The 288,358-nt window shown below is 32.3% G+C and overlaps 1 protein-coding gene and 1 non-coding gene across 2 annotated transcripts; both read right to left on the bottom strand.

The window, feature by feature from the left end:
* Positions 1-134,670: 134,670 nt before the first annotated feature.
* Positions 134,671-267,106, bottom strand: LOC114331386 (juvenile hormone esterase). The gene is made up of 10 exons (XM_028280963.2): positions 266,850-267,106; positions 250,085-250,228; positions 226,224-226,371; positions 208,192-208,386; positions 206,548-206,744; positions 177,271-177,439; positions 171,085-171,257; positions 162,529-162,679; positions 162,302-162,437; positions 134,671-134,904 (listed from the first exon to the last, which is right to left on the bottom strand). The coding sequence occupies exons 1-10, from the start codon at positions 267,042-267,044 to the stop codon at positions 134,715-134,717; spliced, it is 1,698 nt and encodes a 565-aa protein (XP_028136764.2). The 5' UTR covers positions 267,045-267,106; the 3' UTR covers positions 134,671-134,714.
* Positions 245,506-245,612, bottom strand: LOC126879307 (U6 spliceosomal RNA). Its single transcript, XR_007696045.1, has one exon. It is a non-coding gene; the product is annotated as a U6 spliceosomal RNA (small nuclear RNA).
* Positions 267,107-288,358: the final 21,252 nt, after the last annotated feature.

The raw sequence follows: 288,358 nt of genomic DNA, 5'->3' as shown, positions 1-288,358 counted from the left end.
ATGTCAGCAGATGCTTCGTTTCCGAGATAGATACGGGGTGTTGAAATTTTTCTGACAAACTGACGATTTATTTATTGCTCTTAAATCCGTTGAGATATGCAAATGAAATTTGATGGGTTTTAAGAGATAATTATTGCGCATTTTTTGACATAAAATTAAGAATTTTATATCTACCATTGGCGCGAATACAGGTAATGGTCTGAATTTTTTTAAAGAAAAACATAATACGCCACTGAGATATTCCAAACAAAAAATCATTTTGGAATTCCTCGTTCAATTTGTGATACAAAAATCTATCCTTCCTTTTTTTTTCATACGGCGCACCGTTTTTATGCAAAAAGTAAAACATCTTAACACTTACGAAGTATTATATTAAATAAATTTCTATATTTATATTAATATGAAAAAGCACACCCACGGACACACGACAATGTTGATAATGCAAAATTTACAGAACAGAAAGACAAATCTATTTAACCATTAAGGCTAGGATGACAAGCACCAGTATAATATCACTGACTATTCATAAATTTGTTGATACTTTGTAAGTCTGCTCTTCTTGTATTTTAAGTATAACATTGTTATTATGTACCATAAAAGTGATAGATACCTGACAAATGACCTTTAAAAGCCATAACAATTTTTAGGTTGCATTATTTTTATTAGAGAATTTTTGTTTTTGTGAGGTTGAAATAGTTTTCGTATTACAATTATTCAATAATTGTCTTAGGAATAATTTTAGCCCAAAGATAACCTATAAAGTCCAAAAAAATAATGAATGTAAAAAATATTTTATTTGTACATTATATCGGCATCCCTCAAAATTTTGCGCCCCCAAGATTTGGCGCCCCGGGCGGTCGCCCGGCTCGCCCGCCCCTTTATCCGGCGCTGGTAACAGATTATCTAATATTTCATGACCACCATGTCCACTACTGTTTATTTTACTCCTATTTTTCTTGATTATAAACTAAATTATATAGTATAGGTACTCCTTAAAAAAAGTATCGTATGAGTGGGTTGTCTCTGAAAGTTTTGATATTATATCCCAAATTTCGCCCTACGATCGCAAACCCCACTCGGTGTCAGTTATTTAGATTTATTAATTTGGTTGGTCTTTACTATGGCTGTGATATTAAAGCTTAAAATTGACCTACTCTGTTACGTTGTTCTAAGATATGTAATAGGCTAATGGGCAACTACGAGACTTGCAAGACTCTTGCTGCAAGACTAAGACCAAGACCTGGAGCGCAATACCAAGACCAAGACCAGGAGTACTGTCGCAAGACCAAGACCAAGACTCTCTAAGTCTCGTCTTGGTCTTGCATTTGGGCAACACTACCCAGAATGCGATGGAGAGAGCAGATCTCCGGAAAATGAACATTCCATTTGACCGTAGGTTGATGGAAGACCAAACAAATTGGAAAAAAGTTGTACAGTCAGCCAATACCCACCCAGGGTTGTAGCGCTACGTGATGATGATCTTCACCTTGCATCTCCGTCGTATATCTGTATTTCTAGCTCTGTTCCATAGCGTCTTACCATCAATTTTTGGAAGGGTTTTCGTCCCTGCTGTTTCTAGCATTCTTTTTGTCCTCTTTCGGGTCGAATTTCATCTTAAGTTTTTCAGCTACCCTCCACATTTACTAACATTAACAAGAACTATGATAATCATATCATGTTCAATAGTTGTTGATGAATGGTATTAATGATTAACGGAGTAACTCATACCATTTTTCGATTATTACCAAATGTACCAAAGCATACATTTATTGAATAATTGTGTGTACAACAAACAATGTTAGTATGAATTAATGTATTTTTAAATTTTACTACAAAGCATTTTTGGCAATGCTCCGTCATGTCAATAAAACACCGTGAAGTGAATGTGTTTGCTATAAATAACTGTTGTGTTTATTTATATTTGCAACGAACTAAAATTAGTCTATTGTTTATGTTTCATCGAAAATTCGAATGAATGATATTCCGGGAATTATTTTTAGAATATACCTCATAGAATTGGAAATTTAAAAACAGGTATTTATTTAAATGCAAGCAGAGGTAGGTAATTTTAAAATTCTGCAGATCGGCTATGAACTCACGACTAATAAAAATAAGTACATAATACCAGTCAGTTCAAGATATCGTCCAAACGATTCTTTTAAACGTCTTCACTGGAGTCAAAACAAATTCTTTTGACGTCTTCAAAGGGAGGTTGTTCCAGGTAGTGAAAGTCGAAAGTGGACAAAAGTCGAGGTCGTGTGTGAAAATTTCCTCTGCGCAACTTAAGCGACGTCATCTTAGTCTTTCATCTGTGTTAAGAATAAATAGATGCGATAAGTCCACCTCAAATTCCTATCAATAACGCCGAAATTTATAAAATAAAAGGTAAATGGCAGGACACCAGATACCTGTGCCATAGAAAAAAAACTGAATAATGCAATTCCGAAGTCAAAACGGAAAGCAGAAAAGAGCAAATTACGTTTTTGGATATAGGCCTCCCATCTTCTTTCCCCCTGATCTACGTCCAACTCTGGAATTTGTCTTGCTCCAGCCAGCATGTTTGTTAATATATCTCCATCTCATTTGAGATCATTCTATTCCTCAATTAAAGTTCCAAGTTCTTTGTAACGCTAATTCATTTTCATTAATTTGTTTTTGATCTCTGACTTTTAGATCCAACATGTTTGTCTTTCCATTGATTCTAACGATTTTATGATTTTCAATCATTATTTGAATTTGTGATAAAAGACATGAATAATATGAAAAAAACCACTAGTTTACCATTTTGGTTTTATGATATTATTGATTTTTTTTTGTTTTAATATGAAGATTTTAACTTATAATACCAATAAAGTTCAGTAAAAGCGCTGATTCGCCTTTTTATTTCTGCTGTCTGATTAAAAAAACTTAACCGGTATGCAAGTAATGACGAACAACAGGGCCGCCGCTACCATGTGTGGTAAGTGTGCATCGCACACGGGCGGCCAACAATAGGAGCGGCCAAAAGCAGGCCACTGATGATTATACTTTTTTTAAAACGAAAATAAATTCAAATAATTAAATAGTAATGATTCAAATAATTCTGTAAACTATTATTATTATCTGATAATACTAAAATGCGTTTCAATTATAATTTATAGTTCTTTTTTTAATCCTAATCTAAACAAAAATATCGGAAAATATTATTTATGGTATGCACTGCCCTTTGGCAAGTATAGTCATAAAGCAGTTCCGGGAATACTTTTTCATTCAAAGCGGCTGGCGGCTTTCGGACTTTTAGTGGAGGCGGGCCGCTCAAGTAGAATACCACCACAGCTTATCTTGCTCATCGTAAAAGGCAACAAATTGGAGCAGCTGTCCGCTCTCCTCTAGCCAAGCTCCTAACCTGTGTGATAGTTAATACTCCCAACTATCATACGACACCCACCCCTAACCATCATACACGTCCCGATACCCAAACCTATACCCGATGAGAATACCTCTGAAACCAGTGTAGTGGCACTGGTTTCAGAGGTGCCACTCTGAAACTGGTAGTGAAAGTCTTGGTGTAGTGATAGTAAGGTGTAGTAGGGAGTACGGACTCTTTCTCAATATCAAAAAGACGAAGTTTATTAAAATTAGTAAAAACAAACATAATACTAACGAAATCGTGATAGTAGAGGGCCAGCAGATCGAAAGAGTAAAGAAGTACACTTACCTAGGAACACTTATAACAGAAAATAATGCCTACACTGCAGAATTCAAAGTCAGAATCGAAGTAGCACTTTATAATTTTATGAAAATGAAAAAGGTCCTATGTAGCAAAGATTTAAGCTTAACTCTTAAAGTACGCCTAACAAAATGTTACGTATACAGTGTACTATACTATGGAGTAGAATCATGGACGTTAAATCTAGAGACAATGAGACGACTTTGAAGTGTGGATCTATAGAAGAATTATGAGGGTTTCCTGGATAGATAAAGTTACGAACAATGAAGTACTGAGAAGAATAGGTAAAGAGAAGGAAGTTGAACTTACACTTAAAGAAAGAAAGCTACAGTATCTCGGACATGTGATGCGGGGCGAGAAGTATGGCATCCTGCGACTCATTATGCAAGGAAAGATAGATGGCAGAAGAAGCATCATAAGAAGATGAATTTCATGACTGAAGAACCTGAGAGAATGGTTTGGATGCAGCCTAAAACAACTATTTAGCCTCAAAAATTAAAATAGCTATGATGATTGACAACTTCCGTAGCGGAGGTAGCACCTGAAGAAGGACATTTCTAAAAATTGCATATATATTATATTTTCAGATAATAATTATGTACAGTTTTTCTAAAACGTCTAATTGGAACTCCCAAAGAATTACCCTGTATGATCTGATGTGCATATTTACTTGTTTCGCTGCGTCTGCTTTAGACAATATCACATACAGACGATATTTTTCTAATTCTACCTTATAATAATTAAAACTGTCTCGCATAATATCTTACATGCGTTTAAGCATCTGAGTAAATCTGGTACATTTATTTTTCTATCCAACTTCCTGTTATACTGCTTCACTTGCACTAATTTTTATTCAAAATTTATCATATCGATGGGTGTTGTCGTACAAGGTTCGATCCTTGACCAGTTATTCTTTCTAAAACCGCTACCTCCGTACTTCTAAAACTAGCTGAAGAAACGAAACAAGAATGTACTACATACATATATAAAATAACGCCTCTTTATATTGACTGAACTGAGAGGACGATTCCAATCACGATGCAAATCATCGTAAATTATGTAAATTAATGACGCGTACCCCTTATGATGTCAAACAGAACCGTACTGGTTTGTGCCAATGGACTCGTCTTAGAGGAAGCACATCCGTACTGGATGTTGTTCTCACGGTTTATTTTTGCAATGGTACAGGGGTCGTCGTAATAAGATTATTCACAGTATCTTTGAAAGTAATCTGAGAATTTTAATTTCTATATTACTTTTTCGGAAATTTTTGATTCGTTGGATAAAATCAAAGGATAAAATATTATTAAGATTCTGCCTTCTTTTCTCCCTTTCTTCAGCTCTACATATCTTATATCTATTTTTATATTTTGCGCATGGCATGGAGGTAGTAGCTGCCTAGATGTAAGAAGCCTAAATGAGGGGCGGATGGAGACACGGATAATTTACTGGTAAAAATGAAGACAAGAACAAGAATAGCATCCCAAAAAATCCACAATAATACGCCGACAACATTATGGAATACCGAACTTTTGTGGTATAATGAAACAGAGCAGAAATCCCAAAACAACAACCAAGTAAAACAATTCTTTAAAGAAGTTTCAAGCAAGGCCGGGTACCAAGCAAGAACAGGAAACTTCCTTCAAAACGACGGCAGGCAGCTTATTACTGACGACAAAAACATCCTAAAAACCTAAAATAGAAGGCTAATTAGCCCGATCGGAGAACACAAAATTTTACGAAAACCTCCAAAAAATAAAGGAAGGATGAAAATTTGGAAATAGGTAGTTGAAATTGTCTATTATTATATAAGAAAAAGTTTACAATTCTACATCCCCTCCATTTTACAAAAATTGGGAAATACGGGGTGAAAAATATTTTCTCGGGAGTGAAAAATTATATGTTCAAAATAGGCCCGGAATTGGATAAAATGACTAATTCTAAGCAACTTTTCTTCTATAGAGTTTTTTCACTAAGTCAATACTTTTCAAGTTATTTGCGAGTGAATATGTTCATTAACCCGCGAGTAGTCGCGCAGTGAGATAGAATCTCAATTTTTATCCTTTTTCGCGATAACTTGATGAAAAATTTTGCAATTGTGAAAAAATTTCGTAAGTGCCTCGAGGAAGGGTGTAGTAATGCGTAGGAATTTTTTTCTTCTTCTTCTTTTTGTGGAAATTATGGCTTTGGGGAGAGCCAATTAGCTTTAACCCGCGAGTAGTCGCGCCGATAGATAGAATCTCACATTTTATCCTTTTTCGTAATATGTACAGTAAAATTTGTCAGTAACGGCCACTAAAAATGAAAGAACTATTGGCTGATATAGAAAGGTGGACGGTATTGCCAGTTTTTGTAGTCTACATATAATTGGTTTGGGAAATTTTTAAACTGGCCGTTAGGACAGGTGGCCGATGTTGGCAGGTGGCCGTTAACACAGGTTTTTTTAAAAAAATTGTTAGAAATATATATTTTCAATATAAAAAGTAGATAAAAATAGTACAAAATAAAAATTTGTTTTAAATTCGTATTTTGAGATAGAATCTCACACGCGACTATCGACGTTACAGAAGTGAGCGCGACTACTCCCGGGTTAAAAAAAACATGTTTTTGGACGGTTTTTCGCAGATAACTCAAAAAGTAAGTATTCTAGCGAAAATATTCTTAGTAAAAATATAGCTTATAAAAAATTGAAAAAAGTGGTGTACGCGTGAGGTCTGCAGACCAAAAAGAAGAAGAGTTGTAGCTAATGAAAAGTAGGTTCATCTTCGTCAAATTCCAAATCGAATATTTCAATGTGAAATAGTCAAAAATAGAGCACATTTCGGGGAAAATTCATTACAACTTTTTTAAAGTGTTTAAAAAAAGGTGTATTTTTGTTTTTAAAAAACTTCTAACATTAAAAATAAGTAAGTTACGCTCAAAATACTGTTGGTCTCTTTTATTTTTTGGTACAAAATCGCGAAAATCATCCCCTAATTAGCTTCCCAAATAAAATTAATCGTTACCGCTTCACAAGTTACTTTACTTTTGTATGGTTTATATTATCTATAAGTTTCATTGGTTCAAAGTTCCCATTTAAAAAAATTGGGTTTAAAATAAAACATTTTTTTTAATTTTGAAAAAAAGATGGAATTGTTCATGGAATTAACTTAAAAATTATTAGTAATACCAAAAATCTTAAAGAGTAACAAAACGTTTTGCTTCTCTGAATATTTTTGCTTTTTTGTTTTCTTGTTAGACAAAAATTGGTTATGCTATGGCTGTTCAAAATTTGCCTAAACTCTTGATTAGTTACTCGTTCAAGCCACTTTAACTACAGCTTTTTCAAAAATAAGCACTTTGAACCGATGAACCTTACAGATCATATATAAATAATACATAAGCAAAGTAACTTGTGAAGTGGTAATGATAAAATTTATTTGTGATGCTAATTAGGGGGTGATTTTCGCGATTTTTTACAAAAAATAAAAGGAACCAACAATATTTTGAGCGTAACTCATTTACTTTTAATGTAACAAGTTTTTTTAAAAAACAAAAATAAACCTTTTTTTAAACATTTTAAAAAAGTTGAAATGAATTTTCCCCGAAAAGTGCTCCGTTTTTGGGTTATTTCACATTGAAATATTCGATTTGTAATTTGATGAAGAACCTACTTTTCATTAGCTACTACTCTGCTTCTACTGGGTCTACAGACCTCAAGCATACACCATTTTTTTCAGTTTTTTATAAATTATATTTTTCCTAAGATAATTTTTTTCACTGAAATACTTACTTTTTGAGTTATCTCCGAAAAACCGTCTAAAAACATTTTTTTTTCTGTTAAAAATGAACATATTAACTTGCAAATAACTCAAAAAGTATTGACTTAGGGAAAAACTCTATAGATCAAAAGTTGCTTAGAATTAGTCATTTTATCCAATTCCGGACTTATTTTGAATGTATATTTTTCATCTTCGAGAGGGGGGTATTAGGGGATGTAGAATTGTAAACTTTTTCTTATATAATAATAGTCAATTTCAACTACCTATTCCCAAATTTTCATTCTTCCTTATTTTTTTTTGGGGTCAGATTGTTCTTTGATCGGGCTAAATACCCGACATACGAAGAAGTAATCCAGGCAATTAAAAAACTTAAAAATAATAAGGAACCAGGCAGCGATGGCATACCCGCAAAGAGCTTAAAATACGGAAACGTTGTACAGATCTATATACAAGTTAATTCAAGGCATTTGGCGAGAAGAAACAATGCCAGATGAATGGAAAGAAGGGGTTATTGTACCAACTTACAAAAAAGGACACAAAAAGCAATGTGTCTATTAACTACCGGCGAATAGAGCTTCTAAATACCACCTACAAAGTCCTTGCAAACCTGAAAAGTCCGGCTAGAAAGAACCAAAAACATACACAGAAGACATCGTTGGGATTATTAATGCGGATTTAGATCGGGGAATTTAAGAACTTATTTTCAGATGCAGGCTGAGACATCTACTCTACATCGCGCTAACTGCGCAGTAGATGACATAACACCGGTCAAACTGAGGGATCCAGAAATGCGCATAAACCACCTTACTAAGGACGAAAAAATGCGCACCTGGATGGGTAATCCTCTGCACGGGCGACATCCCAATGAGGTCAGCCAAGATTATGTCGACAATATAGCGTCGAACTACTGGTTGACATCAGGAAAGATGTTCCCCGAAACGGAAGGTTCATTACTGGCCATTCAGGATCAGGTTATACCAACCAAAAATTACCTGAAATATATCGTCAAAGACCCACAGGTCCAAAACGACAAATGCCGATATGGATGTCAAGCCCAAGAAACCATCTAACATATTACCCATGGCTGACAGGCATTTGCTGCAACTAAATACAACGAGCGGCACAACTCAGTAGGAAAGATCCTCCATCAAGAGATATCTATCAAACTGGGACTTCTCCAAACGGACCATCTCCCATTACCAAACGGACCAGATCTGGTATTAGTCAATAAATTAACGAGACAAACAACACTCATTGATGTGGCATTCCTAACAACAATAATCTAAGTACTAAATTTACTGAAAAGATCACCAGGTACAGAGATCTGGAAATTCAAATACGGAGACAATGGAGAATGCAAAGTACCCCGATAATACCGATTATTATGTCTACTATTGAAGTCATTTCGAAGACCCTCCTCGAAAGCATAAAAAAAGCTGGGTCTCATGAACATTTTTATAAGACCATGCAGAAAGCTGTACTACTCGCGACGGCCAGAAGTTTACAAACATTTTTGGGAGATACACTGCATACCAAGTCACCTAGGGCTCGATAACATGGAAAGTCACACCAGAGCTCAATCCTTCTGATACCGTAGGCATTAGGCGAGCGGCACACCCATAATTTGAGGCTTAGAAATCGAAAAAGCGACCATGATAAATGAATGGCAAAATTTGGTCATTCTTTATGTTTTCGAGGTCACTGCATCCGAATATGAAGTTTACTTTTATCTAGAATTGGTGGAACATGTTCAAAAATCAAATTTTATGCAAAAATGCGAAAATAAATTTTTATGATTTTTCATATTTACCTCGCTGTATCTTTGCTTGCTGTAAATATTTCCTTTTGCAAAATTTACTGTGTCATCTTTGAAGAATTTAGATAACAATGATATTTGTCTGAGATGTTTAAACGAATTAAAAGAGAAGTTGTTAATTTTTAAACATTTAGTCGTCAGATTTCGTTAGTTTCATGTTTACTTAAAAAAGTGGGGTAAGAAACTTTTTAGTTTATAATTTTAATCAACACACCATTAAAGCATAAGAAGTCATGAAGAAGTTTTCTGGAAAATTTCATGTCAAAATATGCAATAGAAAAAAAGTTATGTGACTTTATAGATGATTGGCACTCCCCCAAAAAAACGCTTATTACTCCAGATACTGACCACGGTGTGGTGAATGGCTAATTTTGGTCTTATTTTATGTTTTTGATGGTGCTGAAAACGAAAATGAGGTTTAATTTGAATTTTAAATGGGGAACATTGCCAAAATCGTAATTTTACCCTAAAAAAAATCACGTTTTACTTAAAATTAAAAGTTGCACCATTTTTTTTTGTATAAAAAGTATTGTTCTTTGTACTCTATATTTTAACATAAACTTGATTAAATAGCTAAATTTCAAATTTTGTTACTCAACTTTTGCGATTAAACTTTGCAATTTAGGAATCTGCACCTATTACTTTAAACAATTCATAACTTGTATTACAATAAGACAGACATATTAAAACAGGCCCCATTGTCTTCAGAAAAGTGAGAAATATATTATACTGTAAGAATTTCAGAAAAAAAATATTAAAATGGAACAGAGTTGTAGCAAGTTAAACGCAAAAAAACGTGATTTCATTTTTTTTTAGGGTAAAATTGCGATTTTGACAATGTTTCCCCACGTAAAATTCAAAACAAACCCACTTTTCGTTTTCAGCACTATTAAAAACATAAAGTATGACCAAAATTAGCCATTTACCACACCGTGGTCAGTATTTCGAGAAATAAGCGTTTTTTTAAGGTATGCCGCTCCTCTATAAAGTCACAAACTTTTTTCCTATTGCATATTTTGACTTAAAATTTTTCAGGAAACTTCTTCATCAATAATTATTATGTTTTGTTGCTATGTTAAAATTATACCTAAACTAAAAAGTTTGTCACTCAACTTTTTAAGTAAACATGAAACTAACGAAATGTGACGACAAAATGTTTAAAGATTAACATCTCCTCTTTTGATTTATTTAAACATTTTGGACAACTCTCTTTATTATCTAAATACTTCAAAGATGACAGTAAAATTTTCAAAAGGAAATATTTACATCGACCAAAGATACAGCGAGGTAAAGTTGAAAAATCATCAAAATTGATTTTTCGCATTTTTGCATAAAATTTGATTTTTGAACATGTTCCACCAATTCTAGAAAAAATAAACTTCATATTCGGATTCAGCGACCTCGAAAATATAAAGAAAGACCAAAATTGGTCATTCACCTTAAAGTTGATTCCGTGGTCGGTATAAAGTAATTTTAGGGGTTGCTGCCGCTCGCCTATATCTGGGAGTCAATTTTCCCCTTAGAGGGAGTGTGAGCCGTATGGCTAAATCTGGATAACTTATTGGAGTTTAAGGAAAAACACAAGGTATGGAACAAAGCCCTTACGACCAAGTGTCAGAGACTAACGAGTCTCGCCTGATTTAAGAAAAAGAAGAAGACCCTTTGCAATTGAAACACGGTAACGTGCCCTTTACTCCATATATGATAAATGATGATGACGATACTGTTTTATTATCAGCCATTTGATCTTTCATAATTAGATTAATCAAAGTGAACTGTTGTTATATTGCAGATATTGAATATTCCATACATCATCATAAGACTTCTTCATAAGACTTCTTACATGTTTAGTCAAATACTTCCAAACTACTAATAGGGCGGGGTAATAAGACAAAAATATACCCTGTTCGTGACACTTCAGCAGCCAGGGTACTGAAGCGTTTTTTCGACAGGTAATACCTATAAGAACAAATTATAACTATTTCCTGCGTAGGATCTGGCGGCCATTTTTATTTATAAACAACTAACACTGTCATAAAATGGCATTTCCCCCTTTTTTTTCAAATCAACGGAAAACAGTGAAACTTATGATTTTTTTAGTACAAATATCTTCGAGATTATGGAAAAACCTTTAAAATGACGTATTACAAAGTTTGATATACTCATTTATTGTTAATATAATTGCGAAAAAAGGTCGGAATTGCAAAAAAAATATTTTCTCAATAACTGTTGTAAAAATTAGTGTACAGCTTTGTAATTTTTGTCAAATGAGGGTTCTTTGGTGCTTAATATGCGATAAAAATTTCAAAGCGATTCATTCAATTGTTTAAATTTTATTCAAATTGTTTATCCCAGAGGGCATTTTTTTGCAATAACATAAGTCAGAAAAAATGACGTAGTAACCATTCCACATGTATCAAATGAAAGAGCATGAGCTACATTTTCAACATGGTTTAAAAAAGTGAATAAAAAATGCATATATTAGTATTAAATAATTATGCAAAAGTATCGTCAATTTTTCTTTATAAACTTTTTGAATAACTTTTTCCAAAAAAATTAACGTTTTTACCCTGTTTTAAGTGCACAACTACCAAGTAATATTATTTATATCATAATTGATAAAAAATTGTAATAAATATGTATAATTTCTTATATAACAAAATAAAAAGTTTATAAGGAAAGATTTACGATACTTTTGCATAATTATTTATTACTAATAAATGCATTTTTTATTCACTTTTTTTTAAACCAAGTTGAAAATATAGCTCATGCTCTTTAATTTGACATCTGTGGAATGGTTCTAACATCATTTTTTTCTGACTTATGTTATTGCAAAAAAAATGCTCTCTGGGATAAACAATTTGAATAAAATTTAAACAATTGAATGAATCGCTTTGAAATTTTTATCACATATTAAGCACCAAAGAACCCTCATTTGACAAAAATTTCAAAGCTGTACACTAATTTTTACAACAGTTATTGCGAAAATTTTTTTTTTGCAATTCCGACCTTTTTTCGCACTTATATTAACAATAAATGAGTATATCAAACTTTGTAATACGTCATTTTAAAGCTTTTTCCATAATCTCGAAGATATTTGTACTAAAAAAACCGTAAGTTTCCCTGTTTTCCATTGATTTGAAAAAAAAAGTGAAAAATGCAATTTTTTGACACTTAATTGTTTATAAATAAAAATGGCCGCCAGATCCTACGCAGGAAATAGTTACAATTTGCTCTTATAGGTATTACCTGTCGAAAAAACGCTACAGTACCCTGGCTGTTCAAGTGTCATGGAAAAAACCTTATTACCCTGGACTATAACTGAATAGGTTCCGAATGTCTATATTTATTTTCATTCCATAATATCGCAAAACCGAAAATATTTAACTTTTAATGAATCGATATCTGTCTTTATAAACAGTAGTCTTGCATGATTATAGATTAATATTTTACCATTTCCCAACTAGCGACGAAAAGTTCTTACTCCGCTGAATAAATGGGTAGGACATTGATTCACTGCATCAGTTTACTAAATGTCTCCAGGTTTACGACTATATTAATGGTATTTATAATTTAACATGATATATGGGAAAGTTTATAAATCAAAACTTTTATTTCTAGATTTTCTAAACGCCTTTAAGTTACGTCTAGAGTTATAAAATTAACGACAGTAACTTCGTGAGTAAAGTAATATTAAAATAGATCTTTATGGGGAAGCCAGTGGCTTACTCTTAAAATATGACGTACATTTAGTTATGGTTGAAGTTAGTATTAAACATAAATACAGTGTGTTAAAGCCAAATGGAATAAATTCATTATTTCGCGAATGGGCGATTTTGGAAATACATCCCGAAACAGGTCGAGTTTTGTCAATCTGTGCGTGATGACGTAATCGATGATTTTTTAAATAGGGGTCGTGTGCTAGCTCTTTTGAAAGGTAAGTCAATTATCTACGCAGTAATATAAACATTAACAAAATTATTTATACAGTGTGTCCAAAAAAATTTTTTTTAATTAAAATAATTGACACCAAAAAAAGAATGTGAGTAATTTATTTACTTCAAAATAAATTTTACTGCTGTCAGAAAACAGAAAAAAAAATGTTTATTTGATAAATAAACATTGCTTTTAGCTTAAATTAAATATCCAAGCTACCACCAACCTGCCTCTTAGCAGTTTGAATATTTAATTTAAGCGACAAGCAATGTTTATTTATCAAATAACAATTTCTTTCTGTTTTCTAACAGCAGTAAAATGTATTTTGAATTAAATAAATTACGCACATTCTTCTTTTTGTTTAAATTAATTTAATTAAATTTTTTTTGACACCCTGTATAAATAATTATGTTAATGTTTATATTACTGAATTAATAACAGAAGCCAAAAAATTCGGACTTAAAATAAATGAAGAAAAGACAAAGTATATGATAATGGGAGAGATCCAAAAAGAAAAAGAGAATAACATCCTAGTACAAATAGATGGAGAAAAAACATACTCGTTCACAAGAGCCAAATAAATTATTTACCTGGGAGCCAAAATAGATAAAAATGGTCATGAAGAAGGGGAGATAAAGGCAAGAATAGCTAAAGGAAATAAAAAATATTGAGCATTACGCACACCATAGAAATCCAAATACGTATCAAGAAAAACAAAAATAAGAATTTATAAGACTATTATCAGACCTACAGTAACACACGCATGCGAAACGTGGGTGCTCAAAAAGTCAGAAACAGACCTTTTAGCAAGATGGGAGAGAAAAATGCAAAGAGCAATATATGGAGGTGTGAAAATAGAAGGTCAGTGGAGAAGAAGAACCAATAAAAAATTGGAAGAACTATATATCAAAGCACAGAGAATACGATATTTGGGGCACATCGAGAAAATGGGAAAAGAGGAGGAAAGGAAGGCCAAGGAAAAGATGGAAGGACAGTGTGTACGAAGACTTGAAACAAAGTAACATTAAGAGATGGAAAGAACTAGCATTGGACAGAAGGAGATGGAGGGAGGTGGTGAAGGAGTGTATAAAAGACTGAAGTGTAATTAAATAAAATTTATAAGTTATGTAAGTTATATTAAGTTATTTATTATTTATGTAACCAGAAATGTAAACATTTTAGCCCTAGGCCTACAAGTCCTGTTGCGCTTAATAAATAAATACCTAATATTATATTACTGAATAGAGAATTGAATTACCTTTCAAATAAGCTAGCCCACGACCCCAATTCTATTTCGATAAAAAATCATCGTTTACGTCATCACACCCAGACGGATGACGTCACTAGTATGATAGGTATATATGCCAAAAAATCAAAATTTAAAAATAAAAATTGACCTGTTTCGGGATTTATTTCCAAAATAGCTCATTCACGAAATAATGAATTTATTCAATTTGGCGTTGACGCACTCTATAATGTATAATCCATTGTTTTTGGTATTGAAAAACAATGTGATAACTACAATTTTAACTACAAAGAAAGATGTATTTAAATTAATCAAAAGGAGTGTGTTATATAATAGGGAACTTGCACATAAAAATATTTTTGCATAAAATTGTTAATTTATATTTAAAAATATTATGTTTAAAATATTACGTCTTAATAATTATTAGTTTACATACAATAGCTGATAATAGTTGCGCGCCCAAATTTACCATTTCAAACAACTTCAAAAGCGCGGGCTGGAGTCTGACGTCACCAACCATGATGTTTGCCAGTGTTCTCGTTTGGCTTTTAGTTTTCGGAAATACGTTTTTATTTTACAACTTATGTATCTCAAATGCCAAATTACATTATAAAGTCATGTAAGTACATACATAGATACTACTAAAAAATTACGGATGAAGGATGTTTTAATAAAATATATGAATAGGCATAAATTTAGTTTAAAATTTGAATTTCATTCTCACATAAAGAAATAAAAATATTTTATGGATAAGACTTGATTTTATCAAAGTTTTATTCCATTTATTTTTAATAATTAGCAGAACCAAATAGATGGGGGGAAATATTTACACTCCAAAAGTCTTGTGCTATACTAATCAAACTGTCAATAAGACATGCGTCATATTCTATCCAAATATTTATAAGTAAATTTTAAATTACTTTCAAAGTATGTATCTGCTACGCAAAAAACGCTTATTTTTTAAATAGAAACATTTGCAACTACTGTACTTTTGCATTGGTTATTTGGTTGATAGATTAGATTTTGGCTCTCGGTCTCGATTTTCTACCAACACAACTTTTTCAATCCAAAACGTTTGTCCCTTATTATAATTAAATTTCCGAATACATATATTTCAGTCGTAATATTTTGTAATAAACAAAACTAAAACCTATCATTTATAAATATTTTAGATTCATAACAAAGAAGAAACAAAAAGCTTAAAAATAAACAATACAATATCTATTATACGTTTTGTAATAAAAGTAAGAGTAACTAAAACCTATTGTTACAAACAATATAAAAATGCTTATTAATAATGCTTACTTATTTGTCTTAACACCTGATCAATTTCAGTTTGAAATTATTAAACTGATTATGAACTATACCTACAAGAACACAAATAATACCTTGGAATTTCCAATTAAATACGATTAAATGGAGTTCATACAATCCCCAAAACAACCTTTATTTCTTTTGAACTTTTATTTATACAATCGACTTCTACATAAGAGTTTTATGTGAATGTGAATGAGTTTGTAAATAATATTTTCGAAATATCCTAGCGGTTTTGTTGTCGATGGCAGGTAGACAGTGGGTCGTGACGTCAGACCCGTTTACGCGTCTCTGAAGAAATTTGAATTTTATAGCATTTTCAAAGCTGCGTAATAAGCGTATGAGTTAAAAATATTTGATTTTTTTGCATGCATGCGTCTTAAGATCATGTTACCTGATATTTTTTAATATTATTTTAATATTTAAAAATATATGCAAGTTCCCTAATAGGGAATATATTGAACTTCTTCGTCTTTTTCTTAGCCTTCTATAGTCCATGTTTGGACATAGGCTTCTCCCAACTCCTTCCATCGGTCTCAATCCTGAGCAACATATTTCCAATTTGTTCCGGCTATTCTTTTAATAACATCAACCCTTCTCATCTGTGGTTTTCCTGAACGTTTACTTTCGTTATGTTCTCGACTTTTGTTTTTGATCTCACCCAGTCGATCCTGTTTTTATCTGTCAGTCGTATATCTAACATTCCTCTTTCCATTGCTTTTTCTGTTGTGGCTAGTTTATTCATATTTGCCTTGGTTAGGATCCAGGTTTGACGTCCATATGTCATAATAGGAAGGATGTACTGCTTGAACACTCTGCTCCTCAAGTATTGGGGTATTTTGCGGTTGTTAAGTATCCAACTAAAGTTTTCCAAATCCTGCCCATGCTAGTCTTGCTCTTTTAATAATTTCCGCACATTGGTTCTCTTTGTTAAGTTTCAGGATTTGGCCTAGGTAGATATATTCCTGGATTTGAAAAGCTTTGGTAATATTACGTCTCCTTGTCTCACTCCTGTCTCAATAGGGATGGGATTTGTATTTTCGTCTAGTTGTACTATCATATTTACATTTTCATATTGAACTTATAAATGTATAATTAAAAGCAGATCGAAAAAAGATTCAAGTAAGATGTTGACCTGAACATAATGCAATTGGGAAGAATATAAATGAAAAACCCGTTAATCCCAAAAATAAGAAAACTATCTTTTTCTTGTTTATCCAATATTGCCCAAATAAAAGACGATTTGTTTACAGTGTTGAACACAAGTAGACATTGTTGTTAAATTTTGGCAGCGTTAGCGATGTCGTTTATTAGTACGATGGTACCACAAAGTTACTACAAAAATGTATTAAAGCATATAAGCGTCTAGAGCGTCTGTATAAAACAATTTAATAAATGAAAAAAATACCCACCTTTATAAACATAACCCATGGTTAAAAATAAGCGGCAACATAATATAGTATAGTATAGTATAGTGACTAAAAAAGTAAATGTCAACAAAAAGAAGAAGAAGAAGCCTTTTTTTGATATCAATCAAATTTGTAAGACATTTTAAAACAAGACACAGTATCATAAATATGACAATAAATTTTCGATTCAACATCATGAGGGAACCTTTTCTGATGCGCTACTGGGCGATATAAAAGGTATTGTTGACATTCCGGTACATGACCCCTTTATTTAATTCCAAACAAATAGAAGATATTCAATATTGATTGTGTTATCAACGGGACATCTTTTTATTAGTTGTGTTTTTATATGTATGTACATTATAATATAAAAGCTTCTTTTGTCCTTGTTTCCATATTTACAAATACTAAAGAGTTTTTTTAATTTCCGAGACTAAATAGATATATCCTGTAATAATTGTTTAATTCAGAGAATAGAAATATACATAATTAAAATAAATAAATAGTAAAATAAATAATAACATAAATAAATAGTAAATTTAATACTTTCACTAATTTTTTTCTATTTTGATTGAGATGAAAAATGTAGGGGACTATTAATATTTTTATTTATTCACTATCTAAAAACAACATATCAACAATAGATGCAATTTCCATTTTAATGCTGCCGAGGAAAACTAGTTGGTACGGAATACATGAAATGTATTCAAGGAAAAGGATCTACTACTGAAACTGTAGAGGACTCTTGAAGAAAAATGTTTAAAACTTATTAGCACAACGGCAGGATATCTGAAATGTCTGTTTAAAGATGGAGATACTACTAAAATAAGATAAGTTTGAAAGGTAAAAAATATATTGTAGCCCGGCAAACTACTAAGAGATAGATACTACATCTTCTAAATCACATATATAATTCAATCCAAACATAGAAACCAATCCATAGAAACCACGTAAAAACAATGCAATTATAACCAAATGCCTGAATATGGATCGTTCCAATTAAGAATAATGAATTATCATTAAGAAAAAGATATTTTAAAAGAAAACTTTTCAAACAAAGTTATGTGTATGCGTCTAAATATTAGGTAATTATTATTAGTTCAGAAAATATTTTTAAAAGTACGGAAATATTGCAAGCTTTTATTAAATTTATCTCAAAATGAGTCTCACAAATCTTTTTAAGTTAGTAATTTTGTACCCTCAAAAACTTTAAGGAATTTGGAGAAGGGTACAATACCTACTAACTCTTTTTCGAATACAAATTCCGTTAACATTTCTCACCATATCAAAATTTTTGAGAGAGAGACCGATCCTTTATTCGGAAAATTCTAATTAAAAACTCACCCCAGTTAGAGAATCGAGTTCTCCCAGCCATTCGTTCAACAATTGTTCTGGATCTTCCGTATCCGAGTCCACGTCACCACTTTCGATGCTTTCACAAAACTTGTTCATCTGGAAAAAATGAATTAACATTATAACGATGGTATTTAATCTAAAAGGGCAATAACACTTAAGGAGACACGAAATCGTTTAACAATAGGAATAAAATTAATTTATTTCATGTAAAAATTGGTTCCTAGGGCCAAGAGGACTGTTTAATCAAAATCTCCAAGTAAATCAAAAATTTCAGGATTACTCGATAAAGATGTGCGATAATAATGGGCAGTATAAGACGATTTAGAAACAGGCGAAAACTATTAAAAACTCTATTAAATACATAACTGTTATTTAGAGAATATGTATTATTGTTCTAAAGTTATAGCAAATACAACTTAAGAGGATCGGTACGTTTTTTCGGGTGCAATGCTATTCAAATGGGGATTCATTTTTTTCGAATCCTGAGAAAACTAATAAGTATTTTTAAAAAATTTAAACGCAGAATGAAAGATTGCGTTATTAGCGAGGGCCGAAAGTCCCTGAGAACTTCTATAATGTTTATTTTAATAAGTTACAGGAGTGAAAAACTAAGAGAAAATTTAGTGTTCTTTTTAATTTCAAATATCTCATTCAAAATAAACTTTTGATTTATTCTAAGGGACTTTCGGCCCTCGGTAATAATTTAGTCTTTCATTCTGCGTTTAGATTTTTCAAAAATATTTATTGGTTTTTTCAGGATTCGAAAAAAATGAACACAATGTCCGTCGTAATTTTCCAAATCTATCTTTGTCATACAACGCACTCAGTCGACACTGACAATCAGTGACAATTTTAAATAATTATTTGACATGAATCGGAAATATTTTAAGTTGTTGATTAAATAATATTGATATATAGTGTATTTGATAAAAAATAATTGATTTAAAAGGTGAAATTAATTAAAAGTTATTTATTGTGTATTATTTATGGAAGATAGAAGCAGAGAATACATCAAGATATATTCTGTGATCCAAGTATTTTGTTGTTAAAGATGTTCAGAATTGTAGGAGTTCCATAGTAACAATATATTATTAAAAAATTACTTTAACACTTTCCCTCTTTTCTCGATTGAGTATTAGTTTTTGTTGTAGGTACATATAAATTATTACAATCACTGAATACATAGCTAGTGAAACAATTATCACATTTATTAACTGAATTAATAATTTGCAATTATACAAAAAATAACAGTTATCCAAGAACATTCAAAAGCCATCTCTTTAAGCTAGTTATGACATTGTCAAGTAGAATGACATTCTAGTAATATGTACATATCCATACCAGTTTGAATTTTACTAAACGTAATTTGCCATGTAAAGACAGAAAAGGTAGGGATATCCGTAAAATATTTGCGAATTATGTACCCATGGCCTTAAATTCGTTTTGTTCATTTAGAATTTCATGACATACCATGCAATTAAATAGGTATTAGAATTAACTTGATGCAATAAACAACTTACATTATAATATTATCATTCATTATGCCCAAGAGATATTAGCAGATATAAAGATAATAAATAGCATCACAGCTCCGTTCGGATTTCCGGGTGAGGACTATCTCAGGGGGAACACCATTGCAGGTTAGAAAAATCAGGATAGGGTCGTGGAATCTGGGTAGTCTTACAGGTAAGAGTCTGAAGTTAGTGGATGCGCTCAAACGAAGGAGAGTTCAAATTGCTTGCATTCAAGAAACTACGTGGAAAGGACAAAGGGCAAAAGAACTAGGTGAAGGATACAAATTGTGGTATGCAGGGAGTAGTAACACTAGAAATGGAGTTGGTATAATTGCTGATAGTGAAATGAAAGATAACGTAGTGGAATTTGTAAGAACGAGTGATAGAATGATGTCAGTGAAATTTGTAATTGATAAAGAGGTATTGAATGTTGTGGGTGTGTATGCTCCTCAAACAGGTCTGGGTGAGAATGAAAGAAGAGCTTTCTATGACCAATTAGGAGACGTCCTGAGTGATATTCGGTCAGAGGAGAAAGTTATAATAGGAGGTGATTTCAATGCACATGTGGGCCAAGCCAAGGCAGGATACGAAGCAATACATGGGGGATTAGGCTTTGGAATTACAAATGAAGCTGGAGATGATATGCTTGAATTAGCAACAGCACTAGATATGGCGATTGTTAACACATTCTTTAAAAAGAGAGAAACTCAATTTATTACGTACAAAAGTGGACAACATCAATCCCAAATAGACTATTTCATGATAAGGAAAGAAGACATACGTGAATGCAAGGACTGCAAGGTAAGAGTTAGTGAGACAGTAAGCCAACAACATAAGCTGCTTGTTCTGGACATCGAAGTAAAAAGTGAAACTAAACCAAAATATCGGAGAGGACCACAAAAAATCAAGTGGTAAATGCTAAAAGATGAGAAAGAAGGTCTATTCAGGGAAAGAATAGTAGAGAAAATATGTTGGAACATGAAAGGAAGCCCCACTACAATTTGGAGAAAAATGGCCAGTAGTATTAGAGAAACTGCTATTGAAATACTAGGGAAAACGTCAGGAAAAAAGTTTGAGGATAAAGAGACTTGGTGGTGGTCAAACGAAGTTCAAGGAAAAATAAAAGAGAAGGGAAAATTATATAAAAAGTGGCAAGAAACCAGATCCAACACAGATCTTCAAAACTATATGGTCGCGAAAAAGTAAGCGAAAGTAGCAGTAGCAAAAGCTAAAGCAGAAGCGTATTCAAACCTATACGATCAACTTGATACCAGGGAAGACGAAACGAAGATATATAAAATAGCCAAACAGAGAGCCAAGAAAGCAAAAGATTTTAATCAGATTAGATGTATCCGAGATGAAAATAATAAAATACTAGTTCACGAAAAGGATGTCAAAAAGAGATGGAGAAAGTACTTTGACAGCTTATTAAATGAAGGAATTTGACAGACAGCCCGTGGAGTCAACGGATACAGTAGCAGCAATGGTCACCAAAATAACAAACGAGGAAGTGGCTCAAGCGCTTCAAAAAATATAGAAAGGAAAAGCGGTAGGACCAGACGATATTCCTGGGGAAGTATGGAAAGCATTGGGAGAGACAGGAACAAGGTGACTAGCAAGTGTATTTAATAGAATTATGGAAGTTGGACAAATGCCAGACGAATGGAGAAGCAGTATACTAGTACCTGTCTACAAAGACAAGGGAGATATACAGCAGTGTACAAACTACAGGGCTATAAAACTGCTTAGCCACACCATGAAAATATGGGAGAGAGTAATTGATAGACGGATCCGTGAAGAGACCGACATATCCGAGAATCAATTTGGCTTTATGCAGGGCAGATCAACAACAGACGCAATTTTCATTGTAAGGTAGTGGATGGAAAAATACAGGAGTAAAGAAACAAACGCCCATATGGTATTCATTGATCTTGAGAAAGCATATGATAGAGTTCCTCGAGAGATTCTGTGGTGGGCACTCAATAAGAAAGGAGTCCCTGGTGCATATGTAAAGATTGTGAGGGATATGTATGAGGGAGTAACGACTAGTGTTAGGACAGGTGTGGGAGAGACTGATGAATTTCATGTGAAAGTATTATTACACCAAGGCTCGGTGCTTAGTCCGTATTTATTCTCATTAGTTTTGGACCAGATAACAGCGAAACTACAGGGTAACATTCCATGGTCCTTAATGTATGCTGATGATATCGTGTTAGTAGGAAATAGTGAAAGAGACTTAGAACAAAAACCGGAACAGTGGACACGAGCTCTGGAGGAAAAAGGTTTAAAACTTAGTAGGACAAAGACAGAGTATTTGGAATGTTCATTTAAAGATGGAGTTACTACAAATAAAATGGTATCTTTGGATGGTGAACTGATTGTAAAAAGTAATAGTTTTAAGTACCTGGGATCGGTATTACAGAGTAATGGAGAAATAGATGGAGATGCATGCAGTAGAATAGGGCTGGATGGATGAAGTGGAAGGAAGCGAGCGGTATGTTGTGTGACAGAAAAGTTCCAATGAAGCTGAAAGGAAAATTCTATAAAACAGCCATAAGACCGGCTATGATGTACGGAACTGAATGTTGGGCAGTGAAAAAGAAAGAGGAACAACGAATGCATGTGGCGGGGATGAGAATGCTTAGATGGATGAGTGGAGTGACAAGAAAGGATAAAATTAAAAATGAGTATATTAGGGGAAGTCTAATGATGCGAAAGTCTCTTGATGTCAAAATGAGAGAGCATAGGTTGAGATGGTTTGGTCATGTTCAACGTCGAGACGTTAATCATCCAATACGAAGAGTAGCTGAAGTGCAGATTCCTGGAAGGAGTAGGAGAGGAAGACCAAAGAAGACGTGGGGGGAGACCATTAGGCAGGACATGTTGGTAAAGGGGATTAATATTGATATGACCCAGGATAGAGTTGTGTGGAGAAATGCAATTAGGGAAGCCGACCCCGCATAGAAATAAGGCAAAGAGAATGATGATGTTGAGCATCACAAAACGGGGGAAGGCGTGTGAAGAATTGAAATTAACAGGAAGAGAAATAAAAATGTACATTTACCATTTTATATTAGTATTACTCCTTTGAGTAACATAGGTCCATTTTCCGTTGGAATTTACCAGCTGAACAGACGGGGTCGTGAATTGCAAATTTTTAGAATTCCCTCTTGTCTTCTTCGCTTCAGCATCCATCTGGCTTGCAATTTTTAGAAGCCATGGAGGTGTTACCAGGAAAATGGTTCAATAAGTTTTCAATTAAATATCTTTTAGAAATATTTTGGATATTTTTAAATATTTTGAATATGTTTATTAGATTGAAAACTTTGACTTTTTTTTAGAAAAAGAAATATTTTTGTGTATAAATATTAGCATACAGTGTGGCAAAGCCAAATGGAATAAATTCATTAATTCGTGAACGAGAGATTTTGGAAAAAAATGGAAAGGAAGACTCGAAGAGGCTTATGTTCAGATGTGGACGTGAATGGCTAGATGAAGAAAAAGGCTTTCTATGTGAACAAAACTATGTACCTACTCTGTAGTTTTATACGTCCACCATCACTTTCATAATAGGAATAGGAGTACAAATATAAATAAGAAACAAAATAGAAATAAATCGTTTTTAATTAACGCCGCTTTGAAAATTGTGTTTGTATTGTCTCCTAATTAACATATTAACCACCCTGTATGATATATTGTAGTGACCATATGGTCAGGCGTAAGAAGTGGACCCGCCTTTCTTCTTAAAAATGCTATTTACACCCGATGATGCTAGTGCCGTAGTGACTTTCCTCCATCTACCCACATTATCTTAACGACAACCTACTCTGACTTATATTTTTTCTGCCTACATCGTGTGGGCGCGCCAGTTTCATGAATGGATTGTTAATCTTTTGCCTCAACTGTTTTTGTTTACTTCTGTCTTTTTCAGATTTGAATAAATTCTGATAGGTCGGTGAAATTATAACGAACAAGGAGTTCTAAGAATATATTTGTAAACAATGTTACCAAGAAAGTCAAATAAAGACAAAAGTACAATAAGAAGATTAGTTTAAAGTTTATATTTTAGATAAAACATTAAAAAATTACTATCGGATCATCAGCATTCTCTTTGCATTATCCCTATGCGGGGTCGGCTTCCCTAATTGCATTTCTCCACACAATTCTATCTTGGGTCATATCAATGTTAATCCCCTTTACCAACATGTCCTGCCTTATCGCCTCTCCCCAGGTCTTCTTTGGTCTTCCTCTCCTACTCCTTCCAGGAATCTGCACTTCAGCTATTCTTCGTATTGAGTGATTAACGTCTCGACGTTAAACATGACCAAACCATCTTAACCTATGCTCTCTCATTTTGGCATCAATTGGTGCCACACCTAGACTTCCCCTAATATACTCATTTCTAATTTTATCCTTTTTTGTCACTCCACTCATCCATCTAAGCATTCTCATTTCCGCCACATGCATTCGTTGTTCCTCTTTCTTTTTCACTGCCCAACACTGCCGTACATCATAGCCGGTCTTATGGCTGTTTTATAGAATTTTCCCTTCAGCTTCATTGGAGTTTTTCTGTCACACAACACACCACTCGCTTCTTTCCACTTCATCCATCCAGCCCTAATTCTACTGCATTCATCTCCATCTATTTCTCCATTACTCTGTAATACCGATCCTAGGTACTTAAAACTATTGCTTTTCACAATCATTTCACCATCCAAAGAAACCATTTTATTTGTAGTAACTCCATCTTTAAATGAACATTCCAAATACTCTGTTTTTGTCCTACTACGTTTTAAACCTTTTTCCTCCAGAGCTTGTCTCCACTGTTCCAGTTTTTGTTCTAAGTCTCTTTCACTATTTCCTACTAACACGACGTCATCAACATACATTAAGCACCATGGAATGTTACCCTGTAGTTTCGCTGTTATCTGGTCCAAAACTAATAAGAATAAATACGGACTAAGCACAGAGCCTTGGTGCAATCTGATCGGATGAGATCACAAAATCTACTTTACCATTGATAGTAAAAGAAAGCAACACTGACAATTTGGAAACTGCAATTTGAGCAGCAAAATAGCTTTTGAAAGGGAAATTTCTATTCCCAGATAAGTTTTGGGCGACAGAAGAATTAGGGAATATAAATCAAAAACTATATCAAAATATACCACCAAAAACCTACACTAAAATCACAATAAAGATGCACTAGAAATAAACAAACCAAGACACGTTGAATATTTTAAGGAGCACTCCCGAATCATGATTTACAATTACAATGTATATACGGTGTGTCACATTTAAGATGAAGACTCCCCTATATTTCGGCTATCAAAATAAATACAGATTCGAAATTTTGCACATACTGGTTTACATTTTTTAAGATAATCAACTGAAATTTAAATTTTAAACGTGGCCTACTGCGAATCCACAAACAGGGTGAATTTTCGATATTTTGCTTCGCGTTAGAGATATCGGAAAAAGTTGATCCAAATATTATTATAAGCGCACATACCAAATTTCATGACAAAATTCGCACTTTTAGTGTTTTCAATATTTGTAGTCAGGATATTAAAAGCTAAAATTGGCTGTCCCGAGGTGCATCTCGGCACAGCGAGAGCGGAATTTTAGGGTCCTGACTACAAATAATAAAGAAACTAAAAGTGCGAATTTTTTCATGAAATTTGTATATATCGAAAATTCTCCCTGTTAGTGGATTTGCAGTAGGCTGCTATTTTGATAGCCCAAATATACAGGGGAGTCTTCATCTTAAATGCGACACACTGTATATTGTAAATCATGATTCGGGAGTGCTCCTTGTAACACTCAACTTGTCTTGGTTTGTTTATTTCTAGTGATCTAGGTTTCTTGGAATTTTTACTGTGATTGTAGTATAGAAACTTAGAAGAAATACAAATAAGCAAGAACCAGATTTAAGTGAAAAATACAAAATAAACGAAAAGTGGGAAAATAAACACCGGCAATTAGATGAAGAACTATGAAAATCTAGAAAGGGAACAATAAAAATACAGGAGTTTTCTATTAACATCAGGAGAAAAAGTATGCTTTTTCGGAAAATGTAAACTCGCTGCTGTACCAAGTAGTCCAGCTGAACTGTAATGGACCCTCAAAACAGTATAGGATGATAAAAAAGTATGACAAGTGTTATAACTATGTCACACATCGATAATTATAATTCTTTGCTTATACGATCTCAATATATACTATAAATACGCATTTTGGCTACTTCTTAAATGAACACATATGTTTGGCCATCTGTCCTTTGTAGTTTCCAATCAAGTAGAATATGAGAAAGGTCAATAAATTAATATGACAGTTCCGTTGACACTTTCGCAATCTTTGACTCAAAAATTATTACGCTGTGAAAGCAAATCTGTAATTTCGACCTTAATTTAAACTAGACCCGCACAAAAGTTAATTGATTCTTTCCCCCCGTTGTAAGAGACAAAGAAACCGAATTCTTATGTTTCTCAGTCAGTTCAGTAAGTTTCTCAGTGAGTCACCATCCAATCTCAGAGCTAGTCGGTCGCGTTTAGCACAACTCAAAATGTAGTTATGAATAACAATACACTCTTGATTCACGGTTCACAATTGCGGAACACTTTACTTACAATTCGCAGTACATAGTACAAAATGTATGTATGTCTTGTATTGACCTCAGTAATAGTTATTATTGTACAGTGATTGTAAATAGTGTTTGTGTTATAAAATAATTACCTCACCGGTTACTATTCATTTCAACTCCGATTTACACCTTGCTTCGACTCGACAAAGATAGTCAGAGTCAACGTAATCAACCACTACAGAAGCTGGTTCCCGTCTTGCGTGAAGAACAAGAGACATTCACCAAGTCAATTTACCAACTGGTGAAGCGTTCTACACAACAAGTGTATAATTAAAATCTATTTAGACTCCCTGGACGTACAGGGAAAGATGACCAATAAACGGTTTGTGTTCATGAAGAGTTCATGGATCTGTTTTGTCTGTTGCCATAAGGTTTGCTAAGTATCCTCTATTTACTTTTTGAAAACAGGATTGAGATCGTTAGCTAGTTGAATTATAATTATTCCAGTATTGTCGTTGGTAGCTTCTTAAGCAAACTGATTTACTGTTTCATTACCAGTAATTCCAGTACGAGAAGGCAGCCAGACCAAAGACACTGTTACATCTGGAGAAGAAAGAGTTTGATAGATGTCATGAATGTTTTGAACCAATGGGTGGTCAGTGAAAATTGTATTCATTGAACGAATGGATGAAAGGTAATCTATACCAATGAAAATATGTCTGTTTTGATGGGAGATGCACTTAAAAGCCAACTGAATACTATATTGTTTTCCAGGATAAACGCTACTTGTTAACGGTAGCCGAGATGACCTTACAAGTTCATGTTTAGTGGTGACTGCACAGGTAAACCAGTGTTATCTACTTTTAGAAACATCGGTAAAGAGAATTAAATCATATGGTTTTTCTTGCATATATTTTAAAAATGCGTTTTTTATAAGAATGTTAGGAGATTAATATTTGGTAAAGATGGTGAGTGAGTCTCTCCTGCAGGAAGATGTTTAGCCCAGAGGAGAAATGAAGGTAAAAGAAATGAACTAGTCAGACGGAGCTCAATATTTTAAGCAGCGAAGTAATTGATTGAGGGATAGGTTTTATAATAGGATGTTCGACATTGTTATTGGAATAAGAGGGTATTGTGGTAATTAGCGAATAAACGGGATTAAAGGGATTTGCGGATGTTGATTCAGCACATGAAAGTATATGTGATTGTCGTCTTAAGGTGAGAGAAGTTACAATGGATTCACGATGTATGCTCTCGATAGGACTGGAGCGAAAGGCACCTAGACAAATACGGAGAAGCGCTATTATGTACAGAGTTTAATAAATATATGTCAGATCTAGAGGCAGAGTACTAGACAAAGCTACCGTAATCGAGCTTAGATCGGATAAGAGCTCTGTAGACTCAACAATATAATTTCATTGCCACCCCATTGAAGATGACTAAGGGTTTTAAGAACATTCAACCTTTTAAAACGATTGGTTTTAAGTTCATAGATGTGATTTTTTCAATTTCACCTGGAGTTAAATATCATACCGATAATTTTACATTCATAGATAATGAGCAGGACAATAAAAAACCCAAAAAGACAAAATAGATTATTATGGGAGACAAACAATAAATACCAGAAAATCATTTAAAAGAAAATGTAAAGAGGGGGGGTGCATAGCTAAATAGGTAAATGGGTAAAAGTGAAATTAACAGCATAAAATACAGGCGAAAATTAGAAGAGATAACCACAAATTTAGAACGTTAGGAATACTAATAAAGCTCAAGTTGTGTCCAGAAAAAACAAAAATAATAATTAAGAATGCAATAATCAGATCAACGGTAAGAGATGAACGTGAAACTTTAGCACTGAGAGAAGCTGAAACTGATCTAATGGAAAGATCTAACTAAAATAAATTTTGATAAGATAAATGGGCGACGGCAAACAGCTAATAAGATTTCACTAGATATTTTAAATATCTTAATATTGACTGTAAGAGCCTAATACAAAAAAACAAATTCCTACCTAGATACCAAATTCTACCAAACTATATTTTGTGTATTATATAGTATGTGTAAACCGTACACATAACGATCTCTTGGGCATTGTGTTGGTATTTTTGGACTCCATTGTCTGAAGGATATATGTTTTGTTTAAAATCTGTATTTAAATAAAAAGAAATATTGATTTAGATTTTGTTTTCTAACACAGCAATATACATATTTTATAACAACTAGTCCCGTATGATTCTTTAATCCAAAAATGGCAGGATACTTTTAATATTTTATATATTTTTATATTAATATTTTAATATAAATGACATCTCTAGTCTGAACATTAAAGGTAAAATATGTCTCTTTGCAGATGATACTAGTATTACTTGGAGTAACACGGATATTATGGATCTTCGCAATACCATAGCTACAGACCTAGTCATCATTAAATCGTGGTGCGATTCGAATCTCCTGTTATTTAACGTTTCTAAAACCAAAGTCCTACCTTACAACAGTATGATGCAACCTTTAGTACTTAATAACAACAGTCTAGAGGTAGTTGAATCGGTGAAGTTCTTAGGGCTTATTGTGGATAAGTCTCTAAAATGGAACTTGTACATTGATGCCTTACACAAAAAATTAAGTTCTGCTTGTTTTGCGCTAAGATCAGTTGCTACGGAAATGAATTTGTCAACATCTAGGACCGTTTATTATGCCCTTTTTGAGTCTCATCTTCGGTACGTCCTTCCATTCTGGGGTACGTGTTGTGCGACTCAATTTGAGCGTATTTTTAAACTACAAAAGAGAGCTCTTCGTTACTCCCTGAGACTCAATAGCAGAGTTCATTGCCAAGAATTCTTTAAAAAATTGAAAATATTAACTCTTCCTTCTTTGTTTGTTTTTGAATCCGTTTGTTTAATCCGCAAACATGCATCAGAAGGTCCAGAGAGACCCACTCACAACTATCCCCTTAGAAACGTGGAGCATAATCTTTATCTGCCAACCCCACGGTCTGAGCTGGTTAAATGCTCTATACTATACAATTCGAGAAAAATGTACAATCACCTGCCATCTAACATCCAATCTATTGCAGCATTTCCCGCTTCTCGCAAGGCCTTGAAAGCTTATTTGCTGGAGAGAGCTTTTTATACAGTGAATGACTTTTTTATAAACGATTTGAATTCAGCAAATTGACTTGCAGGATTATTACTTTCGAGTACTTTTATACATATTTGCAGCGGCATAGAACTTTTGATTTACTTTCCCTTTCCCTTTTCCTCGTTCGCCTTCTTTTTGCTCTGACGTTGTATACATATTGTTTGCAAAATTTTTAATTTTTCAATGTGTACTTAATAACTACTGTAAAATTATACTAAGTAGTATAACTCACGCCATTTACTTGGCTTCTGTTTCAGGTTTTGTTTTGTTTGTAGTTTTTTATTATTTTTTGTTTTTTATTGTATTTTTTTATTTTGTATAAGCTTTGTCCACAAATTGGTAAAATTTTTTGACAATAAAGCATACCTTTATTCAATTAGAATTAGTTTACCTATTAGAAATTCATATTTAATGATATTTTATATTACGCATAAACTTGAATAGCATTTCGCCATCAAATTTTTCATGTTTGATAATTTTTCATGACAGAAATTTATCTTTAAGAATAGGGATAAACATAAAATTTTAAATTAGAAAAAAATTTTATAAATCACAACAGAACATAATTTAAAACATGTATCAAAGATAAAAAATTTGTTTTTGTGTTCCGTTTGGCCCCTAAAGACGATTCTAAATTCAAATTATTGCAGCTAGCCCAAAACTCGTCGTGACGTCATATGATTATATGTTTACATTCTGCACCAACAAAGTAAACAAAATTGTATATAAATTTAAATAAGACATCATAGACGTCAGTAGAAAATACTTTTGATCATTTGAACTATTTTAAATCCATAGAAAACTTGTACTTTTAGAAAATGGCACTAAACAACACTTACGGTGTTTTCTTTTATTTTCCATAGTAAATCTTCTTTCCTTTCCTTCAAAAACTGTATCAAACTCCAATCTCAACAAACTGGTATATATTATTACAATTACATACTATAAATGTCATTAGCATATAAATATTTTCCCTTATTACGCGACGATGAGCTGGCCAAATACCCAAGCAGGTGGAGGCCAATAAACTAAAAAGAAGAAAAGAATACACCTAAATATAACCATAAATATAAGTTAAACTATGTGACGTCACGGGTCGTTTGAACTATTTTAAAATACAGAAGACTTTAAACTTGTACTTCTAAGTTATTATGAGTTTTTGAAGCGTGAAATTTTGGAATCTCATTTTTAAACAAAACTGAACAATATTATGTAATAAAAAAAAATGTGCAAGTTCCCAAGACATTATGGTTTTGAATAAAATAAAGAGGAGATATTATATCAGCAGTAAACCAATATTTTCAATCTACAAAGGCATTTGAACAAATAAAAAAGTAATGCATAAAGTATAAAACTTACATCAAAAATCAATTTCTAACGAAAGGATCGAATACTCTGCTCTCTTCAATATTCAGTAAAAATATCCAGTGATGAGCGCGCTAATAAACGGCAAAATAACGCAAAAGATGGACAACATAATGCGTTGTGAAATAAAAGGAGATGGAACTAGCAGAGGTGGGAAATTATAGGTATAAAACTATAAAACATGACCACTTACAATAGTTTCCCACCTTTAGTCAAAATGACAAGGTAGTAGGAAATATTTTTTGCCTTAGGGAATGGGAAAACTGTGTCTGTTTAATTTTTAAATTAGTTTTTAAATAAAAATATTTTAAAAATTAAAGTAATATTATTAACTCAACTAGCTCTAGGATAACGTCTAAAGTTGGGAAACTATCGTAAGTGGTAATGTTTTATAGGTTAATACCGATAATTTCCCACCTCTACAATTTCCATCTCTTTTTATTCCACAACGCATTATGTTGTCCATATTTGAACAGAAAACTCGTTCCTTGGAATTTATTCTTTCGCCACATATTTTCACCGTGGTACACTGGACTAATAGCGGGTCATTCCATAGATGCTACATATGATTTTAGTTTCGATCCTCTATAACCTGAATATTCACTTCACCACAAGTACTTGTACAGAATTGTGTGGTCGAGAGTCATGTTTCATAAAGTGGTTACTAATAAATGGAGCAAACGGCATAACATGCTCTTCTACAATATTCTTAATCTTTAATTTATACACAAAGAGGCGCAAAATTATGGAATAGATTTCTTTTCTGTAAAATTGACGATTTTGGAGATAAATACCGAAACAGGTCGATTTTTATTTTTAAATTATAATTTTTTGGCATATATACCATACTAGCGACGTCATCCATCTGGACGTGATGACGTAATCGATGCTTTTTTTAAATGGGAATAGGGGTCGTGTTGTAGCTCATTTCAAAGGTTGTTCAATTATCTATTTAGTAATATAAACATTAACATCATTATTTATATCGGGTCCAAAAAATATTTTTTGAATTAAATTAGTTGACGCAAAAATAAGAATGTAAGTATATAATTTATTTAACTCAAAACTACATTTTACTGTTTTCGGAAAATAAAAAAAATGTTTATTTAGTAAATAAACATTTCTTTTTGCTTAAAATACATGTTCAAACCGCCAAGAGGCAGGTGGGAGGCTGTTTGACGTTTAACTTAAGCGAAAATAAATGTTTATTTGTGAAATAAACATTGTTCTGTTTGCTGACAGCAATAAAACGTATTGCTATCCACTGAATAGTACTTCTATAGTACTGCAAAATGATCCTCTAATATTCGACAATCAATGTGGTTTTTACCCGGTGCTCCAGTACTATTATTATTCACAATCATCTAAAAACAGCACGTAGTTATTAATCAATCTGTGGAATTCGGCATATTGTCCAAGCCTAGAGATATCATTGCCTACAGTTTTTCTAAATACCTAACTATAGTATTTTTACTACAAAAACGTTATTACGTAGGTCAAAATTTTTGACGTAAGAGAACTGTCAAAACATTAGAATGTGACTTTTCATTATTGCTATGTTTATTATAAACACGGCAATAATGAAAAGTCACATTCTAATGTTTTGACAGTTCTCTTACGTCAAAAATTTTGACCTACGTAATAACGTTTTTGTAGTAAAAATACTATAGTTGAGATATTCTGTACCCTACCATAATATAATTATCGGCCAATGTCACAATAAAAACTAACCCTGTATATACTGACAGCATCGGAGAAAAAAAAAATAATAAATTTGAAGAAATAAAATGGTTTTTTAAATCATTTTAACTAATATTTTATTGATATCTTCGCCTGAATATTTGCTAAACCTGTTCATGGTGTTCTCTTTGACAAGTTGTAAAACATTAATTGTCATGAATGTACATTTTTGCTAGCAACGAAGGGCATTTGACATCATACTTAACGACGAGAAATTATCGAAAAAAATGACCGCTGTAATTTTTATTTTCGTAGCATTTTATTGTCAGAATCTTTATGAATGAAATAATCGAAAAAAAAATTATCAGCATTAATATCACAAGAGAGTTAGCTAAAATAGAAAAAGCAATAGACACGAGAGCCCACAGGGCTCGAGTAACTATTGCCGAATGGAAACAAGTTTAAGAACAGAATTGGAGCATTAGTTTCTTACTTATTCTTACTATCTTGTGATATTCGTCAGATTATTCTTTAATACTTACATATATAAAATTCAAGTATAAAAACATTCAGTGACATTATGTATCCCAATTTTTCAACTTGTCAAAGTGAACATCACAGTTTAGCAAATATTCAGACGAAGATATCAATAAAATATTAATTAAAATTAGTTATAAATATAGTTTGATTCATGAAATAATCTGAACGCTTAAAACTGCAGATTTGTCTTGTTCTCGTGACAATTTGGCATTAGATGCAGAACTAAAAGTTTATTATGGTTATTTTGTTAAATGTGACAGTTATCAAAACTAGGAAATCGTTGTAATTAAACTGAAACAATATACCCAAAAATTATTCCCACTATAATAATGTAAGTAGAAAATTCCCACTGTAATAATAATCTGATTGGACAAAATTAGACACGTGATGAAAAATCTTACTACACGAGTGTAAGTTAAAATCATTAAAAAATAACCGCTGTAATTTTTATTCTTGTAGGTTTTCATTGGTCAGAACCTCTATAAATGAAATAATCAAGGATATTAGACAAGTTTCGAGAAAAATGGAAATAATGGTCAATTTATAGGTCTGACTATACCTACATACGAAAAAAAATTATAGAATACCGCGAATTTATAGAATGTTTTATTACTATAAGTATAAGTGATGCAGCAATTATATACATGAATAATTTATAATCAATTTTCACCATTGTAAAATAAAATAAAAAATGTCATACTCCAAAAGAGCTGTCAATGATACTAAAAATTGACACCCGATACGGTTTCAGTTTTTGTTGGCTGTGTATTTATTTAGAAACCTTTAATATAGCGAAAATGCGACAAAGAACACAACTAAAGTACAAATATTTCCTCTGCCAGTTTCAACCAAAATGCTGGTAGGTATCTACTCTTACAAAAATGTCTAATCTCGAGATCCATCCCTTTTAGTTTAACCTCAAACGAAAAAAAACAACAGAAAACATCTGTTCTCAGCTACGAAGCGTCACATTCTGCATTGTGAAAAACTGACCTAGAAACGAGCATGCAATTTTGAAAAGCAGTCTTCTTGAGAGTCGAGAATTTTCCAATTATCCCTCCATTTTCATCCGAAGTTGTTTAATTTTCCAGAACGTTTCGTACACACAAAGGAAAAGCAAAAAATCAGGTTAATAGTGCAATCATATCCAGACGTATCTTGAAATATTTGAAAACTGGTTTCGCATAAAAACTGTAAGATATGTCAATAATATATTTAAATACGTTGCAAGTTTTAGGTAAAATTTAAATACATACAATATTGCAATATAAATTAGCAACAAAATACGTCAATTAGAAATAAAAATCAGGGAAACGTGGAAGCATAATTACGTTTTATAAAACACACGTATTTGTGATGTGTTATTTTTCTCAGTTTTTCGATATTGTTTCTAACATTATAATGCGTAAAGATTTGTAAAGGCTATAGCGGGATAAGATGGCCAAAATTGCACCAGGTTCGATTCAGTTTTGGGTTTAGCCATTCGAAAATATATAATTGAAAACTCACTCAGCCAAATTTTCAAGTCCCTAGGTGCTCCGGGGGGTCCGCGTGTTTTTTTGAAAACATTTTTTTCTAGACGCTGTATTGCTGCAAAAAATCTGAAAAAATTAATGAATGCGTATCTTAACAACATAAAGCTGCCTGATTTTTTGTTTCAGATTTTTAGTTTTAAAATTGAGCGCAGGAAAAATTTTTGAAATTTTCAAAAAATAGGTTATGTTGTAAATTTTTCGCCAACTTTAAAATATTGTTGTTTTGTGTATTTTTTCCATTCTTTCGAATGGCATAGGCCTTATTATCATTTTCGACGTGGAAAATACCTAAATATCGAAAAAACTGTTTTTTGTCATTTTCTGAAGTTTTTGACTCATAAACTCAACAACATAAGCTAAATTAATCATCATTTACATTTTTATATGTACTGCTACATTTACAATCAAAATCAGCTATTAGAACTTATTTTTTTCCTACAGCATGCTCAAAAACCCCGTTTGTCGGCGTTTTTACTAAATAGCCTTAGAAATCAGAAAAAAAATAATTCTTTTAACGTTTAAAAAATTAAAATTTTGTTGTTCTCGATAGAATGTAATACAATTAATACTTAAATAAATTATTTTTTTGTTTTGCACGATTTTTTGAATTTCATATATAATAATATCGTCTCATTAAGGGTACCCTGCCATAGGCTTATAAAAAAAAATCAATAAATTCATTTTTTTAAGGTTTTAACGTTCAAAAAACAAAATTTTTGTAGTATTCGATAGAAAATGTTGCCCCTTTATAAAATGCTTGTTGCGGTTGTGATTTTCAAAGCGCGCTAAGGTTAAAAAAAGCTCGGCACTTTGGTGCCGTACGCAAGGGAGCGCTTCTAGCCACGTTTTTGGAAAAAGCTCAGGATAAACCAGTCCTCAAGTACCCGCCGTCGAAGCCATTAACTACTTACGTACTAAAAATATTTTTAAAATAATAAAATAAGAAAATCTACGGTTTCGTTTTGATTAAAAAATAACAGGATCCCCAGGAGATAGGTGCTTTGGAAAAAAACGTGTTTTTTTGAAAAAAATTATTGCTGCAAAAAATCTGAAAAAATTAATGAAGGCGTATCTTAACAATACAAAGCACCCTGATTTTTTTCAGATTTTTAGCTTCAAAATTGAGCACAGGAAAATTTTTTGAAATTTTCAAAAAAATTTTAGGTTATGTTGGAAATTTTTCGCCAACTTTAAAATATTGTTATTTTGTGAATTTTTTTCCATTCTTTCGAATGGCATAGGCATCATTATCATTTTCAAAGTGGAAAATACCTAAAAATCGAAAAACTGTTTTTTTCTGAAGTTTTTGACTCATAACCTCAACAACATACAGCTAAATTAATCATAATTTACCTTTTTGTATGTATTTTTATCTCTACCATCAAAATCAGCTAATAAAACTTATTTTTTTTTTAACTAAATAGCCTCAAAAATCAGTCAAAAAATAATTTTTTCAACGATTAAAAAATTAAAATTTTGTTGTTATCGATAGAATGTAATACAATTAATACTTAAATAAGTGATTTACTATGTCAATGACTAATTAAAATTAGTCATTGACCTTATTTGGTTTTCCTTATTTATATTTATTAATAGGTTCTAGAAGTTTGACCGGCTTAGAGTGATTAGTTAAAAAAAAATGGAGTTACAAGCGAATAACGAATTTTTGTAGTTTGGAAACAATGGCCTTTTCTTCAGAATAGAAAGATTAGCATCACAGATACGAAAAAATATTTAAATATGAAAAAATACAAAAATAGACGGTTTAGTTTTGATTTAAATCTGTCTCCTGCCATCCCCCGATAGCGCTATTTCTAGGTCTACCTTTTGTCAAGGAGGCTATGCAAGAAGACAAATTTAAATCAAAACTTCCGTAGTTCTCGGTATACAATAAAACTATTTATACCGGAGTAAGGTTAGAACGCCCTCTAACGGGGAATAAGTGAAATAAATGGCGACTCGATTCTAGTTTTCTGTTGACCCAGATATCAAAATATCAAAAGGCACCGCTGGGAAATATTCCAAAAATGCGGTTCAGAGAAACTATATGAAACGAGTCTTTGTACTCTTATACAGAGTATGGCATTAGTAAAAATACAAAAATAGACGGTTTAGTTTTGATTTAAATCTGTCTCCTGCAGAGACCCTGTTAGACGCCCTGTTAGAGGGCGTTCTAACCTTACTCCGGTATAAATAGTTTTATTGTATTCCGAGAACTACGGAAGTTTTGATTTAAATTTGTCTTCTTGCATAGCCTCCTTGACAAAAGGTAGACCTAGAAATAGCGCTATCGGGGGATGGCAGGAGACAGATTTAAATCAAAACTAAACCGTCTATTTTTGTATTTTTACTAATGCCATACTCTGTATAAGAGTACAAAGACTCGTTTCATATAGTTTCTCTGAACAGCATTTTTGGAATATTTCCCAGCGGTGCCTTTTGATATTTTGATATCTGGGTCAACAGAAAACTAGAATCGAGTCGCCATTTATTTCACTTATTCCCCGTTAGAGGGCGTTCTAACCTTACTCCGGTATAAATAGTTTTATTGTATACCGAGAACTACGGAAGTTTTGATTTAAATTTGTCTTCTTGCATAGCCTCCTTGACAAAAGGTAGACCTAGAAATAGCGCTATCGGGGGATGGCAGGAGACAGATTTAAATCAAAACTAAACCGTCTATTTTTGTATTTTTACTAATGCCATACTCTGTATAAGAGTACAAAGACTCGTTTCATATAGTTTCTCTGAACCGCATTTTTGGAATATTTCCCAGCGGTGCCTTTTGATATTTTGATATCTGGGTCAACAGAAAACTAGAATCGAGTCGCCATTTATTTCACTTATTCCCCGTTAGAGGGCGTTCTAACCTTACTCCGGTATAAATAGTTTTATTGTATACCGAGAACTACGGAAGTTTTGATTTAAATTTGTCTTCTTGCATAGCCTCCTTGACAAAAGGTAGACCTAGAAATAGCGCTATCGGGGGATGGCAGGAGACAGATTTAAATCAAAACTAAACCGTCTATTTTTGTATTTTTACTAATGCCATACTCTGTATAAGAGTACAAAGACTCGTTTCATATAGTTTCTCTGAACCGCATTTTTGGAATATTTCCCAGCGGTGCCTTTTGATATTTTGATATCTGGGTCAACAGAAAACTAGAATCGAGTCGCCATTTATTTCACTTATTCCCCGTTAGAGGGCGTTCTAACCTTACTCCGGTATAAATAGTTTTATTGTATACCGAGAACTACGGAAGTTTTGATTTAAATTTGTCTTCTTGCATAGCCTCCTTGACAAAAGGTAGACCTAGAAATAGCGCTATCGGGGGATGGCAGGAGACAGATTTAAATCAAAACTAAACCGTCTATTTTTGTATTTTTACTAATGCCATACTCTGTATAAGAGTACAAAGACTCGTTTCATATAGTTTCTCTGAACCGCATTTTTGGAATATTTCCCAGCGGTGCCTTTTGATATTTTGATATCTGGGTCAACAGAAAACTAGAATCGAGTCGCCATTTATTTCATTTAAATATGAAATTGAACCTTACTTAATTTCCAAGAACCTGATTTGAGCTGAACCTTAGCTATTGACAATTAAATCTTGTATTAACATGCAAAAACCACCTTTACCAACCCTTTCAAAGTCACCTCTTTTTGTGACTGAGGATTTTAAAAAGATTTAATATTAATAGGCTTATAGATCTTGTAAAAACCTACAAAATTCTTTTTTACCAAAGTTTCTAAAACAAAAAATGAAAAGTTACGGTTAAAAAATCAATATATTGCAAAAAAAAGGAGGAATGGCTTACTACGCAGATTTTTATTGGTGTATTTGTTATATGTCAAAGCTGTATCGTCTATCAACTCAAAAGTTTCGAATAATAAAAGAAAATGTTAAGACTAACAACATTCCTAATAACATCCGATTTATATTGTAAATTTTGTTTTATTTCAATTTTATTTATTTTTGTTATAAATTTAATAATGCAGCATACTGGGTGTCTCATGTCGCTCTGAAATCTTTTTTACTGCTTTTTGCTAACAATAATTGAAAAAAAGCACGATTTGCGGATTGCGGACTTTGCATACCCATATTAATAATAGGTTTGTTCTAGCATCAGTTTCAAACGGTCTGAAACCATCAGCGAATAGTCGACCAGCGCGAGTAGGGGGGATAGCACTGGTGACTGTATTATGTTCTCACACTGACCAACTGTTTGCTGATGGTTTCTGACTAGTTTGACTGTTTGCTAGAACAAACCTAATATATGCACTCTTAAGATTCGATAGCAGCAATAAAATGGCTGTGAATAACTTTTTCTTGTTTTTTCATAATTTGCCCAGAGTAAAATATTAATATAACAATTTACAGCTCTACTAGATTTTCTATTAATCATGGAGGAACAAAATTATCATAAAAAAAGAGTAACAAACGTTTTAAACAGCAGCCCTTTTTAATTCGCCAATTCGACTTTCACGTACTGTGTACGTTAATTTTGCCTTGTGAAAGAGCTTGCTGTATAATGCGAAAACTGAACAATGTTGATAAGATAACGCGTCGGCCATCCGGCATCTGCATATTCTATGTGGATGTACGTGCTTTTAATTCATCAAGGTAAACAATGCAGGCAATACAACAGACCACATGCCGGCTATGTTAGATCTCGTACCTGCGATCAATCGATATTTTCAGAATAATGGCCGTTTGTAGAGGGATATCAAGGAAATTCTGCCCGAAAAAATTATTACAAATGGAACTGGTTATGTGTGTAGTGCATGTGTTAATGTAGTCCATTCTTTGACAGTTTTTGCGGTAAATTTTAAAGAACCGCTTGGATTGACTTGAAATTTGGCATACATATAGATAATATGTCAAAAAAAGTGATATTGTGCCGATGTGTGCTTTTGCTCTTGGGGTGTGTACTACCCCTTCTCGGGGGTGGAAATATTTAACCTCAAAATAATCTCGGAAATTGATAGATATTTCAATTCTGAGTAAAAAATCTTACATACGACTTTTTCGGTAAATTTATATTTAGCAAGTTATTCACGATCGAAATTGATGATTTCCTACATGAAAAAATGCATGTTTTTGAGTGTATTTTTAAAAATATCTCTAAAATTATGCATTTTTACGAAAAAGTCATTATAGTAAAAAAGAAACCTATTAAACTAGTGAATGGAGTGGTGTTCTTTAAATTATTATAGCGATAACAAAACCTAAGTTACAGCCTATTTAAAATCGGGGTTTTTTCGAATTAACCTAGAATCAAACATTTTATCATTAAATAACGCAAGAAATAGAGATTTTTAAAAAAAAATTATTGAGACATTTTTTAAATATTTTACTGATACCTTTAATAGGTGCTCTGATAAAAGTGATTTGGATAAAAAATGGCTGAATCATTACAAAAACAAAACGATTATGTAGTTGAAAAATCAAAAGAATAATTACTTAAATTGGTGAATTTTCCACAAAAATAAAAATTAATATTATTCCACACACAATTAGGTTTATTTATAGCCTGACTACGCGTTCTGAGATTTTAACCAGTTTAAAGAGCTTAGGTTTGAAAAAAATTTCCAATTTAGTATTAAATTATTTTTTGATATTTTATAAATGTTTTCCATTTTTCCAAAATTACTTGAAAACTAAAAGAAATCTGAAAAATATATATCAATACTAAAATGTAGTATTTTTTATACTAAAACTTATTCAGTTTTTTCAATGTCTCTATGGTAAACACTGAGTGAGATATTTATATTTTAAGTTTCCACGTAAGTGTGAGAAGCAGTTTTCTAAGCTCTTTGAATCGCATGCTTTAAAAATCGAAGACCTCCAGAAAGTCCAGCTTCTGAATACTTTTATCACTTACAATTCCCCACAAAATAAGCTTTGGAACAATGAAATATCTTGAAAATTACAGAAGTTATCGTTAAAAAACCATATTGAAACTTATGTCGAATACTTTTTAAGCGTTGATATAAGTATTTTATTATAAGTATAAAAAAAGGGAAGATATATTTTCTGTCATAAATTAAATAAGTAACTCAAAAATGCTTTTTAATTTGAAATACCTCAGTGGCGTACTATTTTTTTTAATTCTGACTAGTACCCGTATGCGCGCCAATAGTGAATATAAAATTCTTAATAGTAAGTCTGTCAATAAATGCGTAATAAATACCTCTTAAAACCCAACAAATTTCATTTGCATATCTCAACCGGTTTTAGAGCAATCAATAAATCTTCACTTTGTAAGAGAAATCTCAACACCCCGTATCTTGGAACTTCATTAGCTACGACTCTGGTTCTACTAGGTCTCCAAACTTCATACATACACATATTTTTCAGTTTTTCACAATCTATATTTCTGCTCGGAATATTTTTTCGTATATAATATCACAAGAGAGAAAATTTTGCCGGCAATATTTTCGACTGGTATGAAAGTTTGTTGCCTGGCAATTTTCGCGAATTAAATTTTGACTTTAATCCCGAGACGTCAGTCGAGTGATTCTGTCAAAATTTCATAAGCGAAAATTACCAAAAGGCAACGAACTTGAATGAAACCAGGAGAAAATATTGCCGGTAAATAATTTTCTCTCGAATGATATTCGACAAGACTATTTCACGAGACAATTAATGCACCATATCAACGAAATATAATCCAGACCATATATGTTATGACCAGACACTTTCGTGACGGATCTGTCATAATTTTGTCGCTGAGAAATCACGTCGCTAAGGAACTTTGTCAGTGGAAATTATCCGTTGCTATGAAGTTTTATCAGTTAAAAACAGTCTAGTGAAATAGTCGATAAAATACTTTTTGAGTTATTTGCGAAAAACCGTCTAACAACGTGGTTCTTTTGTTGAAAAATGAGCATATTCACTCGCAAATAACTCGAAAAGTATTGACTTAGTGAAAAAACTTTATAGAACAAAAGTTGCTTAGAATTAGTCAGTTTATCCATTTTCGGACTTATTTTGGACCTATATTTTTTCACCCCCGAGAAGGGGTGAAACTCACCCCCAGGGCAAAAGGACACACTGGTACTATACCACTTTTTTCCGTAACTTATTAGCTATGTGAATGCCAAATTTCATGTCAACCCAAGCGGTTTTTTAAAATTCACAGGTTTTGCAATATTTTACCGTGAGTGAATGATCTAATAAATCTATTTGTAGGGGTAATTTATAAGGGTTGAAAATATTAAATACTTAATAAACTAAATTGCAAACATAAAATAAAGTTTAGATCACTACAAAATACATCATTACCTAATTTAAAGTTACAAAATATTTTTTATACAAATTTTTATTTAGAGGGTAGTTTTTAAAGGTTTAAAAATAGTTACAAACTATAATAGTTATTTTCCTAACAAGTGCAGAAAGTCATTCTTTTCCGCACGCGACTGCAGTTTGCCGAACGACGCGAAGCGGGAGTTCGGCAAGCAGTCGAGTGCGGAAAAGAGACTTTCTGCAAGAGTTAGGAACAATATTTTTTCTAAGAGTCTTTAAAAAATTACCAAATCTTAATCAATTAATTTAAATAATATGAAAATACATACACAAATTAATTCTTTGACAAGGTTGTCAAAACCAAATTTTCAATTTAGCATGACGACGATCTTGGTTTCCATGACGATGATTCAAAACGACTTATTGTCTACCGATTTGACTTTCGAATATTATGTCAAAATAATTTTATTTCATCGAATTGTCGCGTTAATTTCATTAAAACAGGAACACGACAATATATATTTGAAACAAATTAGTAAATAATATCTAAATATTAGTTTATTGCATGTATTATAATTACTTTAAGGCCATATTAACATATCTAAATCAACAAGCGTGCGGAAAAGTAAAAACCGCGTGCGGAAAAGTAACACGCGTGCGGAAAAGTGAAACTTTCTAAACTAAAATGCGTGCGCTAAAGCAGACATTTCTGCACGCTCGTAGAAAATAGTTATTTTCCTAACAAGTGCAGAAAGTCATTCTTTTCCGCACGCGACTGCAGTTTGCCGAACGACGCGAAGCGGGAGTTCGGCAAGCAGTCGAGTGCGGAAAAGAGACTTTCTGCAAGAGTTAGGAACAATATTTTTTCTAAGAGTCTTTAAAAAATTACCAAATCTTAATCAATTAATTTAATTAATATGAAAATACATACAAAAATTAATTCTTTGACAAGGTTGTCAAAACCAAACTTTCAATATAATTAGTTAGCATGACGACGATCTTGGTTTCCATGACGATGATTCAAAACGACTGTTATTGTCTACCGATTTGACTTTCGAATGTTATGTCAAAATAATTTTATTTCATCGAATTGTCGCGTTAATTTCATTAAAACAGGAACACAATAAGATATATTTGAAATAAATTAGTAAATAATATCTAACTATTAGTTTATTGCATGTATTATAATAATTACTTTAAGGCCATATTAACATATCTAAATTAACACGCGTGCGGAAAAGTAAAAACCGCGTGCGGAAAAGTAACACGCGTGCGGAAAAGTAAGACGCATGCGGAAAAGTGAAACTTTCTAAACTAAAATGCGTGCGCGAAAGTAGACATTTTTGCACGCTCGTAGAAAAAATACATTTCAATATGAGAAACAATCAAATTCCTATATTTAACATACTATTTAACGTACCTACACATAATTCAGATTTAAAAAACGCTTACATCGGCTGTTTTTAATTTTTGGTAAAAAAGGGTAGTTTTCACCCCTTAAAAATAAAAAGCACATATTGTAGTCATATCACTTTTGAAAAGAAGGATAAGATGAGCTTATTTGCAAAATTTCTTCTAAATCGGAGCGGTTCTTTAGAATTTAGAGGTCTTGCAATATTTTACCGTTAACGAACGTACTAATGTATGTATTTATTTTTTTATGACAGCAATAATAGGTCTGGATCCAGCGTATGAAAAAAAAGTTGATTAATAGCAAGCTGAAAATTTGTTAATAGCTTAAGGGTGTCTAGTCGGAGAAACTTTGATATATGGGAACACTGGAACAGGGACAGTTTTAAATGTGGAACAGGTTAAATATTTGGAACGTTCAGACCACGAAAACGGCACATTTATTTTGTCCGACAGAATAGACTTAAACTCTCCGAACAGAGATTAAACTCTCATGCAAAAATCAGACTGCTATTTATCACCTGTCATAATTCCTGTCATTTGACATATTCTACATGTTCCCCTCATTAAAACGCCCATTTGGTGATAAATAGCAGTCTGATTTTTGCATGAGAGTTTAATCTCTGTTCGGAGAGTTTAAGTCTGTTCTGTCGGACAAAATACATGTGCCGTTTTCGTGGTCTGACCGTTCCAAATTTTTAACCTGTTCCACAATTAAAACTTCCCCCGTTCTAGTGTTGCCATATATCAAAGTTTGTCCGACTAGACACCCTTAAGCTATTTACAAATTTTCAGCTTGCTATTAATCAACTTTTTTTTCATACGCGGGATCCAGACCTATAAAGAGTCCGATAAGATTTGCTTCACAATCTTATAAAACTATTAACGAAAATAACATGAACATTAACATAACGTATAGCACAATAGTTTAGTTAGAGGAAAGCTTTATCATTATTAAAATTACCACGATAAAGAAACTTAGTTTTGCATACGAATTTATGTTAAGTCCGATTTGTGCTGCAATTTGTGCTTACTACGCAGATTTTTATTGGTGCATTTGTTATTGTAAATTTTCTTTTATTTCAATTTTATTTATTTTTGTTATAAATTTAATAATGCAGCATACTGGGTGTCTCATGTCGCTCTGAAATTTTTTTTATAGTTCAGAGAAATAAGGAAACAAAATATCCTGTTGGTGACACAACCCCATCCAGGCATAAACCAAACTTTTTGAGTAGTATGGACATCTATAATAATAACCTATATGTTTCCTGCAGCCGATTTTGATGATATACATAGTTATAAACAAATGAAGATCAAAAAACGATAAATTTTCGCGATTTTCGTCTATTACCAAAAAGTTAAGCATTTTAAACAAATTTGAGAGTAATAAAATCGTAAATCATATAAAAAAACTTCAATATGGCGTTCGCTGAATTTGTCTATCCTTATTGATTGCTTAGAAAATTGCAAAATAAATCATAAATTTTGAGTTTTTATAAATATTCATAACTTATGTAAAAATTAACTTAAAAACTTCTTATTACCCGGAATGCTGAGACTTCTGGTGCTTAAATCATACACTAAATTTAAAAGCAATTGGTCAAATAGTTTAAAAGTTATTTAATTTGTTTATCCCAAATTAATTTTTTTTGCAACACTATAGTCAGAAAATGATGAAGTTACATTAATACTTTGGATAGTTTATGAAAGAAGAAGATTTACACTATAAATTTAATTTTAAAAAATGACAAAAAATAATTCTAAATATTGCAAAATTATTTTGCAAGAACATGTGAATTAAAAAAGGGGGGCTAACTTCGTCCCTAACTGTCCTAGGACAATTGTTTTATTTCTAAATGTTTATAAAAATCTAGTCTTTCTAAATATAAAAAAATAATTTTTCTACGGGTAACGGTTAAAAAGTTATTCTAATTGTTTATAAGTAAGCAAAAAATCGACATGTTTTTGCAAAATAATTTTACACTGTTTAAAATTACTTCTTTTCATTTTTTTTTAATTAAGTTAATGGTATAAATGTTCTTTCAGAAACTGTCCGAAGTATTACTGTAACCTCATAATTTTATGACTTACAGTGTTGCAAAAAAAATGAATTTGGGATAAACAAATTAAATAACTTTTAACCTATTTGACCAATTGCTTTGAAATTTAAAATATAATTTAAGCACAAGAAGTCTCAGCATTCTGTGTAATAAGAAGGTTCTAACTTAATTTCTACATAAGTTATGAATATTTATAAAATCTCAAAATTTATGACTTATTTTGCTATTTTCTAAGCAACAAATAAGAATAGACATATTCAGCGAACGCCATATTGAAGTTTTTTGTATGATTTATGAGTGTCTCAAATTTGTTTAGAATGCTTCACTTTTTAGTAATAGACGAAAAAAGCGAAAATTTACCGTTTTTTGATCTTCATTTGTTTATAACTATGTATATCATCAAAATCGGCTGCAGGAAACATATAGGTTAATATTATAGATGTCCATGTCCATACTACTCAAAAAATTTGGTTTCGGTCTGGAGGGGATGTGTCACGAGAAAAATCTTATTTCTCTGGACTATTACTGCTTTTTGCTAACTTGTAAAAGCGTAACAGGAATTTCCGTCCCAGAGTAAGGACTATAGAAAAGTTTACTCTTAAAAACTGTAGCTTCTCAAATAAATCTTAGTACCCTTTTTTAAATTAATGGATTTCGATGACATTAGAAAGTTAGATCACGTTTTTTTAACTGGTAACTTTCTGAACAGGAAAAAAGATTTACTTCTGCGTGGATTTTTTGGGAAGCAAGAGTATTTTTTCTCTCGCGATCTCTTTTGATTTTGTTAAATGCAGAAATCTCTACAGCAAGTATTTCTATTTAGAAATATGCATATAGTTATAATTATAATAATATCCTATCAATCGCTAAAGATAAATACAGAGATAAATATCCCGAGATCTGTATGTATACAGTTTTTTTGTTGAATTAGTTATCAGTTTAAAGTCAGTGTTTCTAGTATGATTACTGCACTTAACAAAATATATCCAAGAAGATTTCAAGAAGCGAACCACCATCAACAACTGTAGGTTATATTCTGTTATATCTTTATGTTACCTGGATCTTTGGCAAATTCAGCACCATACCTTTATCACCTGTTGAATTAATATTCAGTACCAGAGTAATTAAAGAAAGTTTTCGAATTTTAAAAGCGTCATTTGCGAACTTTACTTAACTAGAGTAATAGCATCTTGAGAAACCAAGTGCGAAATTTAATTTGATATACAAAGTGCAATTAAGTGCAGTACATATAACACATTATGCATCCATTGCGCAGTATTTTTGGGTATGACCATAGGGTTGACATCTTTTGCATTGTGTTGCACGTGTCGATTTTCTTAACAGCAGAATTTTACCTCGAACTCCTAATACAAAGTATCTCAAATCTGGAAAGAATTTCCTCGTCAGAGTCACCGTTTGTTAGACCTGGGCATTTAGAAAAAATAAACCGATTTTTAAATATAGCACCTAGAGACGTGTAACTTATTGCACTGTATTCAGGATGACATCAGGAAAAAAGTCTGCAATAGAAAAATAGGTGGAAACGCTTAATTGCATTTTAAAGTGCATAAAACTCATCTAAAAGTGCATAAACATGTCAAACTCCGTATCTTAAGGACATATTTTGTTACTTAAGGGGCTTTTTAGGGTCGCTGAAGACAGCTACACCATCAGAACGGACCACCCGAACACCTGATGCCCAGGGTCACTACTAAGGCACGTCATTTGGACTTTCGAGGGTTTTCGGCACTAAATTGATTACACAGGGGTTTTTTGGGTCGCCGACCAAGAATACGCCATCAGAACCGACCTCAAGTGCAACTGGTGCTCAAAAACCTTAGAAGCTCCAGAATATGGTATGCCTTAACAGTTACTCTGGACACCTGGTGTTCCAGGAATCTGTTCTGATGGCGTATTTGTATTCAACGACCCCAGAAACACCCTAGAAATCTATTTTCAAACATACAGAGTCGAAAATCCTCGAAACTCCAGAAGATGACGTACGCCTTAGCAGTGACCGTAGGCACCAGATGCTCCGGGCGACGGTTCTGATGACATATTCGTGTTCAGAAAACTCAAAAACCATCCGAGCAATCTGTCTGCACCAATTTAGTGCAAAAACCCTCGAAACTCCAGAAGGTGACGTGCCTTAGTAGTGAAACTGGGCACCAGGTGCCTCGAAGGATCGGTTCTGATGACCTATTCGTGTTCAGCAACCCTAAAAACCTCCGAGTAATTTGTTTGCATCAATGTATTGCCGAAAACTCTCGAAACTCCAGATGACGTGCCTAAGCAATAACCCTGGGCATCATGTACTCCGGTGATCGGTACTTATGGCATACTCGTGTTAAGTAACCCCAAAAACTCCCGAATAACAAAATCTGGCCCTTAATATACTGCTTTTGACCTTTTTATGCACTTTTGGATGTATTTTATGCGCTTTAAAATGCAATTACGCATTTTCACTCATTTTTCTATTTAACTTTTTTCCTGATGTCATCCTGAACACAATGTAAAAAGTTGCAAGTCGATAGGTGCTGAATTAAAAAATCGTTTTATTCCGGTGTTTTTTGTTCTAAATACCTTAGTCAGTCTACATTTGAGCAGTTGTATGGATGGTAAACAAATGTAATTCTTAGAGGAAATAAAAAATGTAGTATATCAAAGTGTGTAAATAATTTATTTCTTTAGCTGAGCGCTTTCGACATAAACGTCATCATCGGAGCTAATGCTAAAATAAAAAAAAGAGGTCTTGTAAGAAAAAGAAGTACAAAACTCTTTTTTTACTTACGTCAATTGTTAAAAAAGTACCGCTACAAAATTGAGGTGTTAACATTTGCATCTTGTGAAAATAAATTTTGGTTGGATATGCTATGTCCTCCGTACAACCCCAAACAGCAAAAACAGAAAAACAGAAAAACGGCCACATTACACGTTACACAAACACAAAAATAATTTTTTCATGGTATAGGTATCACCCATCCATTGTTGGCCTAGTAGAAACAGCTGACTGACAAAGTCGGATATTTAAATCTGCTTTTATCTGTTCTGCGTTGACGTATGACATCTGACATTAAATTCTGAATATTTTTAACATTTTTGAAAGAAAAATTAAAAATTTTTAAAAAAATTTATATTGATAAGGAAATGTACCTTAGATGTTTGTACTAATCAACTAATAAATTAATTGATAACATGATTGATTTTAAGACTAATTGGCCCAACATACATACACACCTTGTCAGATAAAAAATAAAAACAGGAAGTAATGAGGAAGATCAGTTTGTAATGGTGAATTCTCAAATTCAATATTCTAGGAGATATTAGATCATTGAAATTAAAGATTGAGATAATATTAGATTGTTGTTGTTATTCATCTTTTACTTAGTAAAATATTTTACTGTAAAATATCCATACACTCTGTCAAGGTCATTTCAGTGACTTACATAATTTACAAAAGATGAATAACAACAACAATCTAATATTATCTCAATCTTTCTCTATTTCTCTAATTAAATTTTTCGACTTGTTATAAAATGCACAATATTTTCCTTAGTTATTACCATTGACACAGACTTACTCAGGCACTATTTCTTTTTTTCAGCAACTTTAAGGCACAAAAATACTAAATTTATTATAAAATGACTTTATGTACTTTTACTGATTGGAAACAAGTCGACCAGGCAGTGATTATGGTGATAAACTCAAATACTGCCCTGAAGGTAACAAGTCCACTTATTTCCTTTTGCACAAATTAAATTCATATTCATATTTAACTTGTTACATTCTACACGTAAAAAAAATTTAGCCTTTCAGTGGTAGTGGACTTGCTTCTTTTTGCACAGAGCTAGACATTGGTACAACAATGAATATCACATGATAAAAAAAATCCGAAAAATGACTTGTTACCTTTTACACTGAGGCCGTCCAATTATTCACAACGGCTAATTTCAAAAATGCTTAATTTGTATATTTATGGGTAAAATGGGATAACGTAAAATGGGATAAAATGTGGCATATACTTAGAGAAATGGGTACGACAGAACATCTAATCTATCTATTACAAGCACTTTATGTAAATAACACCGCTAACGTAAGAGTTAATAATGTGGTTTCGAAAAACTTCAAATTAAAATCTGGAGTGCGGCAGAGATGTATAATATCCTCCATTCTATTCAATATAATATATAGTGAACACATTATGCGTCAAGTTTTTGAGGAATGGCAAAGCAGAGCAACGATAGGAGGAAGAAAAATAAAAAACCTACGTTATGCTGATGACACTGTTATATTGGCGTCTTCACCAGAAGAACTGGAAGAAATTATGAATAGGATAGGAACGGTGAGTACGGAATATGGTTTGAAAATAAATAATACAGAAAACCAAAGTAATGATCATCGATAGAATCAGAAACAACAAACCGGAGATAATACTAATAGACTTGGCAGGTTACGAAGTGGTCAGACAATTTAATTACTTAGGATCCGTTATTACTAACAGTGGAGGATGCGAAGACGAGATCCGTAGGCGCATCATAATGGCCAAATCGGCAACAGCCAAACTCACAAAAATATGGAAGAATACTGACATTACAAAAAACACAAAATTACGCCTTGTTCGAGCGTTAATATTTCCTATCGCCACCTACGCTTCAGAGACTTGGACCATCAAAAAAGCAGATTCAAAACGTATAATGGCATTTTAAATGTGGGTCTATCGGAGAATTTTGGGCATACCATGGACCGCACATCGCACAAATAATTCAATATTAGCCGAACTTAACATAAAAACTAGACTCAGCAAACTCTGAACCAAAATATACCGAGATATTTTGGACATTATTTTTTATTTAAACAATATAAATGCACCTAATCTACAAGATATTTTTTCTTTAACCTAATTTCCCTAAAAATGTTTGTAAACTAGATGTCACCTGGTCCATCCTAGCTTTTTTTACATGAAATGGCCACTTCTTTGTTGTGGCTGCACAGAGCACAGCACTGACTCTGCTTTTCACTAATTGCTCACGTCTTTGTTGTGGCTACAATACAATGCTTAGTTAGTACAAAAAATTGTACTAACTAGGCCCGGCACAACTTTACACATTACATGAGCTCGAACGGTTTAGTCCTCTTGAGCCTTCGCATCTGGGGTTCGTTGACAAGAAGCTGAAGTGCTTCATGGTTGGGATTCTTATGGAGCCTCTCTTCATGTCTCCTGGCGACTTTCTTAATTTCATTTGGAATAGATTCGATTTTAAGATCTCTACGCAAATCGTGATTCCGAACATACCAAGGAGCACATACAATATTCCTTACTATTCGGTTCTGGAGCGTTTCTAAATTTCGGTAAGCTTTTTTTGATACAGCCCATAATTGTAGGCCATAGGTCCAGACCGGTTTCAATATCTGTTGGTAAATTATTACTTTGTTCTGGATGGAAAGTTGAAAGTACCTACCTATTAGCCAATACATATTTTTGTACTTTTCTTCAACTGTTCAGTTTTCTTTTTAACGTGCTCCTTCCATTTTAGTTTGACGTCGACATTTAAACCCAGGTATTTCGCTGTTTTCTATTAGGAACAACGTTGTTGTTTAGGATAATTGGAAGATTATTAATTTTCTTGTTAGTGAAGTTAATATGAATATGCGCACACCATGGACCGCACATCGCACAAATAATTCAATATTAGCCGAACTTAACATAAGGGTCATTCCATTGTCACGGGTGGGACAGTCAGACAGAACATTTAGTTATTTTTCAGGTTGTATTACTGTTAAAAATAATACAATTTAGTTTAAAACTATAATAAGTGACATAAGAATACTTCCTTAATCGCTGTAAAAAGTTTTAGTTACCTGATGAAAAAAACATAGGATATATCTGATGTCAAACTCTTGTCACGGGTGGGACAAATTTTGGAAGTGCCTCTTAACAATAGGTGTTACTTGTGGAAAATTCTGTGAAGTCTTTACAGTAACAGCACTAAAAGCAGTCCAGGTTGATGAAATATGAGCATCTGGGTAAAATGCTCTTGATAGGCAAATTTTAATTCATTTCAGTCATTTAAAATTAATTTTTATTTGCTGTCACGGGCGGGACATGGAAATGTCACGGGTGGGACACAATAAGAAAAATCAGTCAATAGCAGTACTTTTACACAGTATTTAATTACAAAGAAAATAGTTAACCAGTGGATCTGTTAAACTCTTTCAAAAACATCAATATTTACATCAAACTCATAAAAAACTGTGCTATTTCTCATACATTTCGGTTTTGGTTGTGGTAAGACGCTGATTATATTTTCAAACTGGATATTTTTACTGTTGGATTGTCTTCTTTGAAGAGCGCAAATGCTTCTTTCACAGTCATGTTCATATGCTGCAACTGTACTTTGCTTCTTTTACCACTTTCTGGGTCTTTTATTGATTTAAAAACTTTGATTCCAGGAGTCTGCCTACTAATACTGTCTGTGGCATAAAAGTCTTTGACTAACACAATAGTCTCTTCTGGTGTTGAACTTTTCGAGAGCACGCTCTTGTCATTAAACAGGTTTTTTGCCACTTTTGGGAAGGACTCGTTTATAAGTTAACATAAGACAGCAGATTTTTTACTAGGGCTAAAAGGAAGCACATTTTTGACTCTCTTTACCGCTTTTCCCAGTGATTGTGGCCTCTTAAAAGAACCCAATTCTGACACACAAGGGGATGTTTCAGCTAGTTTATTAGACATTTCAGTCATTCTCTTTTTTTTTTTCCTGTATAGCCGTTTCCGGAGTCTTTCTTTTTCTTTGTAATCTTTACATACCTTGGTAGAGTGTAACATTCTTGTCTTTAAACTATCTCGCCTCTTTTTGTCCCTGGTCTTCTCTTTCTCCTTGTGGGCTTCATACTTTTCCTTATCTTCCTTTAATTTTTGCCTGTGCTTCTTCATGCGTTCTGCAGACGTGGTCTTCGCCATTATGGAAAAAAATAATAATTTTTAGTAAATTTATAAAGTTACACAATGAGTTTAACTGTTGTGTTATGGTCAAGTTAATGCCTATTCTGAACTAACCTTAAAATTTCATAAGAAAACATCTACTTCAAAAATTATGAGGTAAAACCATCAATACTCACAAACACTGTAACGGGTGGGACAAAACTTAAACTCGTAATATAAATTGTAGTTTTTGTTGTTTTTATGATAAATCAGTGGCAATAGGCTAATTTTAACCTAAAAGTAACTACTACAAATTTTCAACATAACTCTTCACTTATTAATGATGAAATTTGTACTTTTCCATCTTTTCCTGTCACGGGTGGGACATTGATGTATGATTTTCTTTAGAAGCTAATAAATAGTAAACAACTTACCTTGAAAATATGTATGAAATGTGAGTGTATGGTACAAGATCTCTTCATCAAACATACATCCAACAACAATCAACAATCAGCTGTGATTAGATGAAATAAAAATACCAACCCGAAAGAAAAAAATATCATAAAGTTACTATGGATGTATAAAGTAAACTTTATGGTCTGATTTCTCCTTAAAAAAATTTTTTTTTGAAAAAATAATTTCTGGACGAAGTTTTTTATACTTTTAAGATTACAAAAAAGTAAGAGTCCATTAATGAAAATGAATTTAATTTTTTCCACACAAGGCTCATTTTTCATGGAATGACCCATAACAACTAGACTCAGCACAACTCTGAACCAAAATATACTGAGATATTTTGGACATATAACTAGAAGAAGAGAAGGCATGGAACGAATGATAGTTGAAGGCAACGTAGAGGGCAGAAGATCCAGAGGAAGATCTCCATTACGATGGTCGGACCAAATAAAGGACATGACTGGTTACTCATTCTCCGAAGCAAAACAACACGCACAGGAGAGAGAGAGAATTCGACAGAAATAGTTAAACGACTCATGACGCCACTACATCCTTACGAAGGAGAACAGATAGAGGAGTAGGGTTTCACCATATCACCAATGTTCAATGTTTATGACGACACATTAAAAAAGTAGGGGAACCTTCGAGTAATACTCGAATAAAATTATTTCATATCATAAATCCTAAATGCAAAATAATAGTGCGGCAAAATTTTCAATAATTATTAATGTTTCGTTTATTCTTCGACTAAAAAGTTGACGGTAAATTCAGCACTAAATGTCCATAAAGACAGTATCCTTAGTGTGGGTCATTGTATGATTATACATATCAATACAACAATCACGGAATTAGCAAACCAACTCATGCTTTTTAAAGCAGTCGATTACCTAACAAAGAGCAAACTGGTAACAGTAAAGAGAGTGTCAAAATATTTTGTTTCCGTTTAGAGACATTGAATAAAAAATACGACGTTTCATGGAGCATTGACATTATACATGTAAGCTAGGAAGGAAGGAAGGAAGAAGGGAAGCGCACAAACTGAGTCGCATTGTTAATATTCTCGTACAGAGCGGTTCAGATTCTGTTTAGTGTCAATTTTGTCACATTTAGATAGATTCAGTTATTATTTAAAAAAGTTAAAAACAATTGTATAAAATAGTATATTGAACAACAAATGAGAAAAAAGACATAGTTCTCACGAGCGCAGAAGTTTACGAGGCGAGTGCCGCAAATCAAGCGAGGGAGAAATGTCTTTTTCTCATGTGTTGTACACTGTACTTTTTCTACGGATGCGGTTTTGTCAAGAGTTCAAACTTCAAAATAAATAGTTTAGGTGCTTTTAGGTATATTATATGCATACATAAATTGAAATAAAATACATATACATGTAGGTATTTAATATTCTTGAAATTTATATACCTACGTCATTTATTTAAAACTCTAATTAGCAGTTATTTGTGAATAGTTTTGAAAGGTAATTCCTGGTAAGTATTGCTGCAACACATTTTGTTTGTTAACATTAATAATTGTGTTTATATTGTGCATGTTTGAAAACGGCGATCGTATGTATGGAAAACCGTAGGAAAACCCGTGAGAAAAAATATTTCTCACTGCAATGGCCGACTTTTGTCACTGCGTGAGGAATTGTTCGTTTTGAGTGTATGTAAGTAGTGAGAGAAGTTGCACATTGTATAGCATCCATAGAAAAATATACTTTTTCTATGGATGCTATAAAATATGCAACTTCTCTCACTACTTACATACACTCAAAACGAACAATTCCTCACGCAGTGAGTAAAGTCGGCCATTGCAGTGAGAAATATTTTTTCTCACGGGTTCTATTATGGTCTTCCATACTATGATCGCCGTTTCCATGGTAACATGCACAATACAAACACAATTAATGTTGTCAAATAAATGTGTTAAGGCAAAACCTACCAAGAATTACCTTTCAAAACTGTTCAAAAATAACTGTTAATTAGAATTTAAAAAAATAAGGTATATACATGTTAAGAATATTAAATACCTACATGTATATGTATTTTATTTCAATTTATGCATATAATATACCTAAAAGCACCTAAATGATTTATTTTGAAGTTTGAACTCTTGACAAAACCGCATCCGTAGAAAAAGTACAGTGTACAACACATGAGAAAATGACATATTTCTCCCTCGCTTGATTTGCGGCCCTCGCCTCGTACATCGGCTCGTGCCAACAAACTTCTGCGCTCGTGAGAAATATGTCTTTTTTCTCACTTGTTGTACAATATGCTATTTTCTATGAATGCTATACAATGTGCAACTTCTCTCACTACTTACATACATGCCAAACGAAAAATTTCTCACTGGTTCTCCGCCGGTTTTCCAAACATAATATGGTAACCGTTTCCATGATAACATGCAAAATACAAACACAATAATTATTGTTGTCAAACAAAATGTGTTGAAGCAAAACTTACCAGGAATTACATTTCAAAACTGTTCAAATATAACTGTTAATTATAATTTTAAATACAGTGATGAGCGCTCTAATAACTGGAAAAATAACGCAAAAGATGCAAAACATAATACATTGTGAAATAAAATGAGATGAGACTAGTAGAGGTGTAAATTATTGATATAAACGTATAAATTACCATTACATTACATAGTTTCCCATCTTTAGACGTCTGTGACAGAAGTATTTTATAAAATTCTTCTGCCACAGTGACAGTTGTCATACTCCTCTGATCCGTCTAAAGGTGGGAAACTATATAATGCAAACGTTAATTTGTGTGTGTTTCCCATCTTTTGCGTTATTTTGGCGGTTATTAGCGCGCTCATCACTTGATGTATTTTATTTCAATTTTGGCATATAATATACTTAAAAGCACCTAAATTATTTAATTTTGAAGTTTGAACTCTCGACAACAACGCATCCATAGAAAAAGTACAGTGTAGAACACGTGACAAAAATAACATATTTCTCACTCGCTTGATTTGTGGCACTCGCCATCGGCTCGTGCCGTACAACAAACTTCTGCGCTCGTGAGAAATGTCTTTTTTCTCACTTGTTGTACAATATACTATATAGACCTGGATCCCCCGTACCAAAAAAAGTTGATTAATAGCAAGCTGAAAATTTGTTAATAGCTTAACGGTGTCTAGTCGGACCAACTTTGATGTACGGGCACACTGGAACAGGGGAAGTTTTAATTGTAGAACAGGTTAAAAATTTGGAACGTCAGATTACGAAAACGTCCCATGTATTTTGCCGGACAGAACATCCAATTGATTTGTTACCCTTTCATTAAACTCTCATGCAAAAATCAGACTGTTATTACTAACTAACATGATTCCTGTCATTTGACATGTTTTTCGTGTTCCACTCATTAAAATGCCCAGTTGGTGATAAACATCAGTCTGATTTTTGCATGAGAGTTTAATGAAATGGTAACAATTCAATTGGAAGTTCTGTCCGACAAAATACACGGAACGTTTTCGTAGTCTGACGTTAAAAATTCTTAACCTGTTCCACAATTAAAACTTCCGCTGTTCCACTGTTCTCATACATCAAAGTTTGTCCGACTAGACACCGTTAAGCTATTACCAAATTTTCCGCTTGCTATTAATCAACTTTTTTTTGGTACGCGTGATCCAGATCTAATAGTCTATATGAAATGGCAGCCCTATAAAAAGGACAAATAAAATGGTGCAAAAATACTGTATTCTGTTTATGGCCGCAGTGCTTTCTCGTATATCCATACAAAAGGTCTGTATTACATTTTAAGCATGTTAAAATAACATAAAACACATTTTTAAGCATGTCCTAGTTAAAAGAAACAATTAAATTTTAAACAAGACTCATTTCTTCAAAAAAGATTATTGGTTATACAGATGAGGTTACAATAAAGATTTTATGGTTATTAATCCTTTTATTTTTAATTGACGAAATAGCTGTTGTGTCAGAATAACTGACACAACACTAAGTGGAACTGTTTTCTGGGCTAATCTGCCCTTATAAACCTAATAATTACTGGTAATGTATTCACAGTAAGTTGTTAGCGGCTTGTGATGTAAATCGTCTTAAAGTACATTGCAATAAGAGAACTTTAACATAAGACAAAAACACATATTTGAATATTGCGATTTTTCAGAAATTCTCAATAATAATCTGTTTTGAGTTTGACAAAAAAAATGTTTTGTTTTGATGAAACAAGAGAGCTTAAATTATTTTAATAGACAAAATCGTAATTTTATTAAACCAGCGATATGAAGAATAATGCGAATTTATTCAAGGGGTCATTGGCCAGTTCGGTGAACACTCTGTATGCATTGAAGAGCTGTACAGTACTTTTAGGTTCTTCGTGTGTGACGTATGTCAAGTTTTGATAACATTTTATCTTTGTCTGGTTAGACAATTGTGTAAAATTTCGTGATCAAATTGTACCCTGTGCAATTATTTATATGCCAATAGCTGAATGTGAACCAGCAACTCCAATAAAATTTTCCAAAAACTGGAATATCAAAAGAAATGAGTAGGCTAACTGCAAAACCTACTGATTAAAACCGCAATAAACCGTGTTGGTAGACTACGAATATATGATAAAATGCCACAAATGCATTCCATACAATAACAAAATTCATGGATGTTGCTACATTTTGCACCAAAATAATTTTTCGTGCAACAAAAGCATCATTATGAAGCACCAACAATATTTTTCGTTCGCTCGTTCAGAATAAAAAGGAAATGGTTGTTTATATACAAACGATGTGCAAAAAAACTATTGTAATAGTCAGGGATCCCAGGCCTATTTTCACCATTTACTACTAACACGCTAATTTTTCGTGAGTAGCTTCATTTTGGCGAGACGTCCAACTTTTAAATCAAAAAATAAGTTTGACAAACCATTTGGTCAAAAATTATATACGAGGCTTGTTCAATTGATACCTACTCATCTTTATTTGGTGAGATACTGTTAGACTAGATCATTACCCAGAGATTAATATTTGATAGACCCAAGATCAAAACTTATAGAATAATTTAAAACGCCCATATTGTGCAGCGGTAAAGGCAAAGGGAATAATAATGCAGTAGAAAAGGACCTAAAAAGTTCTAACGTCACATTGGATGCTATAGTAATATGATTACCTTCAATTTTTACTTTGTTGTTATAACTTTGCTTATTCACTTTTACTAGTACATACTGTAATAATTACTTAAACTTAATTAAAAGGCCGCAGGCTAATGTATTACCTTTTCTTTCGTTCTCTATAATTCTTTATGTACCATTCGGAAAGTATAAATTAAGAAGTTTTTGTATTCTACAGACCAAGACTTTCGAAGATGTTTATTTTTATACGCATCTGGAAAATCTGCGAAGTAAAATCGTCATTTGATGGAAGTGCTGGCATAAAGGCCATTTCTACAACTTTTTATGAACCACTCAGTAGCTCGGCACTTGTCATTACTGTCACGTTTTTCATGTCGCATCGCGTCTGCTGGCATTTACTTCAATTTTCATGCCATCGGCGGAACTATTAATAAGACGCCATCAAGAGTTAAAAGTTAACACTCTGTTTTTATTAGGAGCTAGAAATTTATAGGTACAAGGTGTCGTACTTTTCTTGAATATGTAATTTTTCAGGAGACTCTCGAGCAACTTTATGTTAGTCAACGCTGTTTTAAACTATTCAGCTCTTTTAAATTTTTAACAGGGTTTCAACCACGAGATGCAGCTAGATAAAAATTAAATTTATATGTCCTTTGTTTCGAGCATATACAAGTATTTTAAAGTTTGGTCTGGCACTGGCATTATACAGGGAGCTAATTAAAATCTACATTTTGGTTCCTCTTGAAAGAAAGGCTGACTAATCAACGTAACGCAGAAAAAGAAAAAATAAACAAAATACACAAGAATGGCAACTACAACAAAAATTAAAATAAACACTCTATACTAAATTTACAATCAAGATGCAGTATAAATAAACAAACCAAGACACGTTAAATGCTACTTACTAGAAGCACTTCCGAATCATAATTTACAATGTATAAACTTGGGAAATCATGATTTGGCATTTACAATGTATATACATTGTTTTATTTTTCAGTTAGTTATCCTTTCTTTTACGTTTCTATTTTTGTAAATTTTGGTTCCCATCAGGTAACCTGTGGGGCCCAATATTTTATTTCTTTTTATTTGACATTCTTATTTTGATTTTTCTATTTTTTTTATTTCTAAGCTAACAAGATCATATTAATAACATCCCGTTAAGAACCACTCCATATCTCTTCCGATTGTGAGCAACCGTGGACTTGTTCTCCAAATTGTGTAACACGTTTCATCCTCTTATGACATATAAATATCGTGTCAAATTCTATTTCCCATTCATGTTTCACGTTTCACCCTTTTTAGGGATTTTTTTAAATATACCTTTTATAGTAGGGGAGCAAAGTATGCTAAATGAGCAGTCACTCGAGTGCTTTGGGGACCTATTGGGTTGTGAAGAGTAGGTCCTAAAACCAAAAAAAGTTAAGTAAAGTTTTTCATTTTAGTGGGCGCTTGTCATTTTTTAATTTAATTTTCCATTTCCACCAATCGTTTTTTAAGATTACAGCGCCATCTATCCATAATTCGAAAAATGTTTCGAATAAAAGTTGCTTATTTTTACGTAAAGAATCCAAATCTGGAATAACAATTTGGGGCTCTTATTTAAGATTTTAAAGTAACCCCCCACCCCACCTCCGTGTTAGTACCATTCGATAGATTTTTCAAAAATACTCATTAAGTGTATTTTGCAGTTTTTCGATCTAATGTTTATTTTGCGAAATATCGCGGGATTTGTATTTAAAATTTTAAAATTACCCCCACCCCTCTCCGTGGGGGTCATGTTTGGTATCATTCAGTAGATTTTTGAAAAATATTGAACACGTATTTCTTGGTTTTTCGATCTAGCGTTCATTTCGCAAATTATTCGCTTTTTTGGGAAACTTTTTGACTCACCCATTTCCTTACGCCCCGCTCACACTCAAAAAAAATTAGTTCGTAATATTGATTAACAGTGATTACTGAATAGAATTTCGTTGTCACAACAATTTAATTTGTTGTTTCAACGAACTTTTAGACATTGACGAATGTATTTGGTTATTGTCACAATGATTGAATAATAATAATTGTGAGAATAACTACAGCACATTAATCAATAACACTCAATTTATTCAGCCAATAACTTAGTTTCGTATATTTAATAAATACTGTTATTTCTGGCAGCAACTCACGTTCTTGATTTCGTAGATGACAAGCAATTACCTTGGTTTATCGTGACAAACAATGCGACAAGTCAGAGCTGGCGCGTGACCTTGAGCGAAAATACACAGCGACAAATGCAGAATACGGGTAGGTCAGCCGCCAGTACTCGCTTGTCGCATTATACAGATTTCATTAAAACAATGTACAAATGTTGTTAATATAGAGTAATATATGATTACTGAATAGATGTAAATTGATTGTTGTGACAACGAATGCATTAATCAATCTACTACTGCATTTAATTCCCACAATCAATGCGTTCATTGTGACAATAATCGTAGTTGTTGAGACAATAAATGTTTTGCTTGACCATTTGAAAGTTAACGGCTTTTCCTTATCGTGATACCCCTAGCTTCTCTGTGTTACCGAAGTGCCGAATAATAATTGCATTTCGTTTTCAAGTGTAGTCCGTAGTAGAAGGAAGTTTTTGTGTGTCTATTATCGTGAAATTTCGGTCGAATTCTTTTTAAATGTATTCATTTTTTTCGAATCCTGAAAAAACTAATTATTATTTTTGAAAATTTAAATGCAAAATAAAATATTACAGTATTATCGAGGGTCTGAAGTCCCTGAGAACCTCTATAATGATTATTTTAATAAGTCACAGGGGTGAAAAAGAGAAAATTTAGTATGATTTTTAATTTCAAATAGGCATACCATTTAACAGAAACTTTTTGTTTATTCCAAGGGACTTTCTGCCCTCGGTAATAATGTAATATTTTACTCTGCGTTTAAATTTTTCAAAAATACTTATTAGTTTTCTCAGAATTAAAAAAAAATGAATGCGTTTAAAAGGAATTCGATCGAAATTTTGCACCTGCGCTCTCAAAAAGGATTAAAGTGTTATACATTTTTGGAATCACTATTTCAAACACTTTTAAATAAGCTGTCACATGACGTACTTTCCCATTAAAAAAATCAAAGTTACGCCGCGCCTGTCACCTGAAGAGGGATCGTGTAAAGTTCGAAATATCGATGTTATAATATACTTTGATTATTTTAAAAATCGACCTGTCCGAGCGTTTTGCTTATGTGCTAAAAATAAATAAGTTAATAAGGGGTTGGGGGAGTGTAACACTTATTCCAGTACACTCTATAAGTGAAATTATATGAAAAATCACACGGTGTAAAGTCCTTTAGGTTAAGAACAAAAAAGGAGGATTTAAAAAATTATTATTAATCAATTAATATCATACATTGGGCTATTGCATTCAGTAATTATTAATATAAAATACCTTCATAGTAGGAATGAACGAAACTGATTGTAAGAATGAATATAATTGATTGTAAGAAAAACCGTATTTATTGTGGGAATGAACGGAATTAATTGTAACAATAAACGGAAATAATTGTAGAAATAAACGAAATACGTTAGGAGAAATAACACTGTTATTGACACAACGAAGAGTCTTCGTCGGTCAATTAACGACGTTGTTGTTTCAATAAATAGTGTTCGTTGACTCAGTGACTCAGAGTTCGTAATATCAATAAATAGTGTTCGTTGACTCAGTGAACAGAGTTCGTAATACCAATAAAGTGATATTATGGTATACATAATGAATGTTCATCCATTCAATAAACGTAATACATTGGCTCAACGAACGAAAATAATGAATTGATGAACATCGTTTTGTTGTCCCCATAAAACCAAGAATTGGACAAACTTTAAGTATTGCGTTTGTTGTCTGAATTAACATTTTTATTGATATTACGTACCTTTTTCGTTGAGTGCAAATCGTCAGATTTTTGAAATATACACTCTTTTGCATGTTCTTAACTTACCTTATCTTAATCTGACAATTTCGAGTATTTTTAAAGATAGATTTTTTTCGGGCCGCCCTTAACGAACTCCCCTGTGTTGAGCCAATATATGGTAGAGGTACATCTGCAGAGCACCAGGTTTCTCCCCATAATATGATAATCTGACGCGCTCGAGTAACTGCAAAAATCCCCGCTTGGGCTCCCCTACCATTACAAAGGAATTTACTATTTTTTGTGATTTATGCTACAGGAACTTATTTTCCACATGGACTTTTTTAAAATACAATAACATTTATTAGTAAAAACGAGTCAAAACTATTATTTATCTTACAGTATTTAACTAACTAAACCATGATACGATATTGATTTTCGCAAAAAAGATTTATGGAACTATGCAATAGTAACATGTGCAAAAATAGACTAATATTTGCCAAATGAACACTAAAACAGATAAGATAAAATTTACAAGCTTATATCAGTGTTTTATTACAGTGTTACCGTAAAGGAAAATAGCTATTTGTATAACAAGGGAGGAAAGTGCTAGTTTTCCTCCCGAGAATGAAGTTTACTGCCCGACGCGTAGCGGAGGGCAGTAATCATTCAAGGGAGGAAAAGGCACTTTACTCCCATGTTATACATATGGTTTTTCCACCTTCCTCAAATAATAAGTAATTTTTTCATTTTTACTTAATTTATTTATGTAACTAACCAACAAAATTTATTAGAACTAAAACTAACAAGTAGGTACAATATATCTGTCAACTGTCAAATATAAGTCAAATTATTAATGTAAACATTGTTAAATCAGAATAAAAATTTACTGTTTTTTACCATTCTGCAAAATACAGTGTTTTTAAATAAATGTTAAAATGTATAGATACTTACGTAATAGAAAATAGATAGTGTACAGGGCGTCAATAAGTTATATTTCATGAATGAAATACCATAACGTCACTTTTACTTTTCCTCCCTAGGGAGGAAAAATATTTTCCTCCCTAGGGAGGAAAAGTATAACTTTGCTCCCTACAATCAGGTCCGGAAAAGTATACTTTCGGTAGAGGTAGGTGGAAAAACGAATATTTCTGTGAAATTAATAGTAACACCGCTAAAATAACGGTACAAAATATTATAGTCCAGGAACCGAAGCTTTTCACCTCACAATTTTTACAGAATGGATCGATTTGCTTAAAAATTTGAGAATAAGTAGTGGATGGTCCAAGGATCAAAATCTATATGAAGCCGAAAGGCGCTTTTGCCATGGAGGTGGTTGCCACCCCATTTCGGGGGTGGAAACTTTTTATTATATTTTGACCGCAAAAGTTGATAAAAACATTCATTTTAAGCAAAAAATGTTCTATACATTTTTTTGATAAAATTAATAGTTTTCGATTTATTCGCTATCGAAAGTGTTAGTTTTATATCGAAAAATCAATGTTTCTTGATATTATACTCATTTAAGATTCACTCAATTTTTGTCGTAGAAAAAATTTTTTCAAGCCAAGTCCTTGGGAACTAAATAACCTACAATTTCATATTTAAACATTCTTTCGTATCTCTGATGCTAATCTTTCTATTCTGAAGAAAATGGCATTTTTTACCAAACTACAAAAATTCGTTATTGGTTTTTAACTCCAGTTTTTTAAAAAATAATCATTCTAAGCCAATCAAACTTTTGGAATCTATTAATAATGCATAAATAAAGAATTATAAATAAGGCCAATGACTAGAAACACCGCTAACTTATATTATTATGCTTCCAATTGGATTTGTACTTCTTTTTTTCAAAAAAATATATTGATTTTTTGTTTGTTAAAAAAAATTTTGTAGGTTTTTATAAGATGTATAAGGCTATTAATATTAAACCGTTTTAAAATCCTCAGTGGCAAAAATTTCTTTCAAACCATATTCTTGGGATTTAAATAACCTACAATTTTAGATTGAAATATTTTTTCATATTTCTGAAGCTAATCTTTCTATTATGAAGAAAAGGGCATTTTTTACCAAACTACAAAAATTCGTTATTCGCTTTTAACTCCATTTTTTTAAAACTAATCATTATAAACCGGTCAAACCTCTAAAACCTATTAATAAGACATAAGTAAAGAAGACCAAATAAGGTCAATGACTAATTTTAATTAGGGTGGTGAGTAGGGGGAAGTTTCCGATCATTTTTTTCGCTGAAAAAAATAGGGACTCACATTATTTTTATTATGTCACTTAATTTTTGAGTTAGAAACTACTTTTTTATTTCAGGAGATAGATATTTTTAAATGCTTTAAATTAGTTCGAACAAGTTATCCTCGAAAAATGCATAGTTTTCCCGTCTTTTGACTTTGAAACTACAATATTTAGCATTTGACGAAAAAGAGCTAACATATAATAAAGTATATCGCGATTACTATTGGTCTTATAGAAAATTAAAATAACGGTTTTGTTTATTTTTTTAAAAGGTACATTTTTGTTAAGCAAAGTGCTTTTGATAAAACGAAAACTTTTTGAGTTATTAGCAGAAAACTGATAAAAACATTAATTTTTCGATATAAAACTAAGACTTTCGATAGCAAATAAATCGAAAACTATTAATTTTATCCAAAAATTGGATAGAAAGTTTTTTGTTTAGAATGAATGTTTTTACCAACTTTTGCAGTCAAAATAAAATAAAAAAATTCCACCCCTGACATGGGGTGACAACCACCCCCATGGTAAAAGTGCCTTTCGGCCTCGTATAGATTTTGATCCTTGGACTATCCACTACTTATTGTCAAATTTTCAAGCAAATCGATCCATTCTGTAAAAATTGCGAGGTTTTGTCCTATTTTAAGCTTCATTACTTGGAATATTCACAGAAATCTGTAATTTACAATAATTGGATAGATTAACAAAATAGGAAGGACCAGAAAATTATGTTTGAATGAACATAAGGAAAGTGACGAAACTAGTTGCAGCACTACACAACTGAACTTGTTCGTAAGGTGCCGTCGTTTTTCGAAGGTTGGTGATCATCATGCCTGTTTGGATAATCTTTCAAACTTGAACTTAGTTGGTCTGAACACGTACGACGTTAGATTGCTCAAAAATCTTTACTACAATCAGACCGCTTATATTGAGTTGGATCAAAAAGTTAAGCGTGGTGTCAGACAGGGATGTGTTATGACACTGACATTGTTCAATGCCTACACCGAACCAATAAATAATCGTCGAGAAGGTGGTAAAATTGATGGTGAAATTATTAATAACATCAGATACGCAGATGACACCGCCATAATGGCAGAGTATCTAGACGAACCCTGGCTTTCGAACCCTGTTGAACGCTGTAAACAACGAATTTATTGCAAAGCGCTTAACGCAAAGAAAACAAAATGGATGGTGGTCGGAAAAATTAATATCGAAGACTCAGTACTAACATTAGATAACAAAATCCTGGAAAGGGCGGAACACTTTAGACATTTGGAAAGCTGGATTGACTGCAGGGTTGAAAGTGATGAGGAAATTTCGAGCAGAATAGAACTTGCACAAAAAACCGTTAATACAAGTAGCTCGCGTTCTGTATTGACAAGAAGTCTGTCGTTGACCACACGTCTAAGAGTATTGAAGTGCTATGTCTGGTCTGTTTTGTTCTATGGATGTGGAACCTGGACAATAAAAATAAAAAATTTTAACAAATTAGAAGCGTTCGAGTTGTGGTGATACCGTCGCATTCTCAGAATCCAGTGGACAACACACATATGTAACGAACGTGTGTTAGAGACCATGCACAAAGAGCGAGAAGTGATCAACATCATAAAAATGAGAAATGTTCAATATTTCGGTCATATAATGATAGGACCTAAATACCGCTTACTACGTTGATTATTCAGGGCAAAGTCGAAGGAAAACGCACTCAACGAAAAAGGTACGTAATATTAATAAAAATGTTAATTCAGACAACAAAAGCAATACTTAAAATTTGTCCAATTCTTGGTTTTATTGGAACAACAAAGCGATGTTCATAAATTCATTATGTTCATTAGTTGATCCAATGTATTACGTTTATTGAATGGATGAACATCCATTTATTAATATTACGAACACTGTTCACTGAGCCAACGAACACTATTCATTGAAACAACAACGTCGTTAATTGACCGACGAAGACTATTCGTTGTGTCAATGACAGTGTTATTTCTCCTAACGTATTTCGTTTATTTCTACAATTATTTCCGTTTATTCTTACAATTAATTCAGTTCATTCCCAAAATAAATACGGTTATTCTTACAAGCAATTCAATTCATCCCTACAATCAGTTTCGTTCATTCCTACTATAAACGTATTTTATATTTATAATTAATGAATGCATTAGCTCAATGTATGATATTAATTGATTAATAATAATTTTGCAAATCCCCCTTTTTTGTCCTAAACCTAATGGATTTTACTGTTTGATTTCTCATATGATTTCACTTATACAGTGCGCTGGAAAAAGTGTTGCCCCCTTATTAACTGATTTATTTTTAGCTCATAAGCAAAACGCTCGGACAGGTCGATTTTTAAAATAATCAAAGTACAAAACATCAATGTTTCGAACTTTACGCGATCCCTCGTCAGGTGACAGCCACAGCTGGTTTTTTTAAATGGGAAAGTACATCATGTGACAGCTCATTTTAAAGCGTTATGTTTTAATGAAATCTGTACGTTGTCACGATAAACCAAGGTAATTACTTATCATCTACGGAATCGAGAAAGTGCTTTGCTGTGAGAATTACCATTATTTATTAAATATACGAAACTAACTTATTGTCTGAATAAATTGAGTGTTATTGATTAATGTACTCTAGCTATTTTCACAATTATTATTCACCAAATAATGGTGAATAATTGGTAATAACCAAATATACTGATCAATGTCTAAAAGTTCGTTGAAACAAAAAATTAATTTGTTGTTACAACGAAATAATATTCAATAATCACTGTTAATCAATATTACGAACTAAATTTTTTTGAGTGCGCTGGGTTGGAAGTAAAGAACTGTCCCGGCTGCGTAACATTAGACAATTGACATGTTGGAACAGTCGAGAAATTGTTTCATAAAGCTGTCGACCGAGAAATATTTCATCAGTTCGTTAATACGACGATAGCCAACTTTTGAAAACAAGCACGGCACATAAAGAGAAAGGAAGAAGATCTTGGTGGCTCAGACATGTACTTTGACCTATAAGTATAACTATCTTGTAATTTTCAACCTTAGTCAAAATTTTACTTCAGATATTTGTCTTAACTAAAAAATTATTACTTATATTAGGTAATAAGCACTAATGATGAAATTATTATTCCAACCAGATTCTGAGATGTAGCCCTTTTTAGGGATTTTTTATAAATATACATTTTATAAAGGAATTTAACTATTTTTTCATTTAGTTTACCTTTTTTTGTCATTTCTTCAAAATTGATTATATGAAATGCACATTTCAAACGAATTTCAATTTGTAGTTGTGATTTTCCACTTCCACGTAGTATTTTTTATTCGACTCGTGATATTGTTTGCGTCACGTTATATCATAAAAGCGTTGCATTGTTGGAACAATTGATCTGGAATTGGATGATTAAGTTTGCTTAATATTGCAGTACGATTTTAAATTGTTAAAATGCTCGCGAATGGAACAATAGGAGTTTATATATTGATTAAATTATTTGCGTAAACTGTAAAAAATCATGAGAATTTTATATTTTATTGTATCAGTGCATATTACAGTCCTTTGATCGAAACCTTTTATTGAAATTATTTTCATTACAATAGGACTATAAGACTAAAACTAATAATACTTTAGATACATACATACAGTGAGGACGTTTGAGTTGGAATAAATTCATTTTCTCGAGAATGGGCGATTCTGGAGATAAATCCCAAAACAGGTCGATTTTTATTTTTAAATTATAATTTTTTGGCATACATATCGTACTAGTGACGTCATCCATCTGGGCGTGATGACGTAATCGATGATCATTTTAAATGAGATTAAATTATCTATTAAAAAGGTTATTAAATTATCTATTCAATAATATAAACATAAACAATATTATTTATACAGGGTGCCAAAAATAAATTTGTTTGAATTAAATTATTTGAGACAAAAAGAAGAATGCATGTAATTTATTTAATGCAAAATACATTTTACTGCTGCCAGAAAACAGAAAAAATGTTAATATGAAAAATAACCATTGCTTTTCGCTTGAATTAAATCTTTAAACTGCTAAGATTCAAGTGGGTGGCAGCTTTAATATTGAATTTAAGCGAAAAACAATATTTATTTATCAAATAAACATTTTTCCTGTTTTTGGACAACAGTAAAATGTATTTTGAATTAAATAAATTATATACGTTCTTGTTTTTGTCTCAATGAATTCAATTCAAAAAAAATTGTTTGGTAGGTACTCTGTATAAATAATTATGTGAATGTTTATATTAGTGAATAGAGCATTGAATAACCTTTCGAATGAGCTATCACACGACCTCTATTCTCATTAAAAAAAATCATCGATTCCGTCATCACGCTCAGATGGATGACGTCACTAGTATAACATATATGCCAAAAAATTATAATTTAAAAATAAAAATCGGCCTGTTTCGGGATTTATCTCCAGAGTCGCCCATTCTCGAGAAAATGAATTTATTCCAACTCAAACGTCCTCACTGTAGGTATATAAATACAATAATACATACAATTGTACACTAGTTATGTACAATAAAATTTTAAATAAAGTATTTTAAAAATAAAATTGGGGAAATGGGAGAAAAAATGTAAAATTATGCTCTTTCTGCTCAATCCTCACTCGGCATCGAATCAACCGTTGAGTAGTGGAGGTCTTTCTAGGAAATAAACAGGTACTTTTGCGTTGATTTGTGAAAATGCATGAATCCACCATTTCACTTCTTAAATCAAATCGGCTCTCATTTGAAGCCGTTCAAAGCTATTGTAATGTTTATTTTAATTTTTTATTGAATATATTAATAGTCTAAGAGCTAGTGAACCCTCCGACTAACGGTCGTCCTGTAAGGCTAAAAATTTTTCTAGTGATAATTCATAGCACACCAAGGCTAAAAACCATGACCTGGCAGGCCTCAGCGGTGCACGTGTATCTACCAGGTGAATCGAAAAGTGCAAATTTAGGGGGTAAAATAAACTTTTTCCTGTAAGGTTTAAATTTAAGTATGTGTTTGAGTAAGTCATTTAGAAGAAATGTGTACAATGACAGGCGATTCTGAAGAGCATAACACCTTGCCAGGCGAGGGGAAAGATTATGGGTTTTTCCTAAAATTATTCTTTTTGCATCGAACAAATTTTTTTTAGGTTTTTTGAATCATTTCAAACAGAAAACGTCTTTTGTGATTTTTCTCTTAAGTTAATAGTTTTTGTTATATGAGCGATTGAAAATTTTGAAAATTGAGAAATCGGCCGTTTTTAACCCTAAATCGGACATTTATCTAAAAATTTCAATGTTGCCAAGGTACGTAGATATTCTTTAAACAGTGATTGATGAAATCCCGAAGAGTTTTTTGCAATAAAATATCGAAAACCCCTTTGTTTTTTTAATTGCTAATCAAGCGTGTGCGACATTGTAGTATAAGTGAGGACGTTTGAGTTTGCATAATTCATTATCAATGGGCAAATTTCAAGAGAAATACTCAGAGAGGTCGATTTTTATTTTTGAATTAGGAATTTTTGGCATATATATAATACTAGTGACGTCATCCATCTGAGCATGATTACGTAATCGATGATTTTTTTAAATAAGAGTAGGGGTTGTGTGATAGCTCATTTGAAAGGTTATTTAATTCTCTATTCAGTAATATAAACATTAACATAATTATTTATACAGGGTGTACAAAAAATTTTTTTCTTCTATTTGTCAAATTTAATCAAAGTTAATTTAGTAAAAAAAATTTTTTGTACACACTGTATAAATAATTATGTTAATGTTTATATTAGTGAATAGAAAATTCAATAACCTTTCAAATGAGCTATCACACAACCCCCACTCTTATTTAAAAAAATCATCGATTACGTCATCACGCCCAGATGGATGACGTCACTAGTATTATATATATGCCAAAAGTCCTAATTTAAAAATAAAAATCGACCTGTCTGAGGATTTCTCTTGGAATTTGCCCATTCTCGAGATAATGAATTTATGCAAACTCAAACGTCCTCACTTATACTACAGTGTCCCACCTGCTTGACTAGCAATTAAAAAAACAAAGGGGTTTTCGATATTTTATTGCAAAAAACTCTTCGGGATTTCATCAATCAATGTTTAAAGAATATCTACGTATCTTGGCAACATTGAAATTTTTAGATAAATGTCCGATTTAGGGTTAAAAATGGCCGATTTCGCAATTTTCCAAATTTTCAATCGCTTATATAAAAAAACTATTAACTTAAGAGAAAAGTCACCAAAGGCCTTTTCTGTTTGGAATGATTCAAAAAACCTAAAAAAAATTGTTCGATGCAAAAAGAATAATTTTAGGAAAAACCCATAATCTTTCCCCTCGCCTGGCAAGGTCTTATGCTCTTCAGAATCGCCTGTCATTGTACACATTTCTTCTGAAGGACATACTCAAACACATATTTAAATTTAAACCTTACAGGAGAAAGTTTATTTTACCCCCTAAATTTGCACTTTTCGATTCACCTGGTAGATACACGTGCACCACTGAGGCCTGCCAAGTCATGGTTTTTAGCTATGGTGTGCTATGAATTATCACTAGAAAAATTTCTAGCCTTAAAGGACGACCGTTAGTCGGAGGGTTCACTAGCTCTTAGACTATAAAGTCTTACTACACTAAAAACACTAATTTATAACATTACCGTACAAATTTAATAGTACAAATTTATATTTTAGAATAGCTTATTTGGATTCTAATTTCTCTTGTATATACTTGTCTGTTCGAAAGCTCCCAGAAACCCGTGGAATTTGTCGGCAGCGTTAAGGTACGTTTTTACTGGAGCGCCTCTTTCGATCATCGTTGAGCGATCGTCGCAGACCGATAATCGCTGGGACAGATATTATTTTAGATTTTTTGGATCATTCAAAAAAAAAAGGTCTTTCTTGATTTTTCTCTTAAATCGGTCGTTTTCCAGTTATAAACAATTTAAAACTAAAGAAGACGAAAAATGACGATATGCAAGGCTTAAAAACAAAGTAAAAAATATCATTTTTGAAATAATTACAAAGTACCTAAATTCAAGTTAACCTTATACTAAAATAACATGGCCGAAAATTTTTTAGTAGAATTTATAAAAAAAGTAATTTTTAATTATTAATATTAATAACTCTTATTATTAAAAGAAAACAATTATTGTTAAAATACCTGATAGCGGAAGAAATAGAGGATGAAGAAATGTTAGAAATGTTAAATGCTATAAGATTAGAAAAAGATGCTATATTTAAAAGAAGACAAGAAGAAGGACACTTTAAAATTTTGTTAGTTCTAAGCAACTTTTGTTCTATAGCGTTTTTTCAATAAGTTAATACTTTTCCAGTTATATTATTTGAAAGTAAATAATAAGTTAATTTTTAAACAAAAAAAACACGTTTTTAGACGGTTTTTCGAAAATAACTCAAAAAATAAGTATTTTATCAAAAACAAAAACACCTTTGGCAAAAATTTTGCTCATAGAAAGTGAAAAAAAAAGAAAAAAGAGCATCATTACAGTTGCTTTCCTGATGAGAACAAAAGAGTTCGAAATGGTCCATAGAAAGATGGTAATGATCTCTGAATCGAAATTAAATATAATGCCTTTTATCTGAAAAAAAAGGTGTATCTATGAGATCTCTAGAATCAGTAAAAGAGGAGTTGTAGCTAATGAAAAATAGGTTCATACTCGCCAAATTCCAAATCGAATATTTCAACGTGAAATAACCAAAAAATTAAGCACTTTTTGGGGAAAACTCATTTCAACTCTAAGTGCTTAAAGACAGGTGGGCGTAAGAGGTTATGTTAGTCCATTTACTCACGGTTTTTGCTTCAAATTTTAAAGAACCGCTTAAATTGACATGAAATTTGGCATACACATAGCTAACATGTCAAAGAAAACAAAAAGAAATGGTGTCGAGTTTAACCTCTTCTCGGGGGTGAAAAAATATACATTCAAAATACCTAAGTCCGGAAGTGGACAAGCTGACTGATTCTAAGCAACTTTCCGCCCCAGTAAAAAATTTCCCTTGAGCTGTTGATCGAATCGTTGCGTGTTCGATCGGGGGCGTAGCAAAGGCTTGTCGTAACACTATCAAACTTGCAATACTAAGGGATATGGCTTCCACATTTTTGGAAATTGGCACGACACGGCCACAAATGTTGAAGAAAAAGTGCCCCTACATAAGGAAAATGCACCGTGTCACAAGTCAAGACAAGTGTATGTATTTTTCAGCTTTAGGCGAATCTGTGATAGTTTTTATGTCTTATTGAAGTTAAACGAAACGAAAAGTACCGCTTCGCGCAACTAATCATCCAGGGTAATATTGAAAGAAAACGAGATCCCAGTAGGCGCCAGATTTCATGGCTTAGAAATATCAGAGACTGGATTGATCTTGACTTAACATCTTTGTTTAGAGCCGCATTGGATAGAGACAGATTTGACAGTATAGTCGCTAACCTCCACTAAAGGAGACAGCACCATAAGAAGAAGATTGAAGTTTAAAAAATTGTCTCCTTTTCATAGGGCTTTTCATCGATTGTCATTTGTTTCGAGCTTCTGTCATATGTTGTATAATCTGTGTATAATTGACTGTAAAGGAAAAGCCCTATTAATAGCGAATGCCAGATGATTTAGTCTTTCGACGGTTAAACTGCAAAAGTCGACTCTCGACTGCAACTCGTAAGTCGATTTTTGGTCCATTATGACTTTTATACTTTATTGGTTTATGCTTTTACATATATTTTAAACCACGAAAGCTTGTAAGTCAATACTAGCGACATCTACAAAAACCTCGTAAGTAAGATTTTAAGTTACAAAACCTCGTAAGTCGCTCTTTGACAAAAACAACAATATTACTGAATTTTACTTAATGGTAATGGAATCGTTACCTTAAAAGAACCCTACACAGAAAAAACGAATAAATTGAATCTTACATAAAGAAGCCAACATGTTTTTCGTCTCTCCTCTAAAGTTAAATAAAACTGACTTATGAGGTTTTGCAGTTTAACCGTCGCTTTGTCTTATCAGACAGATTTGCAATACATTTTCGTTAATTTACATATGAGATCTTATGTATTTACAGTGTATCTAAGTACTATATATACTCATTTAATGTAATAAAAATTCAATATTACTGGTGTTATTTCCATGTCGGCAATGTTCTTATGTCTGTTTTAATATAAGATCTCTCAAGGCCGCAGTTATCATGGTATTGCATGTGGTATGTGTGTTAATTTACAATGGGATTTTATCACTTCGATTATAATTAAACCTCCATTCATTTGTTATTTATATGCGGTTTATTAGTATTGTTTTTATGATTAAATTTAAAACTTCATTATACCATTTTTATTGCTTACCTTTAAAGTAAGGTAAAAGAAAACTATTGTATAACGTTGGTAACAATAAAATATAAATTACTTGGTCTTGAATATGCTTTGGAATAGGAATAGTCTAAATATTTTGAATACAAACTTTAAGATTGCAAGATGGAACGTTAGAAGTCTGTTCGAAACAGGAAAACTCGCAAATGCATGCCACGAGATGAAACGTTTAGGATTGCAGATATTGGGTTTGAGTGAAGTTAGATGGCCAGGTTCAGGTAAAATAAAACCATGAACAGAACTTTCGATTACTCTGGTAATAATGATCCGGCTCATCGTAACGGAGTTGGAGTAATTTTAGAAGACAAATACAACAATGCCGTCACAAACTTTGTGCCATTTTCGAACAGATGTCTACTTATTCAACTATCCGCAAAAGCCACTAGGTAAATATTAACATCATTTAGACTTATGCCCCTACGGCCGATAAGCCCATGGAAAAGCTAGAAGCGTGGTATGCTGATGTGGAAAAACTTAAGATGACCAAAAAACGAGTCATAACATTTCTCTTAGGTGACTTTAACGCTAAGTTAGGTAGAGGAAAGGTATCTGGATTGCTTGAAGATTTCGGACTTGGAGTACGGAACGACAGGGGAGAGAGAATGACCGAATTCTGCCAACAGCACAATATGGTAGCGATAAATACGTGCTTTAAATTAGATCCTCGCACATTACACTTGGACTTCACCACAACACAATGAAAACAGAGTAATCCGTAACCAAATAGATTACATATTGGTCAACAAAAGATATCATGTATCAAACGGTATCATCAGTGCAAAAACATATCCTGGAACTGACATCAATTCCGATCATAATTCTGTTGTCGTAAAAGTGCGCGCAAGATGGAAATTAATAAAGAAACAAAAACCTTAACACAAACTAGACATCCTATTATTGAAAAACGACACCATACAACACACAGTAAATAAAGAATTAAATAAAAGTTTAGGAAATATTGACCACCACAGAATTATCGAGTCCGATGACATAAACGTTCTTTGGAAAACTATTAAAGAACAAATGAACAATGTAATAGAAATACATCTAAAAGAACCATCCAGAAATAACAAACAGGAATGGATGACATATGAGATTTTGCAATTAATGGATAAACGAAGAGAATCTAAAGGAAAAGATGACCAGGATGGAGAATCCAAAAGACTAAATAGAATAATCCGAACAAAAATAACCGAAGCAAAAGAGAAATGGCTGGAAACAAAATGCGTCGAAATAGAAGAACTGCAACAAAGGCACGATTTTTTTAATTTACATAAAAACTTTTCACACGATGCTGAACACGGATGGCAAACTGCTAGAATCACAGAAGATAAACTGAAAGAATGGGAAAACTATATTAAAATTATTTTTCACGACATACGAGAAGAACCAAGATTTGAACTGAAATCTGAAATTATAAATGCAATTAATCAATTCAAAACAAATAAAAGCCCAGGTCCAGATGGAATATACCCAGAAACGTTAAAATTAATCAGCGAAGAAAATATCGAAATATTTGTAATTTTATTCAATCGCCTTTATAATACAGGTAAAATACTCCAAGACTGGCTAGAGTCAATATTCATCCCACTACCGAAAAAGCCAAACCCACAACACTGCAATGAGTTCCGTCTGATAAGCCTCTGAGTCTGAGTCATGCAGTAAAAGTCCTATTAAAAATCGTACATAATCGTATCTACAGAAAGTGCGAAACAATCATCGGAGACGATCACTTTGGATTCAGAGCCGGCATGGAAACGAGAGAAGCCCTCTTCAATTTACTAGTTCTGGCCCAAAAATGCTACGAGCAACAGAAAGATATATTTATTTGCTTTATAGACTCCGAAAAAGCATTTGATAGAGTAAGACACGACCTACTATTAGAACGTTTGCAAGAAGTCGGTTTAGATGGAAAAGACATCAATTTACTAAAAAACTTGTACTGGAACCAAAACGCCAGAGTTAGGATCGAAGGTTCCACATCCGCAGAAGTAGAAATTAGGAGCGGAGTTAGACAGGGATGTATTTTGTCGCCTCTGCTGTTTAATCTTTACTCCGAGTTTCTATTTAAAGAGGCACTGGAGGACTCCAAGGTGAATGGAGTAAATATCAACAGCATCAGATACGCCGATGATACGGTGTTGATTGCGGATTCCGACTTGGGCCTACAACGACTCATCGACAAGACCAACTCGATCTGTGACCAATTTGGTATGAAAATAATTATTAAAAAAACCAAAGTGATGTCAATCCGAAAAAAACCAAAACGTACCTCAACCTTGCACAATAAATGGGCACATTTTAGAACAAGTCAATCGATTTAAGTACTTGGGATGTTGGATCGATAGCAGCCTAAATCCTGATCTAGAAATAAGATCGAGAATAGAACAGGCCAGAAAATCTTTCGAAAAAATCAAAAAACTGCTTTGTGATTCTCGAATAAAACTCAAAATTCGACTACGTTTATCCAAATGCTACGTCTGGTCGACTCTTCTCTATGCAATTGAGACATGGACCCTTAAAACATCAACCGTAAATAAGTTGGAGGCCTTTGAGATGTGGATCTACCGGAGAATCCTCAAAATTTCATGGACATCGCATACCTCAAACGAAGAAGTGTTGCATAGAATAGGCAAGGCTAGAGAACTTTTCAACAGTGAAAGTTAGAAAAACATCATACCTAGGCCACAAAACTAAAAAGAATAAAAGCCCCCACAACGCAAAAGAAACCTAATACTCGACTCCTAAGAAATGCCGTAATATCAGATGAGTTCGGAAATAAGATAAATCGTGAGATTAAAAAACAGTTAGAAAGATCTGGACAAGAAAATATCGGTCAAAATCTAGATATCATGAATTCCGCCATGGTCACCATAGCAAACGAAGTTTTGAAACCAGAAAAAGACCCAATAAGGAAAAAGGATTGGATGACCGATAAAATACTAGACCTTATTCAACAAAGAAGAAATTGGAAAAACAAAGACGAGATTCGGTATACAGAGATATATCGACAAATAAGATACGAGGTTAAGCGAGCAAAAGAGGACTGGATGGAACAAAGATGTCGTGAAATGGAAGAACTACAAAGAAAACATGACGAGTTTAATATACATAAAAAGCTTAAAGAAATTACCTACACTCAGAGAAAAAGAACTCACTTTATGAGAAACTCCAAAGGTAACATAATTCTCGACTTGGATGAAAAAAAGGAAGAATGGACTAACTATATAAAAGAGCTCTTCCTGGATACGAGGCCACCACTTAACACCACAAAGTATACGAATACTGGTCCTAGTATTTTAAAAGCGGAAGTAGAGAAAGCCATCAAACAGAGCAAAAATGGGAAATCTCCAGGCCCTGGCCAAATACCATCAGACTGGCTCAAACTTCTGGATGACGACAATGTCTCACAACTAACAAACATTTATAACCATATATACGAGACTGGCATGATGCCACAGATATGGTTAGAGTCTACATTTATTCCACTCCCAAAAAAGCCTAATACATCATCATGTAAAGACTTTAGACTAATTAGTCTCATGAGCCACTCTCTCAAGCTACTTCTTAAGATAATTCTTAATAGAATCAAGCAGAAATGTGAAGAGACAATGGGAAACAAACAATTCGGTTTCAGAGAAGGATTGGGAACAAGGGAAGCTTTGTTCTCAATGTTAACATTACTTCAACGATCATGGGAAGTACAGAAACCAATTTACGTCTGCTTTATAGATTTTGAGAAGGCGTTTGATAGAGTTCAACATGATAGGTTGTTTGAATATCTAGAAATGATTGGAATAGACGATAAAGATCTGAGACTTTTACAACATCTATATTGGAATCAAGAAGCTTCTATTCTGGTAGACGGCAAAGAAACAGACAAAATTTGCATTCAAAGAGGTGTCAGACAGGGTTGTGTGTTATCCCCAACTTTGTTTAACGTATACTCAGAAATAATTTTTAATGAAGACTTGGAAGGACAATGTGGAGTTCGAATCGGGGGAGAAACTATTAACAACGTCAGATATGCAGACGACACCGCGATCATGGCTGAAAATATCGAAGATCTTCAATTCCTTATAGATCGAGTCACTAGAGAATGCTCCAATAACGGACTTAACATAAATGCAACAAAGAAAAAGTTACTAGTGGTTAGTAAACAAGACGTCGGCCCTATGCAACTAATTGTCAATGATGAATCAATAACAAAAGTTAACCATTTTAAATACCTAGGATGTTGGATAAACGAGACACTAAATCCGGATGAAGAAATTAAAACTCGTATAGAAATTTCAAGAGGAGCATTTATGAAACTTAGATCTATTCTGAGCAACTCTCAGCTGAACTTACAACTAAGAATCAAGTTCCTAAAATGTTATGTGTATCCTGTATTACTAAATGGATGTGAAACCTGGATCATGAAGGTTAACATGATGAACAAATTAGAAGCCTTTGAGATGTGGTCGTATCGTAGAATGCTCAGAATATCTTGGGTTCAACGCATTTCAAACAGAGAAGTCTTAAACAGAGTCGGTCAAGGCGAAGGTGACTTAATGAAGATGATAAAAAAGAGAAAACTTGAATATCTGGGGCATATAATGAGAGGTAGCAGATACAGGATGCTGCAGTTAATACTCAATGGAAAGATCGACGGAAAAAGGGGAATTGGTCGAAAGAAATATTCATGGCTCCGAAACCTTCGTCAATGGACTGGCTTATCAGCAGATCAATTGTTACATGCCGCACAAGATCGAGAACGATATCGGCAAATTGTTATGGAAGCTACCCACGCCTAAAAATTTGGGCACGGTACTTAAAGAAGAAGAAGGCCACATACTGAGAAATAATGAGTATCAATATGCTCAACTTAGAGTGAAAGGAAAAATCGAAATAAGGAGAGGACTAGGGAGGAAAATACTATCGTGGCTCAGAAACATCCGACAATGGACAGGGCTAAATTTTGAACAGCTAATAAGAACAGCTGAAGACAGAGAAGAGTTTGCAATTGTAGTAGCCAACCTCTATTGAGGGGACGGCACTTTAAGAAGAAGAAAAATATGCTTTAAAGAAAAAGTATTTTAGAAAAGTAAGTATTGAAACAAAAGACGTGTTCTCACAATCTCTTTATTGTTTATTTACATCCGACGAGCGGTTTCGCTGTCTATAATTTGCACAGCATCCAGAACCAGAAAAAAACAGAGTTAGTTTTGTAGTTTAGTTTTGTAATTTGTAGCATGTAATTTACTTTCTACCGGGACCTGAAGATGCTGTGCAAATTATAGGCAGCGAAACCTGTCGTCGGATGTAAATAAACATATTGTGGGAACGTCTTTTATTTCATTAGTATGGACTCACACATGCAACCCATTCATTATTATAGAAAAGTTGAAGATATAATAAAAAAGGGAGATAATATAGTGAAATACTTCAATTCCCCAAACAGCCAATCGCGTTCAATGCTGGACATAGGTCTTCCTCCGTTCTTTCCAGTGTCCTCTACACAGGGCCGCTTGTAGCCATTTTCCCGCTACTCTTTTTACGTCGTCGATCCATCTAGTCGATGATCAAAAAAACAAAAAAAAATAAGTCAAAAATGACTTATTTGAAATGTCACATATAAGTATTTAAATTGTAAAAATTATTGTAAAAATTGATAAAAACATTCAAAAAGTAATGATAATTCTCTTAGAAAACGAAGTTCCGCCAGAAGAGTCCCATAGGAAATGTTTTACCATACTTTCCTGAATTTTATGAGATCTTTTCGTAGGTCCGATAAACAACATCTAAAAGTAACTAAATTAGTAAGAAGAGGAGCCCAAATTTGGAGACCAATGAACGAAAAAGACTTTATTTATTTGATTCCTTTTTGTAAATTTTAAAATTAATTAGTGTTTAATACAATCAAAATTCAACTCTCACGCACAAGTTGTACCTACAACTTCAGTGAGAAACTGAGTTTATTTTGTTATGTACAATTTATTTGCTACGAATAAACTCCATATTTATTATTATTATATTTATTTATCATCCTCGACTTCTTTTATAGATTCCTCCATTCCATGATTCTTCTTGTCCACCGTTCATCTTGTGTTCCACCTAAAAGCCCTACTCAGTCTTTGCCTGATATGTTAGTTTGTTAGGGTAAGAACAGAACAAGTGGGTCGCGGTGGAAGTGGAGGTCGCGGTCAATGTCGATATCCATGTAAAACGAACACATTGTAGTTAATGGAAGAGAACAGAGCAGGTAAGTTGTGGTGGAGGTTTAGCTCGATGCCAACAAGGAGGTTTACATCGATGCTTTTGAAAATCAAATGAGTTTGTTTTACATGGATGTCTACTGCGCGACCTACAAGCATGCTTCCTTGTGATTGGTCCGTTCGAAGCCAAGTTGTCATTAACTGCGCTATCTGAGTTGATACTTTTTATATAATCCCTTTTTTATATTCTAGTCCTGTCGCCAGGGGGGGTACAACGGCCTCGTTAATTCAGATGGACTTACTCAAGTTTTTTTTATGTATTTTGACACGTAGAACACGAATTTTTTGGGTAACAGTTGATCCGGATGTCGATAAGATTGTTATAGACCAAGAACTTGAGGAATCAAATAACAGCGATTTTTGGCAAAACAAAACAATATTTTGTATTTTTTGGGCCATTTTAAGTAAAAAATATTTCTACAAGTTTTTTCGTAGGATGCACAGTTTTCGAGATAAACGCGGTTGAACTTTCAAAAAATCGAAAAATGCAATTTTTGAACCCGAATAACTTTTGATTAAAAAATAAAATAGCAAGTCTGCTTACCGCATTTGAAAGTTTAAGTCAAATTATATCGGTTTTGATTATTTGCGTTGGTAAAAATTTATTTTTTTATTGTTTAACAAAGCTATAAACACGTAGGGTTTCCCGTGCTTTTACATGCGTTTTAACGCATGTAACGTAGAAATAGTCTTGATTGCACTAGTACCTATTCTACCTACTCGTTCGATTTTAAATGAGAAATCATAGAAACATCACTCACGCACTAGTTGTTTGTAGCTTTGTTTAACAATAACACAATAAATTTTTAGCAATGCAAATAATCAAAACCGACATAATTTGACTTGAACTTTCAAAGGCGCTAAGCAGAATTGCTATTTTATTTTTTAATCAAAAGTTATTCGGGTTTAAAAATTGCAGTTTTTCGATTTTTTGAAAGTTCAACCGCGTTTATCTCGAAAACTGTGCATCCTACTAAAAAACTTGTAGAAATATTTTTTGCTTAAAATGACCCAAAAAATACAAAATATTGTTTTGTTTTGCCAAAAATCGCTGTTATTTGATTCCTCAAGTTCTTGGTCTATAACAATCTTATCGACATCCGGATCAACTGTTACCCAAAAAATTCGGGTTCTACGGGTCAAAATACATAAAAAAAACTTGGGTAAGTCCATCTGAATTAACGAGGCCGTTGTACCCCCCCTGGCGACAGGACTATTCAGTTTATTTTTGAATTTCTAAAATAATTAAATTCAGTAAATTTTTGAAATATGAAGGAGGACGTGATTATTTACAGCTGACATTTCATCACTATCGTCACTTGACTGACACAACATCGCAAAAACCACAGTCTTTTTGTCATTCAAATTTCATTAAACTACTTCACTTGATAGTGGTTCTAGCTCGACTGACAGCGCAGGTGAACTCCTTGCCAGGGCCGGCGATAACGGGCCTGCAAGGGATGCATTGCAGGCGGGCGCCCTTGTTTGGGGGGCGCCAAACTTAGCTTTTTCCTGTTGTCAAAAATACTAAAATAGAGAAATTAATTTTTTAAATGTGATTTAAATTCCTCATAATACCCTTAATCTGTGTCTGTTATTTTTGCATATTACACACGTAAATACATATACAAAAAATATACAACCGTAGAATTCCTACCATGTCAATAGTAATACATATAATTTATGGTCAAAGCACAGCCGTCAAAAATATTATATTAAAAAAAAATAACTCTACACTTATTATTCACGCTTTGCTTATTTTATTCAAATGTTTGTAAATTTTGTATCAGATCAGCAGTTAGGAGAGAAAATGTTTGCGGCCCATCTAATTTAAGTATGTATTATGTATTACCTACTAATGCCTTATGGAGTTAAGTATTAATCCCATATAACCATATTATTCAAAATAAACAGTGTGCATAAAATTTAGGTTCAAAGCCCTTTCAATTTAGTATCTATTAGGTGAATTTCTGAATAGAAATACATAACAGTTTGTCAATTTACTATGCAGTAAAATGAACATTATCAGTGTTGCATTGGCATTCAATTATTAATATCTATAAAATATTTTTGGTAAGTACTCAATACTATTATTACTGCTAGGGCGTAATTTTGAGAAATTATTATTATTTTTAAATAATTTAAAATAATAAAATTAGTTTTTTTATTTCGTTACCTAAATAAAAATGGAATCCAAAAAAAGTTATCTAGGGAGCAAAATATAAAAACAAAAGCCGAAAAAGAAGAAATTGCAAAAAAGCAATCTGGTTCTCTTAGCCAATTTTTGAGAAAGGTTAAAAGTGATGTTGTTTTGCCCAATGATGATGATTAAAACAAGGCGAATAAATTTTTTTTAAACCATTAATTACATCACAACGGCAAACACAGACAAGTCGCCCTTTAGACACTAAATACCCTTCAGGTAGGTCAAATGGACCATACTCGCGGAAGTTGAGCATCAAGGTGACGTACCGATAGACGTGAGCTCGATAGAAACACCTTTCGGGCGCTCAGCCGTCGAGGAGAACAAAATTTATTTTGCCAATTCGACGGTTGAGTGACCGAACACACACAGTCCAGACATCGAGACACACACAGTCTGGAACACACATTCTTAAGACACAAATCCAAAGTCAAGTCATTAATAGGGAGAAGAGAAGTTCTAGCTATCCCTAAAATCAGGTGACTTAACCACATAAAGTAACATAGAGGATGTCCCATTATCCAGGGCATCCAAGTTAACGTTCAGTACAAAGCCTCTTCACTCGTTATGTACTGCGATGGGAGGGGTGGTGGTATAGCTTCTTGGGGGGTCAGATTGGTATCACTCCATTACGGAGTGCGACCGATTTGATCTTCAAACATGTGGGTCCAATGTTTTATTAGAACACACATATCCTCCGAGGCTGGGATTGTACAAGTATATATGTGTGGGGGGGGGGGCGCCTGTGCTAGTATTGCAGGCGGGCATCTGATACCCTAGCGCCGGTACTGCTCCTTGCTATGTGCGACATGGACCGCGACTTAACTAGTAGCATCCACCGCGACCTACACCTCCACCTCGACCCACTTTTTCTGTTCTTACCCTTATGTGGTCTCGAAGTCTCACGTGCAGCATTACACGTTGTGTAAACGTTGAGTTTATTTGCGGATTTTTGCGTCAGTGTTAAACTCTCTATGCTCAATAAATATGTACGGACAAAACACCTTGGTTGTAAAACCTTTCGTTTGAAACAAATGGGAATTGCACTTTTTAGAATATGTCTATGTAATCGTTTATCATATGCTGTCCATGTCAGGCCTATTCGCTCCTGTATTTTTCATGTGTTTGACTGTCTCTACTTATTTTGATCTCGTGTCCCAGATACTTGTAAGCGTCTGTTTGTTGTATGGTATCATTGTCAATAGTTATATTTCCGCTAATTACGAGATTTATCATTATACAACGTCATATGCAAACCTCAGTTCTCCATTTATATTGACACCCATATCTCACCACTGCGTATTCTTAAATTTTGACCCTAGAGCTGCCCTGAACAATTTTGGTGAAATCTTGCCTCCTTGTCTTACCCCTCGACCTAAACTGAATTTTTCTGTGCCTTAGTGTATTCTATACTTGACGTAGCGTCAGTGCCGGATTAAGAATATTGAGGCCCCTAGGCAAACCATTCTATGAGGCCCGGATGCCCCTAAAGAAACCTGTACCTTCTCCTTCCAAAACCTCGGATAACCTCTCCATCTCCGAGCGGTATTCCTTAGATAAGTGGATAATTCTATCTAGTGCTGCTTGGTTTTTTAAGGACTAGATCGTGGCAAATGGGATTGTTTAATCGAGTTTCATTTAAGCATTTGATCATAACTTCTCAACGGTGGTCGAAAAAAAGTTGTACACGGACTGAACAAACCCTAAATACGATATTGCTCCAACGTTCAGTAGCAGTTACTCCAACAAAATTAAGTGAGTGTGCGGCACAAGGAATGTAAATAATTGCAAGTTTGTTAATTTCAGATAAATGAGCCTGGAGACTATTGTATTTGCCTGATATGTTTGCTGCATTGTCGTATGATTGTCCTCCCATGTCGTTTTAACATCAGTGCCACAGTCGTTTAAAAAGATTAAAACAGCAGAAGAAAGATTTTCTCCACTATGGCTACTTATGGGTAGGAATGTGAGAAAACACTCATGCATTTTACCATCAGGTGAACTAACATAATAGTTAACTGGTCAATATGAGACAAACCTGATGTTGAAATGACACTTAAGGAGTAGTATTCGGCTTCCTTAATTTCTTCAACTATTGTTTTCAAAACCTGTTTTCTCATTACTTTTATTACTTCTTCACAGATCTTTGAAGATAAATAAGGTTTTTCAGTACCCTTATTGCCATACCTAAATGACAGCTTAAAAAAGATCGTACTCTACAAGTAGTTCTAAAATGCCTAAATAGTTCCTATTATTTTGTGAACCAAGGATCTCTGTATGACCTCTAAACGCTAATCCTCGGGAAGATAGAAACTTACCCACAGAGACTACTCTTTTCAGAACTTGTATCTAGTAATCTCGTTCTTGATTAAATTGAATTTACAAAGAACTGTCAATTCGACCATAAAGGCGCTGCATAAGTGTTTTTACACATGATCGGTGGAGCTTGACTTTCTTCATGTAACTTCATTCTATGAGAAGTATTTTTCCAATCTAAATATACTGTTGTAAACGAAGAAGAAATAAGAGGCTAAATGATCAATTCCTCAATGAAACTAGAGCGAAAGGCTTGGGTAGTGGAGGAGAAGGTAGGGAGGGGGCGAAGACTCATTTGTTCCTTTTGCTCTTACTACTTTTCTAAGAAATCGTGCAGACAGCAGACTGACAGGTAGTACTGTTTCTTCTACCAAACGGCATTCATTGGCGACTTATTCTCACAACATAGGATTTCTATGTAAACAAAAGTATGCATTAGCTTTGATCGCGCAGTACGTCCTGGGTATACCCACAGGGGGAGAACGCCTGCGCATTACAAAATTGGGCGTTCGCGGAGTCCAAATCTTTCCCTCTGAACACCCTCCGGATTTTTAATTCGGTGTTCGCGCAGTACAGAAAAAAGATCCTGAACGTGTCCGGGATACGCTCTCGACGTTCGAGGATTTTGTTTCGGATTTTAAGTTCGCACAGGCGCACAAAATATTTGGGAAGAATTTCTTGACATTCTGTTCTTACTCCTTCCTTCCAATTCTTAACCTAAAATATTGTTTTGTTAAACAGCTTGTAGATGTAGATTCTGGTTTTTAAAGTTTTGAAATTATGTAAAGTGTTGTATCATTTAAATATTCTTCAAACAAATTTTAATATTTTTTATATTAAAGCTTTTTTAGTTGTTTTTGTCAATGTTTTCCATTTCGTATGTTTATAAATAAGTAGGTACATTTTCTAGTATTATTTTCATTCGATATTCGATAATTATCTATTACGGTAGTATGTATTACAATAAATTGTACTCTGTTTTTACTTCATTTCTTCTATCTAAATGAGCTTATAAGTACCTACATATTATTGTGGTTTATTTTTTAGTTTAATTTATGAGTTAAATTAGTCTCTTATTGAATATAATGAAACATAAACAATACATCAAACTTATTCTGAAACTATTTCTTGTGTCTTGTTATATTTCATTATTTTTGTGGTGTAATAAACCACAACACAATGCCACAACCCATTAAATTCAATACATAGATATCCAAATTGGAAATGATTGTTTTACTAAATTATTCCTTCCTTCAGATAATGTTCAACCCCCAGGAAGTTAAAGGTAATTTTTATATCTAAATATCAACAATCTTTTACTCTCTACAAAAATGTAAGCTGGATTTCAGAGTGGAAATAACCACATTATATTGTGGAAATAATAAAGAAAGACTCTAATCAAATTTCTACCTTCTAAGAAAGGCATTGCATTATTGAATAGAAAGTTAATTTTGCCTGTTGCCTTTATTCTCTTTATCTTTGTTGACATACAAATTTGTTGCATTTGCATTTTTTTGACATTTATTTCGAAATAAGAAAGAGACAACAAAAAGCTTCCTTCTCTAACCTTAATGTATGCAACCCGTCATTACATTGCGAATCCGAAAATTGTTCGCGGAGCGAAAAATCCTGAGCATGTCCAGGATAAGTTTACGTTGACGCCTGCGCATTGGAAACTAATCCCGAACTTACTCTGGGTATGCTCGATTTGTACTGCGCGAACACTACTACTACTATTGTAATGTAGTTTTATACGCCCACCATCACTTTTATAGTATTGCGCGATATTTGAATTTTTCAACATAATATGATTTATAGTTTTTATTTAATTCTAATTATTATTTTTTTGTTTTGGGCCCTGCGAGACCCCCTTCGGGGCCGAGGCCCCTAGGCAACTGCCTACTTTGCCTAATGGTTAATCCGACAGTACGTAGCGTTCTCATAGATGTTTTTGAAGTGACGTATACCTGTAATTTATTCGGTTTTGCTTTAGTACTTCCAGTACTGTTTCAAACTTTACAGAATCAAAGGACTTATAAACTGCTCGTCAAAAGTTAGGGATATAGAAAATTCTGCTGATTTTCATAGTTGATTTTTTCGCGAACAGACGGATTCCGCTATTTTTTTTTTATTTTAGCCTTTTCTTTAGTATTCTTTGCGTCAAGATATAAGAAATTTGGCCTGGCGCTGGTGGGATGTCCCTACCGATTTAGTATCATAATAACAAACAACAAACCCTCCAGGAGCGGATTCGCTAAAATTAAGGGGAAAGGTACAAAATGCAAAATTTGGACGCCTGTCAAAATTTTCAATGTGTTTTAAATGTAATCATTTTTTTCGAATCCTGAGAAAACTAATATGTAGGTATTTTTGAAAAATTTAAACGCAAAATGAAAAATTACTTTATTACCGAGGGCCGAAAGTCCCTTAGAATGAATTAAAAGTTTCTTTTGAATGAGATATTTGAAATTAAAAATCACACTAAATTTTCTCTTAGTTTTTCACCCCTGTAACTAATTAAAATAAACATTATAGAAGTTTTCAGGGACTTTCGGCCCTCGGTAATAACGTAACGGCTTAAAGCCTAAAGTTCGTACCCATCCCCTTAACAAAAAAAATTCAAGTCTTCAAGTAGATATAATATTTTAGTGGGGTTGGAATAATAAATATAAATTTAAATATCATATCATTATATTTATTACGTATTTATATCTATGTAGTTATAGGTATATTATTATGTACAATGAAATAAGAGAAATGAACAAATTAAAGAAATTAAGGAAATTAATGATAATAACAATAAAAGATTAAAAGAGTGGTAGCAAAAATCAGAATTAAAAATAATAACATAATAAAAAAATAACAGAAAATAACATAGAAAAATAAAATTTGAAGTTTAGACGGAAAAAAATAAATACAAATTACAACTCTATGTCACTATCGCTGTCATCTTCACCAGAATCGTTATCTAATGTTATATAATTATTGGTTTAATATGTGAGGTTAATGTTCTGTAATGATCTTCCGTTTTTATAACATGTGAAACACAATTTTGCCACAGTGTTGGGGAAATCTTTTTATTTCTTCTGCAACATGTGACACCGATTCGCTACTAAATTTGGGACAGCAGTTGTTTCGCCGTAAACTTTCCTTAAGTTGGCTCCAGATTAATTCAATGGGGTTGAAGACACAGTAGTAAGGAGGTAATCGCAATACATTATGACCATCACGTTTGGCTAATTCGTCTATAACAAATTGTTTCTCAAACACTTTTGTGTGAAGAACTTCCAACATTTCTTTTTTTGTATATGTTTCTTCAAAGTAAAAATCATTGTCATACAAAAAATCAGATATTTGTTTTTTTGTTGAACCTACACCGGGGATTTTTCCAATTTGTTCGCTGTGATACGTTGCGTTATCCATTACAATTAAACTTTTTGGAGGCAAATTTGGCAACACCTTCTTTTCAAACCATTCCTTAAACAAGCTACTCGTCATATTTTCATGGTAGTCCAGCTTTGAATCTTTAATGTTTTTTGCCGATAGTAAAAAACTTTCCCCTCCAAGCCAGCCGTTTTTGGATCTAATGTTCAGAATAATTATTCGCTGACCTCTATTAATTGGATAATTGAGTGCACATTTAATAGAATCGTCGGTCCAACCTTTTTGAGCAGTATCGTGGGTATCGAACCATGTTTCATCTAGATGAAATATCGGTCTTCCTTCATCTCTAAATTTAGATATAGCATCCAAGTATTCATTTCTCCATTTAATTAGACGAGGGGAATCCATTATCGATGATCGCTTATCAATTTTCTTGTATCGAAAACCAATGTGATTCAAAAATCTTGATAAAGTTGAAGGCGAATACGTAATGGAATAGTCTTTAACAAGTTGATCGTAGATCAAACTAAGCGTTGGAACTAGGTTCTTTGAATAGAAATTGTAAATTGCTCTTCTAATTACCTCAGCGTCTTTTTCATTTACTGCTTTATATGTAGAAAAGTCACTCCGCTTTTTACGAGGTTGAATTCTATTCGTAACAATTTTCCACACTGTTGTATATGGCATCCTTGTCAGTCGAGATGTTGTCTTGATGAGAAATTTACCGTCTTCTGGATTTGGATTATCTTCTTTCACAGTTTGAGAAACATTCCTAATAATTTCTTTGGCATCATCATATAAATGTACACGTGTTTTACACTTAGCACTAGCTTTACCGATTTCAGACATTTTACTTGAATAGTCGCGATCTAACCTTCTATCTAAATGCAAGAAAATAACTGCCTGAATGTGCAAATGTCAAACTTAAATATGTTTGCCCCCCTTTCATAATGTTCCATAATGTATGTTTTCTGGATAAATAAATGATACTTAATTTTACCTAAATACCTATAAGCACGAGAATTATGTGTAAAGCTATAGAATAATAATTAGAAGTATATCTTATCTTTAACTAATGCTCTTTCTAATGATTCTTTAATTTTTTTATTTAAAGATAGAAAGCTGCATTATCGGTTTGTTTAAAGTGAAAACGATATAAAACACATTATAATCTAACTCAATAAAATTCACGTAATGAGCGCATTGGACGTAAAAATTGTTTGTGATCGTTTGTAATGGATTCCAAGCAAGTTAATTGCAGATGAATAAACGAATTCGTATACAGCAAACCAAATTTTTAATACATTGTCTAGAAATTTTAATTTTAATAATTTATTTGCATTGGTAGGTAACGAGTCAGTTCTGTAAATAATATAAAGTACGGCCCTAGTAGCTGTTCCAAAACTATTGCCACCCGTCGCAAAGATAATTGAGGGATTAATAACGTAAAACTATTTATTATGATACTAAATCGGTAGGGACATCCCACCAGCGTCAGGTAAAATTTCTTATATCTTGACGCAAAGAATATTTACACAGTTGTGCAAAGGTTTACTCAAACTTATTTTTTGTACTTATACCGGGTGGAAGAAAAAATATGTTTTTCTCGTGTTAAGTTTGTCACACCCCGTAGGGAGAACGAGATACAAATGTGAGTATGCATCAGAATAATATTGTAGTCTTATGTTTTGTGAACCTGTTGTTGTTTGAATGTCACTGATATCTTTAGAACCAAAAAAAATAGACGGGTTTGTAGTTTAACATGTGTTTTAACCGAAACAAAAGTTTGAGACACCTTGTAGGGAGAAAAAGGCACAAAGGTGAGTATACCCCGATATTATGTTGTAGTCTCATATTTTTTGAATATTTTATTTTTTTAATTTCTCTGATATCTTTAATAACCAAAAAACTAGACGGTATTACTCCTTAATATGTTTTTCTATATTTCACATGTGTGATGTGACGCATGTCGTCAGTTAAAACACATATTAAAGAGTAATATCGTCTAGTTTCTTTGTTATTAAAGATATCAGAGAAATTAAAAAAATAAAATATTCACAAAATATGAGACTACAACAAAATATCGAGGTATACTCACCTTTGTGCGTTTTTTTCTCTACAAGGTGTCTCAAACTTTTGTTTCGGTTAAAACACATGTTAAATTACAAAACCGTCTATTTTTTTATTTTAAAGATATCAGCGACAATCAAAAAACAAAATGTTCACAAAATATAAGACTACAATACGATTTCGATATATACTCCCATTTGTACCTCGTCCTCCCTACAGGGCGTCTCAAACTTAACATAAGAAAAACATTTCTTTTCTTCCACCCGGTATAAGTACAAAAAAATAGTTTGAGTAAACCTTTGCATAACTGTGTAAATACTAACGAAAAGTCTAAAATAATAAAAAAAAATAGCAGAATCCGTTAATCTGTTCACGAAAAAATCTACTATAAAAATTCAGCAGAATTTTCTATATCCCTAACTTTTGACGAGCAGTTTATTATATCCAAGTGGATATATCGATGGTTAAGAGCGCAGATATAGTATGTAAACTTTTTGCTGATTTTAAGATAACATCATAAAAATATTCAGTAGGGTCATATGAATGTTCTGCATAATTATTGTCCAGAATGATTGTAAATGGGTTAAACCGCCTTGCCAAAATATAGTATTTCCCATTTGTACTAAAAACCGACTTGCACAGATATTTTATGTCCGTTAACACAGTGCACAAACATAGTATGTTTTGGGACATACAATATTAGTGATCATGCGATCAAACTTATTATGGCTGTAAATATTGTTTGTCCGGACATGCAGTAACATGCGGTAACAACACTTATGTTGTATGTTCATACACATTTTCAAAAAAAATATTTTTTAACCCAATAATACATATTTTAAAAAAATATCTACATTAAGCTGATAATCATACACGAACTTATTACCCAAACATTATGATATATCGGTATATCAGCAGTATCAAACAAAAAGTAACGCGAAAACTTCAAAACGTTCTCCTCAACAATTAAGATATTTGGACATACATACTATATCTGCGCTCTTAACCATCGATATAATATAAGAATCTTTCAATTATGAAATAGACAATAATAGGTATATAGGTACGTCTTAAAAAACTTGAAAAGAATGAACAGGTAACATAATGAGAGAGAAAATGCGGTGAAAAACAATTAAGATTAGTTCAAATTTGCTTTTAAAATGTACAAAATAAACCAAATTGACTTTTTTGATTCAATACCTCACTACTCAAAACTTTCGACGTAGAGATAGTACATGAAGAAAAAGTTCGCATTTTAGACTATATTTTGTATCACCGCAATATTTAACGTCCCCACGGTACGAAATATATCTTAACTTGAACTAAATATACTCACTTTCCACAAATAATAGTGATTTATAGCCAGATATCCTTCATTTATTAAAAAAGTGAAAATTACTTCCTGTTAACTAAATCTTTATGACCTCTCCGAATGTTATCAGATCTCGTGTTAAAAATTAAATACTCCAAGGTGTATAGTTCTGAAATTTAGATTTATTTACATTGGTAAGTGTGGAGAATTTATACCTCGAAATACCGACAGTGGCGAGCTACACGATATTTCAAACGCAAAGTTTATAATAGGCAGACAGTTCTCAAAGTCTAATGAATAGTTTCAAACACATTAGTCCAAGTATACAGTGCTCTTTAGATAAAACTATCCACCTTAAATAACTTTTGAACACTTGAACGGGGAGACATTATGCCATATTTAAGCTTGCAGATAAAGGCACCCTCTCACTCCCCGTATTATCCCTTAATTTTTTTTCTTCCACCTTTTTTTATTTTATATTTAGATTCTCCTTTTTGTACTGATTTCAAAAATGTGTAACACATAATGCTTGAAGTGATTAGTTTATGAGAAAAATAACTACGAAAGCAAGAAAACTAGGTTGAAAAACAAACATTTTTTGACAATTTTATTACAGTATGCGGCAAAATAAACAGTATTGAAATTCGTAAGCATTAAATTTGTATGTGTCATGGGCCGAAACGTATTGAGTGGTTTCTGAACGTTCTTATAACGTTTGTCAATATCATGTTAATGTTACATACTTCAGGATGGCTTTCAGTTTTGCAGAAAAAATTTTTATAATGGAGTACTATTTTCGGCCATACGGAAAAGGTCACGAAAATGGTCCAAGCTTAATTTCAACAGTGATTTCAGCAGGACAAGATGGTAACCTGTCACACTGCCAGAGAGTCTCTTCTAATACTGTGCGATCCTTTTTGGAACTTCCACTCACCAGAACTAACGCCACCAGATGCGTACATATGGGGAATGCTGAAGGGGTCACCGTCTGCCATTTCGGAATTGAGGACTAAAATTAAAGATTTTTTTCGTGCCAGAGGCAGTGGCGGATCTAGGCCTTGGGAGGGGAAATTTGCTTTAGGGGGAATTTCCAATGAAAAACCAACCAAAAGACATAAAAAAGATAAACTCAGATTACATAAAAGACATAAATAATAACTTATAGGCATTAAGTTCCCTTAATTTTCCTAACTAGCGTGTTTATTGGGTTGAATTTGTCTTTCTGTGGTTTCGGTTTCATGTGAGCTAATATATTTTTATGTTTAAAGAATTCTTTTTCTTTAATTTTGGACCTTCTTAGGGTGGACATTTCCTCATTTTCCCTCCCCGTATATCCGTCACTGTTTCGTCACAACATCTGTTTTATCGGGAACGTGCGTCGCCGTGAATGATGTTTGCAAGGCTATATCATGTATTATAGATATACTGGGTTGGGATAAAGTATCGAACCAAGCAAATATCTTTGAAACGAAAAGAACAATATTTATGAAATTTTGCATGCAAGTACAGTGACGAAAAAGGCATCTGTTGCCATATTGTTTGTTACTACTCCACTTCCGGTATCACCGGAAATACCCTTAACTTATTTAATTTAAATGGGACACCCTATATATTTTTGCGGATTTTAAAAGAACTTGTTATTTTTAATTCATACATACTAAATTTGGTAGTAAAAATTTGTTAAAAGTGTCTGTAGATCATGTTTTGTATTAATACAACGTAGTAGGAAATAAAGGAGTACCATCTATACTGTAGACTAAAATTGTTGTTTACATGCACTGCATGACTTATTTGAATTTAGTATAGTAGGTAAAACTGTTACTGAACTAATTGACAGAAAAAAAGTTATATTAAAAATGGTTCATTTAAGTGAAAAATATCGTATTGAAATATTAATGATAATCGGTTATGGTGAATTTTCATTTTTTGGAAGTGAATTTTCCAAATCGATGGATTGGACGTAGAGGATTCATAGAGTAGCCCGCTCGTTCTCCGGACCTCAACCTGTTAAATTTTTTTTCTTTGGGGTTATCTAAAATCACGTGTTTACGTTAGGCGACCAACATGCTTGCAGGATTTGAGATAAAGAATAATTGATGAATGTGAACTAATACGAGGAGAAATCTTGCAAAAAGTGACTCACGAATTTATTTATAGGCTTGCAGTTGTCAGGAGGTGAACAGCAAACATTTTCAACATTTCAAATTATTTTTTTTTATTTTTAATATCATTGGTCTAACGTAAATAAATTAACTTATTTTTTAACTGTAAATAGATTTATTTCTTGTTTTAATAGTTTTTTCTCCCAAACTTGGTATACAGTATGTCCCTGTAAGTTGTATCCATATGGAAAACTTTTTTATTATTAATTTTACGAAAAAAAGTTATTCTTTATAAAAAGCTCTGCATGGTCCAAAACCTAAGATTTAACCATAAAATATCAAATTTTTGAATATTATACGAGGTATGTCAAAAAGTTTGAATTTCACTAAAGAGTAAAGTAGCTTTATTTTTCACAATATTGAAAATTGCTATTATGAAAAGTTGTTTAGAATTAAAAACTGTATTCTAGTATGCAATTACATCCCTCTAATTGAAATTTTTTTTTTTTAAATTATGGGTAACTAACATTATTTTCAGTTATTTTAATTCAAATAACTCTTTTATTGTTAATTTTACGAAAAAAAGTGATTCTTAATAAAAAGTTCTGCATGGTGTAAAATCTAAAATACAATCTTTTGTCAAATTTTATCAATTTTATACGAGGTATATCAAAAAATATGAATTTCGCTCAAGAGTAAAATACGTTTATTTTTCACAATATCGAAAATTGTTATTATGAAAAGTTATTTAGAATTAAAAACTATGTTTCAGTATGTAATTACATCCTTCTAATTGAAATATTGTGAACTATAAAGGTACTTTACTTTTGATCTAAATTTATCTTTTTTGACATACCTCGTATAAAATTGATAAAATTTGATATAAGATGGTTGTATTTTAAGTTCTAGACCATCCAGAACTTTTTATTAAGAATCACTTTTTCTCGTAAAATTAATAATAAAAGAGTTATCAGAATTGAAACAACTGAAAAAATAATGAGTTAACCATAATTTCTCAAAAAAAAACTTTTTCAATTAGAAGGATGTAATTGCATATTAGAATATAGTTTTTAATTCCAAACAACATTTCATAATAGCAATTTCCAATATTACGAAAAATAAAGCTATTTTACTCTTGAGTGAAATTCAAACTTTTGGACATAACTCGTATAATATTCAAAAAATTTGATATTTGATGGTTAAATTTTAGGTTTTGGACCATGCAGAGCTTTTTATAAAGAATAACTTTTTTTCGTAAAATTAATAATAAAAAAGTTTTCCATATGGATACAACTTACAGGGACATACTGTATATGAATTAAAAATAACAAGTTCTTTTAAAATCTGCAAAAATATACAGGGTGTCCCATTTAAAGTAAAGAAGTTAAGGGGATTTCCGGTGAAACCGGAAGTGGAGTAGTAACAAAAAATATGGCATCAGATGCCTTTTGAGTCACTGTACTTGCATGCAAAGTTTCATAAATATTGTTCCTTTCGTTTCAAAGATATTTGCTTGGTTCCATACTTTATCCCAACTCTGTTTAAATAATCATAAACATTTCAATATTCATTTCAGTACTGTTTATTTTGCCGCATACTGTACATACTTATGAATGAACATTTCACTACCAAAAATTTTAACAATAATAATTATCCAAAATGACTTGAAATTTTGAATAATTATTGTTAAAATTTTGAATAATAATTTAATAATACTTGATTTGAAATAAATTAAAATTTTTGGTAATTAGTGAAATGTTTATTCTAAATCTTTGTATGTAATAAAATTATTAAAAGAATAATTTTTTTCAATCCAGTTTTCTTGCTTCTGTATTTATTTTTCTCATAAACTAATCACTTTAGCATTATTATATGTTATACTTATACATATTTGAAATCAGTACAAAGAAAAGAATCCAAATATAAAATGGTATACAATGACAATTTACCTGTCTAGCAACAACATTATTACAGCGACATTCTTAAAGAATAATTAACTGCCTTACTAATAAAACACTCTTATTCAAAGGTTATTCCGAATTTATATCTAGAATAGTTATCCTAAGTATAAGGTAGATATAATACGAATACCAATAAACTCGGTATAAGTCAATTATAAGTATTCCCACTTTATTCCGAAATAATAGTTTGGCAACTGCGCAATCTTCTACACAAATGCATAAAACAACGATATATTGGGTGAAATATGTGAGTTTTGACTTTTCTCTACAACTGACAAACCAAATTCAGTCATTTGTTGATAAACTACCCGCAGTTGCTTTTCTCTTTATGAGTCGTATAAACTCAAAAAATGGAGATTTTCAACATCAAATTTTACTTCATAATTTTTTGATGGGCTATGGCAGTTGTATTTTTTGCTATATTTTAATAAATCGTTATTTCTTGTATGTTGAGTTTGGGTATTTAATAAAATGGCTTCGAATAAAAGAGAAATTTGTATTTTATGCTATATTTTATTAAATCGTTATTTCGTATCTTGTATGTTGAGTTTGAGTATTTCATAAAATAGCTTAAAATAAAAGAAAACGTTGCATTAAATGGGAAGGTAAGGAAAGAGTAAACAAATTGATTTATTTTACTTATAAATGCAATGTAAATATGTTAATTTCAGCATATTTTGAAGAATAATGTGAGAGATTTTCTACATATTATAGAGAATAGAGACCTTATTTTTCTTGTGGAGTAGAGGATGAGCCTCCTCCTAGCTTGTTCACAATAAGTAAATCACCTACTAAGTTTTCTAAAAACCTTACATCATCTTTAGGAAACCGGATTTTTATTCTGCATTCTTTGAAAGTTTTCCTTTTTCGTGTATTTTCCATCATGTTAATTAAATTATCAACTTCCTCGTTAGCCGCAATACCTCTTAAACACATTTTTTTAATATATACCTACTCTCAAAACAAATAAAAAAATAATATTTTTTTCTCTGATGACTTTGACAGTCTTAAAATAGGTTATACCAGACTTAAACAAGGGTGTGGGTCGGTATAAACTTGGACTAAATTCTTATACCAAGTATAACATATACCTAAGTTATTCCATGTTTATTGGTAGTGATTTTGCCTATACCTGGTTTATTCTTAGTATAAGTTTTATACTTGGTTTATTAGTAACAGTGTAAGGCTATAGCATAATAAAAAATTACTCAAATCGGACAACAGATTTAGGAAATTTCGTTAATTTCTTGGAGAAGTGTACATTAGTGTCCGATTATTTTTGCATCGGTGTAGATGTAAGGACTTCGAGAACACCTTTGATAATGTAGAACACTGGAACCGGACAGATAATTATTTTGTTAAAATGCCTGAATAAATTAAAGTATTGGACCGTCTAATGTATGGGGAATTGCACGGGCTTTCAAACAATATCTTATTTGACCATCATTGCCATTAAATAATGTTAGGGTTGTTCTTACCCTGGCTTAGGGATCAAAGTAAAATAAACGTAAATAATGGAAAAATGTGTCCCCTTTAATGAAAAATTGACCTGCCGCAGGGTATTTCAAAAATATCGTAGTTCCATGCCTCTGTTTGGTTTTCGTCCGGCCACCCTATATATAAATATACAGAGTGTCCAAAAACTCTCCCGACAAACGAAAACCGGAGATTCCTCAGATAATTTTAAGACAATTTAACCCAATTCATCTAGTCCCAAAATGATTCCTAAGGGAGCTAGAGCTCTTTGTAGATGGCGCCTCGTAATTGGTTGTTTTTTAAATACCTCCAGAACGATTCTATTTCGAAAAACGAAAAAGGTAGACTTATTTATCTTCCAGAGATAACTCGATTCCATCAATTGCGAATTTCTAGTACCGATCATAGGCGTCCGTTTTGGGTAGGGCAATGCTTATTTTATCGCAAAACTTTTTTGTCTTGAACTTTTAAGCATTTTTGAGACTTCATCTCTTCTTCTTCTTCTTCTTCTTGTAACAGAACTATGTCCTGTTTCTTCTGTTATAGTCTCTGCTGCGATCCGGAGCTCCAGCTCTCGTACCATCGTCTTTTGGCTCTTCCTATGGGTCGCTTGGTGTTGGGCTTCTGGGTCTTCGCCCATTGCGCCATACGTTCAGGGTCCATCCGATCTACGTGGTATCTCCACATGCGTCGTCGTGCTCTTGTGCATATCACTACGTCTTGAACGCCTAGAGTTGCACAAGTTTGATTTGAATGTTTGAATTTTAACTACAGCCCTTTCAAAAATAAAGACTTTGAACCGATGAAACTTACAGATCATATAAACAATACATACACGAGTCAAGAAACTTGTGAAGTCGTAACGATTAAGTTCATTTGAGATACTAATTAGGGGGTGATTTTCCCGATTTTTTTACCAAAAAACGGGACTAACTTTATTTTGAGCGTAACTTGTTTACTTTTGATACCAGAAATTTTTTTTATAAAATAAAAATGAAGCTTTTTTTAAACACTTTAAATAAGTTGTAATAAGTTTTCCCCGAAATGAGCTTCATTTTTAGTTATTTCACGTTAAAGTATTCCATTTGGAATTTTACGAATATGAACCTATTTTTAATTAGCTATAACTTTGCTTCTAGTAGGTATACAGACGTGATATATACACCATCTTTTTAAATTTTTTACAGGCTACATTTTTGCTAAGAATGTTTTTTCGACGAAATACTTACTATTTGAGTTATTTGCAAAAAAAAACGTCTAAAAGCGTGGTTATTTTGTTGAAAAAATGAACCTATTCACTGGCAAATAACTCGGAAAATATTGACTTAGTGAAAAAACTCTATGGAACAAAAGTTACTTAGAATTAGTCAGTATATCCATTCCGGACTTACTTTGGACGAATATTTTTTCACCCTCAAGAGGGGGTGAAAACCACCCCGGGGCAAAAGCACATATCGGCACAATATCACTTTTTTTCTTTGACTTGTTAGCTATGTGTATGCCAAATTTCATGTCAATCCAAGCGGTTCTTTAAAATTTAGAGGTTTTTCAATATTTTACCGTTAAAGAACGGACTATACCCTACCGACTTTTAGTACTAAAATATCTCACAATTTAATAATCTAGTGTCAAAACTGCTTCAAAGTTAAAGACAAAAAAGTTATACAATAAAATAACCGTTGCCTTACCCAAAACGGACGGTACTAGAGATTCGCAATTAACTGAATCGATTTACCTCTGGAAGATAAATAGACGAACCAGTTTTCGTTTTTCTAAATGAAAGAGTTCTGGAGGTATTTAAAAAAAATTAATTACAATACGGCATTTTCAAATGGTTCTAGCTCCCTTAGGAAGCAATTTCGGACTAGGTGAATTGGGTTAAATTGTCTTAAAATTATCTGAGGAATCTCCAGTCTTCGTTTGTCGGGAGGGTTTATGGACACGCTGTATACAGGGTGTTACATTAATAATTGTCCATATCGTAACTGGAGAAACCTTAGCACAAAATACGAAGATTTAACCCAAAATATTTAAATAAAATGTGGTCCCTTACTTAGTTACAGGGTGTTTTATCTAAAAATTTAAAAATTATTTTTGCTCAGCATTTTAAAACTATTCGACGTATCCTTTTCATACTTGTCAGGAAGTATAGGTATTGTACAAACTACTAAATTATGTTAAACAGACGTTTCTATTACCAGAGGCGTACGACGGGGGAAACTGAATGGTTGACCCTTTCCAAATTCTACGCCACTGGCGGAATTGCTATTTTAGTCAATTTTTGGATTCTCCAATACTTTCTATGAAAATAATATACTCTTCATTCGTAACGATAAAGTCATTAGTTTTCGAGATCTTTGAAGTTAAAAATGAAACGACACGGTTATTTTGATTAATGTATTGTGTCGCTTTATTTTTAATTTCAAATATCTCGAAAACTAATCATTTTATCGTTACGAATGAAGAGCATATTATTTACATAAAAAGTATTGAAAAATAAAAAAAAATACACTAAAATAGCAATTTTGTCAGTGACGTAGAATTTGGGAAGGGTCAACCAGCCACTACCCCCTGTCGTACGCCTCTGGTAGTAGCTAGAACCGTTTATTTATCTTAATTTAGTAGGGAGTACAGTATTTACCTATACTTTCCCTATACAAGTATGATAAGAATAGTTTTAAAGTACTAGGTACAAATAATTTTTAAATTTTAATCATATGAATCATATCATAAATTAATCAAAATAACTGTGTCGTTTCATATTTAACTTCAAATATCTCTAAAACTTATGACATTATCGTTACCAATGAGGAGTATATTATTTACGTAGAAAGTATTGGAAAATCTAAATATGGCACTAAAATAGTAATTCCTCCAGTGGCGTAGTATTGAGAAGGGTCAACCATTCACTGTCCCCTGTCGTACGCCTCTGGTAGTAGCCAGAGACGTTTGTTTGTCATAATTTAGTAGGGTGTATAGTAGTTGCACTTACTGCCAAGTATGAAAAGGATACGTCAAATAGTTTTAAAATGCTGTGCAAAAATAGTTTTTAAATTTTTAGATAAAACATCCCGTAACTCAGTAAAGAACCACATTTTACTTAAGTGTTTTAGGTTAAATTTTCGCATTTTGTGCTAAGGTTTCTCCAGTTACTATACGGACAATTATTAATGAAACACCCTGTATAGTGATGTCATTTAGAAAATCGTAATAAGAAGTAGTAGTAACCTTATGATCTATTTCACTAAAATTAATTTAGAATAAAATAATTTCAAGACACTGATTCGCATTTATCATTGTTCGTGCCAGAGACAGGTATTAATGTTGCTACAAAATTTAACTTTAAAAATGTATAATGTACAGTTTAAGGTAATAAATTACGTACGTGTTTTAACAATAAAATTATGAACGTAGCGATTATATCATCGCATGGAAATATTTGTGATATCAAATAAAACAAAACAACATGGTGTTTTATTGAGTCACTCTTGCTGGCATTACCTTATGCCAGTCAGGATACGCCTCTGTCTTATGTAACATATATTTTTTGTTTAATAATAATATATTTGGGAATGTAAAGGTTATGTTTTGGTTCTCGTATCTATAATTATTGAATGTAAGTGTTTTGATTAAAGTTTGATTTTCTAGACATGCAATATCTCAATTAATCTACTTGAGATTATTCTTATTGAGCTGTATCCTTTCGAAGGTTGGCGATCCCAATGGCAACTGCTGCTTTGGAACCTACAGCTTGAACAATTTCTGCATGTGGGCGGTCAAACCTTCTCATGGTCTTTAACCATTTTCTCTTTGTTAATGTTTATCCGTTTCGGATGTTGGCGACCATCATGGCAATCTATACTTTGCATACTGCTACTCTGGAAAGATTTGTGGTTGTTGTATTAAACCACGTACATAGATTTTTCCTGGAACCTGATGCGTGGACATGAATCAGGATATGTAAGTACTTACGTTTTGTAGATTTTGAAAAGGCATTTTAATTAAGTTCAACATAAAAAGCTTGTAGATATATAAGTAAAAATATTGACAGTCGTGATATGAAAACTATATCTAATATACAGGGTGTCCCGAAAAGATTGGTCATAAATTATACCACAGATTCTGGAGTCAAAAATAGGTGCAAATCAAACAATAGTGCACACAAAAAACGTTACAGCCCTTTGAAGTTACAAAATGAAAATGGATTTTTTTCATATATCGAAAACTCTTATAGATTTTTTATTGAAAATGCACATGTGGCATTCTTATGGCAGCAACATCTTAAAAAAAATTAAAGTGAAATTTGTGCACCCCATAAAAATTTTATGGGAGTTTTGTTCCCTTAAACCCGCCCAAACATTTGTGTACGTTAGAATTAAATTAATATTGTATTACCATTAGTTAAAAACAATATTTTTAAAACTTTTTTGCCTCTTAGTACTTTTTCGATAAGCTAGTGTTTATCGAGATATGTATTTTGAATATTTGTCGAATCCACCACATATTTGTATATGGTTAAGTACGATTATAGAGACCTGTTAATAATCTGAAAATTTATTTATAATTTACATTTTTATGTATATTTTGAAAAAGAAGTCACATCTCGATAAAAGGTGACTTATCAAAAAAATACTAAGAGACAAAAAAGTTTTAAAAACACTGTGTTTAACTAATGGTATCACAATAATAGTTTAATTGGAACGTACACAAACATTTGGGGTGTTTAAAGGAGTAAAACCCACACAAAATTTTAATGTAAATATATTAAAAAAGAAGCCGCATCTCGATAAAAACTGGCTTATCGAAAAAATACTAGGAGACAAAAAAGTTTTAAAAACGTTGTGTTTAACTAATGGTACCACAAAAATGAATTAATTGGCACGTACAAAACAGTTTGGGGGGGTTTAAGGGAACAAAACCCCCATAAAATTTTTATGGGGTGGACAAATTTCACTATAATTTTGTTTTAAAATGTGGCTGACATAAGAATCATACATGTCCGTTTTCAATAAAAAATCGTCGATAGTTTTCGATATATTGAAAAAAATCGATTTTAATAAATTTTGTAACTTCAAAGGGCTGTAACTTTTTTATGAGCACATTTGTACCAAGGTAAGTTAGGTTAAATCTAACTATTTTTGACCCCAGAATATGCGGTATAATTTATGACCAATCTTTTCGGGACACCCTGTATATTGGAATCAAACTGCCAAGGTAAGAGTGACAACCGGGACACCCAAGATATCAAAATATGTACAGAGAGGAGTCCGTCAGGGTTGCATGCTATCCCTACTACTCTTCAATGTCTACAGTGAAGCGGTATTTCAAGAAGCGCTCTCAGATTCAATAGAAGTTATGTCTATCAATGGAGAAGTTTTGAACAACCTACGTTTTGAAGACGATACAGTAATAATAACAGATAACAACAATGATGTACAGAACATAATGCAACGCCTTAATGAACGCTGCCATGAGTACGGACTGAAGATGAATTTAAAGAAAACTAAATGCATGAGCATGACAAAATCAGCACACGCAAACATCCAATTGACTATTGAAGATACTGTAATTGAGAGTGTGGATAACTACAAATATGTACTTAGAAACATGGATAACATCAAATTGTAGACCAAACCAAAGAAATTACGACACGTATTGAAATAGCACGTGCATCATTCATTAAACTTAAAAAGTTTCTTTGTTGTCGGGATATAAGGTTAGAACTACGCCTCAGGATACTTCGGTGTTACGTGTTCTCTACTGTTCTTTATGGCTTGGAAGCGTGGACATTAAAACAAGTCCATCTGAATAAGTTGACCGCCTTTGAATTTTGGTTTTACAGAAGAATCCTACGAATACCATGGATTCAAAGAATGTCAAACGTGAAAGCAACTAGAAGGATAGGAAATAAAGCGGAAATAATATTAACTATAAAATGACGGAAACTTGAGTACTTGGGACATGTGATGACTAATGAGAGGGTAAAAGTAGTCATTATTACAACTTATTATACAAGGCAAAAGCCGAGGAAAGTGAAATGTGGGAAGACGAAGAACATCATGGCTTAAGAACTTAAGGGGATGGTTCGAATGCAGTAGTGCAGAGCTATTTAGAGCGGCAGTCAACAGGGTCCGGATTGCCATGATGATTTCCTTCGACAGAAGATGAGACTTAAAGAAGAATAGATTTTTCAGCCAGTAAATCCTTCGCCTTCCTGGTCCTCGTTTTCCTTTCAAGATTAGTTGCACCAGTACATATCTTTCACTGTTCCTCATGATGATAAAACACCCTGATTAGTAACATGGTCGGTATAAGATATCTACTATCTACAGGATTCGACGACAAAGCCACATTTCAAAAGCCTCAATTTGCTTGCAGGTTGCGGCTGTAAGAGTCCACAACTCAACTCCGTACGACAGTATAGGAAAGATATAACATCGTAATAACCTAATTTACATGGGTATTGATAAATCATGACATTTGAATAACTTAGCCATTTTTTGAAATGCAGATCTTGCTTTCTCTGTCCTACATATTTGATTTCTATGGAATGGTCCACCAGTTTTCATTGACGTTCGTACAAAGGTAGGTGTATGTTTTTACTCGTTCTATTTGTGTATTCAAACTATAATAAGGAAAAAATATCGTGACTAAAAAACTAAATTTCGATTATATTTACGGAACACAACTAAGAAAGCAGACGCTAAAATCATTGATATAAGGTTTGTTCCAACATAACGAGAAACCATCCATGTAACGATCACCGTCCTGCGCATTATTTCGTTCCCATAGAACGTTACTTATATAGTAACGTGATCGTTACGTGACGGTTCTTCGTTGTGTTTTGTGTTGGAACAAACCTATAATAATAGGATTCCAGATTTCGTGGAAAAATAATATAGGCAAAGAATGAAAGTTTGACAGAAAAATACGAAGGTTGCACATCTACCTACATCTACACAGATGCCATCCAGTTTCTCGATCAAGTAAATGCAAGATTACAGGAAAAAAAAGATACGTATTATATATTGTGCAAGAATAGAATAGAAATATGCTTTATTGTCACTGAAAATTATACAAATTTTATGGACAAAGCTTAATATAAAGACAGAAAAAAATAAATAAATAATATCTAACAATAACAATAACAACTACAATTTTCTGAAATTTGATAAATCGTCAAAATATAAGTTAATAAAGTAAAGAAAAAAAAACAAAATCGATATATTGCAACAATTTATAGAAATTGCAAAGTGAACATACAACAAAGTAGACTATATACATAGGAACTAATAAGTTTAAGCTGCTGCATGTGACACCCCAATATAGATAAGTTTGGTTACTAGTACATTACTGTAATTTCTTAGTTAGTCATTAAGAAACTCTTCTACTGAATAATATGGTCTTTTAGATAGATGAACTTTTGTCATTTTACGGAACTTGGGGAAAGATGTTGCAGATTTGAGTTGTAAAGGAAGATGGTTGTATAGTTTTTTTGCGGAATATAATATAGATTTCTTTACTAACTCAGAGGACGGGATCGGTAAATAGACATCAAAATTTGAATTTATGGTGGAGTAGTCATGATGAGGTCTTGCTGGAAAGACATGCATGTGTTTACGCATTAAGCAAACAGTTTCTAAAATATATAAATATGTAAGGGTTAAAATTCCGTGATCTTTGAAGTAATTTCTGCAATGTGTTGTTCTTCTGAGGCAAAACAGATACCTTATTGCTCTTTTTTGTAATTTAAAAATAACATCTAATTGGGCAGCTGTACTAGAACCCCAAAAAGGAAGACCATATCGAAGATGAGACTCGAACAAGGAAAAATATGTTAGTTTAGAAGATGCTAAATTGAGTTCTTTCGAAACAGATCTTATAGCATAGCAGGCTGATGCGAGTTTCTTACTTAACAAATCGATATGAAGGGACCATTTGAAGTTGCTGTCTAAAAAAATACCAAGAAATTTCACAGAATCAACAGTAGAGATCTGGCTGTTATTAACAAGCAGGGGTTGAAGAGCACTTTTATAGGATAATGCTACTGTCTTATCCACGTTAAAAGAGAGTAAATTAGAGTCAGACCAGGTTTTTATCGTAAGCAAATCAGAAGTTATAGTTGCATGAAGAGATGCAATAGTTGAGTTGCTCCAAGTGATACTGGTATCATCAGCAAAAAGAAAAATTTTTCCATCGATTTTTAAATTAATGATGTCATTTATAAAGATAGGGAACAGTAGAGGACCCAATACTAAACCTTGTGGTACTCCACATACAATGTTTTTGAGACTAGAGTCAGTATCATTTGCTCTAACTAGTTGTTTCCTATTATTCAAGTAAGATTGGAACCAATTCAAAGAAATACCTCGAATCCCATAGAAATTTAGTTTTTTAATCAAAATGTCGTGATTTACACAATCAAAAGCTTTGGCATAGTCACAGAAAACAGTGGCAGTATAAAGATTATTGTTTAGTGCTTGGTAAACCTCATGAAGCACAGAAAACATGGCATTCAGTGGTACATTTATTAGTTAAAAAGCCGAACTGACTTTGGGATAAGATGTTGTTATCAATGAGAAAAGACATAAGACGGGTTTTTATGAGTCTCTCAATAATTTTTGAAAGTACCGGTAGTAAGGCAATAGGTCTATAGTTGCAAGCATTAGATTTTTCACCACCCTTATGAAGGGGAATAATAATGGCTATCTTTAGGCACTCTGGGAATTTACCTCTTTCAAAGGAATCATTAATTAGTGAGACGAGGATTTCCAACACATTTTCTGTGAGATTTGAGAAAATTTTTATGGATAGTCCATCAGTACTACAGGATGATTTGCTTTTGATACTATTGATCGTTTGGATCAGTTCAGATTTATCGATTGGTCTTATAAAGAATGAATTCGAGAACACTCCTGAATTAGGGAGATAGGAAATGGGATCTTTTTGTGGCAAAATAGTAGAAGTTATATTTTTACTCACATTAACGAAGTATTCGTTTAGATTTTCCGGGTCTGGAAGGGCAAATGTTTGAGCTGCGTGAGTTCTATTTCGAAGATCGTTTATTATGGACCAAGTTTCTTTTGCAACACTTTTAGAGCTTCCCAGACGATTTTGATAGTAGGCTTTTTTTAGCTGATTTGATGAGTTTTAGATAGGTTACCCTGTACTTGGTGATATATTGAGTGACAGAGACGTTGGTAGCAAATTTCTTGATATACAATAGTGAGCGCATATTTTTGGCTGATATGCGGATACCTTTGGTAGCCCAGGGTTTGTGATGTTTTGGCTTCATTGAAATTAAAGGAAATGCCCTACTGAAGATAGAGACAATCTTTTCTATAAAATCGTTGAAATTATAGTCCACGTCCGCAGAAGAAAAATGCCACTGCAGTAATGTCTTTTATTTTTTATAAAGCCAAATAAAGAATAAAAAATATTAATTAATACTCACGAGAGGAAAACATGTTCGACAGTCTGATAATAAATTATAAGTGCTTAATTGAGAAATGCACTTGTCTTTCACCTTTACACCATCTATTATTGTGTGTTATCGAACTTGTTTCGAACTGTTTACAAGAATCAAACATGACTTATTCTAGAGGAAAAACAAATTAAACCTATGGGTTAATGTACCTAATTACACTATATATACACTTTAAAAAATATAATATAAACTTAGTCCATGTGGTGAGACCGCTGAAAAAATTTCTGATTCGGTTTCTTTGTGGATTCCTATTAAAAAATGCCCTTTAAACAAATCTGCCGGGCGGAATTTTTGGGCAGAAATTGTTTAATTTTTTTTAATGGAATACAAAAAATCACCTTTTTTGACCCGAAAAATATTTTTTAGGTTTTTTGGGTCATTCTAAACAAGAAAGGTATCTTGTGATTTTCAAGTAGTTAAATTGTAGTTTAAACATTCATTTTCAAGATTATGAAGAGTTATCGGGTCTAACCTTAATTTCGACCGCCGTTTTTTAATTGTTAATTATGCGTGCCCATCCGATCTTTTTGCCGGTGCGGCGCGCTCTATTTCAAAAATCTCACTATTTCCGCACGATTTCCAGAAATCTTCTATTTTCCTCCTAAAAATATATTTTTTGGATTCTTTGGGACATTCTAAATACAATATTTTTTTTGTTATTTTTCGAAAAATTTAATAGTTTTACATCGCTTATAACTTTAAAACTATTAACTTTTGAGAAGAATTACGAGAAACCTATTTTATTTAGAACGTCTCAAAGAATCTAAAAAATATGTTTTTCGGAGGAAAATAAGAGATTTGTGGAAATAGTGCGCGCCGCACCGGCAAAAAAATCGGATGGATACGCATAATTAACAATTAAATAACAACAGTGTAAATTGAAGTTAGACCCGATCAGTCTGCAGAATCCTGAAAATGAATGTTTAAATTACAATTTAAGTACTTGGTAACCTCAAAAATAATAATTTAAATTTGAGTTTTTAAGCCTTGAAAATGCGTATTTTCGCAGATTTTAAATCGCCTATAACTCGAAAACTATTAATTTTTGAGAAAAATCACAAGATACCTTTCTTGTTTAGAATGACCCATGAAACCCAAAAAAATATTTTTTGGGTCAAAAAAGGTGATCCTTTTATTTGATTAAAAATTTTTTTAAAGAATTCCTGCCCAAAAATTCCGCCCGGCACAATGGGCAGGTATGTTTGATTGTGTAGTAATTTCCAGTCACGTCTAGCAACCTAACTTCCCAAACAAAAAATTACCAACATCACTAGACAGTAGTTGTGTCTCAGATGAGCGAATCGACTCTACCTAATGCCATGAGTTTTGTATTATTTTCTGGAGTCATACTGACAATATTTGAAAGCAATAATAGTAAGAGTGAAGCTTATCGTAACTGTAATAATGCCAAAAATCTGTTGCTGTTGCTGGTAAACAAGTTGTAAAATATAGTTTTTTGCCAAATATCAACATTTAGTTTCTATGATGACGGCATGATTTAAAAACATTCAGGCCCGGCCCCAGGGGTGGGCGAACTGGGCGGTAGCCCAGGGCGGCGAATTCAGGGGCGGCAAATTTTAGAGGACAGCCAATTTTTGAAATTGCAGAAATAATAACTTATATTTTTAATATTATAAGAAATCAATATTATGAACAAGAGCGGCAAAAATGCAACTGTAAAAACGAGAATTAAGTAACTGAAACAATAAAAATTGCAAGGTTTATTCGACGGAAAATCGGCAACATCGCCTTCTTCTTCATCGCATAGAAATAGTAGGATCAGAACTAAACTAAATTCACTGACATTCACTTAAAATTAACTTTACTGAAAATGGATAAAATAATTACATAGAAACATATGGCTGAAGCTTTGTCCAGCCACGCTAACTAAGTCTCCAGCTCATCTACAGTCACAGCGACAGTGGGTAGAACTAGCAATTAGACTAGAATCCGAAAAAATCATAAAAATAAAGAAACACAAAAAGTTCTAAATTCAGAAACTGGTCATTGGAAAAATGTAAGACAATAACTTATATCAATTATACAGTTCTTAGAACAACAGTGTCTTCCATGGAGGGGCGATTCTAATAAACATTTTCATCAAAACAATAGTAATTTTTTTAAGCTTTTTGAGCTCTTTAAAAATTTTGATTCTGCTTTACAACCTTTTTAGGAGAATAACTAATGGGAGTAACAAGCAGATCACTACTTGGAAAACGTATTCAAAACGAAATTATTCAGCTCCTCCATGACCAAATCAAAAATAAAATTTTTAACTTTTTGAAATAAGCAAAGTGTTATAGCATAATTTTAGATTGTATATCTGCTATTGCTGGGGTGGAAGAGATGACTATTGTTGTACATTTTGTCGATTTAGGTTCTTGTTCACAAAGTGTTAAAATTGAAGAACATTTTCTTGGATTTGTGTCTGTGGTGGAAAACACTGGCTTGGGAGTTACAGAGTCCCAGAGTGAACTGGGAATACCTATGGAAGATATGAGAGGACAAGGGTATGATAATGGGGCAAACTTGGAAGAGAAGAACTTGAGAGTTCAAAACAGAATTTTTAAAATTAATCCTAGAGCATTTTTGTCCCATGTTTTCACAGTTTGCAGTTTCTTTCTTTTCCTTAGTGACAAAAATTTACAACTTTTTCTCAGCATCTATTCATCGTTGGACTGTGCTGAAAAATCATATTTTTAGACTAACATTGAAACCTTTGTCCGAAACTAGATGGGAAAGTAGAATAATTGATGAAATTACTCCCATTAGATACCAAACTGAAGAAATTTACGATGATCTTGTAGAAATAACTGTGAATAAAAACAACGATAAAATGGTTGCTCATGAGGCAAGCTGTTTGGCAAATCAAATCCGTGATTTTACTTTTCTTTGCTCTTTGGTAATATGGAATGGAATGGCATTTTACTTCACATCAACGTAGTCGCGTATTCAGAGTATTGATATGGGAACGTATCAAGCTATAAGTTTATTAGAAAAAACGGAAATCTATTTTAAGTCTCTCAGAAGTGATTTAAAATTCCAGGTCTATTTGTCAGACGCAAAAGAGCTCATCAAAGTTAGAAATTGAGAACCCGAAAAGGAGGCACAGTAATAGCCAAAAACAGGTAAGTGAAAAGACAATTTGGCCATGCGGCTGAAGATGAAAATATAGATGTAGATCCAGAGACACGATATAAAGTTGACTTCTACTTAAAAATTATAGACAAAACCGTTAATGCATTAAGTGATATATTTCAGCAAATTAAGAGCCATGGTGAAATTTTTGAGTTTTTGGGTATACCAACGGGGGGAGGGGGTGGAGGGCGGCGCTCGCCAATCTTGCCCAGGGCGGCAAAATCCCTAGGGCCGGGCCTGAAAACATTAAAAGAACATTATAGAGTAGAGGAAGATCACAAAAACGATGGCTAGACGACATCAAAGCAAAAAATGGGGAGAAACTGGCACCAAATAGCACAAAACAGAGAATAATGGAGAACTCATGGGGAGGCCTTTGTCCAGGTGTGGATGCAACCAGGCTGAAGAAGAAGAAGAAGAATAGAACTATTTTTATTGTTATGAATGAACGTTTTCTAGTATTAATGTTGACATTCTCCCCTTCCTCCCCATTAAAACGACTATACACTGACAAAATTTTAAAAAATATACAAAATACAAATGTCCGGTTTTTTTGACCAGGCCCAGGTGTGTATGATACAATACCTATCTAATCGCCTAAAACGTAAAACATTAAAAGAATGTATGTATAATAGTCCAGGGCTCATCTGTTTTGAGATGGACGTTGAGAGGTGACTCAAATTTTTTTGCAGGAATTGCTTAAAAATAACTCAAATAATAATATTTGAGTTATCCTCCCGCTCAAAATGGTCCGGAACATTGTTTAAATAATCAAAATGTCAAAATATGAAGGAAAAATTCGATTTTTTTATTGGTTTTTTTGAATATAACTTTAAAACTGTTCATTTCTGAGAAAAGTTGTACTGACATAAAAGTTGCGTAATTAAATTTACTATAATATAGAATTGGTTAAAAATTTAAAAAATAGTCACCCTTGTTGCAAAATAGCAATACTTGCGAAAAAAACCATACAAAAACAAGTATTCGCATTTTACGTTTTTCAACCATTTATGCTACACTTAGGACCTTCATATTTGACTCAGAAAAACTTTATGATATAGTAAAACAACACTGGAAATTTCATTAGGATCGGTTTAATAGATTTTGCAATCCAGCTTTCGCAAAAAAAATTCATTTTTTAAAAATGTTGCAGGCCTAAAAATAAAGCAGATAGTAAGTTGAATTTTTTTTTGCTTATAGAAGTGTAATGTACCTTTCATTTGCAATTTGCAAAATTAAAATCGAATAATTACCACGGCGTCAGGAAATTTTTTAAATAAACATTAATTTTTGGTGCTGCGTGCAGGATAGCGGTGTTCGATTCACACAAGTTGATTTCCATCAAAATTTCTTTTAATCTTTATTTAATATATTATTTTCTTACTCTTTATTTTGTTGTATTTTAATATTTTAATTCCACAAAAATCAAACTAATTTTATTATTGTTTGTGAAATATTGTTTAAACAATTGCATATGCTTAAAAATAATAAACTTTTATTCTCTAAGTTAAAATATATAAACAAAGCAAGTTTTTGCTAAAAAAAGTGTTATTTTAAAGGATAGAGTATGTGTTTTTATTTTGCAATAAACAAATTTATTTATTTATATCGAAATTTAATAAAAATTAAAATGTATCAATCATTATCAAAGGTCATTGAAATGCCCAATCAGAGCAAACTATCCGCTGTCCTGCGCGTAGCAGCAATAATGAATGTTTATTTAAAAAAATTCCTGAAGCCGTGGCAGTTAATCGATTTTAATTTTGCAAATTGCAAATAAAAGGTACAGTACACTTCTATACGCAAAAAAAATTCAACTTGCTATCTGCTTTATTTTCAGTTCTGTAACAATTTAAAAAAACGAATTTTTTTTGCGAAAGCTGGATTGCAAAATTTATTTTACAAACTCTATTGAACCGATCTTAATGAAATTTACAGCACTCTTTTACTGTATCATATAGTTTTTCTGGGTGAAATATGAAGGGCCTAAGTGTAGTATAAATGGTTGAAAAACCGTAAAATGCGAATACTTGTTTTTGTATAGTTTTTTCGCAATTATTGCTATTTTGCAACAAGGGTTAATTTTTTTAAAATTTTCAACCAATTCTTTATTGTAGGAAATTTAATTATGCAACTTTTATGTCAGTACAACTTTTCTCGGAAATGAATACTTTTAAAGTTATAATCAAAAAACGAAGAAAAAAATCGAATTTTTCCTTCATTTTTTGACATTTTGTTTATTTAAACAATGTTCCGGACCTTTTTGAGAGGGAGGATAACTCAAATATTATTATTTAAGTTATTTTCAAGCAATTTCTGCAAAAAAATTTGAGTCACCTCTCAACGTCCAAATGTACTAATATTTTTACAGATCCGCCCTGGTCTATAACGATATCCACAAGATTTTATCAATAATATCAATTAAATAATTACAGAAAGAACAAAATCCGGAGAAAACATCAACCTTTAGCAACCTGACACATAACCTAAAATCTGTCAAACAAAATAAAAAAGTAAACAAAACAACTTTGGATGATAAAACAATCAATTAGCCACTTACCTTGACAAAACTATTGGATCCGTGTAAAGAATACATCACAGCTCACAACAAATCTTTGAAGATTTGTAAAATTAAACACTAAAATAGTAAAAATAAACCATTAACCCGAAATTCCACTACACTACTTCCTACACCTTGTATCCGAAACTGACTGAATCAAGCATTGAACACATGAGCATGGAGCATCTCAGCGGTGTTGTCATGTCAGTAGAAAGTACAAGGAGTAATCGTAAACCGAAAAAATAAATTTTTAATACAATTCCAATAGAAGCATATTATTAATTTGTAGATTAATAATTTTATTTTTTTATGTAAATTAATTTTTATATACCGAATATAGTGGATACCTCGTAGCCAAAACGTATATTTCACTATATTTGTTTCATAAAATTAAAAAAATAAAAAAGTTTTGTACATATATCAACCATAACATAATAATAAATGATAATATTCAGAAATGAGGAGGTCTTTATTAGCCGGCTGAACCAAACAATACAACTGGTTAATATAATAAAGATACGCAAACCGGAGTACTTCGGTCATATTATGAGGTACCCTCAAAAATATGATCTTTTACATCTGATCATTCATGGAAAGATCCAAGGTAAACGTGGTCCAGGTATAAAAAGAACATTCTGCCTGAAAAATCTAAGGCGATAGTATGGAAAATCGATTACATCGTTATTCAGAGCTGCTGTCAATAAAGTCACGATAGCGAATATGGTGGCCAACATGACATCCAAGGATCGATAACGCTCATGGAACTAGAAGAAGAGGAAATTTTAAATCAACGATTGTATAATATCTGAAAACGCAACAGTCAAATTTAGTTATGGTTTAGAGTAAATTTAAATAATAAAGAATATGATAAAGGTATGAGACACCTATATAATATTTAAATAGGATGTACACCTTTGGCACACAGCCTATTTTTAATATCTAGCTATATATTTTTTAGCGTAGACTAGATAGATGTGCACTGATTCGATTTTTCGTCTCAACACCGCATACCGCAATATGCGTGTCTTAATAGGGAAATGCAGTTTAAGAAAAATATATAAAAAGTTTGGCAACAGTGCGGTAGATTGTTGAGCTTGCACTGAATTGCGGGGTTGTCGGATTTCGATCTGTTCCTCTTTAATTCTTTGATAGTTAGGGAAAATTCTATCTTCCATATCACTGGGAAAATATAGGTACATGCAGTAAAAATATTTTAAATTTTAATTCACCTTCTCTTCCCTGTAATTACTGGGTTATGTTTAATAATATTCGCGATTTCTTTTTCTTCTCCATCTCCATTTCTAAGTTAAGTTTATGACCTGTATTTTATTGGGTCGTGTTTAATAATATTCGGATTCTGATGATCAGGTGGTCTTTCTTGGAGTCTCCTGCTGGCTTCCTGTATCTTATAATGCTGACTATTCTTGACATTCTGCCATCTTCCATTCAAGTTACTAGTGGGTTCCTGTTCCTATGTTGACTATGTTCTCTACCATATCATACTATGTTTTGAATATCACCTACCGCTGTTTCATTTATACGTTTTTTATATTTCTCCATTCTGTTTCAATGGGAATTTTTATTAACGCTAATAATGACAGGGGAGCCAAATCGGGTATTTTGCGCGGTACTCGAGCGCGTCAGAAAATCACATGGGCAGAAACCTTGTATCCTGTATATGTACCCCTACCATATATGGATTGTTAATACAGGTGCGTGCGTTCGGGGCAGTCCGTAAAAAAATATCCTTAGAAAATATCGAAATTTTCTCCTGGTTAAAGAATAGGTTACCTGGCTTTCACCCAGGAGGCTCGGGTTCGATTCACGGCATGCAGTGACGGTTTAAGGCATCATGGGGCCCTAGGCTGTCATGAGAAGTAGGCCCCTTTATAGCGATCATTTACTTAAAACATATTTACAGATATTTACGTTGTTTTGGAAAGTAGTTACCTACTCCAAAACTAAATTACGAAAATGTAAAAAAAAATCATTTTTCTTTTTTTACTTCTGTTACTTTGCTAAAGATTTAAGTAAACTAATTGCATCTGATAAACTTATAGTTGGATATTTTAATGTCTACTAGCAGCTAGAGCTGGAGCTAATGAAAAGTAGATTCTCATTCGAAAAATTCCAAATTGAACATTTCAACGCAAATAACCAAAATATAAAGCACTATTCGGTGTAATCTCATCACTACTTTTTTAAAATGTTAAAAATGCTTTATTGAAGTTATACTTCTTTACGCGCGATATGAGGTTGAATTTTTATATGTTAAAACCTACGATCCGGGCGCATGCGCATTATAACTTTGTTCTGATTGGATGTTCAAATGACATGTCAAAAATTATCCAATATGGCAGCTGTAGCGCAGCTGTGGTTTGGACGGTTGACGGTTTGGTTATGTATGGTTGTTGCGTTTTAAAATTTGTGGGAAGAGAAACAACAAAGGTTAGTTAATAGTTATACTGCCTTTTTAAATAGTTTTCATATTATATTTTTGAAGTTATACTTAAAAATGTTTTAATTTATGTATGTATCAGTCTGTAACAAAAATAAGAAAACTTCTGTTGGAGTGAAAGTAAAAAGAAATATATAGGTACTCCAACAGAAGTAAGGAAAAAAAGAAAGACTAGATAACTAAATAGTTGTGGCTGAAAAGAAGAGAATGTGGGGTGTGTAAAGAAAAGGGTGAAGTGGCTTCTACGTTGAGAAGCCGCAATAGGAAAAATACTACTAAAGTGCAGTAGTACTGAAGAAAGGGGGATTAGAAGGGATAGAAGTAGAAGTGGGAAGAGACAGAGGCAAACTGAATAGAGTTGACTAGCTATAGATGCAAGAGAGCAACTTGACACTCAAGGATGGATACGGCTCGTTTGCATGCCTGTCGAAGAACAGTAGCTCTATGTAGATAGTAATGATGACTAAAAGATGAAATAATAAAATAAGAATAATGTACTGAAACTGAATGAAGATGGATAATGGCCAAAGACGAACAAAATAAATAAAACTAACAAATCATGGGCGCCATGAAAATGATCTTCGATCATTTTCCCAGGTATCTTACACTGCTGTCAAATATTAAATATATTAAACCTGTAATAATGAACATAAAGGAATAATAAAATAATTGATATACAAAATAAATACATATTTATTAAAAATAACTACTAGACCTTTGACAATCTCTGAGTTACACAAAGTGTATATCATGTGACTCTAAAATGACATAAGTTATACAAAAAGTTATCTCTAAGATAACAACAATAATGTTATCTGTTACAAACTTAAATACCTCTTACATATATATATATATAGGGTACCAAATTACATAAGTCTTCTACCAAATGGTTATAGTACGCCTGCTACGTACAACTAAAGGAAACTGACAAAGATGAAAATACTACAAATAAATAGGCCCAAGCCTCACTAAGGGAAAATACAATAATGAATAAATAAAGTTAAATATACAATTGACTAAAGTAGAAATGAAGTTGAGATAAATACCGACGATGACCTAAATTAACCGAACAAACGGAATAAACCGAATAACAGTAAAATATTTGGGAAACAAGCTAGTAATATTAAAAAATAAATTTACCCGAATTACATAAACCAATATCAAAGCAATAATAAAGTATTAAAAACCTAATTTTCTCTAGGCTTATTCCTGTGCACAAGAAGTTACCGTAGATACAAAGTTTGGGAACCAAATAATCTAATATACAAATATGTCAAAAAAAAACCAGAGGTAACCTAAATCTGGAAAAAAAACATAGTGTATTTAACAGATAGTCTGAAATATAAAAAAACCAATAGTTACTAAAACACCTCACTAAATGTTCCCAAACGAGGTTGCGGTTGCATCCTAGTAAATGATGCACCAGGATGGTGCGACCCCATGACTCCTGTAGGCCCAGGTGCCAAGACGACAATTGAGCTGGAACGCTCCCATAGCTTGCTCCCAAATAGACATACTCCCAATGGTGACTTGGCCGTGGCTGCAGTGGTTTCCCTGGGTGGTCAAAGGGCTACGGTTTCATGTTGGGGTTTCTTCCAAATGGCTAAAAACATTCCCAGTTTTATTTCCCATTTTAAACATGAGCAAAAAGTAAAGGGAAGAAGAAATACTTTTTAGAAGCAATAGTATAGAAAAACCGGCCATTAAAAGTGGAACAAAAAACCAATCTCAGGTAACCTTGAACTATTTTAAGTGTGAAGACATGAATAAATGACACTGAAATGATTTATTTGAGGAAATATCTGTAAAAATATATTGAATTTATAAAATATTGGATGTTCAATAAATTTAAAATCTACAGAGAAATGGTAATTATTTCCAATATTAATTTGAGGACTTCAAAAATGTTTGGTTATGTAAAACCAAAAACCCCATTAATATAAAGATCGATATAAAGATAATATAAAGATCAAAATCATCTACACCCTTCCCTTAATAGATTGACTAAGAAAGTTTAACAATGGGACTAATATTTTAAATATTCCACAACAAAAAAACACATGACAATGGCTAATTAAAAAATTATTACAAAAAAATAAATCTCACCGAATGATTCCTATTAGGCTTTAACAGGAGTTGTCACACACATGTCTCCCTAACTCCAGACAACCCTTGCTGGTAACTTTTTACTTAAAAAAACTGGATTGATGTTATAAAATAAGGTGTATGGAACTCATTCGCCATTTCATGGTACCAGTACCAAGAACCAAACCAACCCACTTAATTAGCAGCCACAAACCAAGTGACGAACGAGAGACGTTTCTCCGCCAAGGTGAACGTCAAATTCTCTCAGAAAACGAAATCATTCTCGATAGGTGGAGTACGTTCCATCACCGAGGTATGACGTCACCCCAGTAGTCCTATACGCGAAATTAGAGAATTTAAATGGAGACCGAGGGAAAATAATTATAATAATAATTAAAGAGCTAATTTTGTAACGTGACCGTTACAAGTCCAGAAAAGGTGTGGAAAGACTATATTAGTGTTTTTAAATATATTTTTCTACAAACGTGTTAAAAATGCAATTTTTAGGACTCCATAGGAGCGTTAAAAATGCTACTTTAAGGCACTAGTGCTTTAAAAATTTTAAGGCACTGCAGTTAAAAGTGAATTGTCAAATTGTGAAACGTCAAAATATTTATATTTTATTTATTAACATTAATATTAATAATACAACTTGCGCAATTTGAAAAAGGTGGTTTAAAAGGTTTTTTATTATAATTTTGTGTCTTTGGATTTGTCTTCCTTGGGTGCAAAATAATAAAACATCTATTTTTATATTTCACTTGTCACCGTGATGTATAATTATGTACATATATCTGAAAGGTAAGTAGCATGCGGCTTGATGGCCTTGTTGGTAGAGCATTGGACCAGAGATAAAAAAATCGCGAAATTGCGAGTTCAAATCCCGGACGATTCATACTTTTTTTCTTTTAATATTTGGCATTGTTAAGTTTTGGTTCATTTTTGGTAATTATTGGTAATTTTTTGTATTGTAACTGTTAAGTAGGTATATTTATTTCGTTGAAATTATATTATAATAGAAGTATAACTTCTTACGTGCGTACAAAGTACACACCCATTCTTCTTTTTTTTTTTTCATTTATTTAACAAGTTTCTAATATCAAAATTAAGCAAGTTCAAGCTCAAAATAATGTTGGTCCATTTTTTAGCACAAAAATCTAGAAAATCACCCCTTAGTTTGTACTTATGTATTATTTATATTATGATCTATATCTAAGCTTCATCGGTTCACCATAGTGCGTATATTTCAAAACATTCGAATTGAAAGTAAAACATTTTTTTTTAATTTCGAAAAAAAAATGTCTTTTTTTTTTTCAAAATAACTTAAAAATTATTTGTGATAGCAAAAATCTTAAAGAGTAAATAATGTAGGTTTTAGTTTTCTGAATATTTTAAATTTTTGTTTTTCTGAAGATAAAAATTGAAAGATATGGCCGTTCAAAATTTGCATACACTCGTAATTAGTGACTTGTTCAGGCCTTGTCTACTACAGCCCTTTCATAAATAATCACTTTATACCCATAAAACTTACAAAGCATATAAACAATACATAAGTAAAGTAGCTTGTGAATCGATAACGATTTATTTCATTTGGGATGCTAATTAGGGGGTGATTTTCACCAGTTTCTTACCCAAAAAAGGAATCGACTTTATTTTGAGCGTTTCTTTCTTACTTTTTATGCTAGAAACTTGTTTAAAAACAAAAATAAAGCTTTTTTAAACACATTAAAAAAGTTATAATGAGTTTTGCCTGAAAATTGTTTAATTTTTTGTTTATTTCACGTTGAAATATTCGATTTGGAATTTGACGAATAAGAACCTACTTTTCATTAGCTACAACTCTGCTTCTACTGGGTCTACAGACTTCACACATACACAATTTTTTCACTTTTTTATCAGCTATATTTTTGCTACGAATATTTTTTTGAAGTTATACTTCTTTAGGCGCGATTGGGAGTGAATTTTCATTATTCTACGCGCATGCGCACACAGACAGTATAGCGTTTAGTTACAAACACAGACCTGGACCTCGATTTTTGACCATTCGCTTCGTTATCGAACGTATTCAGCATTAAAATTAGTTTAGTATTTAAAGGAAATTAAAATAAACTGTTTAAAGTATATTTATTTCATTAAAATCGTATAATAGAAGTATAACTTCTTACGTGCGTACAAAGTACACACACATTCTTTTTTTCGGTAAATACTTACTTTTTGAGTTATTTGCAAAAAACCGCCTAAAAAGTGTTTTTTGGTTGAAAAATGAACATATTCACTCGCAAATAACTCGAAATGTATTGACTTAGTGAAAAAACTGTATTGAACAAAAGTTGCTTAGAATTAGTCAGTTTATCCACTTACGGACATATTTTGACCGTATATTCTTTCACCCTCAGAGCAAAAGCACACATCGGCACAATATCACTTTTTTCTTTGACATGTTTGCTATGTATATATGCCAAATTTCACGTCAATACAAGCTCCTCTTTAAAATCTAAAGGTTCTTTAAAATCCGGAGGTTTTGCAATATTTTAGCATGAGTGAATGGATTATAATACCAATCAGTGGGTAGATATTAAAAAAAAAACGAATATTTCTTGAACCATAACAAAATAATTAACAACTTCTAAGCAAAATTTGCTTGCAAAACTGATAACTTACCAACTTGAGGAAATGATTAGAATATAAAATACCGTTGGAGATATCTGCTTAATTTGGCTTGAAGTCGGTTGTATTTTCCTGACATATTTGATAGAAGACAAAACAAAAAACTGAGCCTGTCGGAGTTTGTCTCCGTTAGCCCAATTTGATTTACTTAACATTTTACATTTTTTTGAATTACTGCTTAAATGATTTAATATTAATTAATGCATTTGAGCGGGACTCGGGCCCCATCAAGTACGCGGGCCCTAAGCGGCCGCCAGGTCCTCATAAAGGTTAATCCTGCGCTGAGTCGGAATGCATCGGAAAATATTTTTGGTTTTAAAATTGACGTTTTGATTTGAAAAATAATTGTTTTTATAATAGTTTTTTATATTGTGTCTTATAAACAATAGAAACGTGGTATTATAAAAAGTTCTTTTTTTATAAAAGTGTAATTATTAGTATATGCGATATTTCACGCAAACTTCTTCTTTTTGAAGATCAAAAAACTGAAATGTCACGGAAAAGGCGTCTTTGAACAATATCAACATTGTTATTTTGCCGATCAATTACATTGTCAATCTTCAAGAAATAAATTGAACTTTTTGTCTTTTTATTTAATTTGTTTGAAATATATTACTGTACATAACGACGGCAATCATTTGATTGTTTTGTAGTGTGTGACAGATTACATAAAGAAATTTTTGGGGGTTGTTTCCCTCCGAGACTTGTCGGAGTTGAGTAAGAATTCCCGTCGGAATCATTCTGATCTATTTAAAGTCGACAATGATGTAGTACTTGTTACAATGAATTATGTTTCCGTATAGACATTTATTTTGGAAGCTATTTTACTAATGGAAGTGGGACATGGCGCGTCTAAGTTTACCAAAAAGACAAATTCTTCTTAATCAAACTTGCTGCGGCACAACCATTCCATTGTGAATGTGTGCCAATTGGCTATACAATTAAAATTTCAACAAGTTAGGTTCTTCTGTGGTATTTATTTATTTTTATATTACTACTTGTACTACAGTTTATTTAGTCTAGTAAAATAAAATTACACTACATGTAAGTCAAAATGTAAATTCGTACAGGTTGAAACAAATTTTATATCAAATTTTAGGAGAGTACAAAAGATATTTTCAAGGAAGTATCCAAATCATATAAGGTGATCAATGTTTAAATAATTAAAAAGGGGTCATTTTTGCACAATATTTTCATTTTTAACTGCTGAGGTAATTCACGTTTTGAAGAAGGTCTTTAGGATTTTAGAAGGATAAATCTTTTACCTAAGACTAAATTAAATTTGACCCCCTATTTATTTAAATAATTACATATAAAGCTTAAAAAACAAATTTTCAAGAAATTATTATTTGCGTTTTAAATAAGCACTGTAAAGTATTTTATTTTACAGGAGAAGTTATATGCTATATTACCAGTATTAAACAAAAAAATGGCCAAAAAATATTTAATAATTTATGAAATGTTGAATTTGATTATTAAATGTTACTATATTTTCAATTGCAAAAACGCGGTTGTTGCCAAAGGAAGATACACCTGTATAAGGTCTCATTATTTTTATTTTTATGTTTATTTACATAAAAATTGTGTTGATAGTTTTAAATTTCAATTAAAATGGCATAAAAATGGCATTTGAAAATTGTTCTAATTTGTTTATAACTTGTTTTTTTTCTAATAACGTCGCGGGTGTTAAACATTTTAAAATGCAATTTCGATATTCGGGTTCTTCGAAATTTTTCACAAATTAACAATTTTTTTTGTCGTTTTTTTTTCTTCTTTTTTTTGCCATGGCGTTATATTACTACGGGCCCTTTAAGGCTCATTCGCCGATAAACCATTTTACAATATATTTGCCTATACTCTCTATATTCTCTATTGCCTATATTCTCTATCGTACTTATCCTACTTAATTTATTTACGGATTGACCATTGGTCAGTGGGGAAACTACATTAGGAAAAACCATAGTTTTGCTCATATACTATATTTAAATACATTTTATTCCTATCTTGATATTAATTAATTTACAAATTGATTTTCATATTTTTAATATGCTCTATAAATAATTATTGCATTAATTCTGTATTATTAATTTGTGTTAATATATTATATTTATATTAAATTTATTGGATGTATTATATTTTGACATTTGTATAATTTATTTATTAGCAAGTTTTTCTAGAGGACCATTTTTTGTAGAAAGAGAAATAGCTGAACACACTTTAAAAATTCATAATTTGTTTATTGATCAATAATAACATTTGAAACTGTGTGAGAACATTTATCATGCCTACTAATTAAATTAAGAATGCCATTTATACACGTAGTAAAAATTGTAGAATATTTTGAAAAATAATGATTTTCGTAGCGACTTAAATAAAATATTAATAATAATGTACCAATTTCAATATTCTTCTTTTAAATTAGTGTAGCAAATAAAAATATTATTATCTGCATAACCATTTTTTCAATAAATATTCATTAAAATAAAAATGTATACCATTTTTATTCTGTTGCAATGCGAAGGCAAAACAATCTTACTTTTCAATTAGAATACGGAGTGCAATCCAGCTCTCTGAATCGCGATTTTCGATTCTTATTGGAATCTCATCGGAGAGAGCGCAGACTTGTTCTCCATATCCTAACTGACCAGCACCGAGAGCTTCTCCCACACATTGCAACTGAAACAAATAGGGTAGGTGACTATCGTCATCTGGCAATTGAAAGATGATGTTTTTCAATCCTAAAAGCAACATTAATAATATTGAAAATATTAAAAATATTACTAAAAGATTTTTAAATTGAAAAACTTATTGGTACATTTTTCTGGTGACACCTCCAAGGCTTCTACAATTTGTGAGCCAAATGGATGCTACAGTGAAGACAAAGGGAAGGAATTCTACACTATACAGTTCACATCCCCGTCTGCAGCTTGGTAAAGTTCCAACGGAAAATGCACCTAGTTACTCTACGGAGTAATACGAATATAAAATAAAAATGTATACCATTTTTATTCATATATGAAAGAAATAATGAATGATATCATAAATAGAGCAGAAATACCAAAGGACTGAAAGAAAGACATTATATTACCAATACACAAAAAGGAAGACAAGAGAAACTGTAATAGGTATCACATAGGAAGACAGAAGGACGTATGGAAGACACTAAAAGAAAGGAAAGTCGACAGGCATACATTGCGTCCATAAAGTAACGCATAAATTAATTATTAGCTAAGTAAACAACATTATTATTTATTACCGACACAGGTCGATTTTTGATTTTAATTTATGATATTTTGGCGTATACATCATAGGGAGCGTTCAAGTATTACGTAACGCAGTTTTTGAAGATTTTTGACCCCCTCCCCCCCTGTAACGCACCGTAACGTTTTTCTGTACCCCCCTCCCCCTACATAAACGTTACGTAACACCCAAGTGACCAGTTGTTGAGAAAAGTACTAGAAACTCGGTAAAATAACTTTGTTATTGTGTTAATCGTATTTGAGGTAATAACTTACAATAAACTAACAATAAATAATAAACTTACAATAGCAATCTTTTATTACTAATTTTACATTTTACATTTTCCCTACTTGGCCCCATCCTTACATAAATTTTTGGATTCATCCTTTTATTGTTCTTCTCATGCATTCTTATTCTTCTATTTTACCTTTTTTTATTAAAATCTTAAAACAAAATAACATATTATTTACAATTTCAACATTTGATTTAAAATAAAATCGTATTCTGAAGAAAAATTAACATTAAAGTCAGAGGTAGCTAGAAACACAGGTGGTAGGTATGTAAAAAACAATTCAATAATAATTACAGTTACTGCTTCTCTGTCCATATGTTTGGTAGCCACGCAGACTCTTTCATCACAGACATCCGGAGAGCAGGCGAAGTGGGTTCTGGAAGTCTGGAATTAATAAGCCACTTGCATTAACTTCGTCTTTTTCGAGCCAATCGGCATTTTAAGATGATGTATCATTGCAGCCCATCGCACAATACACAGAAGCTCATTTACCCTTTTGGCAGCAAGTCGCTGTGGTCGTACCCTACTTTCACAACGTTCTTGTGTAGTCTTGCCATGCACGTAATGACTGTGCATCAGCACATTGTTGTTAGATATGAAATAGATCCCAAAGTTGTACATATTCTTTTCTTCAGCTTGCTTTGTACTGATGAACAAAAGAAATCGTAAGGCATCTGCTTAAACTCTTCTAGTGGAGGCGAGAGATCAATGGATAACCACACAAGAAGTAGTGAAAACTTGCATGATCCTTTGTCCAATTGGCTAGGTACTATGAGCCTGCTTAGGGTTTGAAAGATTGGGCAGGGTGGCGGCAGAAAACTCGGAAAACAGGTTTTAATGCACTTTTCGAACGAGAACAGCAGGATTCGTCCGCGCATTTAATTACTTGCAAGAAATATTTTGATTTACGGACATGAGTGCTGTACCATACCAGATTAGGTTCTGCTGCACCATACCAGATTAGGTTCTGCTGCACCTTCCAGGCTATCTTTAGGCTTGGGCGTCCAGGTTATACTTTTTAAAGTGTTGAATGGCAAAGTTCTTGACTTTTCGATAACATGGGTTTTCCTATGGCCCCACTGGTATCACGGTGTTAGATTATGTCATCGTAAAAAGTTTGAATGTAGAAATTTTGAATCAGAGAGGTGTTTCAGAAAAAGGTAACACCGTCTCTAGCATAGGTAGAAAACTGAAAAATAATAATTGGGTTTGTTTAGTAAAAATTTTTGCATAACGAATAATATACGATGTTGCCAGTAGTTTTTGCAAAATCGTAAAAAATGTGTAAAACTTTCTGTTCTTCTACCCCATGTATTGTGAAAACGCATGCCGTTACAAAAATTTTTTACTAAGCAAACCCCAATTATTTTTCAGTTTTTCACCTATCCTAGAGATGGTATTACCTTTTTCTGAAACACCCTGTATATACATAATACATTAATAATAGTCCATATAGTAACTGGAGAAACCTTAGCACAAAATACGAATATTTAACCTAAAACACTTAAATAAAATGTGGTTCCTTACTGAGTTACAGGGTGTTTTATTTAAAAATTTAAAAACTATTTTTGCTCAGCATTTTAAAACTATTCAACGTATCCTTTTCATACTTGGCAGAAAGTGCGACTACTAGACACCCTACTAAATTATGATAAACAAATGTTTCTAGCTACTACCAGAGGCGTACGACAGGGGATGGTGAATGGTTGACCCTTCTCAAATTCGACGCCACTGGAGGAATTACTATTTTAGTGCTATTTTTAGATTCTCCAATACTTTCTACGTAAATAATATACTCTTCATTGGTAACGATAAAGTCATTCGTTTTCGAGATATTTGAAGTTAAATATGAAACGGCACAGTTATTTTGATTAATTTATGACATTAATTGACATTTATGACATTAATTTTTATTCTGACATTAATAATTGTCCATATAGTGACTGGAGAAACCTTAGCACAAAATACGAATATTTAACCTAAAACACTTAAATAAAATGTGGTTCCTTACTGAGTTACAGGGTGTTTTATTTAAAAATTTAAAAACTATTTTTGCTCAGAATTTTAAAACTATTCAACGTATCCTTTTCATACTTGGCAGAAAGTGCGACTACTAGACACCCTACTAAATTATGATAAACAAATGTTTCTAGCTACTACCAGAGGCGTACGACAGGGGATGGTGAATGGTTGACCCTTCTCAAATTCGACGCCACTGGAGGAATTACTATTTTAGTGCTATTTTTAGATTCTCCAATACTTTCTACGTAAATAATATACTCTTCATTGGTAACGATAAAGTCATTCGTTTTCGAGATATTTGAAGTTAAATATGAAACGGCACAGTTATTTTGATTAATTTATGATATGATTCATATGATTAAAATTTAAAAATTATTTGTACCCAGTACTTTAAAACTATTTGACATATCCTTATCATACTTGGCAGAAAGTGTAGGTACTATGCACCCTACTAAATTAAGATAAATAAACGTTTCTAGCTACAACCAGAGGCGTACGACAGGGGATAGCGGCTGGTTGACCCTTCCCAAATTCTACGCCACTGACGAAATTGCCATTTTAGTGTAATTTTTTGATTTTGCAATACTTTTTATGTAAATAATATACTCTTTATTCGTAACGATAAAATTATTAGTTTTCGAGATATTTGAAATTAAAAATGAAGCGACACAATACATTAATCAAAATAACCGTGTCGTTTCATTTTTAACTTCAAAGATCTCAAAAACTAATGCCTTTATCGTTACGAATGAAGAGTATATTATTTTCATAGAAAGTATTGGAGAATCCAAAAATTGAACTAAAATAGCAATTTCGCCAGTGGCGTAGAATTTGGAAAGGGTCAACCATTCACTTTCCCCCGTCGTACGCCTCTGGTAATAGCCAGAAACGTTTCTTTAACATAATTTAGTAGCTTGCACAGTACTTATACTACTTGCCAAGTATGAAAAGGATACGTCGAATAGTTTGAAAATGCTGAGCAAAAATAATTTTTAAATTTTTAGATAAAACACCCTGTAACTCAGTAAAGAACCACATTTTATTTAAGTGTTTTACGTTAAATCTTCGTATTTTGTGCTAAGGTTTCTCCAGTTACTATATGGACAATTATTAATGAAACACCCTGTATAGGAAGGACTTATGGAATAAAATTATTTCTGTCCTTGTTTTAAACAAATTTAAAAAACGCTGAGAACCGTAGATCTTTATATATATAAATGTGCGCTTTTTAAACATAAATTTAAATGTACAGGGTGATTCATGCAAGCTTACCATAGTCCATAAGCTTTATTTTTAATGGAACACCCTGTATATTTTATATGGTTAGAATCTGCTTAACAACCTGATTTCATGGTCTACTATTATGAATAATACAGGGTGATCATTTAAAATTATAATGTATGGAATCCACTTATAGAATAAAATTGTTTGTCATTTATAATTTATAATTTAGAAAATTATAAAATCGCAAGGATATGTCACCTTTTAAATTCAACTATGGACTGTTTAAATATAAATTTGAATATACATACATCGTAATTCACGCAAATCTAGCTTAGCCCATTATCTTTAATTTTAATTTAACACCCTGTATATTTTTGTTTTTAGAAGCTACTTAACAAACTTATCTCAAAAATGTGTATTATGTAGGGTGTATTATATGTATGAATAATACAAGCTGAAATTTTGAAAGTATCTATAATTTTCGTCAAGATATTAAACACATAATACTTTGAAATTAATAATTGAGGAATCACACTCTAAATAAAGGTATTATTTTTTAAAATACCTATCAATTTTCTAAACTAGTATCAATATAGTGGGTTTTGTAATTTAATGTTTCTTATTTATTTAAAGTTTTTAAATAATTTCAAAATTTGTGTATTTAAAACAGTATTGTGCAGAAAACGAGACTTTATGGGCATCCAAGAACGAGTACCTACACATGATTTATGACATCTCTCTCACAACCTCTTATTCGAGACAAATATCCCATACGCTATATCTTGGTCATCATCTTTTGTTCTGGAGGAAAGTCCAGCTTATTATAAACACATGTAGGTACTGTGTTTGTTCTGGTTACAAATTTTAAAGTTTTTTTTACTTGAATACTATTTTTCTATAGTAGCAGGTCGGAACACGAGCGGAGCGTGAGGGGGTAAATATAATACAATCCAGGGGTTCTCCGTAAAACATAAACGAAAGTTGCCAAGTTGGGAGATTTTGATTCCGTAGTTTTTTATTTTAGTTAAAAAACAATATTACGTAACGCGCTGTTCGAACCCCCTCTCCCCATGTAACGCGCCGTAACGTTATGCAAGACCCCCCTCCCCAAGGTGCGTTACGTAATACTTGAACGCTCTCATACTAGTGACGTCATCGGTCTGGACATTATGACGTAATCGATGATTTTTTAATGAGAATAGGGGTCGTGTGATAGCTCATTTAAAAGTAAATTCAATTCTCTATTCAGTAATGTAAACATCAACATAATTATTTATATAGGGTGTCCAAATTTTTTTTTAATTAAATTAATTGACACAAAAACAAGAATGTGCGTAGTTTATTTAATTTAAAATACATTTTATATCTATAACAAATAATTTTTTAACCAGATGGTAGAAATCATTCATGTTTTCTGTAATATTTTATTTTATTTTATCTTTTTGGCGCTAGATTACAGCGCTTGCTTACGATAAATCTATAATCATAATCTATAGTATGCACAAACCATACATACTCATAGACGTCTCACGGCCATGTTAATCTTTCGGATCGAATTAACGCCATCTCTTGATTGGAATGGGAACTAAATCGACAAATTTTAGTTATGTAGGAATTTCAAATAATTATAAATTTTGCGGGATTTTTGATGAAATTTCGCAGGAAATTAAAACGACAGAAAGACAATTCAATGTTTTACTGAAAACTTCAAATGTTCCAATTTGTTTTCAAAATGCTATGAACACTACTGCCATGTGTCACGTGAAAACACTGATATGTAATATTGAGTTGAATGAAAATTTTTGAAAGGATCTTGTAGGATGATTGTTTAGATAAATACCTTATAATCTTTTACAAACTTCCAAAAATATATAGGCCCGAAATGTTGATGACACACTTGTCTATTGGAATAAACTGTTTCAGAATCTATTATATTGTTTTTTAAATGTGGAGAAACACAACACGGGATGATCAATGTAAACTAAAAATTCTACTCACAAAAGCGGAGAGGAGGTTAATACAATTGATTAAAATTGTGATTAAATCTAATTAGAAACGTAATACCACTATAATAAAATATTTAAGCCACAAACTGTAAAATAAAAAGTAAGTAACAAATTAATTTAATTGTCAACTGTCAGTTGTTAAATATGACAAGAGAATTGACTGACAGCGACATCTCTGGATTGGAATGGTAACTAATTTGCTGTCTTGACCTTGACAATTTACGTGAAACGTCTATGAGTATGTATGGTTTGTGATAGTATGTTTGTTGTATATGGATAAATCACAAAAATCACTGGTTTGTTTGTACCAGTGATATGGGAGAGATCCCACATCACTGGTTGGTTTGTACACTCACACTCACATGTACATCGGGACTAAACGGTAAAATCAAAGGGTTAATAACAACTAATAAATATAGGCTAATATTATTTCAAACTTTATAGAGATTCTACCATAGAGAAATAAAAAAAAAATAAAAACAAAAAAAAAATGTTTTTATTTCTCTATGGATTCTACTAAACGGCTTACTAGCGCCATCTATCGGTCAATAGTAAAACTATAATCAGATTGGCGAAAACTTTACCATTTATACTCACTGTTACAACTAAATTTCAGTTATTGAAAATACCGAGAGGTTACGCTAAAACTAAAAATTTGAAAATATATATAAATATATACATTGAAAGGAATTTTTATGTATTACATCTCCTGAAAAACAGTTTTAAAATTAACATTAATCGTTTTTTCATGAATTCAAAATGTTCATCTATTTTAAATTAAGTGTTCATTTATTATGAACATTTTTCAAGCAAAAAAAATGTTCATAATAAATCTTAATACCTACACTATGAACAAGTGTAGGTATCTCACCCAAAACTTACACAAATATGGTGTTGGATTTTTAAAAGAAAATTAGATAGTGACAAATAAATAACAAATTATATGGATAAAGAGAAGTTCGATTTGGCATTTTTAATTTAGCAACTCTTCCTATGGTATGGTAGGTATCTTCTCTTAGTTTGCTCCTAAAGGGGAATATTATGGGTAGGTATTTAAGAGATTTAAGCCCAGAAATATTTTATTCATATTGTCTTTCTTCCATATATAAGGGTTTTTACATTTCGTTTTTTACAGAATTTACAGACACTAATTTCCTAATGATTTTCGATAGGTAAGTATATCATAGTAGAGTATAGGTACCTATCCTGTGGCGGAATCTATTCAGATTAAGTCTCACAATCCCCCTACGAGGAAAAATCGCCCATCCGAGATACCTTCGACATTAAAAGAATTGAGCTGTAGCTCTAGATCGACTCTTTCCATGTTATCGAGTCCTAGGTGACATGGTCTATTATGTTACCAGCGTCCATGGTACGCTGGAATATCTTTCAAAAACGTTTGTGGATTAAAACGTTCTCCATGGTCTTAAAAATATATACACTAAGACCCAGCTGTTTTATATTTTGTAGGAGGTTTTTCGATTTCCGAAATCGACATAAAATATTACAACTGATTCTTAACACGTTCAGTGCCCATGACGTACGAGGAGTGTGACGTGACGAAGGTTTTATCAAAGCTACCGATGACACATAAGTACCGTCAGTATATAGTACTGTGTTACTAAATGAACGATTTAAATACGTGGAACGCGTTAAAGGCAAAAGAGACGGCGGTAGAGGTGTAGGAAGAAAACAAGTTTCAATTATAGTGTAGGAAACAGAGGTTGAACCTTGCAAAATGGACACAAGTCCGGTTTTATTTTTTTTCTGGTAGATAAAGGGGTGCTTATTATAAGACTAACTTTTTCTGAAAAAATTTCGCCCCGGAACCCCCTTTTTCATCCCTTTAAAGGGGGTAATTTGGGGTTTTTGCGGAACGTAGCCCTTCCTGTACCTTTTACAAAAATTTTTTTTTATAGAAATATGAAGAGGACTATATTTTCTTTGATTTATTTCCCGACAGCATATGTCTATCATCCACCGTTTAGCGGGGGTGGCGCCCCAAAGTTGACAAGTTTTTAAAAAAGATGTTTTAAAAAAATATATATTTTTCCCTAACTGTACGGAAATTAGGAAGAAATCCTGCGACAATTATTCACAACTAAGTGACTGATTTTTTAGTATAGGTTTCACTTAAGGGTAATTGGCCTATTTTTAATTACAGGGTGTTACATTTTAAAAAACCCCTTTTTATACCATCTGAACCGTTTATGCTAGAGTAAAAAGACTTTCAGCGATTACCCACGTACTGGTGCTATTTACAAATTTGTATAATTTACCCCCATTTTTTCCTCGGAACCACCCAAAAAAAAAGAAGAATTAATAAATAAAGTGATTTTCTTGAAATCCTTCAAATACAATGCCCTTTATTAATATGCTTCATATATCATTTTGTGCACGTTATTATTACCCATGCATGGACACCAAAAGCGATTTCCTAGTGCAACCCCTGTAGCCAAAAATAAATAAATAAAATGGGGGTTGAAACTTATTTTTTATTTTTTGCTTTTTGATCCGTACGGGCATATGCTTCATCAATAGTGCTTTTCAAAAATATATATGGTTATTGCAACATTCCTGCGGAAACCACCCCTATCCTTGAAAATATACTGCAGAAACTACCCCTATCCCTTGGTGAGCATGTTTTTACGATTTCCTCATTACTTATGCATTATTTTTAAACAAAGCTTATACAAGGTTAAAGACCACTATTTACTCTAAAAATTATGTTCTATTCATTTTTTTCGTATAAGCAACCGTTACGGCACAGTGGCGCCGTAAACTTCGTGATATGCTTGGCGGGCTCCAGTTTTTGTTTTTTATTTCGTCACTTGTTTGTTTTATTGATAAAGTGCTTATGTAAAATAAAACAACACAGTGTAAGCTACAAATTATGACCTATACACATTTTACATTCTTTGCCCCCCAAAGCCACAGTGGTGGCCCAAAATCAATTTTTGCATATTTTCGCCACATACACGCATTTTATTTCATTAATGCTACCTTAATAGCACAATATTCACCCTTAAGTGGTCGCTAAGCAGTGGCGAATCCAGGGAGGGGTGATGGGGGCGATCACCCCCCCTCAAACCAAAAGTGATATTATATTTAAAGATTATAAAAATATTCATTTATTTTTATAGAAATACTTATATTATTATTTTTATAATGATGGCGTCCTTTTTATGTTTTAGCGACAGTGGCGGATCCAGCATCGTTAAGGGGCGTGCCAATTGGCTAAATTTCTATAAAAATAAATGAATATTTTTATAATCTTTAAATATAATATCACTTTTGGTGTGAGAGGGGGGGGTGATCGCCCCCATCACCCCTCCCTGGATCCGCCACTGCTTAGCGACCACTTAAGGGTGAATATTGTGCTATTAAGGTAGCATTAATGAAATAAAATGCGTGTAGGTGGCGAAAATATGCAAAAATTGATTTTGGGCCACCACTGTGGCTTTGGGGGGCAAAGAATATAAAATGTGTATAGGGCATAATTTGTAGTTTACACTGTGTTGTTTTATTTTACATAAGTACTTTATCAATAAAACAAACAAGTGACGAAATAAAAAACAAAAACTGGAGCCCGCCAAAACATATCACGAAGTTTACGGCGCCACTGTACCGTAACGGTTGCTTATACGAAAAAAATGAATAGGACCTAATCTTTAGAGTTAATAGTGGTCTTGAACCTTGTATAAGTTTTGTTTAAAAATAATGCATAGGTAATGAGAAAATCGTAAAAACATGCTCGCCAAGGGATAGGGGTAGTTTCTGCAGTATATTTTCAAGGATAGGGGTGGTTTCCGCAGGAATGTTGCAATAACCATATATATTTTTGAAAAGCAGAATTGATGAAGCATATGCCCATATGGATCAAAAAGCAAAAAACAAAAAAAAATTTCAACCCCCATTTTATTTATTTATTTTTGGCTACAGGGGTTGCACTAGGAAATCGCTTTTGGTGTCCATGCATGGGTAATAATAACGTGCATAAAATGATATATGAAGCATATTAATAAAGGGCATTGTGTGTGAAGGATTTCAAGAGAATAACTTTATTTATTAATTCTTCTTTTTTTGGGGGTGGTTCCGGGGAAAAAATGGGGGTGTATTATATAAATTTGTAAATAGCACCAGTACATGGGTAATCGCTGAAAGTCTTTTTACTCTCGCATAAACGGTTCAGATGGTATAAAAAGGGGTTTTTTAAAATGTAACACCCTGTAATTAAAAATAGGGCAATTACCCTTAAGTGAAACCTATACCAAAAAATCAGTCACTTATTTGTGAAAAATTGTCGCAGGAGTTTTTCTTAATTTCCGTTACAGTTAGGGAAAAATATATATTTTTTAAAAACATCTTTTTTAAAAACTTGTCAAATTTGGGGCGCCACCCCCGCTAAACGGTGGATGATAGACATATGCTGTCGGAAATAAATCATAGAAAATATAGTCCTCTTCAAATTTCTATAAAACATATTTTTTGTAAAAGGTACAGGAAGGGCTACGTTTCGCAAAAACCACAAATTACCCCCTTTAAAGGGGTGAAAAAGGGGGTTCCGGGGCGAAATTTTTTCAGAAAAAGTTAGTCTTATAATAAGCACCCCTTGATCTACCAGAAAAAAAATAAAACCCGACTTGTGTCCATTTTGCAAGGTTCAACCTCTGTTTCCTACACTATTATGCCATATTGCAGAAGATGGAGAAATCGTCTCAATGGTGATATCCAACGTCGGATAATTCTGATGGCATGTGAAGAAGCAGAGGAGGTTTTTCGGAATGACTTCAGTCTGATACTTAGTCTGGGTACTGAGTGTGAGTATTTCGGACATGTAATGGGAGGTCCCAATATAGGCTGCTACAAAATATTATGCAAGTTAAAATAGCAGGCAAACGCAGTCCAGGACGAAGAACCTCATGGTTGAAGAACTTGCGAGATTGGTATGGAGCTGATACAAGCATGCTGTTTAGTGTGCCAGTGAAAAAAATGAAGATAGCTAGAAGGATAACCAACGTTCTGAAAGGACATTGTACATGAAGAAAAATCTGGCTACTTTCTACTCTCCATTTCTCATTGAATTTATCATGCAGGTTAGTGTTGTTTGTCAAGTTAGTTTGTTCATTAGTATGGGATGAGATCTGGTCTATTATGTGTTATTGGTTGGTCTGTGAGCAATTTCGTGCATCTTGTGAGTAAATTTGCAACCTGATTTTTCAATAATTGTTCACCTATATCCATAAGTCCTCTTTCCCCTAGATATATCAGCAACGCTGTTCTCTCTACTGCATTGGATGGATGATGATTTTGTGTTTTTGTGAGAAGTATTCTTGCTTTTCGCTGAAAACTTTCAAAAATCCATTTTTGACCACTTCACAATGTCACAATACCAAATGAATAGTTAAGCTCAGAACATTTGTACGCACATGTTAATGCCGTATATAAATTTTTACTTTTAAGCAATGAGCGATATTGCTCTCTTACTCTTCGTGTGAATCCATCCATGGGTTAGTTAACTTTTCATTTGTTTATGTTAGGTAATCTGGTAATTATAAGGCGCGGGTTTTTCTAGTTCTTCTTCAAAGAGAACTATTTTAACTATTTATAATGGGAAATAAGCCACAATATTATTAAAAAAATAATTTTTATTAACGTTTCGACGCCCAAATCGGGTGACGTTGTCAAAATACAAAATAACTGTTATTTTGTATTTTGACAACGGCACCCGATTTGGGCGTCGAAACGTTAATAAAAATTATTTTTTTAATAATATTGTGATTATTTCCCATTATAAATAGTTAAAATTGTAAAAATGCCACAAGAAAATAGCTTCAGAACAACACAAAGAGAACTAGTTGTCTTATTGCTTATAGATATTTTCTGTATTATATATTTGTGGATGGGTCATTATACTCAATCCTTTTTGAGAGCCACACAGGATAGAGAAATATTTTTCAGAATTGTGGTCAACCTTCCGAAATGAAAATGCTTCTTCTTCTAAGAAGAAATTCCGATCTCTGCCCGGATACTTCTTATATTGTTCTTTTGGTTTTTAGCACTCTATCCACTGTCTAACAAGGCAATATTCTCTACTTCAAAATAAAATTAATCCATTACAAATATTATCCTGTTATCCCACACACCTGCATAAACCAACCTTCCAACCAGCCTTCGTGTTCTCGAAAATGATCGATGTCCAAATTGTGATAAAAAAAGGTGATTTAGATCATATTTTTTTTGAATGCCAAAAATATAAGAATGAAACAGATCGATTTATTCAGCAGCTACATATACTTAAGATACCAGCTCCGTTTAATATCCTTAGTATCTTAGCCAATGGACAAGAGAGTATGTATAATGCATTGGTGATGTCTCTGTCAAGTACCAAAATAGTTATGTAGTGTCAAGTTATATGTGTGTACATTGTATATGTGTATGTATGTAGCAACTTGGACAGTCCATAGCAAGGCAGCCTTCGAATTGAGTAGGGAGCCGCGGAAGAAAAAAACAAAGAAAAAACTTGCTATGGAACTTTGAGGACCTCACCATCTTGTTTATTATTATTCTTATATTATTATTCTTATGTTATTGTTATTACATTTTTGTAGATCGTTTTTGAACACAGTACTTAAATTACGTCTCAACAGCTATTAAGTTAATTTTTCTTCGTTATTGATATTTTATGGACTTATGGTTTAAATATTTATTCTTTTTGATAAGTAGTCATGTTGTGACTGGCTGATTGACATAAAGTCCATGACATTAAAAAAATCCATTACAAAATAAAAATAAAATATATAAAAAGAAATTTTTATTTACAATAATTATTAATTATCCTATTTACAATTCTTCTCTTTTACCCTCCTTGAGAGGATCATTAATGAGTTCTCTCCAAAACAAAGCCCTGTTTCTTAAAACTCCTGTTCTTGTTTCCAAGTTATCATTATCGATAATATAGTACTCTTCGTTTTCTAAAGTATATTTTTCCCATTTATTTGGAAGTAAAGTGGTGGTTTCTGGAGTGGGATTTCTGTAACATATTAGAAAAATCGATTACGTGCAAATTAATAAATCAATGAAAATTTTTAACAAACTAATGTAAATATAAAAATGTTTGAATTTACCTAAAATTCTCTATCGGTACTTGTCTTTGTATTTTTATACTCTGGGCTAGTTAGCAAAATACAAGGAAAAGTTATTTACCAGCAATTTTATTGCTGGAATCGAATCTTATGATTGCATATATTAATATTATAGGTATGCAAAGTCCACAGATAGTGTGATACTTTTTTTATAAACAAAATGGCGCCCGAAAATCGTGTTTTTTTCAATTTTTGCTATATAACTCTAAAGATTTTAACTTTACACCAAAGACACTCAAATAAAAATTCACCGTAATTCTAATTAAATTCTGCATAGAATCGTGTTTTTCCCGATTTACTTCCACGAAAATTTTCCCCGAAAAATGCGGGTTTTTCCAACAAAATCTTTAATTTTCAATTAAAAGTTTAGATAAGCAATTGATTATCAATAATTAAATAACTTAATAATGTAAAAGCGCTTTTCCCATAGATTATCATTCCAGAAGCCGATGGAAATTGAAGGAACAGTTTAGCAACAATTGAATTGTTAATTAAAAATTTACGGTCGCTGTAATAACCACAATAATTATGATACATAAGAATAACTATGATTTTTGTATAAAAAGTTACTGTACCTATCCAATGTAGGTACTTTACAGAATTGAAATTGGACTATTTAAACGGCCTCAGGAATATTTTAAAAGTATAAACAATTTTTTGGCTTATAAACAAATAGTATATCTCGGGAAATATTAAATAAAATTAAATCATGAAAACGGTATTGGAAAAAAGCGACAGGGCGCTTCTTTTAAAAGAAAAAAACCTTTAATTGTGATGAGTGGTTCCTGAGATACAACCGGTCAAAGTTGACCGGCATTTGCGGCAAAGATATAAACAATAGAATCATAATTTTTGAACCATCACCTTTTTATTTTTGTCCTCTTTTTCCACACCTATTTTCATATCTTTAAAATACTCATAACATATGACATATATCAGGGGTGGCCAAACTGCGGCTCGCGAGCTACATGCGGCTCTTTGAAGGATTACTTGTGGCTCTCGATTGTACCCGAGTTATTTTTCAATTTTGTATTAGATATGATTTAAAAAAATTATTATCGTTCCATAATATGTGTTTCAAAATGTCTTTTAATTTACTGACAACAAACATGAAAGGCTTTGTGATAAATTCCATTTCCATCCAAGATAAGAATGATATGACACATCGAAAACTGCGCTAACGAACATTACATAAGAGTGGCGCAATGTAAAAGTCAGTAATCAACCGAATCCAGACCGATTTTTGTATAACTCTTGCTACAGATGTAATTTGTATTAGGTACACATTTTGCATTTAAGTCATTTTACTCGACTTAGAAAAAAATTTTTACCATATTATATTAGAAAAACTTAACGAGTACGTATATAAAAAAAGCCGGAAGGAATATTGACCGAACTCCAAAATAGATTTGAAGACTTAAAATATGTTAAATCGTCTCTTCATTTTTTTCCGAATTCATTTAAAATGAACATAGTTCATAAGGTGATTTTTTTATTATTACCAATATATGACCCAAACAACATCTGGAGAATTAAAATTAATAGAGACGCAAGAAGATCAAGCTCGAAAATAAAACTATAACTCGACGCCGAATACCGAATTTTGGAAATTTGTACCAGAATCCAAGAAGGTACCCTAAAAAATGCTTGTCGAATTATTTCCATATTAGGAACAACGTACTTGTGTGGACCATTTTATTCCATTTTATAATTCGAGTAGGTATATAAAAAAGCCGGAAGGAATATTGACCGAACTCCAAAATAGATTTGAAGACTTAAAATATGTTAAATCGTCTCTTCATTTTTTTCCGAATTCATTTGAAATGAACATAGTTCATAAGGTGAATTTTTTATTATTACCAATATATGACCCAAACAACATCTGGAGAATTAAAATTAATAGAGACGCAAGAAGATCAAGCTCGAAAATAAAACTATAAGTCGACGCCGAATACCGAATTTTGGAAATTTGTACCAGAATCCAAGAAGGTACCCTAAAAAATGCTTGTCGAATTATTTCCATATTAGGAACAACGTACTTGTGTGGACCATTTTATTCCATTTTATAATTCGTGAAATCCTAACACCGATCAATATTACCTAACCAGCATCTAAAAGAATTACTGAGAAGTCACATATTAATCACCAAATTCTAAAGAATTATCAAAAGAAGGAAAACAAAAATGTAATTAAGTTTAAATATTTCGTAATTGTATTTAGGTTTTCAGTAAGTAAAAGTTCTGTTAAAAAAATTGTAAATACCTTCTATACATAGATACTTTTTGAATAAGTATTTTATTGCGGCTCGCGAAAAACTTCAACTTGTGAAAAGTGGCTCGGACTATGAAGAAGCTTGGCCACCCCTGACATATATCATTATAATAAAAACTATCGATATTACGAGTGAAAATTGACAAAAATAGCAAAATTCCAATCAAAAATTAGGTTGGAGAAATTGTAATCTCAAAGTTCAAAATCGGTCTATGTTAAAATAAAAAAATGGATTTTCTCGGCTTTCCATAGAGCAATTTTCTTCATACTTTTTTTGTTCCCAAGTAACTCGAGTAGAACCATCGAACTAACGCATTATTAAATGTCAAACTTGGTTTTATTTTGTTATAATAGATTAATTTATTTATAAGAAAAGAAAACTACATATTTTTTCCAGTTGTAGACTTTTTTTAGAAAAACTTACTACAAGTGTACCTTTTAACGTTAAAAACACAAATCTTCTCATTTGAAAGCTGTATAATTATTTACACAATCTTTATTTAAACAAATTAAAATAATAACTAGATTAATTTATTATAACAAAAGAAATCAAATTTGACATTTAATAATGAGTTAGTTAGATGGCTCTACTCCAGTTACTCTGGAGCAAAAAAAGAATGAAGAAAATTGTTCCATGGGAAGCCGAGAAAATGCATTTTTTAACGTATACCGGTTTTGAACTTCGAGATTACATTTTCGCCAACCTAATTTTTGATTTAAATTTTGCTATTTTTGGCATTTTTCAGTGGTAATATCGATAGTTTTTATTATAATAATATATGTTATGAGTACTTTAAAGATATGACAATTGGTGTGGAGAAAGAGGACCGCAATAAAAACGTGATGTTTCAAAAATGATGATCCTATTGTTTATATCTTTGCCGTAAATGCCGGTCAAATTTGACCACTTGTATATCAATAACCACTCATCACAATTAAACGTTTTTTTCTTTTAAAAGAAGCGTCCTGCCGCTTTTTTTCCAATACCGTTTTCATGATTTAATTTAATTTACTATTTCCCGAGATATTCTATTTTTTTATAAGCCAAAAAATTGTTTATAATTTTAAAATATTCCTGAGGCCGCTTAAATAGTCCAATTTCAATTCTGTAAAGTACATTAGATAGGTACAGTATCCTTTAATACAAAAATCATATTCATTCTCATGTATCATAACTATTGTGGATATTATAGCGACCGTAAATTTTTAATAAACAATTCAATTGTTGCTAAACTGTACATTCAATTTCCATTGACTTATGGAATTTTAATCTATATGAAAAGAGCTTTTATAATACTAAGTTATTTAATTATTGATAAACAATTACTTATCTAAAATTTTAGTTGAAAATTAAAAATATTGTTGGAAAAACCCGCATTTTCCAGGGAAAATTTTCATCAAAGTAAATCGGGAAAAACACGTCTCTATGCAGAATTTAATTACGCTGAATTGTTATTTGAGTGTTTTTGGTGTAAAGTTAAAATCTTTGGAGTTATAGAGCAAAAATTGATAAAAAAACACGATTTTCGGGTGCCATTTTGTTTATAAAAAAGTAGCACACTATCTGCGGACTTTGCATACCTATTACCAGAGAAGGGCAGTTCTCGCCAGTAGCGCACACCAACACCCCCCTACATGCGACACTAATATATACACGAAATTTTCGATTTTCTAAATCTGATTGATTTGAAAGATGGGCCAAGCCCCATCTTAAAGTTCAGGAAAAGAATCACCCATTCATATGTCAGCCATACATTTTGGTCCAAGGGTGTGGATTTTACGGCCCTTTCTATTTAGGGTCTGTTTTTCGTTCTCGTCCCCAAAACTCCCAAAAACTTCAAAGTCCAACCTTTGCGGCTTCTAATAGTACTGATCATTACATTTCCAACGCATGTCTAATTTTAAAAATCGGTTCTACCATTCAAAAGTTACCGAGCTCAGAAGTATGACTCAATTTTTCTTTAAAAAAGGGAAAATGTTTGTGGATATGTATGTACCTATGTGTGTTTGAAAGTTAAACCGATTTGAATTTTTTTTTCTGTGTTTGAAGAGGGGGTTAGGGCCGATTCAGACCGGTGTAGTTTGTGACTTTTGACCACCCATAAGCCAGCTAGAGGACTTGGTAGGTACAAAACGGCATATTTTTTGGGGGTATATATCTTCGGATCAAGAAGAGACAGGAGAACCGCAAATACAGCAAATCAATAGTGTTGAGTTAAGCTTTCAATAATTGGTGTCTAAGCCATCACAATACTTATAAATATACAGGGTGTCCCCGAAAATAGTGCGTTCCTTTAAGGTATGGATATAATACACAATGTAGAACAAAAAAGTCCTATAACATTTTTTTCTAAAGTTAACCGTTTCCAAAAAAAATTACATTTTTCGCCATATAAGCAAACTTTTATTTTCATAAAATTAAATAATTTGGCATCACTGTACAAGGACTGTTTGTGATTTAGTTTATTGACACCACAAAATGTAGGTCAGACAGGTACACCTGCAAAATAATTGTTCCACTGCATGTTAAATGTAAATACTTATGACTAAAATGCTGCAACTATTTTTGAATTGTGATTGTCTACGTTTAGATTTTTGTATACATAGTTGTCAGATTTAAGTTTGCATACCAAAATATATTTTCGTTTTTTAGCCAAACGGTTGCATTTAGAAAAAAATGTTATAAGACTTTTTTGCTCTACATGGTGCCTTCTACCCATACCTTTAAGGAACGCACTATTTTCGGGGACACCCGTATATACTGTGAAAATTTTGGTTTCTCCACAATTACTCAAAATTTCAACCTACGAATTGCGCCAATAGCTGAGCGTTTGTAGAAGGACTCTAGACGAATCTCACGGTGTATACGTCATATCCAAGAAAATTCGAATTTTTAAGTTATAGGCTTCATAAGTATGATCAAATCTATTTCCTACGGGAAAAACGGTTTTTCAAGCTCAATAATTCCTGTAATAGCTTCAGTTATCATACTTGACCTTAGATCCATCAGATACTACTGGTAAATACGTTTCAAACTAATGTTTACTGATCAAAATCGGTTAAGCCTTTTAGAAGTTATTAAGCTACAAAAGTATTATCCAATTAACGATTATTCCCGAAATAGTTGTAGTGATTACGAAGCTAAATTTGATCTGGCAACTGGCAATCCGACTTTATTTACCGGTCATCTCAATATTTTTTTTCATCTATTTCAAATAGAAAACAATCTAGTGTACATTCAATGGACACTAGATCATTTGGGAGATAATACAACAAAGGTGACCATTTATAAAGCTTAACGAGTAATAGAGGAACATTGCATTCAACTTCATACATTTAATTTATAAATAACTTTGAAAAACTCCTGATACAAGAATAAAAAACCGCTAAACGCCTTAAAGATGAGTGGCGCATACAATATTCCAGCTACAAAAGATCTGATATGAATATTACGTGGCGCGAAAATGTATTTTCATTTTCATGTAAAACAAAATTCTAGTAAGTTTTATTTTAAAAGATTTTTCCATAATATTTGCTAAATTTGAAGTAAACGCGCTACAAAGAGTTTCAAAACTCAAACTGTATCAAAGTTACTCTTTTGTTGCGCGGTTACTTCAAATTTAGCAAATATTATGGAAAACTCTTTTAAAATCAAACTATAATTTTGTTTTGCATCAAAATGAAAATACATTTTCGCGCCACGTAATATTCATATCAGATCTTTTGTAGCTGGAATATTGTATGCGCCACTCATTTTTAAGGCGTTTAGCGGTTTTTTATTCTTGTCTTCTTGTATTATTAATATATACAATAAGATTCGATTCCAGCAATAAAATTGCTGGTAAATAACTTTTCCCAAAAATGGCCTATTCTCCGATAATCTGCCCAGACTGTTACTCTAATTCTAGTTTTCATAAAACTACACTGACCGGCACGAAAAACGGGCACCCCACAAAATGGGTCATTTTTGATGTCTCGTATTTCCTAAACATGTTGTCCGATTTAAGTGATTTCTTTAATATATGTTATAGCCTTCTTCTTTAGCAATATCGCTGTAATCATATTGTTGCTTGAGAAGTAAATTGTCATTGTATACCGGAGGTATTAATCAAACTGTGTTTTTTTTTCAAAGTTCACACACCCTGTGAAATATTTTAGGATTTATACGACACTGAAATTAAAACTCAACTATATCCTCTGTTTTTTTATTTATTCGCTTAGGTTGGATAATAAAAAAGTTAGGTACTTTGACAACTAGCCATGTTCTTCATCAATACACGGTGTTTATAAATAAGTGCGACAAGCTTTAAGGGGTAATTCTGCATGAAAAAATAATGGCCGTTGCTTCACAAACACATGCCCGCAAATGCTTCGTTTCCGAGATACGGGATGTTGAATTTTTTCTTACAAACTGACGATTTATGTATTGGTCTAAAAACCGGTTGAGATATGCAAATGAAATTTGTTAAGTTTTAAGAAGTAGTTATTGCGCATTTTTTGACATACAACTAAGAATTTGATATTCACCATTTGCGTGCATACGGGTAATATTACCCGTCATATTACCCTATGCACGCCAATGGAGAATATAATTTACTTAATAGCATGTCAAAAAATGCGCAATAACTGTCTCTTAAAACCTACCAAAATTCATTTGCATATCTCAACCGGTTTTAGAGTAATAAATAGATCGTCAGTTTGTACGAGACTATTCAACATCCTGTACCGCGGAAACGAAGCTTTTGCGGACATATGTTTATTATAAAGCAAACGGTAATTATTTTTTCATGCAGGATTACCTATTAAAGTTCGTCACATTTATTTTGAAATACTCAGTATTGATAAAGAACATGGCTAGTTGTTAAAGTACCTAACTTTTTTATTATCCGACATAAGCGAATGAATCAAAAAACCAAATATTTAGAAAACCTGAGGCTATGGTTGGGTTTTAATTTCAGTATTTTATAAAGACTAGACTATTCCACAGGGTGTAGTGAACGTTGGGCAAAAAAACACAGTCTGATTGGTACACTCGGATACTCTCGGATACGAGAAACCTAAATTTTCCACCAAAAATTATATATTACCCAGATGGTGCCACATACGTCTTTCAAAAAAAAAAAAACAGAAAAATTGTTTCTTTTTTTCCTGTTTGGGGTTGCACGGTGGACTACAGTGCCGGATTAACTAATAGGCAAAGTAGGCAGTTGCCTAGGGGCCTCGGCCCCAAAGGGGACCTCGCAGGGCCCAAAATGAAAAAATAATTAGATTTAAATAAAAATTATAAATCATATTATGTTGAAAAATTCAAATATCGGGCAATACCATAAAAGTGATAATGGACGTATATATAAAGTAGTAAGAGCAAGAACAACAAATGAGTCAGCACCCCTCGAAACCTTCTCCTTCATTACCCTTTCGCTACATGTCAGGAAAATACCATGGTCTCCAGGCTCATTTGTCTAAGATTAACAAACATGCAATTTACATTTTTTGTGCCGCACACTCGCTTTAGTTGGAGTCATCATCACAAAGCCAAATTTGTTCACTGTCGAACAAAGGCCTCCTCAAGATGTCTCCACCTTTCTGGGTCCTATGCAGCTGCAATCCAGTTTGTCACTATTTTTTTAATGTCGTCGGTCTATCTGGTAGGTGGCCTTCCACGATTTCGCATGTCTGCCATTGGCCGCCACTCTAAAATCTTCTTTGTCCATCTGTTGTCTCTCTGTCTTGTGTCGCGTCCTGTCTATTTCACTTCAACTTCGTAACGCGTTTTATGATGTCTTCCACCTGAGTGGAATGAGTGTTAATTGGAGTAAGTGCTGCTAAAAGTTGCGTTGGACCCGTTGGAGCAATATCGTATTTTGGATGTGTTCAGTCCGTGTACAACAGTCTCTACCCACCGTTGGGAAGCTACGATCTAATGCTTAAATGAAACTCAACTAAGCGATCCCATTCGCCACGATCTCAACCTTGTCCTTAAAAGAACAAGGAGCACAAGAGCTGATGCAACAAGAGCTTTGTCTGAAGGTTACAACGCCTTCAAATCTGCACTTCAAACTCTTGCTGAAGACCCTAATCAGAAAGCTGAAACAGTTCATGAGGCTAAGTGATTGTTGAAAGAAATGTCAAAACAGAAACATTCATAATAAATGAGTTTTGGTCAACAATTTTAGAACTCATCAACGCTGTCAATAAACCAATACAAAGAGAACAGATTGAACCTGAAACTGCAGTTCAGCGTCTAAAATGACTTTTGGAGTTCTTATAGATAACTTTGCTTGCTACGAGCAGAAGATCTGCGATCTACAATACTCTGAATATGCCGACGAGAGTAGGTAAACAAACGCGAGCATGAGAACTACTAGTTGAGAATTTTGATGATGCTAATTCCTATGAAGTTTTTCTACAGGGTGGAGAAAAGTTAAAGGTTGAAATGAATCTAACAATTTTGGATAAGCTAATTATTGAGCTAGTCTGTTGATAGCGTACGAAACAGTAACTCAGTATTTGGTGTTTTGTGTGTTTTTCCAAAACTGAGTGATACTCAAGTAAAGGAGTGTGCTTCAAAACTACATGAAAACTATACTGATGATACTGAACCTGAAATTTAAGATGAACTGCTGCAGTTCAAATATTTTATAGTCCATCTAGGACTTGATGCGAAAACAATTTATTTCTGCTTGATAGTCTTTTTGGGTTATTTATGAGAACAAATTCGAATCGGAGTTTCGAAATTTGTCAGTAGCTTGTATGGTTTATCTTACGCTAATAATTAAAATGCAACAGGCGAACGGTGATTTTCAAAAATGAAAATTATTAGAGACTGTCACCGTTCAACAGTGGCACAAAATAGAGTAGACTCTAGCATTTCCCTCAATTATGGCTATTGAGAATAATGTGCTGGAAAATTTGGACGTTCAAGAGATTTTAAGTAGATTTGTTTCTATGAAACTCAGAAAAGTTGCTTTATAATAATTATAAGGCTTTGAAAACTCAAACTATATTTAATCAATAATTATGTAATAAGTAATAGTACATTATTCAACGAGCATGTAATGATGGATATTACTCACGTTAATGAAGTTTGCGACACGAGCCGAAGGCGAGTGTCGTTATTCACACTGTCGAGTGTCGTGAGTAATAGCGATTAAATGTGAGTAGAATACTATACTTTTTCCCCGACCTTTTTTTTTTGTTTTCATTATTAGAAAAATTATTAAACTTTGTTGATAACTGCAACAAAAAAAAAACTAAAATAATTTTTTATTGCAAAATTTAAGCAAAATTATTTAAATATACAATTTCTTAACTAATTCTTTGTTTTATTTCTTTAAGCAACACGTTTTACAAAATGAAACAAAAAGTTAAAAGAGGAAACAGTAGCGATCAACAGGTAGCGAAAACGCGTTCCAAGATTGCGGCTGTAATTTTAAATATTTTTTCGAGATATTTGGCACACGTATTCGTAATATAATAAAGAATGGCGGTACAGAGCCCAATTTGAAAAATATATTAATATGTGGATATTACTCTGTAACTAAATACAATATTAAAAAAACGAGCCTGTACCGCCATTAAGAAGAACAAAAACATACACTTTCTTCAAATAAACTTTTTTATCCGATGCCTAAATTTTGTGTCATTTTGGAACTACTAAAATTTTTTATTTCATTAGTAGTTCCAAAATGACACAAAATTTAGGCATCTGATAAATAAGTTTATTTAAAGAAAGTGTATTTTTTTGTTCTTCCTAATGGCGGTACAGGCTCGTTTTTTTTAATATTGTATTTAATTACAGAGTAATTTCCAGATATTAATATATTTTTCAAATTGGGCTCTGTACCGCCATTCTTTATTATATTACAAATAAGTGTGCCAAATATCTCGAAAAAATATTCAAAATTACAGCCGCAATCTTGGAACGCGTTTTGGCTACCTGTTGATCGCTACTGTATCACCTTAAGTTTAAATCTACAAAATTTCAACTACATAATATATATCAAATTAATGCCGCTCGGAGATGGAGGGGATATCAGAGGTTGTGGAGGGAAAAGACAAAAGTTTCTTAAGGGGTCTCCTAGGTTGGGTTGCCTAGGGGCCTCAAGATTCTTAATCCGGGACTGGGTGGACAAGTAAAACAAAAGCATTCATGACTGCACATTGTAATGCAGATTCACATTTTCATTTCCCGTCATTAGGGCTTGAATATTTTGATTTGAGTAGGTACCCAGCGAAAAAAAAAAGAATATAATATATTGAACTACCTATAACTCACTTTGAATTAAGGGGAAAGGAGCAAAATGTCGCCTGTCAAAATTTTCAATATGTTTTAAATGTATTCATATTTTTCGAATCCTGAGAAAACTAATTAGTATTGTTGAAAAATTTAAACACAGATTCAAAGATTACGTTATTACCGAGGGCCGAAAGTCCCTTAGAATAAATAAAAAGTTAAATTTTGAATAAAATATTTGCAATTAAAAATCACACTAAATTTTCTATTTTATTTTCACACCTGTAACATATTAAAATAAACATTATAGAAGTTTTAGGGACTTTCGGCCCTTACTAATAATGCAATCTTTCATTGTGCGTTAAATTTTTTTTTAAAATATTTATTAGTTTTCTCCGGATTTGCACAAAATGAATACATTTACAACACATTGAACATTTTGACAGGAGACATTTTCCGCCTTTCACCTTAATATTAAAAGGTTTTTCAAATAAGGAATTTATTAGGGAGATTTTTTAGTAGCTTCAATTTTGATAATAATAACTTTTTTGTAAAAATTTATGTTTTTTAAGTTATTTATGAAAAATTGCTTTATAACATAGATTTTTTCACGAAAAATTAAAATCTTTGATCTTTTTAACTCAAAAAGTATTGATTTATTTTAATAACTTGTATTGACATAATAAATTTTGTTTAGAATTTCTCCTTCCATCGATTTATGGGGTTATTTCCAATAAAATAATGTTCACCACTGAGAAGGGGTAGTGTCCACCCCTCGGGTAAAAGCACAAGTTGGCACCTGTCACTTTTGGTTTTCAAAGTATCCTGTAATAGTATGGGAGGAAAGTATGCTAAATTTGCAGTTAATCGAGCGTTAAGAGGACCTATTGCCTTTGAATATTAGGTCCTAAAACCAAAAAAAGTATATAAAATTTTCTATTTAAGTGGGGACTTTCCATTTTTTTAATTTAATTTTCCATTTCCAACAATCTCTTTTCCGATTAAAGAGCCATCTATCCATAATTCGAAAAAATATCTCGAATAAAAGTTACTTTTACGTGAGGAATACAAATCTGCAATAAAAAATGGGTTATTTGAGATCTTAAAGTAACCCCCCATCCCACCTCCGTGGGGGGTCGTGCTTGGTGTCATGCAATAGATTTTTTAAAATATTGAATACGTGTATTTTGCAGTTTTTCGATCTGATGTTCACTTCGCAAAATATCGCAGGGTTCCTATTAAAAATTTTAAATTTTGGGGTGAAATAATCATGATTATTTCATTCATAGGAGATTCTGACCAATAGAGAAATCTGAATTAAATCGATAATTTTTGATAATCTTCCGTCGTTAAGTATATTACGTCAGAAGCCCTTCGTTGCTACGAAAAAATACATTCAATGACATTAATAACAATTAATGTTTTAAAAATTATAAAAGTGATGACTTTCAATCGTCAAATATTTATAAAAACTGTGTGTTTAATGGTACTTACATAAATAAATTACAATAAAATTTTGGTCTTGAACAGTTTTATTCATGAAATAATCGCAACAAATTGCACTCGACCTCTGAAATTAATATAGAATTTTTGCTCTCGTGACACTTTGACATAATTTCACTCGCCTTCGGCTCGTGAAATTAAAACTGTCAAAGTGTCACTCGGGAAAAATTCAATAATTTCAGAGCTCTTGTGCAATTACTACTGAAAATCAATGAAGGGTCCACGATATCGGAGGTGAAAACCTTCAGTGACTACACTACATGTAATTCAAACGTAAATAAAATTATTACAGGCCTGTATTTTCCGAATTATTTTCATCAGATTAGGTAACTTACCACAACTGAAAGAGTTAAGCTAAGCGCATTTTACGCATTCTTGTGATCTATTACATCATAAACATACTAATCACCGGTTATTCCTTTTGGTCAAACGTTCACTTTTATATCATAATGCATGATCGAGGTTAATAGCTGTTAGTGTTAATTAAAGTCAATCATTGATTTGTTGTGGTAAATACTCTTTACGACTAATTATTTCACGAGAAAAGATAAAGGTATTCAAATTAGCCAATGAAACATGATCAACACTGAAAGAGTAAAAATTATCAATATATCAGTCACAATTATTATTCAAACTACGTCTGACCTGGAATAAGTTAATATATTAAAAATGTACAGAGTGAGTCTGTAATTTGGAATAAATTCAATATATCAAATATGTACTACTCGTTTTTTTTTGAAAAATGCTCAGACCCGTCGATTAGTATTTCAAATTGTCCTTTTTGACATACAATAATAATGTATACAGTATACAGGATGTCCCAATTTAGAGATATGACGTCATCGTTGATGTTCTTAAATGGCAACACTGTCATTTTGATCGCTATTGTGATAGGATGTGTAAAGTTATACATAACTGCAAAATATCAAATTTTTATTCTCTACCTTTTACAAGATAATAAATAATAACAATGTTATGTCTGTAATTTGGAATAAATTCAATAATTCAAATAATAATTATTTTTTTTGAAAAATGCTCAGACCCATCGATTAGTATTTCAAATTGTCATTGTTGATATACAATAATAATGTATACAGGGTGTCCTAATTTAGAGATATGACGCCATCATTGATTTTCTTAAATAGCAACACTGTCATTTTGATAGCTACTTTGATAGTGTGTGTAAAGTTATAACTGCAAAATTTCAAATTTTTTTACCTACCATTTAGAAGATAATAAAAAATAACAAAGTTATGAAAAACAAGTAATCAAATAATAATTGAATTTAATTATTTCAATTAAGCAAATGCTCATAATGTTGCCCATTGACTATTTGACAGCAATTATTGATGGCAACATTATGAACATTTGCTTAATTGAAATAATTAAATTCAATTATTATTTGATTACTTGTTTTTCATAACTTTGTTATTTTTTATTGTCTTGTAAATGGTAGGGAATAAAAATTTGAAATTTTGCAGTTATGTATAACTTTACACACCCTATCAAAATAGCTATCAAAATGACAGTGTTGCCATTTAAGAAAATCAACGATGACGTCATATCTCTAAATTAGGACACCCTGTTTACATTGTTATTGTGTGTCAAAAATGACAATTTGAAATACTAATCGACGGGTCTGAGTATTTAAAAAAAAACAATTAGTATTTGAATTATTAAATTTATTCCAAATTACAGATATGACTTTGTTAATATTTTTATTATCTTGTAAATGGTAGAGAATAAAAATTTGATATTTTGCAGTTATGTATAACTTTACACACCCTATAAAAATAGCTATCAAAATGACAGTGTTGCCATTTAAGAAAATCAACGATGACGTCATATCTCTAAATTGGGACACCCTGTTTACATTGTTATTATATGCTAAAAAGGACAATTTGAAATACTAATCGACGGGTCTGAGAATTTTTCAAAAAAACGATTAGTATTTGAGATATTGAATTTATTCTAAATTACAGACTCACTCTGTATACATACATGTGAGCAATATTTTACTTTTTATTTACTTTTGTAGAGAGGGGGTGGGGGGTTTTTCCAAATTTTATTAGGTTGTTGTTCTACAAAAAAATGACTCTCTGAATTTGTTCAGATTTTTTTAACCCAGGGGCCCCTTCAGTGAGCCTTAAAAGTCCCAAAAAATAGACCTTTTTAATATCTTTTGAAGAACTTTTTTCTCAGGTCTCTCTTCATCAAAAATGATTTAGAAATGTCATTGTTTAGCTCTCGACGCCTACTTTTTATGTGAATTTTTGAACTTGTCAAATATCTTGGCGTCTTTTTGGCAAAAATTAAAGTAGGCCCACTTTTTTACCAAAAATGACCATATTCATTCACAACAGCTCTTAATTGACGCAGCCATGTTTAAGTTGGAATCGAAAGATCTCGAAAAGATCTACAACTTTTTCATGTACAGTTTTTTTTATTGATAGACACCTTTTGGAGCTACGGACGTTTGAAAAGTTCCTTTTTACAAAAAAACGTAATATTCATATCAGATCTTTTGTAGCTGGAATTGTAGCGTTTAGTAGTTTACCTTTATCAACTAAAACTGAATAATTTATGAAACATGAAAGAGTCAATAAATAAGCAAGGATATTATTTCTGTCATTATAATCATCTCATTAATATCATTTCTGTCAATTTTTAATTAAATTATAATTAATTAAATAAATTAAATGTTTTCACTTAAGGAACTGAGAGTATAATACCCAGTTTTTTTTCATATAAGAAAGTACCTATGTTTTTCTCAAGCCTGCCTGTAGGTATTGTGATTCAGCAGCAATTTTCGGATAATATAAGTAGAGAATGGGCGTAGAAAAATAAATAAAGTGCCTACCATTAAAACAAAAAAAAAAAAAAATTAAATTGTTATATTTGATGAAATATATCTCCTAAGATATGCCTAATAAGTTGGATCAATGATCAACTCCCCAACTTCCAGGAAATTTATTTATTTATTTTACGGATATACCATTTTTACAAAAATACGACGTCAACCTTTACAAAGCATAGGTTCAATAGGTTGCGTTAAATTACAAACCAAAATTAAAATTAAACAAAATTCATTAAAAGTAGTAGCTTAAGTTATTAAATAATGCTCAAAATCTCTCAACCGATTTCTTAAATGTTGCTATAGATCAGCGTTTCCCAACCGGTGGGTCGCGACCCACTAGTGGGTCGAGGGCGGATTTCAAGTGGGTCGCGGCGTGGCTCTTACAGTAGCTGAATAACGTACATATATATCATCATGGGTGAGGGATGGGTCGCGAATAGGAAAAACATCAGAAGGTGGGTCGCCAGACATAAAAGGTTGGTAACCACTGCTTAGATAGATATTCCAAATAACTCTAAACTATTGCTGTGCTCATTAGCAGTTCGTAAAATTCTTGTAATGGGTTCATTTTGACCATAATTTGTAGTGTGGAATGGAGTGTTGAAAATCTCAGTGTTACGAGTTCTTCTAGTATTAACATTAAAACTTATTAAACTTAGTAACTCTGGATCTTGAACATATCCATTTATAATCTTAAAAAGGAAACATAAATCCGCTTGACACCTTCTATGATGTAGTGGTGAGATATTTAGTATTGACAGTATATCATCGTATGTGTATTGCTCTCTAATAAAACCAATCTTGTAAGCACATACCCTCAAGAATTTATTCTGAACTCTCTCGATACTGTAGATGTCACTATTATATGAAGGAGACCAAATGAGAGAACCATACTCCAAAACTGATCGAACTAAACTAAAGTATAACATTTTTAAAGTTTGTAATGTAAACTGATTACAGTTTCTTAGAATAAATCCCAACATTTTTAAAGCTTTAGCTGAAGTTTCGTTAATGTGATATTTAAAAGTTAATTTAGAATCAAAATTTATACTTAAATCCTTAATATTATGACGTGCCTCTAATGGTACATTATATTATTTATACAATAATCATAATTTACAAACTCTCTTGATCTTCCAAAAGTAATTTTAAAACATTTTTTTATATTAAGTATAGCATGTTTACCTCACACCAACTAGCTAAGCTTTTAATATCATTCTGTAACAAAGAGGCGTCAACTAGGTTATTTACTATTCGAAATATTTTAAGGTTATCAGCAAACATTAGAAATTTACTACTTTTAATCACTGAGGATATATCATTAACAAATATATTAAATAAGAGAAGCCCAATATGAGACCCATGAGGAACTCCTGAGGTTACAGATACTCGTTGAGATAAACAATTTCCATATTTAACATACTGACATCTACCAGATATATAACTACCTACCCACTTAATTATTTTACCTCCAAATCCATAGCCTTTTAATTTAGCAATAAGCAGATCATGGTTAACTCTATCGAAGGCTTTAGAGAAGTCTGTGTAGAAAGTGTCAACCTGACCCTTCTGTTCAACTGAATTAGCAATGAAAATAGTATACAATATTAAGTTCGTGCATGTAGACTTACCTTTAGAAAAGCCATGTTGTCTAACATCAATTATATCTTTACAATTCCATGTCAAAAAGTTATTTACAAGGCACTCAAAAAGTTTGGGTAATACAGATTGGTTACAAAACGCTCGATAATTTTCAACATTATTTTTATTACCAGACTTAAAAATTGGTGTTAAATAACTAGTTTTCCAAAAATCAGGAAAGATGCCAGTAATCAATGAGGAATTAAATAAGTAGCAGATAGGTTTTACGAGAGTAAAAATGCAATGCTTGAGAACATAAGCTGGCAAACAATCTTGTCCAAGCGATAATTTCCAAGGCATCTTTAAAACACTATCAATTGTGTCTGAGAGCTCAATACTATAATTATTCACATTTACACTCTACTGATAGTTAAAAATTGGGATCTGATTAACTTTAGAATTAGAATATGTAGTTGAGAAACTGTACTATCACCGTAGAAGATATTAGATGGCAGATTATAACTTTTACGTTTATTATTTATATACTTCCAAAAATGTCGAGGATTAGATAGAATCCCATTCTCAATATTATTCAAATAGTTACTATAACATTGAGAGGAGACTTGTTTACATTCATTTCTTAACTGAGAAAATCTTAAATAATCATCCCTTCTACCAAACAACAAATTAAAATCAAAAGAGAAAAGACAAGAACAAATTTTAGCAAACTGGGAAGAGTGCTCTGCATAAGAGATTTAAAGTTGAAGCAAAGAGTTAGGTTGGCTAGGTGCTACGTTTTCTCGACTTTGTTTTATAGAAGGGAGGCTTGGATCTTGAATGTGGCATCGATGAAAAACTGCAGTCATTGGAGCTGTGGGTGTATAGAAGAATTCTGAAAATCTCATGGACAGAACACGTCACAAACAAACAGGTTATGAGCAGGGTCGCCGAGAGGAATGAGCGGGCCCCAGTAAGAAGTGAAGAACGGGCCTCCGGCAAAAAATGAAGAGCGAAAAAACTGTTTAATTTTTATGGAAATACAATTAATTATCAATAATAAATAATAAGAAATCTTTCTAATTCAAATTTTATTAAATTTTGATTATATTCATATGTATTAGTGGAAATATTTATAATACAGGCAGAGCCTATTTTACTTCAAATCAGGCCCGAGGCACTACACAATTTTCGGGCCCCTAAGTAGGATTTAATAATAATAATAATAACTTACTACTCGTAGCCGAAATGACTACAAAGAAAAAGCAATATATAGTCGATAAGTCATACACTAAGATAAATATTAAGAAGCTGAAAACAGAGAAAGAGAAAACTGACTATAAACAAGAAATATATGAGGAATTGCAAAGAATGGAGCTGGAAAAAGAGCAATTGGATATGGAAGAAAGATGGAAAATACTAAAAGACACACTATATAAAACAGCAGAAAAAATTTGTGGAAAAAAGTCAATAAATAAATATCATAAGAGAACAGAATGTTAGAGTCAAGAACTAAAGAAAATAATAAAGGAAAAGAAGCAAGCCTGGAAAAAATATCAACAATGTAGAGATGAAAATAACAAAGCAGAATACATAGAGAAACGTAATACAGCAATGATAGCGAAAAAGCTAAACGTAAGCTAAGCGAAAAATCTGAGCTGGGAAGAATTCGGAAAAGAATTGGAAGCAAATTACAAAACAGATAACAGAAAATTCTGAAACCGTATAAAGGGTTTAAGAGGGAAAAAAGGTAGGGAACAGTATGGAATCAAAGATAAAAATAACCAATTGAAAATAGGGACTACAGAAATAGTAGAAGTATGGAAACAACACTACGAAGATAAATTCAAACACGAAGAAGTAGAAAGAAATAAAGCAGGAAGAAATAGACCAGAACTGGACGAGGAAGAGGAACCAGAGAGTATAAGGAAGAAAGAACTGGAAGAAGCTATAAATAATATTAAACTTGGAAAAGCGGCAGGAGAGGACCAAATAGATCCAGAAATGATAAAATGGATGGGTGAAAAAGGAGAGGACTGGCTATTACAGATATGCCAGGAAGCATGGAGTACAGAGAAAATCCCAGATGACTGGAAGAAGAACATAGTTCTACCAATATACAAAGAAGGACAACATAATGGATGCGAGAATTATAGAGCAATATGCTTGTCATCGGTCGCCTTCAAGGCATACACGAGAATTATAGAGAAGCGTCTAAGATCAGTGATAGAGAAAGAATTGGAAGACGAACAGGGGCTGCATTCAGATCAACCCGCCAAACAAACGATAACGTCTACACCATAAGAAATATAATAGAGAGACAATGCCGTAAAGGGAATAAACTATTTCTCATGTTCGTCGATCTGAAGGCGGCATTTGATACGATAAACAGAGAAATATTGTGGAAAATATTGGAAAGCTATAATATACCAAAAGAGATGATAAAAGTCATAAAATATTTATATATGGAAGTAGAAGGCCAAGTACAAATAAATGGAGAAAGATCAGGCACTTTTAAATGGAATAAGGAAATTAAACAAGGAGATGGACTAAGCCCCCTCTTGTTTATAATAGTCATGGATACTTTAATCAAAAATACCAAAGATCAAACAAGAAACCTTCAATACATAGTAGGATATAAAAACTTAAATGCAATAAAGATCAACTCCCTTCTATACGCTGATGATATAGGTTTAATCACAGACACAGTAGAGAAAATGCAGAATCTAATAGATATTTGTCAAAAAGAGATACATAAATTAAAAAATCTGAACAAAACAAAACTTATGATAATAAATGAAGATGAGAAAAGAGAAAGGAATACTAATATAATAGTAAGGAAAAAGTAATAGAACACGTATCTACTTTTGAATATTTGGGAAACATAATAACAGATGATGGGAAAACGGACTTGGCAATAAGTAATAAACTGAAGAAGGCAACTAGCGTGTATTACTCTTTAAATAATACAATTTTTATAAAGTCAGAAATAGGGAACAAAACTAAACTCAGAGTATATAACAGCATAGTAAATCCGATAATGACATATGGGGCGGAAACATGGATTGTCCAAAAGAAACATGAATCAACGGTAACGCGACCGAGATGAAATACATGAGAAGAATAGCCGGAGTTACGAAGTTTGATAGATTCAGAAATGAAGATATAAGGAGAGAGCTGGAACAAGAACCGATAATGAGGAAGATCGAAAACAAACAATTAAGCTGGTTTGGACACATACAACGAATGGAGCAAAATAGACTTACAAAGAAGGTACATGAAGCCAAAATGGGAAACAAAAGAAAAAAGGGAAGGTCGAGGAAGACATGGATGGACCAGATCCAGGATATAGGTGAAAGGAGACCCATCAGTATGAGGGATATGAAGAACCTGGCCACCAATAGAAGCAATTGGAAGAAGTGGATAAAAGGCGGAACCCGACATTCGACGCCCTGAAGGGCACTAAGGATTATGAGAAAGAAGAAGAAGATTATATTTATATGTATTAGTGGAAATATTTATAATACAGAATACAGGTGCTTTTCGAGTTTTCTCAATGCACAAAGTTGTTATGAGGCCAGTAGTTAACCGATCCTGTTTCATTGTAGATCACATAGCATTTTTAACGCGAGAAAGACAACTAAGGATCTTTCCACTTCTGTGACTGTCACCGGTAATGTGCAAAATATTCTTAACGCAATATCAACGTTAGGAAATAATGATTCCAATTTGGGATGTTTAATTTTATTAAGTAAATCTATTAAAGAAAATGAAGATTAACCACTATTATCCTTGCATATCGCTCTCAAATAAAAAATTTCATCCATCACTTCTTCACTGATATCTTCTTTATCTCTCGCAATATGTCAATATTTTTCTTAATATTGGCATCATATTCATCTCGGAATCTCCATAAAATTAAATGTTAAATAGCGAATGAATTTCAATCTATGACAATAAGGTATTGAATATTAATAAATTTCGCAGGCTTCTTGCGTCGTTTTTCTTTATTTAATGTAAATTCTGGAATTATTCCACAATTGCAACGAATTTAGATTCTTCAACAATGGAAGACCTAAATGTCTGACTTTTTGTAAATCTTCTAAAAGCCCTGATATATTTTTAATCTCCATATCCATAGTTATCAAATCTGACTGCACTCAGCACTGTAGTATTTGACTCTCAGTGATTTATTGCTGTTAAAATTTAAAACCAAATCGATCACATCCGTACACATTCAAATTTGTTCATGTATTTTTCTATTTGGTTTAAATTTGTTAAAAAAAAAAACGGGAAAAATTACGTCTTTGGTCTGGTCGATGCCGATTTTTTGTAATCCTGACTTTTTGTAAATCTTCTAAAATCCCTGATATATTTTTAATCTCCATATCCATTGTTATCAAATCTGACTGCACTCAGCACTGTAGTATTTGACTCTCAGTGATTTATTGCTGTTAAAATTTAAAACCAAATCGATCACATCCGTACACATTCAAATTTGTTCATGTATTTTTCTATTTGGTTTAAATTTGTTTAAAAAAACGGAAAAAATTACGTCTTCGGTCTGGTCGATGCCAGGCCCCTTACATCTTCGGACCCCGGTAAAATGTACCGGCTGTACCGCCCTCTCGGCGGGCCTGGTTATGAGAAAGATGAATAAAAAATGGAAGTCTTAAACACAATCAAAACCAAAAAATTGGAATATCTCGAACATATTACACATGGCTGACTCTAACCAAGGCAACAGCGTCGAAAATGCGGTAGTGATGTTGAAATAGTAACTATTCGTTACAAAGTACTCGTTACTTACGAATACCGAAAGTAACGATTACTATACAGAGAGGCAAATCGTTACTTTGATTACTCTGATTACTTCGTTACTTCGTACCAATCGTATCAGAGCTAGTAACGACTATTGTATCTACTTTGATTACTCTGATTACTTCGTTACTTCATACCAATCGTATTAGAGCGAGTAACGACTATTGTATCTACTTTAATTACTCCGATTACTTCGTACCAATTGTATCAGAGCGAGTAACGACTATTATATCTACTTTGATTACTTTGATTACTCTGATTACTTCGTACCAATCGTAACAGAGCGAGTAACGACTATTGTATCTACTTTGATTACTTTGATTACTCTGATTGCTTCGCACTTCTTGAAGGTCGTTATTATATCGGAATACCTATACAAAATACCTACCTACTGAGAAATACGATTCTCGATATGATTACCGGTACTCAAATGCAAAAGTAACAAAAGTAATCACAGTAATCAAAGTAACGAATACCGTAAATGATTACTTTATACAAAAGTAACGATTTGTAACGAATACTCGAAAGTAACTATAATCAACATCACTAAAATGCGGGTTGCTCAAAGGCGTATGGAAAGATCCATGCTGGGTGTAACCTTACGGGATAAAATAAGAAATGAAGATCTCAGACAAAGAACCCGTATCGCAGATGTTATAGAACTGGGCAGGACACGTCGCCAGGCTGAAAGATTCAAGATGGACACGAAAGCTGATGGAATGGAGACCAAGAGAAGATAAACGCAGTAGAGGAAGGCCGCCTACACGATGGACACATGATATCAGGCGGATTAGTAAAAACTGGCAACAATCGGCACAAAACCGTGAAGTTTGGAAACAATTGGGTGAGACCTATGTCCAGCAGTGGACGTGAATTGGTTGGATGGTGATTACACATGGAGAGAGATATAACTTGCTCCAATTCATTATTCAGGGAAAGATCCAAGGAAAAAGAAGCATAGGGAGACGTGGAATACCATGGCTACGCAACCTGAGAGAATGATATGGATGTACAGTCGCGGTCACTGAATAGTTTCATTTTTATATTGTAATACTGTAAAATCGTAGTGTCGTACGGATTGAGTAAATGTCAAAGTGCTTGTCAAAAATTTCGCGAGTGTGGAAAAGGAAAATAAAATGCTATTAAACTCATCCAAATTACCTATAGTAGGGGAGGAAAGTACGCTAAAATTGCAGTTACTCGAGCGTTATGGCCACCTATTGTGCACCTAAAGTTAAGTAAAGTTTCTTTCAATTTTTTAAATTAATTCTCCATTTCCAACAATCGTTTCTTCCGATTATAGCGCCATCTATCCATAATTCAAAAAAATGAAAAAATGTCTCGAATAAAAGTTACTTATTTTTACGTAAACGATCCAAATCTGCAATAAGAAATGGGGCTCCTATTTAAAGTAGCCCCCCACCTTACCTCCGTGGGGAGGGGGGTGTGTTTGGTGCCATTCGATAGATTTTTCAAAAATATTGAATACGTGTATTTTTCAGTTTTTCGATCTGATGTTCATTTTGCAAAATATAGCAGGGTTCAAATTTAAAATTTAAAATTTACCCTCACATCTCGCCGTGGGGAGTCGTATTTGGTATCATTCGATAGATTTTAAAAAAATATTGAATACGCATTTTTAGTTTTTCGATCTGACGTTCATTTCGCGAAATATTCGATTTTTTTTTGTAAAACTTTTTTTTTTTGTAAAAATCAAATCGTCTGATTTTTGAAATATACACTGTATTGCATGTACTTACCTTATCTTAATCTTACGATTTCGAGTTTTTCTAAGGATAGACTTTTTTTCGGACCCCCCTTAATGAACTTCCCTGTATTAAGAGCCAATAAATGGCAGAGGTACATTTACAGGGTACAAGGTTTCTCTCCATGTGATAATCTGACGCGCTCGAGTAACTGCAAAAATCCCCGCTTGGGCTCCCCTACCACTAGAATGCATTTGAATTACGCTCAAAACACAATTAGTCTAAGAGCTAGTGAACCCTCCGACTAACGGTCGTCCTGTAAAGCTAGAAATTTGTCTAGTGATAATTCATAGCACACCAATGCTAAAAACCATGACCTGGCAGGCATCAGCGGTGCACGTGTATCTACTAGGTGAATCGAAAAGTGCAAATTTAGGGGGTAAAATAAACTTTCTCCTGTAAGGTTTAAATTTAAGTATGTGTTTGAGTAAGTCATTTAGAAGAAATGTGTACAATGACAGGCGATTCTGCAGAGCATAAGACCTTGCCAGGCGAGGGGAAAGATTAGGGGTTTTTCCTAAAATTATTCTTTTTGCATCGAACAATTTTTTTTAGGTTTTTTGAATCATTCCAAACAAAAAAGGTTTTTAGTGATTTTTCTCTTAAGTTAATAGTTATTGTTATAATATAAGCGATTGAAAATTTTGAAAATGCGAAATCGGCCATTTTTAACCCTAAATCGAACATTTATCTAAAAATTTCAATGTTACCAAGGTACGTAGATATCCTTTAAACATTGATTGATGAAATCCCGAAGAGTTTTTTGCAATAAAATATCGAAAACCCCTTTGTTTTTTAATTGCTAATCAAAGTGAAGCGACACTGCAGTATAAGTGAAGGGTGTCGGGAGAAAATCATGGATGTCACCAATTGGGTGATATTTAGGTAAATACGTCATTCTCTAGATTTGAACGAATACTATCACATCATTCCTTCAAATAGGTAGAAAACGTCGAATGTTCAGAGATTTTAAGCCTTTTAAATTGACCATGTCGGGAGAAAACGATATTTGTCCACGCGTAATTGGATGAAAACAATGATTGTCACACAAACAATATCACTTGCCACGTCGGCACGCTGCGTGGTAAAATGTATATTTTTCGGTTGATTTGTAATACACACGTGTTTAGATAGGTTAGTCGTTAGTTTGTTTACAAATTATAACAACAGAGCAGCAGATTGTTTTATAACTACGAAAATTTTTTGCTCAATTAGAAATCCAATGAAATCAATTAATTTGTGGTCATCTGATTGAATACAACCAATAAAACCAACATTATACTGAAAACAGATCCCATGGGCTGTTTTCACTCAATCATGTAGCTATGGATACCTACATTTCGTTTCATTTCGATTTTGACATTTCAAATATTCAATATTTCAAAATGTCACGATTTGGTTGTAATACTGATGAGAATATTAATGAAATTATCGAATCAAATATACCAAAGAATACTGTTTACAGTAAAAAATTTGTATGGAAAGCGTTTATGGACTTTTGCAATGATAGAAAATATGAATTAGATGGAAATCGGACGGTGGAAGAATTGGCGTCGATTTTAAAGGATTGGGCTGTGAACATGAGAAGAAAAGATGGTACAGAGTTTAAAGAAGCTACTGTCAAAACCATGTGGAACCTAACAAGTAAGCTTTTACAAGAAAAGTATTATAAGGAAATGAAAGTTTTTATTGACCCATTCAAAAGCGTTGTATTTCAACAAGCGCGAGCTGCCCGCGATTCTATACGACGAAAACTACAATCGGATCCCTGTAAAAGGAAACAAAGTTCAGAGGCATTGTGGAAATACATCTTCATCAGTTATAGAAACTAACATGTCTGGATCTTCATTAAATTTTTCTAATTGTTCCTTTGTTAATTGCACATTTAAATAAATTGTTTCTGCTCTGTATTTTTTTTCATAACCAGCAAATAATTTTCTATCCGAATAACCCTCGAACATTAATAAATGCTCAAAAATTTTTTAACAACTTTCTCAAGCTTGTTGCTTACAGGCAACAGACCTCCGCCTACGGCGTCGGTCTGTTTCCAAGCAACAAGCTTTCGAAATCTGTTATAAAATTTTTTCGAACAATTATCAATGTCCTTGGGTTATTACTACTGAAAACTGTACAGTATTGTTTAGTGTGAGTTCAATATAATATTATCTCATAATGGCTAATAGTGAAAAGAGTGATGGAAAAAAGAAAAAAATGGGAATCATGTACGAGGTTATGAAGACAATAATTAAAAAATACAATTTTTTAACTAAAATGTTTTATTTTGTTTTAGATGAAAAGCAGAGAACAAAAAAGCAAAAACAAAGCAGGAATAATCCTGTGACTAAACACCTGTACTTGGTGACATCCATTGTTTTCTTCTTTAAAACGTGGACATTACGCGACTAATTTTTTATTTTCTTAAAAACAATTTAACACTTATGCTTTGTTTACATTAGTTTATATTATCAATACATTTTTCTATCATTACGTTTATCTTTAATACCTCCCAACACATTTTTTTGTCGTAAATAGTCTTATAACTTTAAAATTCGTTTTTCTCAAAATCATTTCTTGGTGATATCCATGATTTTCTCCCGACACCCTTCAAGTGAGGACGTTTTTGAGTTTGCATAAATTCATTATCTCAAGAATGGGCAAATTTCAAGAGAAATCCTCAGATAGGTCGATTTTTATTTTTGAATTAGGACTTTTTGGCATATATATATAATACTAGTGACGTCATCTATCTGGGCGTGATGACGTAATCGATAATTTTTTTAAATAAGAGTAGGGGTTGTGTGATAGCTCATTTGAAAGGTTATTTAATTCTCTATTCAGTAATATAAACATTAACATAATTATTTATACATGGTGTACAAAAAAATTTTTTCTTCTATTTGTCAAATTTAATCAAAGTTAATTTAATAAAAATTTTTTTTTGTACACCCTGTATAAATAATTACGTTAATGTTTATATTAGTGAATAGAGAATTAAATAACCTCTCAAATGAGCTATCACACAACCCCTACTCTCATTTAAAAAAATCATCGATTACGTCATCACGCTCAGATGTATGACGTCACTAGTATTATATATATATATATATATATATATATATATATATATATATATATATATATATATATATATGCCAAAAAGTCCTAATTTAAAAATAAAAATTGACCTATCTGAGGATTTCTCTTGAAATTTGCCCATTATCGAGATAATGAATTTATGCCAACGCAAACGTCCTCACTTATACTACAGTGTCGCGCCCGCTTGATTAGCAATTAAAAAACAAAGGGGTTTCCGATATCGTATTGCAAAAAACTCGTTGGGATTTCATCAATAAATGTTTAAAGAATATCTACTTACCTTGGCAACTTTGAAATTTTTAGATAAATGTCCGATTTAGGGTTAAAAATGGCCGATTTCGCAATTTTCAAAATTTTCAATCGCTTATATAACAAAAACTATTAACTTAAAAGAAAAATCACTAAAGACCTTCTCTGTTTGGAATGATTCAAAAAACTTAAAAAAAATTGTTCGATGCAAAAAAAATAATTTTAGGAAAAACCCCTAATCTTTCCCCTCGCCTGGCAAGGTCTTATGCTCTTCAGAATCGCCTGTCATTGTACACATTTCTTCTAAATGACTTACTCAAATACATACTTAAATTTAAACCTTACAGGAGAAAGTTTATTTTACCCCTAAACTATGCACTTTTTGATTCACCTGGTAGATACACGTGCACCGCTGATGCCTGCCAGGTCATGGTTTTTAGCCTTGGTGTGCTATGAATTATCACTAGAAAAATTTCTAGCCTTACAGGACGACCGTTAGTCGGAGGGTACACTAGCTCTTAGACTAAATAGCAATACAATAGCAATTACCGAACTCAATAATTTTAACTCAATTTTATCCACGAAAACTTCTTGCTATAATTTCCATTTTGTTACATTTTAATTTTAATCAACTAATTCTGGGTCCGCGAATGGTAACGCCACATTAACGTAAAAGGTGCGTTTAAAGGAGGTAAAAATTTAAAAAATCGGCCACTGGATATGTAAGGATGTAAACTATTCAATGACCGCGATGGTACATCAAATGAACATTTCAGAGCAGTCGTCTCTAAAGTCCAAATAGTTATGATGATTGCTGACCTCGGTCGCGGAAATGGCACGTGAAGCAGAAAAAGAATATGAAATATCTCGATTCATTTTACTCATATACTTAATTGTAAAAACCTTACCCAGTTTTAGCGAAGTTGGTCCAGAGTGTTGTAAAAACCTTGGCTATTCTTTTATCACTTTCTGACGGTTTAACATCTGGGAAAAGTCCATCACCAACGGGGAAAAGGTACTGTAAATCGTCAGCATGAACCGTACCTGCGCAAAATATTCGACATCATTATTGAAATATTATTTTCTTTCCAGGCAGACATACATACCATTATCAGAAATAGAAGAAGAAACTTACCGAAATGCTCGTCACCTCCACCAAAAACTTTAGAAAAGCTTACACTTCCGTTATATCCAAATACATAAAAGTAGACAGGCTGTTTGTAGAACTTTGTGTGAAGTCTTGCCACATCATCGGAAGCTTTGAAGAACCAGCCATCAGTATACATCTACGGATATACATAGATATTAAAAAAAGTAACAAACAAAAACTACCATAAACATATTAGCAAAGATCCGTATTTCATACAGAATAAGTAAACAAACTTGAGCTTCTCCGAATCGAATATTTCCCTCATTATAATTATGTTATATGGTCCATACAGTAGGGATGGCGGTTTTTGACAAAACACCGGTTTTCGGTTATACCGGTTTTTTTTTGCTTACGGTTTAACCTGCCGGTTATAACCGGCCAAAAAAACCGGTTTTTGGAAAAATCGGTTTTCGGTTTTTTTAATCCTATATGTTACAAAGTTACATTTACAATACACTTTAGTTTGCGATACTCCATTCGACTCGATATCAATATGATCAAAATTAGTACTATCGAAAGAACATGTATAACTTTTAACACGTTTGTATATTTGTAGAATAGGTACATTTTAACTCATTTAATACATCCTGTATGAGTGTATCATTTTGAAAACGTAGCGAAATTCTTGGAGATTCGTATTCGTAATCAGTAAGTCGATATTCATAGTCAGAGCATGATTTTTGGTAATCAGAAAAGTCATTCACACACTTTCAATGTCAAGAGTTAAGTGTGAAAAATAGATGATGTTTGCGTCTAATTCAACCAGATCACTTCTTATCTAAATATTATGATTACAAATACCTTTTCAAGGAAATACAATAAAACTTAATAATTATTTCTGGCTGATGTGAGATTGCACTTTAAGTTTGCTTCTGTATTTATAAAATAAAATAAAATTTGAATTATGGTTTTATTTGGAATAATTACTTGAGAATAATAATTATGATTGGGATCCAAAATAATACCTAACCTTATCCTAATCACCGTAAAAACCTAATAACCGGTTTTTATTTTAAAAAGAAAAAAACCGGTTATAACCGGGAAAAAAAAACAACCGGTAAAACCGGTTATTTCGAAGTAAAAAAACCGGTTTTAGGTTTAAACCGGTAGGTTTTTCCCATCCCTACCATACAGTATAAATCTCCATGCAAGTCATTATCTACGTCAGAGATCTAAGTTGACATTATTGCCGAAAACAATTAATTGCTGAAGTCATTTTAAATCAAATATATTAAATAATTATTGCAAAAGTGTATTATGCAACAAAACAAATTATAATTCAATGTAAATAAATAAAAACAGAAATAGAAAACAAGAATTAAGTAATAATCTTACGTTAAAGTAAATAATAAAAATATGCCAAAATATCATCTTCGTTCGATCGCAGTTAAAGTTTAATCCGACAAAAGCGTGCTTCATAAAAACGCTTTAAAATTCATCTATACAAATTAAATTTAACAAATTATGTTGTACTTCTCTAAGTTACATGAATAAAATTATTTAAATATTATTTCTACCCGTATATAATAAAATATGTCTATTGGCTGTATTTACAGTGTACTTGGCTAAAAGATTCTAAGAACGAACAGACCTACGAGTTAAATATTTTGTGTTGGTATCATATGACGTCACTTGCTATGACGCCGATGACGTGCATCGGTATTTATACTGTACCTACCATATATAATAAAGAGACGCAAGCTGGAATACTTCGATCACATTATGAGACGCCCTGAAAATATGATTTTTTTACATCTGATCATCCAGGGAAAGATCTAAGGTAAACGTGGTCCTGGTAGAAAAAAAAACATCATGGCTGAAAAATCTAAAGCAATGGTATGGAAAATCGACTACATCGTTATTCAAAGCTGCTGTCAATAAAGTCACGATAGCGAATATTGTAGCCAACAAGATATCAAACGATCGATAATGGTCATAACACTAGAACAGCGATTCTCAATCTGTGGTACATGTACCACTGGTGGTACAATTCATTACTTGCGGTGGTACACAAAAGACAAAAAAATTAAAATAGTGGTAATTAGTAAGTCTTGATAATACACTCTAAAAATACAGAGTGTAACAAAAATACAGGTCATAAATTAAATCACATATTCTGAAACCATAAATAGTTCGATTGAACCTAACTTACCCTAGTACAAATAATCACACAAAAAAAGTTACAGCCCTTTGAAGTTACAAAATAAAAATCGATTTTTTCCAATATGTCGAAAACTATTTGAGTTTTCTTATTGAAAACGGACATGTCGTGGCATTATTAGGACAGGAAAATCTTAAAAAAAATTCTGCACCTCACAAAAATTTTATGGGGGTTTTGTTCCTTTAAACCCCCCAAACTTTTGTGTACGTTCCAATTAAATTATCATTGTGGTACCATTAGTTAAACACAGTGTTTTTAAAACTTTTTTGCCTCGTAGTAATTTTTCTAACTAGTTTTTTTCGAGATATTTTGAATATTTGTCAAATCCACCACATATTTGTATACTGTTAAGTACGATTATAGAGACCCTATATAGTCCAGAAAGCCACTGCGCATCCGCTAGGAAAAATATTCTAATTCGGATTTTTTGCACAATCTTACTCAAAAAGGACTCCTTTTAACAAATTTGCTTGTTGCCAGGACCAAAAGGTGGTCAAAAATTTTTTAAACGTTTTTTTTTTTGTTTTTTTCCTAAAATTATTTTTTTTTGCATGGAATAAAGTTTTTTTAAGTTTTTTGGATCATTCCAAACAGAAAAGGTCTTTAGTGACTTTTCTCTAAAAATTATAGTTTTTGACATATAAGCGATTAAAAATTGAAAAATTGCGAAATCGGCCATTTTTAACCCTCAAAAACTATGTGAAAACCTGAAAATTTGAATGTTGCCAAGGTAAGTAGATATTCTTTAAACATCGATTGATGAAATCCCGAAAAGTTTTTTGCAATACAATATTCAAAACTCCTTTATTTTTTAATTGCTAATCAAGCGTGCGCGACACTATTTTCCACCGAAAGTATGGTGCAAATGAAAGGAATAAATTCGTTATTTCGTAAACCGGCGACTTTAAGGAAAAATCCAGAAACAGTTCGATTTTTATTTTTAAGTTATGATATTGTGGCATATATGGTATACTAGTGACGTCATCCGTCTGGACGTAATGACGTAATCGATAATTTTTTTAAATGAGAATAGGGGCCATGTGCTAGCTTATTGGAAAGGTTCTTCAATTATATATTCAGTAATATAAACATTTACATAATTAATGATACAGGGTGTCCAAAAAATTTTTATTAAATTAAATTATTTGAGAAAAAAGAAGTAGAAGGACATCCTGTATAAATAATTATGTAAATGTTTACATTACTAAATAGAGAATTGAAGAACCTTTCAAATGAGCTACCACACGACCCCTATTCTTATTTAAAAAAATCATCGATTACGTCATCACGCCCAGACGGATGACGTCACTAGTATAGCATATATGCCACAATATCATAACTTAAAAATAAAAATCGACCTGTTTCGGGATTTTTCCTTAAAGTCGCCGGTTTACGAAAGAACGAATTTATTCCTTTCATTTGCACCATACTGTCGGTGGAAAATAGTGTCGCGCATGCTTGATTAGCAATCAAAAAACAAAGGAGTTTTGAATATTGTATTGCAAAAAACTCTTCAGGATTTCATCAATAGATGTATAAAGAATATCTGCCTACCTTGGCAACATTCAAATTTTTAGATTTTCACATAGTTTTTGAGGGTTAAAAATGGCCGATTTCGCAATTTTTCAATTTTTAATCGCTTATATGTCAAAAACTATAATTTTTAGAGAAAAGTCACTAAAAACCTTTTCTGTTTGGAAAAATCCAAAAAACCTAAAAAAACTTTTTTCCATGGAAAAAAGATAATTTTAGGAAAAAAACAAAAAAAAACGTTTAAAAAATGTTTGACCACCTTTTGGTCCTGGCAACATGCAAATTTGTTAAAAGGAGTCCTTTTTGAGTATGATTGTGCAAAAAATCCGAATTAGAATATTTTTCCTAGCGGATGCGCAGTGGCTTTCTGGACTAATAATAATATGGAAATCATTTATAAATTACAGATTTTATAAGTATATTATGAACCATATTAAAAAAGAAGCCACATCTGGATAAAAGGTGCCTTATCTGAAAAATACTAAGAGGCAAAAAAGTTTTAAAAACACTGTGTTCAACTAATGGTACCGCAATAATAGTGTAATTGGAACGTACACAAACATTTGAGGGGTATAAAAGCACAAAATCTCCATAAAATTGTTATGTTAACATATTAAAAAAGAAGCCGCATCTCGATTAAAACTGGTTTATCTAAAAAATTCTAAGAGGCAAAAAAGTTTCAAAAACATTGTGTTTAACTCGGTACCACAATAATAATTTAATTGGAACGTATATAAAAGTTTGGAGGGGTTTAAGGGAACAAAACCTTCATAAAATTTTTAGGGGGTGCACAAACTTCACTATAATTTCTTTTTAAGATGTTCCTGCCATAGTCATGCCACATATCCTTTTCATTAAAAAATCTCCAATAGTTCGATATATCGGAAAAAATCGATTTTCATTTTGTAACTTCAAAGGGCTGTAACTTTCTTTTGTGTGCATATTTGTACTAGGGTAAGTTAGGTTCAATCGAACTATTTTTGGTGCCAGAATATGTGATTTAATTTATGACCTGTATTTTTATTACACCCTGTATATGTGGTACCAAAACTAATAAAAAGAACTGTAGGTGGTACATGAATCAAAAAGTTTGAGAACCGCTGCACTAGAAGAAGAATATTTATGATCATAATTTCCTGATACTATGCTTAAAAATGACAAATGAAAGTTATATTGGGACCGTATTCTGAAAATTTTTTCCTTACTTATAGACAAGTCGAAAACGGTGGGTTCGTTGGGAAAAATATTCCCATGAGATTTTTTTGCATAATTACATTCGTGAGATATCCGAGAATAAGGTCAAAGAAGTCGCCCAAGTGAAAAGTGGGCCAAATTTTTTTTAACAATTTTTTTTAAATCAAATTGCAAAAATCAATATTTTTGGCCCGGACAATTTTTTTTTAGGTTTTTTGGGCTATTCCGGATAAAAAAGATCTCTTATAATTTTTCTCTAAAGTTGATCGTTTTTGAGTTATAAGGAATTTAAAATTAAAAAAAATGAAAAATGGCGATGTTCAAGGCTTAATAACTCGGTTAAAAGTTATTATTATAAAAGTCAGAAAGTGACTAAATCAAAGTTTAATGCCCCCCTACAAGATCCCGAAGAAATTTTTGTCATTATTTTATTACTAAGCTGTTATTTTTAAGTAATAATATTGAGCGCCATGCACGTGGTAGGCGGCCGTAAATGTGAGTACAAGTAAGATGCAGAATTGGACTGCCGGAGTGGCATCTCTCTCGCACTCAGCATTTACGGCCGGCTACCACGTGCATGGCGCTCAATATTATTACTTAAAAATAACAGCTTAGTAATAAAATACTGACAGAAATTTCTTCGGGATCTTGTAGGGGGGCATTAAACTTTGATTTAGTCACTTTCTGACTATAATAATAATAACTTTTAACCGAGTTATTAAGACTTAAAAATCGCCATTTTTCGTTTTTTTTTCAATTTTAAATTACTTATAACTCGAGAACGATCAACTTTGGAGAAAAATTTTACGAGACCTTTTTTATCCAGAATGGCCCAAGAAACCTACAAAAATATTGTCCAGGCCAAAAATATTGATTATTGCAATTTGATTAAAAAAAAATTGTTAAAAAAAATTTGGCCCACTTTTCACGTGGGCGACTTCTTGAACCTAATTCTGGGATGTCTCACGAATGTAATTATTCAAAAAAATCTAATGGGAATATTTTTCCCAACGAACCCGCCGTTTTCGCCTTGTCTATTAGAAATACAATGAAATTTATATATTTGAGGTCATGTGAATAAAAATATCCAATTACAGCAACATTACACTGATAACAGATCTCATGGGCTGTTTTCACTTCGTTTCTACAGATACGCATGAATGTCAATTTTGACGTTTCACATAAATTAATATAAATTCAACATGTCACGATTTCGTTGAGATAATGATAAGAAGATAAACGAAATTATCGAGTCAAATATACCCAGAAATACTGCGTACAATAAGAAATTTGTTTGGAAAGCTTTTATGGACTTTTGCAGTACAGTAGACCCGCTTATTAGAATACCATATAAATTTGAGGACCCGAAACGTTTCTAGTAGCCACCAGTGATCGGTTATTAGAACATCCCGGTTCAATGAATATTTTTGCTTGGCACGAAGGCTATTCCAATAAACGGGTTCGACTGTATTAGAAAATTATGAATCAGATGGAAGAATTGCCGTCAATTTTAAAAAATTGGGCCGTGAATATGAGAAGAAAAGATGGTACGCAGTTTAAAGAACACATATCACAACCTAATTGAAGACACAAGTGCATAAAGGGTCTATGTGACATTTGCAAGTTATTGAGAAAAATGAAGTTAAAGTTTTTATACTAGAACTTTTTTACTATAAGATCTAAATAGACTAAATTTATAGGATAGGTAGTCCTAAAAGTAATGTATTTATTAACACTATTAAAAAAACACATTAAATATTTATTATATATTTTTATATATAAAAAGTGTACATAGATCCTTTATACTCTAGTAACTTAGAAAATATTAATTTTAAAACGTGTTTGGCTTGTTTGAAAGATTTTTGGGTTCGAACAACTTACTTTTAACATAAAAAACATGTTTTGAAAAATTTGTCACATAGACCCTTCATGCACTTGTGTCTTCAATTATTAACAGCATTCGTGAAAATACATCGTCGTCAGTTATTGAAACCAACACATCTGGGTCTCCGTTTAATTTTTCGAATTATTTATTTACTAATTGTACCTTTAAATAAATAAATTTGTGTTTGTATTTATTTAAAAAAAAAAAAACAAAAATTTTCTTCCGAATAACACTTGAACATTGATAAATCCTCAAAAATATAATAACAATTTCCTCAAGCTTGTTGCTTATTGGAAACAGCAACTGTTTCCAAATGACAAGCTTTTGAAATCTGTTATTAAATTTTTTCGCACAATTATCAATGTCCTCGGGTTATTACTACTGATTATTTCGTTCATATGAGATTCTGACCAATAGAAAGCTACACAAATAAAAATTACAGCGATTATTTTTTGATGATTTTAACTTCCAATCGTATAGTTAGATATTTGATCACGTGTTTAATTCTGTCCAATAAGATTAAAATTATACTGAGAATTATCTACTGTAGAAAATTACCGATAGAATTTTTTTAAGTAGATTGTTTCTGTTTAATGGCAACCAGTTTCCTAGTTTTGACAACTGTCACATTTAAGAAAATATCCATAATATACGTATTAAAAAATAATCTTACGAATATCACACGACAGTAAGAATAAATAAGAAAATAATGCTTCATTTTTACTCAAATTTGTTGTCATTGGGCAATAGCCACACGAGCCCTGTGGGCTCTCGTGTCTATTGCCAGACAACAAATTTTCGAAAAACTGTCGCATTATTTTCAATTTATTCTCACTCTCTTGTGATATTATACCCAATAATTTTTGATAATATCCCGTCGTCAAGGATTACGTCAGATCCCCATCGTTACTACGCAAAAATGAACATTAAGTAACATTAATGACAATTAATGTTTTACAACTTGTCACAGAGAACACCAAGAAATAGGTTTAGCAAATACTCAGGTGAAGATATCAATAAAATATTAGTTAAAATGATTTAAAAGACAATTTTATTCATGAAATAATCTCAGCGAATTACACTCGATCTCTAAAATTATTATGGACTTGTTGCCCTCGTGAAACTTTGATATAATTTACATTGAAACAAATTTGAGATTAAAACTGTCAAAGGGTCACTCGGGAGCCAAATCGATAATTTTAGAGCTCTCGTGCAATTACTACTGATAACAGACCAAATAGTGGCATATATAAGGCCGGATCTCATAATGTCTAATAAAGTAACAACTTAACAAAGTAATAATAGAGAAAACACGCTATTGACGTGGGGGCATCTATTAATAATAACTATTCTACGTATTTAACTAAATTTTGGAAAGATACTGCTAAGGACACGACTGGTACATGCGATTTAGTCCAAGTACTCACGATTTTTGCTCCAAATTTTAAAGAACTGCTTGGATTGACATGCAATTTGGCATAAAACTAACATGTCAAAGAAAAAAGTGAAATTGTACAGACGTGTGATTTTGCGCTGGAGGTGAGTTTCACCCCTTCTTGGGGGTGAAAAATATACCTTCAAAATAAGTTCGAATGTCGATAAACTGACTAATTTTAGGTAAGTTTTGTTCTATATCATTTTTTTAATACTAAACCCCGCATAGAGGTCGCGGTCGGCAAATAACATATTTTTATGCCATGTGCCGTGTTAGTTGCTGATAATATCAGCAATTTGTATTATTTGAATGTAATACAGAACCTATACTTACATCAGTTATGCCTTGGATATTGTCTTGAACTCTTTTATTTCCAAAATAGAATTTTTTCAGACGGCGAGTCACTCTTTGAGGATCTTTTTCCGTCCTATCATAAAATAGAGAAATTGGAACAAGTTCGTCGAACCGGTCGGCAAATTCGTCGAGCAAATTGGCGTTTTTGTAACCTAAAATAAAAAGTAACCATTGTGAGTCTTCATAGTACATTAACCTAGATGTTTGGAGAACTTGTCCATAGCGTTTGACTAAGTAACTCATTGATGTAATATTGAAAAATAATTAAACTTTAGGCAAGACCGCTAGAATATATTAAAAGCAATGTTTTATTTTCAAATGAAATTTGAAAGAGTTTAATATTTGAAAATATGTATAATATCCAATGTCCAATTTATATACAGTATGGTGCCAATGTTTGGAATAAATTGGTTATTTCATAAGTCGGCGATTTAAAGGGAAAATTCTTAAATAGGTCGATTTTTAATTTTAAATTATGATTTTTTTATATATACATATTATATCATACTAGTGACGGCATCTATCTGGGCGTAATGACGTAGGTAATCGTTGACTTTTTAAATCAGAATAGGGGTCATGTGCTAGCTCATTTTAAAGGTTATTCAATTCTCTATTCAGTAATATAAACATTAATATAATTATTTATAAAGGGTGTCCAAATTTTTTTTTATAATTAAATGAATTGACACAAAAAAAAGGAATGTATGTATATATATACAACGGTATTTTAGGCGTCAACGCCCTTCCGGTAGGGATCTATGAGGGAGTATCACCGAGCCGCAAGCCCTTATCCCTTGCCGTACTGCTCCCTCATAGGCCGATCAGACGCCCGCATATTCCAGCGCCAGATTCATATTTAGAAGTTTATAATGACGCGTTAGCCTTTTTTGTTTTCCCGACGGCCTGGCTAGGCTTGAACTCGCATTCCTCACGGCGAAGTGAAGTACGAGTCAGCCGCTAGTCGCACTGAGCTATCCCATCGACTGACCGGACTATCGGAATGTATGTGTTACAGTTTAAGTTGATTATCCAGTTGGAGTTGACTATTCTTAGTTCGAGTCAACTCAAACGGTTGGTTTTAGTAAAAGTTGATTATAAATATAAAATGAAGATTTCTATTCAACATTTACTAGTAAAAGTAGACTCCAACTAGAAACAGTATACTCTTCCCAATGCCATTTAGTAAGAGTTGATTGACACAAACAAACCACTGTAGAAATTAAATGTTACTGGATATGTTCAAATTGTGATAAGTATTTGAAACGGTCAAAGCAAAGGGACATACACTCATCAGAAAAGCACGTGAGATTTTACTCGTATAATCTACATTTACTGAATCGATCCAGGAATAGTCAACTCAAACTAGTAGGAGTTGATTATATTTTTCCTGCGATCTACTTTTACTAACAAGGGTCAGGAAGAGTCTACTTCAACTAGTAAAAGTTGAATTAAATTTTTCAATTCAACTCTTACTGCTCGTTTTAGTTGGAGTTGAATCGAACTAGGAATTGTCAACGCTAACTGAGAATCAACTTGAACTGTAACATATGTAATTTATTTAATTCAAAATACATTTTACTGCTGCCAGATAACAGAAAAATATTTATTTGAAAAATAAACTGCTTAATAAATTTCTTTTTGATTAAATTCAATGTTAAAACTGCCAAGAGGCAGATGGATGGCAGCTTAAACATTGAATTTAGGTGAAAAGTAATGTTTATTTGTTCAATAAACATTTTTTTCTGAACAGTATAATGTATTTTGAATTAAACAAATTAGACACATTCTTCCCTTTTTGTGTCAATTTAATTCAGAATTTTTTTGGACACCCTGTATAAATAATTACCTTAGTGGTTATATTACTGAATAGAAAATTGAATTATCTTTCAAATGAGCTAGCACACGACCTCTATTCTCATCTAAAAACCCTGTCGATTTTGTCATCACGCCCAGATAGATGACGTCACCAATATGATATATATGTCAAAAAAATCATAATTTAAAAATAAAAATCGATCTGTTTCAGGATTTTTCCTTAAAGTTGCCGGCTTACGACATATCGAATTTATTCCAGACATTTCTTAATGAAATCTTAGGAAAAGAATTTTTACATATCTTTTGTTCCATAAAGTTAATTTTAAGTATAATTTTTTTGCGTTATTTATATCTGGTTTGCCCTTGCTCGCCCGTCATGTATCTTTACTTCTAGCTGTGTCCCATGGTGTCTTACCATTGATTTTTCAAAGGGTTTCAATCTCTGTTGTTTCTAGCAAGATTCTTGTCCTCTCTGTGTCAGGTCGTGTTTCTGCTGCGTACTTATGTCATTATTGGTCTGATGACTGTTTAGTAAATTCCGCCATTCATTTGTTTCTCGATATTTTTATTTCTCCACATTGTTTCATTCAGGCCACCTGTGTCCCTGTTTTCTCTATTCACTTGCTCTTCCACTTCTGATGCTGTGTGATACCTAGATATTTAAACTTCATCACCAGTTCCATTATCTGAATCTTAAGCTAATTTACATATAAGTAGATTTGCCGTTATAACTTCACTTGTTCTTCTTCACCTTAAGAGATTAGTATTGCGTCCTCTGAGTAGCAGATTATTATAAGCTGTTTTTTTGCCACTTGATGTCCTTTTTTAGTTCTTACTTTTTTATTATACAATAATATACAAGGTTATACAACAGAGGACAACAGCGAATCCTTTTGTGTTATCCCATTTCCAGATTCAACTGGGTCAACTAGTTATTCTTCTATTTTTACTTTTATTGTGTTGTTCTCGTACATATTTTTTATCGTTTTGATTATTCCTAGAGTGTTTCCTAATTAATTTGACTCTGTCAAATGCATTCTTAAGGTACACGAAACATAAATAGGCCAGTTTGTAAGATAATTTCTAATTTTTAGAAATAATATTGATACTATGTATTTACAAATACTCCTAAGAAATATTTCATCACAATTGAAGCGCTTATTGTATAAAGGGTATAAGTCCACAATACTTAGTTTTGAGAAAAACGAAAAAAACTATTTAGTTTAGAAACTTGATGATCTATCAAATTTTGTTCTACAGATGAAATGTAGAAGGAGACTAGTAGAGTGACATGTGATACAGCAAACTTGGCTTTGAAAACGATTAAGGCTAAAAAGTCGTTTTTAAAGGCTGGGACTTGATTCCTTTATACAATCAATGAATAAATGACGAAATATTTCTGCTTCTCTACAGTTAAATTATTAATTTATTTATAAAAAAATGTTTATTATTACAAACAAGACCTAAAATACATCGAAAGGCTAACTAACGTAAGCTAACCGAAGTAATAAAATAAACGACAAAGTGCCACAAACGATGGTTGCACCACAAGAATTATTGTATAAAGGTAATCAGTCCCGGACTAGTTCCCTTTATACGATCAACAAAAATTTTATCGTGCGATATTTCGCGTACGGTGAGAGATACACATTTCCATTATAGACTCATCGCACAGTGTTCAAAATTGGTCAAAACGTGATCGAAACTAAATTTGTTTAAACTGTAAAAGTGATCCGGCTGAAAATTGGAATATTTGAGGTATTATACCGTATAACGAGTATATTATAACAGGGGTCGTTTTTTTAGTTTTCATCCCTTCATTAGGCGGTGAATTACTTAAAAAATATCGTTATACAGGGTGTTTCATTAAGAATGTCCAATTTGATTTGTAGATTCTAGACCTCAAAATATTAGGATTTAACCCAAATCACTTAAATAAAATGTGGCTCGTTACAGAGTTACAGGGTGTTTTATTTAAAAATTTAAAAAAATATTTTTGCTCATTGGTTTAAAACTATTTGACGTATCCTTTTCATACTTGGCAAAAAGTGTGGGTACTGTACACCCTATAAAATTATGTTAAACAATCGTTTCTGCCTATTACCAGAGGCGTACGACAGGGGACAGTGAATGGTTGAGCCTTCCCAAATTCTACGCTACTGGCGGAAATGCCATTTTAGCACAATTTTTAGATTCTACAATACTATCTATGTAAATAACATGCACTTCATTCGCAACGATAAAGTCATCAGTTTTCGAGATATTTGAAGTTAAACATGTAACGGCACAGATATTTAATTAATGTATTGTGCCGCTTAATTTTAAACTTCAAGTATCTCTATTACCAATGATTTTATTGTTAAGACTGAAGAGTATATTATCCATTATTAATGATAAAATCATAAGTTTTCTCGAGATATTTTAAAATTAAGCGACACAATACATTATTCAAAATATCTGTGCCGTTACTTGTTTAAGTTCAAATATCTCGAAAACGAATAATTTTATCGTTAGGTGTGAGGAGTATGTTATTTACATGGCGAGTATTGGAGAATCGAAAAATTGCGCTAAAATGGAAATTCCGCCAGTGGAGTAGGAATTGGAAAGGGTCAACCCTCACTGTCCCCTATCTCGTACGCCTCTGGGACTAACTAGAAACGGATATTTAACATAATTTGTACCTACACTGTCTGTCAAGTATGAGAAGAATACGTAGAATAGTTTTAAAATACTGAGCATAGTTTTTAAATTTTTAAATAACACACTCTGTAACTCTGTAAGGAGCCATATTTTATTTAAGTGATTTTGGTTAAATCTTAATATTTCGAGGTCTAGAATCTACAACTCAGACATTGGACATTCTTAATGAAACACCCTGTATATATATTTTTAACAGTGTTATGAGTGGTAAGAAATACTCAATACTTTTAGAAAAAAAAAACACAGTATTATTGGTACACCCGGTATACAATGACATCTTACCCGTCTAGCAACAATATTATTACGGAAATATTGTTAAAGAATAAGGCTATAACATATTAAATAACTTAAATCGGACAAGAGGTTTAGGAAATTCGAGACATCAAAAATGTCCCATTTTACAGGTGGTGCGTAAATTTTGCTGCTTGGTGTATTAATATACACGGATTATGCGACAGATTATGACGGAAGCTCGAAACAAATGAGAAGCGTTGAAAAACCCTATAACGTATCTGCGCGTAGAGCTAACAATTTTTGATGAATTCGCGCACATTTACATTTACTCCAAATCCCAACATTTTTCCCAATCGCGCCTAAAGAAATATAACTTCAATAAATTGTTAATATAGCTATTTATAAAACTAATGTACAATATATTCTCTATTAAGCAAAAACACTACTTCATCAAAACTAAAATCTCTTTTTGCAACCCCAACAAATATCATGTGTTTGACATACATACAGTCGGAAAAATGAAAGAATACCCATGAACGAACATATAAAACACACTGTATTTTCCTGTCACCGTGTCACACAAAAAATTGGCCAGCGCAAGTACATGTAATAATTATTGTTACATGTACTTGCACTGGACAATTTTCTTTGTGACACGGTGACAGGAAAATACAGCGTGTTTTATATGTTCGTTCATGGGTATTCTTTCATTTTTCCGACTGTATATGTAAACAATACGTACGAATGCAATTAATTCAGACTAAATGCGCGCAGCGCTCGATGCAATGCGCCATGTACTCAGTTGCGCAGTTTTCCGCAGTTTGTGTTATATATTTTTTTATTCCCTACATTGTAATCTTTCATCTAGTGAAGGATTTAACGTGGCACAAGATGGCACAATAAACGTAATACGCTGTCAAACATTAATTTTATCAAAAATTGTATAGGTTTTTAGACAGCCGATTATATCAAAATTATAATCACCTTTCCGTGAAGCTAACTATATCATTTTAATCTTTAAAGTATGTATTTTTATCTCCAATAATTACTTTTACATTAGCTATCCACATAAATGAAGTAATAATCAAAGTAAAAGGCATATTCTGAGGATTTAAATTTGATGTATAAAATTATATTGAATTTTGTATTTTTGATCATTAATACATCTGGCCCTAACAAACTTAAAAAATCAATTTTTGCTGAAAAGTTGCATCATGAGTAGTACAAACAAACCCCTTAATTTCGGCATTCTCAGATTTATTTTTTTTTTACTTTCGATCACGTTTCCTTCAATTTTGAACACTGTGCATCGGTCCGTCGACGTTGGTTTAACAAAATGTATGTCTCACTTTAATTTCGTACGGAAGTGGACTTATTCCCTTTATACAACAAGCGATTCAATTATTGTTTATTCACCTGCGTTTTTAAGAGCACCGTCTTCACTTGTGATTCCGACAATAATTGGAACATCCATACTTTTTCCAGACTTGATAATATTTAGTGGGTGATCAGGCATAAATGGGTCTTCAACTTCACTTGGTTCTACAACTGGTTTGAATGGAATCATAGGATCGTAGTCCCATACCTGCAAATATTAGGATTTACTTAGATTTTATTAATTTCATTCCACGTTGATTTCAACAGTGGCGTGCTGGAACTTTTCAAGCGGCCCGGTGATTTTTATAGAAAAGCGGCCTCCCATCATTTTACCTTCTATTATCAGGATGTTTTATTGTTATTTATAAAATCAAAAAAAAAACAAAAATATAAATTATTTTTAAATCAAACATACAACTTTAAACTCAATGATTTTTTTAATTTGAAATGTTTTTTTATTTAAGAATAAGCAATAATTTTACAAATAATAAATGACATGTATGCCAATATTGCATGCAGTAAGGCAGAAAACATGATTTCCTGAATAAATATAATATGAGTTTGATAAGTGAAATAAGGGATAACTTTAATGTAATAAAACCGTTTTGGTAAAATTGTGGATTTTGGATTAGGCCACTGTTGCTCTTAGCGCCTCAAATGTTTCCAAGTGATCTTGTGTTAAAGTACTTCTTAACTGATTTTTTTATGTATTTCAACGTTGAAAAGCTTTTTTCGCAAGATTTCTGTGTCACTGAAAGAATTAATAAATGCTTATATACTATTTAAATTTGGATATGTACACTGATATAAGTTGTACTTATGGAAAACAGCGCAACAGCAAGCTATACAATCTTTATACTTATTAGTACCACACGGAGGTGAAGTTATCACGATATCAACAACATTGTCATTTGTTACTTCATGTTCATTATCACTTAGATTAATAATATCATCCTTCATAATTTCTATAGACTGAACATATTCCTCATAAACTCGATCTTCTATAATTTCAGAATTTTGCAAAATCCTATTTTTTAATACAATCCATTTATCAGCACAATCCACGAGTTCTTCTCTAATTGCAGTCGCAATTATGGTTGGATAAAAATTTCTTAATTTTTTAGTAAATGATTTAAATGCCGTTAAAGCTCATAAAGGTATACGCTGTGAGCTCGTACGTAGAGGGGATATTTATAAATTCGGGAGCGCCAGTAGTGACAAGTCTGTAAACGTTTACTGGAAATTTGACATAAATGTCAAAGTGATTAATTTAAAATTAAAATTAAAAACATTAATTATAAAAAATATTAGTTGGTCAAAGCTGTGGTATATATTTTTACCTTAAATATACTTATGTTTTAAATACTCAATTTACGTTTTTTAATGTTCCGTAATATGTAATTATAAATTAATCTTAGCGCCATCTACACGATAATTGTGAAAGTATCCGAAGTAAGAAATTAATATTTCATCAATAGAACGTCAAAATGATTAGCAAAATCTTAAAAAAATCTTTTACAATTTAATTACTTTTTAGCGTTGTAAATATTAAGCGATATCAATTTAATAATAAATTTAAAAATTACCGGTAAAAGTTGAATTATAATCCACTAGGAGCGACACCAGCGAAGCTCAGAGCGAATACCATTTTTTATTGTCAAAATTTCTAGGATGTAGGGTGCATATAACATCATATATTTTTGGATTCACATCACATCATTTGTCTTGATCAAATTGTTTTTCAATACTTCCAATACTTTGGAAACAATGTGGAAGACATTTTTTATTCTGCACAGTACATATATACATGTTTTAAGAAAATTGGAAAAATTTAAATTTTTTTGAAATGTTTTATTAATATTATTAGCAAAATTAAAATTAGAAATTAAAAAATATTTTTTTTTGTTACATCTAAAAATTTTTGTGAAAAAATCCTATCTGACCGGCCTCTCGGTGATTGCACCGATTCATTTATATGGCCAGCTCGCCACTGGATTTCAAAGTCTTAAGTTTAAAATATACCACAAAGATGAAATACACTCCTGGCCAAAAAAATCAGGACACCTTAAAAATGGAACATTTTCGATGTCTCGAATCTCCTAAACCTGTTGTACGATTTTAGTGATATTTTTAATATGTCTTATTCTCTTAGAATATAGATGTAGTAATAGTGTTGCTGAACAGGTAAATCTCATTGTATACCGGGTGTAACAATAATACTGTGTTTTTTCCTGAAAGTTCGTAACACCTTGTGGAATGTTCTAGCATTTAAAAAATATTGAAATTAAAACTAAATTGTAGGCTTAACCTTTCTTAACATTCTGCTTTTAACTAGCAATGTTCTTCATCAATACAGGGCGTTTCTAAATAAGTGCGACAAACTCTAAGGGGTAATTCTGCATGAAAAAATAATGACCGTTTGATCTATAAACATATGTCTGCAAATGCTTCGTTTTCGAGATACAGGATGTTGAATTTTTTCTTACGCACTGACGATTTATTTATTGCTCTAAAACCGGTTGAGATATGCAAATGAAATTTGGTGGGTTTTAAGAGGAAGTTATTGCGTATTTTTTGACATACAATTATGTATTTTATATTCACCATTGGCGTGCATACGGGTCATATTACCCGGTCATATTACCTGTATGCACGCCAATGGTGAATATAAAATTTTTAGTTGATTGTCAAAAAATGTGAAATAACTACATCTTAAAACCTACCAAATTTCATTTGCATATCTCAACCTGTTTTAGAGCAATAAATAAATCGTCAATTTGTAAGAAAAAATTCAACATTCCGTATCTCGGAAACGAAGCATTTGCGGACATATATTTATAAAGCAAACTGTCAGTACTTTTTCATGCAGAATTAACAATTAAAGTTTGTCGCCCTTATTTAGAAACACCCTGTGTTGATAAAGAACATGGCTAGTTGTCAAAGTACCTAACTTTTTCATTATCCAACATAAGTGAATGAGTCAAAAGGCATAATGTTAAGAAAGGCTAAGGCTACAATTGAGTTTTAATTTCAATATTTTTTAAATGCTATAATATTCCATAGGGTGTTACGAACTTTCAGGAAAAAACACAGTATTATTGTTACACCCTATATACAATGACATTTACCTGTTCAGCAACACTGTTACTACATCGATATTCTTAGAGAATACGGCTATAATATGAAAAAAAAATCACTAAAATCGGACAACAGGTTTAGGAGATTCGAGAAATCAAAAATGACCCATTTTTAATGTGTCCCACTTTTTTTGGCCAGAAGTGTAGATGGAATGACTGACGATGAGAAATGCATTAGATCTGATAGTATACCATTGCCATTGTTTAACTAGACAGTCATTGTCCAGTTAAACAATGCTATTGTCATGCCAATATCATAAAGTGTTAAATATCTCGTTATGTTATTATAGTTATTAAGGTACCAAGGGTATTATAAGGATAATAACGCTTGAGGTCAACGGTGTGTATACCGAGGGCCTTTGGTCCGAGGGATATACGTTGACCGAAAGCGTTAATCTTTAATACCAGAGGTGCCTTCAACGTTTAATGTCCGACTATTCTTTTTATGCAAAACATTTGAATTAATTTTGAATTAATTAGTTTTCAAATAGGTACATTTACCCGCAATAGTTGTAACGTAATTTTGGTAACCATAGTTTTACTTAGGTTGTTATTTGTCAACTTGACCGTATTTAACTAGTTATTTAAATTTAATACCCTAGGGCGTTATTTTGAAAAATTACGCCATAGGGTATTAATATCATACTTAACTGACTTCGAAATCATGTCATTATTTGTCAAATAATATACCAGTCGGACATTAAGCATATTTTAGCTCAAATATAGTGGAATCATTGTTTCATTTTTACTTAAATATTATTACAGCATCAGTTATATTAACTAGTTCTAAATACATATAAATAGAACCAAAATCATAAAATTCTGAGAAAAACACTGAAAATAATAACGGGCTAGATAACTACAAACAGAGCGAGCAGCCAAAAATCAAAATATTTGCGAAGGAGACCCAATGACGTAGGACGACCCCAGAAGTTTTAATCCTTCGTAATACTTCTAACAATAAATATGTACTTCTCATTCCTTGACTCCTTACTAGGGGGGCGTTGTGACACTAGCAGTAGTAATAAGTATTTTAGCTTACTGTCCCTATTGGCTGCGATGCTTTGCCAGACGGTCGGCAGTATCTAGGGGTTTTACCACTAGAGTTTTTCTTTGGTCTGTCCATCGTTAGAGATCATCCTATCGGTCTTCTGCCTTCTACCTTTCCTTCTGATCCCAACTGTTCTATAATTCCCGATTTTCTGGGTATATTGCTGAAGTAATCTAAGTATGCTCGATTACTACTTTTTTAATAGACTGCATTTATATAAAGCTCTTCCAGAATTGACAGGTTGGTTCTGTGTACTTTGAGTACGTAGAATTTTTCTATAGACCCATATTTCAAAGGCTTCGATCCTTCCGGTGTCCTTGTTGTTTGATCTTTCTATCGATGTTGTTGTTTGATCGTACTATTTCGAAATTCTCCACTGGGTGTATGTGCGGTAGATTGTTATTTGTCTTGTCTACGATCATTATGTTTGTTTTTCTAGTGTTGATCTGTTGATATGCAGTCCGAATTCTTTGGTTATCTGGCTTAGTCGTTCGGTGTTGGTAATTATTTCGACTTCATTCCCTGCTAGCTTAGGTCTGCCATCTACGTATCGCAGGTTGTTGATTATTTTGCCTTCTATAGTGATTCCTTTATCCCATTCGTCTAGTACTTTCCCTATTATTTATTCAGAATACAAGTTGTATATAATAATGTGATAGTATGCAGCTCTGTCTAGTCCCCTTTTTTGCTTTGAACGCAATTTAATATATTTTATTTATTATTCCTGTATTTTTACATCAACTGAATTTACGTATCGCAGGTTGTTGATTATTCTACCTTCTATATTGATTCCTTTATCCCATTCGTCTAGTACTTTCCCTATTATTTATTCAGAATACAAGTTGTATATGTATAATAATGTGATAGTATGCAGCTCTGTCTAGTCCCCTTTTTTGCTTTGAACGCAATTTAATATATTTTTTGCACGATTGATCATTTTTGACTGTTTACCGTGACAGATTTTACGTCAGTAGGTGACATTTACTAGCAACTCGACGGTAAGTAATCCAACTCGACGGTAAGTACTCCAACTCGACGGTAAGTAATTCACTTACCGTCGAGTTAAAAAATCTCTTAATTTTAATTTATTTTTTGAAAGAATAAAGAAAACTAACGAATTATTTATTAATATTGAAACTTATGGTACAATTTGTTAAATTATTTAATGAAATCCCACTTGTTTGGGCTGTGGTTTCACGGTTTCACTTCTAACAGAAACTCCTGCAGAATCGCATACATTAGTAGTATTACTAGTATTGCACAATATTTTTTCGGCAAAATCTATTTTATTTTGAAGATAATCTTCTACATAGCTTTCTGCCACTTTCGATGAACGCCAACCTCCATGACGCTTTAATCCGAGGACACCAACACCTTTATTAGCCAAAGGCGTTGCTGATGTCCTCCTGAACGAATGGCCCGTATAGTTCTCGGGATTAGGCAAATTTAAGAATTTGGCAATTTGAGAAGGCCAGCCCCCGATTGTCCCTTTCCCTATTACTTGAGCACAACATTTTCCTTTGGCGTATCTTAACCTTTCGTTACTCGCGCCAACTTTTTGTGATCTGATACTCGCGCACGGTGCAGGAGACCGGGTCCAAAAATATGGGTCAGCAGTGTTTTAAAATAATTTTTTTTTGCAAAATTGTGTACGATTAAATTATTTAATGAATATATGATCATATAATTTTGTAGATATGCGTTTGTGTTCACATTATATTACTTTAATCAAAAATTTAATAATTTTCATTGTTATCCATTTATATGTATATACAAAAACTTTGGAAGTGAAAAAAAAATTGAATATGGTTAAATTTGTTTACTAAGAACCACAGTATATAGAGGTTCCACAGTAAAATCACTCCTCTGTCGGCGCTTTGATATCAAGAAGTAATACCGGCAGTACGCAATTGGTAATTCACCAGTGGTGGATGCGGGTTTTCCCTGTTAAAATCCGTACGTTTCTATGCGACTTGCAATGCGAGAGTGGGGCAAAAGCGATTGCCAACATTGCGCGGTCGCCCTGCGCGACTACAGACTTTACTTCCAATTTTTCGGAGAGTGGTTCTACTGTCCCTCTTTATACTGTGCTAAGAACTTTAGATCTTAATTCAATACACAAAAAAATTAAAAATAAAGAGTAATTGTATTAACAAAAAAAGTTATAAAAATTAATTAACGTTTTTAAAACATGAAATACACAATGGTGTCACATTCATTGGAACAATGGTGTTCCAAACACAGATATTTTGAGCATATTTGGCAGTAAAACTTTGTTTTTCTATTTTTCTTCCAAGCACAAACAGCACAGCGATCTGAAGTTCCTGGTGTTACGACTGGTACTTGTTCTGTTGGTAAACCACATATCTCCCTAAACCTCATTCTGATGGTTCTGGGTAAGTTATATATTTATATTTATATATATAAATATAAATAAACTAATCTATAAACATTGAAAATAAGGAAAAGATCTTAAATTACCTTACTAATTAAAAATATCGATGTGTGATCCAAACACAAAAATTGGTGCACAAATACTCGCACACGGTGTACGGGACCGTGTTGCGTAATAACAAAAGGACAGTACTATTTTTTACACTGCGAACTGACTTTACCCACAGTTGATTGACCACTGAAGAAGTGTACGAAGTAGCCATTCAAAATCCCCACTACAAGCAGAGTTACAGGAATTTATTTACAGGCCCGGTCTCCCACACCGTGTGCGAGTAACGGAGGGTTAAGAACAAATGATTTGATTTTACTTGTAATGGACGAAGTTTTATATGCTTTTGCAGAATTTCTAAATATGGAATTTTATCGTCTGGTTTATTAACGACTGTAAAAGTACGCTGGATGTTCGTTTTTGTATTGGGTACTTTTACAATCATTAAACCATCGGTTTGTTGGATGTCATTCATAGTAATATTATATAATTCTTCTCTTCTATAGGCACCAGATATTCCCAATATCATTGCGACCTACAAATTATGAAAAATTCTTCATTAGAGTATTTCTTTTACCTAAACTAGCTTATGTTACCTTGTGAACTAGAAATTCTTCATCCGGTGCTTCCATCAGAAATTTTTCAAATTGCTCCCGTGTAAAAATGCTCGCTTTCTTAGGCCTATAGCCAACATTTTTTCTCTTCAAATACGCGATCAAAGTTGAAAACTTGGAAATATCAATACCATCATAAAGAAAAACGGTGGATTTAATCATTGAATATTCTGCCCAGAGGCTTCCAGGAGCTTTTAACTGCATATGTCTTTGAACGAAATATGCCAATAGAGTCTTTTCTTCGATTCTTAAATTCTTGCTTTCGCACCATTTTTTAAAACTTTGGTAGGTATTTTGATAACGGATTTTGGATTTTTCGGGAATAATTGCGGAACACCCTTCTTCCCAAGCCCGTTCAATTTCTTCAAATTCACTTTCGCTCATATTTTAATTTATAATAATCAAAATTGTACTTAAAATTATTGACAACTAAATAAAAACTCTATTTTCCATTGTTGTTATGCACCCTAGTTACTACCTAACAACGAAAGTATCTATCTTGATAAAATGAATGAAACTAGTCAATATGACGAAAATGTTTAATTTTATAATTTATAATGGTATCAATCGTGCCAAAAACGTTATAAGCATGTCGAACGTTAAGGGTAACCGATCTCAGACAATAATTGGAGTCGTCGTTCCGCTCCTCCTCCAAACAATTGTCTTCGATCGGTATAAAACCCTTACCGTTCTCCATACTTAATATACTATTATTTATTATTTCTGTATTTTTACATCAACTGACTTGTAGTGAAAATTGCATCTTTTGTTTATCTATCTTGCATAAGCCGAAACTGATTATGGGATATTTGGGTTTCTTTACGTATCTATCTATCAATTACTCTCTCCCGTATTTTCATTGTGTTATTAAGTAGTTTTATAGCCCTGAAGTTTGTGCACTGTTGTATATCACCCTCGTTTTTGTAAACCGGTTCAAATATAGTATTTCTCCATTCGTCTGGAATTTGTAAAATCTTCCATAATTCTATTAAATAAACTTGTTTGGAAACTTGTGCTCCCCATACTTCTCAAGGAATATTATCGAATTTACCTGGCTTACTTTTCTGTATTTTTGAAGTACTTCCACTTAGACTTGTTTGAGGTCATACAGACACATACACACATATTCAATACTTCTTTATCAAGTACAAATTTCAATGATATTATTCTATCGCTCGTTCTTGTAACTTCTACTACGTTATTTATCTTTTTTTTTTCACTACCAACGATTATACCAATTACATTTCTAACGATATTTTTCAATACATGCCACAATTTTTATCTTTCACTTAGTTCTTTTCACCTTTCTATCAGTGGGAAGACCATGAAAAGGATGAAACGAGAGCTTACTGGAGGCACATTAAAAAAATTAACAGTCATGTCTACATAAAAAGAAGAAGGAGATGAAGACCCAGTTCTTTCTCTTTTTGTCCTTTCCATTTAGTCTCTTGAATGTTATACAACCTGTAAGACTTCCAGGATACCAAGATCATACCGTAATTTTTTTAGCCTTTTATCGTTTTCCTTCTGAAGTTCTCAACCGGCAATTCGAACGGAGGCTCAGTTTAATTCCGGAACATTTTGCCTCAGGAGGTACCATCACTTCAGTATAAGATTTATTACATTGGAGGTCGTTTCACTATTACGGCCTAAAAAGATTTTCATATGTTTGATGCCTGAAATCTGAAATATAATCAATGAGAGACTAAAAACATTCCTTCAAAGAGAAATTCCACAAGAGCAAACTGGATTGACCAAAGGTAGTTCACACTCGAGAACACCTGTTGAATATAAGATAGATAATAGAAAAATCTAGGGAATTCAATATTCCACTGTACATATGCTTTATAGATTATCGTAAGGCGTTTGACAGGGTCAAGTGGAGACACTTATGGCGAATACTAAAAGAAGTAGGCGTACCCCAACTCCTTATTTCGCTTATAACTGAACTATTCGAACACACTACTGGATCAGTTAAAGTGCTTGACACACTTTCAAACGAATTTAATCCAGAACGGGGTCTCAGATAGGGATGTGTACTATCTCCTCAATTATTCAATATATATGTAGAGCATGAGAAGAGCACTTGAAGGATGGGAAACAGGCATCTCAATAAATGCTCATAAAATAAACAACCTACGTTTCGCAAATTTTTGCAAATAGTCAAGCAGACATCTCAATAAATGCTCATAAAATAAACAACCTACGTTTCCCAAATTTTGCAAATAGTCAAGCAGAGCTGATTGATCTTATACGACTGGTTGAAAACGAAAGTTAAATATTTGGTCTGCAATTAAACATATCAAAGACAAAGATCATGATAATGGATAGACTACATAACAATCATCCACACTTAACCACAATTGATCGGTTTGAGGTTGTGAGCTTATACTTATATCTGGGATCATTAATCACAAACACAGTGTCACTACAGGAAGAAATAAAACGTAGATGTGATCTAGCAAAAGTCGCCACAGCAAAAATGACCACAATATGGAAGGACTGTTAAATTTCAAGAGCGTTAAAGATGAGGTTGATCAACTGCTTAATATTCCCAATACTGACCTACAGATGTGAATCTTGGACCCTGAGAAATTCGGAAAGAAGAAAGATAGACGCCACTGAAATGTTCTGTTGGAGACGAATGCTACGAATTCCTTGGACCGGCCATAGAACAAATAAATTCAATTTTAAGAGAGCTAAAAGTTAGCCAACGACTCTCCAGTAAAGTCCATCTCCAACAATTAAAATACTTTGGATATGTTATGAGAGCAAACACAGAAAACATGGAAAGGCTCATTATACAAGGAAAGGTGGAAGGCCGAAGATCACGAGGAAGATCCCCAACAAGTTGGATCGATCAGATTACAGGAATATGCAAAAGACCTATGCATGAGTAAAAAGAAATGACCAGAGACAGAGATCTTTGGAGACGGACAATACACGACATCACGTCGACCACTACACTCCCTCCGGGGGGTCAGGATTGAAGAGAGAGAGAGAAAGAGATGCCCGAAATGCTTTTCTATCAGCATATTATATACTGCACGATTTAGCCAACATACTACTCTTACAACCAAAGTTCAGTTGGACCCGCTTGCACTTTTAGGATCCCTACTGTAAGGACTGAGCTATAACAGAATCTATTGTTGTCCTTGTCTCGCTAATAGGAGGCATGTACTTTATCTGGAATACTGCAACTGATTTTTAAAAAATACAGAAAGTCGGAGAGATGTAGGGAGAAAACAGGTTTCATGGGTAAAAAACAAACGTGAATGGACTCAGATGCCAAATATAGAAACATTATTATTCCACGTGGTAGAAGATCGAGAGATAACCCTTCGCAATGGCGATCTCCAACGTAGAATAATTCTTATATTCGAACTTAAATAGGGAATAAAATATTTCTAGTTATTTCTCTAAATATCGTTTATAAACCACTTGTCTAAAAATTCAGGCTTCTTTATGTATTATTTTTACAATTTATGTATTATTTTCCCACTACGATACAATTCTATTTTTTTTAATTAAATAAACATAGTCGCCTTCATATAAAATAAGTTCGTCTGTTTTCTCAGTGTAATAAAACAAACTTAACTAGGTAACAATTTAAATTTAAAATAACAATAAAACTGGCGATTTTCTTACAACTTCCCTTTAATCATTAACTTGGGAACGTGTGTCCTTTAATCAACATTTCATGCAAGAACCAAAATTATACTACTTAATATATTTTGTAACTTCATGATAATTATACATAGAAATAACACTATAATAAAAGTTATTGTAGAAGGAAAACGATGCATTTAGATTCTGGTTGATGAGGGGTTAAATACACTTACTTCTTATTTTTCCTTAAAATACATTAGTCATCAAATTTTTTGGACCATATCTCGCTTAGTTTGAAAGTAATCGACATTTAATAGTGCTTGTTTTAAAGGTCCTTTGAATCACTACAAAAGATATTCGTAGCATTATACCCCTAAAATCGACCATTTCTCCGTTATTTTAAGTTGAATACACCGATTTAACATGCACAATATAAACACAATTATTTTTGTCAAACAAAATGTGTTTTAGACCATGGCGGATCTGTTTTGAAGTAGATGTGAGAGGTGCCATTCGGATTTTTGCAGAAAAAGTTAGGTGACAACTTCAATAATTATAATTGACTTATGCTCCTTTTCAAATATGCCCGGAACATTAATAAAAAAATTTAAATATTGAAAAATTTCGAAAAATATCGATTTTTTTCTAATTTCATTGTTATAACTTTAAAACGATTCATTTTGGAACAAAGTCGTAGGAAAATAAAATAAAGATAATTGAATTTTGTATAATACACGACTGGTTTAAAATGTCTTAAATTGTTACCCTTTCTGCAAAATAGCAATAAATAGAAAATAAGGGGGCAAAAAAGACTCTTTTTATTCAATGTTTTTCAACCACTTTGGTTGCACTTAGAAGCTTCATAATTCGCTTGGAAAATTCTTACGACATACTTAAACCGTCCACCAAATTTCAATAAAATCGACCTAATAGATTTTGCATAATAATTTTGCAATCTAAATTAATTTAAAAACTTTCTGAATAAAAAGTAGACCATTTAGAAGTTTGCTAATTTTTTTACATAGAAAGAGGTTCTCTACCTATCTATTACACTTTACAGAATTAAAATCGTATATTTAAGCGGCCTCAGCACTGTTTTAAAGTTATAAACAATGTTTTGGCTTATAAACAAATACAGTAAGGACATTTGAGTTGGAATAAATTTATTTTCTTGAGAATGGGTGACTCTGGAGATAAATCCCGAAACAGATCGATTTTTGTTTTTAAATTATAATTTTTTGGCATAAATATCATACTAGTGACGTCATCCATCTGGGTGTGATGACGTAATCTAAATATTGGAATTAATTTAATTCAAAATTTTTTGTTAATTCTAACCCTGTATAAATAATTATGCTAATGTTTATATTAGTGAATACCAAATTATCCGCCGGGCCTTAGGTCCGGCGCAAATTGAATCTAGCCAGACACAACCTGCGCCGGCGGGACGGGTGACCCGTGCATTTATTTTTCTAGCGTGCCGCATATTGAACACAACTTAACCCAACCGTTGGCTATCGACGTGGCGAATAAAGACGGGCAAAATCAGTGCGGACATGTAACGGTTACTTTTGATACCGGTTCTCAGTGGTACTGAGTACAAATACTGATTACAAAATACTGATGTATCTGATCCTTGTACTGAATTGAGTAGGCAACGTAAAGTCGGTATTTAGGTACTTGTAACTAGTAACGTTTTAAAAATATCTTACACGTCCCTATTAGTCGTAGCGGTATGACTACCGAAAACATCGAATTTGATCATAAGCGGGTGCATAAAAAAATATCTTACACTGAGTATTTTATTTCTGCACATAATACCTAGATATTTAAAATAATATCTCCCCTACTGCTCGATCATAACTCATATTCCTCAATTTACTGCTCGGATCGCAATCATTTACAATTACTGCAGGTCATTATAATTCATAATCCCTCCGCTACTGATCGGTCATAAAAAATAACACAATCTGCATATTTCGTTTTTAATTTTTAAGCATAAAAATGTAATATTATGTAATAAACAAAAATGTAATATGCCGATAAGTTGAATTTGAGGGTAATACGATATTTTTATCGATCACGGTTTTAAGTAACATGAATAATTTTTCACCTTATTTTTCTAATAATGTGTTTTTGTAAAGGCATAACTTTGATTATTAATTTCATATCGCCGCTTATTTAGTCTACCAAAGTAGTAGCTTATTTAGTCTAAAAAAGTTATCAGAATTTAATGACAAAGACAACGCAGTCTTCACTCGGGGTGTTGACTATGCTAATATTTTTATTTATCATAATAAATTGTACTTAGGTACCATCCGTATTCATTTCAGGTAAGTCCATCTCGCAAACAAAAACAAGTAAAAATAAACATCTGGCGGTGAGTCACGCGTCCCACGGCCCAAGAAAACTGTACGCCGATGATAAACGTTCCCAAGCGAGCCCTGCGAACGAATACACTGATTCTGATTGTAGGATGCGCAGAACTGTCTATGCAGTTAGCCGATGCAGGTTGTGTCTCGCTTAGGTTCAATTTGCGCCGGGCCTTAAGTTTGGTTCTAGGTAAATTGCTCGAATTCAATTGCTCGAAATCAATTACTCGAAATACGAATTCTCGAATAAAAAAGAAAATTATATATCTAAAATATTTATTCACAATAATACAAAATAATCAATTAAGAAACATTGGTAATGGGTATTTAATGATTTTATTCTTTTCCTAATACCTGGAAATTATTATAATCCCTAATTATCATAATAAGAGAAAATCAAAACCGTTATTTTTCTTATTATTTTAAAAGTTCAAAGATATTTTAGATTTGTAATAAATACTTTTTCAGCATAAATTAATATACGATTATATACGTGGAATATCACATAATTTATCCTATTGCAAGAATCTTTCTTATGTCTATATTTTGTATTATTGTGAATAAATATTTCAGATATATAATTTTCTTTTTTATTCGAACAATTTTCATGTCAAGCAATTGATTTTCGAGCAATTGAATTCGTGCAATTGCATTAGAGCAATTCACCGGTTACCCTTAAGGTTATATTGGTTCAGTTTATTTGAGTAAAATTATTCTTTGTTTGTTATTGGAAATTGGAACTTCATAATAGATTTAAAATTTGATTGTTTTTTAAGTTGTCTATTAATAAACCAAAACAAACAAATCTTGTATTTAAGAAATACAGTGATCACCACAATAACTAGATAAACAAATTATGACCTAATATCAGTAAAATTTTCAAGTAAATATGAACAAACTATTTACATTTTACTGGAATTCTGATATATACAATAGGTAGGTAAAATAATTTACAACTAAAAAGTATAAACTACAACTATATACAGTATACAACTATAAACAAAAATAAATAAAAAAATATGAAAAAAATTTTTTAAGAAACGCTTTTATTTAGTTACGAGTGACTAAAATTAAAAATATTATAAAAAATCAACTAAAAAGAAAAAATAAACAAAAATTGAAAAAATCTAACACATTCGTTAAAGAAAAGCGTGGGGCGAAAACCATTTATTCGATGAACACGCGCCACGCTTTTCTTTAACGAATGTGTTAGATTTTTTCAATTTTTGTTTATTTTTGCTTTTTAGTTGATTTTTTATAATATTTTTAATTTTAGTCACTCGTAATTAAATAAAAGCGTTTCTTAAAAATTTTTTTTCATATTTTTTTATTTTTTACTTTTTAGTCTTACTCTTTTCAAACATTAAAATACATCGTCATGTTTATTAAAATATGTATAAAACATATGATGTACTAACATGAAAAGTAGTCGGAATCTGCAAAAAATTTTAAACTTTATTGTTTATTAATGAAGCATAACGTAAACAATTAACGTAAAAAGTGAAATTATGTATTGTTCATATCATTAGCTACAATCCGTAAAAGTTTCAAGTTTTTACATTGTAAAAAACAAGAGAATTTAAGCATTTTCCATTAAAATCGTTTTTTTATTTAAACAATTAATAAACATGAAAAATTTTTTTTATTGACTATTCGTGTATTGTTCCCGCGAATGCATATTATGTCTACAAATTTTCATTCATTTGCATTGAAGAAAAGGCAGTCAAATTAACGTCTAAAGATTTGACGCAAACTATTGAACTAAATAAAAGCATTTAAAAATTTACAACTAAGGAAAACTAATATTTTTATATTTAAATAGAAGTAATTAAAACTACAATTTCATCATTCACATTTATCTTTTTTTACATTTGTATATTAATTGTTTATTGTGTGAACATTGTTTTATTTTTTTAATGTCAACGGAATTTAAAAATGGTTTTAAGTTACGTTAGTCAGTTACAAAAACTACCTATTAACGTTCATCATTCTTAACGGTACGTTAGTGCTTTACGTATAGGGGGATACGTTACGTTAGGCAGTTACAAAAACTCCCTAATTTTGAAGTTTGAACTCTTGACAAAAACGCATCCATAGAAAACGTACAGTGTACAACACGTAAGAAAATGACATATTTCTCCCTCGCTTGATTTGCGGCACTCGCCTCGTGCCTCGGCTCTTGTACAATATACTACAAATAAAAATAGGTAAGTCATGTATGGACTTTGGACCTTTGGAGATATTAAGACAAACCTACAGTTTATGTATTATTTTCCTATTGCGATTAAATTTTTTTTAATAAGCAAACATAATCACCTTCATGAAAAATAAGTTCGTCTTTTTTTCAGTGTAATAAAACAAACTTAACTAGGTAACAATTTAAATTTAAATTAACAATAAAAACCAGTGTTTTTCTTACTTCTCCTTAATCATTAACATAGAAACGTTTGTCCTTTAAATTCAACATGCCATGCAAGAACCAAATTATACTAATATATTTTGTAACTTCATGATAATTTTTCAGTCGAAATGTTTATTGGCTACAGAGGAAGTTGATTTTGTAAATGATTTATCTGTACAGTAGCGGCTCGTCAATTCAATAGTTTAGAAATCGGATAGAATCCTCATGGTTCTATAGTCGAGGCAATAGAGCACCGAACCTAAGAAAAAAAAAAAAAAAAAAAAAACAAAAAAAAGACGACAAGACGGATCTTAATAATTCTTCTTGCATTTGATTTGTGAATGCGCCAGGAAACTACAGTCCGTCTGATTTACTTACCGTTGCACGCATGGGCGCCCATATAAAAATTTTTAGGGGAGGTCCAGACGTGAAGATGTTGCTCAATTTTGTATACTTTAGATGACAATATATACCTAGTTTAAAGCACCCGAAAGGCTAGAGGGGGCCACGTCCCCCCTTCCCATGGGTATGGGCACCCATGGTTGCACGTCATTATTGACGTTAGAGATATAAATTGACATTGTTGCCCAATTACAAAAAATTCTTGAATTTATTTTAAATCAAATACATCACACAATTTTTGCGGAAGTTAATTATACAGCAAAACAAATTAATATTCAATGTAAATAAATAAAAACTTTAGAAATATAAAACAAGAATTAAGTTATAATCTTACGTTAAAGTACATAATAAAAACAGTAAATATAATGAAGCAAATACTTATAGTAAAGAATATAAACAAATATGAAGTGTCATGACCGCAACTGTCAAATAAATGTTACCAATTTATGCCAAAATATCACCTTCGTTCGATTTTAATTAGAGTGTATTCCGAAAAAATGTGCTTCATAAAAACGCTTTATAACCCATTTATACAAATTAAATGAAAGATATTAGTCTGGGCTGATTATCGGAGAATAGGCCATTTTTGGGAAAAGTTATTTACCAGCAATTTTATTGCTGGAATCGAATGTTATAATTGTATATATTAATAATATAGATATGCAAAGTCCGCAGATAGTGTGCTACTTTTTTTATAAACAAAATGGCGCCCGAAAATCGTGTTTTTTTTTCAATTTTTGCTCTATAACTCCAAATATTTTAAATTTAGACCAAAAACACCCAAATAAAAATTCAACGCAATTAAATTATTCATAGAGACGTGTTTTTTCCGATTTACTTAGGAAACGAAAACTTTCCCCGGAAAAAGCGGGTTTTTCCAACAAAATCTTTAATTTTCAACTAAACTTTTAGATAAGTAGTTGTTAATCAATAATTAAATAACTTGGTAACGTAAAAGCCCTTTCCGTATATATTATAATTACAGAAGCCGATGGAAATTAAATGAACAGTTTAGCAACAATTGAAATGTTAATTAAAAATTTACTGTCGCTATAATAACGGCAATAATTATGATGCATAAGAATAACTATAATTTTTTCTTAAAAAGACACTATACCTATCTAATGCACTAAACAGAATTGAAATTGGACTATTTAAGCGGCCTCAGGAATATTTTAAAATTATAAACAGTTTTTTGGCTTATAAACAAATAGAATAGCTCGGGAAATATTAAATTAAATCGTGAAAACGGTATTCGAAAGACAGCGGCAGGATGCTTCTTTTAAAAGAAAAAACGTTTAGTTATAACGAGTGGTTCCTGAGTTACAACCGGTCAAAGTTGACCGGAATTTACTCCAAAGATATAAACAATAGGATCATAATTTTCAAACCATCACCTTTTTATTATTGTCCTCTTTCTCCACACCAATTTTCATATCTTTAAAATCCTCATGACATATATTATTATAATAAAAACTATCGATAATACGTGTGAAAATTGCCAAAAATAGCAAAATTCCAATCAAAAATTAGGTTGGAGAAAATGTAACCCTCAAAGTTCAAAATCGGTATACGTTAAAAAAAATGCATTTTCTCGGCTTCCCATGGAGCAATTTCCTTCATTCTTTTTTTGTTCCCAAGTAACTCGAGTAGAGCCATCGAACTAATGCATTATTAAATGTCAAACTTGCTTTTGTTTTGTTATAATAAATTTATTTATTTATTGTAACACAATATTTTAATTTGTTTAAATAAAAATTGTTTAAATAATTATACAGCTTTCAAATGAGAATATTTATGTTTTTAACTTTAAAAGGTACACTTGTAGTAAGTTTATCTAAAAAAAAAGCCTACAACTGGAAAAAATATGTAATTTTCTGTTCTTATAAATAAATTAATCTATTATAACACAACAAAAGCAAGTTTGACATTTAATGATGCATTAGTTCGCTGGCTCTACTCGAGTTATTAGGGAACAAAAAAAGAATGAAGGAAATTGCTCCATGGGAAACCGAGAAAATGCATTTTGTTAACGTATACCGATTTTGAACTTTGAGGGTTACATTTTCTCCAACCTAATTTTTGATTGGAATTTTGCTATTTTTGGCAATTTTCACACGTATTATCGATAGGTAGTTTTTATAATAATAATATATGTTATGAGGACTTTAAAGATATGAAAATTGGGGTGAAGAAAGAGGACAAAAATAAAAAGGTGATGGAATTATGATCCTATTATTTATATCTTTGCCGTAAATTCCGGTCAACTTTGACCGATTGTAGCTCAGGAACCACTCGTCACAATTAAACGTTTTTTCTTTTAAAAGAAGCGTCCTGCCGCTATCTTTCGAATACCGTTTTTGCAATTTAATTTAGTTTAACATTTCCCGAGATATTCTATTTGTTTATAAACCAAAAAATTGTTTATAATTTTAAAATATTCCTGAGGCCGCTTAAATAGTCCAATTTCAATTATGTAAAGTACGTTAGATAGGTATAGTGTCTTTTTATGAAAAAATCATAGTTATTCTTATGTATCCTAATTATTGTCGTTATTATAGCGACCGTAAATTTTTAATTAACATTTTAATTGTTGCTAAACTGTTCATTAAATTTCCATAGACTTCTGGAATTATAATATATATGGAAAGGGCTTTTACGTTACCAAGTTACTTAATAATTGATTAACAACTACTTATCTAAAAGTTTAGTTGAAAATTAACGATTTTGTTGGAAAAACCCGCTTTTTCCGGGGAAAGTTTTCGTCGAAGTAAATCGGAAAAAAAACGTCTCTATGCAGAATTTAATTGCGGTGAATTTTTATTTGAGTGTTTTTGGTGTAAAGTTAAAATCTTTGGAGTTATAGAGCAAAAATTGAAAAAAATACGACTTTCGGGCGCCATTTTGTTTATAAAAAAAGTAGCACACTATCTGCCGACTTTGCATATCTATATTATTAATATATACAATCATAAGATTCGATTCCAGCAATAAAATTGCTGGTAAATAACTTTTCCTTGTATTTTGCTAATTAGCCCAGAGTATATGTAGTTCTTTAAGTTAACATTAATAGAAATTTTTAAATATTATTTTTACGCGTATATAATAAAATATGCGTAGTGGCTGTAACGCCAGTGTACTCGGCAAAGTGATTCTAAAAAAGAACACACCTGCCGCCTAAATATTTCGTGTTGGTATCATTTGACGTCTCGGGCTATGACGCAGATGACGTGCAACGGTAAGTAAATTAGATGGAGTATAGATAGTATTGAAAAAGTGCATACAAAAAAACGCATTCTGAAAGTGCATCTCAAACAGACAATAAAAAAAATATCAGTGTAATTTCTATTGAGTACTAATCAGTTGGTTAAAACGTATAGATACAGAATATATCTAATAACAATTTCTAAAAATAAAAAGTTTCTGTTGGTAAAATACTTCCTACTGTAGATGCCTTCACCCAACATTTAAAAAGTATTTTTAAATACATATACCTTTTACAAAATAAGGTTTTTATTTTTTGTTATTTATGGTATACAGCCAGTACAGGAATTTTTCCTTGTGATATTTTTTATATTTAAAAATGATTTACTTCCAAGTCCAAAGTTGGATGTATGGAAAAGGTGAAGACAGTTTGGATACAACACAGTGGAGATGGAAATTAATGTATAAATCGTTAATTCCCATAAAAATGACTCCAATGCCTGGTCTACCCAGTATAATGAATTTGATATTCTGTAGTTGCAAGACTACATATATAGAGAAAGCAAGAACAAACTTCAATAAAATGATAAAGGTACTTTGTGCAAGAGAACTGAAATTAGACTTGAGAGTTAGGCTGGCAAGGTGTTATATTTTCTCGACTCTACTTTACGGGATAGAAGCATGGACACTTACCGCATCGACTACTAAAAAGTTGGAAGCATTTGAACTGTGGGTGTATAGAAGAATCATGAAGATATCATGGACCGATCATATAACAAACAACGAAGTCATGAGAAGAGTCAACACAAGACTGGAAATATTGGAAACCATCAAGACACGAAAGCTGCAGTACCTGGGGCATGTTATGCATAATGAGAGATACAACATACTTCAGTTGATTATACAGGGGAAAATCCAGGGCAAGAGAAGTGTAGGAAGGAGACGAATCTCGTGGTTGCGTAACTTGGGGGAATGGTACGGATGCACATCAACCGAACTATTCAGAGCAGCAGCATCTAAGATCAGAATAGCCATGATGATTGCAACCTCCGTCGCGGAGATGGCACATGAAGAAGAAGAAGTTGCAAGACGGACTGCGGAAATTCATGTGGGTGCAGGAAACCTGGCCTTAAATGCTCCTTTGCATGAAAAAATTGTGCAGGAGTAAATTGTCTAGAGAATCTAGGAGACTAATACAGATAGTGTAATAAATCCATTGGATAGCGAAGAAAAAGAAGAAGAAAATATTGAAATATAAACATCTATGTATCCATCCGTTTAATTGTATTTTTCCGAGTTAGGATTCAGAGTTAGGATCGAAGGTTCTACATCCGCCGTAGAAATTAAGATTGGAGATAGACAAGGATCTTTTGCCCCTGCTGTTTAATTTTTATTCCGAGCTTATATTTAAAGAGGCACTGGAGGATTCCAAGGATGGACTCAAGGTGAGTAGCGTAAATATCAACAGCGTCAGATACGCGGATAATACGGTGTTGGAAGAACCATATCAAAACCAAGAAAGGTCAACTAAATTTAAAAGTCAGACAAATGTATTGGCTACTAGGTAAAAGATCCCAGTTATCATTAGAAAACAAAATATTATTATACAAAATTATACTAAAGCCGATATGGAGTTATGGTATAGAGTTATGGGGCTGCAGCAAACCGAGCAACACTAAAATATTGCAAACTTTTCAATCAAAGTCACTGCGAACGATAGCGAATGCACCATGATATTTTCCAATATGAATATCCATAATGACCTTGGGATACCATTCATCGAAGATGTTATTAAACTACAGGCAAACAAAGCCCAAGAAAGAAATTACGCCCATGAAAGTCAAACTATTTAACAACTCAACCAGCCGCCACTAGTGGGAAGAAGACTGAAAAGGACATGGCCAGAGGACCTAACTGATTAGGTGTATTGGAGAACCATCGATGGATGGTGCCCAAAGCATGCCAGGATTCAAGACTTTGCTACTATTTGCTAAATACTCTGTGTTGTAATTAGAGTACATTGTAAAGCACCTAATAAAATGATAAAAAGAAGGCCACACACTGAGAAATAATAAGTAGGTACCAATATGCTCAACTTATAGTGAAAGGAAAGATTGAGGGAAAGCGAGAACTAGGAACGGAAAGACTATCGTGGCTAAGAAACATTCGACAATGGACAGGGCTGAATTTTGAACAGCTAATTTTATAAGAACAGCTGAAGACGGAAAAGAGTTTGCAATTGCAGTAGCCAATCTCCATTGAGGAGAGGGCACTTTAAGAAGAAGAGGAAGTCTTTCTTGTATTGTCTTCGTTGGTTTAAAGACATCATATTTTGCTATCTCTTCTTGGAGTATACAATAATTTGCGATATTTAAAGTGGAAGAAAGATTTGTATCGAAAGCCAGAACTAAAAAATATTGTTTAAATAACTTTACATCAGGACACGCCAAAATAATAATAGTTGAATATGGCAAAAACGTTGATGAGAGGTACAGAAAGAAAATTATGATCTCAAGAACAATGATTACAGGTAAATACCGATATATTACAAACTAAGAATTCTTCTTCTTCTTTGAGTATCGTGCCCAAATTCTAGGCGTGGGTAGTTTCCATAGCAATGGATATCTCCGCATATCTCATATTTTTAATAGTTCCTCCCACAATTCGAGTTCCACATTGCCCTTTCAAGGCTTCGTTAAATAATATTTACAAGTACAAGTTAAACAAAATTGGGGATACCACACAACACACTAAGAATTGGAGAATTCAAATACATAGGCTTCTGAGCCTTGCAATGTAATGAATTTTTCCATAAAATAATTGGTATTACACAGCTTACTTTGTCACCCTATCGGTCGGTTGATAGAATTTATGGTTGTATTAGCATATTATATTACATATTAAGAATAGGTGTATTTATGTGTCTATCTCTTCTATCTTCTTATCTCTAGTTGACACTGGACGACTACATTTTTTAGACGGATAAATTTTTGTGAGGAAATCATCGCGTCTCAATCATTCTCTTCTTTAACAAATTAATGTTCATACTAAAACGTATTAGTTCAAATTGAAGTCATATTGCACTGACTACACAATAGCAAGGTAAAAATACGTACTTCGATTTAGCTGAAAATTAACTTATTCTTTTGATCATCTGCTTGGCTTTTAAAAGTACAGGGTCAGACTAAGTTAGTAATTAGGATGTGACAATGAATAATCATCATAGTTTAATCACTTTTTTATTCCTGGCCTTGTCTCTAGTATAACTAATTAAACGATTTTAAAATTGGCAAGTAATTACTGACTAATAATAAAGGAAGTAAAGTTTATAAAATATAGTTAGGTGTACTACAATTATATGGATATATGTACATATAAGTAATTAAAGATGAACATTTCGCATTTTATTTACCATAAAAATAATTATTGCTTGAAAACTCGTATATTTATTTTTTTAATCCTATTACTGTTTTTCTAAAATAATTTTTATAGAAGTACTAGATGATCCGACGAACTTCATATTGCCGTAGAATTAAATAATGTTTAAAGTTAAAGAACTAAAAATTACCAGAAAAAAATACTCAAAAATATTGTGTATACTTTTTTCTGCTACAAAAATCTATGGTATATTATGTTGTAACTAACAGAGATATACATCCATCAAAAATAATCGACTAATAATAGACGTATTTCATGGTGATTCTAATTTTACATAGTACTAGGCTGTGGTCACTACCTACATATATCTGCTGCGTTGAGGCATCTTATAAGATTTTACTAGAAGTTGGATCTTACTAGTAGGGGTTGTGTGATAGCTCATTTGAAAGGTTATTTAATTCTCTATTCAGTAATATAAACATTAACGTAATTATTTATACAGGGCGTACAAATTTTTTTTTTATTAAATTAATTTACACACAAAGAAGAACATTTTTTTGCACACCCTGTATCAATAATTATGTTAACGTTTAAATTACTGAATAGAGAATTAAATAACTTTTCAAGGGAGCTATAACACGAGCCCTACTCTCATTAAAAAATCACTAATATTATATTTATATATATGCCAAAGTCCTAATTTAAAAATCAAAATCGACCTGTCTGAGGAGTTCTCTTCAAATTTGCCCATTCTCGAGATATTGAATTTTAGCCTAATAAAATAAAAAAATGTCAATATGTAAATTCGTACAGGTTAAAACAAATTTTATATCAAAGTTTAGGTGGGTACAAAAGATATTTTCAAGAAAGTATCCAAATCATACAAGGGGATCATTGTTTAAATAATTAAAAAGGGGTCATTTTTGCAAAAAAATTACTTTTTTAACTGCTGAGGTCATTCAATTACTAATAAAGGTCTATCTATAGGATTGTTTTCTGTAAAGTTGAAGGGTAAATTTTTCACATAAGTCTTACTAAAATAAATTTGACCCTCTATTTATTTAAATAATTACACATAAAACTTTAAAAACATACTTGCAAAAAATTATTTTTAGCGTTTTAAATAAGCACTATAAAATATCTTATTTTACATACTAAGTTGCGCTATGTTACCAGTATTAAGCAAAAAAAAAATTGGTCGAAAAATATTTAATAGTTTTTGAGATATTGAATTTGTTTTTTAAACGTTACTATATTTTCAATTGCAAAAACGCGGTTGTTGCCAAAGAAATATTCACCTGTATTAAATCTTATTATTTTTATTTTTATGTATATTTTCGATAAATGTACTGATAAATTCAAATTTCAGTTAAAATCCCCCCTAAAGTGGCATTTGAAAATTATTCAAATTTTTTTATAACTTGTTTTTTTAATAACGTCGCGGAGATTAAGTATTTTGAAATGCCGTTTCAATCATTGGGTTCATGGGATTTTTTTACTAATTAACAAAATTTTTTTGTCGTTTTTTCTTCTTCTTTTTCTTCTTGGGGTTATATTACTACGGGCCCTTTTAGGGTTAATTTTATTAAGAATGTCGAATCTCTGATTTGTAGATTCTAGACCTAAAAATATTAAGATTTAACTAAAATCTTTTAAATAAAATGTGGCTACTTACTGGGTTACAGGGTGTTTTATTTAAAAATTTAAAAATTATTGTTACCAAGTACTTTAAAGCTATTTGGCGTATCCTTATCATACTTGGCAGAAAGTGTGGCTATTATACACCCTATTAAATTGTGATTAATAAACGTTTCTAGCTAGTGCCAGAGACGTACGACAGGGGATAGTGAATGATTGACCCTTCCCAAATTCTACGCCACTGAGTGAATTACTGTTGTAGCGAAATTTTTCGATTATCCAATACTTTGTATGTAAATAACTTTATTGGTATTGATAAAGTCATCAGTTTGAGAGATATTGGAAGTTTAAAATGAATGAATGAATGAATCAAAATAACTATGCCGTTTCATTTTTAACGTCCAATATCTCGAAAACTATGACTTAATCATTACCAGTAAAGAGTATATTATTTACATAGGAAGTATTGGAGAATCGAAAAATTTTGCTAAAATAGTAATTCCCTCAGTGGCGTAGAATTTGGGAAGGGTCAACCATTAACTGGCCCCTCTCGTACGCCTCTGGTGGTAGCTAGAAACTTTTATTTATCACAATTTAGTAGACTGTATAGTACCCACACTTTCTGTAAAGTATGATAAGGATACGTCAAATAGTTTGAAAGTACTTGGTGAAAATAATTTTTAAATTTTTAAATAAAACACCCTGTAACTCGGTAAGTAGCCACATTTTATTTAAGTGATTTTAGACCAATCTTGATATTTTTAGGTTTAGAATCTACAACTTAGAGATTCGACATTCTTAATGAAACTTAACCCAAAAAGGGCCCGTACTAATTCAATGCCAAGAAAAAAAAAGAAGAGGAAAAAAAAAACAAAAAAATTTGTTAATTAGTGAAAAATTCCCAGGAACCCAATTATTGAAACGGCATTTTAAAATATTTAATCATCGCGACGTCATTAAAACAACAAATTATAAACAAATTTGAATTATTTTCAAAAGCAATTTTAGGGGGCAGTTTAATTGAAATTTAAATTTATCAATACATTTATCGAAAATATACATAAAAATAAAAATAATAAGATTTAATACAGGTGAATATTTCTTTGGCAACAACTGCGTTTTTGCAATTGAAAATATAGTAACATTTAATAAACAAATTCAATATCTCAAAAAATATTAAATATTTTTCGACCAATTTTTTTTGCTTAATACTGATAACATAGCACAACTTATTTTGTAAAATCAGATATCTTATAGTGCTTATTTAAAACGCTAAAAATAATTTTTTGCAAATTTGTTTTTAAAGTTTTATGTATAATTATTTAAATAAATAGGGGGTCAAATTTAATTTAGTAAGACTTATGTGAAAGGTTTACCCTTCAACTTTACAGAAAACAATCCTATAGACCTTCATTAGTAATTGAATGACCTCAGCAGTTAAAAAAGTAATTTTTTTTGCAAAAATGACCCCTTTTTAATTATTTAAACAATGACCCCCTTGTTTGATTTGGATACTTTCTTGAAAATATATTTTGTACCCACCTAAACTTTGATATAAAATTTGTTTCAACCTGTACGAATTTACATTTTGATTTACATGTAGTGTAATTTTATTTTACTAGACTATTTATGCAAACTTAAACATCCTCACTTATACTACAGTGTCGCGCCCACTTGATTAGCAATTAAAAAATAAAGGGGTTTTCGATATTGTAATGCAAAAAACTCTTCGGGATTTTATCAATCGATATATAAAGAATATCTGTCTACCTTGGCAACATTGAAATTTTCAGTTAAATGTCCGATTCAGGGTTAAAAATGGCCGATTTCGCAATTTTTAAATTTTTAATCTCTTATATGTCAAAAACTATTAACCTAAGAGAAAAGTCACTAAAAACCTTTTCTGTTTGGAATGATTCAAAAAACCTAAAAAAACTTTGTTCGATGCAGAAAAATTATTTTAGGAAAAAACCCTAATTTTTCCTCTCGCCTGGCAAGGTCTTATGTTGTTCAGAATCGCCTGTTATTGTACACATTTCTTCTAAATGACTTACTCAAACACATACTTAAATTTAAACTTTACAGGAGAAAGTTTTTTCCCTTAACTATGCACTTTTCGATTCACCTGGTAGATACACGTGCAGGGCTGATGCCTGTCAGGTCACGGTTTTTAGCCTTGGTGCGCTATAAATTGAGGCCATGAGAGCCAGAGTGGCCTAACTGATTTTAACATTACTTTACATAATCAAAGAAAATTATCAAAAGCTAACAATGTCCGATTGTTTTAATAAGTTTTATGTTGACCAAGAATCATTACTGGTCAACATACAATTACTAAAACAATCGGACATTGATAGCTTCTGATCATTTTCTTTGATTATGTAAAGTAATGCTAAAATCAGTTAGGCCACTCTGGCTCTCATGGTCTCCATTATCACTATACAAATTTCTAGCCTTACAGGAAGACTGTCACTCAGAGGGTTCACTAGCTCTTAGACTATTATATAATATTTAATTCTTTATTGGTTTACAAGACATTTGCTTATAAATACTTATTTAGGGAATAAGTTGAATAAAATTCAATGATCTTGACCTTGTTACATTTGTCCCTTTTATGTGTTACACTTGTCCCTCGAATGGGTACAGATGTAACACTTGTTGTTAAGTTAAAGTGATGCATTTTTCTAGTTACCTAATCAATAAAACTTACACTATAAAATTGGAAATTAAAGTTAAATGTTCAACCTATATTCCCCTATTTTTAATGTTGTTCTGAAGCTATTTCCTTGTGGCATTTTTATGATTAACTATTTAGTGGGAAATAAGCCACAATTAAATTGAAAAAATAATTTTATTACCGTTTCGAAGCCCAAATCGGGTTTCGTTGTCAAAATACAAAATACTATTAAAATAAACAAAAATGTTGTTGCTACGTAAAAAAATTCTTCTAATAATTTATTTAATCTGACTCCTTTATATTGGCAATTCAGACGTATTTTATTTAGGTGAAACATCAAGACCATTAAACGTTAGAATAAGTGAACATCAGTCTTATATTAAAAATAGAGAATTTGATAGATCTCAAATATGTCAACACGCATGGGATAATGAACATAGAGTTCAGTGGAGAGATTCAAGTATAGTCCTGAAAGAATCAGATAGTAAAAAGAGAAAAATCAAAGAAGCGGCTCTAATTATGCTAAATGAAACCAATTGTGTCGCAAATTCCTCGGTAGAATGCAGTAGGATGTGGTTACCCATACTGAAAGAGGAAGTCAATAGAAAGAAAATACCATGATTAGTAGGTCAATAACATATCGAGTTAGTACAAATTTTATATTTTAGTATTACTTATTGTAGATCTATGTATTATTAATATTATTTATAATATTATACATAAATATAAATGTCATAAATATACGTCTGAATTGCCAATATAAATGAGTCAGATTAAATAAATTATTAGAATAATTTTTTTACTTAGCAACAACATTTTTGTTTATTTTAATAGTATTTTGTATTTTGAAAACGAAACCCGATTTGGGCTTCGAAACGTTAATAAAATTATTTTTTCAATTTAATTGTGGCTTATTTCCCACTAAATATTTAATCCCCTATTTTTATATCCCACTTATATGGAACCCATTTTTAAATAAAAAATTACAAGTAAAAAATCTTACAATAATTGTACCCGATCTCCCCTACAATTTGTGACGTTTCTGGTCTGTTTTGCAGTTTGAAGTTTTTTATATTACACAACTAGTTGTTTTCACAACTAATTTTATATTAGAGTTTGAAATTTTATGGTAAGTGTATTTTATTTTGCCATTAATTTTTATAACATACAAAGCTAACCTCATTCACACAGTTAAGGAATGGTTATGTTTAAGTTTCCGCCAAAGTGAATAAAATGACAAAAAGACAATATGTTATTGAATGTTTTTATAAATTGTTTATTTATTTATTAATCACTAATAATATTAAAAGAATTTATCAAATGTAGCTGTAATTCTGCACCAAAATTTTAAAGCAAAACTTACATTTGACATTCTAATTATTCGATAACATCAAGTTTTATAATATAACGCGTGATCGGAGTAGTAGCCACTTTCTGTTACTTGATTTGCGTTTAGTAAATTTGCGACTTATTTCGTATGCTTTAATTAAATGATGACGCACGAGTAAAGAACCTTGGACTCAACTGTATATTGACTAAATTATATTGAAGATGTGGATAAATAAACAAAACATAGAACGTAAAATGTTTAAGAAATAATTAATTTTTTTTATTTAGCTTAATGCCTCAACAACTAATGGCCATTGGCATGGTACAGTTGATTTCGCAATCAGATAGTGTAATGTGTAGTGTGTGTTGAGTATTTGTCTTGTTACTTAGTAAAGTCAACTTAATTGCATTAACAAAGAGACGCTAATTGTATCCAAACGTCTGCAGTCCCTCCGGTGAGTACCGATCCCACAAGGATAAAATCAATTTTAATTTATTAATTTTTAATAATTGAATAATTTCCCACTCAGCTGAGATTCGATCTCACAACCTTTGGATCTAAAAGCAGGCTCTCTTATTACTGAGCCACAGAGGGGATAATAAATTACATTGGAACAAAATGAACACCAAATACTAATGTAATCAGCACGAAATAAGAACAAATTTACTGTAGAAAATATCAGCTTTAAATATTATTTTGGATTACTCTAACATAAATTTTCATTCTTTTTTGTTTTATTTCTTTTCTGTAAATATATTTTGATGTGATTTATTGAAGGTAAAAGGGGTATAGAAAGAAAGAAAAAATCTTGGCTCCGAATCATCAGAGATTGGACCCATACAACAGGGAATGACTTAATTCATCAAGCCCAGAACAGGGAGAAATTTGGCCATACTGATCGCCAACCTCAAAAGAGAAGGCACTTAGGAGGAGGTGATTTTTACTCTTGGCAGTCCGTTCACGGTTTCACACCACAAGCTTCCTCCTTGTATTATTTAAAACAAATAAAATATCTCATAATACATTACACTATTACATGATCTGAGTAAATATTACCAACCTTGAAAATATCATCCAGTTCAACAAATGTTCTGGCCTCTACTTTTCTTAAACATTCAACCATTTCTTGACTGGAATCAGTTGGGCAGTTTAAGGCTTTAGCCAGCTTTCTTGAATTTTTTTCTGTTTCTTGGTTCTCACTAAAGGTCCATGGGGATAATGTTGTACCACTCTGAAGAATAGCTTTTGTAAAAAGACCTAAAATATTATATAAATTAATTTAAAAATACAACTTTTAATAAGAAATGTGATAGTATTTCCAAGGGACAAATCAATAATTGATGGAAGTATCGGCCAACCGTGCAAGAAATGAAGCAACAATCTTTCATAGAGAAACCAATCTTACAATCTACTTCTTCTATTTCTTTTTGTGTAGTCATGACTCTGTCGGTTTTTTCAATGTATCTCCAGAAAGTTATCATTCCATCGTTTTCGTGGTCTTCCCACTGAACTTCTTTCGTCCGAACCCTCTCCCGCTATCCTTACTACTCTATTTGCTGGCTTTTGTGGTCCTTCCATTCTACTCTTCTGCTTTTTTATTCAGTTATTACTGTTATCCACCTTGCATCTTTGTCGTATATCTGTACTTCTAGCTCTATTCCATAGTGTCTTACCAACGATTTTTCGAAGGGTTTTTATCTCTGCCATTTATCTTATTCTTTTTGTCCTCTCTGTATTAGGTTGTGTTTCTGCAACGTATGTCATTACTGATCTGATGACTGTTTTATAAATTCTGCCTTACATTTCTGTTCCGATATTTTTATTTCCCCATATTGTTTCGTTCAGGCAACCTGCAGCTCTGTTTGCTTTTTTCATTTGATCTTCCACTTATGGAAACTTTTTAAAAAATAAAAATAAAAACACAAAAACCTTTTCGTAATGGGTTTTCCCCAAAAAGTGCTTAATATTTTGGTTATTTATCGTTGAAATATTCAATTTGAAATTTGACGAATAAGAACCTACTTTCATTAGCTATAACTGTGCTTTTACTAGGTCTACAGACTTCGTATCCATTTTTTTTTAAAATTTTTATAAGCTAGATCTTTGCTAAGATTTTTTTTTTTGATAAAATACTTACTTTTTTATTTCCGAAAAACCGTCTAGAAACGTGTTTTTTTTTTGTTGAAAAATGAACATACTGGCAAATAGCTCGAAAAGTAGTGAAAAACTATATAGAACAAAAGTTGCTTATAATTATTCAGATTATCCAACTCCGGACTTACTTCGAACGTATGTTTTTTCACCCCCGAGAAGGGGTGAAACTCACTCCCAGAGCAAAATCACACATCGGCACAATATCACTTTTTTCTTTGATATGTTAGCTATGTGTATGCCAAATTTAATATCAATCCAAGCTGTTCTTCAAAATTTGAGGGTTTTGCAATATTTTACCGTAAGTGAATGGACTATACTAAAATCACAATAAAGATGCACTAGAAATAAACAAACCAAGACACGTTGAATGTTAAGAGGAGCACTCCCGAATCATGATATACAATGTACATACATTGTAAGTCGCAAATCATGATATAAAAAGTTTATAGATTGTAAATCATGATTTGGGAGTGGTCTTCGTACCATTCAACGTGTCTTGGATTGTTTACTTCTAGTGCGTCTTTATTTTGATTTAACTACAGTAACTTACCTCTACTTAAAGGTGAAATCATATGAAAATTAGAGCTGGATCCTCCAGCAGATTCACCAAATAAGGTAACTAGATTTGGATCACCTCCGAATTTCCTAATATTTTTCTGAATCCATCGTAAGGCCAATGATTGATCTCGAAGACCGTTATTGCCAGGTACAACTGCATCTCCAGTTGCCAAGAATCCCAATGGACCTGAAAATCAATTAAGAGTAAAACATGGATATTGAGCTACCATTGTAATACATTCCCATGTTAGATGTTGCTTCACTGTACTCTATTGACTTATGGTCTACAAAGCTATTTGTGTCGTCCAAAGGAAATATTCGTGTCATGTCGCCCAAAAAAAAAAAATGATGCCGATCCATCGCAAAACACTAAATTTTTTCCATCTACTAATCATGAAGTGTATGGATAGCTACAAAAGCGACGTCTACTTTGATGGCCGTAAACGAAACACAACTGGATAAAGTCGATTTCGATCTGTTGAGCTGTATGAAAAATTAGCGAAAATGCAGGATTTCGGAACTTGCATGTAAATAATATAATTTAATTAAATAAAAAAATGTTTAATAATTTTTTATACATATAATCTTCAAATGCAAAAATATTTTTATAAAAATATTTTTATCTGTATACCTGTACACGTGTAGCATCTTAAAATTAGTCCAAATGGTTTTTTTTATTAATAAATATTTATGTACACTTCATAAATATTAAATATGTATAAAAGTATATTCACAATTACACAAGCAAACAAATCTCTATGTAAATATTTAAAAACTAGATTTAGATTTCCTCATTCTTATTGCGCTTTTAACAATAACCTCTAGTTGTCCCTTAAATAACAAGTTAGGAAAATTCATGTGAAAATGATAAAAGGTATATAAAGAATTATGTTATAGGCCTGGATCCCGCGTAACAAAAAAAGTTTATTAACAGCAAGCTAAAAATTTGTTAATAGCGCAACGGTATCTAGTCGGACAAACTTTGATGTATTGGAACACTGGAACAGGGGCAGTTTTAATTGTGGAACACCATTTTAATTATTGAACTTGTCATATTGAGAAGTTTATGATTGTAAAAACCAGCAGATTGTTTTTAATTATTCAATGCCAAACTTTATATAATATATGAAAAAAAAAATGTTTGTGCGACAAATATGCTGGGCATTTTAATACGTCCGACACACAGAACATGTCAAATGACAGGATATGTTGGTAATAAATAGCAGTCTGATTTTTTATGAGATTTTAATGAAATCGTAACAAATCAATTGGAGTTCTGTCCGACAAAATACATGGGACGTTTTCGTAGTCTGACGTTAGAAATCTGTAACTTGTTCTACAATTAAAACTTCCCCTGTTCCAGTGTTCCCATCCATCAAAATTTGTCCGACTAGACACCGTTAAACTATTAATAAATTTTCAGCTTGCTATTAATAAACTTTTTTTGGTACGCGGGATCCAGGCCTATTATGAATCAGCTGCGCAAATTAGTGTTAGACTTTTTCTAGTGAAATAACAAAACTAAGATGGGTTCAAAATAGTCGTAATATAAAATTTATATAATTTTACTGTTGTTCAGTGTTAATACTAATATAATTACACTTTTATAAAAAGGAATTTCTATAATAAAATTTTTCATTATTTATAGGACTTAATATAAAATTATAAACTATTTTGTTGTTTCAATTTCTGCCATAAAAGAATTTTGTAATCGACAATAATATTTTAGAGGCATATTTTCTCTAGCGGATTTAAACCCATATAAACCAAAGAAAATATTTAAAATGATATATATTACGGTAAGAGTAATTAATTGGTAATTGTATACAATTACCGGTAATTGTACACAATTACCAGAGCCGACGGTAAATGTAGGAAATTATCTTTAATTATGTACTTTTACCGGTAATTGTATAAAATTACCAAGGACCAGCGGTAAAAGTAAATAAAATAATGAAATAAAAACATAAACGCTAACTGAATTAAAAACAAGAGACATTTTGTTTAACCTGAATTGAACTTGAATATTGCCTGAATTAATACTACTACTTTACTTCCTCACTATTTATTGTGACATGGCAAATTCTCATGGAACTTGGAGTTACACAACTTTCCATTTTTTTTACATTTACACTTGTCTGTTTACATTTAGGTAACTATTTTTGCAAGCACATCGCTGAGATCCTTGCCCACCCGACAAAGACGTTTTTCTAACATACTAGCGGAATGGAATGTTTAGTTTTGGAGCCATATCTAAAGAAATGAACGATTCTTTGCAGATGTTAAATTGGTTTCTGCTATACAATTGTGGCAATCGCCCCTCTTTAGTACCAAATTCGTGTAATTCGTTTTAAACTCATAAAAACAGCCATACGTTTTTGATGTTTTAGGCATTTTCTTCGCTTTGTCCGTGTCCGTGTCCGTTTAATTGCAACAGAATCTCGCTTCTCTGAAATTTTTAGAAAATAGTTGTTCTGGAATCTCATTAGATTCATTCACTGATGGTTGCTCAAGGTTTTCTGGTTCTTGTTCTATTATAAGCTCATTTGGTTCATCCACTTCTGCTTCTTCACGTTCTTCAGAATCAGGACATGCCTGGGTTTCTTCTACTTGTTCTTCTACTTCCAAATTTTCTTAAGTCGAAATATTTTTTAAAGCATCTTCGGGCAGTGATGAAGTTTTGAAGCCAATTTGGGCAGGAACCCCAAACTGCATACGGACTACACTTGATGCCAGAAGGGTAAGCTCGGTTCTTGGCGAATTGTACAGATCAAAGACCCTCTGAAAACTTGTTTGTTTGATTGCTTTCCAGCTAGGAACTTAGTATATTTTCAATGTCTTTATTCACAACAGATCCTTGTGACTGACTGTCTCTTGGCTTACCGTGCACTATCTTCAAATCTTTCCACATGGAGCACTTCTAGTTCACGGAGTTCTTCTATAATTATGTTGGAGAATTGTCGTCCATTGTCGCTTATGAAGAATAGGAGCTCTGAAAGCACAAAATATGCCAAGAAAAACTAATGCAACTTCTATAGCACGTTTAGTTTTCAATGGCCGTAATTGTACAAATTTTGTTAAGTGGTCTTGGTAGACAAAAATGAACTTGAATTAATTATCTGTTTGGGCTTGCATATCTATTAAATCTATTCGATATCTTCTACTTATTTCTTTTTGACAGTATAAATTTCACTACTAAACCTTTTTTGAGAGCTTTAGATTTTTCTGGAAAGTTTCACACAGATCCAAATAGATTGTTATGATTTCTACAGTTATGTATTTGGCATTCCGCTTGCCTGTCGATCGTTGTAATTTAAATTTCTTACTTTTACCAAGATCCTCTGGGAAATTTATACAATTACCGGTAAAAGTAGAAAATAAAGGGTTTTAAAAAATATTTCCTACATTTACCATCGACTCTGGTAATTGTATACAATTACCGGTAATTGTGTACAATTACCAGATTATCTACGTTTACCGTAACATATATAATATTTATATATAATAATTAACTTATAAAATATGAACTTTAAGTATACAGTGGAACCTCGTTAACTCGGATTAATCGGGACCGCGGCCAATCCGGGTTATCGAAAATCCGAGTTAGCCGGAGAAAATGGTAAAAATTAATAAAATACGGTATACTTACAGATAAACTCCGTTATAATTGAAATAACATGAAATATATATGCACAGTACACATCTAAATTACGTATAGTTGTATAGAGTATTATTCATTTTCTTGAGTCTTGAGCGCTGATTCTTGAATAATTGGTCCAGACATTGGTAAACCACGTTCGCGTTCCGCACAAAACCACACATACAAAGCGTCGTCTCATTTTTAGCTTTATTAGCTTTGCACCGATTGTCCAAACTGTCTTTTGTTATCATTTTGAAACAAAATTCTTCGATTTTAGTTCTATTTTTCTTCCAATCCGATACTGTAGATGTACCGACACCATATGATGCTGCAATTGTTTTTAAAGATTTACCTTTATCAATCTTACTTAATGTTTCTAGTTTCTTTTCCATTGTCACTACAACATTTTTACGTTGTGTTGCCATTACGTAGACAAAAAAACACGCAAACACAAAATCTGAATAGATTTAAGAACGATTACACAACGGAAGCGAACAATACGACTGTACTACACACAATACGGTCTCAATCAATCGCAACGATGTTATGTTATTTAATAACAGTGAAGACTAAGACCATTGTTTAAAAAATAATTGTTTTAAAGTAAACAATGCTAAGACAGTTTGAATTAAATAAAGGATACTACAGGTGCCTGTTGTTTCTGATAACACGACAATGAACGTCGTGTGCCATGAGTCATTTTTACTATCGTATATGTAGTTCAAATTACACAAATACCCATTATCTTTCAAATATTATATTAGGTACATACATTTTTATTGTTGAAATGTTTGTCTGCTAAAACTCGGTCCGGGTTAGCCGGACTTCCAAGTTATTGGGGGCCGACTTATCGGGGTTCCACTGTACTAACTTTTAATTATTTATTTAAAAATTTAAAAAATGACACGCAACAGCCTGGTTTCGAACTCATGACCTCTCGATCTGCAGTCTAATGCTCTACCACTGAGCCACTATCAATTTGTAATTATCGATTTGTTAACGTACTTTAAAATGGAATCTAAATGTCATTGCATTAGTCACATTTTTAAAATAGTTTGAAAGTAAAAAATCGACATCGAGTAAAAACACATCCCCTGGCCCTGATGGCATCCACAGAAGATGCCTCAAAAATCTCCCAGAGAGTATTTATCCATAATGAAAAACTGGAACGAACATGTAAACCGAATGGAACCATATAGATTAGCGAACATCTGTAAAAACAACAAGCCGTATAGCAGAAGACCCGTTGGAAGGCCGCCGAAAAGGTGGAAAGACAACGTACAGTCAACAACAACTGAAACAGAATAACAGGTAGACAAACAGGAGTAATCCTAGTCGTACGAAGAATAAGAAGACAAAAAGAAACAGAAGAATTATCCATATATTAGCAGTTAAATATTGCATTTTTAGCAAGTTCTGAGCTATTCTGAAAATATTTCAGGTGCCTAGGTAGCCTAGAAATCTGTTTAAAATGGATTACAAAATTTGTGGAGGCAGTGACAAAAACGAAGCCAAGTATATAAAAACGTTTTAAAAAATTCCCTGTTTATACATGCTTGCTTAATAATTCACTTCTTATTGGGTCGTTTCCTGTCGAAGGTTGGCGATCCCTGCGGATTTCTACGGATGAGCGGTCAAATCATCTTCTTAGGTCTTTCAGTCACGAGTTTTGGTGTCTTCACCTCGATAAGTCGGATTAATCGGGACCGCGGCCGATCCAGGTTATCTGAAATCCGGGTTAGCCGGAGAATATGGTAAAAATTAATAAAATACATATAAATAATAAACAAATATACACATTATAATTGCAAAACCATGAAATACATAATATATGCACAGTACATCTAAATGACGTACAGTTTTCTAGAGTATTGTTTATTTATTGGTAACAAACTCAGTCAAAGTGAAAAAATGTTTGATTTGTCTGATGAAAATCGGTCCGGGTTAGCAGAACATCCGGGTTATCGTCAGCCGACTTATCGGGGTTCCACTGTACTGTATTTTCTTCTCATTGATTATGCTTGGTAATTCTTTTGTTTACTGCGCCGTGCATTATCGATAGTAACTTTTAGTACCCATGGAATTTTCAGCATCCATCTGTATTACATATTACCAGAGAACGGTAGTTCTCGCCAGTGGCGCACACCCACACCCTCCTACACGCGACACTATATATACACGAAATTTTCGATTTTCTAAATCTGACGAAATTGAAAATTGTACCAACTCCCATCTTAAAGTTCAGGAAAAGACTCACTCATTCATATATCAACCATCCATTTTGGTCCAAGGGTGTGGATTTTACGGCCCTTCCTATTTAGAGCCTGTTTTTCGTTCTTGTCCCCAAAACTCCCAAAAACTTTGAAAATCTAAGTCCGACCATTGCGGCTTCTAATAGTATTGATCATCACCTTTACAACGCATGTCTAATTTTGAAAATCGGTTATACCATTCAAAAGTTACCGAGCTCAGAAATATGACTCAATTTCTATTTAAAAAAGGGAAAATATTTGTGGATAATATACATACATAATATGTATGTATGTATGTATGTATGTATGTATGTATGTGGCTGGAAAAGTTAAAACGATCTGATTTTTTTTCTGTGTTTGAAGAGGGGGTCAGGGGGCCGATTCAGAACCGGTATAGTTTCTGACTTTTGACCACCCATAAGCCAGCTATAGGACATAATAGGTACAAAACGGCATATTATTAGGGGTATATATCTTCGGTTCAAGAGGTACACCGCATGAGAACCGCAAATACACCAAATCAATAGTGTTGAGTTAAGCTTTCAAATGGTTTCTAAGCCGTCAGGATCAGACATACACACGACTCAGTATCGCCGAAAAACTGAAAAACTAAACTTTGAAAATTTTGGTTCAAACTTACTCAAAATTTCAACCTACGAATTGCGCCAATAACTGAGCGTTTGTAGAAGGACTCTAGACGAATCTGACGGAGTATACCTCATATCCGGGAAAATTCGAATTTTTAAGTTATAGGCTTCATAAGTATACCTTATTCCACGAATATACGTCTGTGTTGGATTATTTCGACAACGAATATTTAATTGTGCAAAATATGAAGAATGAAAATAAATTGAAAATTACATTGCTGTTTATTGGAATAATTATTAGAGCAATTTACTTCCGTACTTCTTATGTTGCACACTGAAATAATCGTTGTCGCGATAATCCAAAACAGTCGTATGTTGGTGGAATGAACCATGTGATCAAATCTATTTCCTATGGGAGAAAAGCTCAATAATTCCTGTAATAGCTTCAGTTATCATACTTGACCTTAGATGCATCAGATACTACTTGTCAATACGTTTCAAACTCATGTTTAGTCATTAAAATCGGTGAAGCCGTTTAGAAGTTATTAAGCTACAAAAGTATAATAAAACTAACGATTATTCCCGAAATGGTTTATGTAGTTGTAGTGGTTACGACGCTTAATTTGATCTGGCAACGGGCAATCCGATTTCATTAACCGGCCATCCCAATAATTGTTTTCAATCTATTTCGAATAGAAAAAAATCTAGTGTACATTCGATGAACACTAGATCATTTGGGAGATAATGCGACAAAGGCGACCATTTATAAAGCTTAACGTGTAATCGAGAAAAATTGCATTCAACTTCATACATTTAATTTATAAAAAAACTTTGAAGGCTCCTGATACAAGAATAAAAACCCGCTAAACGCCGTAAAAATGAGTGGCGCATACAATATTCCAGCTACAAAAGATCTGATATGAATATTACGTGGCGGGAAAATGTATTTTCATTTTGATACAAAATAAAATTTTAGTTTTATTTTAAAAGATTTTTCTATAATATTTGCTAAATTTGAAGTAAACGCGCCACAAAAGAGTTTCAGAATTCAAACTGTATCAAAGTTACTCTTTTGTGGCGCGTTTTACTTTAAATTTGACAAATATTATGGAAAAATCTTTTAAAATAAAACTAAAATTTTATTTTGCATCAAAATGAAAATACATTTTCGCGCCACGTAATATTCATATCAGATCTTTTGTAGCTGGAATATTGTACGCGCCACTCATTTTTACGGCGTTTAGCGGTTTTTTATTCTTGTATTGTATACATCTCGAAAGCATCTATTATTTTTTTGTTTCAGGGTCCTCTATCTCCAGCTTTCACATCCATACAGCAAGACAGAGAAAACGTAACATTTGATCATTCAGATTCTGAGCTCTAGACTAAGGTCTGATCTTGTAAAAAATGTTTCAGTGTTCACGAACAATTTCCTATTGATTTTTGCTCCCAAACATTTTATGGAAGTTGCCTGTTCTATTATTTTTGCCCCTTGTTAAAAATGTGAGTTTATTTGTATCTTTGAAAATATTAGAATTTTGGTTTTGAAAACGTTTAGATGTAGACTGAATATTTTGTTATGACGAACTACCGTATTTATTATATTTTGTATGTAGTTCTTGTGCGTTGCTCGTTGCTTGCTTTTGATGCTTGTCTATGCTGGTTCCGGTAATCTTGATTCCACCTTGAACCCCGTCTTATTGCTCATGGATCATAATAAAGAAATCTGCCAATGCCTTAGACGTATTCGAAAGAGAAATATTATGTTCTTGGCCCAATCAGAATAAATAACAACTGAGAAAGAAATATACGGACAATATAAAGAACACTATGCTTTGTTTTTAAACCAGCAGGAGTAAACTAAAAAGACAGATTCACACCCAAGAAAGTCACTAGAAAGATAACCAAACATCTCTTTTTTGGAAAAGGCAGTTTTTGTTTTTATTTGATTCTATTTTTTGGTTCACCAATCGGCCTTCGACGGTAATGCATAAATATAATTTTATAGTAATACGCCGCTAAAGAGTTCCAAAAATAACTGTTTTTATATAAAAGCAAAATAAAAATAAAGCAGAAAATACAGAAAACACTGATATAACTTAATTAACCTACAAAATGTTAATAATGTCAAACTTTCATAAATACCATTAGTGTCAAAATTTCATAACAGTGGAGTAAACTTGCCATGAGGTTGGACCAATTACAAACAAGCATTATAGCTCGGTAAATTTGAATTACTCCTCCTGGTTTAAAAACAGAGTTTAGTACAATATACTAGGCTGCAGCATTTACGATGGGAAGGACACGTTGTATATATGCATGAGTACATGCAAGATTGCAAGGAGAAAACCCTGTTGGGAGATAAAAAAAGACATAGGAGAGGAAATAGATGAAGATGACAAAAATCTCATAAAAACACGCTCATGAAAAAAATCAGCAGTAGATCGAGATCTTTAGAGAAACTACCGAAAGAGGTAATAGTTCAACTTGAGCTGTAGTACCATTGGATGAATGAATGGATCAACAAAATTGGCGACCTCTTACTAAGGCCATTGAAACATTAGTAGTTACTGTAATCCTGATCTGAGTCGAAGTGTAGAGAGAATCATGGAGACATGCAATGTTTGCCAGTATGGCTGCTATTATTGGTATCAAATATTTATGTAAATCTCATTGTCGTAGCTATTGAAATCTTAGTTATGGGAATTATTTTCTGGTTGTTCTAAACTTACATAGTTTTAAGGAAAAAACTAAAACTAAACATTACTTTTAAATTGTTTTAGTATTAGCAGTAAGGAAGAGATAAAAAGCACTATTTAGTTCTAATTTTGCAACAGCTATAATTGATGCTATAATCTAAAACTCGAATATTTTTTAGTAATACTTAACATTCTTCTAGTGCCGTCTCCCAATAGGATGTTGGATATCATCTTCATTATCTTTACTGTATCTACCGCTGCTCTGAAGAATTCTGTAAAACTGCATTTAAACCAGTTCCTTAAATTCTTCAACCAACACACTCTCCTTCTTCCTATACTCCTTCCGCCTCTTATCTTTCCCTGTATTATCAGTCTAGCATTTCATATCGCGGTTCCCTCATTACGTGTCCCAGATATGGTAACTTTTTTATTTTTATTGGGTTTATTATTTCGTATTTTTGGCCCATTTCTCTCAATACTTACGTGTTAGTTTTCTTCTGTGTCCATGCTATTCTAAGCATCCTCTTGTAACACCACATTTGAAAGGACTGTAACTTATTTATATGTTCCTGCTTCAATGTCTAGCTTTCGAGTCCATATTGCAGTATCGAAAACAAGTAGCATATCAAAGTGTACAGGATTATATCAGCATCCAAAATATTAGCAACTCATATTCATTTAATTTTTAAATATCTTAAAAACAAACATCGCTAGTTGTTGTAAAATAATTAGGTGACACCGATTGCCAAAAAAGTGCACTAGTTTTCAAGAACGCTTTATCAGCTATTCGATATTATTAATATTTTACGGTCGAGTCGTGTCAACAATCAAAATAACAACATTTACAAGTTGGTTTATAGATTCAGGAGAAGCATCGCTGATCATTCTTTTATCATTCATTATTCGTGATTCATTATTCATCATGCGATATTTAGACCTCTAGCTCACCAGCTGGTTACTGGTATGTTTAGTAGTGTTGAATAAATAAATAGATGTTATGGACAAATAGTGCCTTTTGTTAATTAACCCCATCACCAGGGTAGTAACCCCGTATTTCTTTATAAAAGCTCTTAATCTCAATTTTAATCTAAGGCCTTTGTTGAAGAGAATTGTTTTCATTTTTACAAACACATTTCTTGCTAATTCTATCCTGGCCCTTATTTCTGTTGTTTGATCATTGTTGTCTAAAATCCAGGTTTCTAGGTATTTCTATTTTTTATCAACCCTTTCTATCGGTACATTTCCCAAATGTATATTTGTTATTTTCTTTGTTATTATCATGTATTTTTTCTTTTTTATATTCATTTTTAGTCCATATTTTTTACAGAAACTTTTTGTTTTGCTTAGCAATAGTTGTAGTTTTATTTAGTCAACAGAGCTTACCATAAAAACGGTGTCATATGCATACGTTATGTTGTTAATAGATCTTCTGTTATTTATTATTCCTTCAGTTTGAGATAGTAATGCATCTTCAAAAATTACTTCACTATAAACATTAAAAAATAGTAATGGAGACATAATACATCACTGCCTAACTCCTCTCTTGATTTCAATTACGGACTAGGTTCGTTCTCTATTCAATTTGTTCTCTTTGGTTCCAGTAAACGTTTGTTATTATTCGTAAGTCCCTCTTGTCTATGTATTTAGTTTTTAGAATTCTGACTAATTTTTCATGCTTTACTTTGTCAAATGCTTTTTCAAAATCAACGTAACAAATATGCACATCCACGTTCATACCCATGCATCTTTGAGCTAACACATTAAAAGCAAATAGCTTCCTCTTTTAATATCATTAAAACCATATCTTCTTCTAAATACTTAACAAAGAAATGTATACAATTTGTACCTGATAGGAAAATTGGTTGAACAAAAACTTTCTCTCAATGTATTTTATTTCAGTTTGCATGGAAAGAATAAATAATTGGTGTTTTATTTTATCGAAAGTCAAGGTCTCACTCTTTTATCTAAATGTTAATTTTAAAAACATTTGATAAGTACCTAATTATGACCGGGTCCCAGAAAATTTAAATATTTAATTATATAATATATTTCGCTTTATTCAAATTAGATTGAGTAACTTTTCAGTAAAAATGTATTCGGTGTATTGATTCTACTTTTTCCATGTTCTTATTTTATATGCTATTTTTTTCTTTGATGTTGACTTGCTACTGATTTTTGTGAGTGGCACAAGGGTAAAAGCCCAAGCTAAGAAAATAATTAGGTGTTTGCATTTTGTTTTAATAACGCAACAATTCGCCTTTTCTTCTTCTTTTTTTGTATTTTCTGTTTTTAAATGTGCAGTAAGTTATTATTACATCGTTTTCGTGGTCTTCCCACTGATCGGCTTCCTTTTGGAGGACCGTCTCTCGCCATCCTTACTACCCTATTTGTTGTCATTCGGCTTATGTGGTCATTCCATTCTACTCTTTTATTTCTTACCCAGTCCTTGATGCTCTCCACCTTGTATCTCCTTCGTATATCTTCACATAGTGTCGTACCATCGATTTTTCTATGGGTTTTCATCTCTACTGTTTTGTTTATAGACGAAGCAATAAAGCACTAAAATCGGCCTTACCTCCGAAAAAAAAATGGACAAGACGGATCTTAATAATTCTTTTTGCATTCGATTCGTGAATGCGCCAGGAAACTTTGTGACCCGGAGTCATGAATAATATTGAAAAACTGCATACAAAAAATGCATGCTTAAAGTGCATCTCAAACAGACAATAAAAAAATTCAGAACTCATCAATTATCGGCGGAAATGAGTTCAATTTTGTTACTCAGAGGTTTTTGGGGTCGCTGAAAACGAATATGACGTCAAAAGTGATCTCCGGAGTACCCGGTGCCCAAGGTACCTATTGTTTACCTCGTCTTGTGAAGTTTTCGGCACATTCATTAATAATTAGTCAAAAATCATTACTCGGGGGTTTTTGGGGCCGCTAACGACGAGTATGACATCGAAAGTGATTTTCGGAGTACCTGATGTCCAGGGTGCCTACTGTTTACCTCTCTTGTGGAGTTTTCGGCAAAAAAATTAGTCAAAAATAATTACTCGGGGGTTTTTGGGGTCGCTAACGACTAATATGACATCGGAAGCGATCTCCGGAATACCTGGTGCCTAGGGTACCTACTTCTTATGGGGTTTTCAACAAATTCATTAAAAAATTAGCCAAAAATTATACGGAGTACCTACCTGGTACCCAGGGTACCTACTCTTTACCTCGTTTTCTGGAGTTTTCGGCAAATTCATTAAAAAATTAGTCATATATCATTAGTCACGAGATAAACAGTAGGTACCCTGGGCACCAGGAACACCGGAGATCACTTCCGATGTAATATTCATCGTCAGAGACCCCAAAATCCCCTGAGTAATGAATGTTGACCCCTTTGTTTTTTAATTGCTAATCAAGCGTGCGCGACACTATTTTCCACCGACCGACAGTATGGTGCAAATGAAAGGAATAAATTCGTTATTTCGTAAACCGGCGACTTTAAGGAAAAATTCCTAAATAGGTCAATTTTTATTTTTAAGTTATGATATTGTGGCATATATGGTATACTAGTGACGTCATCCATCTGGGCGTGATGACGTAATCGATGATATTTTTAAATGAGAATAGGGGTCGTGTGCCAGCTCATTTGAAAGGTTCTTCAAGTCTCTATTCAGTAATATAAACATTTATATAATTATTTGTACAAGGTGTCCTGCTACTTCTTTTTTTGTCAAATAATTTAATTTAATAAAAATTTTTTGGACACCCTGTATAAATAATTATGTAAATGTTTACATTACTGAATAGAGAATTGAAGAACCTTTCAAATGAGCTACCAAACGACCTCTATTCTCGTTTAAAAAATCATCGATTACGTCATCACGCCCAGACGGATGACGTCACTAGTATCCCATATATGCCACAATATCACAACTTAAAAATAAAAATCGACCTGTTTCGGGTTTTTTCCCTAAAGTCGCCGGTTTACGAAATAACGAATTTATTCCTTTCATTTGCACCATACTTTCATTTGTACCGTTGCATATCATGCAACGGCAACGGTGGAAAATAGTGTCGCGCACGCGTGATTAGAAATTAAGAAACAAAGGAGTTTTGAATACTGTATTGCAAAAAACTCTTCGGGATTTCATTAACCGATGTTTAAAGAATATTTACAGTAGGAAAAATGAAAAAATACCCATGAACGAACATATAAAACACGCTGTATTTTCCTGTCACCGTGTCACACAAAAAATTGGCCAGTGCAAGTACATGTAATAATTATTGTTACATGTACTTGCACTGGACAATTTTTTGTGTGACACGGTGACAGGAAAATACAGCGTGTTTTATATGTTGGTTCATGGGTATTCTTTCATTTTTTCGACTCTACCTACCTTTACAACATTTAAATTTCAAGTTTTTCACATAGTTTTTGAAGGTTAAAAATTGCACATTTCGCAATTTTTTGACTATGTAAATTATCTTCACTTTGAGAGATTAGTATTGCATCGTCTGAATAGCAAATTATTTTAGGTCGTTTGCTCATTTGGTATCTTTTTTTAGTTCTTACTTTTTTTTGTTATTTCATTCATGATCAGGTCAAACAATAGAGAACTCGGGGAATTTCTCTATCTTATCCCATTGCCAGTTTCAATCGGAACAGTTAGTTCTTCTTGTACTTTTACTTTTATTATGTATTTCTCATAGATATTTTCGATCGTTTTATTTATGTATATTTATTATTCGGAATGAGTTTATTCGGCATTCTGTCTTCTCTTGGCGGTTTTCTATTTTTATTTTTATATCATGAGCTGGTACATCTCAGCACCTATCTCAGGGGGAACACCATTACAGGTTAGAAAAATCAGGATAGGGTCTTGGAATCTTGGTAGTCTTACAGGAAAGAGTCTGGAGTTAGTGGACGCGCTCAAACGAAGAAGAGTTCAAATTGCTTGTATTCAAGAAACTAGGTGGAAAGGACAAAGGGCGAAAGAACTAGGTGATGGATATACATTGGGGTATGTAGGGAGTAGTAACACTAGAAATGGAGTTGGTATAATTGCTGATAGTGAAATAAAAGATAACGTAGTAGAAGTTGTAAGAACGTGTGATAGAATGATGTCAGTGAAATTTGTAATTTATAAAGAGGTATTGAATGTTGTGTGTGTATGCTCCTCAAACAGGTCTGGGTGAGAATGAAAGAAGAGCTTTCTATGACCAATTAGGAGACGTACTGAGTGATATTCGGTCAGAGGAGAAAGTTATAATAGGAGGTGATTTCAATGCACATGTGGGCCAAGCCAAGACAGGGGGGATTAGGCTTTGGAACTAGAAATGAAGCTGGAGATGACATGCTAGAATTAGAAACAGCATTGGATATGGCGATTGTTAACACATTCTTTAAAAAGAGAGAAACTCAACTTATTACCTACAAAAGTGGACAACATCAATCCCAAATAGACTACTTCATGATAAGGAAAGAAGTCATACGTGAATGCAAGGACTGCAAGGTAATAGTTAGTGAGACAGTAAGCCAACAACATAAGCTGCTTGTTCTGGACATCGAAGTAAAAGGCGAAACTAAACAAAAATATCGGAGAGGACCACAAAAAATCAAGTGGTGGATGCTAAAAGATGAGAAGGACGGTCTATTCAGGGAAAGAATAGTAGAAAAAATATGTTGGAACACGAAAGGAAGCCCTAACACAATTTGGAGAAAAATGGCCAATATTATTAGAGAGAGGGCTATTGAAATACTTGGGAAAACGTCAGGAAAGAAGTTTGAGGATAAAGAGACTTGGTGGTGATAAAATGAAGTACAAGGAAAAATAAAAGAGAAGGGAAAATTATATAAAAAGTGACAAGAAACCAGATCGGATATAGATCTTCAAAACTATATGGTCGCCAAAAAGGAAGCGAAAGTAGCAGTAGCAGTAGCAAAAGCTAAAGCAGAAGCGTATTCAAACCTATACGATCAACTTGATACCAGGGAAGGCGAAGCAAAGATATATAAAATAGCCAAACAGAGAGCAAAGAAAGCAAGAGATTTTAATCAGATTAGATGTATCCGAGATGAAAATCATAAAATATTAATTCACGAAAAGGATGTCAAAAAGAGATGGAGAAAGTATTTTGACAGTTTATTAAATGAAGAATTTGACAGACAGCCTGTCGAGTTAACGGAGACAGTAACAGCAATGGTTACCAGAATAACAAACGAGGAAGTGGCTCAAGCGCTTCAAAAAATAAAGAAAGGAAAAGCAGTAGGACCAGATGATATTCCTGGGGAAGTATGGAGAGCATTGGAAGAGACAGGAATAAGTTGGCTAGCAGGTCTATTTAACAGAATTATGGAAGTTGGACAAATGCCAGACGAATGGAGAAGCAGTATATTAGTACCTGTCTACAAAAACAAGCGAGACATACAACAATGCACAAACTACAGGGCTATAAAACTACTTAGCCACACCATGAAAATATGGGAGAGAGTAATTGATAGACGGATACGTGAAGAAACCGAAATATCCGATAATCAATTTGGCTTTATGCAGGGCAGATCAACAACAGATGCAATTTTCATTGTAAGGCAACTGATGGAAAAATACAAGAATAAAGAGACCAACGCTCATATGGTATTCATTGATCTTGAGAAAGCATATGATAGAGTTCCTCGAGAGATTCTGTGGTGGGCTCTCAATAAGAAAGGAGTCCCTGGTGAATATGTAAAGATTGTGAGAGATATGTATGAGGGAGTAACGACTAGTGTTAGGACAGGTGTGGGAGAGACTGATAAATTTCAGGTGAAAGTAGGATTGCACCAAGGCTCGGTGCTTAGTCCTTATTTATTCTCATTATTTTTGGACCAGATAACAGCGAAACTACAGGGTAGTATTCCATGGTGCCTAATATATGCTGATGATGTAGTGTTAATAGGAAATAGTGAAAGATACTTAGAACAAAAACTGGAACAGTGGAGACAAGCTCTGGAGGAAAAAGGTTTAAAACTTAGTAGGACAAAAACAGAGTATTTGGAATGTTCATTTAAAGATGGAGTTACTACAAATAAAATGGTATCTTTGGATGGTGAAATGATTGTGAAAAGCAATAGTTTTAAGTACCTAGGATCGGTATTACAGAGTAATGGAGAAATAAATGGAGATGCATGCAGTAGAATTAGGGCTGGACGGATGAAGTGGAAAGAAGCGAGTGGTGTGTTGTGTGACAGAAAAATTCCAATGAAGCTGAAGGGAAAATTCTATAAAACAGCCATAAGACCGGCTATGATGCACGGAACTGAATGTTGGGCAATGAAAAAGAAAGAGGAACAACGAATGCATGTGGCGGAAATGAGAATGCTTAGATGGATGAGTGGAGTGACAAAGAAGGATAAAATTAGAAATGAGTATATTAGGGGAAGTCTAGGTGTGGCACCAATTGATGCCAAAATGAGAGAGCATAGGTTAAGATGGTTTGGTCATGTTCAACGTCGAGACGTTAATCACCCAATACGAAGAATAGCTGAAGTGCAGATTCCTGGAAAGAGTAGGAGAGGAAGACCAAAGAAGACCTGGGGGGAGACGATAAGGCAGGACATGTTGGTAAAGGGGATTAACATTGATATGATCCAAGATAGAATTGTGTGGAGAAATGCAATTAGGGAAGCCGACCCCGCATAGGGATAAGGCAAAGAGAATGATGATGATCATGAGCTGGTACATATTTTTTTACTAATGTTACAGAAATTTTTTAATAGCAGTTTTAAATGCGAATGATTTTACGTTAATTTATTTTTATCGTAGATTTGATACAGTTTTTAGTCCTAGAATTTTTCCTGAATTTTTCAAAACTTAACATAAACAAACAAAACGTGAAAATGAGGTTTGTATTAAAATTTATTGTCAAATCTGTACATATATTTAATAATCATGGAATTATGTCCTCAGTCATATAAACCCAAACAATCAACAATGAAAATATTATATTTTTAATTAAAATAAGCATTATATGTTCCAAATTTTCATGTTACAAAATGTAAATTTTTTTCAAAATTTCATAAAAATGGGGGATTTAAGTGAGAGGTTTTAATTTTTTTTTTCGAGTTAACATAACAAAACAAGATAATTCATTTGTTAAAAAAAAATGGATTTCTGATCCGAGGACCAAAATGTCAAAGTAAAACAGAAAAATAAAAGAAGACAAAAAAAAAAGGAAATAGTTTAAAATATACACGGTTGCCGAACGAAAACGAAGCAGAGGCATTAAAATACAACTAAAAGATATTTACCCCGAAATGGAGTAAACCATGGTAATACATTTTCAAAGACTACAAATGAATGCTTACAACTAATATTTACAACAGAATCCTATAATTTCAGATTCTTTGTGTGTTTAAACTATGTTATTTAATTAGTGTAACAAATTTGACAAAAAAAATCAAAGAGAACAAAAAAAACCAAAATCTATAAAAAGAATGAAATTAAAATCTAAACCATTGGCCCAGTCAATCAACTAGTTAAGCAGGTAAATACAATTTAAACTTTAAAAGTCTTTTAAAATAAATAAAATAAAGTATCGGACCGAATTTAAATATTTCAAGACATGGAATTACAAGGGTTTTAAAACGATATCTTATATGACCCTCATTGTCATTAAAAAATGTTGGGGTGATTCTTACCCTGGTTTAAGAGCCAAAGTAAAATAATCGAAAATACCCCGAAAATAATCGAAAAATCTATCCCCCTTTAATAAAAAATTAATCAGTCTCTGGGGGTTTCAAAAATTTTGTCGTGGTTCCTAATAATGCCCATGTTTCGTTCGTCCGATTACATACCCTATGTAATGTTACTTACCCAATCTATAATTTGTTACTACGAGAACAATGTCCCTGTCTAACAAAATATCAGGTCCGTACCAATCCGAATTGCCACCACCGCATAGTAATCCACCACCATGAAACCATATCATTACGGGTAGTAGATCATTTTCAAAATTTGACAACTGCAAAAGAAATCTCAATGAAACTTCGATTCATGAAAGCGTTAGGAAATTTTGTGAACTAAAGGGATGATGTCGAAATGAAAATTGCATTAACGACCAAGAAAAATTTATTTTCCAAAGTGCATTTCAATGTGATGAAACATAATAAATTTTAAATAATATTACATAATAGTATATTATGCAACGAGTATTTAATGATGAAGCGAGTATGAGGGATACGAAACGAGCCGCCTAGCGGCGAGTTTCGCAAGTATAGAGTACGTATAGAGCTTTTTTGTAACGCAAACAAATTACAGTAGGAAAAATGAAAGAATACCCATGAACGAACAAATAAAACACGCTGTATTTTCCTGTCACTGTGTCACACAAAAAATTGTCCAGTGCAAGTACATGTAACAATAATTATTACATGTACTTGCACTGGCCAATTTTTTGTGTGACACGGTGACAGGAAAATACAGCGTGTTTTATATGTTCGTTCATGGGTATTCTTTCATTTTTCCGACTGTAGGTAGTTTGTCAGTTTGTTTACATATTGAGAACTGTCAAAGCATATGTACTTGACTCGCCATTGGGTGTGACACCTTCATCGCGAATGCCATATCGCGATTCTATTGGTTAAAAATCTGTATCGTAACGAAAATCTGTATCACAATGAAGTTCATTATGATACAGATTATGGTAGGGAAATCATAATTGATAATATTATAGTATGAGAATAGAAAAATAATATTATAAACAAATTGGAACGTACAACAATTGCAACATATGCTGATGACACTGTCCTAATGGCCTGCCACGAAAATCCGATCCTAGTTTCTCAGATACTACAAAGTCACTTAGATAGACTTGAAATATGGTTTAAACTGTGGAGAGTCAAAGTTAATAGCTCCAAGTCAACACACATTACGTTTACACTAAGGAAGAGGATCAATCCAGTTGTAACCTTTAACAACACACCACTGCCAATAAGAAGTGATGTTAAATACTTGTGGATTTACCTAGACAGCCGCCTAACATGGCAAAAGCATATTTGGAACAAACGACTGCAACTGGGACTCGTATATAGAAAGATGTACTGGTTTACGAATCAAAAATCACGCCTAGACAAGTCTAGACAATAAACTGCTGATCTACAAATGTGTACTGAAACCCATCTAGACGCAAGGCATCCAAATCTGGGGAACTGCCAGTGAAACAAATTTACTCAAGATACAACGCTTTTAATAAAAAGTTCTAAGGCAACTGTGCCAAGCTCCTTGGTACATTTCCAACGATAATATACATAGGGATCTCCAAGTCCAAACCGTCAAAGAAGAAATTATTTCTCTGTGCTCCAAGTACCACAATAGACTACAGGTTCACCCAAACATATTGGTCACTAATCTCCTGACACCCCTACAGAACAGAGGACTAAAAAGAACAGACATTCTTGACCTCAACACTAACTAATCATTCCAACTTATTACTATTGTACTATTCACTATTCAAATTAATTCAATTATTATTGTACTCTGTGTCACTTTCTTAACACTCATATGTATTTTTTATTATTTTATTATTTTAAAAAATAAACAAATAACATACATAATTGATGTTCCTCTTATACCGAAAGGTGTCGAAGAGGTATCTTCTTAACTCGTTAATCTCTGTGAACTTACGCCACTTTTTTCTGTCCCTACCTAATTATTTGACTTCCTGCCACGAGTTTCCTATATTCTTCAATATTTCCATCACACTTGCATTCCAGGTTTTTCTTGGTCAGCCTCTCCTGTTTTCCCTATTGACCTCGCTTGCCATGTCATTTTAACTTGTCTGTTGTCATTCATTCTAAATAAGTGTCTAGTCCATTTTAATTTATTTTCATGAATTTTTTCATTAAGGGCCGGTTGTTCCAACGCTAATCAACAATGATCACTATCAAATATTTAATTACTGTCACAACTGTCAATGTCAACTTTGGTTGGGTTGCTAAAAACATAATTTATTATAATTATGAGATTAGTTAATCAATTAACATAACAATTATTAACATAATTGATTAACTAATTTCATAATTGTAATCAATAATTATGTTTTTAGCAACCCAATCAAAGTTGACATTGACAGTTGTGACAGTAATTAAATATTTGATAATGATCTTTGTTGATTAGCGTTCGAACAACCGGCCCTTAAGTTTTTACTTTTAATTACCGTAAAACGGGGCTACTTTGCACTGAGCAGGGTAACTTTGCACCGAACGTGTAAAAGTATATTTTGTGTAAATCTACGCTCAATTTTCTTTAGATATTTGTACTACCTTTAGAACACATAGGCAATATCGCAATACATCAGTAAGACGCGCGCGATTGTCCCTGCGGTCGCCAGTTATTCATCAGCAACGATTCGAATATCAACCTTAAAAATTTATTATTTTCTGGCTTTGCAAAATCATACAGTACAGACAGTCACAGCGGTCACAAATTGGTAAGTACACATCTAATGATATATACCATAACCGATTGCGATTTTTAGTTGTTAAAATAACGGTTTTAAACCAGGATAGCAATAACAAAAAAAACATTGTTGACATGTGCACTTAGACGTGAAATTGGGTATACTTTGCACCGCCAACTTGCAAGTGGTGCAAAGTATCCCCAGGAGTAAAAGTTAAATAGAAAAATTGTTTCAGGAAATGCCCAGACATTATGAAAGGAAGCTGGGATCTCGCAAATATGCAGACTACACAGAAGAAGATCTGAAGGCATGTTTGTCAGCCATAAAAGATGGCATGAGCACAAGAGTTGCAGCTGAAACCTTTAAACTATATTTTATAAATTAAAAGGAGTACACGCTGGAAAACCAGGATACCCAACAATATTCTCGTACGAAGAGGAAAGGTGCTTCGTACAATGTATTCAGAGCCTTAGTGATGCTGGTTTTCCTGTTACTGGGATGGAATTGCGGCAAATAATAAAGAGCTATTTAAATCGCCAAGGAAAAAATATTACTCGCTTTAAGGATAATACTCCAGGTATCGATTGGGTCAAATCATTTTTAAGTCGTCATAAGGACCTTACTGCAAGGATAGCCTCAAACATTAAACGAAGCAGAGCAGCGCTCAATGCAGACCAAATGACTGAATACATTGAAAATTTAAGACAAACTATAACTGGTGTGGAGCCACATGCTATTTTTAATTATGATGAGACTAACTTAACAGATGATCCCGGAAAAAACAAGGTATTAACTAAACGTGGGGTTAAATATCCTGAACGAATTTGTAACTCTTCAAAAAGTAGCATTTCTCTTATGATGTGTGGAAATGCAGCTAGTAAGCTACTACCTCCTTATGTGGTGTACAAATCCAAGCATTTGTGGGACACCTGGACTGAAAATGGCCCCCCTGGTACACGTTATGCAAATACTGCCTCTGGTTGGTTCGAATCACAGACATTTGCAAATTGGGTTAACACTATTCTATTGCCCAGGCTTAAAAAAATTCAGGGAAAGAAGGTCGTTTTAGGAGACAATTTGTCTTCTCATATTAATGTTGAAGTCCTGGATTTGTGTCGAAAACACGACATTCATTTTATATGTTTGCCTCCGAATAGCACCCCCGTTATACAACCGTTAGATGTTGCATTCTTTGCTCCAATGAAAAAGGCCTGGAGGGAAATTTTATCTCAATATAAGGAAACTCATGTAGGCAGTAGATCAAATGTACTTGAGAAGCAACATTTTCCAACGCTTTTACGGTCATTAATCGAAAAAATACAAAAGAATGGCGATCAGATATTAAAGTCCGGATTTAAGAAACGTGGTATCGTTCCTTGTGATGTAACACCGCTCTTGGAGCGGTTAAAAACAACTAAGCGATCTAATGTGATAACTGATAGTGATCCAACAAATAATAAATCAAGTTCGTCGGATATCGAAAACACTTTCATTCAGTATTTAGAAGATAAAAGAAAGGAAGCCACAAAGTTTAAGACACGTGGGAAGAAAAAGAAAATAACTGCTCCGGCAAGACAAAGTATTGCCCATTCATAAAGCTGTTGAGCCAGAAATCGTAGATGATTCAGAGGAGGACAATGTTTTGGACGACCACTTTCCACTAGGCAGGGATTCATCAGACGATGAAATAAATGAGGTGCAAGAGATGGAAGAAGAAAGCGAATTTAATGAAAAACTCGCCTCTGGTTCTCTTGGAAGAAATATTCCTGAAAAAGTTAAAAACTCTGAATTAGATGTTGTTAAAAAAATATTGGTGAGTACGTTTTATTTTTCTATGAAGATCATGTTTACCCCGGCGTAATAACAGCAATAGAAAATGATGGAGCGATGATCAATGCCATGGCAAAATCGTTAAAGTCTTGGAAATGGCCAGAAAGGCGCGACGAAATATGGTATTCGTGGGACAATGTCATTGATGCCATAAAACCTCCCAAAAAAATTTCTAGACGAGGATTGTAGATTGTTCCAGAATACGACAAATTGTGGTGGGATTAGTTTCAAACTTTGTATTTTCACTATTGTAGTTATAATAAAGTTTATTCATTTAAAATGTAGCAATGTTTTTCCTTTTATGTTTCTTTTATAAATGTAGGTAGGTTTAAATTCAAAAAATTGGCCAATAAACATTTTTTTGCATTTAATTGGTGCAAAGTTTAAAACCCTGTAGGATTACTATGCACCAGCAAGCATCTTGCAGCCAAATATTATTAAAATATCGAATGGTGCAAAGTATGACTCTTCTAGGGTATACTTTGCACCACAAAATAAAACTAGGTTTTTCTTTTAATTATGCAATATACCTAAAAAATAGCTAAAATAAAAGCTATATTACGACCTGTTCAATAGATGTATATAATAAAAAGTTCAGATCTTCTTTCAAGTAGCTTTATATCCACTCTAAGAAAAAAAAATAATAATAAATGGTGCAAAGTAACCCCGCTTTACGGTATCTTCTAATATCTTCGCTATGTCTTTTATCAGTTCTCCTGGCCCCTACGACTTTTCTTAAATAACTCATTTCCGCGGCCTTCAATTTCTTTTCTACTTTATCGTTCAATACCCAATTCTCTGCTCCACATGTAGTGATAGGTACGCTACAATCACAATAAAGATGCACTAAAAATAAACAAACCAAGATACATTGTAACTCCCAAATCATGATTTACAGTGTAAAACTTAAAGTTTATACATTGAAAATCATGATTCGGGAGTGCTCCTTGTAACATTCAACGTGTCTTGGTTTGTTTATTTCTAGTGCATATTTATTGTGATTTTAGTATAAATTAATTTATAAACAAATAAATGAGTTCAATATTACTACTCCGGGTTTTTGCGGTCGCCGAACACGAATATCATGTCGGCAATGGTCTCCGATGAATCTGGTGCTCAATAAAAGAATCATCCAACCAGTTCGCCCTTGACACGAGATGCCTCGGACACTATCACTGTCATTATATTCGTGATCACCGACCCCAAACCGCCGCGAGTAATGAGTTTGCACTGATTTTGTTTTGAATTTTCACGAAACACCAGGAGACGAAATTTAAAAAATCTTGTCTTGACGTTTTCTTGACATTTTATATCTTGTCTTGCCTCAAGAAATTTTAAGATCTTGAAATTTCTTGATTACCCGGTCGGGTGATTCCACGGCGACCTTTTTATTGCGTTGCGTGCTAACACGGCCTTCACTACCACTGGGGGAGTCCCTGATCTGCATTGGTTTCCTGACGATGACGAACCCAAAATTGATGTGTAGTTGCATGCTTACAATAAACATTTTGTATGTTTTGCACATATTCTAATCTTAGCTGTCCAGAATTTTATAAAAATTGCTGATCCAAATCGAAGCAGTTTAGAAATCGAAAAGGATTTTGATTATTTGGAGGATGAAATCGAAGTAGAAAATGCTATAAATTCTACTATTTTAGATTTTAACTCTCCTGTAAGTAAAATTAAATACCTTGTAAAAAAAATCAAAAACTCAGGGCAAATGCAACTTAAACTTAACAGTGCTTGCGAGGCCATAAATTGTAAGATGACTATGCCAGAACTAGATGTGCCTACAAAGTGGCATTCAACTTTCGAGATGCTAACATGGGGCTTTAGTGTAAAAAATGCTTAAAACTATATTTTGTGACAACAACCAAAATCTAAATAATTGGAAAATGTTAGAGATAAAGAATGGTTCTGATCAATAAATTTTGTCAGTAGGTTTCTGAGAAGGGTTAAAACACTTCCTTCAATTCTCGAAGGGGAAAAATATTGCACACTCCCGTTGGTGGTAATTGGAGTAAATTTACTTTTGAACAAACTGAAAATATGGGCTCATGAACTTAATAATAAAATTGATAGAGACGCTACAGATGATTAATTATTTATATGGGAAATAAGCCACAATTAAAATGAAAAAAATAATTTTATTAACGTTTCGACGCCCAAATCGGGTGCCGTTGTCATTAATATTTTGTATTTTGACAACGGCACCCGATTTGGGCGTCGAAACGTTAATAAAATTATTTTTTTCATTTTAATTGTGGCTTATTTCCCATATAAATAATTAATCATAAAAATGCCACAAGGAAATAGCTTCAGAACGCTACAGATGAGCAATTAATTTACTGCATTCAAGCTGCGAGAGATAAAATACTGAAACACTATAACAAAACTAAGATATACTGTATTGTTGTTATTTTAAATCCTCGCCATAAAGTAGAGGCATTTTCCTCTTCATCTTGGGAAAAGCTTCTATAATCAGAGGCAGTACAAATTTAAACAAATATTTAAAGCTAACTAATTTAATAAATCTCAGAATGATCTATAGAATCCAATACAAGAGCCAGTACTTAGAAAAAAGAAGATAACGAATTTGATTTAGATATTACTTCCCTATTTAAAAAAGCTCTTACAATCTTAGAAGTATGAAATTGAAAAATACTTAAATGGGCCTAGGTCAGAAGATTCTGAGAATATACATACTTGATTGGTGGAGAAGACACGAAACTATCTACACGTCATTATCGAAAATAGCCAAGGATTTTCTCGGATCGCCAGCAACATCTGTACCTGCGGAAAGGCTATTGTCAAGAGCAACTCTATATATATAAATTCGGGTTCAAAACGTCCTCCGACGTTGTCCGATGCCTTGTTGCGAATATCTTCTATCATTGAAGTTTTCATCTTCTAATCCTCGTACACTCATTGATCGTCTTACTCCTTGTATCCATGTCGTTATTGGCTTTCCTCTTTTCCTGTTTTATGTAGGTATCCATTTCATAATTTTCTTTGGCAGTCTTTCCTCCCCTATTCTCTGAACATGTCCGTACCACGTTAATTGTTTCTTCTCAATGCATTCTACAACCGTTTCCTGTAAATTCATTCTCCGCTTTACTTCCTCGTTTCTAACCCGGTCCAAGCTCGATGTTCTACTTGCTCTTCTTAGGGCGTCCATCTCAGTAGCTTCTATTTTTCGTTTTTGGTGTTCCTTTATTCAGTGTTAAAGATGATAGAGCAACTTTAACAATAACAAAACAAAGAAATCAGCTAGGCGTTGACTCCATAAGAAGTGTTATCTGCCTTAACTCATGGCTTATCAATTCCGATTTAAAAATGTGCTAAACTTGTTATTTAAAATAAAATCTAGTTTTTATTATTAGGTATTTCAAGTTATTTTAAGATTTCTTGTTTTCTTGACAAGAAATCTTGGTATTGACATAAAATTTCTTGTCTTGTCTTGAAATCTAAAATTACTTCTTGTCTTGATCTTGTCTTGAAATCAAGACAAGATCAAGACAAGATCTTGAAATTTTCAAGAAGTTGGCGACCCCTAAGCCTACACGGAGAAAAACTTGTGGAAAATAGTAGAAAGTTATGGGATACCGGACAAATTCTTAAGAATGATAAAGCTGTTTTATGAAAACACCACAGCAAAAGTATTATACGACGGAAATTTAACAGAACCATTCGACATTAACAGCGGTGTAAAGCAAGGTTGTATACTGTCTCCCACTCTGTTTATTATTAGCATGGACTAGCTCACGAGAAAAAACATCAACGGTATAACTGAAATACACTGGAATATCTTTACATAAATAGAAGATCTTGAATACGCAGATGATGTATGTCTACTGTCAGCAAAGAAACAGAGCACGCAGAAAAAAAGTGAAAAAATTAGTCAAAGAAGGTAAAAAAGTGGGTATGGAGATAAACATGAATAAAACCAAATTAATGAAGATTAACACACCCAGAGAAATGGCCATACAAATAGAAAACCGAGAGTTGGGCTTGGAAATCAGTAGAAAGATTTAGTTATCTAGGAAGCATACTGAACACGACAGGAGGAGCAGAGGTATATTCAAACACGAATTGGCAAAGCACAGAGAGCATACTATATGTTAAATAATATATTGAAATCTAACGAGATATAACTGGACATTAAAGTGAAGATCTTCAATAGTAATGTAAAGGCAGTAGGTACTATTATACGGATTACAAACTTGGAGAATAACAAAACACAACGAAATATTCAATCCTTCATCAATAAATGCTTAAGGAAAATTCTAATAATATTTTGGCCCAAGCAGATCACAAACTTAAACTTATGGAAAAAACTAAACAAGAACCAATACATAAAGAAATAAGAAAGAGAAGATGGAAATGGTTGGGCCATACTCTGTGGAAACAGGAAACAGACACACCAAAACCAGAATTGGAACTCCAATCTCCAGGAAAACGCAAACAGGAGATAAATACATGAAAGAAAACAATTAATAAAGAAGCAGAAAACGTCGGCCTAACCTGGAAAGAAGTCAGAGAAAAAACACAAGATAGGCAAAAATGGAAAGAGATAGGAGATGCCCTATGTTTCAGTAGGAACTAAGAGGATAAGTAAATAATATTATTTTTAACAAATTTTGAACATTATTAAAATCATTAAACCGAATTTTTAAAGGAAAAAGAACTTAAATGTGTGGTGTTATTATAATAAAATATTAACAATTCAGTAATAAGCACATATAAAACTTCATTAACCCACATATAGCACTAAGGCACTATATGAAGTATTCACTTCTGTCGGCACTCTCCAAGTGCCACGTGCCGTTTTTGATCAGTAATTCATTAGCTATGTAATTAAAGATATTTAATAAAGATGTTTCACATATTTACCATAACTACATTAAAAGTCTATAAATTACGAGTAATACAACTATGTTGATAAACAACAAGCTATGCAATCTGTGCAATTTATTAGGGATATTATTAAAAATATTGAAAGCTCTTAGTGTTTTCTTCGATACTATCATAAAATTACCATTCTTTATGTCCAGTATTCGATATATTTATTTATCTTTGTATCTTGGTTAATGGTGTTTCCAAGTTACGTAGTTTTTGCAATCATGAGAATGTTGCAAGTGCATTTTATACAGTTAACTCGTTTCAAGATTATTTTAAAGTTTATTGATTGATGGTTTCTGTATATTACGAAACTCCATCAGTTTTATCTCGTCAATCAAAGATATGTGATTTAGGAGATATTGGATAATAGAAAATATAGAAGTTTTGTCTAGAAGTTTAATTTTATCAGTTAATCCTGGATCCCGCCTACTCTACCAAAAAAATTATTAATAGCAAGCTGAAAATTTTTTAATAGCTTAACGGTGCCTATTCGAACAAACTGTGATATACGGGAACACTGGAACAGGGAAAGTTTTAATTGTGAAACAGGTTACAGATTTCGAACGTCAGACTACGAAAACCTCCCATGTATTTTGTCGGACAGATCTTTCAATTTATTTGTTACCCTTTCATTAAACGCTCATGCAAAAATCAGACTGCTTTTTACCACCAATATAATTCCTGTCATTTGACATGTTCTACCTGTCGGATTTATTAAAATGCCCAACGTATTTGTCGGACAAACATTTTTTCATATACATATTATATAAAGTTTGCTATTGAATAAACTTAAAAACAACCAGCTAGTTTTCACAATCATAAACTTGTCAAGATGACACGTTCCACAATTAAAATCACGTTCAACAATTAAAACTTCCCCTGTTCCAGTATTCCCATACATTTAGTTTGTCCGACTAGACAGCCAGTGCCGGATTAACCATTAGGCAAAGTAGGTAGTTGCCTAGGGGCCCCGGCTCCAAAAGGGGCCTCGCAGGGCCCAAAACGAGAAAATAATAAGTAGATTTAAATAAAAATTATAAATACCATAAATAAAAGTGGTGGTGGACGTATAAAACTACATTACAATGCACTTTTTTATTCACATAGAAAGCCTATGTTGTGAGAACAAGTCGTTAATTAATGCCGTTCTGAAGTAGTAAGAGCAAGAGCAACAAATGAGTCAGCACCCCTCGCTACCCTCTCCTTCATTACCTATGCTTTTCGACACATGTCGGGCAAATACAATGGTTTTTAGGCTCATTTATCCAAGATTAACAAACTCTTGCAATTTACATTTCTTGTGCCGCACACTCGCTTTAGTTAGAGTAAGGGCTGCTAAAAGTTCCGTTGGATCCGTTGGAGCAATACCGTGTTTTGGATTTGTTCAGCCCGTTGTACAACTTTTTTTCAGCCTCTACCCACCGTTGGGAAGTTACAATCAAATTCTTAAATGAACCTCAACTAAGCGATCCCATTCGCCACGATCTAAACCTTGTCCTTAAAACACCAATCAGCACTAGATATGCTACAAGGTCTGATGCAACAAGAGCTTTGTCCAAAGGTTACAACGCGTTCAAATCTGCTCTCATACTCTTGCTGAAGACCCTAATTAGAAAGCTGTAAGCCAAGCCGCACACCAAAGAAACATGAAACGAAAAACATGAAACATGAAACGAAAAACATGTTTCATGAAAAGAAAACACTGCTAAACAAATCTCAAAGTCCGCCTACCAATGAAACGAGTGTGATTCATGCTCATGACACATTTTTATTTTCGGAGAGTTTCATAAATGGCCGGACATTATATTTGTTTAGCTGTGGTTTATTTCCATGAAACGTAATTTACGTTTCATGTTTCTTTGATGTGCGGTCTGCCTAACAGTTCATAAGACGTGTTTGTTGAAAGAAATGCATAAACATTTACAATGAATGGGTTTTGGCAACAATTTTAGAACTTATCAACGCTGTCAGTAAATCATTACAGATAAAAAAAGATTGCACTTGAAACTGTAGTTTATAGACCAGGGCGCATCTGTAAAAATATTAGTACATTTGGACGTTGAGAGGTGACTCAATTTTTTTTGCAGAAATTGCTTGAAAATAAATCAAATAATAATATTTGAGTTATCCTCCCTCTCAAAAAGGTCCAGAACATTGTTTAAATAATCAAAATGTCAAAAAATTAAGGAAAAATTCGATTTTTTTCTTCGTTTTTTCATTATAACTTTAAAAGTATTCATTTCCGAGAAAAGTTGTACTGACATAAAAGTTGCGTATATAAATTTCCTACAACATACAATTGGTTAAAAATTTAAAAAAATTATTTTTTTAAAATTTATTTATTTGTAACCGTTGTTACAAAATAGCAATGATTGCGAAAAAACCATACAAAAACAAGTATTCGCATTTTACGTTTTTAAACCATTTATGCTACACTTAGGACCTTCATATTTCACCCAGAAAAACTTTATGATACAGCAAAATAATACGGTAAATTTCATTAAGATCGATTTAATAGATTTTGCAAAATAAATTTCGCAATCCAGCTTTCGCAAAAAAATTCATTTTTTCAAAATGTTACAGAACTGAAAATAAAGCAGATATCAAGTTGAATTTTCTTTTGCTTATAGAAATTTACTGTACCTTTCATTTGCAATTTTGCAGAATTAAAATCGATTAACACCACGGCGTCAGGAATTTTTTTAAATAAACATTAATTATTGGTGCTGCGCGCAGGACAGCGGATAGTTTGCTCTGATTGGTCATTCCAATGACCTTTTGATAATGATTGATACATTTTAATTTTTATTACATTTCGATGTAAATAAATAAATTTGTTTATTGCAAAATAAAAACACATACTCTATCCTTTGAAATAACACTTTTATTAGCAAAAACTTTCTTTGTTCATATATTTTAACTTAGAGAATAAAAGTTTATTATTTTTAAATATATGCAATTGTTTAAACAATATTTCACAAACAATAATAAAATTAGTTTGACCTTTGTGGAATTAAAATATTAAAATACAACAAAATATGGAGTAAGAAAATAATATATTAGATAAAGGTTAAAAAAAATTTTGGTGGAAATCAACTTGTGTGAATCGAACACCGCTGTCCAGCGCGTAGCACCAAAAATTAATGTTTATTTAAAAAAATTCCTGACGCTGTGGTAATTAATCGATTTTAATTTTGCAAACTGCAAATGAAAGGTACAGTACACTTTTATAAGCAAAAAAAATTTCAACTTGCTATCTGCTTTATTTTCGGTCGTGTAACATTTTGAAAAAATGAATTTTTTTTGCGAAAGCTGGATTGCGAAATTTATTTTGCAAAATCTATTGAACAGATCTTAATGAAATTTACAGTATTGTTTTACTGTATTATAAAGTTTTTCTGAGTGAAATATGAAGGTCCTAAGTGTAGCATAAATGGTTGAAACACGTAAAATGCCAATACTTGATTTTGTATATTTTTTTCGCAATTATTGCTATTTTGCAACTAGGGTGACTATTTTTTAAATTTTTAACCATTTCTATATTGTAGAAAATTTAATTACGCAACTTTTATGTTAGTACAACTTTTCTCGGAAATGAACACTTTTAAAGTTATAATCAAAAAACGGAGAATAAAATCGAATTTTTCGTTCATTTTTTGCCATTTTGATTATTTAAACAATGTTCCGGACCTTTTTGAGAGAGAGCATAACTCAAATATTATTATTTGATTTATTTTCAAGCAATTTCTGCAAAAAAATTTGAGTCACCTCTCAATATCCATCTCAAAACAGATGCGCCCTGGACTATTAGCTTCTAAATCTAAATTCACTTTTGGAGTTCTTAAAATCCCAAAGAGATAATTTTGCTTACTACGAGCAGAAGGCCTGCGATCTAGAATGCTCTGAATATTCCGACGGGAGTAAACAAACGCGAGCAAGAAAACTACATTTTGATTATGCTAATTCCAATGAATTTATACACGGTGGACAAAAGATAAAGGTTGAAACGAATCTACCAATTTTGGATAAGCTAATTATTGAGCTGAGTCAGCTGAGTCAGTGAACTCAGTACTTGGTGTTTTGTGTGTTTTTCCAAAACTGAGTGATACTCAAATAAAGGAGTGTGCTTCAAAACTACATGAAAATTATACTGATGATTGAACCTGAAATTTAAAATGAACTACTGTGGTTCAAATATTTTATAGTCCATCTTCAGGACTTGTAGCGAAAACAATTTAATCTTGCTTCATAGTCTTTTTGGGTTATTTATGAGAACAAATGCGAATCGAAGTTTCAAAATTTGTCAGTAGCTTTTAAAATTTATCTTACGCTGATGATTACAAAAATGGCCAACAGTCATTTTCAAAAATGAAAATTAATAAAAACGATCACCGTTCAACAATAGCACAAAAAAGACTAGCATTTATTAGTACATAAGTAATATGTAATATTATATTTCCACCTACCTCTACCGAAAGTATACTTTTCCGGACCTGATTGTAGGGAGCAAAGTTGTACTTTTCCTCCCTAGGGAGGAAAATATATTTCCTCCGTAGGGAGGAAAAGTAAAAGTGACGTCATGGTATTTCATTCATGAAATATAACTTATTGACGCCCTGTACAATATCTATTTTCTATTACGTAAGTATCTATACATTTTAACGTTTATTTAAAAACACTCTGTATTTTGCAGAATGGTAAAAAACAGTAAATTGTTATTCTGATTTAACAATGTTTACATTAATAATTTGACTTATATTTGACACTTGACAGTTATATTGTACTTACTTGTTAGTTTTAGTTCTAATAAATTTTGTTGGTTAGTTACATAAATAAATTAAGTAAAAATGAAAAATAACTTGTTATTAATTTGAGGAAGGTGGAAAAACCATATGTATAACATGGGAGTAAAGTGCCTTTTCCTCCCTTGAATGATTACTGCCCTCCGCTACGCGTCGGGCAGTAAACTTCATTCTCGGGAGGAAAAGTAGCACTTTCCTCCCTTGTTATACAAATAGCTATTATTCAACGAGCATATGTAATGATGGGTATTCCTCACGATGATGAAGTTTGCGACACGAGCCTTTGGCTCGTGTCGTTATTCTTCAGAGTGACTAATAGCCATTACATGTGAGTAGAAAACTATACTTTTCTACGACCTTCTTTCTTTCATTAGTAGAAAAATTATTGTACTTTAAAATTTAAAATATCTTGGAATAACTTTTGTTATTTAAGCAAAATTATACATATAAATTAACAGTTTCTTGACTATTTCTTTGTATTATTTCTTCAAGCAACACGTTTCACAAAATGAAACAAAAATTTAAGATTAAGTCTACAAAATGTCAACTAACATAATTAAAGGAATACTGCACGGAGATGGAGGGGTTTTCCGAGGTTTTGGAGGCAAAAGACAAAAGTTTCCTAAGGAGCCTCCTAGCATGGGTTGTCTAGGGGCCTCAAGATTCCTAATCCGGGACTGCTAGACACCGTTAAGCTATTAACAAATTTGCAGCTTGCTATTAATCAACTTTTTTTGGTAAGCGGGATCCAGGCCTATATTTTGTTAACAGACACAGTTTTTCCATTCCCTCAGGCAAAAAATATTCATCTACTACTCTATCATATTTTGACGTTGTGTCAGCCGAAACGACTGGATTGTGACGTCACAAGCGGCGGCCACATTGGCGCATGAAGGGGTCAAAGTGTCCTCAAGTAGCTACCGTAGTATTCTTTTTCTCATGAGCATATTTCAGTGCGTCACAGTTTTTCGATTTCTTTCTAACGCATTAAATTGTATGTGACAGAAAAAAGGCACGTCTGTGATTAGAGACATTTATAACATTTATTCTAGTTGTCGGTAGATGGCGCTATAATTTAAAAAAATTATTTACGAATTATATAATATATCTACGAATATAATCTGTACAATTTATAAGACTATACAAATCAAACAAAATACCATTTTATAAATGCAATAAACACAATTGATTTGTTTTTATGCCAAATTGCAAATAAAATGTGACAACTGTCAGATTTAACTAAAATGTCATGTTAGAATAAATGTTATAAATGTGTATTATCACGGATTTACCTTTTTTTCTATCATTTGTGACGCACTGAAAAATGCTCATGAAAAGGACTTTAGTATTATTTTTCTCATGAGCTTCTTTCAGTGCGTCACAGTTTTTCGATTTATTTCTAACGCATTAAATTGTATGTGACAGAAAAAAAGACACGTCTGTGATTAGAGACATTTATGACATTTATTCTAGTTGTCGGTAGATGGTGCTATAATCTAAAAAAATTATTTACGAATTATATAATATATCTACGAATATAATCTGTACAATTTATAAGACTATACAAATCAAACAAAATACCATTTTATAAATGCAATAAACACAATTGATTTGTTTTTATGCCAAATTGCAAAAAAAAAGTGTGACAACTGTCAGATTTAACTAAAATGTCATGTTAGAATAAATGTTATAAATGTGTATTATCACGGACTTACCTTGTTTTCTATCATTTGTGACGCACTGAAAAATGCTCATGATAAAAAAGGACTTTAGTTTCATTTCATTAATTTTTAAATAAAAAATATTTTAAAAATTAAAGTAAAATTATTAACTCATTAATCATAATCTTTGTTTTTGATTTATTTATGGACCCTTTTGTTTCCAAGTTCGCTCATTCTATTCGTTATAACAGCTCCGACAATTTTATGAATTAAAAAAAAATGGTAATGTCATGTTAACGTCAAACGTATAAATGTTATGCCTGAAGTCAATTATACCCTATTCCACAAACATACGCCTGTTTTGGATTATTTTGACAACGAATATTTTACTGTGCAAAATAAGAAGAGCGAAAGTAAATTGCAAATTACATTGTTGTTTATTGGAATAATTATTAGCGCCATTTACTTTCGTACTTCTTTTGTTGCAGAGTAAAATATTCATTGTCGAAGTAATCCAAAACAGGCGTATGTTCGTGGAATGGCCCATAGTTCTTAAGCTAACGTCTAAAGGTGGAAACTATCGTAAGTAGGAATGTAAATTTATAGCCTTATATTGATAGTTTCCCACCTCTACTAGTTTCATCTCTTTTGATTTCCCAGCTTATTATGTTTTCCATCTTTCGCGTTATTTTGTCGGTTATTAGCGTACTCATCTATTATTTCTATAGCATATTTATTCCTATTGCACCGTAGTACGGTACCGTACACATTCACATCAAAAATTATTTTTCGTTATTTTATTTTGTTCTCATTTTCACAATCTTGTGAGTTTTATCATCGCTTCATGAGCATGAGGGCCTTGTAAATAGTGCCACTAACAATAAATAATTTTTAAAACAATTCAAAAATATGACACAAATTAGAGGGCGTACAAAGTGGATTCAGGAAAGGATACAACAGACAAGACCATATATTCACCATGCAACAAGTAATAGAAAAATCCTTAAAGAAAAATAAAAAATATATCTGAGCTTTTTAGACATGGAAAAAGCATGCGACTCAGTCAAAAGAAAAGACATATGGGAAAGCCTAAATTAGAAACAAGAACTGATAGAAGCAACAAAAAGTACAGTCGAACCCGCTTATTGGAATAGCCTTCGTGTCAAGCAAAATATTCCTATAACCGGGATATTCTAATAACCGATTATCGGTGGCTAGTGGAAACGTTTCGGTACCTCAAATTTCTATTCCTTAAAACGGGATATTCCTATAACAGGGATTCTAATAAGCGGGTTCCACTGTATATACATGAAAACAATAAATACAGTAAGAATGTTAAATATATAGTCATAACCATTTGAAACAACTCAATGAGTAAGACAAGGGGAAGTCTCAGCCCAGAGCTATTCATAAATGTAATAGATGAGATAATGAAAGAATGTAAGAAAACTTTCAAGAAATACTGCATCGGTTGGAACAGAATGCAAATGATAAACGCTGAGATGTGTATATTTGCAGACGACATAGTGTTAATTGAATCTAACCTAGAAGCAAGCAAATACAACTTAAACGTAAACAAAGCGAAGACTCAGATAATGAAAATATCAAGGAAACAAGGGACGGAAGATCAAATAGAAGTAAGGATAGACCAACAAATAATAATACAGACAAATTCATACAAATACTTAGGAACAGTATTCAACAACAAAGGAGATATCGAGGACGATCTTAACAACATAATGGAAAACACAGAAAAACTATTCCAAGCACTAAATAGAGGATTCCTTAATAACAAAGAAATATCAACAAAGACCAAGATGACAATATACAAAACAATATATAGACCTACTGTGACATATGGAGCAGAAAATTGGATATTAAAATATGACAGCAGAGCAGAATTCAGGCAGCAGATATGAAATACTTCAGAAGAACGATCGGAGTAAAAGAACTGATAGAATGAGAAATGAAGAAATAAGAGAAAGGCTCAAAATCAAACCGATACTCGACTCAATCAAGGAGAAAAAATTGGCATGGTTCGGACATCTAACCCGGACGGACAATAATAGACAAGTAAAAAGAGTGTGGGACGCCAAACCAATAGGGAAGAACAGAAGAGTAACAGAACAGTAATTTAATGAATAGGGAACTTGCACATTTTTTTATTACATAATAATGTTCAGTTTTGTATAAAAATGAGATTTCCAAAATTTTACGCTTCAAAAACTCATAATAACTTAGAAGTACAAATTTAAAGTCTTCTGTATTTTAAAATAGTTGAAACGACCCGTGACGGCACACAGTTTAACTATATGGTTCCTTTATGGTTATAATTAGGTATATTCTTCTTCTTCTTCTTTAGTTTATTGGCCTCCACCTACTTGGGTATACCTCGTCGCGGAATAAAGAAAAAATATTTATATTCTATTAACATTTATCGTATGTCATTGTAATAATATATACCAGTTTGTTGACATTGGAGTTTGATATAGGTATTGAAGGAAAGGAAAGAAGGTTTACTACGGAAAATTAAACCATTTTCTAAAAGTACAAGTTTTCTATGAATAGTTCAAACGATCAAAAACACTTGTAACGTCACATAACTGTATTTTCTACTGACGTTTATAACGCCTAATTTAAAATTCTGTTTACTTTGTTGGAAGAATGTAAACATATAAACGAATGACGTCACGACGCGTTTTGACCTGGCTGGTATAATTTGAATTTTTAATCGTCTTTAGGGGCCAAACGAAAGCCAAACAAAACTTTTTTATCTTTGATACATGCTTTAAATTATGTTCTGTTGTGATTTATAACATTTTTCTCGAATTTAAAATTTTATGCAAGTTCCCTATTGTATTATAAACGGTCCAACACCGAAAGGTACAAATGGGTCTACTGATTCTCTCTCTCTCTCTCTCTCTCTCGTTACATCCCTCCCTGTGGAGTATTGGGCGCTTATGCGTTTCTTGGCCAAAAGTGTAAGATTGCTGTCTGGCCGGGACAGCGCATCTTCTTTTGTTTTTATCCTCTGGATAAATTGTGAACTAATTCCCTCCACTCTCTTCTATCTTTTGCTCTCTTTTTGACTTCGCCCCATCTTAGTCCAATTTTTTCGAGTTCTCTCGTTGTTGTTCTTTTCCAGCTGTTGTCTAGTCTGCCTCTCTTTCTTTTCCCCTCTGGTTGGTATTCAAGTGCTTGTCTTGCTATGCTGCTTTGGTCTTTCCTCAAAGTGTGGCCGATCCATTTCCATTTTTTTTCCTTGACTGTAGTAGATATGTTAGTTTGCTTTGTCCTTTCCCATAGTTCTGTATTAGTTATTTTGTTTGATGATGATGATGATGATGGTGATGTTTGGCATGGAAACTAGTCCATTTGCCACAGATTTTTGCATATTAATATAATCTTATTATAAGTTATTAATTATGGTATATTACGAACTGAAACTTGACTGTTACAAATCTAAATTATATATCCGGAAGCGTATAAATGATTGCATATGAAAAAATGTGGAACGCTTCACGATTTTGCGTGTCATCCTTGCGCAGGGGCCATGCTAATCTTCTCTGTATCGTTCCAATTTTAGTATATGTACCGCCGAAGCGAGTACAGTTATTTTGTTTGGCCAGTATATTTTCAGGATTTTTCTTAGAGATTTGTTTACAAATGTTTGTAGTTTTTTAGTTGTATTTTCGTCCTGTTTCCATGTTTCTGCTCCATAGAGCAGTATACTTTTAATGCAACTATTAAAGATTTTAATTTTTGTTGTTTCTGATATTTCGTTTGTTTGCCAAATTCTATTTAAAGCGTTGAATGCGTGTTGCGCCTTTGTTATTCTCGTCTGTATATCCTTTTTGCACCCCCCGCTCCTTTCCATGATCGATCCCAGATATGTGAACTTGTCTACCTCTTCTACTTCTTTACCGTTTATCATTATTTTATTATTTGGATGGTTATTATTTTTTAGAAGTTTAGTTTTTTGTGTGTTTATTCGAAGTCCGATCGTGTCGGAGTACTGTGCCAATTTGTCAATTTTTACTTGCATATGATTTCGGTGTTAAGTTATCAGGCAGATGTCATCTGCAAATTCTAGATCTTCTAACTGTTTGAAAAGGTTCCACCGTCGTTCGATCGTCGATTACTTTTCTCATTACCCAATCTATCATAATAAGGAATAGGGTAGGGGATAGTACACAACCCTGTTTGACTCCAGTTTCTATGGATATTTCTTCTATTACTTCACCTGAATGTTCTAGTTTGGCTTTGTATCCTTCGTAGAAGAGTTTAATAAAGTTTATGATTTTTAGTGGTATCCCATATAATCTAAGGATTTTCCACATCTGTGCCCTATTTACACGGTCAAAGGCCTTTTCGAAGTCGATAAAACTCACATCTATATCTTTATTCCATTCATTTGTTTGTTCTAAGATAATTCTAAGGGTGCAGATGTGATCAATAGTGGAATTGTTGGAACTGAAGCCTGCTTGGTTGTTTCTCAGTTTTTTATCTAGTTCCGGCTTCAATCTTTCCAATATGATTTTGGTCAGCACTTTGGATGTGGCACTTAGTAATGTTATTGCACGCCAATTGTTGCATTTGCTCAGGTCTCCTTTTTTGAGTATTTTTATAGTCAATCCCTCTTTCCACTCCTTTGGCAATTCTTCGTCCGTCCATATTTTATTCAAAAGTGTATGTAGCATCTCTACTGACTGCTCGGTGTCTGCTTTTATTATGTCAATGGGTATATTGTCGATTCCTGCGGCTTTGCCATTTTTTAGTAGTTTTAGGGTGTTTCCAATTTCATCCCTTGTAATTTCTCCAGTATTCACTTCTAGCTCTGGTGCTTCTACTTCATCTTCTATGATTTGAGTTATTTCATGCTTAGCATATATCTCTTCGAAGTATTCCTTCCATCTTTGTATTATTTCTTTCTCATTTTTTATTCTATTTCCTTGTTTATCCTTTACTTCTCGTATATTTCGTTGTGCTTTTCCTGTTAAGTTTCGTATGATTGTATATTGTTTTCGTAAGTCGTTTTCTTTCGCTGCTTCTTCTGATATATTTAGAATCTCATTTATATAGTTTCTTTTATCTTTTCTGGCTTGTCTTTTTACTTCTGCGTTTTTGCCTTGTATTTCCTTTCAAGTGCCCTCTCTTCTTCCGATCCTTCCTTTTGTAGAATCTCTTCTTTGATTTTTTTTCTTTCTTCTATCAGTAGTAGAGTATCTTTGGCAATCCATTTTAAAATCCATTGGGTCTACTGATTAAGTAAAGTAAAGTAAGTAAATATGAATTTCACGTTCTTATAGCATTATTGTATTTTGTTGTGTAGAAGTACACCAATAATTTGTCTTTGACTTCATAGGTGTTATTTGGACTTCGTTCGTTCGTTTAAAGTTGTCCCGGAACACACAAAAAACATCATCCAAAAACACAAAGTCATTTTAGTCATACGTGAATTGAATATTCTTGAGATAGTAAAAGATTTAACGATTCTAAAATATAGCCCATTCGCCATTTTGCATTAAATTTTTTTTAAGATGAAATTCCACATTTGAAATAAAAAGAATCGAACTACGAGTTGTCAGAAGTACATAGTACAGTGGAACCTCGTTAACTCGGATTAATCGGGACCGCGGCCGATCCGGGTTATCGAAAATCCGGGTTAGCCGGAGAAAATGTAAAAATTAATAAAATACGGTATACTTACAGATAGTTGGTGTATTCCATGACCAACTATCTGACCAACCATCTATCCAGCCAACCTTGACTCGCAGTGAAATTTGGTTCACAATCAGATTTTCAAACATTTTATTCAGCTTGAGTGCTAATTCTTGAATAATTGGTCCAGACACTGGTAAACCACGTTTTGCGTTCCGCACAAAACCACACATACAAAGCGTCGTCGAGAGTCTCATTTTTAGCTTTATTATCTTTGCACCGATTGTCCAAACTGTCTTTTGTTATCATTTTGAAACAAAATTCTTGGATTTTAGTTCTATTTTACTTCCAATCCGATACTGTAGATGTGCCGACACCATATGATGCTGCAATTGTTTTTTAAAGATTCGCCTTTATCAATTCTACCTAATGCTTCTAGTTTCTTTTCAATTGTCACTACAACATTTTTACGTTTTGTTGCCATTACGTAAACAAAAAAAAAACACGCAAAAATCTGAAGCACTATTGCAGAACGGAAGCGAACAATACGACTGTACTACACATAATACGGTCTCAATCGCAACGATGTTATGTTATTTAATAACAGTGAAGACTAGACCATTGTTTAAAAAAGAATTTTTAATAGTCTTTTAGTCTTTTTTAAACAATGCTAAGACAGTTTGAAATAAATAAAGGATACTACAGGTGCCTGTTGTTTTCGATAAGTCGTGTGCCATGAGTCATTTTTACTATCGTATATGTAGTTCAAATTACACAAATACCCATTATCCCTCAAATATTATATTACATATATTTTTATTGTTGAAATGTTTGTCTGATAAAAATCGGCCCGGGTTAGCCGGATGTACGGGTTATCGGGGGAAGACTTATCGGGGTTCCACTGTACATATCAGCTGGATTCAACGACAAACAATATACAGGAGCAGCCTTCCTGGATGTAAGCAAAGGCTTCGCTTCGACAGTGTGGCATAAATGACTGACATACAAAATGGTAGATTATAGATACAGCGAGGCCATGACCAAACTCATCTCCTTGTACCTAAGCGACCGGAGGTTCAGGGTCCAGATAGGACCAGTTATTAAAAAAATGTTAAATTCAAAAAATGCTTTGTTTTCTTAACCCTAGAACCACATGGTAGGTTCGCCGATGACCTCACGGCATATTGTTTTACATATGCGTGATTTTGATGAACCTGTATATGCGTGATTTTGATGAACCTATATGTTGTCCGCCCATCTATTTTCAGACTTTCAGTATTTAAAGGTACGTATCCAATATGTTGGTGCTCCGTGCTCCGTGTGGATACGGCATGCGCTCCTCTATACAATATAAACCGCCACCGATTCAATCGATTGGATCGCCGAGGGTGAGCGCCGCTCAGGGCGATCTCGACCCTCGGCGATCCAATCGGTGGCGGTTTACATGTAGAGGAGCGCATGCCGTATCCACACGGAGCACGGAGCACCAACATAATGGATACGTACCTTAACATGACTCGTAACTAGTGATGCGTTATTTTATGAAAGTTAATATATTTAGTCGTATTTGCAACACATTTCTGATTTTTGACCCCTCCTGAGGATAGAAAAAGCCGCCATATTTGTGTTTACTATGCAAAAAATATATCTGCAAAATTACAATTTAAACTTTTCCTTAAATATCAATTTAAGTATTCGTAAAGATTATAAATAATATAAAGATAAACCAATTAACTTGGTTTTTAATTATCTTTGGCATCCCAAAAAGTATACAGTGATGAGCGCGCTAATAACCGGCAAAATAGCGTAAAAGATGGAAAACATATATTAAATTGTGAGATAAAAAAAAAATAAAAGTAGTAGAGGTGTTAAAATTAGCTTTAGTAACATATACATTGACATTATATTGATTGTTTCCCACCTTTAGACGTATCAGAGGAGTATGTAAACTAAAATGCATTTCTCAAACTCGTCTGATACGCCTAAAGGTGGGAAACAATCAATATAATGTCAATTTTTAACTTACTATCGCTAAATTTAACACCTCTACTAGGTGCATCCCTTTTTATCTCACAACTTATTATGTTTTCCATCTTTTTCGTCATTTTTCCGGTTATTAGTGCGCTCATCTCTGTATATCAAATTTGATATAAGTGCTTTTATATTTTGACTCACTCCGTATATTAGTTTGGCGTATTGTTATGTAACAATAGAATTTCTGACTAGACATCAAATCATTTAGTAATTTTTTTGTTATAAGTTTGAAAAATATTGAAATGTCGTTTTTTTTTGACAAATATTTTCGGGTCGCCGGTGAAAATCGTTCCACTAATTTCACCTTGTGGTTCTAGGGATAACATTGATTTTATGTCATATCTTATAATATTAAGGTAATATATGTTTAATATATTCAATCATTACCTTTGGCGTATACACATTCAAGTACAGGCAGTCTTCTTCTCCTGATATTTTGGGAGATCTTCTATACACATCTCTTTGAGGACATTCGGCATGAACACCAGTGGCGTTCAGTTGTCCCTCCCAAGGATCATTTGGAACTGGTGGCTACAAAAAAAAGTAAAATATTAAAAAACTCTGAATATAAAACGTTTAAAGTTAAAATATTTCGCTAAAATGGATGTCTTAAAATATAACAAATAGTAATAACATTTTTTGATACAGGGTGTTTCATTGCGAAACGGAAATACATTAATGGTGAATAGAGGTCACCGAGTCGGTTCTAGATATACTACATTTTGTGCCCTACCGACTTTTATAACCGAGTTACAGGGTGTTTTGTCGATTTTTCCCATTTCTTTCCTACGTCATAACTTTGGAACCGCCCTGTATATTTTTTTTGATATTTGGTACATATATGTCTCATTCAAAACCCAAACGACCGACATACTAACCATAAGAAAAATCCGGACCAGGTCCGGATTAACAAAAAATTATAAAGTAATTTTGAGCTTAAAACAACACCTTGTATATTAAAATTTTGAAAATCTGTTTGCATATTTGAAAAGAGCACAAAAACCAAATTTAATGATTCGCTTCAATTTTTCGGCAGACTATTTTATGAATTTAATTTTGAAATTATATTGAATTTTTTAAGAACTCTGACATTAAAAAGCTGGTATTATTAAGTTTTAGTTATAAATTATTAAAGTTAATGAATAGATACTCATTTTAAAAATAATCAATACTTATCTACCACATTGGAACGACCCAAATACTAATCACAAGAAAAATCCAGATCCGGATTAACAAAAAAAAATATGAAGTAATTGTGAGCTTGAAACAACACCCTGTATATTGAAATTTTGAAAATTTGTTGGCATATTTTAAAAGAGAATAAACACTGCGTTAAAAGGTGCATGTCAAATTTTTGCGCAGATAATTTAATTACGGCAATTTGGAAAGCATATTAATTACTTCTGTCACGGTGACAAGAAGTTGCCAAAAAAATTAAGGTAATTAGAAAATCGATTCGAAATCTTTTAAAACGAGCAAGTAAATGCATCGAGCAAAACGGCGGACATTTTATGCAACTGCTATAGTTCAAATATTTTTAATTTCTGTCAAATTGTTGAATTGTTTAAACGATTTTTTTTTATTAGATATAGCTGTTTTTTTAATTCTTTACTAAATCATTAAAATATCCCAATTCTCGCAATTCTAATTTTGAATGATGTGCATACAGCTTCAAATCCAGAAAATCCATGAAGCCAGCGTAGTAAATAAATATTAAGTATTTTTAAAATGAGTATTGATCCATTAACATTAAATTATTAAAAGTTAGATAATAATATGTACCTGGTTTTTAATCTCAGAGTTCTTTAAAATTTCAATATAATTTCAGAATTGATGTAATTAAATCATCCGCGCAAAAAATAAATTAAAATTAACCTTTAATCACAGTTTTTATGCTCTTTTAAAATGCGCAGACAAATTTTCAAATTTCAATAAACAGGGTGTTGGTTCGAGGTCAAAATTACTTTATATTTTTTTCACAAGGAAAAAGTTTTCCTGTAGTTGGCTGTATACCATATAATACAAAAAACAGTAAAATCCTGTATAAAAGGTATATTTAAAATCCCTCAAAAGGGTCACATCAAAATCACAACAAAACTAGTTTTCGACTGGTTTACCAGTCATCATCAGTTTGCTAATCCGGACCTGGATTTTTCTTGTCATTAGTAATTGGGTCGTTCCAATGTAGTAAATAATTATTGATTATTTTTAAAATGAGTGTTTATTCATTAATTTAATAATTTATAATTGAAAGTTAATAATACCTACTTTTTAATGTCAGAGTTCTTAAAAAAATCAATCTAATTTCAAAATTAAAGTAAAAAAATTGTCTGGCCGAAAAATTAAAGCGAACCAATAAACTTGGTTTTTTGTGCTAATATGCAAACAGATTTTCAAAATTTTAATATACAGGGTGTTGTTTTAAGGTCACAATTACTTTATAATTTTTTGTTAATCCGGACCTGGATTTTTCCAGTGATTATTATGTCGGTCGTTTGTGTTTAGAATGAGACATATGTCTACCAAATATAAAAAAATATACAGGGTGGTTCTAAAGTTATGGCTTAGAAAAGAAATGAGCAAAGTTGACAAAACACCCTGTAACTCGGTTATACAAGTCGGTAGGGCAAAAAATGTAGTACATCTAGAACCGCCTCGGTGACCTCTATTCGCCATTAAAATATTTCCGTTTACCAATGAAACACCCTGTATAATTTGTTTCTAATAATATATTATGATTGTAGAATTTTGTTTCTACAAGATTATACAGTGAGCACGTGAAGGTTGGAATAAATTCATTTTTTCATGAATGGGCCATTTTGGAAATAAATCCCAAAACATGTCAATTTTTATTTTTAATTTACGACTTTTTGGCACATAGGTACATCATACTAGTGACGTCACCCATCTGGGCGTGATGACGTCATCAATGATTTTTTTAAACGAGAATGGGGGTCGTATAGTAGCTCATGTGAAAGATAATTCTCTATTCAGTAATATAAACATTAACATAATTATTTATACAGGGTGTCCAAAAAAATTGTTTTTGAATTCAATTTATTGACGTAAAAAGAAGAATGTGTGTAATTTATTCAATTCAAAATACATTTTACTGCTATCAGAAAACAGGAAAAATGTTTATTTGATAAATAAATATTGTTTTTTGCTTAAATTCAATATTAATGCAGCCACCCACCTGACTCTTGACAGTTTGAACATTTAATTTAAGCGAAAAGCAATGATTACTTCTCAAATAAACATTTTTTTCTGTTTTCTGAGAGCAGTAAAATGTATTGTGAATTAAATAAATTACATACATTTTTCTTTTTGTCAATAAATTTAATTCAAATTTTTTTTTGGACAACCTGTATAAATAATTATGTTAATGTTTAAATTACTAAATAGAGAATTGAATTACCTTTCAAATGAGCTACCATACGACCCCTATTCTCATTTAAAAAAATCATCGATGACGTCATCACGCCCAGATGGGTGACGTCACTAGTATAATATATATGCCAAAAAGTTGTAATTTAAAAATAAAAATTGACCTGTTTCGGGATTTTTTCCAAAGTCGTCCGTTCTCGTGAAAATGAATTTATTCCAACCTTTACGTGCTCACTGTATAATATAAATGTATGTACACGGAATTGCCAGGAACACGAATATCGAAACAGTATTTCAAAATTTTTCATTCCCATGTTATTAAAAAATCAAGTTATAAACAAATTACAAAAGTTTTCAAACGCCATTTTGAATGGGGAAATAAGCCATTTGGAAAACTAGTAACATTTAATAAACAAATTAAATAGCTGCCTTTAGATCGAAAAAATCCGAAAGGTTGTGGGTTCGAATCTCACCAGGCAGGGTCGGAAATTTTTCATTTATTATAAATTAATAAATGAATATAGTTTCTGTCCTTGTGGGATCGGTACTCACCGGAGGGACCGCAGACGTTCGGACACAATTAGCATCTCTTTGCAAAGACAATGACGTCGACTTTGCAAAGTAACAAGACACTTACTCAACACACACACTACACATGACACAAGGTACCTAACTGTTCAAAATTACCGTACCTACCATGCAAATTGCCATTAGTTGTCGAGGCATTAGCTAAATAAAAAAATAAAAATTAAATAGCTCATAAACTGTTGAATATTTTTCAACCAAATTTTTTTGCTTTATATTGGTAATAGAAAGCAAATTTTCCTGCAAAATATTATATTTTATACTGCTTATTTATAAAATTTATTTTTCAAGCTTTATTAATAATTATTTAAATAAATTAAGAGTCAAATGTAATTTAGTAAGTCTTAAATGAAAACTTCTTCGTTCAATTCTGTAGAAAAGAATTGTAAAACCTTCATTAAAATATGAATTACCGCATCAGCTAAAAGAGTAAATTGTATGTAAAAATTAGCCATTTTTATTATAATCAATGATCCCCTTATAAAAGCAGTTATATTTTGAATTTAGTATTTAGTATTTGTTTCTGTTTTCCCTTTATGTCTAATTACAATAAAATTAGTATTCTTAAACTTTCATTGTATGCTGTAATATCTGGTACCAGATCAGTATCCAATTCTGACGTAACAAATTTTTTCGGACGAACACCTTGACTCTTCAATTAACCATCAATTTTGAAACATTGAAACGTCTCACATCACATTTAAATCCATTAAAAACTTGCTTCCTGGCTTCTTACAAATTCGGCAATCGCGTATAAATTATCTGGTGAAGGTCAAACTTTGTAAAAAAAATTATTGCCAATTGATATTGTTAACGGTGTTTAAGAAAATTGTTATTGTAAAAATCGTAGTTGCCAAAAGAAAAGTACTTTGTTTTTTTTTTCAAAAAAATAATTGGCTGTTCTTTATTTTCTATTTTATTATAGACGATTATTATTTATGATAAACATTTTTGTTGTCAAATTGTAGTTAACCTATTTTAGAGAGATTATTTTTCTGTTGTACCCCTATTATTATTACATGGCATTTAGGGCAATAAAAACACCGGAATAAATCAATCTTTAAATACATCACCTAGAGACTTGCAATTTTTGCATTGTGTTCAGGATGACATCCGGAAAAAAGTCTACAATAGAAAAGTGGGTGGAAACTCATCATTGCATTTTAAAGTGCATGACATGCCTACAAAAGTAGATTAACATGTCAAAATCAGTATACTACCGGCCAGATTTTGTTATTCAGGGGGTTTTGGGGTCACCGAACATGAATACGCAATCAGAACCGACCCCTGAAGCACCTGGTGCTCAGGGCTACTGCTAAGGCACGTCATCTGAAGTTTAGGGGGTTTTCGGCACTCAATTGATGCAAACAGATTACTCGGATCTTTTTGGGATCGCTGAACACGAATACGACATCAGAGCCGCCCCCCGTAGCACCTGGTGCCCAGGGTCATTGCTGAGGCTCGTAATCTTCTGGAGTTTCGAGGGTTTTGGGCGCTAAATTGATACAAAGAGATTAGTCGAACGGTTTTTTCGAATTAGTTCGAATGGTAGAAACTGAATAGAAGTCAGTTATAAGAATTAGAAAATGGCTTATTATGAAAAATATTATAAAAACCAGAGTTAGAACATGGTCTGGTTGTAAAAAGATGCTATAAGATCAATAAGATCATGGCAATATTTAAAAAATATATATAAATTAAAACTAGAGACAAATACATATCTATGCACACATACTGGTAAAAAACAAACGCTATGAGCTACTTTTCTTGAGGAAACATGATTGTTGTATGATGTAGTGCCTGGAAAATTTTTCTGTATTTATAAAGAAATAAGAAGTTATTCGAGTACATGACAACTTAAAAAAATGTGAATGATGAAATACAAGCTAGTGTTACGATAAGGACAGGTGAAACTGAAAATATGTAGAGAAATAAGGTCGAATTGTGTCAAGGCTCAGAACTAAGTCAATGTGCACTTACATTAGTGTTACATCAGATAAAAGGAAAACTCCAAGGAAACATTTCATGCTTTTTCTTGACATTCCTTGCTTTTTATTGTATGCTAACGGTATGGTGAATTGAAAAACATGCAAATGGAATTAAAGCAAAGGATGAAGCAGTAGACATTGGTTAAGTACAGGTTTAAATCTGTTTATGAGAAAAAGAGGCTATCTAAATAGTAATTGAGGCGCTCAGAGCAACAGTGGCCTAACCCACAACCCACAATTTTAGCAAAACGCTTTTATTACATTACAGTTATTCCTTATTTAAGCATTGTCAGATGCAGAGTGCCTCAAGCATTGGTTGCATTAGCCACTCTGCATCCGAAAATACTTAAATAAAAAACTGTCATTTTTTCCATGCAGAATTACCCCTTAAAGTTTGGAGCACACCCTGTATTGATGAAAAACATGGCTAGTTGTTAAAGTACCTAACTTTTTTATTATCCAACCTAAGCGAATAAATCAAATATCAGAATCTTAAGAAAACATGAGGCTAAAATAGTTGGGTTTTAATTTCGGTATTTTATAAAAATGCTAGAATATTCCATATGGTGACGCAAACTTTGAGAAAAAATCACAGTTTGATTGGTACACCCGGTATACAATGAAAATTTACCTGTCTAGCAACAATATGATCACAGCGATATTGTTAAAGAATAAAGCTATGCTATAACATATTAAAAAATCAACAAGACAACAGGTTTAGGAAATTCGAGACATCAAAAATGACCAATTTTTAAAGTGGTCCGTTAGTTTTTTGGAGTAGTGTACAAAGAAGTATGAGACAAAAGCGTAAGTGAAGCAGTTTCAAAATGTATAATTTTATTTGTTAAAAATTTGTGTAAACCTGCTTATTTAGAACAATTATTCAACAAATAAAAAATTTCTTTTTTATTTTAAATCAATTTATTCTTTAGTTGAGGTTTCCGTGGTAAACCTTGGGCGAACTTTTTACTGTAATATTATAGTTTTAAGCTGTAGCTTTTTAGCTAAACAATTAAAAATGAATATACTTTTCTTTAAACATGTAAGTTTGAGACTTTATGAAAAGAATGAGAACAAAAAAACTTCGAAATATTGACAAAGCACCTGTACAACCATTTGAAAGTGTCCTTTTTTTTTTTAAATGGGACTAACAAATAGAAGAATTGTTTAAAAACTAGTCGAACGATCCGACCCATCTTTTGTACTTAACCATAATTTATAAGTATCCATATAAAAAGTTAGTTTGTGAAAATTTCACAATCCGAGCAATAAAAATATTTAAAACATATTTAATATGTTTTTTCTACAACCGTGTTAAAAATGCAATTTTTAGCACTCCATACGAGCGTTAAAAATGCTACTTAAAGGCACTAGTGCTTTAATAGTTATTTATGTACCAAGTCAGTAAAGTAAGTCTTTATCGAACGAGTCTGATATTATGAGCCAAGCAAGCGTAGCGAGCAAGGCGAATAACAGATGAGTTCGATAAAGAGTCTTTACTGACGTGGTGCATACAAAATTTTATCGCCAATCATAAAAAACATTAACACTTACTTAACACTTACTTAATTACATCCTTCTAATGAAAAAAGAGTGTGTGTACGTAAGTCCTGGAATTACACGGCTTGTCAAATTTTACCTGAAAAATTCTCTGTCTCTCTAGGACCTCTCTCTTGTTTGTTGGCGGCATTAATTTTCTTCATGCCTATTCCATCAGTATTGACAGTTCGTTGTTTGTAATACAATTTTTTTCACGCCATGCTTCAAATATGTCATATTGCCTATTGTATTTTTCGATGGATTTTGCTGGGAGAAGCTCTGAAACTGCCTCTAACGATTTCTTGCGTATTTCAGGTGGCGTTCATGTAATTTCTTCCATTTCCAAAGCAGCACTACTGTACTATCATTTGATATTCGTTTTAACACTTTTATTACAATAAATACAATTTTCAATTTAATTTTTTTAAATATGACAGTGATGACAGATGAGTTCTGCATGCCGCTTTCGATTTTTAATTGATAGATAGTTATCAATATTGAATAATTACTAAATCGGTAAAATTTTGATTAATTTTATATGAATATAACTGCAAAATACTACAGAATTTCACTTTTTGGCATAAATTTAATTAACAATAACGTAAATTGTGTACAATAATTTCAATAATTAAAGTAAATAAATTTTAAATTCACTCAAATAAATAATCTATTACTGCCATCGACCACTTACATTGAATCTCGGTTAATTTGATTAATCGCGGCAGGTAAAGTAAAATTCTTCTTCCAGTACAATAAAGTGTTACTTTACTGCCGCAAATGGCGTCAAATGAGTACAATAATGAATGACTTTAGTGACGGTTGGCGATAAAATATTTTTAAGGTACTGCAGTTCCTATTGACCCTATAGACAATTTTGATGTAATGTCAAAAAAATATAAAAATGGAATGTCAGTCACGTTCAAGTAAAAGTTTTTGTAGATAGTGTCCTGTAATTACGTTTGTAGAAAAAATATTGTATGATATGCGTGTTAAAAAGTACATTTTTAAGGCACTCATGTAAATTGCAGAACTCGCTATCGCTCATTCTGCAAACTTTCACACGCGTGCCTTAAACGTGTACTTTTAACACTTATATCATAAATAACTATTAAATATTTTTATTGCTTATTTTAATAATTCTAAATAATCGAAAAAATGCTTACTTTCGAGTTTAATTTGCAATAACTTTTTTGTTTATAAATATTTAAGATCAATTATAATCAATTTAGAGAACCTCATTTTAAAAGAGCAAATCTGCTGAACGTTTTCATTTACAATGCGTAGTTTTTAACAATATGAAAATTAATGAAAAAAGTTGCGTTTTTGCTTAAATGTTAATAAAAAATATGATGTAGTAAAAATTTTGATACCCACGATATGGTACGCCTTTTGTACTGACTTTCCCAAATATTCCAGTTAAAAAATAGCGGCCAGTATTTTTTCTATTTTTAAATACAGTACAACTTCCGTTAACCGAAACCTTTTTAACGGAAACATCGTTTAACTGAAACGTCTATATAATAAAAATATAGCTGCAAAACATCGTTGTCAAAGGAAAATACAAGAGAAAATAGAAGATTTTTTTAGAAACACTTTAAACAAAATTGTATTGCTTTGTTCTGTATATTCATATTCAAGAACATATTACGAAATCACCTCAGTATTTTTTAATACCAACTTTGACCAAGAATACTTTGTAATTTGATACAAGAAGAATACAAAAAACAATGTTATTTTTAACCGAAATTCTTGTTATCCGAAACGTCCTCCCCCCTATTATTTCGGTTAACGGAGGTTTTACTGTACTTCGTTTCATGGGTTATATTTTTCGTGTAGTAGAGCGCTACCATTAGTTCCCAATTACTATTGTTTACGTTTTTATTAAACCCTTAAACCCATTAAAGTAAGTATGATGAATTTTAATATAATATCACAGCTATTAATAAACTCCTTCATACTATAATACTTCTTAACAAGTATAATAAACTTATTTTATTGTGTTGTATTTCATACACTAGATTACTGATGTTTTAATTACTGATTTCAATAATCTAGGCATAAGTCTAATACAGGTTGACTTGTTGACTAACAGCACTAACACCGATTAATAATCTAAAAATATTTAATATTTTAATTACAGTAAAAATCCCACGAAATATTTACCAGGTCAGTTCAGATAAATTCTAGTTAACCTAAACCACAACTATTTTTATACAAATAATATCTTTATTAATTTCAACATACTTAAGTACATTATGTAAATTATGATTATAGACCAGGGCAAAGTACAAAATAAATCGATTTTTAAATACAACACCTAGAGACTGCCAACTTTTTGCATTGTGTTCAGTATGTCAGGAAAAACGTGTACTATAGAAAATGAGTGGAAATGCATATTTGCATTTTAGAGTGCAGAAAATACATCCAGAAGTGCACTAACAAGGCATGTCATCTGATGTTTCAAGGATTTTCGGCACTAAATTGATGCAAAAAGATTACTCGGGGTTTTTTGGGGCCGCTGAACAAGAATACTCCACCCGGTGCACCTAGTGCCCAAAACCGCCCAAAGCTCCAGAAAATAACATGCGTTACCAGTGACATTGGGTACAGGTGGTCTGGGAGTCGGGTTGGTTGTGATGGCGTATTCGTATTCAGCGACCCGGAAAATAGCCTTCGAATCTACTTGCATGCATTCAAGGCCGAAAACATTCGAAACTCCAGAAGATGACCTGCCTTAGCAGTGACACTGGGCACGAGGTGCTCCAGGGGTAAGTTCTGATGGCGTAATCCTGTTCAGCGACTCCAAAAACCCCCCAAGTAATCTGTTTGCATCAATTTAGTGCCGATAATCCTTGATCCTCCAGATAACGTACCTACCTTAGTATACTAACACTTAGTGACACTGACCCTTAGTATGCCCTAGTATAATTAAAAATCCTTTAATTATTAACAAAATGTGTTACATTAGCATACTTGTTGAAAAGTCCAATTGATGGATAAAATCCTTAAGGATATGGTCTTTGGCATTATATGACCACCACAAGGCACGTGAGTTGCTTACCTAATATAGACAGTATGTCTTCATATATTAAGGGCGGTGAGAAGCAACTAAAACTGAAATGAGTATTCGGAGCATTTCCGACATCAATCTGACATTGAGCATTCTGACATCAATCGAAAATGCTCTGAACACTCACTTCAGTTTCAATAGCTTACCGCCCTTAATGTGAAGACATACTGTCTATTAAGCAACCTGTGCCTCTTGTAGGGGTCATATAATGCCAAAGGCAACTTTTTTAGGGATTGTATCCATATTTTATGTCAATATAACTTTTTTGGAATTTTGTTAATAATTAAAGGGTTTTTAACTATGTATTTTTCGTGGTTCAGCATGCCATGCCTGAAACTAGAATGAAAATTTGCTTTTTAACCTTGGTCAACATTTCAATTTTAACATTTGTTTTCACTAACATGGTTATATGTACTTGTTTTAGGTAACAGCACTGATGATGCTTTACTTAGAGCGAAAACGTTCTGTGAAAGATCTTTTAATGGCTTTTTAAATAAATGTACATTTCATAAAGGAATTTTTCATTAAATTTATTTGCCTATTTAACTGTCTATACAACATGGAGATTTCAAATTTGATGGGTGCAATGTAGCCAGATTTACTATTTTTCTGATATCATTAGTCACTTCAGTTTTGTAATACAACACCCTGTATTATTGGAATTTTCACTTCCATACGAGTTAAAGCAAATGTAACACTGCATATTTTATCTAGCAGGTCTTTAATCAACAAAACTTCTCAGTGCCAAATAGTCTTGAAGTAATTCAGTAAATATAGAATGCTGTAATTTGACATTAATTCATAAAATTAACAGTAGTTTGATGTTTATTGAGAAGTTTTGTAAAATAAATTGTTTTAATAAATAAAGCTGACAGATGCTTTATGTCTTTTAAAAGCTCTGCAATAAAGATGGTTTTTGATAAAAAAGAGTGAATTACTATTTTAATGATAGAGCTACAGCGACAGAAAATATCTTATACATATTATGTAGTAAAATAGCAAGTAATTAACACCCAAAACCATTCTCCTATCTATAAGGCGACGGAACAAACAATTATTGTAAAGCGCTTTGAAGAAACTGGACGAGTAAAAGATGGCATTCGATCAGGGAGACAAAGAACTGTCATACATTACAATAAAACTTTCGATTTAATGCAGCAGAGTTTCATTGAAAATCCGTACAGATCCTCGCGCGAAGCTACCCAAATGTATTATATATGTCATTCTTCAGTTTTGCGTGTATTAAGGGAATACGCGCAACATTTCGGCATCAATGCTATTTAAATGAATTAATTTTTTTCAAATAGCGAGAAAACTAATAAGTATTTTTGAAAAATTTAAACGCAGAATGAAAGACGTTATTACCGATGGCAAAAAGTCACTGAAAACTTCTATACTGTTTATTTTAATAAGTTACAGGGGTGAAAATGAAGAGAAAATTTAGTGTGATTTTTAATTTCAAATATTTCATTCAAAAGAAACTTTTTATTTCTTCTTTCTATAATGGACTTTCTTTATATAGGGGACTTTCTACCCTCGGTAATATTCTAAACCTCCATTTGCGTTTAAATTTTTCAAAAATATTCCTGACGCTTCTTCTTCTTACTCTCTTCTTGGCTTGCATACTTATGCATCTGCCAGTACATATGATTATATTGCAGCTCGTCTTGCTCTAAGCAATGCTGCAACACTGAAATGAAAACCTAAAAATGTTGCCTTGATTTACCAAGTAACCAGGGGAATATTGGGGGACGTAACTGCGGGTCGAAGTATTTTAAATTCATAAATTCATTTTGTTGATATTTAAATGAATAATCACTGCCTCTAGTTGTTCATGAGTAAGATGTTGCAATATATTTTGAACATTGGAATTCCTTGGTACTCCTAATTTTGTAAGTTCGGTTCTCAGATTAAACTGCTTGGATACTCTTATTGGACACTGTAGAAGAATATGGTCTAGATCCTCAATTTTTCCGCATTCACAGTAAGGATGTTCTTTTACTTTTAATCTATATAGATGTGAGCTTGTGCAACAATGTCCTGTTCTCATTCTTATTATATTTGTCAAATCTATCTACGTTTGGGAATTTGTGAAACCAGGGTTTTTCTGGAAATGTTACGCCTTGTTTGTCCCTGCCTTGTCACCATATTCTGCCAAAAAAATTGTAGTAGAATGTGGTGACAAGACAGTGAAAACAAGGCTTCAGGAATATTTTGAGTTGTATATTAAATAATGTTGATACTGTACCTATTTGATAAATAATTGATGTAAGACATGAAATTAATAAAAAAATGTTATTGTTTATTATTTATGGAAGATCCAAGCAGAGAATATACCAGGATATATTCTGTGATGCAAGTATTTTTTTAATACAGATGTTCTCAAAATTTATCTAAGCGTTCCATAGTAACAATATATCATTAAAGAAAATAACTTTTTTTCACCTCGACATTGTAAGGTACTAGAGGACGGCTTAAGTAAGTATAACTTTTTCTCTTTTCTCTAGTAGCCTTTTCTCTAGCCTTTATTGTATAGTATATAAATTATTATAATCACTGAATACGTAGTTAGTGAATAAATAATCATATTAATTAACTGAATTAATAATTTATGCGATTAAACAAGTACCGGTTACCCAAGAACATTCAAAAGCCATCTCTAAATTAATGATGACAATGTCATTGTCAACTAATCTCCATACCAGTGAGAATTTCACTCCACGTAATTTGCCGTGTAAAGAAAGAAAAAGTAGGAATAACCGTAAAATATTTGCGGCTACGCTCTTAAATAAAATTTCATTTAAACTCTACAAAATCCAGTTGTTGAAAGAATTAAGTGAAGATTACTATAACCGTAGATTAGAGTTTAGTGAGGTAATGATGAATAAAATTGTAACTCACAAGAACTTCGTTAACAAGATATATATGTTTTGCGACGAGGCAATATATTTACACTGTGTGGGAATGTTAGCTGCCAAACTTTAAGGTATTGGAGTGGGGTAAAATCACACTGGAGATGTGAAAACCATACTCAGAGACCACAAAAACTAGACCAGACAAGACAAGACGCGTTATTTTACCCCCGTTTAGGCCTGAGCCCCTTCGAGTACTTGAATCTCCATTTCGGGAGCATGGGGGATACGTTATGAGTATGACATGAATAGTTATGCAGATGGAGGAGCAAAACTGCTAGTGGAGTTTAGAAGGTGGTGGTTTGTAGCACAGAAGCTGTAGGGGTGAAAGAAGGAGAATCCTTGCGAATCAGCCCAATTACCATCGAAGGCACCAAAATGTCACTATTTATTTGGAAACGACTCTCTTAGATCAGCATTTGGGGATGCATCTTATGTTATCTGCGATATATTAGGGGGGTTTGTTCTAAAATATCGTAATACTTAACAGGAGGTTCATTTCTGGCCAATTGTAGAAGATTGGCTGGAGGGAATGAAACTTTATTTCTGGGTTTTCTGGTGAGTATGTTTCAAGGCATTTTTGCTCTATTGTTGGAGCCGTTAATCGTACGTAGTGTGTACTTGATGCTGAGAGAACGGATTATCTCATATATGGGGGGATTTTGGCGAGTGGGTGTACTAACGCCCATGGATACCACCAATACTTCCTGAGACACTTTCTGAGAATTCTATGTTCAGTAACAAGGATAGCTTTGTTGTGTTTGGGGTTGAGTGACCCATAGAGATAAGCCCTGTAGTCGATGACCAGCCTTATACAAGTTTTGTAGGTGTGAATGAAAATCCTGAAGATATCTTATACCGACCACATTACTAATAAGGGTGTTTTGCTGAGAGTGCAAAAAGAAAAAGAGCTGTTAATCAAAATAAAAACAGCCAAAATCGAATACCTCGGTCACATCATGAGGAAGAGTGAAAGATATGGACTGCTGCAACTAATCTTGCAGGGAAAAGTAGAAGGAAAGCGAGGACCAGGAAGGCTAAAGATTTCCTGGCTGAAAAATCTACGTACGTGGTTCAACACAACCACTACAAATCTTTTTAGAGCAGCAGTGTGCAAAGTACAGATTGCCATGATGGTCGCCAACATCCGAAACGGATAAGCACTACAAGAAGAAGAAGAATGAGAAACCTATTTGATGTACCTCCAAACCTTCCAGACAACGCTCCAAGAAGTTTAGCTCTTTTTCCTTAAGGTATTTAGGTATTTCGACATCAGTGTTCCAGTTGAGAGTCCAGCTAAAATGAACTCAAAAATAGACCACCGATCGGCAGAAGTCGAGTATTTCTTCTTGAACGATTATCTTAGGCCGTTCGATTCCGGTGCTGTTAGAATGTCTAAAGGCAATAATTTGTGTTTTTGTAGGGTGATTCTCCATTTGTTACACAACAAAAACTAGAACACGGACAAAAAACTATATGTATGGTCGTGTATTTATAGTGGGTACCCAGTTAATTGGGTTGTTTTTCATAGAAGGACATTTAACAAGCGATATAATTATTAAATGCTACTTCGAAATGAAATTGTACCTGTCCTGAAAAACAAACTTACAAAATAACGTTACAAACCTTAAATTTCAAGTCTTCATACATATTTGAAAATAGGTGTATTTGATAATAGGTGTTTTTATGTAATTAGGACCATCCGTTTAAAGAAAATTAGCCATTTTCAGACTTTTGGTCCACTGTATAATTTACAATCATGTGAAAGTCTGTGTGGTTTTAAAAAAAATTCTAATCTAAGGATAAGTTGACAAATTCCAAAAACATGAGTTCTTTAAGTGGAATGAAAATGATAGAATTTAATAAATTACATTGTTTTTCTTTGTCACGGTCATTAGTTAGCTTTTATCGAGATTTTATATATTATAAATTATTGATTTCCGCATCAGCAATCACTCAACAAAACTATACGCAAAATAAATACATGTGCAAAAAATATTTATAAATAATCGCATCTACCTAATGCATATGGATATATTAAGGAATGAATAAAATTAAATTAACACTCGATATATAAACAACTGGAGCCAAATTGGAAATGTTAAATAATAAATGTTAAGGGGGTAGGCGCCAAATTTCGGCTTCAATGCTTATTAAATGCATTCATTTTTTTCGAGTCCTGAGAAAACTAATAACTGTTTTTGAAAAATATAATCGCATGAAAGATTAGTGTTATTACCGAGGACCGAAAGTCTCTAAAAACTTGTATAACGTTTATTTTAATAAGTTTTCAGGGGTGAAAATAACAGAAAAAATTTACTGTGGTTTGTAATTTCAAATAACTCTGAAGCTATTTCCTTGTGGCATTCTTCTAATCAACTATTTTAAATGGGAAATAAGCCACAATTTTACTAAAAATAGTTATTTATGAAACATTTCTTGAAGTATGCTTTTTGCGAACGCACGCGATTTTTAGAACACGAGCGACAACGGAGCGAGTGCTATAAATCGCGTAAGTTCGCAAAAAGTACTTCACGTACAGTTTCATACAATATTTTATCTACGATAAACAAATAAAAAAAAACTGTAACTCTTCGTCACTGGAATTCATATCTATTCTACAATTTTTGGAACTTTGACATTTAAAAATTCTAACTACTTTAAAACCACAAAACTGTCAAAACTTTTGTTGTAATTCATTGCTCTTATTGTCATCACCATGACAACGCGAAAGTTAAGGATTGTCACCATGACAACTCGAAAGTTACAAACAGTGCGAAAAAGTAAATCCCATTTAAAATACATTGTTACTTCACGCACACTTTAAATCCTTCACGCACTGCTATCTATAATGACATTTTTCACAAACTAAAAACCTATACATAATGTGACATAGAGTAGATAAAATGATTTTATTAACGTTTCGACGTCCAAATCGGATCATTTTTTTAGTAAAATTGTGGCTTATTTCCCATTTAAAATAGTTGATTTTGACAACGGCATCCGATTTGGACGTCGAAACGTTAATAAAATAATTTTTTTTTAGTAAAATTATGGCATATTTCCGATTTAAAATAGTTCATTTCAAATAACTCATTCAAAAAATACTTTTTGTTTATTATAAACGCTTTTGGTCCTCGGTAATAATGTAATCTTTCATTCTGCGTTTTAATTTTTCAATATTTATTAGTTTTCTCAGTATTCGAAAAAAAAATCAATGCATTTAAAAAGCACCGAAGCCGAAATTTTGTGACTACGCCCTTAATAATAAATCAGTGATAATTAAGTTTGGAGTTTTCCTTAACATATTCAATTAAAAATTGTTTAAAGCAAAATACTTAAATAGGCGACAATACCTACACCTTTGCTTGTACGTAGAAAGACTGTTGACCAAGAAAAGAAGTTCGTGAAAAGTTAGATTATGATCATACAAATGTGTTATTACCAATTTAGTTTTTCGACGATATTACATATTTAGGCAAACGTACAAAAGAACTAAATCTTTTGAGCTACTTTAAGTATCGCAAAAAGCAGAGGCTAGTGCTTTGAAATAGATATATTGGAATCTACAACACTAGATTACATGTTTTTTAATGTGTTAATTTAAAAACATTAACATTTAAAAACATAAATACGTTTAATATTTGTAAAAACAAATAAACAAGATTTACCTGAAATCTTAGTTGGCCCACCGGAGGTTTAGCAAATGGTATTCCATTAAATCCACTAAATTTTCTATTATTTCGAGTTTTTAAAAAGGCTCCCTGTAGTAGCCCATCACTAATCCTAACCAGTGGGTAATCATTGCATACCACAGAACATACCAAAACACTCAAACAAAAACCGACCGTCCTAGAGCTCACCATTTCATCGACTTTCGTGGTTTAAGCTAATAGCACTGTTTTAAAATATTTTATAGATAAGATTGACCAGTAGCGGAGCAAAAAAATTGGACAGGTGTAGAACGAAGTCTTTTTAGTTGTATTTTGTTATAGGTACCTATTGTATGTATTGGTTGCCTGGTTGTAATAATTTTAGTTGTTTTGATATTGATATTAATTATACCCTATTCCACGAATGTACGACTGTGTTGGATTATTTCGACAACGAATATTTTATTGTGCAAAATATGAAGAACGAAAATAAATTGCAAATGACATTGCTGTTTATTGAAATAATTATTAGAGACATTTACTTTCGTATTTCTTATAGGCTATTGATTATATTCAAAATAAGATAGCTAAAAGGAACTACAACGTTAACGGGGTTTTATTATTTCATATGGTTAATGGACATCTATATATGAAAAAACCGCGGAGTGCTACCATTTAAAGGGGTGCGTTTTTGAGAAATGGGTGAATTAGTCCCTGGGCACAGGTTACATTAGGGTGAGTTCTATGCACTTTTGGTACAAACATACCTACATAAAAATTGTTCCTGGTTAAATTTCCTATCTACATATCACTTTTCAAAGTCAATGATACTTTTTTTTACAAAAATGTATTCAAGAGAAAAAGCACAAAGAAACCCAAAAGAAAGAAATTTTGTTTTTTGTCCCATAACTTTTGTCCACGAGGATATAGGTATAGACATTGCTTTACAGAAAAAAAACCTACATATTTCTTCTTTAAAATGTTGTTTAGTAAAGGTAATTAGGATTTATAGTTTTCGAAATATAATTTTTCAAAATTCGTCACTAACAGCAATTTTGGGCAATTTTCCTTGTTATTTCGCAAATATTGTTCTGTAACTTTTTTCTACGTAACTTTAGGTATATGCAATGTACAGGTAATAGGAATAGAAATAAATTACCTTTAAAATGGTCTATTGTATAAAGTTGTACGACTTTTTCTTTTCGAAAGAGATTATGGTTTTTCAAGGTTTTATACTTTTAACGATTTTTTATAATATAATATAAAAATAAAATAATATTATTATATAATATATTATATAATATTATATTATATATACTATATATAATATAATATTATATTTTATATTATATAATACCTAATATAAGAAAATATTATTTTTTACATTTTTTACGATTATTTTTGAAATTTCTCATTATAACTTTTTTTCTTCTACATTTAGGGCCGATTGTTCGAACGCTAATCAACAATGATCATTATTAAATATTTAATTACTGTCACCAAAACTGTCAATGTCAACTTTGTTTGGGTTGCTGAAAACATAATTAATTACAATTATGAGATTTATTATTAATTATGTTAATAATTATTGTTATATTAATTGATTATAGTCTCAGAATTGTAATTCATTATGTTTTAACAATTGACATTGACAGTAATTAATTATTTGATAAAGATCATTGTTGATTAGCGTTCGAACAACCGGCCCTTAGGTATATATTATATTATATAATAAAAAAAGCTTATTTTGTTTACTTTAAGTGTATTACAAAAAATTCTAGAATTATTTTTGAATAAGATATTATTTTTCAAAATGTAATAAGTACCTGCAACGATTTTTGATTTTAGGATTATTTTTTAAATTTCTCATTATAACTTTTTTTTTTCTTGTACATGAATATACTATATATTGCTTAATAAAGATGGCATATTTTCTGTTCTTTAAAATGGTGTATCACCTATATTTAAATAATGGAAACCGAGTGATTCTTTGATATTTTTTTACCTGTAATATTTAAAATTATTTCTTTTACAAAAATTACATAAACATTAGTCTTAGAAAACATCACTTTAGTTAAAATTATTTAAATGTTCACATTTAAAAATTTTTTAAAATCAAAGTCCGTCTCTTTGTTAGCATTAGCTTCAATATCTTCCTCTGACACCTCAGTTATCTTAGAGTTCCCACAATTAGTACCCATGCACATGCACCCTTTGCAGAATATTGAACAACTTATTCCTATCTTCCTACAACCGCAGTTTTTTGTACATCCTTTGGTACATTTACATGCTATTTTTTCAAGCAAAGCTTGTGGTGCAGGAGCTTTGACAGTAAATATTGGAATTAATCCATATTTTGAAGTTTGCCCTGCCGAGTCAAATGGATCTAAAGTAATAGGGGAAGGGAGGGCAAGATGGAAGGCTTAACTTTATAATGTGTAAAAAAATAAAACAACGTAATACAAAACTTTCATTTTAATCATTCTTGAAAGAGACCTTATACAGTTACAAAAGTCAGCCATTAAATATTATTAATAATAAGTAGATTTTTTTTATGAGTAATTAAAAAATAATGTCAAAAATTCCATCTTGCCCTTACCCTGAGGGCAGGATGGAAAGCTTGTTCGGGCAAGATGGAATGTAGAGGAAAGCACTACATTTTACAGTTTACACACAAAAAACTGCCATCTTCTGTGTCGGTACACAATTCATGTGCCCAACCATTACATACAGGACATTGTACCCAGTCCTCTGTGGGCGGTTCCACATAACGTTCATCACATACACAGAACACATCATTTTGTGAAGACTGTTTTAAATGTTGTACAATATTTTTAACTTTTTCTATTTTTGTCCCTTTTCCTTTACCTTTTCTTTTATTCTCGCAGGTTCCTATTTCCTTGGTATTATTTTTGCCTAACTATTATCTTCCAACTTGCCCTAAGTTGCAATTTTCCATCTTGCCCATATGCCCCTTTCCAATAATAATATCAATATTTTAAAAATGCTTTAATATTTCTCTTATTTAAATATCAATTCAGATAACCTGTACCTAATAGATACTTTGAATAAATGCATAATAATAATATTATACACCTTGTTTAAATAATCGTATCACAAAAATTCAATAATTGTGTAATATTTAACTGCGAAAATAAGAAGGAAGCGTGTACACTCATTAGCTGACCTGAACTGATTCAGCCGTCGTTTGTAAATGGAAGAGGTTCGTCTGCATCTGTGTGAATGTGGATCCAGGCGCTTCATTGCGCAGTTCGGGTTTTATAGGTAATTTACATCTTGCCCTACCCTTCCATCTTACCCTCCTTTCCCCTAAATATAAAAAAAAAGATTCAATCATAACACACAATCACATAAAAAAGTTGTAATGATAAATTTAAAAAATAATCCTAAAATCAAAAATCGATGCAAGTACTTATTACATTTTAAAAAACCATATTTTATTCAAAAATAATCCTAGAATTTTTTTATAATACACCATTTTAAACTAAACAGAATAAGCTTTCTTTTTTATTATATAATATATACCTAAATGTAGAAAAAAAAGTTATAATAGGAAATTTAAAAAATAATCGTAAAAAATATAAAAACTCGTTAAAAGTATAAAATCTTGAAAAAGATACCCTCTTTAAAAGAAGTCGTACAACATTATACAGTAGAACATTTTAAAGGTAATTGATTTCTATTTATTTTACATGTACCATTACATATGCCTAAAGTTGCGTAGAAAAAAGTTACAGAACAATATTTGCGAAATAACAAGGAAAATTGCCCAAAATTGTTGTGAGTGGCAAACTTTGAAAAATCATATTTCGAAAACTGTAAATCCTAATGACCTCTACCAAACATCATTTTAATGAGAAAATATGTAAGTTTTTTTTCTATGAAGCAATATCTATACCTATATCCCCGTGGACAAAAGTTATGGGACAAAAAACAAAATTTCTTTCTTTTGGGTTTCTTTGTGCTTTTTCTTTTGAATATATTTTTGTAAAAAGAAGTTTCTTTGACTTTAAAAAGTTATATTTAGGTAGGAAATTTAACCAGGAACAATTTTTATGCAGACGTGTTTGTACCAAAAGTTCATAAAACTCACCCTAATGTAACCTGTGCCCAGGGACTAATTCACCCATTTCTCAAAAACGCACCCCGTTAAATGGTAGCACTCCGCGGTTTTTTCAAATATAAAGATTCATTGACCATATGAAATAATAAAACCCCATTAACGTTGTAGTTCCTTTCTATAGTACATAATCAATAGCCTATTATGTTGCACACTGCAATATTCGTTGTCGCGATAATCCAAAACAGTCGTATGTTGGTGGAATGAACCATTTATCGTTTTCACCTAAATTAACTTTGAATTATCCATGTCTGTCTGTCCGTTCCGTCTGTAAACACAACTGCTCCGTTATTAAACCAGATAGAACGACAAGTGAGGTGTCAAATGAAAGGTTATAACCGAAGGATGGTACTAAAGATGAGAAATTTGACATAAGACCTCCGGTTTTAGAGTCGCAACTGGAAGTACTGTTTTAAAATCGCAACTGGAAGTACTGTTTTAAAGTCGCCGAAATAGTACAAGCCATATATTATTCGGCGTGCTTTAGCAATACGAGAACAAATTAATGTATACTACTGGTTTCATTCCTGTATGTATGTCCGCGAATATAACTTTTACGTTATTAACACAGATATAATGACAATTGAGGTGTCGAATAACAGTTTGTATCCCAAAGATGGTATAAGAGGTGGGAAATTTGACCTCGGACTTCCGAATTCAGAGTTTCAAACGTAAGTAAGTTCTATTTTAAAGTCACCGAAATAGTACAAGCGATATATTATTCAACGCGATTTAACAAGATAAGAACAAATGTGTTATACAAATATATACTAAATTATATCAAACAATTAGAACTCAAGATATTGCATAATGCAAATTGCAAAATAAGTATTTTTCGAAGCTTTTTCGATCATAACTAGGCTTCTATGAACGCAAATGAGCTTTAGTACGTCTCATTTTAATGCTTAATTTATAGACTTTCAAACAAAGTTTGTTAAATTACGTTATCTTTAATTGTGTTAGAGTTATACCGGTTTGAAGTTACAATTTTCTTAAAAAAAATTGTACATTAATTTGTTGATAAGCGTTTTTAGCAAATTTTAGCAATCCACATTTATACTGTAACTAACATTAATGATACCGCGCGATAACTTCTTGATACAAGTTATAATTTAGGTAAAGTTTGTTTAGCAGTAAATGGTTGACTTCAATTAGTGCGGTCGTCTGCTTCTTAAAGTTCCCTCTCCTATCGGAGGTTGGATATCATATTGGCTATGGTCACTTTGATGGCTGCTGCTCTGAATAGTTGTAATTAACTACAGTTAAACCATTCTCTAAGGTTCCTCAACCAGGAGATGCGTCTTCTTCGTATGCTTCTTCTTCCTTGGATCCTTCCTTGCATAATAATTCTCAGCAACTCATATTTTTCTCCTCTGGTAATGTGACCCAAATATTCCAGTTTTCTAGTTTTTATACTTTTCATAATTTCTAACTCCTTATTTAAACGTCGTAGCACTTCAACATTGGTAATCCTTTGAACCCACTGAATTTTCAATATTCTTCTGTAACACCACATTTCGAACGCTTCTATTCTTCTTATGTGTTGTCTCTTCAATGTCCAAGCTTCCATTCCGTATAGCAATATAGAAAATATGTAGCATCTTAGAGCCCTCAATCTGAGAGGCAACTGACGGTCTTTGTTTGAAAGCAGTGTCTTCATTTTTATAAATGCTTGCCTTGCAGTTTCAATTCGGACTTTAATTTCTTTGCTTTGGTCATTTTTGTAATCAACCCAGGTTCCCAGATATTTGTATGTCTTTACTTTTTCTATTTGGGTTTGCTCTATCATTAACCTTTCATTTCCATGTTCTGTTTTTGAGACAATCATAAATTTAGTTTTTTTCTTGTTTATTTTTAGTCCGTATCGAATGCAATAATCGTTAATTCTATTTAGCAATTCTTGTAGCGATTTCAGGGTGTCTGCAATTATAACGGTGTCATCAGCGAATCTTATGTTATTTACTATTCTTCCGTTTATAGAGATTCCATCACTTAGCTCCGCTATCGCTTCCTGAAATATTGCTTCACTGTACAGGTTAAACAGTAGCGGCGACAGAACACAACCCTGTTTTACTCCTCTCTGCGGTCGTAAAAATTATTAAATTTATCTGAATTTGCCCATTGTTAAGACCGGTCCGGAGCGATAAACAAACGAGGTAGACAAAGTTGGTCTTTTGAAAATTAACACTGACTAGACGGTACTCCTATAGTAAGGCAAAGGATCCACAAAATTTACAATAATTACGACGACAAAAACAAAAAAACGGATGTAAAATATATTGCTTTGCCTTATATACCCGAAATTAATATTTTCAAATAAATTAAATCTATTTTAATTTCTAAGATTATAGAAAAACAAGCATTCAAACATATTTAAATTTTACCTGAAACCTGGCTCTTTATACTATTATCGGTTAACCCAAGATGTTTATAGTCGTATGTTTAAATACGATGTTTATAACTATTAGATAGTTGATCGTAGTAGACCATAGATGTTTATAACTATTTGAAGTCAACCATTTACTGCTAAACAAACTTTATATATGTATACGTTATCTCCATTTTTCAATTTTGAAGATCCTAATACAATTTTAACATATTATAATTCTTATAATTAAATCATCATACGGTGCCTCGTAACGGCTTTTATTCTATTATCATTCTTTCTTTAGTTTTCTTCGTTTTTTATACTAAATGAGAAAAAACATGTAAAACTAAGATTTCAGAAATATAACTAAAACGAAAGTGTTGTTCTTATTTTTTATTAATCCTATTTTTATAAATATTTTCTTTCATGCATCTGCACCGAGATATACATACAATTTCAGCTTTTTTACATGTAGGTACATAAGTTTTAGTGCAATTTTTACAGTTACTAGTTCTTGGGGGCATTCAAATTAAAACTTTTTGGGGCTTCAGAGTCTCATTATCTAAATGATATCCGTATAAAAGTGAATTTTGAGCATCATCAAGGCCCGTAAACTGTGTGTTCGCTGCAGATAAAATGCTCGTTTTAATTATGTATAGATATGCACGCCGCGCCTTTGCTCCTTAGGTACGCCGTGCGTTCTTGGCGTCGACAGAAGTTGGATCGTGTGCGCATCGTTTGCGTTTGTGTGCCACTTGAAAACACGTACTAATCTAACGAACCCGGCACATTTGACGTTATACTATTTTTATAGTTCCAGTTGATTTGTTTTTGTTACCATTACTAATATAAACTTTTCTAATGAGGAACTGATGAATATCTTTTTTATGCTAGGAGAGTAGATATAACAAGAATGTCCTACTGGCAATAAGAATTTGCTATCAGCATTTCCCTGATCGACGACAACTAAGAAGAGACTTTTGAAAGTTTACTAGAACAGTTCAAAAGGACTGGATACTTAGATTACGAGAAATGTAATCGAAGAAAAACTATTGTAAATGAATAAAATAAATTAAATGAAATCCGGAGTGTCACTGAGGATCTTCATATTAGTACGGCCGTTCTCATAATCTAAGTGTCCTAGTCTGTTAAAATCGTTTTAGTAAACTTTCAAAAGCAGTTTATCTTCTTGGTTGTCGTCGATGAGGGAATTGCTGATAATAAATTATTACTGCTAGTAGCACATTTTTGTTATACTCTCCTAGCACAGAAACTGCATTTCAATTCCTTATTAGAAAAATTCATATTATACTCTGGGCTAATTAGCAAAATACAAGGAAAAGTTATTTACCAGCAATTTTATTGCTGCAATGTAATCTTATGATTGTATATATTAATAATATAGGTATGCAAAGTCCGCAGATAGTGTGCTACTTTTTTTATAAACGAAATGGCGCCCAAAAATCGTGTTTTTTTAAATTTTTGCTCTATAACTCCAAAGATTTTAACTTTACAGCAAAAACACTTAAATAAAAATTCACCGTAATTAAATTCTGCATACAGACTTGTTTTTCCCGATTTACTTCGACGAAAATTTTCCCCGGAAAATGCAGGTTTTTCCAACAAAATTTTTTATTTTCAACTAAAATTTTAGATAAGTAATTGTTCATCAATAATTAAATAACTTGGTAATATAAAAGATCCTTTCGTATAGATTATAATTCCAGAAGCCGATCGAAATTTAATGAACAGTTTAGCAACAATTAAATTGTTAATTAAAAATTTACGGTCACTATAGTAACCACAATAATTATGATACATAAGAATATGAAAAGAAAACTACATTTTTTTCCAGTTGTAGACTTTTTTAAATAAACTTACTACAAGTGTACCTTTTAACGTTAAAAACACAAATATTCTCATTTGAAAGCTGTATAGTTATTTAAACAATCTTTATTTAAACAAATTAAAAAAATTTGTTATAATAAATAAATTAATTTATTATAACAAAACAAAAGCAAGTTTGACATTTAATAATGCGTTAGTTGGATGGCTCTACTCGAGCTACTCGGGAACAAAAAAAGAATGAAGAAAATTGCTCCATGGGAAGCCGAGAAAATGCATTTTTTTAACGTATACCGATTTTGAACTTTGAGATTACATTTTCTCCAACCTAATTTTTGATTGGAATTTTGCTATTTTTGGCAATTTTCACTCGTAATATCGATAGTATTTATTATAATAATATATGTAATGAGTATTTTAAAGATATGAAAATTGGTGCAGAGAAAGAGGACAAAAATAAAAAGGTGATGGTTCGAAAATTATGATCCTATTTTTATATCTTTGCCATAAATGTCGGTCAACTTTGACCGGTTTTATCTCAGGAACCACTTATCCCAATTAAACGTTTTTTCTTTCAAAAGAAGCGACCTGTAACTTATTTTCCAATACTGTTTTCACGATTTAATTTAATTTATTATTTCCTGAGATATTATATTTGTTTGTAAGCCAAAAAATTGTTTATAATTTTAAAATATTCCTGAGGCCGCTTAAATGGTCCAATTTTAATTCTGTAAAGTACATTAGATAGGCACAGTGTCTTTTTATACAAAAATCGAAGTTATTCTTATGTGTCATAATTATTGTGGTTATTATAGCGAACGTAAATTTTTAATTAACAATTCAATTGTTGCTAAACTGTTCATTCAATTTCGATCGGCTTCTGGAATTATAATCTATACGAAAGAATATTTTATATTACCAAGTTATTTAATTATTGATGAACAATTAGTTATCTAAAATTTTAGTAGAAAAATAAAAATTTTGTTGGAAAACCCCGCATTTTCCGGGGAAACTTGTCGTCAATGTAAATCGGGAAAAACACGTCTCTATGTAGAATTTAGTTACGGTGAATTTTTATTTGAGTGTTTTTGGTGTATAGTTAAAATCTTTGGAGTTATAGAGCAAAAATTGAAAAAAAAACACGATTTTCGGTCGCCATTTTGTTTATAAAAAAAGTAGTAATTTTCTGGGGATTCTATTCTGATGCATGCGGACCACGGGCCCTGCCCACCGTAATCTCTGCAGTTTATTGTATTGTGCTAGAGTTGGTTCGCTATATTGCTCGTATATTTTCACTTATTGGTCCCAATATCCTACGTAAGATTTTTCTTTCAAACACATCTAATGCATTGGCAGATTTCTGTGTCACCACCCAAGTTTCACAGCCATAACTTACTATGGGCCTGATTATTGTTTTATAGACCCCGAGTTTTGTTTTCCGGTGTACGTCTCGCGATTTAAATATGTGGCCCATCGCGAAATGGGCTTTATTTTCCAGCACAAGCCTTCTATTTATTTCCGGTTCTTCTTCATTGCTTGCGACCAGATCCATTCCTAGGTACATGAATCTATTCACATGTTCTATATCGTCAATAAAGTGTTGTTGCGTCGGTCTATTTGATCTTGTTTGTATGAGTAGTTTTGTTTTATTTGTATTTATTGCTAGCCCTACTGCTTCTGCACTCTGTTTCAACTCAACGTAGGTTTCTTCCGCTGCATTCATTGTTCTGCTCATTATGTTTATATCATCTGCGTATGCTGCTAATTGCGTAGAGTTGTTTGTAAGTATGTTATTTCCGCTCACCGTCAACCGTCTAATTACATATTCAAGAACAAGATTAAAACGCGTTGGAGTCAGGCCGTCGCCTTGTTTCAGTCCTTGCGTTATCGTAAACGCATCAGTGATCTGTCTTTGAATACATACCTGTGCTTCTGTTTCTGTCATTGTCATTTGCACTAGTCGTATTAATTTTGATGGTATGCCAAATTATTCCAATATATTAGGTAGAATTGTTCTATCTATTGAATCACAGTCTTGTTTAATATCTACAAATAAATTGTAAATGTCCATGTCATATTCCCATGATGCAACAAAGTAACTGGAACTATAAAAATAGTATATTGTCAGATTTTTAAGCAAATTTAGTGTCAGCCAACTAGGTAGAATATTGTATGTATTTATTAATATTTTACGCACCAACAAGCTTAATTACGTAGTTATTTTGATATATCAACCAATATTGATAAATAAAGGATCAGTCTAGATTAATATGTATCTATTTTTTTTCGAAAAATTATTTTTGATTGAATATTTTTACGGATACCTAATAAAATGTCACGTAATTTTTGTTGCAATTAATGTTTAGCTTAATGAATCACGAATAAATCACACATTGAAGCACTTAGGTATAGGGAATGCTTAAGAAATAAAAATCTACCATAAAATATCATTTCATTACAATACTTTGTAATTGGACTTTGTCACACTAATGCCCCACCCTGTATACATAATTCGGCACATCCGCCAATTTTATCAGAAATGCATAAAAGTGGTATAGTCTAAAGAAATAGACAAATATATAATCAGTACCCTTATACCTTACGTTACGGTGTCGGGTTTACAATTTCTACATTATAATTACTAGTATCTAGGTACATATACTAAGCATTTAAAAACTTTTCCATTCTACTCGATTCTTCGCCACATTAGTTGCCTCTCTCCATATTATTCTTTTCTTTTCTAGTATTCTTCTTACTACCCCATCCCATGTTGTTCTTGGTCGTCCTCTTTTCTTCCTTTTCTGTATTTTTGCTTCCCGAACCTTCCTCACTGGTCTCATTTTGTCCATTCTTTGCAAGTGTCCCCACCAACTAAGTTGTCCTTTTTCAATGTATTCCAGAGTAGCTTCTATATTTAGATCTTCTCGTATATCAGTATTTCTTAATCTATAATGTCTGATCAATCCCTTAACTCTTCTTAGATATTTCATCTCGACTGCTTGGATTCTGCTTTTCTGTCTTTCATCCAACACCCATGTTTCACACCCATAGGTTAGTATAGGCCTGAATATCGTCTTGAACACGTTAATTTTTGTTGTTTTGCGTTATTTCGCTTCTGATGATAAATTTCTGGTTCATTGCATAATAAAGCTTCATTGTTTTGTCTATTTTATTATTGATTTCTAACTCAGTTCTTCCTGTTGCAACTATTTCCACCCCTAGATATTGAAACGATTTTACTTGCTCTATGCTAACATCTTGAATCACTATATTCAATATAACTGGGTTTTCATCATTACCCATTACTTTTGTATCTTGTTTGTTGATTTTCAGATCATATTCTTCTAGAACTTCATTACAGAGATTTAGATTGTTATGTACTGTAAGTTGTTTCTACTGTCCGCTATTATTACTACATCATCAGCAAAAGCTCCTTCAGATATTTCTACTTTTTGTAAATTTCTATGTCCTACATATAATTTTTTAGCCTTTACTCTATATTTCTTAGTCTCGTTAGTCCCTTACTCGTAAATGGTTCTGATATCATGCTATTTCTTATTATGTAGTTCATTCCTAAAGAAATAGACAACTAATAATTTACACGTTTTGTGACAATAGATTTTGTCAGATATCTTGATCTCACACATACAAACGGCTTTAGTTATTGGTAACTTATTGTTACTAATTATTATTTTTTATTAACTTTACTTATTGTACGTAAATAGATAGTAAAATTTCTGTATCAGTGGCCATATCAGTCGGTATACCATAATTTTAAATGAAAAATTAAAATATTTTTTTAATAATATATGACTTTCCAATAAGGTTTAAGAAAATTACGACAACACAATGCAGAAAATGATGTAGGTATGGTTTAGTATTTAATTAATACATATCTAAAACAAAGTTTATGAATAAACAAATCAATCAATATTGTACATGTTCCTTTGATTTAAGAATTTGCATTAAATAAAGTGAACTAGATTGTGCAGTAGTAAACAATATTGATTAATTAGAAAGAATATACGCAAATGTTTTGTTACATGCCTAGATTTCTACATCGTCGATATTGTATGAATAAAATATCATATTATACAGGGTGCAACAAAAATACAGGTCATAAATTAAACCACATATTCTGGGACCAAAAATAGTTCGAATGAACCTAACTTACCTTAGTACAAATATGCACACAAAAAAAGTTACAGCCCTTTGAAGTTACAAAATGAAAATCGATTTTTTCGAATATATCGAAAACTACTAGAGATTTTTTGTTGAAAATGGACATGTGGTATTTTTATGGCAAGAACATCTTAAAGCAAAATTATAGTGAAATTTGTGCACCCCATAAAAATTTTATGGGGGTTCTGTTCCCTTAAACCCCCCCAAACTTTTGTGTCCGTTTCAAATAAATTATTATTCTGATGCCATTAGTTAAATTAAATATTTTTAAAACTTTTTTACCCCTTAGTATTTTTTCGATAAGGCAGTTTTTATCGAGTTGCGGCTTCTTTTTTAATATGTTTACATAAAAATTTTATGAGGGTTTTGTTCCTTTAAACCCCCCAAATGTTTGTGTACGTTCCAATTAAACTATTACTGCGGTACCATTAGTTAAACACAGTGTTTTTAAAACTTTTTTGCCTCTTTGTATTTTTTTGATAAAGCATCTTTTATCGAGATGTAGCTTCTTTTTTAATATGGTTCAAAATATACCTAAAAATGTAAATCATAAATAAATTTTCATATTATTACCAAGTCTCCATAATAGGCCAGGGTAATAAGACAAAAATATACCCTTTTCGTGACACTCGAGCAGCCAGGGTACTGAAGCGTTTTTTCGACAAGTAATACCTATGGGAACAAATTGTAACTATTTCCTGCGTAGGATCTGGCGGCCATTTTTATTTATAAACACTTAACTGTCAAAAAATGGCATTTTTCCTTTTTTTTTCAAATCAATGGAAAACAGTGAAACTTATGATTTTTTTAGTACAAATATCTTTGAGATTATGGAAAAAGCTTTAAAATGACATATTACAAAGTTTGATATACTCATTTATTGTTAATATAATTGCGAAAAAAGGTCGGAATTGCAAAAAAAAATATTTTCGCAATAACTGCTGTAAAAATTAGTGTACAGGTTTGAAATTATCGTCAAAAGAGGGTTCTTTGGTGCTTAATATGTGATAAAAATTTCAAAGCGATTCATTCAATTGTTTACATTTTATTCGAATTGTTTATCTGTGAGCATTTTTTTTGCACTAACATAAGTCAGAAAAAAATGACGTTAGAACCATTCCACAGGTGTCAAATGGAAGAGCATGAACTATATTTTCAACTTGGTTTAAAAAAAGCGAATAAAAAATGCATTTATTAGTAATAAATAATTGTGCAAAAGTATCGTAAATCTTTCCTTATAAACTTTTTGAATAACTTTTTCCAAAAAAATTAACTTTTTTACCCTGTTTTAAGTGCACAACTACCAAGTAATGTTATTTATATCATAATTGATAAAAAATTGTAATAAATATATATAATTTCTTATATAACAAAATAAAAACTTTATAAGGAAAGATTTACGCTACTTTTGCATAATTATTTATTACTAATAAATGCATTTTTTATTCGCTTTTTTTAAACCAAGTTGAAAATATAGCTCATGCTCTTTCATTTGACACCTGTGGAATGGTTCTAACGTCACTTTTTTCTGACTTATGTTATTGTAAAAAAAATGCTCTCTGGGATAAACAATTTGAATAAAATTTAAAAAATTGAATGAATCGCTTTGAAATTTTTATCACATATTATGCACCAAAGAGCCCTTATATGACAAAAATTTCAAAGCTGTACACTAATTTTTATAATAGATATTGCGAAATTAATTTTCTTTGCAATTCCGACCTTTTTTCGCAATTATATTTACAATAAATGAGTATATCAAACTTTGTAATACGTCATTTTAAAGCTTTTTCCATAATCTCAAAGATATTTGTACTAAAAAAACCATAAGTTTCACTGTTTTCCATTGATTTGAAAAAAAAAGGGAAAAATGCCATTTTTTGACACTTAATTGTTTATAAATAAAAATGGCCGCCAGATCCTACGCAGGAAATAGTTACAATTTGCTCTTATAGGTATTACCTGTCGAAAAAACGCTTCAGTACCCTGGCTGCTCGAGTGTCATGGAAAAAACCTTATTACCCTGGACTATAATCGTTCTTTACCATATACAAATATGTGGTGGATTTGACAAATATTCAAATATCTCGATAAGAACTGACTTTTGAAAAAAGTACTAAGAGACAAAAAAGTTTTTAAAAACTTGTGTTTAACTAATGGTGTTACAATAATAATTAAACTGAAACGTACACAAAAGTTTGGGGGGTTTAAAGGAACCAAACCCCCATAAAATTTTTATGGGGTGTCCAAATTTCATTATAATTTTTTCTTAAAATACTACCGCCATAGCAATACCACACGTCCATTTTTAATAAAAAATTTCTAATAGTTTTCGATATATTGGAAAAAATCGATTTTCATTTTGTAATTTCAAAGGGCTGTAACTTTTTTTCCGTGCACATTTGTACTAAGGTAAGTTATGTTCAATCGAACTATTTTAGGTCCAAGAATACGGGATTACATTTATGACCTGTATTTTTGTTACACTAGTATTTTTTTTTTCTTTTCACTTACTTTTTACTTTGTTTTCACTAGTATCTCTGCAAGATCCAGTTCTCCATGCCATACACCAATGTGGAGAATGTCTACCAGCGCATTAATGAGATTTTAAGGTTTAATGTGAAAAAGACATACACTAAGCATCAAAATTAACGCACCAACTTAAAAATGGGACATTTTTGATGTCTCGTTTTCCCCAAACCTATTGTTCAATTTGACTGATTTTTTTTTTAGCAGAATATAGCTTTATTCTTCAAGAATATCGATGTAATAATATTATTGCTAAACAGGCAGTGGCGGCGCCTGGTGTAAAATATTGGGGGTGCACACATAATGTTAATATATAAAAAGACCTTGAGACCCCATTTCCGTAGGTAAAATTTTTTGAGTGTCTTTAAATTATAAAAATCAGAGGACCTTATTAAAAATTACAATAAATAATGTATTTTATTGACTTAAAATTATAATTTAGTGTTTAAATGTTACAAGCAAGTTGTAACGAAAGTCAGTCGCCTGTTATTTTTTAGAAAAATTATTCACAAACAAACTCAGTAAAATTTGGAATTTCTTGAATCATTTTTTTAAATTGAAAACATTGCGAGTGCAGTTAATCGATTCTGGCCTATATCTGTTCTAAGGAAAGTTTTGATACGTTTCAATGCAGAGAGACATCGTTCTGTTTCTGCAGTTTTCACTGGCATCGTAACAAGTACATAATTGGAGAATTCAAATTATTTCAGAAAAATCGTCTTGTAAATTATTTTTAATCAAAAATTTAGTTAAGTGGACTGCGCCGGATAGTTAAAATTGTATCTTCTATTTTATTCATTATGCTTCCTCTTCTCCAAATATGTGCTTCACAGCTACACAATTTGTAAGTTTTTACACAAATCTCCATTTTAAATAATCATTTATAATCACGACGTTTGCACTTTGGTACATTCTTAATTAACAAATTAGACCAGTAAGGATCTGTTTTTAGGTGGATGTGAGAGGTGGCATTCAGATTTTTGCGGATAAAGTTAGGTGATAATTTCGTTAATAATAATTGATTTATGCTCCTTCTCAAATATGCCCGGAACATTAATAAAAAAAATAAAATATTTAAAAATTTCGTTTTTTTCTACTTTTTTTGCTTATAACTTAAAAACTATTCATTTTAGAACAAAGTCCTATAGGAATAAAACAAAGATAATTAAATTTTCTATCAGATGCGATTGGTTAAAAATGTCTTAATTTATCACCCTTACTTCAAAATAGCAATAAATATAAAATAAGGGGGCAAAACAAGCCTGTCCTTATTCAATGATTTTCGATCACTTAGGTTACACTTGGAACTTCCTAATTCGCTTAGAAAGTTTTGCGTAATAATTTTGCAATCTAAACTTTTTTTAAAATCTTGCACAACAAAAACTAGAATATACAAAGATTTGTCAATTTTTTTACATATAAAGAAGTACTCCACCTATCTAATGCACTTTAAAAAATTGAAATCGGATTATTTAAGCAGCCTCGGCAATGTTTTAAAGTTATAAACAATTTTTTGGCTTATAAACAAATTAGTGCTGTGGCCAGGATTGGGTGCTACGGGCTCCTTTATTTAGATGGACTGACCCAAGTTTTTTTATGTATTTTGACCCGTAGAACACGAATTTTTTGAGTAACAGTTGATCCGGATGTCGATAAGATTGTTATAAACAAAGAACTTGAGGAATTACATAACATCGATTTTTCGCAAAATAAAACATTTTTTGTATTTCTTGGGTAATTCTAAGCAAACAATGTTCTTACAAGTTTTTTCGTAGGATGCATAGTTTTCGAGATAAACGCGGTGGAACTTTCAAAAAATCGAGAAATTGCAATTTTTGAACGCGAATAACGTTTGATTAAAAAATAAAAATTAGCAATTCTGCTGACAGCATTTGAAAGTTTAAGTTAAATTAAACCGGTTTTAATTATTTTCATTGCTAAAAATTAATTTTTTTATTTTTAAACAAAGCTATTTGTTTATAAGCTAAAAAATTGTTTCTAAATTTAAAACATTGCTGAGGCCCCTTAAATAATCCGATTTTAATTCTGTAAAGTGTATTAGATAGGTAGAGCACCTCTTTATATGTAAAAAAATTAGCCAACTTCTAAATGGTCTACTTTTTGTTCAGAAAGATTTTAAAAAATTTGAACTTTTTTAAAAACATTTAGATTGCAAATTTATTATGCAAAATTTATTAGATCGATTTTAATGAAATTTGGTACACGATTTAAGGATGTTACAAAGAATTTCCTAAGCGAATTAACAAGGCTTTAAGTGCCACCAAAGTGGTTAAAAAATATTGAATAACAACAGACTTATTTTGCCCCCTTATTTTGTATTTATTGCTATATTGCAGAAAAGGTAATACCTTAAGACATTTTTTGCCAGTCGTATGTCATACAAAATTCATTTATCTTTATTTTATTTCTCTACGACTTTGTTCCAAAACGAATCGTTTTAAAGTTATAAGCAAAGAAAGCAGAAAAAAATCGATGTTTTTCGAAATTTTTAAATATTTTAATTTTTTTATTAATGTTCCGGGCATATTTGAGAAGGAGCATAAGTCAATTATTATTACTGAAGGTGTCACCTAACTTTATCTGCAAAAATCCGAATACCACCTCTCACATCCAAAAATAGACGTTTTTTCGCAGATCCTTACTGGTCTAAATTTGGTTTCGGCATTTTTAATTTTTCTTCTAAATACAATGAAGAAAATTTAATTGATTTTAAATATTCCACGCTAACATTTACATCCACAAATCCTTCCATTCTTAATATAGTACCGAAATTCGAACTTCACGAAAGCAAAATTTAAACATACGTGTGCCGTGCACGTTGAAAACACCATAAGATCATGCCATAAGATCACATCCAACTTGTGATCCTATGGCCATCTAAACTTGGCTATAGCGGGTAGCGGGGTGGGTGGTGAGTTGTATTTTGCGGTATGAAAAGTCATTGGTATAGGAACCACCTTGATAGCGGTGAACGCGGGGTTCTGTCTAAGGCCTCGCATCCGTGAAGTTTCTCCTTTGAAATAGAATAAAAATAATTAAATGTTACCTATTAGATACTTATAAACTCCTTGAATCTGTTATTTCGAATTTCAATTACTGTATAGTTAGATTAAAATATTATTTATAGAATGATAAATATTACATATATGAATGTTGATGTGAAAATAATTTTGGGGGTTCACGTGCACATGTGCACTTATGGAGAAACCGCCACTGTAAACAGGTAATTGTCATTGAATACAGGGTGTAACAATGATAGTATGTTTTTTCCTCAAAGTTTGGAACACCCTGTGGAATATTCTAGCACATATAAAATATTGAAATTAATACTTAACTGTAGCCTTCGGCTTTCTTAACATTTTGCTTTTTGATTTATTCGCTTATGTGGGATAAGAAAAAAGTTGGGTACTTTAACTACTAGCCATGTTATTCATTAATACTGGGTGTTTCTAAATAAGTGCGACAAACGTTAAGGGGTAATTCTGCATGAAAAAATAATGACCGTTTGCTTTATAAACGTATGTCCACAAATGCTTCATTTCCGAGATACGGGATGTTGAATTTTTTCTTACAAAATGACGATTTATTTATTGCTCTAAAACTAGTTGAGATATGCAAATACAATTTGGTAGGTTTTAAGAGGTAGTTATTGCGCATTTTTTGACATAAAATTAAGAATTTTATATTCACCATTGGCGTGCATACGGGATGTATATAAAATGTTTATACCCGTATGCACGCCAATGGTGAATATAAAATTCTTAATTCTATGTCAAAAAAATGCCCAATAACTACCTCTTAAAACTTACCAAATTCCGTTTGCATATCTTAACCATTTTTAGAGCAATAGATAAATCGTCAGTTTGTAAGAAAAAATTCAACATCCCGTATCTCGGAAACAAATCATTTGCGGATATATGTATGTTTATACAGCAAGCGGTCATTATTTTTTCATGCAGAATTACCCCTTAAAGTTTGTCGCACTTATTTAGAAACACCCTGTATTGATGAATAACATTGTTAGTTGTTAAAGTACATAATAGTCGGTTCGCTAAACTCAGACACAACTGGCTAGTGATTTTAGTCTCTAATTTTTTTTGTATTTTGCCAATTTTGACAAAATTGGTAAAATTACTAACTATTTAGAAATTATTAACTATTTAGTAATTATTTTTTTCTAGCTAAAATCACTAGCCAGTTGTGTTTGAGCTTAGCGAACGACTATACCTAACTTTTTATTATCCAACATAAGCGAATGAGTCAAAAAGCAAAATATTAAGAAAGCCTAAGGCTACAGATGAGTTTTAATTTCAATATTTTATATGCGCTAGAATATTCCACAGGGTGTTCCAAAATTTGAGGAAAAAACACACTATTATGGTTACACCCGGGATACAATGACACTTACCTCTTTAACAATAATATTATTACATCGATATTCTTAAAGAATAATGCTATAACATATTAAAAAAATCACTCAAATCGGACAACAGGTTTAGGAAATACGAGACATCAAAAATGTCTCATTTTTAAGGTGGTGCGTTAATTTTGATGCTTAGTGCATATGACAGAACTAAGAAAACCAATATTAGTCCAGAAAGCCACTGCGCACCCGCTAGGAAAAATATTCTAATTCGGATTTTTTGCACAATCTTACTCAAAAAGGACTCCTTTTAACAAATTTGCATGTTGCCAGGATCAAAAGGTGGTCAAAAATTTTTTAAAACGTTTTTTTTTTGTTTTTTTCCTAAAATGATTTTTTTTGTATGAAAAAAAGTTTTTTTTTAGATGTTTTGGATCTTTCCAAACAGAAAAGGTCTTTAGTGACTTTTCTCTAAAAATGATAGTTTTTGACATATCAGCGATTAAAAATTGAAAAATTGCGAAATCGGCCATTTTTAACCCTTAAAAACTATGTGAAAAACTTAAAATTTTAATGTTGCCAAGGTAGGTAGATATTCTTTAAACATCGATTGATGAAATCCCGAAGAGTTTTTTGCAATACAATATTCAAAACTTCTTTGTTTTTTAATTGCTAATCAAGCGTGCGCGACACTATTTTCCACCGACAGTATGGTGCAAATGAAAGGAATAAATTCGTTATTTCGTAAACGGGCGACTTTAAGGAAAAATCCCGAAACAGGTCGATTTTTATTTTTAAGTTATGATATTGTGGCATATATGGTATACTAGTGATGTCATCCGTCTGGGCGTGATGACGTAATCGATGATTTTTTTAAATGAGAATAGGGGTCGTGTGGTAGCTCATTCGAAAGGTTCTTCAATTTTTTATTCAGTAATGTAAACATTTACATAATTATTTTTACAGGGTGTCCTTCTACTTCTTTTTTTGTCAAATAATTTAATTTAATAAAAATTTTTTGGACACCCTGTATAAATAATTATGTAAATGTTTATATTACTGAATAGAGAATTGAAGAACCTTTCAAATGAGCTAGCACACGACCCCTATTCCCATTTAAAAAATCATCGATTACGTCATCACGCCCAGATGGATGACGTCACTAGTATACCATATATGCCACAATATCATAACTTAAAAATAAAAATCGACTTGTTTTGGGATTTTTCCTTAAAGTCGCCGGTTTATGAAATAACGAATTTACTCCTTTCATTTGCACCATACTGTCGGTGGAAAATAGTGTCGCGCACGCTTGATTAGCAATTAAAAAACAAAGGAGTTTTGAATATTGTATTGCAAAAAACTCTTCAGGATTTCATCAATCGATGTTTAAAAAATATCCACCTACCTTGGCAACATTGAAATTTTCAGTTTTTCACATAGTTTTTGAGGGTTAAAAATGGCCGATTTCGCAATTATTAAATTTTTTAATCGCTTATATGTCAAAAACTATCATTTTTAGAGAAAAGTCACTAAAGACCGTTTCTGTTTGGAATGATCCAAGAAACCTAAAAAAACTTTTTTCCATGCAAAAAAAATAATTTTGGGAAAAAACAAAAAAAAAAACGTTTAAAAAATTTTTGACCACCTTTTGGTCCTGGCAACATGCGAATTTGATAAAAGGAGTCCTTTTTGAGTAAGATTGTGCAAAAAATCCGAATTAGAATATTTTTCCTAGCGGATGCGCAGTGGCTTTCTGGACTATATACAAACATACAAATGGGAAATGTACCTATAGAAAGGGTTGATAAATACAAAAACCTGGGAACCTGGATATAAAAAAATAATAATCAAACAATAGATATAAGGGCAGGATAGAACAGCTAAAATGCGTTTGTGAAAATGAAAACAATTTTCTACAATAAAGACCTTAGAATAGAACTGAGAATAAGAGCTCTGAGATATGTACTATGTGTTTTAGATACTATAATATGGACTTAAGCTGAAAACTGAAGCAAGAACACATAAATAAGCTACAGTCATTTGAAATGTGGTGTTACAGAGGAATGCTAAGAATA

This window comes from Diabrotica virgifera, chromosome 1, assembly GCF_917563875.1.
Source record: "Diabrotica virgifera virgifera chromosome 1, PGI_DIABVI_V3a".
NCBI lineage: Eukaryota > Metazoa > Arthropoda > Insecta > Coleoptera > Chrysomelidae > Diabrotica > Diabrotica virgifera.
This window is presented reverse-complemented; position numbering and strand designations above follow the sequence as displayed.

Coding starts and splice junctions, on each gene's coding strand:
- LOC114331386 (XM_028280963.2), bottom strand. CDS start 267,044: ATGGTGAGCTCTAGGACGGTCGGTTTTTGTTTGAGTGTTTTGGTATGT. Junction 208,387..226,223: donor AGTAACAAATTATAGATTGG/GTAAGTAACATT, acceptor ATTGATTTTCAG/GTCCATTGGGATTCTTGGCA. Junction 177,440..206,547: donor AACTGGATGATATTTTCAAG/GTTGGTAATATT, acceptor TAATATTTGCAG/GTATGGGACTACGATCCTAT.